The sequence below is a fragment of the Gymnogyps californianus genome, chromosome 2 (assembly GCF_018139145.2).
Source record: "Gymnogyps californianus isolate 813 chromosome 2, ASM1813914v2, whole genome shotgun sequence".
Classification (NCBI taxonomy): Eukaryota; Metazoa; Chordata; class Aves; order Accipitriformes; family Cathartidae; genus Gymnogyps; species Gymnogyps californianus.
In genome coordinates, this window is record NC_059472.1 from 147,876,378 (window position 1) to 148,164,735 (window position 288,358).

A 288,358-nucleotide genomic window follows, 5' to 3' on the forward strand; every position below is an offset into this window, starting at 1 on the left:
CTCACCCTTCTTTTGCAATCACCAAATAGCTGAGAAGTTTTCTGGTGAGTTGTGCCTTGTGTTCCCTTCCAGTGCTGGTCCATGCAGATATAACAACCTACTCTTGCTGCCAGTTGCTTTCTTACCTCAAGTGGCAGATGTGTTTGTGGTGGATCTAAGGATATCAGCCCCAGTGGTGAGCCCTGTGGTTCAGCATCAGTCCATGTGATACAGTTTCTGGGTTTTTTTGGGTTTGCCTTCAGTAAAATTTCTTCATTTGTCATAGAGGTGGTATAACCATTGTTTAATGATTAAGGCAGCCGAATGATATTGTGGAGAACTGGAGCCTATCCTTGCCATTGCTACAGGGCTCTACGTTTTCCTGGTCAGATTATTTAAGCCAAATCTTCTATAGGCAATCACTGTTTTCATGTTTGTGAAATAAGACCTGTGGGAATGCTAGACACTCAAAGGTGGAGTTGACATGATGAGAGCTGTGCTTTGCATCTATGAAGTCCTATATAATGCTCAGTGCTTTGAAAAAGCAGGCTCCTGGCATCTCAAATTACTATTTATTTTTTCCCCTAATCTGTCTCTAGTTCAGTTCATGGTCTGTAAAATGGGAGTGATAATGGTGTCTCCCATCTAACCTAGGAGGAAAATAATAAAAAATTCGTGAAGCATTTTGATAGAGCGATGAATGTCCATAAGGAAATGAGTAATTCCATTTGGATAGTAGAGTTTAAATAGCATGTAAAAATGAAGTCTTGGATTATACCTTGAATAACAGGAAGAAAACAAAATGCTGGGCTTCTGTTTGTTAAATTAATGGTGTCTTCTCTGCTTTGAATAACATAGAGATGTTGCGGCAGAACAGTGTACAATCATGTAATCAGAGATCATATGTTAAAATCTGATAAACAGGTATGCATCTGGAGGCAAATCAAAGTTGCACAGATCTTTAGTTCTATTCTTTTCCCAAACCCAGTGTCAGTAATTCACTAATGTGTTAAATATTTTATTTCAAGAAACTACCTGAAAGATTATTTATCAGAAAAACAATATAAAGAACATCATGAGCTGTTTTGTATGTCCGTCTCCCCATACTCCCCTCCCTGCCTGTTGCCATATACATGTCGTAAATCCTCTACATTGTTGCTCTCTAAGGAACTGTGCAACTGGTTCATTGTTCGTATGTCAGTTTGCATATGCAAATGGCACGACACCATACATTTCAGCAGCAGAAAAAGCTGTTTCTATAATCAGGAAAACTAGCAATTAATGAGGTGGGAGTAGGAGCAGATATTGCTATAGGCAGGAACAGCAGGCTTTTGTGCCGTTTCTCCGTGACTTTTTGTGTCTCCGCTTGGGTTTTAAAATTGTTACGTAGCTGAGATGGCCCCTGGTTGTTGTCTTTCTGGTTGATTCTGCCTTCTAAGGGCTCAGCACTATGTAAACATGAAATTGAAAATTCACTGACTCTGAAAATGAATTTAAAGGAGAGGAGACTTGATTTGAAAAAACCTATGTAACTGAATAGCAAGCTTTTAGAAATCTCGTTTCCTCAGCAGATGTGTTGCTCTCCAGGCTGCCTTACAGCTGAAGGTGGGAAAATAGGAAACAGCAACAACCGAGGCAAACTTTCACCAGAGGCGAGCATGTGTAGGAGCTGGGAGATGCTGCCGGGAGGGACCACGAAGAGGAGATGCTGCCTTCTGGACATTTGCTCTGCCATACTTTCTGTCTATACTTACACATAACCCCTGTATTTATCTACTAGCACTCTACCCTGGTATAAACTAACGTGTTTTACAAATGCTTTTGGATCGTAGCATGGTATTTAAAAGGAAACACAGATGTTAGAGAGCAATTCAGAGAGGAAATGAAAAGAGGAAGAGCATCTGGAGACTTGAGTCTGGGCTGGAGCTCTGGTTGTTGGTTGATTTAGTACTCCTGGGTCTTTGCAATCAGATCTGGCCTTTCTGCTTTTGAGTAGGTGCCCCGAAGTATTCCCCAGCATACCTGACTTTGCTCTGGGCGTGGGACTATGCACCGTGCGAGTTCGAGGCTCTGGAGGAAGGACAGACAGCTGAATTGCTTTGACGCCAACTCCAATTGCAACATTCACAGCCACAAGTTTTAGATCCCTTTCAGTTCTTATCAACCTTCTGGTAATGTTGGTGTCCAGAAACAGTTGTCTGTGTTAAGAAAAGTTTGGCAAAGGACAATCACCCAAAGAGAAGGGAGTCTGGGGACTCTACCTAAGGGTTTTGTATTTCAGTCACTGCTCAGAGTTCAGGTAAAGCTGGTAAACCTGCTCCTTTTGTAGATTTAATAGGCAGGCTTGTGAGCATCTGCACAACAAACTGTTACACCACCTGTGGCGATGATAAATATTTTATACTCTGCAGAATTTGCGTCTTAACAAAACTCTTGGTTACAGTTACCTGCATGTTTCTGTTGTGCTTGTGTCTGTTTGCAAAGTTCGTGCAGACTGTATCTGTACATCTGAACAGGCTTGACAGAAAATTCTTGCGTTATTCAGCTTCTCTCAGGCTGAGGAATACAGAACTCAGGAGCAGTTTTATGTTGGAAATGAAGTAGTGCAAAGTTATCGTAATTCCCTGGTATTTGTTGGGAGGGGTGTTTCCTTAACATCCCCACAGCCCTGTACTTGCTCTCCCTCAACCTCTCTTTGTCCTCCGTGAAACGTGAGATTTAATGAATGCTAAGGCTTACATACATAGTCAGTTTCTCTTCTGAGATATATTTTATTATTTAAATAAACATTTTTATATTTTGCACCCTTCCGTTGGCTTTGTCAATGCATAGTCCTGGAAATACTGAGTTATCTTTTACTGTCAGGGATGTAGTTTATATCGCCCAATAAGTAATATAGGTGTTATCTGTGTTTAATGTAGAAATTTCTTCCTTTCCTTGAGCTTTGATGCTGTATATTATACGCTGTCTAGATCTAGTCAAACTTAAAAGCAACACAGAAGACATTTGCTGGAGATCAGCCTTAAGGTCAGTTCTTTGTTGTCTTTGGAGTTTGGCGCGAATAGTTTGAAGGAAAGGGTAGAATCAGTGAGATGGGAAGGAGCAGGGATTTTTTTTCCAGACTTTTTCCAATTTATATTTAAAGTGATCAAAAGCCTTATTAATGTAAATCGTAAAGACAGAAATTCTTTTTTTTTTTTTTTTTGGGGGGGGGGGTAGTGGTTTCTTCTGTTTTTTTTTTCTGTTAGAGGGACATTTTATTCTGCTCTGGGGTGTTGACCATTTTAATCCTCCAAACACACTATTCAAACCTCCCAGAGGTTTCTGCCCATACAGCTAATACAGGCTCCTAGGACTGCAGCAAGAGAAAAGTATGAGAATACATGCAACACTTGTGGAGGCCAAAGGTATTAAAGGGTTCAGGGAGGGGTAGGTCCGCTGAGGGCTATTAAACGTAATGGTCCAGATGCAACTGTGGTGTTAGTGGAGATGTGAACTCTAAATGCAAACTGTTTGGTTAGATCAGGAGATTTTGAAGTTTTATATATGTGGGTTTGGAGATGTTTTTATTTAGTATGTGGCTGTTTTCTAGATAACAAAATCATGTATGAGTGTTGCAAATGTATCTGGTTTTTTATTTCTCAAAGATAGAAAAGAAAATGTACCCTTTATGAAGCTTCCTTTGAAGAATATAACATGTAGGAGAGTATAATAGTTTCAGGTTTAGGCAAGCTAGACAATGCTCATTTTTGAGTGACTTGTTCTGTTCTTTTTGGAAATCCAGTAGTTTTACCAACATGAATAGGATTGAGCCTTAAATGCTTAAAAATTAGCAATGCTAAATACATGCAATTTAGATAGCCACAAATTACGTACAGTAACAAAAGTGAACTGAGTATCACTAGCAGAACACGTAAAGGAGTGTACATATGGGTTACGGTGAGCTTCAGCATTTAGAGGAAAAATGATGAAAAGAAAGAAGAAAAGCAAGCTGCTTATGGAAATAATTTTCCAGCTATCCTGGGTCATAAATAATTTGTGCCAAAACACAAAGCACTAAAATATTTCTTCAATGCAGGTTTGTCTGTTCTAGTATTGGACCAAGCAGCTAAGTTTGAACAACTGCTGTGTGCACAGGTTGCATAATTTTTTAAAAAATGTTATCCCTTCAGGTATAATGGAATATCTATCAGCTAGGACACAGAGACAAGTTTCCAGCCTTTAACATTTTACAGAAGAAAAAAGAAACTGCACGCATACAAAAAAAAAAAAAATCTTAATTTCTTTATAAAACCAAATGACACTGTTGTTGACTCCATGTGAACAATAACATGGGGTTTTTTTACCCCGCATTCATTGTCTTTTAAAGATAATGCAAGTTTTGATGGTGCCTTTACGTGCCATCATTCTCTTCATAATGTGAAAAATGCTTTCATGTTTCTGATAGGGAAATGATAATTTGCAATCTTGAAGAGATTGTCACATAAAGGAGATTGCGTGTACTGAACTGCATATGCTGCACAGATGAGGTAATGTCTGTGGCGCACACTTGAGATTAACCTGGTTGAAGCACAGAATACCATTTTAATGATGAATTAAAAAACAAAGAGGGGTGTGTGTGTGAACATATTACTTTGGGCAAAAAGGTGAAATCCTTCTTTAAGAAGGTTAAATGTGAGAGAAAAACGCTATGCTGCAGAAATGAGCTGGAGAACTAATGCATTGTCAGAGGGAGTTTGGAGAAAAAGTATCTTCCCATGTTGACATATGACTTAATGAGGGGCTGAAGAAATGTAGTGGAGGTGTAGAGGGGAAATAGATAAAAATAATTCCAGTTTCCTCTTACCATCAGACTTCCAGGTGTTACGTGTTTTCTTTGCCTCTTGAGTCTAATAAAAGTCTTGTGGGAGTCAATGAAAATATTTTTGTCTCTGTATTCTCTTTTCCCGCAATAATAGAAATTTTGAGAAAAAAATGAAACACCATGGTAGTCCAAAAGGCATTTCTTTAGATCATGTAGATTGCAAATTATTTCCTTACAGGACAAGCAGTATAATCCTAGATCATAGTTCAGCTTTTAAACCAGTTTTGATCTATTTTCACAAAACTAAGGCTTTAAGAAATGTAATTGCTAGATGGTTTCAAAATCTACTTACGATTGCACGTGATAAGCTATGTTGAAACATACCCTTTCGAAAATAATTTCGATATGATCAGTGCATATACTACCTGAAATAAACTGCTTTACATACAAAGTAGGGGAAGAGCATGTTTCATAGATTACTGCACTGAAGCTTTAGAAACGTGGGACAGTATTGAATATCTGTATAATTGTTAGCAATTGCTGAGACTTTGTAGCTTAATGATTGGGAGTTTTTACATTTTCCAGATGTTAGGAATTTCAGTCTCTGTTGTGCAAAGAAACTTTTTGCTTTAATTATATATATTTCTTTTAAACTGAAATCATAAGCTGCTTCACTAACATGCTCCATTTATCATGACAGTCTTAAGAGTGCACCTTCAAAAATAGATTTTGTGTAACTGCAGAAGTGGAAAGGAAAGCTGAGAGGTAGTTTTATTAATTGAAGAAGGTTAATCTTGTATGGTGAACTTCTTGTGCGGATAATCACAAATCTGAGCAAAACCTCAATTGTCTGCTGATGTGCCATTCCCACTTGTTACAATGAAATACATTATATGAACAGGATGAAGGATTATATTAATATAGGAGTCCTTAGATAAATGTTTATAATGGTAGAATATAATTCTTGATAAGCAAGTGGAAGAAACAGCTATAATAAAACAACTGTATATAATGTCAATAGTTTTATGCCAGCCAGTGAGGATCCTTTTCCCTAGGAAGGCAGCTAGAAATACTGACAGAGGCATGATTCAGGTCGGTGGACTCTAACTCAAGGATTGCTGCTTGAAGTCAAGCTGCAATGCCAGTGAAAAGTGATTTCAGTTAATGCACCTTCCTGCACAGCACCTAGAGAAGTAAGTGGAGGGAGGTATTATTCCTGCGTTTGCTTTATATTACATTTCAGAATATGGATTAGTCTCCTTGTGTCTCCCAGGCCCAACGCCATCAGCAACGCAGCTGCCATGACGTGTTTCATTTTAGCCGCCGAGTGAAGCCACACCATTTGTTGTGTGCAGGGGATTTCCCAGTCAGAAATCGCTACGCTTTTACTCTGCATAGCATGTGCAATGAGCCTGAGGCTTCTGGGAAGTGTTGGATTTATTGTAAATGTGCAATAAATTTGGCACTCGGGGAGTGTTTTGGGCTTACTGTGAATGTGTGAATCAGCCATGCAGTCTATTAATGGCAAATCTGAAGCTTCCAGGCAGTGTCTGACTTACGGTGTGTGAATGTACAGTTAGAATCACAGGTTAGTTTGGGTTGGAAGGGACCTTTGAAGGCCATCTAGTCCAACCCCTTCCCTGCCATGGGCAGGGACATCTTTCACTAGATCAAGTTGGTCAAAGCCCCGTCCAACCTGACCTTGAACACTTCCAATGATGGGGCTTCCACAGCTTCTCTGGGCAACCTGTTCCGGTGCCTCACCTCCCTCACAGTGAAGAATTTCTTCCTTATATCTAATCGAAATCTATGCTCTTTCGGTTTAAAGCCATTATCCCTTGTCCTATCACAGTTGATCTGGACAAGAACTTCAGAAACGCATTGCATTTCCAAATGACAAGTAGCTGGAAAAGGGGACATGTTTGGGGAGACCTGGGCTAGGGCAGCTCAGTGCAGATTGTTGCAGAGCAGGTCAGGCTCTGTCTTAGATTTGTTGTTCCTTAAAGTGCAAATTGCAGGGTACTAAACTCCTGTAGAGAGATTAGAGGGCTGTATAAGCTCCGAAAAAAAATAGGTGGGTTTTTTCACTATGGCTTTGCATTATCTTCCCATAAGCTGTGTATGAGACAGTGATGGAGTGGAGAACGTGGAGCTCCCGGAGAGGCAGTGTTTGGGGGGAACAGCTATGGGCGTGAATCCAGACTGGTTCTCCTCATGAAAGCAAAGCGTGCTGCCGTCTCACTGTACATGTGCTTTGCCTGTTTTAATAAATCAGCTGGAGAAAGGATTTTTTTTCTTTTTTATCTCATTGGGAATCATTTTGCTGCATGGTCTTGAACCTGGAGGCTATTTTTAATTTTAAGAGGATTTCTCTCTTGATGAGGTGATAACCTAAAATGGCACAGGAGGATCTACGCAGTGTGTTTTCATTCAGGGGCTCTGTTTTACAGTCAAACCTAGTGATAGAAAAAGGAAGCTTGAAAAGAAATTGTTAACATCTAAAGATGTTCACTTTTCTGCACATGTGTATTTATGGTTTGGAACATTATGCTACAACTTATAAGCCAAAGAAATACTTGGATCCCATGCAGTTCTCCAATGGGTTATACATTTCCAGAATCTTATTGTACATGTAGAAATACACATATTGCATAAAGAGCATCTCAGAGAAGAAGCTAGGGAAAGCTGCCTGGCAGAGGACAGGAGGGGACTTGAGGATGGACTCCTAACAGAACACTGAAGAAGACTGGCACTACTTACAAGGTTAAAGCCCAAACAAAAGGAAGAGCGCAGAAGGAATGTCACCATGTTAGGAAATACGCACTGACAGCTAATACTGTTGCTGTGGATGGACGTTTCGAGCACAATAGTTGGTAGCTGTCCCAGGACCAGCACAACTGGTGCTTCTGCCCTACAAACAGTTGGTTGTGGGTGGTGAAATTGTTTCCTTAAAATCAAGTCAGGCTGCTACCATCCTTTTTCTTTTCCCTTATTGCTTCTCTCTAGAATGACTGTGACTTCCAGGGGCATCTTTAATGTTTCCTTGGCATGTGCACCAAAGGTATCTCTAATTTTTTCACTTTGTTTCCAGAACAGCTGCCTATTTCTTTCTGTTTGCAGCCCCTACCGTCGCCTTGAGGACATGATAGCAGGCTGTGAGCTTCTGGAGTCAAGAATCAGTCCCTTAACTTCCATAAAAAGTAAAAAAAAATCAATCTCAGTGAACTTTGGCATATTTTTCTAATTGATGTGAATGAGATGAAAGGGATAGCTGACTTCTGTGACCTCTGCAGGATAATTGCGTATCATGTGTTGCGTGAATAAAGGGATGTGCCGTAGCTGCAAAAATGGGAACTGACACCATTCTGCTCTTTAACAACATCCATTGGTGTGTGTCGTCCAAGTACCTTAACAGCTGTCACCCTTCATTTTTCTTCTGCTCACCTCCCACATACTTCGTTCATTTGCCTGATGCAACTTGGTGAGATAAAAAGTTTGATGCTTAGAATTGTTGAGACTCTTGTTCCAAGTTATTTTCATAAGTGCAAGTGTAATTATTAGTCTGCTGATACTCTTTCCATCTTTACCAGAGCAAGACAGCAGAACAGAGTCAGCAGAACACCTGGGCAGGTTCTTCCATATGTTGCTGTATTGGAACCTGTAGGAGGAGCGCATTGACATAGGTCTACATTACAGATAAAATAAGTATCAAAGGAACAGGTTCTTCAGTGGTGCAAACTGCCATGTACATTGTTAGGACTGAGGTCTGCTCTCCAATGGTTTTTTCAATAAAATTCTTTTGAGTTGATTTTGTGGTATTTCTTTCTCAATCAAAAATGAGTAGTATTGAAAAGGCTTTGAGCAAAATTGGTTTTATATTATACATTTGTGAAAGAAGTATTATTCCCATGTTTTCATTTCATTAAAGCTTTTGTGTCTGGCTGTAAACCAAGCTTCTGCTGTATCTTACTCCTCGTGGAAGGTTTCAAAGCAATCCAGGCTGAAGTGCATCGTCTTACTACATCGCTTCAGTCAATTCAAAGTTGAAATGTTCATGCTTGTGTTTTAAATTACATATTTAAGCCTCTTTCTTCTGGAGTTGAGAAGAAGGTCTAACGCAGACAGTGTGAGCTTCCTTTCCCTTCCCTTGGTTAGGATAGAGAGTTATCCTGTTGCGTAAAGAAGCTGTATGGTACTAATTACGCTGTAGGAAAGCTAGCACATACTGTGTGTGTGTGCTCGAGCTCGATTTGTTCTGCTCTCATCTGGTCTGTGGGAATTTATTTGACAGTTGAAGGGATGTTTGAGCTGGCTGTTAAGTACTATGGGAGCATGTCCTGGTTTCGCCTAGGATAGACAAATGGGACTGAAGGCACTGTTCAGAAGGTCTGTCCAAACATCTGTCTTGCTAACTAATTATACTTAATATAGTTATACTCAGTAAATCTTTTGGTGAGAGGTTTGACTCTCCTTTTACAGCTGCAGTTATGCTGTAAAGCTTTTAGTACAGGTACAGTCATACTTCTTATGCTGGTACAAAGCAGAATGTATTTCAATAAGCATCCTAAATAAATATTGGAATATGGGCTAACAATGATAGTACTTTTACTATGATATATCCAGATCCATGGTAAGAAAGACAGGAAATACGAGTTTATGCTGGCACTGTTAAAACAGCAACACCTTTTGGTTTCACAGGGACTAATTTGTGAGTCACTGATGATGAAAAGGTTATGCTTGAAGAACCTGGTTCAATAACTATTGTATTTAGATGTGGCCTTTTCTGGGCTTTGGATCAAATTTTAATTTCTAACTTAAGGTATTTGTAAGTTAGAAGATATTTTAAATGCCTCTGGATTTCTTTTGATGTGTTGAATGTGTTCCAAGTGAATAATGTGCTTGACAGAGTGGACTTTAGAAATAGTACAACTTTCTACCACTGTAAATCTTTGCTATAGGAAAGTCATAGTTAAAGCCAAACCTGATTGTGACTGTAGGGAGGGCAATGCAAGGGAAGTAGGTGAGAACATTTTCTACCACAGTGATTAAAAAACAGAGCAGTGCACTCTGGGCTGTGAATTAGTTTGGAAAGGTAACATTCCAAGTTGCGGAATAAGCAAGAAGGGGCTAAAGCACTTATTGTGAGCAGCTTGCTTAAACACAACGTTAAGCTACATGGGAGGTCTGTTTAAAATCACTTTGTTTAGCAAAAAAGCAACAATTAGGATTAGAAACAGTTTGCCTGTTAACATCGAAAACTAATTTCCTGGCTGTGACTTCATGGCAATATCTGTATCATATGAAAGACCTAAACCCAAACATCGGTCAAACAATCTAGAAAATATCCACAAGTATGTTTGTATGTGATCCCTGGCTGGTTTCTTTGAACTATCTGAACTTTTCCACTTTTCATTTTCAGGATAAGCTGTGAAATGTAGCCCTCTGGTTATGCCTGGCTGTGAAATTACGTTTCCTAGGAGCAAGTCCTGTAACTGTGCAGACTCTCTTCTTTAGTTGCCCCGTGTAATGAGAGAACGTATGTTTGAAAAAATCATAACAGGTTAAGTACATTGGTTTTCCTTCCGACCACTCCTTCCTCCCAGATGTCTCAGATGCTGCTTGTAGGGTTTTGCTCTAGAGCACAGCCCCTGTCTTTATTTGGGCTGTGGCTGCCTTGCAAGAGCTATGCCTGCCCTGGTGCTCACGAGGCTCAGCAAGTGCGATTCTCTCTGAGCAGGGTTTCTGTTTTGCTCACAGCTTGTGCAGACTGCAGCAACTAATTTACTCCTTGATTTGAGTTACCATGATCCTATTATGTCCCAGCTGCATTCTTTACATTGGCCGCCTATAAAGCATGGATTAATTTAAACTGGTAGTTTTGATTTTTAAAGCACTTAATAGCATAAAGCTTGGCTATGTTTGAAGATCATCTTCAGTCTTCGCCTTCTGGGCATCTGTGGTTGGCCATGGTTCACTGTGTAATGTTTCCCACCCTCTTGCTCTAAATTGGCATGTATACTCACTCATCTTTACTAGGGTGCAACCTGCTTTGTTTCTCACCTTTTTGAAAAAGCTTCTTTTTATTTTTAGTGTATAATGGAATTTGATTACTAAAAACAGCTCTGCACCTTCTTTCCCTCCTTCTTTGAAGCCGTGTTTGACAAGAATCCAACAAATGCTGTCTTAGTAATCTTGCTAATAAATGTACAGTTGCTCAGTGGTAATGCAGGGCACTGTGCCTTTGGCGAGGGTCTGGATAATGAGCCCTGCTCACCAGCACAGGAATGTACAGGATAGCAGCTCTTCTCTGGAGGTTCCTAAGTATGGAAACCCATTTTGGGAGAGCATTTTGTGTTTAAAACATTTGTATTCTAATCTTCCAGAATAGCCACACGTTCAAAGCATGAGCCTGCAACTTGCAATATATACATGTCTGACTGGGTGACTTCTAGGACATCAGCTGTGGTCTGCTCTTTCACTGCAGCAGTGGTTGCATCTAATGGACTGGTGAGACAGCTGATGCACCTTCCCCAAGAAGGCCAGTTAGAGCTCTGTTTAGTAACCTAAAGGCTGGACTGAGGGTCCTAACCTAACCCCCAGTGCTTGAGAAGGAAGAGGGTGCTTCATAGTGGACCTTAAGAGAATGACAGTCTTCTCACATCCATCTTCTCATCTGAAAAGCTTGTTTCTTTATGGATTAGCCCTCCCTCCCCCTTGCCCAAATGTACCTGTGAAAATAATTCCCTGTTTTAGGCCAGACAACTTAGTACTCTGAATGAAGGCAAAAGGTGGGTTTGTGGGGAGGGTGTCTGATGAAGAGACTGGGTTAAGGTGGGAGATCAGCAGGCTACATAATGCATGAGGAAATGTTTCTGGGTCTGTCAGAAGAAAACCCCGACCAGATAAAGTGTTTCCACAGACTGGTTTGGGTCACAGAAACAGCTTATTTTGATGATGAAAATGTTCCACGTGGCCATCCTCCTACTCAGAGTCTTTTCTGTATTAACATCCTAGCTGTATTGGGTTTGCATGGCAAGGTTTTGGTAGCAGGGGGGCTACAGGGGTGGCTTCTGTGAGGAGCTGCTAGAAGCTTCCCCTATGTCCAATAGAGCCAATGCCAGCCGGCTCCAAGACGGACCCGCCGCTGGCCAAGGCTGAGCGAGTCAGCGATGGTGGTAGCACCTCTGGGATAACATATTTAAGAAAGGGAAAAAGTTACTGCGCAGCAGCAATTGCAGCCGGAGAGAGGAGTGAGAAGATGTGAGAGGAACAACTCTGCAGACACCAAGGTCAGTGAAGAAGGAGGGGGAGGAGGTGCTCCAGGCGCCAGAGCAGAGATTCCCCTGCAGCCCATGGGGAAGACCATGGTGAGGCAGGCTGTCCCCCTGCAGCCCATGGAGGTTAAAGGTGGAGCAGCTATCCACCTGCAGCCCGTGGAGGACCCCATGCCAGAGCAGGGGGATGCCCGAAGGACGCTGTGACCCCATGGGAAGCCTGTGCTGGAGCAGGCTCCTGGCAGGACCTGTGGACCCATGGACAGAGGAGCCCATGCTGGAGCAGGTTTGCTGGCAGGACTTGTGACCCTGTGGGGGACCCATGCTGGAGCAGTTCATGAAGAACTGTAGCCTGTGGGAAGGACTCACGTTGGAGAAGTTTGTGGAGGACTGTCTCCCGTGGGAGGGACCCCATGCTGGAGCAGGGGAAGAGTGTGAGGAGTCCTCCCCCTGAGGAGGAAGGAGCAGCAGAGACAACGTGTGATGAACTGACCCAAACCCCCATTCCTTGTCCCCCTGCGCTGCTGTGGGGGGTGGAGGTAGAGAAATCAGGAGTAAAGTTAAGCCCGGGAAGAAGGGAGGGGTGGGGGGAAGGTGTTTTTAAGATTTGGTTTTATTTCTCATTACCCTACTCTGATTTGACTGGTAATAAATTATTTTTTTCCCCACATCAAGTCTGTTTTGCCCATGACAGTAATTGGTGAGTGATCTCCCTGTCCTTATCTTGACCCACGAGCCTTTCGTTATATTTTCTCTCCCCTGTCCAGCTGAGGAGGGGAGTGATAGAGCGGCTTTGGTGGGCACCTGGCATCCAGCCAGGGTCAGCCCACCACACTACCATATGACGTGAGCCCAGAAGTTTAATTATGTTTTGCATGGATATCTCCTTGAAGCTTTTATTCCATTGCTTTTAAAGATGTGGGTTTTTTTTATGGGGTGCTATCATTCTGCTCTCCAGACTGATCAGTTCTCTCTGCTTTGCTCTACTTCTAATCTTACACCATAGCACCTTTCACATTATTTCAGGTGAGAAGGTGACTATTATAAAATGCTTTTACGGTGTTGTCAACATAATATTTTATGCCTTTCCTTCTGCATCATAATCTTTATGGTCTGAGATTTTTCTCTGCTCCTTAAGAGAAATCCATATGGGACTGTCCTCCCTGACCCTAGAGCAGCTGCAGCTAATGCCAAACCCAGGAATATGCAGCAGACACCTCTTGCTCAGGGATCTGGTAGAGTATGTTCTCAGTAGCTTCCCTGTATTTTGTTTCTCATTTTTAGCTTTATTCCTGTACTGGCCTCAGTACTGTCTCTTCCTTGCTGATTCAGAAAAGGTTAAGTTTTTTGGTTTATGCCTTACCCTAAACCCTTGTTACTGCAATCTGTTTCTTTTTCTCCCTAGAAGTAAATGAATCACTTCTCTTATCGGGTTAGTCCTGCTTGATTAAGTCCTCTATCAAGGAAGCTAGGTGCTTGACATTGATCCTCCTGGGAAGGTAAGAACTTGGAGCACAGTGGTGGGACACTGCTCAGTGGCTTATTACATGTCTGTCCGATGCCATCGTTTGTGGAGGGCTTGTGCAGGCAGGCAGTCGTGTAACAGTGCTGGAGCAGTCTTCTGCCTGCCCTGCATTTGTCCCTAGCTACCAAGTTTTGGGTGGAGCAGGCAGTGTCCGTGTGTCAGTCCCCACTCAATCTTCCCTTGTGCCTTTTTTTTTCCTTCTCCTTTATAAATTGGGTCATCGGAGGACTAAACTGGGTGGCTTTATCCACTTTGTCCTGCAATTTGGTGGCAAACAAGACAGTTACATGTCTACTTGTAAATGAAGGGGCCAGGAACAGAGGGATACAAGCGCAGACAATAAGCCAAATGCGCATTTTCCTAAAGCGTGGCTGTGGGGAGCGTGCCTGATGAGGAGACTGGTGTGGGAGATCAGCAGGCTACATAATGCATGAGAAAATGTTTAGAAAACATTTAAATAACAGGGGGAGACCATCTATTTTCTTCCACTTACGAATGCTCTGGGAGCTGCACTTGCCAGCAGCCCCAGGAGCCTTCTCAGCCCCGTAACGCACTTCGGTTGCCTCAGAGCAAAACAGTCAGAGGGTAGCAGGGAGCTGCATTTCAGTTTTGTCAGGCTAGTGGCTGACAGGGGAAGTGCCATGACGAGCAATACAGGATTTTTCAAGGACATTACTTAAATCCAGGATGCAATTTCAAACACCACAATTCCTCAAGTAACACTAGGTTGTAGAAGAAAGCACATTTTTCTCCCTCCAGACTGGGGCCTCCAAAAGCACCATTGTACAGATGGGTCCAGTTTCAAGGCTACAAATGTATACTCAGTTTTTCCCCTTCCAGCATATCCAGTGCCATCCCACTCTCTTGCACCCTGGGGCGAAAGAGCAGCCCAGCGCAGAGATGCTGCAGCTTGCTTGCGGCATGTGAAACACAACTTGGAAACTTCTGCTCTGGAGCACTTTACAATGTAATCAGATCAAACACTATCATTTTTCCTTCCACACAAGAGCTTTGCTGTGACTGAAGCAGCAGAGCAGTATTAACTGCTAGCATGCTCATCATCATGCTTAACTAAAAGCAGATTCTTTCCGTTGTACCCTATAAAGAGATGATCATAATTGCACAGTACAATTTGATATTTTAACAGCCTCCCACCCCAAATACAAAGTCTTTGGTGCAGCTGATGCACAAATAAACTTCTAAGACTGACTACTGAACTAAGTGGAAATACTTAAGAGTAAAGCCCTTCAAGGCAGAAAATATTTTGGTTTTGTTATGCAATTACACAGTGCGAAGGAAGATAGGGCCCTGACCCAGAGTGTAAAGTTCAATTTAGCATTACGCGCCCAGTTCAAGTAGGCACTAATTAATCAGACCTACTTGGGTGGAAAGGATTCTTATGCATCACTTGAATCCAAGCTGCTGGGATAAGCAGGCACATCTCGGGAACATGGGACTTTCTCTTAACCAGAATCAAATACGACCCTGTTATCCTCAGGTGGTGGAAGGCAAACTAGAATTGTTGTCAGCCCAGTAACTGCAGCTAGCCCTTGTATCTGCCTTGGTATGCCAAATACGCTGTAGACATTAGAGTGACTGAGATATTCTTGTAACAAAATATTTTTACACATCCACTTAAAAATACATAAAATGGAAAAGAAAGTAGAGTGCTCTGGCCTTGGGCTTCCTACACAGAGGCAAGGTGAAATAGCAGAAATGGAGAAACGTAATGAGCTAAATCACCTTCCAGGCTTGTATGCAAGTGCCAAACCTCTTCAAAACACAAGGTTCTCACGAACGCCATTTATTCCAATAGGATACACATTGCTAAATAAAATGAGTCACTATGAATGAATCAGATTGAGTGGGAACAAAGTAGGAGCTCTTTATAAACTCAAAGCATATTGGGCAATAACTAAAACGCCTGCAAATATTCAGAGCACTAGGTAAGAATGAATTTATGCCAGCTCGCAAAGAAGTTTGTATCTTAGCACTTAGGACCAAATAATTATTTTATGTCATATCACTGATGGAGATGAGACTAGAAGCTGTGAAAAGGGAATATCATTAGGAAGCTAAGATCATGATATTGTTTACTTTGGGAAAAGAGAAAAGCAGTTAGTATTTTATTGCAGTTATAGCAACAACTACAGCTAAGCAGTAGCTGCGTACTCATTTTGAAATTGCATTCTGTTCAAACAGCAATTATTACTTTTTTTTTATTAGATGGTAAATGGATGGCTAGGAAATTCTCAAAATAGAAATCTGTAAATCCATTTATAAAATGTGACTGACAATCAAGAAGCACCACTTTAACAGATGATTTTTTTAAAAATTAGGCATTACAAAAAATGGAATAGGTCATTCTGTCTGGCTTAAACCATTTTGATTATTTTGTTAAGTAAGGAAAGGGAATATTCAGTTTAATATGTGCAAAAGCTAGTATTTACATTGTGTAGTACATAGAGGCAGGATCACATTAAGAGAAACTGAAAGAGGAAGAGAATAAACTGTTCTCAGGGTCCACTGTAGATAGAACAAATATTAATGGGCTTAAATTGTAGTCATGTAGAGTCAGGTAAGATAGCAGAAAAAATCTTTCTAATGATATAGCTAGCAAGGCATGGGAAGGGATATCACAGGGAAGTCATGGAACTACCCTTCCTGGAAAAGATTAACCCAATTTTCACCAATGTTTATCTACAGTTGAACTGCTCTGGGACAGACTATAACTCTCTCTTCAAGTCCTTTTCAGCCCTGTTTTCTAACAGTTTTAATAAGGCTATTGTTAGTGATTTTAATCTCACACAAACTGTCTTTGCCGCTTGAAGACGCTGCTCTCAAGCTCCTCCTCAATCACTTGTTCATGCACATTCCCTTGTTGTAGCATGAAAGTAGATCTCTGGTCAGTCTCATGCAGGAGTAAACCAGCATCGCTGTCCAGATTAGATTAAAGACAGCACACTGCTCTGCCTATGCAGCCTCTGCTCTTTGCTGCCACATTGCATTGTAAAAGACACGCTGGTTTCCAGAAACAATACCTGCCATAGAGAAATCAGGACAGAAAGGAAGAGATGAAACAGATTTCTCCTTTAAGTTAACTGCTCTGTTTTTATTTTTTTCCCCCATTAAATATATGACAGTTTGAAAGAAACCAAGTGGACAGCACATACAGAGCAGACACTGGATAAAGGTGGGGTATGAGACCATCAGAATGTAATGATCCCACTTGATGCAGGGACTTGCTAACTAGTATTACATTGGAAAAGAAGAAATAAGCATAAAGGAGGGAGCTGGAAATTCAGATTATACATTTAGGTTATGTAGTTGACATAGAAAAATATTGTTTCCAGGAATTTTTAATTTAAACGTTTCTTTTGCCGCAGTCCTTGCATTAACAAGCCAGTTGGATCTCCTACCTTGAATATCATCACTGCCTTCAGGTTTTCTTCAGTTGAGAGGGAGAGAAAACATTTTATCAGAAAAGATATTATTTTCTTATGCATTGTCATATACACATTTCTACTAAAGACAAAGTCCTTCGGCTTGGTCCTGCTGCTGAAGTCAGCAATCCCTGTCAAACACAGCGTGCTCTGTAGCAAACTCCACAAGGAGAAATGGCAACCATCCTTATCGATGCAGAAGAGGCAGGAGGGAAACATCACCAGCTAGATGGCTTGGGGATGCCCCTGCGTTGAGAGACTGGGATGAGCAGGATGTCCACAGGTAGCAGCAGGGCCTTGTAAATCTTAGCTATGTAGCTGCATGAAGACGACTCAGAGTGTCAGCTAGAGAATAGTGCTGTAGCAGACTGCAGGAATAATTCCACTAAACCACCGCTTCAACAGACAGGGCTGGCTTAAAACTTAAATGTAGTATACTTACTGGAAAGTTAAATCTGAGCATGTCCAGAAGCCTTAGGAAAAAAGAGAGGAAAGCTTAACTAAGTAACACTTCAGCTGTTGAATAACTTGTTGGAGCCAGAGAACTGGAGCAGGTTTTTTGATCTGGCACATTGTGCTGGTTTTGCCTATTGGAAGCTTTCATTTTATGTTGTGAGGGAGGTGGCACTGAGAAATCACCTACCAACAACCCATGTGCATCTGTATTATAAAAGCGGCGCAAGAGTTTGGTAGCCTGTTCAGAGGGCATGGTAAATGGTTCGAGTGGCATGCACAGAGAACCAGCCAGTGAGCTTGCTGTCCACCGTGGCTAACGTGTCCACGTAACTTGAGCAGCATTCCTCGAGCACCACGTTCATACTAAACGCTAAGCAGCTGGAGCAGCTGTGTGAAGTGCAGGCTTAGATTACTACTAGAGACATCATTAAGTGAGTAATTAAGAAGCTGAATCTCTCCCTTCCATATCACTTCACCTACTTCTAATAGAATAGCTCCTCAACCGTCTTCCCTGTGAGGAATGTCTACTTTATCATTAATTCTGTCATGTGTATCTTACAGGTAAAAATATTGCTGAAAATATTGTCTTGCTACATCTGTGCAATAAACTGCAAGGAACTGAAAAGTGACAAATGTATTAAGAGAATTAAAAGTTAGTCAGAATAAAGACAAAAAGACACTTTTCTGCCATTTGCCCACGATATGCGGCACAGGCTGTATCATGCGCTGAAAGCCCTGACAATCAAAGCCTTGAAATTCTAGAACAGAAAGCCCTCCCTCCTCCCCATGATTTATTTGGGCTTATTCCCAAGTACTTTTTAAATAACTGGTTTAGCGTAAGATCTTACACACATTAGCAAAGTTCTGCCAATCCTTCTATCAATTAACTATTGTGGGCGATCTTCCTGTTTTTGTAGTAATATTAGGATTTAGTCCATAGAATCAATTACAAACCTCAGTATTTGCTCTCAGAGCACAGCCTAAGCCCAAAACCCCAAAGGCTAAATGTTTCAAGCCACTTAAAGTAAGCATGGAAGAAGCAGGTTAAAATCTAATGAAAAAGTTTTAAGTTTCTTCTTATTTTTTCCTTTGTGATATAGGCTACACGTTCATTTTAACATCCAAAATTCATCTGTAAGCGATCAAAACCATAGTGGAAACACAAGAACAAAGGATTTACCTAGTGAGTCATCGAAGTGCTTTATTTTATAAAGCCTTGCTCATGTTTGGAGTGTAATCTAAGCACTAACATATACAATAATGAGTCTTCCTTGCCCTGTCCAAATAAACAGTTTATCAACAAGAATGAGTGACAAAACTGCTACACAGACAAAAAGAATGCTTTGCTGTAAATGTCTAAAATTGTCTAAAGATGTACACTCATTGGCTGCAATTAAATATGTACTCCAAGTACGTGTACCTCCTTTTTACTTCAGGGTCTCCCTGTGGCCTCACACTTTAAGAAGCCACAGCATGCTTCAGAAAAAGAAACTTGGGTGAGAATGTAGACAACTGGGGTATATAGGGAGAGGATAAAAAAAATATCAAGCCACAGTACCAATTTACTTAAATACATACAATACAAAAGTATACACATACATTACAGTGCTGCGGACATCACTAAGTCAAACATAACAAAAAATCCGGTAGGAAAGGTCGGGGAAAGGAGAAAAAAATTAGTACACAGCAACAGGGATAGTATTGCCTTTGGCCGTGAAAGAGAATGTAATGGGTTGCTATTGTATAGGCTCCTCTGAAGTAAACCACTACATATGTTACGCACAGTTGCAGGCTTAACAGCACTGACATTAGTTATGGAGAAGGCATGCTGGCACTCCTGATTTGAGTTATAAACGATGACGGGGAGGGTTTGACTTCTCTTATGTTGCCTACAAAATCTAACAATTTCAATAAAGAAATTTTAAAGGCACAGCTTTAGCACAGTGTATAAGTAGATAAACTTTTAAGCATACGTAAATTTGTCTCTTTCAAGCATGGAGTCTTTCAGGGAAAAATACAAGAAGAGAAGAAATACAATGTTGTTGTTTAAAAATTTTAAACAAGTTAAACATGATCAGCACAGTTTTAGGCAATGTATGATACAATCAAACTTGAGTAAATGGTAGGACAGGTCACTTTGATGCTAAAAGACGACCTTGGGAAAAATCCCTCTGAAATATCCTTTCTCATTTTATTGTAAAAGAGTCTATCACGGAGGTGAGCGAGACATTCACTTTAGTACACTACTGCACATTACACCTTGGAAGATGACAAACGTTACTTCATTTGTACTGCAAAATACCTTTACATGTAAACTCAAAAGTCATATATTGTACACGGCTCTGAAATCCAGAAATATCCCTGCTTTCCTAATAATGTAAACAGTAAAATTCAGGGTTCATTTTTCGAGGGATAATCTATAATAAAATACCGCTGTTTCAACAGTACAACATAAGCATTTAAACTTCAAATTCCCAGTAAATTACAAGGGAATAGAATTTCTATCAGTGTGCACATCTTTCACGATGAGTGAAAGATGGAGCTACTATTGCCCAAAACTATGCGCTTCTTCAGATAAGCTTTTTTTCCACTTGTAACATTATTAGTTCCTATATTGCAAGAATATAAAACAAATGAAAACTTCAGGTAACAAAGTGAAATAAGCAAAATTTTCCCTTAACATAAGTTTACTGTAGCAAAAATGTACACATAGCATGAATTACGTTAGCTCTTTGTAAGATAAGAGACGCTGGCTCTCAGACGTCCGAGAGGCTGAACTTCCTGATGCAATGTGCTGAAAAGAAGACTAAAACGGGAGAGGGAGAAAAAAAAAGGAAAAAACCCAACTGCTAGGAACCAAATGGGAAAAGCCTCTGGCACCAAGGGCTGTTGCAGCTGCTTTTTTAAGGAGTGCCAGTGTGCAGGGTGTAAGTGTAACATTTGCAGTAAGGTTTTTATTATTATCGTCATTATCATCATGAAGAATACTGTCACGTATCTTTTTAGTTCAAAAAATAAACTGATCCACAGTTTACAATTTGATATCAATATTGTAGATTTAACATGCATTTACTCTTCCCCACCCCCACCCCACACCTCTTTGCTCATTTATTCCGTTTCAGCTGGTAGCATCAGAGTATTACTGTCACAGTGCACTCTGAGTAAGCTGTTCTATTTATTTAATTTATTTTAATTTTTTTTTTTTTGCACACACAAAAGAGTCAGAAATAGCTAGAACTATGCTGGGAATATCAGGCAGCTGTTAAAGCGAGTACTCCACCCCACTTCAGTCATCTTTGCCAGCAGATGTAAACAAAGGGGTTGCTTTCTGCAAGATGAGCGCTTCTCTGAGTTCCTTTTTTTCCCTACACTTGTAGCCACTGCTGCTGTCCCCAGGTCTCGTGTCTGTCCTATGTAACATGATAGGTTACGTCAAGATGTTGGCAATAAAGTCCAAGAAGCGCTTTGAATACTGTTCAGGATTAACAGTTGAAATTTCTGCACCAGCCTATACAGAGAATGGGGAGGGGAGAAGAAAGAAGGAAGAACCAGTGTTTTATTTGACACTTTGTCACCGAGAGCGTTACTTACTCAATGAATTTCATGTGCAGTCTCAGAACCAGACACTAGAAACACAAACTGTAATGGCCCTCAAGCAGAATCTTACTGATGCCTTTTTAGGCTTCACATGAGTACAGTGATACTCGGTACTCACCACTGTAACTGTAGGACACCCATCTGCCATTTCTGAAACGTATTCTCTTTACTTTCCATACTTCTCTTTACTTTCATTGTACTTCAGTCTCCTATATAATTTCTACTGCATACTTAACCATGCTACCCACTGATTCATCAACAGATTCTAGTCTGTTGAGCAGCAGTGCCTTCATATAGAAAAGATTGAATTATCATACTCAGATGTGGCGTGTCAACACTTGTGTAATGTATATTGCTATCTGAATGCTAAATAACCTGGTTTGAAATAGATGATAACAATTAGTAACATTTTTTCAACATATATGCATTTAAATCTGGACTCACTGAATAAGCTGTACAATCGCTATTTCAACGAAGTCATGATTTCATTCATATTTTTATTCGAGGTTTTCAGAGCCTTAGCCACATTTTTATTTATATTTTTCCTGTTTTACAAAAGGGGAAGATTGCATGCATGCAATTAATGAACAAGCTTCAGTGTCAGGTGGCTCAGAATGGAGACAGTGAAATAAAATGATTGTATGAAAGTAATGTTCTGTAATAAGTTCTAATCACAGTCAGCTTTAATAATCATAGTTGTTATTCACAACATATTTCTATCCCTTATTTACGCCAGAAGTGTGAGTTTTTAAAGTCTGCTATATTCAAAGTTCATTAATAATTGCCAGATATTGGCTGCATATGGTCTGCATCAACTTTCAGCTGCTCTGAGAGCAGAGAGAGTAATGAGAGCATTGTTTTAGAGAGACAAAAAATACCTTCTACAGGCCTGTGCAGGGCTTATTGCTGAGCATTCCACATCACTCTCTACTGTAAACTAAAAAGCCCCGAGCCCTTTGCTTAAAACCCCCCACAATGCCCACAGATACTTAGACAAAGGAGTGATTTCAGCCTCATGAAAGATTATGCTCCTTTTAAAAAGTTTATGAAATTTGAACCTTAAATCACCATAGGAGTGATAATGGTACATATAAATCGTAATTCTGGAAGACTGGGCTGCTTCACCGTGGTTCTTTGGTGTCTGCTGCTAAGCAGCAACTTCAGTCAAAATAAAGAAACTCACGGCAGTCAGACAGAAGCCTTCACTGAATGGTCTCCGAGTATTTAGTATGTACATTTTATGCTTAATTTTGCAAATCTTACTTTTTTTTTTTTTAAGAAGTCTTGTAAAGTGAGCCACATTATATGCTGAAGAACTAAACTTTCAACAGGCTGTACCAAATAATGAAACCATCACTAGGGCCCTGCATCTGAAATAAGAGTCACAACAGCTTTCACAGTGCTGTACACTAATACAAATGTCTGGTGAACCGCTTTGTTTGCAAGAATAAGGTGCATCTCACAAATTTACGACAAAGTCCTAAAAAAGCATCTCACTAGAGTTCTTTATGGGTAAGAAAGCTATGCGTACAGCTGAAAAGGGAGTTCCACTCTCAGTATGTAATGTCTAGCAGTTACTCTGTACTTTTGTATTACATATTAAACTAGAAAAAAATCAAAAAAATTCTGATCTATTTCCCCTTTCCCTAGATTTCCTGAACTGTGCTATATCAGTGCACGAAACAACAAAAATGCAGAAGTATAAATGGAATCAGAGGAAAAAAACAACTCAGATACTTACCCCATGCTTTACTGTTTTTGCAGCATGGGCAGCTTTCTTTTTTGCATCATAATGAGTAAGAATGTCAATAATGGCCATAAAGTATACCTCCTTCCTAGGTGCATCTGCAAATGGCAAACACATCGCAGTAAGAATGACTTTTGAGATATCTTAATCATGAGTCCTCCTTCTAACAAAGGAGACTTTATAAGGCTCAATCAGCAGCTAAGACAGGTTAATGTCAGTCAGAATCAGATCTGTAAAGACCACAGGCTCAAGCTGTCCTTAACTGAGAGTTTAACTGCACTCATATATTTATAATGCAAATAATATGAGTGTAAAATGAATGTAAAATAAAACACCAGCATACAGAAATAGGAATTATGGCTCACTTAAAGTACTGTGGACTTCATCTTCCTTTGTGGAAAAACTATGAAGTTTTATATGAAATGTAATGCTTCTGTGTCAACAAACAAGATCATATTTTCTTTATGAATAAAAACACGTATTTATCCATGTAAATGCTTATGAAAAAAAAAGATAACTTTCCTGTCTTGAACAGCCACAGGTAACTAGTTATACTTAGTTTTACACACTAACATCAAACCCAGTTTCAGGCTTCTTACACACTCCTTATGACAACTTTCTTAGCTGGAACACAGAAATTGGGTATGAGTGCACAAATTTTCAAAAAGCAACCAAAAAAGTGAAATATAACTTGGAATGCTGCTTTTCTCATTCTTTCTAGACTGTTTTTAACAGTGTTATCTTATCTGCCAGGAAAAGAACAATTATAGATATTGTTCTTAGGGTATCTACAGATAATACATTTCCTGAAAGGGACAAAAAACCCCATGAATTAACTGAGAACTGCTGTATCTGAATAGCCAAGCCAGTATACGATTTGATTGCGTAGTAGGTGAATTATTTGACTGCATCCCCACACATCACAACATTTAAGAAATATGTTCATAACAATGCTGACCATTATAGGTGTCTTCTGCTTTCTGCTGCACCAAAGAGCAGCTCATTTCCTCTTCTGCAGAGTGAATTTATATTTTGCAGTTTACCTTTGCCTTTATATGGTTGCAAAGACTTTAGGATTCTGGTGTAAGAATCAAAACATCTTAACACAAAAATATTTATTATTGCTTACTTTCATGGGATTTTATTCCATAAACATCAATAGCTGGATCAAATTCCCCTGGAGCCAAAGGCAGTGAGCTGTTCAGCGTGTTTCCTGGGCTGTCTGGAGGGGTTCCAACGTGGTGGGTCCCATCACTTTCACCTTCCTCTTCTCCATCATTCTCTTCACACTCTACTTCTTCCTGTTCAGCTCTTTCAACATCATGAATTCCAACCAGCAAGCTGTAGTCCATGAGTTTTAACTGAGCAAGGAACTAGAAAGTGATAATAAGCAATCTATCAATATCACTGAAAAATGTAAGCTCCACTTACAAAGATGTCATCAGTTGAGAAAAACAGGCACTTCTAAGAGAGAGCAAAAGGGAGGATTAAGTGATAAATCTAGCAGAGAGATACTTGAATTTATTAAGATGTAGTAACAGCACACAGGTCACTTGCAACTTATATTATAAAAAAGCTGTAGCCCACTCTCCCAAAATCCTCAGGGAAAAATAATTTTTCCCATAGTGAAGACCAGTGCCTGTGTGAGCTGATGACTGTCACTCTTGTCTTGTGTTTCAATTAGGGCTATCCTGTCACTGCTCAACATCGAGACCAGTCTCTGTGCTATCACGCGTACCGCATGCTACGATCTGGTGCTAAATCCGCCCCCCCACTCCCTTTTAAGCCTCATTAAAGAATGGTGAAAAAGTGTTTAAATATTCTTGCAGTGGAAAGTAGTGAAGTTTTACACCATGAAGGCATTAAATGCTGCTATATTCTCTTCACAGTGACAGGCTCACAATTTAAATCACATAAGCAAAACATGAATGTGAATGGAAGGGTGGTTTTGAATAAAGACTGAGGATGGGAGTTTTTAGAAAACTGAAAGATGAATACACTTTATGTATAGACAAAGTGTTATTTTAGTTGAGGGGAACAGGATAAGGCAGAAAGGTGAGAGAGGAGGATGGAAATAACAAACGTATAAAAGCAGGAAGATGGGATAAACAGTTCAAGGGTGTGAGGCGTAGGCAGGGCAGAGCTGTGCTGCAGCCTAAAAGCAATATTGTGATTTTGAACTTGTGGAGCCCTTGCTTACGGTATGCAGAGAAAGAGGCTGAAAATACAAATTGTTTCAGTTTTTAGAAACTCTAAATGGTTATAAAAAGGAAGTTAGAGCAGACCAGAGAAGAAGGGATTTAAGCCAGACTTTGGAATAGTGATAGTGATGAAAGAGATGAGTATAAAATACTAGGAAATGAGAAACTACAGGTTGTCAAAATCCTGATTCTGAGAAGAGAGGAATCAGAGATAACAAAGTGACTAAATTCAAGTGCTAGAAGAAATATTGTGAGATTGAGAAGAGGTTTTAAGAAGAAAGAAGAAATTGGTTTCTAATAATTTCAATATAATAAAGCAAAAGACTCTTCACAAGACTAAAGAGATCTAAGTTTGAAGAGATGATGTACAACGATATACAAGAAGAACAGATAAGACTGGCCAAAGGCAATGGATTGGAAGGACTCCAGGCATATCATTAGGTACTTGATAAATACTGACAGAGACAGGAGAAAAATCTACCAATAATCATACAAAAAAAGCACAAAAGAGAACAGACTCTTGGGAAAAAGAGTGAACTGCAAATTAGAAGAGAACGGCTCTTGGGAAAAAAGCGTGCTGCTGCTGACAGCAAAAAGACTTAGGGAGATCAGCACAAGAAAAAGATCATCTGATTTAAAATGGAAAAAATATCCTTATATGCTTTTTCTCAGGACATTTTCAATGGAATGAGGAGGCAGGAAAACAGACAAGAGGACATCAAAACAGCAGTAATAGATATTTGTCTGTTTCAACACAGGAAGGGGACATAAGACTCGATTACGAAATACAGAAACAAAACTTAATGACAAACAAGAACAGATGTAAAGCCATATAGTTTAGAATACTACTCCATAATATGTTTAACTATAAATACTGTGTGATAAGATAATCATGTGCTAAGTGTTGCACATTTCTCTTCATTGTAGTGAAATGTGAGTGTTTACACATTGGGTACAAAGTGTATGCTATCAGTTAACTAACAAGGGCAGAAGAACCAATAAAAGAAAAACAAGGTTAAAAGAACAGCTTGCCGTTGTTAAAATCAGGTGCCAGATCACTTCACACTAGTGGTTTACATGGATATTTAACAATGCCCTGTATAAATTTCAAAACCATAAAAAATCGCCTCTCAAGACATGATCTGGAATCTGCCATTATATTCACAATCCAGTAAATGATGTAGAAGATCTCACACAATCCACTTTCTGGGGTAATAAAGTATCTTCCACATTCCTTGCACATACTTAAGATATTGTCTGCAACCTCCTGACTGTAAAAGCATTAGTCAGCAACAGCAGTATATGTTAAAAGAGCACAAAATTTAAACGCAAATAAACTTATCTCTAGAGCTGTGACATCGGTAGAGCAGTTTTCCAGCACAATATTTCAAATATAAAATAAAGACACATTGATATTTCACAAAATATTTATGTTTTCATAATTATCATCACCATAAATTTCTCATTGTTACTATGATGGGAAATTAGATTTCCTCAAAAGAAAATTATTGGGTAAATCCTAAAGTTACAGTATTTTGTTTTGTGCAACTAATGAGATATAGATCTGAAGAACTAGACAAGTCAATTCACAGAGCCATTTTGATAGAAATAGCTGAAAGTCTTATTAACTCACAGACACATTTTGCTATCAGGTCTCTTCCAACAAGGAAAACAGATTTTAGGCTTTGAGTACAAGGGCTGCAAAATACCGTGTTTAGTGACAATATTTTCAATTATGGAAACTAAAGTCAAGCTGTGTGAACTAGTTAGCCCAATATTTATTTTCTTTTATTTGCTGAACTAAATCAGTTATAATAAAATATTACATTAAATTCACATATTAACACTTTTCTATTGACTATATTCAGCCAATTACAAATTTATATGAAAGACTACATTAAGATAATGAGTCCAACTGCTGTATACAAATTACTGAAGCACTCTACTGTTGCAATACTAAGGATGATTTAAAACTGGATTACTAATATGAAGCAAATAGAACATGCATGGCTGTAAGTGGGGATGCTACATCCTTTGTTATGAGCTACAGTCCGTGTATGGCCTCAGCTGTGGTGTACCTCCACCTGTGAAATACAACTAACAATACTCACCACTCTCTTGGGGGCATTTGGAAGTACTAGACTGGTAAAGTGCCTAAGTACTAAGTAGTACCATCATTTTAAAATCACATCGTCAAGGCAGGGACAATGTATGGCAACCAGCTATGGCAGCAAGCCATTTATCACATCAGCAAAAGCAGTGATAAATTCCTGAAAGTTTAAATTGTATTTCATTTAAAACAGTCAGTGCTTACAGTCTTATAAACAAGAGTTTTCATTAATGAATTACAGGTACTATTTCCTGGGATATCTGTAATTTGCCACACATTTTAATCACGTATAACTGAACAGGCACATTCTTACCTCAACATCCTTTTTGAGTTTCTCAAGGAACATCTTTTTGTTATTCTCATCAATATGAATCTTTTGGCCATCGTTAATAAAATCATTGTCTTTGAACGTCGGCAGCTCTTTAGCCTAAAATAAACCAAAACTCCTGTAAGAGTGGGATTGCAAAGAGGAGTGCAGTGAAGCTGCTGGCCCGGCGCGGCCCCCCAGCCGGCAGCAGCACCTCCGGAGCTCCCCTGCGCCTGAGAGGGCACCGCCGAGCCGCCTCTCCGGGGGAAGCAGAGGCACCTCCACTGCATGCAGCTCTCCGTAACTGCACCCACGGAGCCGTTTCCTTAGTTTATCCCTCCTGTAAATGGCCTAGAAGGTATATGTTTACTGGGCGTGCAGCAAACGTAGCTACGACAAAATCTCCGACTCAATACTTGATTTGCATTGAACTTTGATTTGCATCGAGCTTCTTCCAAGACGTCGTTTGTCGAAGTGACTGACAATAAGTGAAGTCGAAACACAATATATACCTCATAACAAAGTGCTTGCATCAGATCTTATAGATGAAATCAGATTGGATTGCATTTTACATAGCTACTGTGAATGTTTATAAGTGCCTAATACCAAATAATTATTTGAAAGCATCAAGTGAACATGAATTATGAAATGCTGCTTAGAAGTGGCAAACGCCAGAGAAGACCACTGCCTTTTAAATACGTAATTAAATATTCTTGATGTTGGAGCATTAGTTGATTATCTTAATCTTTAACTCTCCCATGAAGTGATTTGCAACAGCATTAAGGAAAGCCAGATAGAATAACCACTGGATACAGTATTAAGACCCCTCAAATGGGCTCTGGTTTCAAAGGGCTGCGACTGGAAGTTTACTTAAAAAACTCCAGCAAGCCAACAAACAAAAGAGTAGTTCCTTCAGGGTATTTGGTCAAGCAAACTAGAAGTAATAGTAGCTTCTGCAATCAGAGCTTTTAAAAAATTGGCCCATTAAGAGCAATGAACAGCCTTTCTCCCTGCCCCCCACGTTCAATCAGTAGTAGGGAAGAACAGGTTTTCTTTACAAGGAAAATGTTGCAGGACAACCGAGTGCTGCAACCCTCAATGACCATGAACTAATGGGTACTTTGAATAAAATAATTTCCCCTTAATCTGAAAGTCCTTCCGCTAGGAATAAAAGGCAGCTAACATCAGCCTACTGGAATGTCCTCCATAAGTTTAACTAGTCAGACATTGCTTATAACCTTACTGGAGACTGTATTTTTCATAAAGTTTATTTTCTTCCTACGACACAGTAAGGAAAAGAATCTCAGAGGTTCTTTTCTCGGCTCCAAAATGCACATATTGGAAAGCACAGCATTGAAATGTGAGCAGCATAGCAGACCCTGAAATGCCCTTATAGATCTTCACAATGACCAAAAGTTCTTTCTGCTGTTGGGCTGTGCACAGACGTGGTCGAAATACTCAGTTCCCCAGCTAGCCAAATTTATTTTTTGGACCTGGAATTTGTGAATTGCTCAAGATCCCACAATGCTACTTTTGTTTAGAAAAGCGACCCTTCTCTTCCAACAACTGCTCAAAACCACTTAAGCAATTAGTAACATTTTAATAGTTATGAATCCATGTTATATCCATTGCATCCTGACACCTCTGAACTCTGGAAAAAAACAGGGTCCTAGTCTGGCTGCTCTGAATTATTTCTGTGTTGCACCTAGAACATTCTGATATATTAATATACCCTCTAATAGAGACCCTCTATTTAATTTAAAATAAAAGGAAAAAACCCCAAGTAGCTGAGATGGAGCTATAACCATTCATCCATCCCAGACTCCTTTCATGGAGGAGTCATCCTGCAATGCTCTGCTGCTTTACTTAAAGACGACGTTAAGACACTTCTTGAAGCTCACAATGAATTGTTTACTACAATATGACAGCACAGTGTGCATCGATTTTCTTTCTGGCCTACTCAGTAAGTGGTTTAGGATGAAAATGAGTAGGGGAAACATCAGACAAGGACTCCAGACTAACAGTTGTAGAAACCATCATACACAATCGAGCAAACTGTCCCATGGACGAGGGCTAATTCTGCAGAGGCGGGACTGCAGATCCAGGGATGTTGCCAACACCAGAGGATGGAATCCAGTGCGTGGGATGCTTAAGAATGGAGAGGAGATTTGGATTAATTAATTTAAGATGAAACAATAATGAAAAGAATGCAGGAAACCAAGCTCCATTTCTAGCGCAGTCACAAAAAAAAAAAATCCTCAGATTATTTTTCCACCTAGTATATCCAAGTTATTTATTAAACTAGGCAGAGGTTAAGGTGAAACAAACCCATTAACACTGAACCCCCCCCATTAATACTGTTTAAAGCTGGGGGGGGTGAGTAAAGAGGAAGGATATGCTTGTGGTTAAGACACTGAGATGCAGGTTCATCTCTAGGCTCTGCCACAGACTTCCTGCACAGCACGGCATCAGTCAGACCTGGCGGGTGGTGGGAGGGGAAAGCACGCTTCTCCACTGAAGACAGTCCTATCTTCAGTAAAAAGAAACTTAAATTACAAGCAATGTCTTTTTTGGAAGATGCTAGAGCTGGTAAGCCAGTCGTGCAGGTGCCATACTCCACTTTAACCTTGTCTCTAATCTATTTTTAATAAAAGTGAGCTAGCAAAGCTGACACAGCCGCATTTCTTGCCTGCCACCACAAGACCCAAGGGGTACTCCCAAGGACATTCCAGGCAGTGAATCAGCTCTCTCAAAAAGCCAGACTCTTCACTGCCTTGTGTGCAGGCTCCCCCAGTCCTCAATAATCCCTCTGAGGATTTTTATCTGAGGTCATTTTTCTTCACCCAAACGCCCGTAGCTGTGAAGACCTGGCAAGTCAGAACTGCATAAATTAAAAGCCAGTACTGAGGCTTGTGAAGAAAAAGGAAGACGTAAAAGCAGTGGGTCCCATACAGGAAACTGAAGCTAAAAAGCTATGTGCCAGTGGTTGCCCTCACCACATTATTTGTATGATCCTCCCAGCCTATTCTCTTCCCTCTTTCTAGGTGTTATTAGACAAAGCTTTTTTTTGGTGTGCTAGGCAATATCATTCTCCCTATTTATTTAAAGCTGAATAGCCCTAGGATACTGTTGCAGTCCCAAATATTACTAATGACAGCCAGCACTAGTAGTGATTCTAGTAGTACTTTAACTGAAATTCATGTCTTAAAATTGATTCGTGAATTTAGGAATTAAAACCTATGAAATATGTGACTAGGAGGGGCTCTCATAGTTATTTAAAATTAATAATATATGTGTTCATGTTGAAAAATCCTAATATGTACATTTTCTTCTTATGCACTGAAATAAATAAATACAAAGGAAACCACATTATGGCAGTTTAAAACACTATCTGAATGAAAAAGTTGAGACTTTGCTTTAATGAAATAATTGATACAGTTAATTTTTAATGAAGTCTCAAATATTTCCAATGAAGCAAAATCCTTGTTGGAAAAAGATTCTCCTAGAATGTAATTCATTATAATGAACATATTACTATCATTAAAGAACTAAATATTTTAAGAGCTGCACAGGAGATGAACATCTAACTACTTCCACTAAATTAATAATAGATTTTCTTTCTGAACCATCTCCATCATTTTTAATCCCCTACTTAAAGATGCAAGAAAGGCACAACAGATTTTACAAATATGAAGCATTTATTTATTAAAAAAAGCATCTTATTTGCACACTTCAGGTTTGCATTCCAAAGTTTGCCATGGTCACAGAGAATTTTAATGGCAGGAAGATTTCACTGCCTTTGAAAAGGCAGAAAAGCAATAAAGATTTCTTTGACTAAGATGACAGAATGTGTAAAGCCTGATTAAAAAACTAAAATTATGGTGAAACAGCCCACTGACATTGCTTTTTGGGGGGGGGGGAATTCTTCAAAGGTAAGAACCAGGTGAAGCTTTATTTCTGTATGAACATGGGAATAGTTTTTTGCAGATTTCTTAACACATCTCAATTCAGCATCCTATCCTAATGTGTTGAAATGAATATTAGCAATTTTTTTTTCCAAAGGGATTTTTGTGCATCATGACCAAAAATAATGATCATGGCTAACATTAATGCCGACAATTTGTAAGAAGCTTGCTAAAACAGCTGTAGGACAGTTAAGTTTCAGAATAAGTCTTGGACTGAAAAAGGAAGACGACTCATTGTCTTTACAACCTGACAGCAATGTCTCACCTAACAAAGGCAAAGATTAGGTTGTAGGAGAAATGTTGCATAGCAGTCTTATTGTTTGTTTGAAACTAGCCATGAGTCGCGTTATTCACACAGCTAATCATTGCAAAATTGGGCTTACAGTTTATAACTTTTGAAAATGGTATAAAACATCTGCCAAGAGTGAAGTTCCACACCCTGGGCTTCTTTTCACAGCGAATGGCTCACATACACCTTTTTTTTTTTTAAAAATTAAAGAAGTTAGATTAACTTTAGACTGACTGGGCTCACCAGCATATATGGAAGGCAGTATTTTTAAAAAAAGGATATAATGCTAAATATAGTTTGCAATAATTTGGCACAGTTGGTTTTGAACTGAATCAAAAGTCTGGAGTCACCGGATCTACAAGATGGAAGAATAACCAGAGCTTTCTTTGGAAGGCTGAAGATTGCAGCTTCTTCCCTCCAGTAATTATGGGAGCTGGGTCCAAACTGTGTGTACAATTTGCCTTGTCCTAGACAGGGGTTTCTAACCGAACGAGGGTCTGCCGCTCCACTTGGCATCACAGGACTGTAAACGGCAATGGAAATAGAGCTGTAACCCTGAAATGGGGTTTAAGAGGGAACACTGGAATGGTTTTAGCCAGTATAACAGGCATTTTCGTAGGACAAAAAAAATTGTGCAGGACGTTGTAGACGGATTAGGAGTTTGAGCATGTACCAAAATAGTAACTATACAACTTTTCAATGCTCAGGGAAATGCATCCAGAATTATCCCTAGGGTTAATGTCTTCCTGCTGCAAAATGAACATGCAACATATAAAATGCAAGACAAAGTTCCCTTTTTTTTTTTAAATTCTTTTAACATATGGAAAACAGACTTTAAAAAAAAAAATCCCCAAACAAAGGCAAACTAGTGATTTGTTTTGAAAAACAATAATGGGGTTGGTGTCATGAGAAGGCTAAATGCTGAAATAGGAATCTGAACTCTGAATGTCTATTCCTATCTTTGTGATGTATTGCAGTGTGATGTTTTGAAAGTTATAATCTCTGTATATGCAACCTTGAGATTCATTTCACAGAAAAATGTAAGACATGCTTCACATGTCTGTCGTGTGAGATCGGCATATGAAGCAGATTGAAATCACTACAAGAAATAAGCAAAAAACCGCTGTTCTGAAATTAGCAATTTTAAAATAGCCGGAAAAAATAGCTCAGATTTTGGGATGATCTACCTTGAATGAAGTTTTACCTATGGACATCAAAAGAAAAAAAACTAATTCAAGACTGAATAGTCTTGTTGCTATGCTCCCATACTAAAATCCTTCTTCCTTTAGTTATAATTGTCCTCTCAGAAATCAGTTAATTACTATATGTTGTAATATATAATGTAAAAAGTAAAGCTAAGAAGTAATTTGTTACATCTAGCAGCATCTTCCAATCTAATTAGCAGAGCTATGTATTTTGCATACAATTTAATTAAGATGTAACATAGCTGTCGACTATGGCAATTTTTTTCCAAAAAGGAACTTGAATAGAAAATCCTTTGTTCAAAGGTATTTACTGTAGTTTTTCTGCCTTTATGCTTATTTATGAAACAACACATACCACAGAGAGAGCAATGCAAGCAGTTTGAGATTAATTTAAAAATATGTAATAATCTCTGAAATTGCTGAAGCAAGATGAAATATGGTGGGCTTCAGTTCAGTTAGGTTTTATTTTTCTTCTTCAAATTTCCTTCTGAGTTGCTCACTCACAAGCAACATGCTTAAGTTCTTTACAAGTACAAGTAGACTCAGCTGTAACTGCTAATTTGATGTTGTACTGCAAGTATAGCGTAATTGCGAGCAGGCAGACCACCAGGGGAGTTCTGCATTATCCTGGTTTCACTTAAGAGGGCAAAATTGTCCAAGGAATGAATAGAAAATGCCCACTATTAAAATAATAAAAATTAAAAAAAAAAAGAGAACTAAAGCCTAAAAAAAAAATAAAGGAGCAGCTGTCAGAATTTGACAACTGTTGAAACATACTGTTCTTTTAAAATTCAAGACATCTGTAAGTGCATGTTATGATACTTGTTGCCAAGAAAGTGATGCCTTTATTATTAAAAATATCACTTACAATGCAAATGAGAGGAATTGTGTGTTAAGGTGAAATCTAAGGGATGGAGCTTGTCTCCGCACTGATTATCACAAAATATTGAAATGACAGTTTCAGAGCTTCTCATCAATATGTTAGGATATTAAACAGTTGAAGACAGTCAAACAGGAGATAAACTGAAAACAGGACAGGAAAGTAACATTCTCAAAGTCATTCTAGCCAGCTTTTCTTCCTAAAACCTGATTAAAAAAAAGGTTTGAATACTAATACCTATTTTACACTACAAAACTGAAGTAGAAAAATATTTTTTCCTGATTTATTTTATAGTCCATTAAATCTTTCTGCATAATTGCTTCTTCTTTATTAACTGAGTAAATAACAAAAGAGTAGTTTGATAGGAAAAAGATTCAAGAACATCATAATTTTAGCCAAGTTTGCTATTTCAAAGTAATTTATCTAAAATTTGCAGTCTGCATTAGAATGAGACTGAAAGACTTGCTCTTGTGTTTTCTGGCTTCTGCAGCTTTAAAAGAAGCTAACATATTATCCTCGATATTCTGAAAACCATTTGATTACTTGAATGTTGGCATCTGAAATTAAATATGAATTACTTAAAAGCCCATTTAAAAACTACAGCATTGCCAGACATTTTAGTCGTACATTTTAGCACCAAAAGCTTCCTGTCTTTTATTACTTTTCTGTTTGTCAGATGTGAATAGCAGTGGATAATAATAATACTTTATAATAAGTAATTAAATAATGCTGCCATTAATTGAAATTCTATTATTATTAATATCATTTCAGGGCGATATTAATAAATTGATGATTTAACTTGCCTCTGGCTAAAAATTAGCTAATAAATTACTACACTAGCTAAGTATTTGAGATTGTCTGGTTTTGTTTAATCATTCAGAGCAATTTCTTCTAACACAGGAGATGCCAAAATCTCTTCAGAGCATTTGCTAAAAGGCCTTTTTTTTTTTTCCTTTTCAAGCTAAAATTTTCCAGGTGTTTTAACATCTTTAAGATTGGCTTGAGATTCCCATAGAAGACAACAAACAAAAAGTTTGAAATAGTGACATCTACTTAAGAGAAAATGGAAGTGAAAAAACATGCTACAGGGCTCTTACTTGCCAGTTATGAATAATGGCCCATTTACATACTCATGTCAACAGAGTCCTCAAGGTCCTGAAATTAGTGCCAGACATGCAGAGATACATCTCACGACAGCAGGTCTTTACCACTGCTCAGTTTCAAAAACAAACCTTCCTTGTCTATTCGTATAAATACACAACCCCTTTTTTATTTAAGCTTAAAACCCGTGCGTTAGAAACACTTGAGTAGTTTAGATGAGTAAACCACTGCAGTTCTAGTGCCTATTGCACGAGATTCAGATCGTAGTGACGATGAATGTTCTGAACATCTACAATACAGACATGCAGTAGTGTATTCTTCTGACCCTTTCAAATCAAAGAGCAGACTCCAAAACTTAGACAAAAACCATGTAATAAGCAAAATATTATTTTTCCCTTGCTTGAATCCCTAAGAGTCTTTCTTAAAGTGTTTGTAAAATGTTGTTCCCTCTATGAACTTAGAAGTCTACCCAATTAATTCCCTTTCTTAGAAACGTTTGTTCTGAGTGCTAGCTTGTGGCTTCCCTGCTGCACTGCATTGGCATTTGAGGGGAATGATGAGTAACAGAAGGCTGTTCTAACAGCCTCAGACTGTCTGCTTGCAACATCAATAAGCTTAGTGTAGTTCTGTCTCCAAGAAATCAAATTCCTTTGAAAAGAAAATAATGTGTGAGATTTAAAATAGCAGAAGAATTTGGGGGACCAGTGTTTTTTATATTTATTTTGTAGAAGTACTCAAAATACAAGGGGAGGTTCTAGATGTGTTGAAGTTGATAGGAATTTTTGTTATTGGCCTTACTGAAGTTATGATTTCACATTAAATTTAGAGAATTATTGTTGTATACAGTTATACAAAACTACACAACTTTGTTTCAACTTAGCTATAATCAAGTTCAATAGTAATTTTGCCATGAACTTATATGGGAACAAAATTAAGGCACTGTTTCTTTGAGGTTCCCACTCAATGTATTAACTACAGTACGTGTGTACTATTATTAATCTATTTATTATTATGAGACGTATTTCTAAAACTGCTCAAAACCACTGCACTAAATATCTGTATAGTATCAGCTCCTGTATAGCTGAATATATGTAATATTGTTAAATTTTACATTACAATTCCAAGCATTAATGTTGCAACCTGAAGTAGTCCCATCCAAATAATTTGCCCTCCTCATTTCTATCAGATTATTTTAGTACTGCCAGCAGATGTTTTCAATGACACTAGGTATCATTTGTAAGACACTGAAGGGTTAATCCTTCTGCTTTAAAAACCACTAGAGTTGTGCTACTAAACAAGAACAAAAATAGACCACAAGAAAAGAACGGAGACCATTCAAGACATGATCTTGAGGGCCCGGTACAGCAAAAGAGACCTAATGCTGACTATTGTAACTGCAGTTGGCATTTGGGACACGGTAGTTGCCTAATGCTGGAAGAAGAATTTTAAGTGTTTGGTCATACCTTAGGACGAAGTGGAAAAACTTCGCACAGAGTTTTTCATGCAGCGAGAACTGTAGGACTGACAGATACTGCATGTCCCTTACTCCTTAGTGCAGTTGTGTGATCTGTAGAAGACTCAGAGAGGCAGGTATGGTACAACTAACGCTTAGGAGAAAAACAAATGATCTGAATGGAATTTGGGGATAACATAAAATGAAGTCTTTTAAGTGAATTGCTGAATGATCTTATGCTAATTCAGAAGGAATGTGCTTGGAAAAATTAAGAAAACAAGGGTCATGGGTTCCTAGACTTCACCCAAATTTGGAAATCTAAGAATTCTCAGATGATGGAGACTATGTTCCACCTTCAATTAACTGTAGAATCTCTAGACAAACCTCTCTTAAAGTGCCATCAGGCTATTTCACTGAAATCTCAGAGAAACGTTGATTTTGAGAATTTTAAATTTTTCAAATGAACTGAAGTTGGAGATGGAGAAAAATAAAGTGATCCATTTCCTTTTAGAGCAAAGTTTCATCCCAGAATTTGAGGGAGATTGTCTCTCTTTATAGCTATGTGTACATCTAAGTCTGTCAGTTGTTTGCTCATTTGTATGAGCTTTACATACCCAAAGGTTCTCACAATTCAAGGTTTGGTTCATCTTTGCATTCACTTTAGAAGTGGTGCCACGTCACATCATTCCGTTAACTGACATGGAGTATCCACAAATCTCAATATTAAAGAGCAAGAGAAAGAAGATGAAGAAGCAGGAGGGAAGAGAAGAAAGTCTTGATGTTTTCCTACCACAGGGCAGGCCCTGAAGAAACTAAGAAGAGAAGAGAAAAAAGGAAAAGGAGGAGGTAGAGGATTGGCTCACTTACCTCTGAAATCTCAACACCATTGCAAACCAATATTCAAAGGTCTGCAGAAAATAGAGGAAAGATAAAGGAGGGAATAAGGTAGAACTCAAGAGGGGAGAATATGACAGAAAACAAAGAAAAGGGGCAGAACAGCACTGGTTATGTTTGTCCTGAGACTAGCTAGCAGGTTAGATAACTGAAAAAGAAACAGAAATGCACCATACCTTTTCTTTGTCACTGGCTTCTCGAGCCACAGTAGAGCCCTGAAACAGAAAAAATGGATCTAAAAATGTGCATATGTCAGAAACTAATTTGAAAATGTTACGGTAACAGGTCAAAAAGTGGATGAGCTGCATCCTTCTGAACTTGAGAGCTGTTTTAAAGAAAGGTGATACAGTAGGTAGAATGCCCAGGGCCACTGAACTGCTGCAATCACTTGAAGAAGATGTATCATGAGAGAAGAAAGATGGATTAAATCCTCAAATGCTCTACATCTATTGTCCTCCTGACTGCTGGAGCTTCTTCCTCATATCTTATCCTCATTTTGAGACTATCATCCTGGAAATGCAGTTTGCTTGGCAGACTCCTCATCTTTTTGTGCCAATTTAGCTGTATGATTATGGAATAGCCTATTCTATATAACCATTTGGACATATGTAATACACATTTGAAAAGGATGTCACACAATATAAACTCATAAAAATATTTAAAAGATCACAAAGTAAAAACAAGAACAAAGCACCTCACAGCAACATGAAGTCAAAAGAAGAGATGAGACCAACTGTGGATTCACAAGATTTACAGTGCTTGCCGAAGACATTTTGGATATTTAAATTTTTTTTTTTTTAAATTTATTTTTTAGCTTAAAACTAGTAGGCAACATGGTGCTTTCTGAATAAGCTGGAGGTGACAAAAAAATAGCTGTATATATTTCTTTGCAAATTTCTTGGAGCAGGACCACACCTTTAAGTACCCAGCATTTGTTCATCACATAATAGCACTGCAAGAAATAATAACTACAAACATGATAATTGGACATTGAAAGATGGGTAAATTAGCTCTATCATTTGTTGGAAGGTGTGCATTGTGTAAAGAAGTGCTGGAGCGGAGTCATACTAGTTTAAAGAACGTGAGGATTCCCAATCACATTTTTTTATATCGTGTTTCATTCTGTTTGCAGAGAGAAACTTAGAAAACTTAGACAGGATGGAGAGAAAAGATAAATGGGACAGTACGTCTTAGTTATTATGTATGGCCCAGCAAGCAGGGATTTCATTGCATTATATCGTTAACTGATAATAAAGCCTGGTAAAACTCTGACATTTTAGTTTACTGATGATACACCTTTTATGTTGCATTCTGTGCTCCAACAGACTATTGGGCCTGAAAAAAGATCAGCTGAAAACCAAACTGGAGGAAAAAAAGTGGATTTACAATAGTAAAAATTAGGGAGATCGCCAAATTTGACATTGAAGTCATTTTAATAAACTGCCTCAGTGGCCAGGAAAATACCTTTGAAATCTTACGCTGATCTGTGATCTCTTTTTCTTAGTATCTACACAGGTAGAGACTTGTGCTACAAGTGAGCTCTAAGTTGGTGTCAAATATGTTCATGTACAAAAAAGGATTCTGAACTTACAACCGCAGATGCTGTAGCAATGAAAATCAAGAAAAAGTGATTTATAATATATGCAGTGTCACTATAAATCTGCTCAGTGAAGGACTTTGTTTTGAAGAATAATATGATATTGATGTTAAATTTAAATTGCAAGAGAAGTTTATATTTAAAGCAATTCTGTCCAGCTGGACAAACTGAATAGAGTACGGATGCATTCACAGAGGTAAATAATAGCAAGAGCTGTTGACACCAATGCTAAGAACGTACTGTATATCATTTATGTTTCTTTCTGTTGTGCTTTCGTCCCTTTTTTAATACATCTGGACATTATGATGCTCTAAAACACATACGGTTCTCTCAAATTAAAAAAATATCTTTCTCAAGTAAACTCTGCTGCCAGTAATACTAAGTATCAAAAAGTCAGTTGTTGACAATCTGGAAATCAGTTCTTATAAATCATGTTCAGTCAACTATTTAACCAATTGGTAGGTAGATACTCAACAGTAGGAAAGGATGGTGCAGTACATAGCATTACAAATCTCTTAATAAAGAATGCTGAATAAACATCTTAAAACAAGTTTGCAGATGCACTTAGTGGTTCAACACATAGAAATTAAATGTATTAGAAAGAAGTAGGTTTCTAAGGAGAGACTTTATGGAGGAAATTAAAATACAAACCCTTCGGTAGAAAGACTAAGACTATATTTTGGGCATTCGCTGTAAGCAGTGTATATTAACTATTGACAAAATTACAATGAGCATGTAAACCTTCTGAAACAAAACTAAAACACACCTTATGATAAAAGTAACAGAAATTTAATTTTTTAAGAACCTTCTCTTTTTTACTTGAATTATTTTTAAAATATAGAATGAAATACGAAGCTTTTGTAGCAGTGATGCACTTTGTTAGTAGCATTTTATTGGTTTAAATGATGATGATATTTAATTATTTTATAAAAGCCCTCTGCAGAATCAGCTGTGGCTTTCCATTATGTTGATAAAAACCTATAGGAAGCAGAATTATTATTGTACTTGTGTGAAGGGTTTTACCTTTAACCATTAGTTACATTTAACAAACATACGCGGTTAAATTGCTCTGTTTAAAAATGCACAATACAAATAAATTTGTACAATTTCTATAAAACCATCCTTCAGTTTTGCTAAACCTAGATGCAGAAATAAACCAGTTAAAGCTGGCTCTTACATAACACAATTTAAATTAATTAAAATTCTAAGCAATATTCAAGCATCGGTATAATCTAACATTTATAGTAAAGATTTTCAGCTACTTTGTCAGTTATTCCATCAGCAGTTATTTCTCACCTTTAAATCATATTTTCTATAAACAGATAAACGATGGCTGAACACATTTCTTGTAACAATCATATATACTTCAACTCCATCAACAGTAAGCCGGTACATGCCCAAAAACTGGGGAAGAAGTGTATTCCCATGACACTCCACAATAAACTGCAGGAGCAAAAGCAAAAACAGAAATGAGGATGGATACATATTATATAAATATATATTTATACATTTTAAAAGATAAAACACCCAGAAACAACACCTTTATTTGCTGAATATATATTTGTGTGAAGACAAACCTTCAAAAAAAAATCATGCCAAAACAAGCCCCTTCTTTAGGAGGTTATCCTGCTTTTAGGCCAGTGTTTAAAAATTAGAATCTTGATCTGCTTAACTTATAACTCTTGACGTCTATAGACAATCTCACAGAAAGAGCAGACTCTATTTGACAGACCTTTCCACTTTTATGGTCCAAAAAGCACACCTAATGCAGATAACATATTTGGTACTGATGTCAAAACACACAAACATTTTTTCGAACATCACACTGCTGTATTTTGTACTCTGTTGTCCCAGATTATATTTAATTTGCATGTTTCTCTGTTCTCAATATTTGTTTATAATGATGAACATTTATGGTGCTGTCACCAGGAAGGGGTATTATATTATCACCAACTTTCTGCTAGTTCCCACGTGATTGTTGCATTTCAGGGTCAATAGAGTTGAGCAGTGAAGTGCAAGATCCCTGTATTTTTTTATTTACAAATCATTATATCTCCTGAAGGTCACCATATTCCATTACAAATGGGCTATTAACCTTGAAAAGATTTGCCACCTGCACCTGAAACCTGTCTTTTTTTTTTTTTTTTTAATCACTTGCCTTACAACTAATAGTTCGAATTTCTATTGGAAAGAGTACTGGAGGAAGCAGAAAAAGTACAGGCTACGTTGATGATGAGAACTATTGAAGAATGAATATTTATTCCCAGAATAAAAATGCCCATACTGTGTTAATCCTAAACCCACCTCAAACACATCCACTCATATTTTGTGGAACCAAGGAAAAGTTAAGCCACAGTGATGCAAACCAGAAAAGGACTCACCAGCTTTCCTCTTTCTGTTATTACCAAGTCTCAAACAGAGAAACTTGGAGAAAATTTAAAAATTCAAGCCCCATATAGGAAACATGAAAACTAACCAACAGTCAGCTTTTAAAGCAGATCAGCTTTTAAATATTCGTTGAATACTGAAGCTGCTGTTTCTTTTGTACCAGAGCAACCTGGTTATTAGAAACACATTATTCTAAAATATAGGAGATTTTAGAACAAGGTAACTGAATAAGCCATTTGAATTGTTTAACAAAGGTAGTTAGTATTTGGTAACAAACAATATAACAAAGCTCTTGGAACCCTGGAGACTTTGCAATTTTGGGCTCCTCTGCTAATTTTAGGGAATTTCTCTCACTAACTTTATACTAGAATCTGCACATATCACATACAGACTTTCCTTTTTTAAATGGCAAAATAAAAATAGAAATGTTTAAGAGTCCTGAAAACAATCCTGTCCAGCAAGAAACAAAGGGAATGAACAACAAAGATGGAAATTGTTGACTGTGAATTGAACATAATTTTGACAAACAACCCTGACACACGAGCTCTGTTAAATCTTGCTGGCAGAGTTTGGGCTGTAACACTCTGTTCTGTCTGCCCTGTAGCTGTACTGGAGGCTACAAGCCCCGAAGTAGAGAACACATAGTCATGACGCAGTTGTGCCACTTCACAGAAAAGCATTTTTAAGCTCAAACTGCCTATGAATGGGCAAAACATCTTAAGCTGCTGCAGAGGCTCAGTTAATGCAGATTAGACCCTTAGGAAGGAAATATGATTATATGCCCCAAAATACAAAGAATTTTGACAGTAAAAGGCCACAAAAGCAATGTCAGTCCTGAGCAGTGCACAAAGATTGATCAGTTTGCACCTGAGAAGACTTCTATGTTTAACAGATGCAGAAGTTTTAAGTTGCAGTTCTTGAATTGGAGGATTTTCAATCATAGGGCTTTTATCAACCTCACAAAGCAGTTATAACGTGTTACAGGATACATAGCTTCATTTTGACCATTGGTAGTTTCTCTTAAGAGATCCGATCATAAAGTGAAACTAGAACTATTAGTGCTGAGGTTACAGAATACTTGTTTAAAATACTAATCCTTATTAGTCAAACTACATTGATTATTTTCTTATAAACATCAAGTACTTAGCATATATCCTAAAGGTAAATACTTTTCTAATACTTTATAGAAGGTGGGAAGGGTTGTTCTTATAAAAACATTTACTGAGTGACTGCTTCTCTAACATGATTAGGTTCTGCAAGGATGATAAAAACAAATCTAGCTTCCAAGAAGAGTTTAGTGCCACTGAATTTCAGGCCACTCAACTCCTTAATGGATCCAGCCATTCCTAATCTCACGGCTCTTAACTACAGAATTTGAATTAAAATAAATACTGTTATTCCAATTTTCCATATGGGGATCTGAGATGCAGAAACTTTATCTAAAATCATACAGAGTTTGTGCCACGTGAAGGAACGGCAGCTAGGCATCTCGAGTACCAGATTAATAACCCCCTGCCCTTCCTCTCAGCTGCTAGAGTCATAGTCTTGACACTTAAACCATCTCTTCAACCCTAGCTATTGCTGACTCTCCGATTTTAACCCTTCTGGTCCTGAGTGTCCCCATCTGTAAAACAGCAATGTCGTTAACACAGAACATGTGCAACATACCCACTGTAATAACATAAAATAAATCCTTTGGTTAGCACTATACAATCCCCTCCCAAACTGTTCTGTGTTACTTAACAAGGAAAAAAGGCAATTAATAAGAGTCGCTTAAGTCCTATTTGTAAGTTAGGGTTAGCCGTTTGCTAACGCTGCTGTTTCATTTTAATATTTTGCAAACAAGCTCTCTGAAAGGGCAGTGTTACTAGCATGCAACACAGGACATGAAAAGCTCTGCTAGTATCGCTCTTCACTTGATAAAAAGGGACTTGGCCGTGTCCTTGCAGACTTCTAAGAGACCTTCTCAAAGCAGACCATGTACCGCAACAGTTGTTTCCTACTCGCTGCTGACTGTGGACACTCGTGCCATTGCAATTTAAAGAAAAGCCCCTAAAATGATTTCAGTGTTTCCCATGACAGCATTTCTTATCCTGATGGGGACACAAAGGAAAGAGGGAGGAATGCCACTTGCTTTCAGCATCTACAAGGTTGTTCTAGAACTTCCTACCTTTGAAACTATCAATCCCCCATATCTGCATCACAGAGGAGGCAAAACGTGTCATCTGTTTGGGTGGGAGTCCAGCAGGACTTGCACTGGTGACTGTGGTTGGCCGATTTTCAATTTGTCCATCTTGATATAAATGAAGTAGCAATTTAGTCACCTCAAGGTGCTTTTTAGGAATGATTTCCTGAAGTTTCCCACTCACAGCTGGAATAAAAGTGAGCCTAGAAAATAAGCCGGTACATGCTTAACAGGACTGCTAAATTTCAGTGAAAGAAAAGACCTTCACTCCTTTATGTTAACTCTTTCTAAAAAGAACATTAAAACAATTTTATCAAGCAGCCTTACTAAATAAAACTGTAATACTTAGCTAATACATTTACAAGTCCCTATATGCAGTAACAAAATCCATCTTTTTTAAAAAGAGTGTTGTAATAAACACCCCATCATTTTTTGTTACTTCAGACAATTTTCATTTTTCTGCACAGCATGAGGACAATATCACCATTAACAAAATAAAGTATCATCAGCATGTTGACACATTTTATCAGCTGTGCAGCACAGGTTTCAAATACATAATTTTCTGAGCTCTCTTGAACCCCATGCTTAAAGCTGAAAATTAGTAAGAAATTCTTTATGACCCTATATTCTCATTAATTTTTGTATAAATACAGCTTCAAGATTCCTTAATAAGAACAGAACTTTTCCTATCTCATTTTACATGAAAAATAAGATTCTTAGCTTCCTTCTTCCCCATAGTAATGCTAGTAAGCTATCAGGATGACTAAAAGATAACAAAGTGCATATAATTTATTGGCAAAGAAGTTAGGCCATTTTTGGCTCTTTTTGGAAAAACTCGGGCTAAAATTCCTGCTTCTGCTATTTCTCTTCCTCCCCTTGGAGATAATCTGTAGAATGATTTGACATCAGTGAAGACTAAATCCTGAATTATATCTATCTCCGTTCTATGTGAAAACTCAATATTCCTGTTTCTCACAGGTAGCCCTATTTTGCAAACGTTAATTCAGAAATACGTAACATGCTTATTCTCTGTTACCCCTTTATATATTATTTTCATGATTTTCTAAATCATGATTAAGGCAATCATGCTTGAATTATCAAATGCTTATGTGACAAGTTCATACATTCATTAGGATACTTTCATTAAAGAAATTGAATGGCAAGCAATATAATTATTTAAAAATATTTTGGACGTTGTGAAGGACAAGACGTTGATACTCCTTTTTTGGGCTCAACTTTCTCTTTCAAATCCTGTTGCCTGCAATCAGAAATATCCTCCACCAATGTGTTGGGTGCATGTGCGTTGACATGTGGAATCACTCCCCAAAAAGGAGGTTGAGAAGTTGTCCAGAGTTATACCATGTGTCCTGGTTTCGGCTAGGACAGAGTTAATTTTCTTCCTAGTAGCTGATATAGTGCTGTGTTTTGGATTTAGTAGGAAAATAATGTTGATAACACACTGATGGTTTTAGTTGTTGCTAAGTAGTGTTTATACTAAGTCAAGGATTTTTCAGCTTCTCATGCTCAGCCAGCAAGAACGGGCTGGAGGGGGCACAAGAAGCTGGGAGGGGACACAGCCAGGACAGCTGACCCAAACTGGCCAAAGAGCTATTCCATACCGTATGACATCATGCCCAGTATATAAACTGGGGGAGTTGGCTGGGAGGGATCGCGGCTCGGGAACTAACTGGACATCAGTCGGCAAGTGGTTAGCAATTGCATTGTGCATCACTTGCTTTACATAGTCTAATTCTTTTAGTATTACTATTGTCATATTATTATTATCATTATTTTTCATTCCTTTCTGTCCTATTAAACTGTCTTTATCTCAGCCCACGAGGTTCTTTTTTTTCTGATTCTCTCCCCCATCCCAGGGGTGGGGGAGCAGTGAGCAAGCGGCTGCGTGGTGCTTAGTTGCCAGCTGGGGTTAAACCACTACACCGTGTTTTAGAATATTGCGATTATTGCCATTTTCTTGAACCCTAATAATTTCACAGAAAATTATCCATTGGGCACTTAGGTGACACACCAAAAGGGTTAATTAGCTGAACTACAGCACACAACAGAAAGTTACAGATTTTCAAGGCTTTCTTCTAGTAAGTCACATAAGAAAATGATTTCATTTAAAGAAGCGTTCAATAAACATACAGGTGTTCAGATATAAGCCCTGTGATTCACAGCCTTACATTTCATGTTGTTTCAGACTTGGGCCAGTGTTAAATTTACTTCAAAGTGCAACGTAATCTAAATGTTATCACCATGTGTGATTATCTAGGCTGCAGATCTGCTACCAGGAACATTATACTTGGTACTGCTACAATCAAATGAGTCACTGGGCGTGCTGATTTCTTCTGAAAGTGCTGTGCACAGCATCAATAGCTTATATATATAAAATACAATAAATATATAGAAAATATCTGCTAGTGAAACCTAGGCCTCAACAGAGCCAGTGCAGCCAAGTCCACTCTGCCATTTTGTGTAGTTAGATATTATATTGGGTTTGCGTGGCAAGGTTTTGGTACTGGGGGACTACAGGGGTGGCTTCTGTGAGAAGCTGCTAGAAGCTTCCCCTATGTCCGATAAAGTTAATGCCAGCTGGCTCCAAGACGGACCTGCCGCTGGCCAAGGCTGAGCCCATCAACGATGGTGGTAGCACCTCTGGGATAACGTATTTAAGAAGGGGAAAAGAAGTTACAGGGGAGTTGCAGTTGCAGCCAGAGAGAGGAGTGAGAAGATGTGAGAGGAACAACTCCACAGACACCAAGGTCAGTGAAGAAGGAGGGGGAGGAGGTGCTCCAGGCGCCAGAGCAGAGATTCCCCTGCAGCCCATGGGGAAGACCATGGTGAGGCAGGCTGTCCCCCTGCAGCCCATGGAGGTCCACAGTGGAGCAGCTATCCACCTGCAGCCTGTGGAGGACCCCATGCTGGAGCAGGGGCATGCCTGAAGGAGGCTGTGACCCTGTGGGACCCACGCTGGAGCAGTCTGTTCTTGAAGGACTGTACCCTGTGTAAAGGACCCATGCTGGAGCAGTTTGTGAAGAACTGCAGCCCGTGGGAAGGACTCACGTTGGAGAAGTTCATGGAGGACTGTCTCCCATGGGAGGGACCCCACGCTGGAGCAGGGAAAGAGCGTGAGGAGTCCTCCCCCGGAGGAGGAAGGAGCGGCAGAGACAACGTGTGATGAACTGACCGCAACCCCCATTCCTTGTCCCCCTGCGGCGCTGTGGGGGGTGGAGGTAGAGAAATCAGGAGTAAAGTTAAGCCCAGGAAGAAGGGAGGGGTGGGGGGAAGGTGTTTTTAAGATTTGGTTTTATTTCTCATTACCCTACTCTGATTTGACTGGTAATAAATTAAATTATTTTTTTTCCCCAAGTCGAGTCTGTTTTGCCCATGACAGTAATTGCTGAGTGATCTCCCTGTCTTTATCTCGACCCACGAGCCTTTCATTTTATTTTCTCTCCCCTGTCCAGCTGAGGAGGGGAGCGATAGAGCGGCTTTGGTGGGCACCTGGTGTCCAGCCAGGGTCAACCCACCACAGTTCTTTTTGGCATCTGAACAGCAACATGAGGAATTCAAGATAAGACTAGTAATTGGGAAAACATGGACTGAACAATGTTAGAGAGCGGCATGATTGTGGGGAATTTCAGTAGTTGTAATTGTGGTGAAGGGACAAGGGGTAGATTGTGTGTAAATTGTCCACTTTCGGTTGGTGTTGTGATGATGTTATTTTGATTTTGGTGTGGGGAATTCTTTTTTGTTGATGTGAGTGAAGTTTGTGAAGAATGTGTGATGAGTGTGGATTTTAATGATAATTCTTAAATATATGATTCACAGAGGCAAGGGGTGGAATGTATTTGGTTTGCGTGGCAAGGTTTTGGTAGTGGGGGGGCTACAGGGGTTGCTTCTGTGAGAAGCTGCTAGAAGCTTCCCCTATGTCCGACAGAGCCAATGCCAGTCGGCTCAACCCACCACAGATATATACCTATGAAATTGCACATCTTTCAGTGAAGATTTTCGATGTGTTTTTCGGTAACAGTTCCAGCCTGTGGTTGTATGGCCCTTTTGCATATTGCCCTTTTGCAACTCCATCTAACGCCCATGCTAATGAGTTTTCCGTTCTCAGAGTCACCTCTCCTATAGGAAACAGTGGGCCCATGGATGCAGGTGAAATGCAGACTGTTTGGATGAGAACACATATATTCTCATCTCTACTTTTTCTGCTTCTCCTGTTTTTTTCATATCAAAGCTGCTTTATAGGTCGGTTATCTTAGCACAGGGCAGAGGCCACATTCTGTGCAGCCTCTTGATTCACACAAGGAACTGGCTGAAGGGCTTTTCTCAACTGTATTTCTTCGCAAGCCTCCCATAAGTCTTCACCTCTTACTACATTAGGACATACAGAGAGTCAGGGTCACCGTTACATGGTATGCATCCTTCTTCATGCACATTTGTGTTTAAATAATAGTACATGATACTGCCTTGCTTTCCTTTTTACCTACCCTTTCCCTTCGTTTTGTGATACATACAGATGCAAGTCATGAAGAAATAGCAGGGAGCTGGGAGGAAGCAAGCCATTGATAACCTGTGCAAGTAATGACATGGAGGGAGGATGACACAAACTTAAATGTAGCTCTGCTTTAGCAACCTACTGGTTTGATGTCAGCCCATCTCAGTGCAAACTCCTAGACACATAGTCCCCACTTTCTTTTCTGGGGTATTCTCCAGCCTATGTTGTCACCAAATCTGTGACAAAATTGCTTTTAGCCTACAGCAATGTTTTTCTATCTATTTATGATTTTAATGTTTTCTCCTACCTTCCACTCAATAACCTTGTGCTATTCCTTGATTCCTGCACAGCCCTGAACCCCGCTCTTGGTGCAATTTCCCCTTTTTTCACCTTATTGGCTACATTTTTTTCCCCTTTCATTTGCCTTCCTGTTTCTTTCATATTTTTTTCCTCTCCAGAAGCTACGGTCATATTTTTTTTTTCTGCTTTTTTCTCCTTTATGCTGTTGTCTCCCCGTTTTAGCTCATTCTATTCTCTCCTTTCTTCCCATTCACTTCCCCATCACTCTACTGTTTGCTGCCTCCAGTAAATGGGCAGTCCCTCTCCTTTACCACTATTCACTATTTCTGCTGGTTGCCAGGGAGACAAACAGGCAGTGCAATAGGTGTCAGTTCTGCATACAATTACCTGTGTAGGGAAGAGAACGTGCAGTCAACAGGGATAGCCACCTATAGAAAACCTAAAGGGTACCTGCACTCATGAGTAGTTTTATACTGGAAGGCTTGTACGCTAACGATTCCCTCTTGTTCACCTGCTTTGAGATGGCTTCTCAATTTCTTTTCTTTACTGAAGTCACCTGGGTGTCAGCACTGAGGAATAATAAATCCCTTTTGAAGTCTATTTTAATGAAAAAGTAATAAAAGGTGTTCAAAAGGTGTTGGTTTTTCTGAGACACTCAAGTTGCTTTCATTTATTTTTAAAAATTTCTATACTGCCTATCATCTATTCTCAAAGAGCACAGGACTCCACTTTTACACCAACTTACACCAAGTTAAGATTTAAAGCAAGTTTATCTCACTGGGAAGGGCAGGGTATCTTGATTCAGACATTTCAGAAACTAGAACATCTGCCTACAGAATTTTACTCAACTGTCACCGATTTCTGCCCTTGAAAATCGTATTTGTAGTTTAGAAAATATCTACATATATACTAATATTGACAACAGTATATTCTGTATTTTATGTAAATTAATAAACTTTTTGCACAGGACAATACATCTAAAAGAAATATATAAATATAGCTTGAATATATACTGAAATGAAAAGTTTTCCTTTAGGAGGAAGCAGGGTACTACCTGTTCCTTAAACACAGGGTGAAATCCTGGCAACGCAATTATCACAGATGACTTTGCTGAGCTCTCCTTTAACAATGCCAAAGGGAGCAGTAGGTTTAACTCCATTTTTCTGGTCCATGCTTTTGGGGTCAGGAGCATAGGTTTAAAACAAAACTGCACTAGATTTGGAGGTATTTCAAATGAATATTTGATTTTGTTCTCAAATACTATTTAAGTATTTAACATGAACATGCTTGATTAACTTACACCATTTTAAATGGTCAAATTACATCTGTGAGCTCATACAGTACCAGCTTTTCTAATATTTGAAAGTCTGAGCCATTTGAGCATAACAATGGTTCTAGTGCATTTGATAAGTAAATGATGTTCAGCTGAAGTAACACCTGAAGAGCAGTGAGAAGAGTTCTACTAATAACTGATAGTATACCAATAATACAAGCAGCCCAAACCAATTGCAAATTATCATTAAAATGTGACTAAAAGCAGTATTTCACACTATGTATCAGAAAATATTACAGTAGTTAGAAACTGGCTAGCATGGAAATTCACAGCGTAAGAACCTAAGATGTCATATATATTTGTATTTACCATAACACTTAGAAACCTAGCGGGTTCACACTCTAGGCCATTTTGTCTTTAAATGTAGATAGAACGCTGGTCCATGCATGATGGACTTTATAGTCTAGTCATAAATAAGAAGATGCTTTGCAACTTTAAGCATGGAGAAAGACATTATTCCCTATTTGCTTAGAAGTAGTAGGCTTAGTGTTTTGTTGGCTTTTTTTTTTAACTTTGCAAGAGAAAATAATCATTCTAGTGTTCCTACTCAGTACTAAAAGCGTCAGACTCATCTGATGAGTTGACAGAAAGCGTCAGTGTTTAGACTGAAGTGTTCACCATCTGTCTGAGGTTGTGGGGCTGACTGCCACTGAAAACAAAAAAAGGCATCACATCAGACAGGGTAAATGAATGAATGCAACTCATAATTTTGGATAGCAACTATAATTTACAATTGTCAGGACTATTATTTACAATTCAGCAGTTTTAATTTGGAATTGCTATATATACTTATATGCTGTTTCTATAGTAATTTCTCCTGACACTCCTTCAAGCCTGGTTCACTTTTAGTTATTTACACATTTCTAGTATGTAGCCTTAGGTTTGGAATTTGATCTTTTTGGTTTTACTCTTGATAATTTTTATTTTAAATAGTGGTAATGATACTGTAAATTGTGATGCACCTAACTTGGTTACTTTTGCAAAATGCCATGCAATATTGCAATAGAACTCTACTCAGAAAGAAGAAAACTAATAACTCAGCCAAACGAACTTATTTTATTTTCACTCCTAACAAGTTACTAGCCATTCTGTTTCCTGAAAATAACCTGATTTCTCTAAGGTGTACAGTCATGTCCATTATAACTTTGGTTAATTAAAAACCAGGCAATCTAGACTTGGTATTTGTAGACTTACAAGTGTTTACAGGCTATGCACAATTCCTGCTCCTTTTGTAAATACCTAAGTATACAGACTGTGTAACTATAACCTCAGTTCCTCACAGCTCCAAAGAACAGACGGCTATTGCACCTTCAGACAGATGGAGAGAGGAAGGACGGAAAGAATTGAATGGGTTTGTGGACTATACATCTCCATGATCTCCAGTTACTGATAAAATAACCTTTATTTCTACTTTCCAGTGGCAGTCTACATGACTCTTTCTAACCTTTTGGTGAATTCACAAAAAATCATCGGTACTTGGAGTTAGATTTTGGATGTGTTCATGGGAAAACTGCCCTACTACATTTCTCTGCTGACCACACTAACTCCCAGATGCCTCATCAGTAGCTTTGTAGTTCAAAAAGGTGCAAGGAGAATGACAGCTATTTTGCAAGTGACATTTTGGCGAATGAAGAACATGTCCAGTCTCTCACACTTCTGACTTGACCTGGTCCCCTCACCAGTACTCTTTGTTTAAAGATAGCTGTCCTCTTGTATTTATTGTTAAGCAGTTCAAGCAGTCTTGGAAAATGTTTGATAAGGCTTGTTTGGTCCCTAAGCAAGGACAGAGGTACTTCCAAGGTCTAGAGTGATTCTATCAGCGTGGAGCTGTTAGCCTTAATAAGGAAACAGGTAAGTAAATATTATTGTTTAAATGAAACTCATTCAACCTGGGGAAGAAACCTGGAATGAATTGGGGGGGGGGGGGGGGGGAGCCTAAGAAAGAGAGAGGAAAGAGATGATCTGTCATAAAGGGCATGAATTTCACTCATAATCATGTCAGAAGTAACTGGAAGATAATTACTGCCTTCTTGGGCAGGTGAAAGAGGGTGCAAGATACCGAGGGTTTGCAAGTTACTGTTTATAATGGATAGACAATCTAACTTCAGGTTCTTTGGGGGTACTTGATCTCTAACAAGGGAGAAACAGTCTTCTAAAATTTAAATGCGTCACCTCCCTAGTCTTCATGCACATGAGAAAGGTTATTCCTCCCAGGATGATCCCTGCACTACATAACTGGGTCTGAACATGTCTGCATGCTCCCTTCCTTAGAAGGCTGAACCTTTCAAATACAGCTCTGCTCTAAGAGCAGTTTGGCACAGGGTATGATGTAAGGGCATGCCACTAGAAGTCCCAAACTAGTCCCAAACACCATCACACCTGGGCTGTGAAGCACACTTAGCTGGGCCAGCAATTTTCACATGTGGTGAGTGCTGCTGGCGATCAGCGAACTGAAACTGGAGAAAAGCTAACAAACAGACTTTTCCCTAAAAATCCCACATTTGGTACTTCTGCGTGTAATTACAACTAGCTTCATTAACTGTAGCAACAATGACAATTAAGGAAGATACTGGGCAGTAAGGTAAGTATGTAAATCAGTACAGGGAACTTGAGATTTCCTCTATTGGCAGAAGAGAGTATGCCAAAATAGAACTGAACTCAAGAGAACTTGTTTTATTGACAAAGATTTCCACAGGAGTACCAGTGCAGTATCTGAAAAGTCTTGTACCACTGCAACTATGCCATTTGACAGAACCATAAAGTTACATCCATACCAGTGAATTAGATCGGTCTTGGACTGTCCTCTGGCATCAGTTGTAGTTGGAATGGAATAACACACATCCAAATTATTAAGTTCTCCTCTAAAACAGGATGCTTATATTCAAACTCCTAAGTAGGAATAGTAACTGGCCTGAGTTAATACCTTGAACCTTGCCCAGAATTATTTGGGAGACAGCTAGCTGGCCCAAAGTGAAACCACAGTAGGGACCATTAATGAGCTCAGGTGCCAGTGGATGTTATCTGGCATTGCACTGTTTGCCAGTAGAAAGGTAGTCTAAGGCCAATCTGTGTGGGATGACTTGGTCAAGGGAATTATCAAAACCTTTCCCCCAGGACAATGGGTTCTCTAGACTTTGTCAAGCAGGCTAAGACTTAGCTTAGACACTTGTCTTCCCTTGTCTGAAAAACATCTAGAGAAATGAGAGGACAAGCTGCTGTACCTAATGATTCCAAGCATTCAACTTCCAGCAGCAACACACAGGACATGGTATCAGCCATCACGAGAGTTAGCAGGATTTAATTTAGGTTTTCTTTAATTAATTCAAACAATTTTGTTCAGTACATTGCTGAAGATACTGAATTTAATTTATTTCATTAAAAAGTCCAATTATTAAACTGTCTCTGTAGTTAAGTTCCTCTGCATTTACAATGCTTTGTAAAGTGCTCTCAAGTTCTGAGACAAAAAGAAATACAAGTTGTATCTTTACGAATCTTTTGGAGGCACCAATGAGAGCTTTCTTACATAGATGTTTTTCCAGTATAAAGTGAAATTAGATGCCTGGTACAGATAACTTTAAGATCATTATTCCTTGTAACCTAGCCTATTATGAACCCTGATGTTTGAAAGCATTAATGAAAAAAGATTCCAAATTATTAAGTTCATTCATGTTAGCATCGTCTTCATTGACACTCTTGAAAGGAGATGACTGTTCTGAAAAGCAATATGACTTTTCAGCTGGATTAAGTCTCAAAATCTGGATCATTAATACTAGCTTCTAATGCCAAATACGGAACGGACTAAAACTTTAATTCTGCAGCACTGCTTCACAGAGCAAACCCTTTCAGATCACAGCTAAAATTGTAAGCTTGAAAACTCTAATAAAAAACAACCCCCAAATTACGATTAGATAATAGTTCAAAATTTCTCTTTGGTAAAATTGTAATTAAAAGATGATCTTATAAACATTTCTAATAGTGACGATATTTATCTATGTTAAAACAAACACATGGTGGTCCTACATGTTATTTAAACAGAAGAACAGCATGCAGAGAGAGAAAAGAGTTCATATCTAACTCACTGAAGGCTTCCCAAGCTACTCTGGACTTGGAGAGCATTCAGAGATCTCCCTTCAACACAGGAAGAGCAGAGAGGGAGACAGCAAAGCAGCACCACAAAGATGGCTGGCAATACCTTCAATCCCAAGCATCCCGAAAGCATGCTTTTGCCTCCCTTCCACCTCAAAAGATGGCTTTAAAACTGGTTTTACAAAAGTAACAGTATTAAAAGAAACCAACAAACAAAAACATTGCAAGACAAAAAATAAGCCACGTAAAACAACAACAAAAAAGCCCCAACCCCAAATGTCCTAAAGTCTTTACCTGAAATCCCAACCCACAGAAGTGAGCAGGAAGATGTAAAGAAAGCTAAAAAACCCCTCCTATTGGGTACCATATTTTAGATGATTTTTAGAGGCTTTTCTGATTTCTGCAGCTTTAGAGCTTATTTAAACAGATCTGGAGCTAAGAAAATTAGCACTGATTTTATTACGGCTTCTCATATTTCCCAAGTTCTGCTCCCCCCCGTGCCATCCACGCAAATTATACACTGGCACAGTATGACAGCTATCAAGACTGATTTGAGGGATCTCCACTGTTCGCTTTTGACTTTACTGTTGTTTATGGAAATTCACATTTGCAAAACCTGGTTTTTTATTAGCAGGAATTTGACCTTAATTATATCCAATTTTTCATTTCTCATACAATACAACTTTAATTGTTTGAAATCTGTTGATAGTGAAACACAGAACATTCAGTGATCAGACCAGGAAGAAAGAGGTCACCTGCACCATTCATATACATGTACACAGACATCTCCAAGCTAGCCTAGAATAAAGTAGCTTCAAGCCTGGGAGTCCACTAGCTGAAAGAAAGAGCATCTTCCTAGTAAGGCGAAGGAGCTTATGGCCTCCAAGTTAGTATCTCTGTATCATGTAGACATATCATTTTACTTAAAGCTAGCTTAGATATTTAGAAAAGTGCAGCCTTGTGAATTGCAGACATACAATAAATTGCTCATGCAAAAGGGAAAAAGTCTGAAGTGACTCTTTTCCCATAATTATTCATTTAAAACTTTTAACACTCTAAAAAAGATTGCATTATAATATTTAAGAGGAGATCCCACACCCTGATAATAATTAGTATATTACCTGATGGTATTTCTTCAGTATGTTGTGCATTTCTGCTACATCTTCACTTGTTATAGTTTTGATGATATATCTTTTGTCGTAAGATGTATGAAAGCGGGCACCACTGCGTGCTTGAGAATCATTGGCAAGGGGTGCGCTTCTTGTCAATGAATTCTGTCAATTGATTTAAAACAAAAAAAGCATCAAGTCAGACAAAAATATGCAACTTTTAATTAGAACAAATATAAATCATTTACATTTATTTTTTTAATCTTTTTCAATACATCTGCACCGAGCTGAATTCTGCAAAGCATGTAATCATAGACTGCATTATCTTGACAAATCACTTCAAAAATATTCTGAGAACAAACGAATGTTTGGGGGAAGGTATTGCCCATCAGTGGTTCAAAAGCCATTCTCAACGCTGAATGAGAATTTATTGTACTTTGTTACGTATACATTACCAGCTTTTGGGAAGAAAACATACCATAACTAAAAATCCAAAAGGAACACTGTATTACACCACAATAACTATAAATAGAGGATTCATCCATAGTAACACTATCACTTTAAAACTGAGCAGGATTTGCTCTTGAGCCAGTGTGATCCAGTACATAAACAAGATCACAGCTAGATTTCTGAGTTCTAGTACCAAAGCTATTACAATGGTTTCATATCTAGTGTTAAGCAAGTAGTATTATTGCACAGTACCTCCTTTTGTAAAATAGACCTACCTTCCTACAGACTCAAGAGGGGAAGATCAGTTAATGACTGTATAGTAGTTAGAAGAAAAACTGCTAGAGATTAGTGACCAGTTTTAGACTGAAGCTTGAGACTACTTGTGCTTCAACAGTAGCAAAAGAAGCCTTCTGCTTTTTTCAGAAAATAAGAAGTATTCAGATTAAATTTCTTTATATTTAAAACAGTAAAAATAAATTAGACAAAGTATAACAACTTGCTTTTGGCTGGAAACATCTTTCCTTACCACTAAGAGAGTTTATGCCAATTGTTACATACCTGAATTACATCATTATTTTTTTAAAAAAATAAGTAGTAACAGCAGCAGCACAGCCATGAGAAAACACAACAATGTTCTTACACCCCATGTGTACTTCCATAAAAACGGACCATACTCTGAAAAGGTTAAACAAGTTAATTATAGACTGCTGGAACACTTCTATGTTTGTGAAATAAACTTGCAGTACCCATTAGATATATCCCTACTGGCAGCAGGACACACCAGCTCCTGCTATCGTTCCTCATTGTACCATACTGCACAAACAGCTGTTGCTAAATTGAAATATACTTCCCTGCCTTCCACACTCACATAGCACAACGTTCTCCCTGCTCCTTTGACACCATTTCCCACAGCATTCTCCTGGAGAAACTGGCTGCTCATGGCTTGGATGTGTGTACTCTTTGCTGGGTAAAAAACTGGCTGGATGGCCGGGCCCAAAGTGTTGTGGTGAATGGAGTTAAATCCAGTTGGCGGCCGGTCACAAGTGGTGTTCCCCAGGGCTCAGTATTGGGGCCAGTTCTGTTTAATATCTTTATCAATGACCTGGATGAGGGGATCGAGTGCACCCTCAGTAAGTTTGCAGATGACACCAAGTTGGGCGGGAGTGTTGATCTGCTTGAGGGTAGGAAGGTTCTACAGAGGGATCTGGACAGGCTGGATCGATGGGCCGAGGCCAGCTGTATGAGGTTCAACAAGGCTAAGTGCCAGGTCCTGCACTTGGGTCACAACAACCCCATGCAACGCTACAGGCTTGGGGAAGAGTGGCTGGAAAGCTGCCTGGGGGAAAAGGGCCTGGGGGTGTTGGTTGGCAGCTGGCTGAATATGAGCCAGCAGTGTGCCCAGCTGGCCAAGAAGGCCAATAGCATCCTGGCTTGTGTCAGAAATAGTGTGGCCAGCAGGCCTAGGGAAGTGATCGTTCCTTTGTACTCGGCACTGGTGAGGCCGCACCTCAAATACTGTGTTCAGTTTTGGGCCCCTCACTACAAGACAGACATTGAGGTGCTGGAGTGTGTCCAAAGAAGGGCAACGAAGCTGGTGGAAGGGTCTAGAGCACAAGTCTTATGAGGAGCGGCTGAGGGAACTGGGCTTGTTTAGCCTGGGGAAAAGGAGGCTCAGGGGAGACCTTATCTCTCTCTACAATCACCTGAAAGGAGGTTGTAGCGAGGTGAGTGTCAGTCTCTTCTCCTAAGTAACAAGTGACAGGACAAGAGGAAACGGCCTCAAGTTGCACTGGAGGAGGTTTAGATTGGATATTAGGAAAAATTTCTTCACGGAAAGGGTTGTCAAGCCTTGGAACAGGCTGCCCAGGGAAGTGGTTGTGTCACCACCCCTGGAGGTATTTAAAAGATGTGTAGACGTGGTGCTTAGGGACATGGTTTAGTGGTGGACTTGGCAGTGTTAGGTTAACGGTTGGACTCGATGATCTTAAAGGTCCTTTCCAACTTAATGATTCTATGATACTTGATGCATTTAAAAATACAGACAGCATATTTTTGGATATGGATATAATATGGAAGCAATAAGAAATTCTGACTTAAAAAGAAGTAACAGCTGTTACACTAAGAGAATGAATCAACTAGTACTCCTTTTATGATGCTTCTTTCATTACAATTCAGGCTAGACAAAAAATATAGAAACTAGTCAGATTCAAATAGAAATTAATAAATTTAGTCATATTTTAAATCAACTGGAGGAAACTTTGTAAAGTCACTGACTTTTTACTGATTCTTGTTTTTTGCAGCAATAGCTTTTTTCTAATGGAAATGAATTCTGCCCGATTGCTAACTATAATGACAAGTTAATTTGCAAATACAATTATCATACTGAAAATGTTGCTAACAAGAGAATATAGTACACCTGTAGGTAATCATTTAGCACACTTTACTGTTTCTTAAGGCTTTAATGGGTTAGAAATGGTGATGCATTTATATTTTAGTAGATGGCTATTTTATTATTAGTTATCTATATCAAGCTTAATTAAGAATGCATACAGCTATCATTTTACCACATGCATATTAATTTGTTAGACTAACCAACTTTATGCTAAGCAGCACCTTTCCATACATGCACAGGTAACCCAAATGCCCTCTCTACAATACTCTGACTCTAGTAATAAATTAGAGTTTAAGATCAGATGTTTAATATAAAAACAACCTCTAATTAAACAAACTCCTTGACACTTTATTTTTACTAACTCTCAACTCCTGTGATAACTCTGTCAATATAACGGTCTCTTCAGATACAGAATGTAGTTCCTTTGAACTCTGAAAGAAGGTGGAACATAGAGGACATTGTTAATATTACTATTTACTGTGTTTTCTTTTGATACTTGCATAAGTTTATTAAATAAGTATGGTTTAAAAAGCTGAAAAAATAAATCTAATTACATCATATTGTGCTGATTACTAGTAATTGCATTACCACTTTCTTGTGCTGATAAACACATGGCTGAGTTTTGTCTGTGGACAGTTTATTTGTAATGGTTAACTCTCACTTCTGTGAACAGAGAAAAGTTCAAATTCCTTCTAAAGTAAAGCTTCCAGGTACCATGCAAAATACCTTACCTCTCAACTATACTATATTTGTTTATAGTTAGAAATCAGCCTTCAATAAAATGCATATACTGTTGCCTGACCATGACAACAATGAATCTTTAAGTAAAGAGATGACAAGAATTCGCCTGCACTGGTAAGTCATCATTAGCAAGTAAGATCAAGGAACAGCTTCACTGAAAGGATCAAACTAGAAGACTTTAGGGGCTTCAAAGAGGAAACAATATGGCTATTTAAAACCACTAAGATCCTTCCCTTTTTATGTAGGTGAAGCTAACTTACCTGTTTGACCCAGACTGTCAAGTAGAAATCAAAGCATTTTGTGCCCCATTCAGCCCTGCCAAATACTAACAAATTAATAGTACATATATTAGAATTGAAGAGATTCTTTGTTGGAAAATGTTTCTCTTGTAAGTTAAGACACAAAATGGCCAAGATGGTCCTGCACTTAAGCCACTTTGAAGCACAGCCACTAGTAAACCTATAACTGGTAAGAAATCTCAGACAAAAATATCAGTAACACCACATGTGATGTCCAATATGGACTTTACACCACAAAGACTGTGGAAAGTTTGTGGGGTTTTCTCTTTTAAAATTAGACTTTAGACATATCTAGATAAGTAAAAAAGTTTAACTTATTCTGGGGTTATCTAACCTAACTTTTTAAGTCAATCAACTTTATCTTAATGCAGACAATAATAAGAAAGTTATGTAGTAGTGCTCATCAGACAGACTGAAAATATGCATTTATTTGAATTGTACTGCTCTGTAGTTCAGACTGCTATCGGACTCGCTGTATAGACTTGTCTCCTACTGTCAAGTGCAGTTTTGTGAGACAGTACATGGTAAAACACTCCTGTGATCCAGATGACTTTTGCCAGAACACACAGATAAATTTCAGTGATGATTTGTACAAAAAGTGAGTAAAATAAGTTGTACTATAGACATCTGTGCACAAATGCCTTGGAAGAAAAGCTGATTGAACCTGTCTAAAGAGAGCAGCGTAGGGCTTTTCCTCTGCTTCCTTGTTCAGTACTAAACTCAGCTAAGGGAGACCCATCACCATCCCCAGCAACAATCATCTTAGGTGTGGCGTCTGTAGTGGACTGGGAAGGAAATAAAGAATGAAACTCAAGCATCTCCCCTTTTCCGAAAGGAAAATATAAGCGGGGTTGAGGGAGGGGGAGAGGAGAGACAGAGAGAGATAGATGATGGCAAATACCAGATTGAATTCCCTCTGGCTCTGCTTCTTAATTAGAGGAAGACTAAGTGGAATACGAACAGATGGGAAACAAGCCACTCCTCACTTAGCACAGATCTATGAGCCACAAAGCCAGAAGAGGGAGGATGTCCTTCAGATACAGACAAAAAAATGCCCGACTTACCCTCCAAAAGATACAGGTTTGATGATCTAACAACCCTTTTACCATCACTTACTGCTACTACACAGCACTTCCATATTGTGTCAGGAAGCATTGGAGCACATATCTAGCCATACAACAGTGGAGCATTAGTCGTAATAATTTAATAAAAATCACCTGCTTATACTATAGCATTAGTGAGCATGAAACTCATAGAAAAAGAGGGTCACACTGCCCTGTCCCCTTCAGATTTTCCCACCCTTCTCCAGCTCTGCCACAGTGTGCCTCGGTCCTCTGGCACAATTAAAACATCTGTCAGCCACACATACCCTGTTCCACTTAACAGCTTCACTTAGCAACTCACTGCAAGTCTCCTGCTCCAAGTGTGCATGTTCTGCCAATTCCCCATTCACTTCTCATTTGTGAAGTTTTAATCTTGTGCCTGCTGGTTTTTTGGTCTCAGGAGAAAGAAAAGGTTTTGTACTTTTAAAGTGTGAATACTTTTATGAGGTCATTTAAAGACTATGCTAAATTACTTGTGTAATTACTTATACAACTGAAGACACATTTAACGTGCCAAGCTCAGAGATACCTCTACTAGATAAATTTCTCTTTCACAGAGAAATTTCGACCTCCCCCTCTCTCCCAAATAGTTTTCCTCTGAGAAATCACTGGCTGGAAGTCTCACTGCCGTTGCATAAATCAATATAAAAAAAAAAAAAGTCACCTATATTGCACTGAGTAGCAAGCAACCAGAAACACTTATCTGGTCTTCAGTGCTGAGAGGCTACAAATCACAAAGAATTTGTTCCATACCACAGAATTAATTTCTGATAAAATAATAAAAATACAGCTTTAAATATAAATGGGTAAAAGCTACACTATATACTAGTATTTCATTTCCCAAAGAGGTCTTGATACCAAAAGTTAATCAGTACACCTAAATTATGTCATCATTTCACCCAAGAACAGCATATTCTCTAGCAAATTAACTGAAAGGTTATTTAGTTTTACTATAGACCCACTCTCTTCCCTCAGCATCTCTTTCCTAAACTCTCAGCAATCTGCACAGAGTTTTATTTCCTACAGTAAATATATATTAGGTAAGGAAAAAGGTTTTTTCCACAGGTATTCTTAGGACCTGATCCACAACTCTTTGAAGTTCACAGGAGCTTTTCTGGAGCCTTCAACAGAATTTCATAAACTAGAATCCAACACAACCGCTACCCATCAGAAGCCATTTTATTTCACACAGCCATTCCTAAACTGAACTCCAATCTCTGCTTTTGGTCAAGGTACAACTTCCAGAAAGGCAGTCTTGATTTTTCCAACTTCAAAAGACCAAGATTTGCCACTGTTGTTTTTCTAGTATTTAATCATTTGTGTTGCTGAAAAGGTGAGTCTAGTTTTGAATTTGAATTATTTCCTTTTCTGGTCATTCCTATTTATTCTTTCCTAAAGTATCTAGTATTGTTTTTCTGCAAGAATACTCACATACTACTTACTTCTCAATTCTAATTTTTGCAAGTGCAGCAGGTCAAAGTCTGTCACTCCCACCACAAGGCATTCTCTATGTCCTTAAATTCCTTTGATGCCATTTTTCTATATCCAAATTTTCAACATCCTTTTTTTAAGATGACTAGCACCAAAACTATATATAGTATTAGCTTCAGGTATAAAATAAACAGATGTTAAAAAAAGTTAGAGCTCTTTCTGGTCTTATTTTATACCTTGCAATTTATCCACACAAGAGTGCAGTTACTCCTTCTAGTCAGGCGCTCACACTAGTGCTAAATTCTTGTCCTCTTTGACCTCTTGTTCCTTCTCAGAGCTGCTACCTCCCTGAACGCAGCCTTCACCTCCGTAGTTCCACACTCCTTTTTATCCATATAACTATTCATCTGACTGTATTAAAAGGCTTCTCATTTGGACAGGCTCAGAATGCCAGGCGATCAAAATAGTTTTTGTACAAAATCCTCGTCTTTATCCCACTTTGCCATTTGGACGGATTTTGCATCCTCTGCAAGTTTTCACTACATGAAATGTCAATTGCTCACTGACAACTAAATTTTCATTGTTGTCATTTAATCATCGATTATTTACAGAATTTTTATTTTTTATTACAAAGGCCCACAATAATTGCCATTTTAGAAATCAAAGTCACAAAATATCAAGCCAAATACTTTGTAAGAGGCATCCTCAAGTGTCCTTAGAAGCCATCTAAAACATCACCTAATGCTTTACCCTTTGGAAGTCTATTTTTACCTTGCACATTGGTCAATAAAAATAGCAGCCTATTGTAATTAAGTAACAGTAATGATATTACTGATAATGCTAGTTATACCAACACCAGATATAAAAAAAAGTAAACTGATTTCCAGAGAGACTTTGGTTGTTTCTAAGAGCAACAAGTTAAGCTGTTTGGAGCTATTTTTTCCAACTGAAACCATTTTTGTGAGGAAAACACACGGAGCAGAGCCACTGAAGTACAGGAAAAGCTTGTCCCCCTGCTCCCTCCATAATTGCAAGCTACATTTATAACTGGCAAAGTATTGCCCTCCTCTTCAAAGACGAACTGCTGGTGAGGCTCTTCCTCCTCTGCCCACTTTGCTTAAAATGTTCACAGCACGGATATTTATCTCCACAGTGGGAGGCCAAGGATTAGCCACAGCCTCCAAGAGGGTGGAGAGATTTAAAGGTCAATTTAATTAGCTCATTCTAATCTCTTACACGTCTAATGTAAATGTCATTGTTTTCTAACTGCTACTTTACCAGACAGGATTATATTTTAGAAACTTTGAACACGTGAACTATGTGTTGGATATAATACAAATACTTCATGTAACTAATCTAAAAAGGGAGCCTAACAAAAATTGTCATTGAGTCAGAGCTTTTCCTAAAAAAGAGAAAAAGGGCAATAGGAAAATTCTGGTGATAAAGCACGGAAAGCTTTAGAAGAACAGTAATCTTTCAAACTGACTGGCTTAACAGCTTCTCATTGATTTAAATCTTTCCCATTTCACGATGTCTGGACAAAGGCAAACAACAGTTTCTGGTACTGTGATCTCATCTGAAAGTTGTGGAACGCTAAAACGAGCTTCCCAAGCCACACGTACCCTAAAGACAAATCAGATCACATCCCAGGCTATTTAAGAGTGCCTCTGGGTAAGCTTTGCATGAACGAACAGGCAAAAACAAGTGCACAGATGATGCTCTGTGATGACTGAAATCATAGGTCAGTGGAAAAGCCTGGCAGTGTTTCATCGCTGTTAGAGAATTATGTACACACAGTCTGGCTGTTCTTCTGTGACAGCAGTTACAGTGGTGCTGCCTGGCCCATGCACAGCTTCTCATGAAGACAAGCTTGCAGCTCCCCCCAACCTTTTTTTCTTTTTACAAGACCTCAGGCATCATGGATATGGATGAATTAGACCTGGATTACTGATTAAGAAGCATATCAGAGACACACAGTGTCATACAACTGGACATAGATGCTCCAAGTTTTTTTGCTGTAATTTGAAACAAGCAGCCCACTTCTGGGATGGTGTTCAGGACAGTGTTTTGCCAGTGATTTCTAAAGAGAAGAAAGGCAAAGCAGTAGGGTTTTAATATAACAACAGAAGCACAAAACCTAGATATGTCTGGTTTTGTCATACGGGGACGGGTAGGGAAGACTTTTGAGTTTACTTTGTACACTGGCACCGTGCACTCTACCATTGCCATTGAGCAGGTTCACGTCTGGAAACACTGATGCGGAAACATGATCAGGAAACACTGACCTCTGACACTGACACATGTTTAAGAAGTCTGGCATGTAGCAAAGCATACCTGACCAGAAACATACACTACAAGCACATTCAGTGGTATGACCTCCCCTTGCCTTTGGCAGCTGTATGGACAATACTGCACAATGATTTCTTGTCAGCTCAAAAGCAGGGCTTCTCAAAGGACCTATGGTGAATGTCATGGGGCCTCCAAAAGACGAAAACAGGATACCACTGGTCCTGTGGTGCACCCGTCAGAAATATCGAGTCCCTTCTATGATTTTGTTAAGATGTGGATGTACACACTCTGAACACCTAGGAACATTTATAAGCAAACTGTATTCAGGGAGTGATTACTATGGTGAAAGACATGAAAAACCTTGATAGAGAAAGGCAAAATACCAACTTTTTCTCTTTTGCACTGAGCTATCCTTCCAGGAGAAAGCTTATGGGTTCCTTGACTTGGTCGAATGAGAGTTTAATGAATAAAACATGTGATTCTTTCCTAAATCAAGTTATCATATTGAGACTGTAGGTCTGGATTTGGAACTGTCAGCTTAAGGCATGCACTTGCTTCGGAAAGAGTTAGGGCTCTTCTTCTGGGAGCCTCTCCTCTTCAGCCGTGCAAAGCTTGGCTTGATGCCTCACTTTCAACGGCTATCTCCATAAGAGCTCAGGGAGCACCTATCAGCTCATTGCTTTGATGTTGCCAGCACACGCCAAATTGCTTTTTTCTAGTTTCAATACCCAGTTGTGAATGATACTTAGTTTAGGCAAGGAACTGCTGAAAGCAAGGCACATTAAATGTTTTCCCTAGTGAAAACTAAGAGAAAAGACAGGTTAAAATTTCTGTTGCTATACATACTAAGGTTAAATCCCGTAGTCACTAAATTCTTACTCGGGCTCATACTTAAGCCACCAAATCTTAGAACATAATATTCAGATTGCAAACTTCATTTTTTACATGCTGGAAAGACAACAAATGCCACAGTTCTTGTTAGTACAGCTGGCTCAACACCTTACTACCACTACTGCCTATATGCCCATGTCAAACAAGACGTCAGCAGTTCTGAACATCTTGGTGCCAATGTCCATTTGGGATCCACAAACTGTATACTCTGCTAGAGGAACCTCACCTGACAGACAAGCTCAAGAACTTTTCATGCACTGACAGACTTACCATGCTAAAATGACCAGCACAGGAATTTTCTTTTCAAGACAGTTCTTTCTTCCAGGATTTTTTATGCATTTTATTAAACATTCAATGAAAAGATCGTGTCTTAGAACGAAGATCCAACTCCTAACATAGTTGTTGCTGACATATTTATTGCTGACCTTGTTGTCCATAGTTTGATGCTAGAGGTGGCTCATTCCTTCCCAAACCAAGGGCCAACAAATGGAGGCATGAATTTCAGTGCAGAAGCACCAGCAGAGAGCTCTGATTAATATTTGTTTGCCTGAAGAAACATATGATCTTAGATTGTAAAATAGTTTTTAAGCTCTTAATATGATGTCTTAGGATTGGATAAGTCACACAAAATGAGCAAACATGTTCATAGGTTGACAAGAATTTTGGTGATCTGAAGATTAGATACTTAAAAAGAAAATGCTATTAAAGGCTGACTTCTGAAAAATGAACCTAGAATTTGCATTATTTTCCTGATGCCATATTAGAGTCTGGACTATAAATCCTTCTGCATAGAAAGCTGCGAGAGATATCGAAACATAAGGAGACACCCATATCCAAAGTGAAAGATACTGAGTTTACATAGTTTGTTATTAGGGGAAATTGCTTAAAAGCAGGAATTCCCAATTTTCAGTTTAGATTTCAATCTTTTGTATGGAAAAATGCACATAGAGAAATAATAAGCATCTCTAAATTAAAAAGAACTTATAGACCACCTGCTACAAGTTCTTTATGAATTCTTTGTCCTGTACAGAGAACCTCTTCAAACTGCTCCTGCAGACAGGCAAAGTCAGATCTGAGCATGTCTCCTACTACACCAAGTACTAAAACTTTAAGGGAAATCAGTTGTGCTCTCCGCCGTCCTCAGTAGAAGGCTCATGAGGTACACTGGGACATTGGTGCCCTCTAGTATGAGCCACTGTATTTTATTGGGCAAGAACCCAGTCTCCCTCTTTTGCCTAGCAGAATCCAGATGTAGGATTCAGCAATAACTTTAAGCAAGAACAGATGTGTTGGAGCACAGTAAAGTAAGTTTCCCTTTCCAGAGCAACAGCAGCAAAAGCATTTGTAACAGTAGTAGATCCTATTTTTCTAGAGTTTGTTGGGGGGCATTAAGCTAGCTGCTTGCCTGTTAATCTGACAATTTTGCAGTTTACAGAAGCTAGTCCTATAATTCTTCTGACAGAACTGTACTCCTGGATTTTGTAAGATAAGAAATTATGTCAACCGAGTTGAAAAGAAACTCCAAAGTTACAACAGCTACCCCATATATTTTGGGAAAAAAGAGGTCTTTCTGTAGAATAACCTTTGCAAAACCAATGTCTAAAGCTGAGGGGGAACGCAGAAATTAAAAATTAATTTAGGACTGTAGTGAGGGATTTACTTTATGACATCTGTTTTCTAATCCATTTTTTTTCTTTTCTGCTAGGAACAGTTAATGCTCTTAAGTATTTTCCTGTCAATGTTAGGAAGATCTGAGGAGTTAAGGATTCTTTTTCAACGAAATAAGAAGACATTAACAAAAATAGAAGATCAAGTTAATTTACCCTATCAAGGCAAAATCTATCATTATTTAATGCTCTGGTTTGTGGAATTACTTTGACAAAAATTATCTTCAATCTGAGATTCATATGTACTTACTTGTAACATCCAACAGCACAAAGCAAAACAATAATCTCTTTCCCTTTGATAATATATGGTCTATGTCAGTGGTTAAAATGGTTTTAAAGTTTTTCCATTATTCAAATGCAATTTTGATTCATACTGACTAATCATCACTTGTGTTCCACTTTCTAAGAAAAAACAGCCAGACCATTTTTTATTTTGATGCAATAAGTATCTTTAGTAATATGTGATCACCAAGAAGGAAGATTGGGGTCTAATCAAAGATTTTTTTGACAGAAGAACAAAGTTCTTAACCTAGATTGAAGACTTAATTTGTCATAACAAGTTTCTATAGGCAAGCTTTGAATAAAACTCAAGGTTTAACTAACTTCATACTGTACTTTCCACATTGCTGTCCATAATAAAGAATGAATAACAAAAAACCCCCACTCAGTATTAGCAACCACACATGTATCTTCATGAAACTTTAATCCTAGTTCAGTACTAATCAAAACGTCTCTCGGAGATGCCTAACTAGCTATGAAAGACAGATAGATGTAGGACAGATTACCAAAGATGCCTCAAAAAAAGGAGTTGGTTTTCATCATGTGAAGGGAGTCCATTGTAGGAATTGTAATTGCCATTACTAGAATGGCTTCCTGTGAGGCATGAGCCATATACAATTTAAGAAATTCCCTTGACTCTAAAGTCAGACTACTTGTAGGAAAAAAACTGTATGAGATTTAAATCTCTATTCAGGGATAAGAGATCTCTAGAAGAGAAGATCCCTATATTAACCATTCCATATGTGAACTAAGACTGTGTATTAAGCAGTCCACAAAATTACTATACAAAGTGAATAACACAATGTCAAGAACTAAAATGAATATAGCCCAATAATTAGAGCGTACACTGCCAAATTCTTTTCATGAGGTAGGGTTTTTTTTAGTCTTTCCTTATGAGTAAGCACTATCTGCCCTCTGGAACAACTCATCAAGGATATCTGCAGAACATTCTGAAAACAAAAACATTTAAAATGAATGTTCTTCCTGATTTAAACTGATGTGTCTGACTAATGAACAAGGTAACTGGGTTTATTTATCTAAACCAATCCTATCTCGCTCAATAACCGGAATGACATTGTTCACAATTGATTAGGACTCCCTTCCTGAAAATCATTATATAAGAAAAACTATGCAGATAAAGTTATTTGCTAACTCTTCCATAAGTTTTCCCTCAGTTCTATACTGCGCAGGCTTTTTCCAATTCATGTTTGGCTCTGAGTATAAGACAATCATTTTAACCAATATTCATTGGAATAACTTCCTTGAAGACAAAGATTATCTGAAAAAAAAAGTATATACAGTGAGTCTCCCTTTGTCAAATTAGATTCCCTTTTTACATCACAGAGAATGTAACATTAAAATGAAAGCAACTTCTACTTTTAATAGGGATAATCCCTATCTTACACATGGGGTGACTTGAATTTTTGTTTATGTGTATTTCTGTAAAAAAATTTAATTTCGAAAGTGTGTTCAAAATACATTACTACTTTGAGCATTTTTAAAAAAAAAATTTATCAGAACAGTCCAGTAGAATAAGAATTCAGAGTAATAAATTGCTTGGGTTGAAGAAAAAAAGAATAGCGAATGCAGATGTTGCCTTCCCTTGGGTCAAAATTAATATTAACTATCTTCTGGTTTTCGCTAAATACACTTGAAATACTAAATAGCATTGAAGACTTTTTCTAACTAATACATAGTTTTGTTGAATCAAAAACCAGGATACGGTTACATTTTCTTCTTTTGGATTATTGTTTGGTTATATTGGCAAAAAACCCAAACCACATAGCTACAAACAAGTATTTTTGTTTTTAATCTGAAAATACGGACATTTTATTTAGTGTCAGTCCTTTAACATTGTTTTATCATTGTTAGCATCAATAAATCCAAACAGCAGTATACCATCAGGAATTTCTCTTGTACAACAGCAGTGCAGATGGAAACATTTCACAGCGCTGTGCAATGCAGGATTTTTGATTATGCTAAGTTTGCCAGTTTTAACTAACGACAGTCTTCTAATATATATTTACTGAAATATAACTTTGATTGCCTAGTAATGTCATCACTCCATCTTCTAGAAGACAGCAAGCGTGAGCTGACGCTATAGTTTTAAGTTCAGGAGCAATCACACGTCCTTCCTCTTTGACACACCGATCCTTTTCCTTTGTCAAGAAAAAGGAAATCTTCATATAAAGGGATCAAATAACTTCCCAAACAATAGGATCCTCTTCGGTCCATCAGGAAAATTGAACCAGGAATGCAATTCAATATAACTGTTTTAATTGTTGGCTTGAGTCTTGGTGTATTTCCTCTTTAACAGTTCTTCAGTAAACAGGATAATGAAAAATCATGTGATAGGATCACGACAGCTCTACCAAAAGAAACCAACCCAACCCAGTCCTCTTCTCCACCTACTGGCAAAATGTCTTAGCAAAGTTACAGTGGCCATATACCGAGATCCATAACCTAATCTCCATCTACACTCCTGCAAGCACGTTTTAACCCATCTATGCATTCTAACACATTGCTTGATATTGAAAAGGGGAAAATTGGTGAAGAGGATAGTTCAAGGACTTAGATGTAGATTTCAGCTGCAGTATTCAGTCTGCTCTATGTAGCAAGAATGGGAGTGTTATTGTACAAGTGCATTTTGTACAATTTGTTTAGCTACTTGAAATCATTTATTAAATATCTTCTCTTAATATATCTTAGTCACAGGCTACAAACACAATTGCAGCCCACATCAAAATAGTTTAAAAGAGCAAAAGAGCATGACAGGAAGCGGCGCTGGGTTACTCAGCAAGTGGTCTTGAGGACAGGACATCTTTCAGTGTGAGTGCAGAAGGAATTATCCCTGTGACTGAAACAGTGTGCATTAGGAACAGTTAATGGAAAAGGGAATTGTCAGTGAGTATTGGCAAATCAGACTGAAGCAGAGTTCAAGAACTTTCTTTTGCAAAGACAGAAAGAAGCTTTGACTGGAAGGAACGCCCCTGCCAAATCTAGAGCAATTTCTTGTTTTGCTGTATCTGCTCTGCAAGCGATTTGTTTCCAGATACTCTTAACAACGGGAAAAGGAGACATGACGAAGCAGTATGAAGTTGGCAGGCCACAGGTCACTCTTTTCTAAACAAAAAGAGCATGAAGGAAAAAAAAAAAGGCTGTGGTTGTTTCAGAAACCACAACTCACAGAGACACACCACTGAAGCAACTAAGTGACCCGGCTGAATACAGCATCTCGTCAGTAGTGTCCAGACATTATTTTTTCTTCCTATTGCAAGGGGAATCACCCTGCAGTTTTAATAACATAGCTTATGACTAGGAGGTACTCTAATGGGAAACACGGAGGACTAAAGATAGCAGAAGGGTAGGAACCAGAAGACAGCTGGGGCAGGCAAAGAGGTAAAACAGAAATGTTCTGCTTGCAGGTGGGGAAAGGCGTAGAAAGAATGTCATCTTTTTCTCTTAGTCTTCCTCCAACTTATTTAAATAAGAACTTTATTTCAGCACATTGGTCTGCTTGTTCACAACTGCAGCATTACTAAGCTTTACAAGCTGTATATATCACCAGTTCAGGCGTTTTGAAAGCAAACTTACCTGAAAGTCTTGATCATCAATTCCAAACCTCTCTCTTAGATTACGGAAAACCATTGGACAATATTCCTTGAATTTGAAATGACTTGGCATGTTTTCTCTGAAAAAATATAAAACCAAATCAACTTCATTCACCTGCATATGTAATAAGTAACTCTAGAGTATTCTATCTCAATTCTCTTCATACAAAGCATAGGATAAGGAGATTTACAATCTCTCTTCTAATGCTTTCTTTATTTCAATGAGATTTGGTCTCACCATGTTCTTTTCTTTTTCTTTACAATGTTTAATAAATTTATACATATTTGTCTCTAACAAGCTACAACATAACTGGATGAAATAAACACAAACTATATTTTGATAACTTTGGAACCTGGACTCAAAAAGCAGAAAAGAATGCTTTCCCATTGCCTTAAGATCACTTCAAAGGTGAAATCTTAGATTGGATTATACAAGAATTACTATACAATCTGTGACACCAGAAAGTACTGACAGTGCCAAATCTTCAAGAAAATTTGACTCATTCAGTACAGGGCTAATTTTAATATCCTAGTGTTAATTTCAGACTTACAGATGAGAAAAGTTATTTTGACCTTTGCCATAGAACAGAAGACCCAAAGTAGCAGAATTCTTCCTTTTTCCCCAATATATTCTTGAATAAAATTCAGGTTATACACAAAACACCACTAATAGTTTTGTATGTCTGTACATACTGTTCATGGAGCATTTTATTTTTAAGAGACATAGCTATTACATGAAATGATCTTAATACTTTTGGAGCTTCTGAATGATTGGTATGATTTTGTATTATGGATTATAAAAAGCTGAACATTATTCAGCTTTGATATATGCTTTAAATTCTCATTCTTGTTCAAATATGTCATTTAATAAAAAGTACATGCACATGAATTTATGTTTTTAAAAATACCCAAATAAATGCTTATATCAGCCATAAATAATCACACCAAGAAAGGATCATCTTCAATATATAAGATACTCATAAGGCAGTAATAAACCATATGGAGGAAAAATACTACCCAGTAGCCCTTGCTGTTGCTTTTCAGAACAGCGCAGATGGTTATGTTTATCATAGGATTAACTTAATCATCAAAACTTCAGTCTCATGAACTGAAAAATAACAGTTCATAAAAATATCACTGTCACTATCCACTTCTACAAAGAATTGTTACTTGTACTTACTTGTTGAAAAGGTGATTGTCCACCTTTATCTTTGAGTACGCTTTGAAATCATCTGGCATCAACATAACAGGGATTTGAACATGGCTCAGTTCATTGATCTAGAGGAAACAAAACATATTTAGTTGCTGATGTCTTTGCAAAGATGTTGCATGTGTCTTACGAAAATGTTATTCAGTCTACTATTTCTTGTGTATATGTCCTCGGAGTCAATGTAAGTAAAAGAAGAATGCAAAAGCAGTTTTATTCTTTCCAGATTAAATGTGATCACAAGATTGATACTTTGGAAAAGAAGAAACAGCATTCTGTATTTATACTAGTTTTAGAAAAAAAAGTGCTTCAAAGCACACCTGGAGTGTACTTTTTATGGAAGGTCAATGAGGATGCCAGCAAAACAGTCTTTAATCCCAAGACATTGTTCTTGTTTCGTCAGTTGAGCTATGCTTTTCAAATTCTATATTTCAAATGACTATTGACCTTTGCAGCTTACAAAGTAGTCTTACATGTCTGTGTCTTGAATTATTTATAGAGAATAAAGTGAAATTTTGCTTACATGTGAATGCACACACTTTGGGCTCAATAAGCAGAGGTTTGTTTCTTACACTAGTGCAGAACTCAGCCGACTTTTTGCAAGTCACAGCATTCAGGCATTTTTTTGATTGTTAAGTCGGACAAACTATTTAAATAGCTAAATTTTTGCTTAGAAATAGATGGAGAAGTAAGTTTTCCTTATTTTGTTATATTTATGGGGACCATCTATTCTTTCTAGCTTTGAAATAAACATTGTCAGTCTTCTCAAGATTAGGATTTTTCATATATATTTGAAATCCACTTCTGACCACACCTTTATGACAAAATGCAGACAACTTCACCGTTACCTAGTTTGTAGGCATGTTTTTATTATTGCATGTATTAATCTACCCTTACTTTAGTAAATTTTAACTAAAATATGATAAACATGAGACAGAGAATTGTTAGCTTGCAATGATGCTTTCAAATCACGAATGAGATGCTCATTACAACAACAGTCACCAAACACGCATGACATGTATTTTACCTATGTTCTTACAGTGCTCTACACCCTGGTCATGCATCTCGATTTACCCGCTCAAATCGTTGTGCTCATGCAGAGCACATTTTGCTTCAGCAGTTTTCTACAGGGTTTGGAAGGAAAACCCCCTCTATATGAATACAGATGCACACTAGGGGTGGCTATAGTAACACAGGGGTGCTCCTCTGCTCTTAGCACCGCTTATCCAACACTGTTTTCCAACTAGGAAGCTGTTAGTTGCCTGTAAATGCTATCCTGCTTAAGAGAGGCTTTTGGAGAAACCTTCACTGAAGCAGCTATAGGTTATAAATATTGGAGGAGAAAAATGCACTCACTCCAAGTATGACCTTTTGCAGAACTGAAGTTAAACAAAATAAGAAAACAGTGAAAAACCTTTTAGCTCTTAAACAGAGGAAAGAAACCAATGCAAGCAGGCAGGTCAGGCAGCCTCATCACTTCTCAGTACTTTCAAGTGCCAGTAATGTTCCCTGCCATGTTCCATTTTTATTATTCAGATCCCTGCAGCCCACATGAAAACTGATAAAATCTGTTGAATTTACTTTACAGAATGCTTCTTCAGAAAGCCCTGAAAAGCTCTAGACAGAGGCATGGCAGTTATATAGCAGAGCGGAGAAGGAAATAGAAAGATGTTTCGGATGGGCTGAACGTGCTCTGCTCCTTGGAGTTGTAGAGAGAATGCTCTTTCCTCCTTCCAAAGGAAGAGAAAGGAGAAACTCCAGTAAATTTTTGAAAACACTGCTGTACAAACCTAATAAATCATGCTGACACTTCATTAAATATGACATAAAATAACAAAACATTGATCGAAAATCACTACATCTAACATACGTGCTCTTTACTACAGTTGATATTGCCGTACATCAATCTCACCCTGAAACCACAGGGCAGGATCACGAGTCTGCAGAACTAGTCTAGCTGTTGTACAAATAAAACTAGGGACAAGTAGACATATTACGCAGAGGTATGAAACTTTAGATTTGCTCATACAGAATTACCTACTCTTTTAGATTGCCAGATCGTACAACAAATTCCACACTTGAAAGAGGGATAACAGACACGCATGTACATTCTAGCCAAAAGTGATCCCAAGAACATCTTCCATTGAATACTGTCAATAATGCTGAATTCACACATCTTCAATCATCTACAGTAACAGCAAGTTCGCTTGCAAATTTGGATTTTAGATTATCAAAATTGCATTGATCAGATTTTCACATGCATTTGCTTTCTTAATTTGCTGATGTAAAGTTTCTCTGGATACATCTATAGATTTGCTTTCATGCTGCGAATGTTTAAATTTGTGCTATAATGATACAGTTTTAATTGTACCTCTAGGCCTTACAAATGTCATCTACACAGTGGAATAACATAGCCAAAAGTGCTCGTATTTGCATACTTTAGAGATTCTTTTATTCTAAGCAAAAATTCCAAAATACTTCTAGGAAGTTCCCTACAAGATGTGAATATACACTCCCCCACCCCCCAAATCAAGCAAGAAAAATGAAGACTAACAGAAGGTTTGGGTTTTTTTGGTTTGGTTTGGGGTTTTTTTTGAGGGGTGTTGGTTTCTGGTGTTTGGGTTTTTTGTTGGGTTTTTTTTTTGGGGTTTTTTTTGAGATTCATCCAACTCCGAGGTATGTAGAAGTAATTTCTCTAACATTTTAGGGAATTCCTCTCTAGCAGAAGTGGAAAATAAAAAAGCAGGTGACAAGCACACAGTAGAAATTACCTTTGTTATAGCACACCAGCTGAGTAATAGCATGTCCCACCGGCACAGGCCACTAATTAATTTAAACCTTTTAAGTATAAGGTCTGGTTCTTTATGCAACAGTACATTTTTCAGATAGATTTGATGAGGCCAGATTGGAAACTGCACACAAGACAGAAAGGAATACCCGTGTCATTAGATCTTGGTGGAAACTGGAACCACATTGGGGGGGGGGGGAGGGACAAGAAACAATATCCAAAACTCCTCCACAAACAGCTCTTGAAAAGCTAAAAGAAAAGGGAAAGGTCAGAGGGATCAATTCTCCACTTTGCCATCACCGTGTAAGGAAACGGTCACATCTGAAAGACACTAAATGTGAAACACAAAGACGACATTTTGAGCCTTCCAACTCATCTCAGATGAAAATTTTGCTTCTTTTTCTCTGTGTCTGAAAGTCAAGCATGACAGAAAATTTTAAGTATGATGCATGTGATACCTTTGCCAAGTATTATTTGCGTCTCTTCCCGTTACCCATTAAATACAGCTAGCTCCCTTAGCAATAGCAAATGAAATGTGACTGTGAGGACAGAAGTTCAGTATTCCCAATTACAACAGAAACTGTGTTACAATAGCTGTAATAATTATCTAAGAAATAAGAAATAGCCATTTTCCTCTAAGGAGTGCTTCTGAATGTAACAAAACCATAAGCAAGAAATAATTTCCCACAAGAGATAATCACGACGCATAAATGAAGCAGAGAGAGCTCACTGGACAGAGGACTGACTTGTTGCTGAGGGCTCAGGAACAAACATTCATTTAATTACAATTACTTCTAAGACAACCCACATTTATAGCATCTCTACAATAAATGCATGAACATCATACTGAGAAAGAAAGTTCTTTTAGTCCTGCAACCTACATCCTTTAACTGCCCTGATTTGTTGTTGCCAATGCAAAAATTTTGCTGCAGTTTGTCTTGTTATTTGAAACGGACAATGCTTACTATATATCTTTGAGGTATTTAAATCCCATATAATAGCCTTGGAGAATGGATTATTTTAAATATGAATGACTAAGATTTTAGTTGCACGGTAACCATGCATATTATGCATAAATGCCTCATGTCTATTAATGACATTTGTAAACTCATGCACACAAGATATTCATAAGTGACCCAGAAACCTCCTTTTAAGTAATTTATTCAAATATCTTCTGTGATATTGGTATAAAACCAGGTAGTTATGTGAGACTGAGACATCCCCCACAACTTACGAGCTTTAAGGAAGAACAATTTTAAAAGCTTTAGACTTGCATCGCCCCTTTAAACACATGGTACAAAAAATTGTGGCTGTAGGGATCTGCTCAGAGCTGTGGCTCGGTCATAGCAGGTGGGAGGGGGCCGAAGCGAAAGGAGGCTTTCAGGCAAAAACCGACTGATTGCAACTCATTTTGCTCCTGCAGGTTTAGGATTGAATTCACACTGTCAGGAAAACAGAGGTTGTAATTAAACTGCAAATAAGGGAATAATAAAAGCCTACTGGACATTGAATAAATAGTAAGACTCAGCTGGTAATGATTCTGAAATTAGCACACAGAGAGGTGTTCCCACAAAGCCATCTTATATTGGTGACATTTCAAATAAGCTTCTCTAATTTATATGATTTGAAATCAAGCAATGAATATATCATAAATTGTTAGGCATTATTAATGGCCCTTATTTAATTCAGATACATTCACCCTAAACACCACATTACTAGGGCAATGCATAATTAAACATTAGTTTTCATTCTGTCAGAACATAAGCAGCAATAAATTGCTTGTATGCAAAGCAGACAATGAGATATTTAAGCAGCATATAATAAAGGCAATTTACAGCATATATTGCATATTTAGCTAGAGGAGCCAGAACAATGATCCTGTTCTCCAGCAGATACAAGCTGATGCCTATCACTACAATGCTGCAGCAAGAAACCTGTGTAACACATTACGGTTGGTATTATTAAAAAAAAAAAAAAAAAACAAAAAACCAACAAAAACCTCGGACAAAATCAAAGCAGCCATGTACATCAATGTCCAAGATTTCATCCCAAGCACATCACAAGTCACATGCAGACGACTTAACAATGCCTAGTGGTTCCTTTTGAAACTCTCTTCGTATTTAAAGCCTTCATTCTGTACGTGGTTTCTTGTATTTAATACCTCAGCTTTAATATGCAGCATAGATACCGTTTCCTATTAATTTAACATATCAGCCAGCCAGACTCGCTGGCTGAACCTATGGAGGGATGGGGTGTTTCCACACTGAATAGCTTGATAAAACATCTCAATCGCAGTTACGGCTCTTGGCAATTTCACACACAGGAAAATCCCTGCTCCTCCGGATGCTGGATGTGGCTGAAGTTGTGGAAGTGCTACTTTCTTTTCAGCTCTGTTTATCTCCCAACTCTCTTTCTGAACTGAAAGCCAATTCACAGCAGTGTGATCTGCTGAGACAAACAAGCTTCAACTGGTTTGTTACTTTGAGAGAAAGTCAAGTGCATTTTTCACAGATTTGTGTATTTTTAAACAGATTTTGGAAGAAGTGGGAGTGGAAGAGACTTTGAAAGAAAGAAATTATTGAGGTCTAAAAATAGAATTGAACTTTTAACACCACCAGCAGTTCTGAAATTTTTATGTTCATGGTTTACTTTCTGCATCTCAGTTTCTTCTTTGGCAAGGAAACTTGCACAGAGCTCTGAAGAGAAAAAAATATCAGACAGTACTTTTCGTTCAGACACGGAGTCACCATTTTGACAGGGCCACAGACTTCTTCAAAGGCGCAGTTAATTCATTTACTGGTAGGTTAATGCTTACAAAAGCAAGCCTATTGGCTTCTAATGGATTGCTCTTACAAAACAAGGCTGCAGAACAAGAATGCAACAGAGGAAAACTGTTTGGGGTACAAAATTTCACATTTAGGAGACGACTTACCCTTCATTCTTCCAGCACCTTCTTGATAACTGAACGCCCTGCAGGTCTTACCAAACAGAGCATTTTCCTGACTACTAAAGCACAATCATCTAGAAGATAAAGTTTCTTAATCTTATTCATTCTACTATCCTGTAAAAAGCCATTCCAAAGCTGTTCCTATTTCGCAAGGAGTAGGGGTTTATGTTAAAGCACAACAGGCCGAGTGGTGACAGGCAGAGCTACAGGCAGGCATTTACATCCTCTCCTCCCCAGATGTGGAACACGCCACAGTATCACTACCAGGACAGTAAACGCCTTGTGTTGAAGTATAAACTGAAAGCAAAGTGATTATTTTACAACTCTTTGAAATCTACCTTGAAGGGTCTGAAAAGGGTGGATGAGGTCAGCAGCTAATCAATTTAGTGGAAGACATTTGCCTGTTACAGGGCAAAACCATCATTTGATAAATGTCATTTGACAGTTTAAATTACACTCAAAGCCATTCTTGCACAAGAAACAAAAGGTTAAGCTAAGTTCTGCTGTAGAGAAATAAATCAGTTCAGCAAAATACTCCTTAATTTGTTTTAAATGAGGTTTTCATCATTTCAATCACACAAAAATTCATCTCTTTTTTTCCCTAAAAGCACAAGGTAAAAAATATCTACCCAGACCTTTTTTTTTTATTAACTACACAATGTGCTAAGAGTTTAAATGGCATAGGAGACTTCTCCTATATAAGTAATTTCTGGTTACCTATTCAGAAACAAGTCCTGAAATTAAAGCAATTATATGACTAAGAAAAACCACAGAGTGAAGTATTTAATTTTCTCTGAGTCTTTAGGATCATTTTAATTTAAGGTATATGGAGAGGGAAAAAAACCCAAACCAACATAAAAGCCCACCTAGCTGCCAGAGTAATAGGTGTTGAAGTTTTACATGTCTCAAAACATCTACCAGTAATTACTAGAGCACCTTCATGTTTTTACAGTTCAGGTGATACCTGTCATTAGATTGTTGGCTTTCAATGAAATTCAATAATCTAATGCCAGAAAAGTAGGCCCAATTGAACCAAATGTTTTTCAAATTGCCTTAATGCAGAAAGACATGCTTTTCCCAAAGTACTAAACACAGAATATCTGAAATACTTTGCAAAAATATTAAATATGCTTTATGGATTTAGAAATTCTGAGAAATGAACACATCAATTACAGCTTATTTACTTTTTATCAAAAAAGTAGCAAGACTTTTTTGAAGTCTCATGGTCTGCCTTTGAATTAAAAAAACCAAAACAAAAAATTTCACAGCAAACCCCAGATGTTTTCATGAGACTTTTTAGTTGCTGTTTTCAACAGTACAAGGATATCTTTGGAGAGGGAAGGTCTGTAGTACATGCATCCACGTGGAAAACAGGATATTGTGACATACCCGAGAAAGCTCTGAACAGGATATTGTGACATACCAAATACAGTCCCAAAACAGAGGAAAAAAAATGGTTTTGAAGAGCATTCATTTCTTGGTGTTTATCTTTACATTTGGAATATCAGGGCCCAAAATACAAATGAAGGATTTTATAGCTTGGTTATCACTCCTGTTCAGAGAGTTTCGAGTGACAGTGTTTAAAGAAACTACAACAAAAGCACCAAAATCACATTCCTTTTACAAATGTTTTGATGCAAGTTAAGTCTTTTAAGTCTCCTGGACATTTGCAGTGTCTAGAAAATCCAGAACATCTGCTGCATACTGTCAGACAAACGTAAAGCCACATTTCTACAGATTTGGTTAAACTTCCTGTGAATCTGCTTACACCTTTTAGTGAGTGCAAAAATTAACACTTCATAATGTGCCAAATAATCAAAGACAAAATATAAATTAAGCAGCTCAGATATAATGCCTGTCATGATAATCCCCCACTAGGACAAATGCAATACTATGTACAAAGATATTAGTGCACGTTAATGAAATGGAAAATAGAGTAATAGAAATGTGACTTATTTGTAGTGGAGATTTTTGACATGAAAAACAGTTTGAGTAGCAAATGGCATACAAAAATAAAGTGCAGTCTCAGTCCAAAAGGAAACTGTAAAGCCATGAAAGTCTTTTAGATTTGGATGAGTTGTGATGCACACAATACAGATGAGCTCATCCTTGTTTGCTAATGTAATGGTTAAGAAGAAAACAAGACAAGGCATACAGCTCAGACAACTTAACAATTTGCAAGCTATTAGCTAGTGGGCCTGCCACAAAATTGATAAAATAACATTTTATTTTTTGAGCAGAAGTACCTCAAGTCATCTTTTTTAAACTTCAATTTGTGTGCTGGGAAGTTGATGCACTTTAATACAAACTTTCATAGCAATAGGTACCTTCAGTTATTTTTTGAAATACTGATTTAAAATACACATACTTATCACAAGGTCTGATAGCAATCTGGTCTATATTTTTCTAATTAAAGAACAAAACGCTTATCTGGCAACAGATAAAGTTTAAGTTCACTTGGCTTTGTCCTGAAAGCTTCACAAGAGAATACCTAAATAGAGGAGGATGCTAGGAGGCACCAAGTATTTATTTATGACGCAGGGAAAGGTTTAACGAAAATAAGTTCAATTCTATATACAAAGTAATTCACAACTCACAGATAAACGTTCTGCTGATTTTCTAAATGATCTGTTGTGGATTCTGGAAGAAGAGTTCAACAAGCGGGAACAAAGTGAAATAAAATTACACTTATATTCCATGAATCATGTTACTCAGATTTGGAAAACAACCAAACCGACCAACCAACCAAACAGAAAACAGACTTAAAGGAGTCTATTACATAATGCTCATCTCTCATAACAGCTTTTAAGATCATATTTTTCAAGTATAACTTTTCTGAACAGGAAAAATGAGTCCATGCAGTTAAACATAAAACTCCAGTAAGCAGCTGAACAAATACGGAGATGCTGTAGCCTTACCTGAATGCTACACCTGCAAAATGAAATTCAATAGAAAAAAATTCTCTTCAACAAAGAAAGGCAAAGTATAATGGGAAAAGAAACCTAAGGAACCATTTCACATAACACGTGCAACTCAGCTGCTTAATAAAGAGGAAGGCTTTAAAAGCATCCTGCCTAAGAATGACAAACTGGGATGGCTGCAGAATAAATGCCATAAAGCAACAAGTGAAGGCATCAGATGGGCTTCATTATTGTTTAGAAGCAATAACAAATGTCGAAAAGCCAAATGTTTTGGTTATTTTTATACTGGCATAATGAAGGTAAAGTATTTCACGTTATTATTATTATATTATTATTATGTATTAAGGAGAAGGAAGACCAGCTTGTAAATAGGCTTTTTGGTAACACACTTTAATGTGCTGTCATACATTCCAACCTCACAAATATGTTATTATTTAGGAAATTGTTGACTTGTGAAAACACGACATTAAAACATGATTCCTTCTGGCCATTTCTGACTATGGATTAAGTGAAGGCTGAAGCCGTGAGGCAAATTTTCTGAAAACAGAAGCAATACCATTTGCATTATATAAATCTAATTTATGAAGTTAATTAACCGAACACAAGTGACACCAGAAGCAAGTACACGAAGGTCATACTACAAGTATTTAACTGTTCTGTAAAGCAGCACAGCAGTTATTCTTGGTAACATGGACCTTACAGAGTAATCGGAAAGCAGAACTTGCTCTGCCAGCACATGTTAGCCTTCAGCTAAAACAACATTTTTTTTTTAGCTCTCAACCTATATCCTCCAGGAGAAGTAATAATTTTTTGTGCAGCACCATGCAAAATATTGTACTAGAAGTCCAAATGGGTAAGTATTGCATTTCTTCGGTTTAGGGAAATCCCTTCATTTATCTCCCTGATGCATCGTGGTTGCACTGTATTCCTCTTGCATTTACCATGTAATTTTTTACTTCAAAGTAGTGTAATGCCTAAGGTCAGGCTGATAGGTCCGTAGTCACCTGGGAGGGTTACCAGTCTTCCAGATTTTATCAGGATGCCATCCAGACATTTTTTGCTGCATGAAACCACTGTATGGGCTCTGTTTATGAAAATGCTGTCAGAGCAAAACCAAAAGTTGTTGCTAGTCAGGACAGTGTGACAGGTCCTGGGAGGAGATATGAAAGGCCTTAACTTCCAAGGAAACCAAAAAGAGCCCGAGCTGGGTAGCAACCTCAGAACAGACATTTGGGATTTTAAGTGTTGTTTTAGCACTTTCCTGCCACCTCTTCTGTGGTCATTGAGGCAGGAATCCTTACTTGTTCTCCCATATATAGTTTCTAAACATGCATTACTTTCCCCTTCTCACAGACATTAAAATACACGTTCATTCATATACATACTCTGCAGCTTCTGGCTACTGAAGCAATGAGTTTATGTGCCAGCTGTTCAGTGTTTGGGAAAGAACAATATCGTGGTGTGTTTACAATGAGCTGAGTTTCGCTTCTGCTCTGGATATCCTTTTTCCATACAGAATCCCAATTTATTTTGGCAGTAATGCTATACACAAAATTTCATAGATTTATTATCATTACTTATTGGATATTAACTGCCGAGATATAACAACTGCAATGTTCATTTTGCTGCAGGCCGAGTATTTAAATTACTGCCTGGTATTTCATAACCCCAGAAAGCCTTCCTGGCCTTGCAGAAGAGGAAGGGTGCGAGGGGAGGGTGCAGCGGAGCCGCTGGGGGCTTATTGACTCTCAGGTCCCATCACCCTCCTAGTCTGATTAAGTTGGGAGTTGAAATGATTATACAACTCAAGGTAAACATCTTTTTTATCGCTTGACGCGAAATAAAATATAATTTGTTAAAAGCAACATAATATAATAGCATGACCTTTTTCTTCAGTTTACAGGTCAGACTTTTGTTACTGAAGGATTTCACGAGCTTAGGGGGACAATAGGACACGTTCAATAGGCAAGAGAACATAAATCTGCTTTCTATTTATATTTGTCATAGCCCATAAATAAAAAGCAGCTCTGGTGGTTTCAGTGCCGTTAATCTGAACATGCACCGGTGTCACGGTGCCTCTGAAGGGAGATCAAACAGCAATTACCAAACTTTGTCATTCAGTAAGCACGGCGACAACAAAACACCACTTTTACTGCAAAGATAAAGACAAAAACAAACTGTAAAGATAACAAATTTTCTGTAGTGGTTTCTACTACACTGTCCATGGCAACATTGTTCCGAATCCAGTCAAAAAGCATTTCCCATGATTAGGTGGTTGATGCCAGTATTTGATCAGCTGCCACTCATTTCCTCTCCTGGACTCCAGAATCACATTTCTAAGACTCAGAGAGCAGAACCAGCCCACAGAAACTCTCTCTCATCCCTGACGTTTGACTTAGGTTATGTATTGCTGATGAACAGTATGAGAAAGAAAATCTAGCTTTTTGATTATTTCCATACTTGAAAATCCAAATTAAAAACATTTAACAGATTTAATTTATCCCTTAAGCAAGAATTTCATATACATATATACATATTTTACACACACATATAAATAAATTAATAAAAAAAGCCCTGAGCTACCAACACACATTTTCAACCATTAATGCTAATCTTAATATAGGAAATTCTCCAATGCAAATTAAAAAAAAAATAATTATGAGTTCTGAAAAATGCACCCACAGTGAGCACAACATTGCATTTTTGCAGAGTTGAAGCCACGTAGTATCAAACCAAGCAATATTTTTGGGACCAGAGGCATGAGCAGACTGCCTGCGCAGTACAACGGCCAGTAAACTCGGCTCACAGCTGCTTTGCATCACCGCACCAGCACAGGCGATCTGGAATGTGCACCCTTATGCCCTCCACATTCCTCTGCGCACACATACTCATTTTTCCATTTTCAGTCTTACTAAGAAATATTTTTTGAAAAACAATGTTAAAAAGGAAACACAGCCCTTAGTTTTAATTTTAATTTAAACCTAAAGAACTGATAAAGATTTTTTTTGTTTGGTTGGTTTTTTTGAAAGAGAAACTCACAGTAAAAGCTATTGCCATTTTTCTCAAGGAGACTGAGACCAAAAGCTGCCATACCTTGTAAAATGCATCATAAAATGAGAAATAACAGTAACTGCACTAATGACTGGACTTCCCGCACACAAGACAGCCATTGATTTCTACTGTTAATTAACTTCTACAGTGGCAGAAAGGTGGAGTGGCTGAAGGGTAAGGTGGTGGCCCTCCAAGCCACAAGGAGTCAGAGGGAAGTGCACATGCAGCAAGCTAAGGAACATGCTTGTCGTTTTTCCACCATCAGGAAGGATATGAAAACTAGGATGGATTAAAAGTATCTACTTCAAGCTTGTAAGCTCAGGCTTTTTTTCTTGCATTTGATTTCCCCCCCCAGTTATTTATGGAAGCATTTATGATTTTATACAACTTTTGACTGAAAAATGCACAGTTAATACTGGGGTATTTTTCAGGAAATCTAGAAGAGACACCTCTGCCTAGTTACAAGAAAAGACTCGACGAAAATAGGTTCAGTGAGCCGCAGGTGTTTTCAGAAAAACATATAAAGGCCCATGCTTCAAACAAGTCAGCATTGCCAACATCACCCCCAGAACCAGCACTTCTGGTCTTCGCCATTTTTCCCTGCTTTTGCACCATCGTTTTTCCTCTTCTGACCTACGTACGTGTGTGGTCGGTCGTGTGATGAACCAAAGCTAAAACCCAAACCAAGCCTACCGAAAAGGATTTTTGCTCATTTGGATCATTTGCCAATCCTGCTCACTGTGAGGCTGCAGGAGAGCGGAGGCAGCAGAGAAATGCTTCCTTCTGCAATTCCTTAGCTGAAAAGGTTTGGACTATGAGCTAAAACCCCTCAAGCTGGAAGCATTGGCCTGCAGTCTTAGACGTGATTATTACAAGGTGAATAAAGATCCATCAAAAAAAGTATTTTTGAAATTTAAATGAAGTTTTAACTTCAATACCTTGCAAAATGTATCATAAAATGAGAAATAACAGTAACCTGCACTAATGACTGAACTTCCTGCACACAAAACAATTTTGACATTTATTTTTGCCGCCAACATTTAAGAACTTAAAAAAAAAAAAATCAGTGTTTGCTGAACTGCAAAACCAGCTTCGGGTAACTAACTTGTTTTTCAGGTGCAGGCAGAATATTTTCTTCGTTTCTGCTAACAGAGTTGAACAGATAGGTCATTCAAAGTTGAGAAACAAACTGGGAGTCAAAAAAGCAAAAAGACTTGTTTTCCTTTTCTGGTTCCCTAATTAAAAAATGTTATGGAAGATGAGCTCTAGTTTTGAAATTTTAAGGCGTGTTTGTGAGTTGAACTGATTATAGTCTTCAGATAATACTTCCTTTGTTTAAAAAAAAAATTATGATGTCAAGTATAAAACTTGGTTTGATTAACTTATTTTCCACTCTGTGTCCAGGATATTTAAGGTTGTTTTATTTAACTTAGAAAAAAGAATGCCTGTTTAGCACGTTGCTTCGCAATTTCTCAGATGGAGCTTGACAAAGGGGCTTTAAAAAAGGATCTCTCTGTTAAAAAACAAACTCTTGCCTGCCAGCCCACTGTCAAGAATCTTCAGAGGAGATGGGCATACAGTAGACCTTCCTACTTAGACAGACAGTACTCACTTCATTAAATACAAATGCAAAACAGAATTCAAATCAGTTATATATTAACAAAAATCAGCTGCTTATCAATTTAAGCTTCATTTAAATTTAAACTTCTGCTTTAAAATTCACTATAGTCTTCTGCCTCAGCTCTACAGATTCACTTAAGGAGAGCCTTGTTTGACATGTTTTTGTCTCATGCTACCTTTTGGATTCTCAATTGATGAGATTTCTCTAATTCCCAAGTAAACAGAATTTTATCTATTCACAGCAAGAATATGTACAACTGCTAAGAAGTGGTGAAGAAAACTAAATAATCCTGAATGCTTGGCTAAGAACTGCCATGCCTAAGCCTCAACAAGACTGAAAAAGTATACATCCTTGAAAAGAAAAGCAATTAGATTTCTTTAAGTCTTAAAATATTGTCATTCTCTAATTCAAGTCTGTATGACAAGTTTTCAATATTTACACATTTCTCCCAGGTAGATTTACTGTCCCAATATAAAAGAAAACCCTTACCAAGTTTTGCATTATTTATCAAATGCAAAACACAGGTATCCTATCTTGGACACCCAGATATAAGGAAAAAAACCCAAACATTTACTCCAGTGACGCTAAGTATAAAAAGAAAAACTTAAGACTAGGTTTGTAGAACTTCAAAGTTTGAAGCAATTAATAAATTCTGAAGTGTACTCTACCTCTGCCTAGGCTTACAGTTGTGGTTATGTATGACCTTCAGATCATCAATAAGCTCTTTATCAGCCAGTAAACTTTATATCACAAACTCCAAAATGTGAATTCAAACGGCAGTGAAACTAAAAGCTCTGCTGAACTTTTGGTTAGGAAGATTATCTTTCCAATGCTCATCTCTGTTTTTCTTCCTTGGACTGAAGACTTCTTTGCAGGCCTCAAACACAGGAAGGCTGCCAGCAGTGTAATAACATCTTTTTGTCTTCAGGCTTTCTGTATTGTTGCCCTCCCACTTCTACTGTGTAGTAGTAGATAAGCCCAGAAGGCAAGACAGATCAACTAAAGCCAATTTTCAGGAGAGCTGCACTTGGCACAACATGAGGAATACGTTGTTTTTCTAGGGTCATACTCGGGGGGGGGGGGGGGGAAGAGGTAAAAAGAAATGTTTTAGACCACAATGTGTAAACTCAATGGGATAAAGATGACTCGTATGGCCCTGGCTGGTTCAAGTGACCTCAAATACTAACACAGATACCATCATAGAAAACACTAAATAAATACACGCTCTAAAATACATACTATCTATGTGCCAGTGCTAAAAATAGCCTCGTATTAATCTCTGCTAAAATACTGAATGATGGATAAACAGATGCTGTTGTACTGTGATCACTCTAACCGTAGCAGTGAATGTGCTTACCAGACCCAGGACTGAAAGACTTAGAAGCAAGAACTAGTATTTTGTTCCATGTTTGTACACTGCCTAAGAGGAAAGGTCCTCCATTTCCTCCAACACAAGGGCCCCTGAGCATCAACTGCAGTGCAAATAGACTGTCACATGGCACGAGCTCTAGAGGGACCAATGTATACGTATTCACAAAGAATTGAGATAACTTACCCCTCTCTGTAGGAGCAGAGGTTTTGTTTCTCAGTGACTCATTAATGAAATAAAACATGTCAAGGAGAAATGAATATGACTAGCTCAGATGAATCCCACAAGGAAAGCAGCCAAGTTTCCTCAACAGTAAGGTGGAATTAAGGACTAGTACCACCCAGAAAGACATTTGAGTTACTTCTTTTGAGGTTTTAGTACACATGAAAATTATATATACAGAATGCTGTATTCTCATATTATTTCACTTTGGTTTACCATCTGGAAATTATTAGTTTTATCCAGATCATAATGAAGTTAGAGCTAGCTCTGCACTTGAAAAGTGTCACCAGTAAATCACAATGTAGGTCTAATTTATGCCAGCAAAAAACTGCACTTTGCCATTGTAGCTTACTTTATCTCTCATAAGCTGGAGATATTTGGTACAAGCTGTTTTGGAAGGAGTATGGTTTCACAAGCAAATTGAAAACACATAGCGGCTCCTGTCTATCGGCTATGCTTGTCAGAAACCAGTTCCCATTAGAAGCATGGCTGGTGCACCTGTGTCTTCAGCACCCAACCTTCCATGGATTTTTGGGTGCCCACTTTAGAGCACTTCTGGTCTGGTTTTCAGGAGTGCCCAACAGAAACAGCTCCCACTGACTTTTGTTCAATTTGGGTAAGTCTATACTTCCAAGAACTAGCTAGACAATGTTTCTGATTGAGGTTTGGCCATGAAGGCAAACCTTACTAGTGGAGATTTATTTCGGTCAAAGTTTTCAAACTGAAGTAGCATTAATTGCTGTTGAGATCTCTTTCCTATGAAAACTCTGTCAGTTACAGTCAAAATAAAAATCCACAATAGATATTAGGCAAATACTTGTGTAAGTTAGCATTAAGTGATTAATTTACTGTTGACTAGTGGTACTGTGCAAGCCATGGTTTTCCTATAAACTATACAGGTCTTACAGCCTAAGGAAAGCATTAAAAAGCCAGTGACATAAAACAGGAACAACTTTAACTTTAGAAAGTATGAATTTTGATATTTAAAGAATCTCCTGACAGAGCAAATGCTGCAAAGAATGTTATAAGTATATAAAATCCACTGTTGTCCAATTTCCCTTTTAGAACCTCAAACCCACAAACTGTCACCAGGTGTAATGGGGTTTTTTTGTTGTTTTTGAAAAAAGGAACAATTTGCTAAAACTAACATCACTGCAATAATCTCTCTTTCAGCTCCTGAGACCATCTCAGCACACCAGACATTTGAACTCCAGTTTAACAAGTGCTCTGGAGGAAGTTAAAAGTCCAGACCATGAGAAGGACTTAATGCTCCACAGAGAGAGAGATGAAATGCATTTGCAGTAAAATTATTAAAATGCTTATGTGGCTCTTTAACAGCATCTATTCCGTCTTTATACAATTGGTCATTTTAATATTTTTGGTAGTAGATTCTTTGAAAGGAGAGTGCTTAAAGGAAAAATGTTTGAGTTCACAAATTACTGTATTTATTGTTTTATAGAATCTAGGGAAAATTACAAGTGTAATTTATCCTTAAAACATCCACTTCATTGTTAACACTTACAAAGTATATTGAAAGCACTTGGTGCAATAAAGAGGAAAATAATATCCAAAACATTAAGTAAATGGTTTCAACAAAGAAATTTATGTAACTTGCTTTTTACCTTACTAGGAGTTACAGATTGCCTTCTTTCCTTATGCTACGAATGTATCTGAATAGCAGGCTGAATTTGGCAACAAAGTGATTTTTAACAGTACACTTAAGTACATTAATGTCTCCTGGCAAGCAGTAAAATCAAAAGCAAATCTGGCATTCACTAGCTGAGGTGGGGGCACTTCCAAAGCAGTTTACTTGTGTGTTTTTACTAAAAAAGAAACACTCCACCCCCAAAACAACCAGGAGACACTTCACTAGCATCTGCTTACCTTTCAGACTGGTTGCTGTTGCAGTTACTATCAAACAGTTCCCATTCACAAGCGTAAATAAAATCCAAGATCCAACCTGCTGGAGGCTCTTACCAGCTCACAGTTATACCTTGACCAAGAAGCACCTGAAGTGTTCGTACCGAGTTGTCACTAGCCTCTTCACCTCCTCTCTTCTTAGTCCACTCTAACCAAAATCAGCCTTTAGTAACTCCCGATTTACAGGAAATACAGCAGACACCTAAGTAATTTCTCACTCCCTTCACTTTCCTTCCTCCACCCTCCTTCAGCAAACTTTGGTCTTCCCCAGACAGAAATTACATTGATTGAAGGATTTAACTGTAGGCTGCCTTAAGATTCAATGCAATCATTAAAGTTGTAAGTAGTTTTTGCAACTATTAATAAAGCATCAGAGCAGCAACACTCACACACGGCAGAATTCAACTGACTATGGAAGTATCATGAGCACAAGGCTCAGTTGTACTTATCGTGATGGAGATCTAATCAACAACAAACTGAGTCCAGACTGATTTTGTCATGGTCAAGTGTTTAAAACAGGCCATAAGATAATGCCCTTAAAGCACCTCTTTCTCTGTGCTAATTCCAAGCGGAGCTGAGGGTGACTAGTTCGGCTCTAGACATCTGCTACTGTAGAGGCAGGGCAGATTTCACTTATCATTCCTTCGCTACTTCGCTAATCAAATATTTGCAAAGCACCTACTTACTGGGGACTATTATGTAGTATGAACAATTTTTGGAGACCGGGGATAAAGACTGTTGACTCTTATGCAAAATACATTCTACCTCACAGAGGATATAAATACAGATAGTCACACCAGCAAATAGCAAAGAGAACACGCAAAGGTGCTAGGAGAAAAAACTCAAACCATCAATGCTGGAAAGACACACAACAAGCAGAAGGCCTGTGAGCAGCTGCTCTTTTTGTGAGAACTAAACCTGTGCAAGCGCTTTGAACTAGTAGTAATGCTCACTGCAGGCTAAGGAGGTGGAAGAGAAGGAAGGAAGAAGAGAAAAAATACAAAGCCTCAGTTTTGGTTTCTTAAACTTAATTTGATGCAACTTTTATACATAAGCACGTGTCTTGTCAACACACTTCAACATGAAATATGCAGTGTTATTGGCAGAAGATATTTTCCTGGCCCTAAGTCTACATCTGAATTATCAGTCATTTACACTGTAACTAGCTTGAGATTTGTTCTCTTTTTAAATCAGTGTATTATGTTTCCTGAACATTTTTCTGATGTTTTAAAATTGTATTTTATAACCAGCCACAGATTGTTATCCAGTTTTTAATAAAAGGACAGGTAGGGAAAACAAAAAAAAAGTCATTAGCCAAAATAATCCTAGACTGGAAAGAGCAACTAGCAAACACATTTATACCACCAAAAAGTATTTATTCATTTTTGAAGTCTTAACCACTCCAGAAGACTTTCCACCTCATGTGGAGTGAGTCTAATTGTTTGATTAGTATATAATTATCACCATACACCATTTCCATGTGAAATCTTTTATATATCATGCACTAATTCACCCCCTACTTTCACTGTAATTTTAGAAAGACTCCCAAGTATTTTAAATATAAAATCCTGGGTGCACTATTTAACCTATAACACATCAACTTCAATTTAGTGAGACTTTTATGTTCATTAGTTAGGAAACCTGAGTTACAAAAAATGAAGAGTGCTGCCATTCAAGGAGAAGCCATGCTTTTCTTATCTGTCACTGCCTGAATGAAAATATTTATTTGTAGCAGGGGTGTTACCCATAAGAAATGGTTAATGAACTGAAGGAGCTTAACCATACCTTTAGGAAGGATTAGAGAGGACTTCGATCAACTCTTACAAAAAGCAACACACATACATCCTAAGAGCACAGAGGCAAAAACCTCCTGCCACATTTCTGAGGAGCCATTTAGCAACATGGTGATGAACAGCAACCTGGAAAGCAGGCTTGTGCTAAAAATAACCACTGTTTTCTTTTTCTGGAAAAATCAAAACACGCTCAGCCTCCAGAAGCAGAGATCTATATTAACAGAAAAGGAAGTATGCAACAATGATAAAGTCCTAAAGATAGTTTCTATCTGCAATGTAAATAATTAACTGAGTACAGGCTGGATTTGCTCTTTGAGAAGACCAGAGCAATCCCAGGAGGAAGTTCTGTTCACAACACATGGTCACTCACCTCCCAGTGTTACAGCTCCAGTAACAGCTCCTGCCTTTGGGCAAAGCAGGATTTAAGTCCAAACACCTTTATTTCCTTCTCCCCCTCCCTCCCAAACTGTACTCTGCAGGAAGCCTTGGACTGGGTGTGACATATAAATACATGGTTGTGGACATAATCAAGACAAACGAGCAATTATTATGAAAAGTGTGCAAAAGTTTACAGTCAGAAGAAAGATTCCTCGCAAACACTTTTCGGCATTCAAGAATGGAGGCTCATCTCGATGGTGTCTTTTTAAAATGCATGTCAGGGTCTATTCCAAAATAATCTCTTGGTTTTCTGCTGAACCACCAGTAACCAAGGAAAGCAGAACAGATTAAACTAGTGTCACAGCAGTTTTTCTGTGGGTAGCCTTCCCCTCTCTCTGAAATGCCACACCAAGACATTGGATTCAAGATAAAACAAGCCAGAGCCTTTAAAACAGAAAGAAAAGAACAAAACAATGGTTTTATCTAGTAGGGAAAAAAAGTTGCTGTTTTTTGCACAACAGAATTAATGCCGATGTCAATATTCAGTTTCAAGACAAACGAATACTGTATGAAACGTACAATGTAGGACAGATATTTTAAAGACAAGACGTTCGAAGTAAAGGTGTCTTTGACTGGAGTCTGAAGTTCGGTGCTCGGGAATGTAGCAGTGCTGAAGACACCCTTAGTGTTTCTGTGTTTGATGTAACTATACCCATGAGTGTCTCAATCAAAATGTAGCAGACTCCGGTGTCTCCTGATACCAGACAGGATGCACAGTCATCATGTTATAAGCTCCTGCTGAGGTTCACAGGCTTGACACTCCTTTCATCCCAAAGGCTGTGGATCAAAAATATCTGCAGTGATGTCTATGGAGTTGCCTCATAAACCCACTGAAATAAAATGGTGACTCAGACTCTCAGTGTTTGTCTTCCCTATAACCAAGGGAATAAGGCCTAGGCCGCAGTATTTGAACTACAGTAACTTAATGGAAATTCCCACTGACATTGACAGGTTAACAGGAAGAAAAGCTAAGAACTGTAGAAAGAAACTAAATGAAGGAGAGAGAAACTCAGTGGTAGGAAGAAAGCAAAAAAAATCCAGGCAAAATCCAAGGTATCAGCATGATGCTCAACCTAAAACATCTATTTTTGGAGTTACAAGTTGTTCTGGGCACATCATCTGCCCAACTATCTTTGTAGTTGTGCGTGTTTCTAAAAAAATAAACCAACAGAAGAAGGTTACCTGGCCTTTCATACACAGTGATTTGGAAAGGAAACAAAAGGAGACTGGCCAATAACACAAGTAAAATGGCAATTCTGCATTGTAAGTAAAACACTGCAAATTCAACAGAAAAGAGCGTTATTCTTGTTCCAATCTTTTCTGCCCAAATCTTGTTATTGCAAGGAAGAGCTAAGTCAGCTACTTTCTGAATTGAATTTAACTACTTTTCTATAAGCTGAACAACAAAAATCGTAAAGCCTCAGTAAAGAAGAAATAGCAAAGGGCCCTCAAAATGGCCTTTCATTTTTTCCTGAAAACCACTTTCCATACAAGTCGTTTGTTGTACGTAATATCAAGGCAATTTTTTGGTCCTATGTTGACTAAGGTGGGGAGCTGCAAACAGCCCAAGCCGATCTGGTGCATCCCTCCTCTGTGCCTCTCCCCTTCCTCCCCTCCTCGCCCCCAGCCAGTCCCCAGCAGGCGCTTTGCTCTTGCTGAGCCACAGGAACAACTACTGTGGTTTTTCCTTCTCCTTTCAGTGAGTTAACAGGCTGAAATGGCTCACCACTGTGTCACCGTCAGCGCCAAAGCCAGCACAAGAGCGCGGGACGGGGTGATGCACGGCACGACGGCAAGCAGACCATTAAGCAGAGTATTATACTGTTGTACAGTATTTCATCCTGAGCAGTCCATAGCATACCCCTGTGGTAATCCTTCTGTCCATATCAAGGCTTTTCATTGATTTATTTCTGCTGCCAAGTCATCAACTGGATCTAAACAACTAGTGTGTTGCCTCAAATTGAAGGGGACTTTCTCAGGAGACCGATGGGACACGACTGTGACAGTCTAATTTGTTGGACCACAGTTATAAATAAGCAAACAACATAGCGCACACCACAATTTTCTGAAGCTCCAGAAGCTTGCTGAGATCTACTTACAGGTTTCAAACACTGAATTCATAAAACTAATTCTTCTCATACTATCCTGACAATTTTAGTCAGAACAGAATGCTAGCAATAGCTTCTAGTATCTGATTATTCTGGGATATCTCTGGTTAACCAGGAAACGCAGGGATGCTTTTCCTCTACCTTTAAAAAAACCCAACCCCAAACAAAAAATAAATGTTCGCACCAATTCACTCTATAACCTGCTTAAACAGGGGTATTTAGTGCTCTACAAGGGGTATATTCAATTTTTTGCTTTACTTCTTTAGATAAGTTATGTTTATTTGAAAAGACATAAAATAAAAATCTTCATGAACCACCACACTTACTGATTGGTACTAACTCATGTAGTAACTCCCATTATGCTACCGGGAGTATAACCATAATGCATGATTAGTACTAGGAAAATCGCATTTTGTAAAACAGTTATGTCTCAATGCCTGATAGGGAATTTGGTGTTTTAAGACAGTGTAACACCAAACAGTATGGAACTGCAGACTCTTGAGTAGAAAGCTACCCCTATTTCCCTGAAAAATAGAATGAAATCAGGGAGTCTCATGAAAAATCCTATATTTAATTATAGCACTAATCTTTCCGAAAGTTTAAAAATGTGTTTAAAAGTACCCCTCCCAACTTGAAAATATAAAATGCATTAAAAAAGCCCCCCAGCTGGCTCAGATCCTATAAATTAATCCAAAGCAGGTCTTCAACAAGATACGGAAACACAAGGCAAGTTTTTCAGGTTTACTCCAGCAGCACTTGGGAAGCAAGTCGCAAAGCTGAGAACATACACTCAAGTAATTTTGACCTTATCAGACCTGAAATTTTACTTAGGTCTAGACAGATCCAATAGGAGCTCACACAGGCACATATTTAATTAGCCCACGCATGCGCAGCAGTGAAACTCTGCCCACTTAGAGCCCCACCCAGGCTACAAAACCCACCCCAGGAGCTATAAAGCTTGCACTTCTACTAAGCACAGAAGTACGTGTTGCTTATGCAGTTACACTACTAGCAGTAGCAACAGAGCAGTCCAAGTTACTAACACACTGTCAACCAGAATGCAGACGCACCAGTGTCCTTAACTGTATTAGAAATCCCTAACCAAGCAAGGAGAAGTCTTTGGGCTGGATGCTATCTTCCACTGATAGGGTAATCTCAAAACAAAAATAATTAGGACAAAAATAGAACAGTAGAGTCTGCCTTCAACTATTGACGTTTCATTATTTTAGAACTTTAAAAAACCCCCACAACTCAAGAACTTGAAACTACACAACAGTTTTGTTCCCACAATAAATATTTATCACTGCAAACAGATATAAGAAACTTACAGTGGACTTTTCTAACAAGTCATTTTATTCTGACTTAATTCAGTCTTGTTTTGTCTTTTTCAATAGAAGTTTCTCTTGTATACAAATGGTATTAAGTTTTTTTGAGATCAGTGAAAAAACTAGCATGAATTCAATACCAACATTTTTTTCAGAACTGCTAGATGATAACAAGCTCATTTATGCAAGCCTACCGGAGCATACTGGCACACACTCTGCCAACTCCTGACTTTTACGCATCCCTGCTGTGGGTTTTGAGAACTATAGAGTGCTGCAGCAAAACATCTGCAATGATTGAATTAAAGGTTTAAAGACTTTTTCCTAAAAAGGAACAAATACCAAGCTTTACTAATTATCCCAAAGATTTCAAAGTAACAAAGATACACCTAAAAATAGGAATAGTAAAATCACACCAGAAAATACTCTTTCTGCATCCTTGCCTGCAGATAGAGACTAGAGTAGCTGTAGTGCAGGACTGTAGAGGTTTGACTATATTTCACTCAATGTATTTTTTCAAACCAGTGCCTGATAAACAGTAAACAGAAGATCCAGAAAACCTGTATTTTCCAGCTTTTAACACATTCATATTGAAGTGCAGTTTATGAAATTAAAAAATATTGCAGACCTGGTTTTTGTCCTGTCTTACCAAGTACCTGTTAAATAAAACTAATATAGCTTCTGAAACTCCTTCACACAATTTCTGTTTGATAAGGAAAACTAGGCACATCAAATGTAAGAGGCTGACTGTTCATTACACGAATCATTTCTTCCACATAGAGGAAATTCCTTTATTCCTTCCTGAAGCCCTGTCACCACTGTGGTTGGGTATCCCAGGCTTTTCACAGCTCACCCCAGTCCCACCACCCTTTGAGTGAGTTACCAGCGAGCACAATACAACACGGCAGCAGGTAGCCACCGGTCTCACTGTCAGAGGAAGTTACGGGCTATTTAGAGCTTGATCCATCTTTTTCTCTTTCAGGGGAGAAAGCACCATTTTCCAAACCTCTAAGATTACTACAGATGAGATTGCTATTCCTCCTACAGTATTGAGGACAAGGAAAATGCAGCAGCTTGTGCAGCTCATGTGAGGCTGCTGGATGAGGGCAGTTTCAGGAGATCAACTCCCACGCCATGAGCACTTCAAGCTGCCGGAATTTTTTTGGAACAGCCAGGACCACTGCCACTTGCCTTTCCACTCTCTTGCAGCTAGTCCTGGTGCAGCAAGAAAGTAAACCATGACAAGGACAATGACAATATTCAGAAATTACCTTAGAAAGATGCAGTGCCTTTTTTTTTTTTTTTTTAAAGCATCAGAGATGAGCATAGGCTAACAGAAGCAGACTATGCTGCTCTGGTCAGCTACTCCACGATGACAGAATGATAAGAAGCATTTTTCTTCCCCTCTGCATGATCCTGAGCTGTAGAGATTCCACAACACCACAAGAATCCCTGTTCTGTTTCACACCAACTATCATCAGCTGACAGCACCGTAGAAATCAAAGGATCCATTTAATTGCTAACCACTTGTTGTCTGATCAGCTGTAGATGCTTCTCTGACAAGGATACACATAATTTAAATGAGAAAGATACCGCAACAGGAATTACTTGATATTTCTTAGGAAGATGACTGTGCTTGTACAGGATTTTTTCACTGACACTACTGAATTTGCTATTTTTGTTACATACTTCAACCCACAAACACAGAGGTGCATTTTGTATGCTCTGGTGCTTGATCAAACCATGATATTTTCCAAATACTTCTGCAGAAAAGAGGCAGAACATTATCATTTTAAGGAGCCTTGCCTGTTCTTTAAAACTTTACAGCTCACTAGCAGCTAACAGCAGTATTCACATGTTCCAGCATTCCACCTTCTGTCCCTGGAGGCTCCCCTGATGCTCTGCAACCAGACGACTAAAGAAATCTCTTTACCGGTTATTTGTATCATATAAAGAAACCAACTTTTACAGACTGTGATACAAATGTATGGAAGAGTGGCGATAGGTGACAAGAAACCAAGAGGCTTGAAACTCCTGAGGTCTACCTGCAGGGAATTGTAACTCCACGCTATCTCAAATGTTTCACAGAATATAAAGAAGGGAAACCCTTATGGAGGACTAATTAAGTGAAGGCACAAAGATTCAACTCTCAAGCAATGGAACACCACCTGCTACAACGCAAACTACCACTACTGAGCCAGGCCCTTCTCAGGAAAGCAAATTTACTCCTAAAACATCTACTGCTGGTAATGGGAACAATATCCTTTTTTATTTGCATCCTCTTTCTCAACACGCATTATTTTCTGGCAGAATATGGACTAAATGGATCTTTGGGAGGCAACAGTTTTCATGTTGAAGCGCTGAACCGCCTTTACTCCTTCAACACAGTTGGTGCATTGCTGATAAAATACAACTTATTTGGGCTCACAGAACTCTAAGGTTAATAAGTACCTTTTCAATGTTTAAAGACAATATAAAATAACATCTATTATATAGATATGGAAGAAAAACAACCAAAAAGCCCATTGTGTTAAGAAAATGAAGGGGGGGCTGAGGCCACATAAGTGTATAAATAATGCAGGGAAGGAGAAAAAAGAGGGGAAGCATGGTCAACAAACTTCTCTCTCCCTCACTGCATCCCATATTTTATTATCTAGCAGGAGACATATGGTGAGTAAGGAGGAAAAGGAAGAAAGGAAAGGTATTTACAGAAAGAACAAGACCCATCAGTTACGCTTTTTCTGATACAAACTATTATATTAATATAGCAGCAAACTTCAGGCAAACAGACTAACAGACTGATTTTTTTTTTCCTCTGACTTCACACAAAAAGAAAAACTTTTAAACCCTTCACTGATAAAGCTTCATACGGAAGGAAAAAGCAGCACAGATAACATCATTACTGTGATATACCATTTGGTTAATTAGCATTTTTAACCCCTAAGGAAACAGTAAAAATGGGAATTGCATGCTGTTACAACCACAAAGAGAGCACTATGCAGTAAGTTTTTCTCAGGTGTTTGTTGCTAAGCAATCTCTACCTCTGAGATGCTTAAAAAAGGATGAGAAAACCTCATCATACATGTAATTCAGAAGTAGCCACAACCAAGTATCGGAACAATTATTAACATCCTTTTTCAATTATAACAGATATTTAGGATAGAGAGCATAAATTCAACCCACTACCAGGATTGCAAACTGACCTACTCGCTGGGGTATGTCACATGAGCAAAGACTATTTGATTAAGGAAAGTCTGGGCAGCAAGTTTCTCATCTGGCAACAGCTCGTTCTTTTCTTTCTGGAGGTGTTTGAAGGGGCAGGGGGGGTGGGGGGGGTGGGTAGTGATGTGATCATCTGTTGCACAAATCTGAAATCTTCGACTGCATTCCCATGCATGCTGTCATAGCAGCATCAATTCTTGCTGCAGGAACCCGTGCTATTTACTACAGAAACAGATTCTCTTGAAGGACAGCATCCATTCTCTGAGCAAGCAGTAACTGATGTTCCAATTCCACTTCCATTAGACTTCAAGTCTCTACAAGCTATTTAACTCTGAATTTCGTATTCCCTGTGTTTTTAAGTTTCCACAGAAACTTGTGAGCAAATCACCATATTCTAAAAAACAATTAACTTATTGAGTAAAGGTTATGCTACCGCTGGCTCACTATTGTTTCCGCTGTGGCCTCAATATTTAGGGTTTAAAATGAGATTTCAATGGAAGTTATTGTCAGTTTGAATTCTTTCATGAAATCTTCAATTGCCTCCTTACACAAGGATGTTTTTTCATTGTAGCTGGATCTGTACTAGCCATTCCCATCTCGGGAGGAACATGGTGTCATTAACTGTCACACACAGCACTCTGAGGCTACATAAACACAGTCAGGCTTGTCCAGTTTCTGCTCTTTTTCCATCACTATAGAAGCAACTGTAGGATCTAGACTAATTTATGTGTTAAAATATTTAAGTGCTGTTCTGTAAGCTAGTTTTCTTCCAATTCTCCTGTCACAGAAGGATGTTTTTCTGAACATTCATCCCTTCCAAAAAGCATTTTAAAAAGGAGGCACGATAAAGTTGTTACAGCTGTTATTTATGATCTGTTTAAAACTCCTGCAATATTATTTTAATCCAAATTGTCCACTGTAAGAAAAATGTGAAGATCAACTTCCTTTTAATGGCTCAAAAACATGCATTATGAGCAGTCAGTAACAAAATTAGATTAAAATGCTTTAAGGGCAACCATACAGAACTGTAATCCTCCAGTCCAAGATGGCAAATTCCAGTGTAAAGTGATTATAATCCTAAATAGAAGCACGGTACAGTCTGACCCTTTTCTACTTACAGGAAAAAAAACCCCACAATCCAAACTTTGAGTCAGATGCTGTCATAAGAACTACCCTGCATGGAAAAGAATTCTGCAGTAAAACTCAGCTGAGAAAATAAAATAGAACATGATGCTGGCATTACAATGTAAAATTTCTATTCAGAAATACCTGGTCAATAAGCACTGCCAAAACGACTTAAACCTTCTGCTTTTTAGGTTCTAATGCATGTGGATTAAAATGTACAGCTTATGAGAATTTAAGATATTAAACCCCCCCCGCCACTAACCAGTCTGCACCAGTTACTTCCCTCTAAAGTGGCTAAACTTGGGCTTGCGCAGCAGCACACTGACCTGACCTGAACCGCAGTGGTTAGCAGAAGTCCAGCTTCACCTGTAGACCAAACATCTGTACTGAATGACCACTGCATGAGCATGAATTCTCTGTCAACAGGGGGAGCAAGTCTTCAGCCCGTTGCACGTAGTTTGATAAACCAGCTCTGCGGTCTTTCAGATTTTTTAATAAAAATGCTTTATTAATATGAGGAAATGGAAAGTAAAACTTTTCTAATCAACTTCCCCAGGGTTGTACAGAACAATGTTCAATGGTTTTGTTAGAGAACTTTGGATTATTTTTTTTCCTTCTCCTTTCTCAGTCATGATGACAACAAATAAATAAGAATTAGCTAGTTCATCAATATTTTTGAGTAACTGCAAAAGCATAACACTTGGAGAAAATGCAAGAGCCCTCAACCGCTTTGCTGCAAATAGTTCTTAGAGTTCATAAACCACCTTTACATACTTAAAATCCTGCTATAGTAATATAAGCATTTTTACTTCTACAGAAGTATTAAATACTGTTCAGTGCTTTAGCAGATATGACTTAAGTCTTTGTTTTTACCAAGAAAAAAAAGGTTATTTTCTAGAAAGAGATACAGCTTTCCTTTCTCCCTGTCCTTATACTCGGCCATATAGTATCTTGGAAACGCAGGTCCACAGTTAGTGTTTGCTCACTGGTCCATCAAGAACCACTCCTCCTCTTCTCCCCAGCAAATTAGAGCTTTTTTTTTTTTGGAGGTTGAAGGTTTTGGAAGTTCCTGTACCCACTTTAATTATTTTACAGTTTAATGTGGCAGCTTCACACGCCAATACATCTGGCATGTCTTTATTATGCCACTTAGTGTTCATCACTGTTTTTAGTAGGCTCGTGTAATGCTGCAACCACAAGGGCAGCAGTATACCACTTAGAGAAGACAGATGCAAAAGCCCTCAAATGCTTTACTGCAAATTGTTCTCCAGAGATCTTTCAGAACTAACATACTCAGACAACAACTTAGATGCTCTTAACCTCAGTCTTATCCTCAGCTCATGATTGTAAGTGCTGCTAAGACAAATTTTGAAAGTTCAACAAGATTCACCAGGAGCATTAGAACAGCCCATCCCTAGATGAGGATGGCAGAGAAGATGCAACATGAAGGATGAGGGTCATGAATACTTACAATGTGTTATCAGTAGGAGTATCTTAACAAGCCCCAGAGGAAATCTTACCCTCTCCCACAGGACACATACTTCCCTGCAGTAAGTACTATCAGCATGACAAAGAACCCACAATGTAAGATAATTTCCTTTTTTGTGTAATAAAGCCCACAGAGTTCTTAGATATCCTCCTTTGTACCTACCTCCCTGCTTGCAGAAAGTTGGATTTCATAAGTAAAGACACTTGATACTATTTTTCCCTTCACAAGGGTGGGGGTCTCTTAACCCGTTTTTAACAAACTTAAATTTCCCTGACAACTTCAGCTGTCAACAATAACAAAATAGAAACAAGTTATATAATCAACATCTTCCAGAAAGTTTCTGTAGGGAAATTAGCACCATACAGCTCAGTACAAGATTTTACAGGAAGAATAAGATTAAAAGGAAAAAAAAAAAAGAAAAGGCAAGTTGATTTTACACCTTCCCACTCTCAGATTTCACTCGCTCACTCCCACATAATCCTAAGTACCAAGACGTTGTGTCCACCACATGGCTTTGCCACAGAGGAAAACCAACTTGTCTTGTCCTCCTGAAATTTTTGGGGTCCCTGACTGGTGATAAAAACTGAATTTTAGGCTGATTATTTTATATCCTTTAGGAGTCATTGATTGATACTGGGTGGTCCTTTGTCTCAAAATCACTTTAACTTCAGTTTCCACAAGCATTAGGTCAGGCTGCATGCCCATTATCTGGTTTTCCTCCCCAGCTAAGAGGAACAGGGAGAGCACACGGGGTGTGCTGCAGCTTCATTACCGTTCTCCTGGTGCTAGGATGCAGTGTCTTCAGGCAGCCAGTCATCAGGGCCTTCATTTTAGCCTTTTGGTCTTGACTTAAACAACACATTCCTCACATTTTACAGCTAGGAATGGTGTCCTTGGTTATCAACACATGCCATTTTTTTTAACCCTTTATTCTGCAGTTTTCTATGATCCTTACCACGCATATTTCTATTCATACTGCATTTGTATTGATCTTAATGTTTCTGTTACAAAACTCTACAATTCCACAGCTTTTTCAAATGACTACAGAGTTCATGCCCAGATGAGCTTAAAGGATTAAGTCTCTAAGACATCTTCAAGCTTTTCTGTGGTCTAGTTTTGCTACAGGAAGGAGACAGAAAACACAACACACCTTGTTTTTTCTCCTTTTGCCTCTGCATCTAAATCCCCCGATAGTATATATACACTATTTCAATCTGAAAACCATATTTGGGATGTCAACTAACCATCTGAAGTTTTGAAGCTTGTTATTCAGTAATGAAACACTAACAGATCAGAGGAAGAGCCTGTTTCAGAACAGAAGACTTCTGTTGGGTAAAACAAAACTAAAAAAAAAAAGACCACAGGTATAACATGAAGGGATACATCACCTACGTCAAAAATCCCTTGATTTATATAATACATATGAATTTTAATGCTTGAGCTTTAACTATTATTTTCATTTACCAGTGACTAAATATACTCTCCACTAAACTAAATCATTTTATTTTTTATTTTTTGCTGTGTAATAGGGTGCATGCAGGCACACACATAAACCTGTGGAGCACAGAGAAATTAAAGACTTCCTTGGCTTTTTAGAATATTAGAAAATAATGGCTGACAATTATTTACAAAAAAGCAGCTTTTTAATTCAGAATTTGTGTAACATACTGAAAAAGAAAATAGTTTAAAAATGGATACCAGCCAAAGATAACTGCTTAAACAGTCTTGACTATACTTTATATGACTTTAGCAAAGCTGCTCTTTTTAAGTTATCTGTGCCTTGCTATCTAACCTGATTACTTTTAATCACCATCTTTCAAGATTTTTGAGGTAGCATATTTCACTCTCTCATACCTCAGTTTTACTCACGTGTGGAGCGAGCAAGAAAGAAAAACTCTCGCAATTTTAAATTACCTAGCTAAATAAGCCTAAATTTAAAAAAAAAGTCATCCTCAACACCAACAACATAGGCCTCTGCCAGACAAAGCTAATTTTAACAGTCTGAAGTTTGGATCAAGGTACTTACTGTAAATGAGCTCTTATTCCAGTTTAGTACTCTGATCTTTAAAATCTGAAGAAGTAAGCATACAATACTTTCAAATTTCAACTGCTGTAGCTACTGGCACTAACACTTTCAACTTTATAAAAAGACTCTGCCTGTATTGCCTATTAAGACAATTAATCACCAAAAAAACCCCATTTTAAAATGGTTTTTTAACCATATTGTATAACAGAGAACTGCTTGCTTGACAACTGATTGGGGTGAAAGCATTAGGTGATGTCTTCATTGGCACCTCCTTCTAAAGAGGCATCTGTCTTCTCCAAAAATTATTATTTTTAAAACTCCAGGCAAAATCTGTTCTTTTTTTTATTCTTCAATGATACACTTTACCTCCTGAAGTACTAGGAGAAATCCTCATGCCTAGGTGGGGAGATCTGGTGAGCACTATGTCTAAAGAGGCTGGAGTAGAGAGCCTACCTTCCCAAGGCAGGTGGCAGCCAAGGGGGACGTGCAGCAGGGACGTACCTTTACATCTCTGCTTTAAATAAAGCAAACGCACATCCAAGCCATACTTCACTTTTGCAGTCCAAACTGGGTCCAGACAAAGCTGCTAATTGTCTGTTTGGCAGCAGAGTCAGATCTGGGACAAGAAGGTAGTGCCGGAAACCATTTTTACATTGAGATAGGAGGAAAATCAAGTCCCTTACATTCCCAAACCCATCAGCAAATGGGCAGAGTGAGAATCACAACTCCATTAGCATCAGTCTTATTGATTTAACTAGAAACTAGATAAAGCCTTAGATATCTGATTCTATAACAATGCTTTCTACCATGCTTCAATCAAACCATGGTTTGTTCTATATGGAAGCCATGGTACACCTTCTCATAGGAATCACCTTTGCTGTCATTTCAGTTCACAATATATTTATATTCAATAATGGTGAACACATGTCAAATGGGACTATAAATTTATTAGAGAAAATAAGCCATATTTATGCTTTTACCATGCTCTTCATTCTCCTACTCCAAAATGAAGTTACGTGACCATTTACGTGTTCAATAATGTTTCTTTAATATTAAAAGCTCGGACTCTACTGCTACGCTTTTAAGCTGATAGTGACTGTTGCTAGAAAGACACAGACAGTACTGGCAATCAGGCGAACATGCATCTGCCAAAACAAATCCTAGGCAAATCCATGACAAACTGACAAGCATTGCTTGCTGCATTTTATTTCCCTGTTGTTTTACCATGAGCACTTACCCCCACCATCTGTTTTGTGCAATCATCTCTTGATAGGTATCTAAAATGGTATAGTTGCAAGAGGTTAAAAGAGTTATTATCCTCAAAAAGTAAGAGTATGTCTTTTTTTTTCCAAGACAACAAAATTGTTTCCACTATTACAAAGATCTAAAGAAAGAACCCACAATAGGTATATGTACTACATAAAATCCTTACTTGCTCCAACAACGTAAGAAAATCCATTACTATTGAATTCTAAAGTGCAGCAACATTGGTTTGAAGTTACTAACTCCTGCTAATTTATAAAAAGTCTTATCTTATAGGAAGGTTCCAGTTTCTAGGATCACCATTGGCATCTTTTTATAGAAGAGCAAAGTTAAAATGTCTAGCCCACACGCTTGCAGAAAGAAGGCCAAGTATACAACCCATAGAGGTCTGAAGCTAAAAACCACCTTTGAATGAGTTTTAATTTTTTCCCCAGGTCTTATTTTCATGTACCTGGGAACTGACAGTATTGCTCTTATTGATGTTTAGTCTTCAAATTTTCCAGATAGAACTAGCCAGTTGGTGCTGCTTTATAGGTAGTAGGAATCTGAAGTGAATTTAAACAGGATGATGATTTTCTTCCAGGTTTTAAAGAAGCACTTATTTAAAAACTGCTCTGTTTTATTTTTCAAATGGTCTCTCTCATCTTTAGCAACCCAGTCTCTCCACTAGGAAAAGGCCTGAGCTTCCGGCTACGTTCGCCTTGTGCATTCAATAATTAGCTGGATACAGCAGGACTAATTCAGATTCTCAAAACAACACAAGTAGGTACTAGTGCTTACTATTTTTCAGTTTTAGAGAAAAGGATGTGTGGAAGAGGAAAAATGTCACATCCTGTCCCCCACAAGCTTCATGTGAAATCACTCAGATTTCTTCAAAGGAGAAAGAAGGCAGTGGATGATTTGCTGCTTGTCTGTTTTTAAATCAACAGCCAAACAGTTCTGCTGGGTAGCTGCTAGTGCAGCCACAAGTCAGATGAAATAGGCGAGACCTTTTAATGTATTTTCTCATTGTATATGTTTAAAGCCCCTATGCTATGAACAGCACTGTTACCTAGATGTTTCGTAAATATATTTCATACAATCTCCAAAAACTGAAAGAAACCATCTGTATGCTTCATCCATCTGGAAAACTGGATAGGCAAGTTCTGTTGAGGTAGGAGGCATGGAGGGCAGAGCCTGCTCTCTGAGAGGAGAGGCTCACCTTTACATCAGCTCCTCAGGGAACGAATGCTCACCTGGTTCTTACATCTGCTTCTCAGCTGCAGAAGTAGCATTTTAAGAATTAAAGTTCCAACACATTACAAAGCTCTTAAATTTTCTTTTATTTTTGTAAGTTTTGTTGTTTTTTTTTCTCTCTAAACAAAGCAGAGGTATTTTTCATTTTGGGGGGCACTTACAGCTGTTACTGCTGTATTTGCCCTGCAAAACATTAAGGGGAAAATTCCTAACTCAACAAAATCTCAAAGTGAAAATATTAGTAGGCATAACATCAGACTTAAACCTTATAATTGCATATGTGTTTGTAGATGTGTCAAGGGGGGAACAGAAGACAGTACCTTAACTTGCTTTATTATCAGGAAATTAATTTTTAAGTTTTTTCTAAAGATTTGTTGATACCATTAAAGTTAGGACTAACTTTACCTCTCTCATTCACTTCAACAGATGTTTTCAACACACAACATTTTGAAACTGAGGCATATTTCTCCACATCCCCTCCTGCCCCAGCACATAGTAATCAATAACTAATATGTGACGACATACTCCGATTAATTTTGCACAGGAAGTCTTGAAAAATGCAAGAACAGGTTTATCTTTCCTTACACTCAAACACATTTATATTTCTTTTAAGCTTCTCAATGTTTCCGAGATCCAAAAAATACTTGCTCCTTATTGAGGTCAGTTCTGCTGGGGAATCAGTCTTGTAATATCTCCTACATTGCCCTTTAGCCACCACCCAGTGAGTGTATTCTACCCAATCCAGTACTGTTAAATGAAATTAAGCTTGTGTTCCTTCTAGAGAAGCCATCAGATAAGACTGTACATAAATGTTATTTCCTTTCACCTTTTCTTGATTATGATAAATAAATCTGCACTAGAACGTTTTGCCTTCAAATTATCAGAATTAAGTCGAACACAGGAGTTCAATGGAGAGTTTTCAGGGCTGACAGTTACTGAATGACTGGATCAACTTTGCCCTGATAGGATTCTCTAACCAGAGAAACAGAGCTAGTATTCCTTCTACCACACCATGTCACAACAAGGCTTTATTTTACTCTCCATTTGCCTCTTCCAATCTCTTGCATTTATGAATGGAAAAAGAACAAGAAAGTAGAGACTTCTTTAAAGATAGGTGTCTGGTTTCAAATTTTAGCAACAGCTTAAGTTCAGACTTCAGAAGGTGCTAAATTCTTGAAAATCCATAAGGATTTTAAGAGTACGGCTCATTGCATTTTATGGAGCCTATATAACAGCTCAAGCAGTGCCAAAAAGGGAAGTTCCTGCTGCCTCCTCCTACCTGCTTCCAGCCACACACTCCTGCACCCCTGCCTTCTGCCTGCTCCTCACGAGCTGCTTAAACTTGCAAATGGGGAGGAGGAAGAGGATACTTTTCTGCTATTCTAAGGAGTTAAAACAGCTTATAGAAGCCTCTCTCTTTTTAAGCACGATCGGGTTGGTTAGCAATGCAGCTTGATGTCACTCGTACGCTCTCATGCAGCAAACAGTATAGATGTATTCTGCCCACCTAGTTTGCAGATTACTTCCATGACACATACATCAAATTTGAAATAAAAAACATACATGTCTATCTGGAAAGTCCCAACAGATTCCTCTCAGCTCCATGAAAGATGGATCTTAACAGAAGCCTAAGAAAAACCCTAAGACATTTTATTAAAATCCCCTTATTTCTGAGGTATTTTACATTTTGTTAAATTTTAAGTATTACAAAATAATTTTGAGTACAAAATTCAGGACAAAACCAAAGCTATATGCATTCACATTTATTGAGATCACTAGAGGAACGGACAAGGAATGACACAAACGGTTAAAGCAAAGAAAAGGGTAAGAAGTAGTGCACACGAGACTAAAAAGACTTATAAATATGGGTAGGAGGGAAGGTCGAGGTATTAGGGCTTAGCAGTTTCAGTCTCCCCTCCCACATACGCTGGTACTTAGGGGTGAAGAAAATCTAGCTTCCTTTCCTGCTGCTACTGTACAGCCACCTCAAGACAGCCATTTGTTTCACAGTGCACACTTCAAAGACGACAAGATTAACTATCCCATCTCCTGGGAAAGATTTTCCTCCTACAGACTTAGTGATATATGGATATCAATCATTTTTTTGAAACTGACACAGTTAATTCAGGAATAACTGAATTAATTTGTGCAACAAAAGCTATCAAAGGGTCTCTTAAAAAATGTTACAGATCTCTAACAATATCTTAAAATGGAACAAGGTCACTTCGAATTCATTTCCCCCATTGCAAGTCAATACAGCTGTCTTCTGACCTTCTTCCAATGACCCTGGTCAACAAATATTGCTCTTATTGATCTCCCTAAAACTTTTTTTTTTTTAAACTTAGTGTGGAAACCTATACTTCAATGATTATAAACAATGTTACTGGACCTAACAAGATAACGTCCGCATATGAGTAAACTACAGGTGTTAGAAGTGTAGCCCATGTTCTCTTATATACTTTGAAGCCTTAAAGCAATTTACAACAAAACAGCAGAAACATGTTCAGCTATCTAACAACATAACATAGCAGCCCTCTGTCAGGCAAAGGTGTTGTACAACCATAAATTAACTGCTTTAGAATAGGAAGTATGCATCAAGGGGCAAGAGAAAGGGATAAGCCTCTTATGACCCTAAAACACACCTTAAATATCCTCAAATAAAACTACAGATTAAAAGTCTGCTGATGCAGACAGTATTTTTTTCAGGACCACTAAATGGAAGTGTTTTTCACATTTCAATAATATGCTGTGACTCTACCTCGTCAAGGAACAGAACCAATGATGTCCACATCGGTGAAGCCTGATGCTGATGAGCTCACAGAAGCAACTGATGCCTTTGATTGCCCTGATGTGCCAGGAACAACTCCCCTCACTTACAGGTAGTCAAGGAAGATATAACGTCAAATTTTCCTTTTGTACGTTTAGATAATTCAAGTTGACTACAGAGAAGTAAAAGCACTATGTCTGAATTTCGTTTTGTAGACCCATCAGTACAACTTTTGACACAGAATGCTTGCTCACAGGAACAGACCCTAAAAAGCAAAATTACAGGGTAAACCAAAGATGACAGAATATGATAGGATTATAGTGCCTCAGTGTGTAGGCAACATGTTTAAATTTCAAATAAAATAATAACTAAGAAACACAGAAAAAGGGAGAAGTTACCACACAAAGGAAAATGAAGTACATTTTCATCCTCTCTCAGGCATAGCAACTAGAGTGACAGACTGCAGAGAATACATAGAAGTTTATTTATAACTGAGACTGCATATGGTAATATCAGTGAGGTTTAAGAGGCTTTATATTGAAAAGTATGTCTTTAAACGTCCAGCAATATCAATTACTAGTTTTTCAAGTCATCTTTTCCTCAAAGCTCAATCTAACTGAGCAACTTTAATGATAGTCTTACAGAGCACAGATGTGCTTTTATGATAAGAGGGCAACAGAATCTGATCACAAACTGTCCAGAAACTTCAAGTCTACCATGAACATAATGAATGCAAGGCATGTAAACTTCATGCTGTCATATGAAAACCTCTTTTATTAAAATATTTGTATAAATAATAAAAACCCCTTTCACATAAATAACAAGACTACACTGAACAGAAAGCCTTTAACTACACATCACACATTATAGAGAAGTAGATAAGTAATCATTAATTACTTTAATACTTTGATGTTTTATGTCATAAGTCAGGTTAGTAACTCTGCTCAGATCCTGTTAAAGCCTAAGTAAAAGTATCAAAGCAGTTTTACTGTTTTTGTTAGATACTGTAAAGAGATTACAATAGTGTCCACCTCTGACCACTCATTGCAATATCCTTATTTCACTTCAGTCTTACATTTTTTCATTAAGACTCAAACGGAACAAGTGGCAGCTTTGGACTTTGATAAAAGGTCACTTCTCATAATTTTGTACTTTATTCATCTCCTCAGCTAAAAGCTGCAGGAAAAAATTAAAATTGCAACTCATTCTTACACATCTCAACACACAAGGTAAATGATGATGCTATCACTCCATGCAAGACCAGATTTAGGTCCATTTTCAAAAAGGAGAATGAGATGAAGCTAACACAGCAGCAGAAATATATACATATGCCGAAGGAAGCCAGTGGTCCATGTAAGCAAGCACCGCCACTGCTGGATGATGCAGCACTTGAGGTAAAGGTTTGAAACTCATCAACTGTAAAAATCCTGTATTTGAAAAAAGCTATTAACCTAGCTGCTGATTACATTACTTGAATCAAGGAAACAATCTTTAATTTTAACTGAGGTGGTGTGTCGAGGACAAGGGCAAGATTTACTTCTTACAATAAACTGTTCAGCAGAGCTTTCCCTCCATCTGTCCTTTTACAAAGGAAAGTAAGGTTCATCATTTTGATTATCCAGGTGGACAACTGAAAGCACCAAGATTAGATGGTAAAGCAATGACTAAACACAGGTCTTGATTATCAGTTGCCTCCCTCACAGTGATGAACCTTTTGGACAGTGTCTAACAAAATTGATCAAAGTTTCACAGGTTAAACTGACGAAGGGAACATTAAGCTCTATCAGAGTAGCATCCTCTGTGTGAACTCCTATGAGTAACTACATATTGCAACATTTCTCGATCAGTAGCATTTTTGTTCAGACTATTTTAATAACAAATATACATAACCAAACTGCAAAGAATTAGCTAGGAAAGCCTTTAAGGCAAGCAAAAGAAAAACATTAAAAACAAAGGCAGCACTATATTTGGATTGGTTTCAAATTCACTACAGCAAGATCATTAGAATTCAATTAAGTTTCTACTGTGCTGCAAGATGTTTAAGAAATAATACAGAAAATATACATTAATTTTGAACTGGAGTAGCAATAACTTGTCATTGAAGAAGATGTCTATCACCTTGATAGTTTAAAATTCAGTGCTGCTCTTGCAATGTAGACAGCAAGTCTATAGTATGTCACAATGATTTGTGATCGAAGATTAAAGATGGTTAGCTTATATCCTCTAGAGACTCAAATTAGCTCCATGAAGAACCACTTGGTTGTTTTGAACCTGGTTCCTATGTCTTTCATGGAAAAAGGCAAAAATCACTTCCCACCCAGTCCTTAGTTTTACTCATGACTTTTGAGACTTCACATCTCCTTCAGTCATCTTTTTTCCAGCCTGAGAAGTCTTGACTTAGTCAAGTCTTTACATCAAAGCTGTTCTGTATCTTTGATCATCCTTGTTACCCTCAACTGAGCTTTAAGCTCTTCTATACCTCTTAGCAGGAGGAAGGGACCACACATAGCATTCAAAATGTGGATGCAAGCTGGATTTACACAGCAGCACAGCAACCTTTTCTGGTTTACTCTTTATTCCTCTTCTAGTAACTCACAATTGCTTGTTTGACTCCTATTTGTCCTGGTTTTGGCTGGGACAGAGTTAACTCTCTTCTTAGTAGCTGGTACAGTGCTGTGTTTTGGATTTAGTGTGAGAATAATGTTGATAACACACTGATGTTTTAGTTGTTGCCAAGTAGTGCTTATCCTAAGTTAAGGATTTTTCAGTTTCCCATGCTCTGCCAGCAAGCAGGTGTGCAAGCAGCTGGGAAGGAGCATAGCCAGGGCAGCTGACCCAAACTAGCCAAAGGGGTATTCCATACCATGGAACATCATGCCCAGTATATAAACAGGGGGGAGCTGACTGGGAGGCACAGATCACAGCTCAGGCGTCAGTCAGCAGGTGGTGAGCAATTGCATTGTGCATCACTTGTCTTTTCTTGGGGTTTTTTGGGGTGTTTTTTTTGAGATAAGAACAGTTTAATAACTAAAGTAAAATAAAATGCACTAACTAAGAATAATACAATAATAATAATTGTAATGAAAAAGAATACAACAAAAGAAGAAATAAGAAAAGAATAGCAATTCTGCTATTTCATCTTTGAGTTTTTAGAACCTGAGTGAATACCACCCTGTCCTGGTACTTCGCTGCTGACCACACTGTCAGCTACTTCCACAAACTCTTCTCCTGTCTCTACTGTGTTAGACCCACCAGTTGGAGTCCCTTGCAAAGAAGAGTTCAGAAACTGGAACACCCCCAGTTTCCTTCCCACTGAACAAAGACACAATTTCATTTTCTCTGCAAAGGCTGTTTCTACTACATGTGCTCTGTTTACATCCTGATCATCAGCAATTCCTACAGGCAGTCTGGAAACCTCCTGATCTGTAGGAAGAAAGCATTATTATCAGTTTTGACGCCTTTTGTTAACCCCAAATTTTCAGTGTGTTTCTACATTTAGACTACTAGACTCAGGATTTTTACTTAACTCTTTTCAACATTCCTTCTGCTCTTTTTTTGTTTTGAAGGCAGTTGTCTTGCTTCCAGTTGTCTCCTTCATAGTACCCAGCTTTCTTCTGCCTTTTTGTAATTCTCTTGCTAGATGGCACACACAGGCACTCTGCTTCAGATACGATCTCCATGTCTTATATCTCCATCTCCTTCACTAGACTCCATGTCACCTTGAGAGATTTAGGTCTTAAGAGCTGTCTGGTTACTTTCTTTAAGAAGCTTTTTTTTTTCTCCTGTCTTTTTTATAGCATCTCTGAATGAGATAGACTTTGATACATGTATTTGATGATGTACAAAAGATCAGAAAGGCTTAAATGTTTGTTTAAAGAATACAAACTAGTCTACTCTCACCTACCATTTCTTTGAGCCATGCTGTGTGATGAGAAGTGTGTAATAAGCACAGCTGGTCCACACCACAGTATTCGTGTTACAGAAGCAGACACTTCCATTGACTCTTAAATTAGGTCTCAATCTCCTAAAAAAAAAAAAAGCAGGGGGACAAAAAAATCCAAAGACACAGAAGCATGGATTTGATAATTTGATAGATTTACACCTCCCCTAAATCTCTGCCAGAGTGGTTTATTTGGTTCGGGGTTTTTTTTAATATATAAAGTGGTAGCTGAACTTTATTTATTCATCAACTCCTTCTCTCACTGCAAGATATCAGCACTGGAATAAATCCAGTTTCCACATAAGTAATTTAAGTGTGAATTTAAAAAACCACCCAGATCAAAACCCCCCAAAGCCCCACAACGTTATCATCCAGACTGTGGAGTAGTTCAATGAAAGTCAATAAATTCAAACCACTTGACATACCCTTGTGGACAGGGTCCATGTAGATTACTGACAAACTACACAAAATCATTCACAAACAAGAACGCTTCATTTTGTTCACAAACCCTGACTATTACAGGAAGTAAGTGCATGGCAGTAGTTTGTTACTTGTGAACCACTGAACAGAGAGACAGTGCCCTTACATCGATCATACAAGGCAAACATGCTAAATCAAGGTTGGGTTTAAAAGGCTTCAAAAGGGTTTATACAGAAACAAGATTGATCTGGGAAACACATGTTTTCAAAGAAGAGATGACAGGACAAAACAGTGCATTTGTGCTCAAAGATATGATTAGTTACATGCATTAGCGTTATCTCAATGCTATCACATTTATTTTAAAAAGTTTTTGCAGATAGGCTAAATACATGTCTGCTTTCAAGTACTGATGAGTTTATAGTTGTGGGATAAGATACAGGAGCACTAGCATGGATTTTCATTTCAAGTATGCAATGGCTCCAAAATCTGGAGCGTACAGGAGTTTAGGGAGGAGGGGAAGATGAAATCCCTTTGTAGGGGAATGGAAAGGATTCCTCTGGAAGAGAATATAGCTAAGTCAGCAGTTCATAAACACACATGGTGCTGCACTAACCGAAAATCTGACCTGCTCCTCTAATGACATAGGTTACTCCCTAGGCAAGTGATCAAGCTACCTATTTTCCTCTCTGTTAAAGACGAGCTTTGGAGGAAGCCAAAGTCAGGCTCCCCAGTAGAAGCAGAGCAAGAGCAGAGCCTAAAGAGGGACAAATGTATTGAGGAACTATCCTTGTGTACAAAGTTTCATGTATGAAAAGTGTGTAGGAGGGGTGGGGGGCAGCCAAGCTCTTGCTTTCTGCCTTTTGGAGAAGTTCCTTCATAATCAGGAAAACTTTAAAACAGAGTTAAAGATTTCTGAGTATACCAGTCAAAAGCAGATAAACAGAACCATTCTTTTCAACCTTCTGAAATGAAGGCATGAAAAATACCTCCATCATCCTTTTTGGTAACTGGTATGTCTGAGCACTAATGTAAAAAACCAAAAACAAACCCCCACACCACAGAAAACAAACAGAAAAGCCCCAGAGGCTGCAACAAAGCAGGAAGATACCAGAGCTCGTGCTAAACTAATAGCTTGCACTAGAAGCAGTCAGCATACAACAACTCAAGCTAGGTGAACAGCTTACATTACTGGCTGATAATCAAGTATGCTGTCAAACCACTTGTGCCCCAAACTCTGCAGCTCCTGAGCCCCAGATCATCACTCTGACAGTGAGAGAATCTCATTTTCTTTCCAACATAAGTCTACCTTCTAATGGCATTCCTACTATTGACCAGGGTGCCACAGACCCTATAAGGGCAGCACTGCTCCTCATTTTACAGCCATACATTCATCAGTCAAGTCTGAAGCACAGAAGACTTAGTCTCAGCACTGTACAACAGCAAACACTGGTCTAATAAAGAAAAGAAAAAGTAAATCAAGTGAGTCAGGGTCTTGGTTTAAATAGATGAGAAGTCCAGGAGGGAGCAGACTTAAGACCACTTTCAGGAGACAGTTGCCATATTTAAGTCTGCAGATCACATTTATATAGATTGTGAGCTGAAGCATTTCCTAAAGGAATTAGTAACTGCTTATCTTTAACCCGATGCTTTCAAATGTATTGTCTCTGTAGTGGGCTGACCCTGGCTGGATGCCAGGTGCCCACCAAAGCTGCTCTATCGCTCCCCTCCTCAGCTGGACAGGGGAGGGAAAATATAATGAAAGGCTCATGGGTCAAGATAAAGACAGGGAGATCACTCAGCAATTACTGTCATGGGCAAAACAGACTCGACTTGGGAGAAAAAAAAATTAATTTATTACCAGTCAAATCAGAGTAGGGTAATGAGAAATAAAACCAAATCTTAAAAACACCTTCCCCCCACCCCTCCCTTCTTCCTGGGCTTAACTTTACTCCTGATTTCTCTACCTCCACCCCCCACAGCAGCGCAGGGGGACAAGGAATGGGGGTTACAGTCAGTTCATCACACGTTGTCTCTGCGCTCCTTCCTCCTCCGGGGGAGGACTCCTCACACTCTTCCCCTGCTCCAGTGTGGGGTCCCTCCCATGGGAGACAGTCCTCCATGAATTTCTCCAACGTGAGTCCTTCCCACAGGCTGCAGTTCTTCACAAACTGCTCCAGCATGGGTCCCATCCACGGGGTGCAGTCCTTCAGGAACAGACTGCTCCAGCGTGGGTCCCCCACAGGGTCACAAGCCCTGCCAGCAAACCTGCTCCAGCGTGGGCTCCTCTCTCTCCACAGGTCCTGCCAGGAGCCTGCTCCAGCACAGGCTGCCCACAGCGTCACAGCCTCTTTCAGGCATCCCCCTGCTCCAGGCATTGGGTCCTCCACGGGCTGCAGGTGGATAGCTGCTCCACCATGGACCTCCATGGGCTGCAGGGGGACAGCCTGCCTCACCATGGTCTTCCCCACGGGCTGCAGGGGAATCTCTGCTCTGGCGCCTGGAGCACCTCCTCCCCCTCCTTCTTCACTGACCTTGGTGTCTGCAGAGTTGTTCCTCTCACATATTCTCACTCCTCTCTCCAGCTGGAATGGCTGCTGCACAGCAACTTTTCCCCCTTCTTAAATACGCTATCCCAGAGGCGCTGCCACCACTGCTGATGGGCTTGGCCTCGGCCAGCGGCAGGTCCGTCTTGGAGCCGGCTGGCATGGGCTCTATCGGACATAGGGGAAGCTTCTAGCAGCTTCTCACAGAAGCCCCTGTAGCCCCCCCCCCCCGCTACCAAAACCTTGCCACACAAACCCAATACAGTCCCATATACACAATTTTGCAACTGAAGCCCCCATGCACCTCAGGAATTTTTGCTAACGTCACTTAAAACTGATTACTCTAACTGCTTTGAATTTATCTGTGGATATATTGCATAAATCAGTAATCTAGGTAAACAATATGAAGCTGTGTTATGACTAAAACTGATGATATGCAAGTTACTCAATGTTTTTGTTTTGGTCAGATACATGCACTGAGTAACTGGACAGGAGCAACAGGCAGTAAATGTCATGCATATAGGTCCTGCTATATACTAGCTGGGACAATTCATACAATGCAAAAAGCTTCACAGCTACACTGGGGAGAAGAATATAGCTCAATATTTCACTTTCCAGTGTAGTCCTTGTAAAAAGTTCTTTATTTATAAGAAGTCTTATTTAAGATGCCTTATAAAGCAAATAGTACTTTTGACTGCATGTTCCCCACACATCACAGCAAGGAGAAACGTATTTTCAGTAAGTCTTTTGGGGTCATAGTACCTATTTCAACTCATTAAGCAGAAGCCTGGCAGGCATAATAGTGTGTTTATTTCAATGCAACTATATATGCTGGCATTCTCACAAGTCAAATGACTGCAAAGACCTACAGATCTCAGCACAGAGGAAGAACTCCAACCCTTATGGAACATTCATAAGGCCAAGAATAGTTAGTGCATGAGGAAACCCACTGCAACAGCTAAGAGAAAGTTGCAGTTTATGGCTAAAGGGGTTTTTTGCTCGCTTTTTAAATGGTCCCTTCCTATCTTCCCTCCCCCCCAAACAGGAGGAAGCCACACAGCCCAAACTTATTTTTTAACTAGAGTATTTTTGATAAAACATGTCTTTTCCAATAGTTGCTAAAAGGTGGGATGGGGGAAGAGAATGGATTTTCTGAATTACTAAAAAAGTCTTAAGAACTCAATTCTGTAAGTATAGGAAAACATACTTATACTTCTTGATTATTTACAGACACTTATTTGTTGCATTTATGCTTAAATTGATACAATTTGGAGTAGGAGTAGCCAAATCCACACTACAGACATTAAGCCACTTGCTGCAGAGTATCATCTTCCTTTCATGTATTTTCTGTGCTCAACCTCACCTTGCTTTCATTTTGCATCAGTAGGGAAATAGTTGCAGTAAGTGTCCTTTAAAACATGAATGCTCTGATCAGACAAAAGACAACTTAAGCCTTTTGAAATTATAAAGCATACTATATAGAGAAAACTGAAAATACCCACTCATTAGACATATTTTTCTATCAAGCTTGCTTCCTCCAAGTACTGCTGTAAATAAGTTGGTATTCCCCCCCCCGCCACCAGTGATTTATATAGTAAGGAAAAGTAGAAGCCAGACGGAGCTGGGCGTGATGCTGCTGTTCTTGGTGCGTTTTGAGAGAGGAAGGAGTGGAACCAGCCAAATGACCTGCTTCATGCAAGCCAATGGTTTTCCAAAAGGTACTGGACTATACAAGTGTTGGAGAATATCCCATCACAAGTATTCTGAAGGCAGAACACGTAGGAAGAGAAGATGCTCCACAAGCTGAAGTGATTGCTGCCTCAGAGAAACATCAAACTATTTTTTAGGTTAGTGCTCTGAGGGGATGGGGGAAGACTCCCCAAGGTATGTTTGCAAAACAGGAGTTAAATCCAGGACTTAAAAACAAAGAAGAAAAAACAGTCTTAAACAATTATCAGATTCACATTAAGAAACTGTACTTAGTTAAGAAGCACTAAGTGATCTTAAATACACACTTGCTGCTCCTTCACAACGCTAGCTCGAAAGAGGAGTGCTTTGTGTATCTACTCAGGGACCTGTTAGATTTACCTGACACATCATGACAGCTTTAAAAGGGTCAGTTCTGATTTGACAGGTAGGTGAAGCTCTCTTCGAAAAAATTAATACAGCAACTACATACAAGAACAACTGTTCTTTCACCCTGTTTCAGGTATTAGTTCATGTGTGTCATGCACACACATTGTAGTGACAAGTAACTACCATCTTTTGTATAGAAGGCCTTTACATAAAAAACCCTATAAAGTTACATTCAAATTATAAAACAAAACTTGTGCTGAACAACAGCTAAAGTCTACAAGAACTAGAAAGACCTGAACAGTGTCATGCAGTCTTAATTTTGTTCATTTTCCTACCCACAGGCTGCAGACTGTGCATCACTTATACAAAAGAGATATGAATATCTAAACTTATGCCACAACTTTAAATTTGCATTCGCTATGGAATTCATTTTCTCATCAGTTTCTAGAATAATGGTGCTTAGAATGAGGCTAATGCATTTCAAAACAGTTTACCTTGTAGTTCCAGAGTGTGAAGGCAGGACCTTGATTTACCCATAAGGCACAATGGAGGTTCAGAAATACGAAAAATAAATTTGATTTTTATTTCTTTAGTCTCTCCCCAAAACCTCAGTGTTTAAAATAAGATTTTAGTACTTGGCATATTTAACATCCAACTGACATTCACACTTGACTTCCAAGTATTCAATATTTCTTCAGACTAGAAGTAGAACATTGGCTTTAAAACACACTGAAGTAAATGTATCTGTAATGCTCACCACATCATGATAACTAACAAGTCAGTTAACCTTATGTTTTTTCAGTGAGGGGTAGAACATAGCTCCCTAGTTTTACCTCCCTTAGGTTTAGCTTTAGTTTTAATTGCCTTAGTCTCAAGATGATTTAATTTTTCTAGCTCCTCTGCACAATACACATTCCCATTTCTGTAAGAGTCAAGGTACTACTCTGCACACAATAGCCTCCCCTCACTATACAGTCTTGGTTCATCTCTTCAGCATAAAAACATGCACAGCAAAGACACAGGAGTGTCTTTGGACAGTTGGAATTGTTCACTTCAACAATTTGCAAGCTAACTGGAAACCACTGCAAGGACCAAAAGTAAGACTGGAGAGAGAAGTGCAGCAATGAATCAGACCCATCATTCTTTCATAAATAAAACGTCATTATTTAAAATTCGCAGACCTCTATAACAACATGGCATATGTAATAGTGCACTAAAACATTGCAAGTTTTATTGCAGAATTTAACAGTACTAAAGGAATTACAAGAGCAGTTTCAAAGACACTAAAACCTATGACATCACTGCAGTTGCATCACTGTATTGTAAAATGATATATTAATAATTGGGAACAACACACCTAAGCAAGAACCAAGAACCTAAAGAGTTTCTCAAATCATTCGGATGGGTGACTTCTATTTCTCTTACAGATACAGTCTTACTTGAAGGCTTCTCATCAACAATTCTTTACAAGAAGTTTACTGAGGCACAGCCAGTCATTTTTGCAGACTCTTAATCAGTTATGTTTTTGCATCAATTGTCTAAGATGTTTTCCAGAGAAAGTATTACCTCACCTTTTATTGCTCCTGAATTCAATTAGATTGACTCCTTGACCTGACAAACCCATAATGCAAAAAAAATTCTAATGTCCTTCTACATAGAGAGCTGAACTAATCCAATATATAGCCACCTTCTCTGTATGATCATACCAGCACTCATACAAATGCTACAGTAATCTGCTTTCCCCTTCTCCCAAACTAGTTGCGGTATCAAAGTAAAAAGCATTTAAGTATTTTAACAGGAATGCACTTGCAGAACTAGACTTGTCTTTGACAATAGCCTAGCAATTCTTATGTATTTATTCTTTGGGGTCTGAAGTTTGAGAAATTCCCCATTTCTTCCAAGTTAAATTAAAAGAATAAACTCATCCTACCACCTTGCTTTAATATGTTCTTCCCTACACCGACATATCTTGAAGTATGAGAAATCGCCCTATCATTCAATTTCTTTGCAACCATTTCAGCTGTAGTAAAATGGATGAGCAGGCAACTGATGCAGCAGGCTTGCGTCCAGACTACAAGTCTGAAGTCTTGTCAAAGGCCCAATCCACCACACCACAATTCTGCTATATTAGATTTTATTTTTTTTAACCAGTTAATTATGTCAAGAATAGAACATACTTTATAGAACTAACACAACAGTGTTTCTTGGGAGGATTTGAGGCTGCCAACACAAAAATATTTTAAAGCTTTTAGAACAGCTAGTTTTTATAGTAGAGCACTAGAAAATGTGATGTAGTGGACTGCATCCTCTCACATAATGCTAGTGTTTCAAATCTTTACTGTGCTTAACATATAGGACAGATCCATGTCATGCGGATATGGTACAGCTGCCTTTAAGTATTAAAATAGATTTTTAAATGAAATCTTGATAGTTAGAAAAACATACATTTTAACACATACAGAAACATGCAGACCAAGACTCAGTGGCCACAGTTAAATTTAATCAGAACCCACATTCCATTAGCAGCTGGAAGAGTTCCAGAAGCCGCCTGTGCCCTTGGCCATCTGCCAGGACCACTGATTGTGTTTTAAGTCCCCTGAAATTACAAGGATGTATTCAAATATGCCATTCTCCACTTTTGCTACAGTATTTACAATTTTCTTTTGTTGCACATATAAAAAGTAGCTGCCTAGCTCACCACAATACATACACATTTTACAGACATACACAGTCAGACGTACTTAATGTCACCTAAATTTCAAATATGTTTGGTATTTTGCAAAGATGCTACCAACCCTTACATTTCTAGGCTTCTTGAACCATAGGAAAGTAAGGCACTAGCGACACCTAACACGAACAAACTATAGCTAGCATCCAAGATTTGAATTCAAGTATGAAATTTAATCTATGGAGATAAAATGAAAGTTCTCAAGCATTTACCAGTGCTATCTACAAGTATGTTAGAGCCAAGCATCAAAATTCTTGTCCAAAAACCTCATTCAAGTCTACTGCTCATTGGAGTCATGACATGCGCTAATACATAGCTCTTACAATAGCATTGTGCAAAAAATGGTGAAAGGAGGAGGAAGTGTTAAAACCAATCACAATAACTAAAAGTCTTTATGACACAACATCAAAATGAGATAAGCTACTTCAGCCACATACCAAGAAAGCTGGGGAGTGTAACATCTCCCAGGAACATCTGCACATGCATGCAGTCACAATTCTCTGAAGACCTTCACATGATAGTATTTTATTGATCTAAGGTATCAGAGAACAACCAGGTTATGGAAAAAAAATAGAGGTAGATAGCCGTGACTGAAACAACTCTTGCAGAAACAATGGTAGAAAGGGAAGCAGAAAAAACAAACCAAAACACAACACTCTGGTTCAGTAGCAGGTCCAGAATACTCTGGAAGTATTTGATGCACATGTCCTATGTGGAGTCAGCTCAACTCTGAAGACTCCTCCAGCCCACACTGAGACCTGCCATCATTAAAGAAAAGGAAGAGCTAGAATATTTGCACAAAGCAGATGCATGGTAACTCACACATAGCCTAGAATCTGGTCTTGAAAGCACATTAGTACTGCCAGGTATCAGGTTTGACGTATGGAAGCCTAACAACATAAGAAAGTGAAAATACTCATTGTCAGAATAACTGCTTCAAACTCAAAAGACTACGGTACAACATAATGCAGCACTACTGTGTTAATTCTGCTCATCATCTTCTCTGACTGTAGCTCCTTGGCCATCTAAGCCAGCTTGTGAGCCAGATCCAGCCTCCTACCCCTCTGGCATTTGATAGGCCTTTTGTTGAGCTCAGCTGGTGGAGACCAACCTAACCAGTAGCCAGCAGTTAGATCAGCTCAGGCTGCGGGTTTCCAGCCTTTTGCTTCACAGCTGAGCTGAATTACATGGTTTGCCACTTGGCAAGTGGGAACAGTCTCGCCTCCTCTTCCCTTCTCTACCAACCCCTTCAATCAGAAAGCACATCGATTCAGCCTATGAACCCAGCAAAAATGAGAACAAAACAAAAGCCCAAAACACAGACTTTTTGCCAGATTAGTCTCTGGTCTTTTAGCAAGCTGAATTCATTTACTGGATGATCAGACAAATACCAGAGCCAGCATAAACTAAGCAGTAGGAACTCTGCCTCCTTTTATTAAAGCCACAGACACAGTTGAGAAGGGCTTGATCAGAGTTATTTATCCCTTTACCTTATGCCACAGGTAGTGCTGCTGATCTGCTGCAATTTGTACTGATGGGACACAGTCTAGCAGAAAGACCGCATAAGAAAAGACTAGCTACAAATAGGTCACTCGGGAGAAACCACTTGAATTTGAAGCATGTCATTTAATGGAGTGGCAGAGAGAAGAGACTTATGTCAGTCTCTGAACAAAGACACAAATTAAAACAGTGTGTTGGACAGCAGTAGATGCAGAAGAGAAGGTTTTTTTAGTAAGCCAGTTAACTACTAGATGTACCATATGAAACACACAGCAGTGGCTGCACAGAAAAATGTATGTCATTTCAAGTAGAGTCCTCTTACATTTTTTGCCGATGTAAACATCATACCTGCTTGCTCAAGACAGCTATAGAGCAGTACTGCTGTGGGAGTTTGCAGGTGTACCCAATATGAGTGAAGTTAAAACTGAAAAGAATGAGGCTGAAGGGATGCAAGACACTAAACCCAACAGCTTGCTCCCATCACAAGGGGGACAGACTCATTGCCCAGCTACTCCCTGCACCCTGCCAGGCAGTTCTGCCTATCCCTTTCGCATTGGCTCTAGTACTTGTCAGATCCCACCAGAAACTAATTACTTAATTTCCTAAAAATATCTCCTCCTCCCTAAAAAGATATTTTTCCTACTGAATTGGTAAGTTTAACAGCTTGGCCAAGGGTACAATACTGAGGACAGTGAAAAAAGGAGGGAAAGAATAGGACCAAGACCAACAACTCCTGCTGCTGAAAGGAGGTAAAAGTGAAGTAATATTAAAACTGAACCACAAGCTAAAGTTATCCCTTCCAAGACTCCTACTGGGAGCATATAGTCAGACTCCCTGAAGACATGTACATGCAAACAAGCTAATATAGCATTACCTATCTGGCAAATTGTTATTCAGAGTAAGCATAAATTGTCCCTCAGGGGAAAGATTTACTAAGACACAACCCTAGACTGGAAAGTGACACAGCCACAGAAGTGTAAGTGATGTACATTCAAAAATAGAAGAGAAGAGACTCTAAGCATGGGAAAAAAGGACACAATTTCTCTTCTGTAAGACTACCTTCTATAGCCTTACATAATGCCAGGAAGGAGTCTCATCAGAGGACTAACTGAAAAGAGTAGAATAATTTTCCGATTTCTTGACAAAGATGCAGGAGAACAGTTTGCTGAGGTTTCTTTACCACTTACTGCAAAAACCACACCATTAAAGACAGAATACTAAGATGGATTAAGTCCAATGCATTCATTTTTAGGTTCAGCAATAGACTTAGACTTGGTGTCAGTGCCTCCCATTGGGACAAACAGAAGCATTTCAAAGATCCCCAAAAGTTACCATGGATATGGACTATCTGTATTCCAAAATGTTTTTTACAAAATCCCATACAGAGACTACACCTTCATTTCCTTTACACTTTAGCTGGCTAGCATCCGCTGCAACAAAGTCTAAAAAACATTTCCACTAAAAGACTGGTATTTAAACTGGCAATATCAGTAATTCAATTTTACTGCTTCTTTTCATGACATAGAAAGTGCAATATTGATTAAGTGTTAAGAAGGGTGAAGCTAATTAGAAGACACCTGATCAGACAGAATTTGGTTTCCTAGCTGAAACCAGGACATGTTGCTAGAGGACAAGCAGCTCAAGAATAAACCAACTTATTAGGATAAGTCTGTTGGTAAAGCCTATACCAGCAGCAGACTTCAAAAGATTTCACTACTACTTCTATTGCTCCTCCCCTCGATCATCACCAGAATTAACATTGTCCAAGTTTTGAAGTCAGTAGCCTCTGTGCAGGGAGAGAAACCACTACAGCCCAGAAGATCTGGTTCACAGCTGGCTTAGACCGAGACTTAGCCTTTCCTCTGCAGCAAGGAATCACACAGCCTAACTCCCAACATGCTCTCTTGCCCACTAACTGCTCCCACCAGTGCTTAAAAAGGCCATGAAGAGAACCAAGTCCTTTTGCTCATTATGTCGAACAAAAGCAACTCACATCCCATCCCTGTCCCCTCTCTGCTCTTCCCTCCCTGCCTCCAGACAGGATTAGTTTTTGGCAGGACACGCAGCTGACCTGGCTGACCACGCAGCCACACTTGTGCTGCTGGCAGAGGGGCTCTCCCGCGCCCACAGGAAGGCAAGGTTTTAGGCAGGACCACCCCTTTGCACTCCTGTTCCATCACATTTGCTCACTCTGACAATGAAGCCATGCCTTTACTTAAATCAGCCAGAGATCAGAGAACCATGGCTCTGTCCCAAAACCATGTAAACCCTCAAACAAAATTCCCCTCTGTCCTAGGATACACCCTCTTCCCCTTCCAGATGGAGAGAGGGAAGGCGCTTTAGATCTCTGGAAATCTTTAGGAGCAAAGTCATTACACTGCAGCTTTACTGGCTTTAGGTTAGTTATTTCATGCTTCCTGACCTTAAGTACCCCTTGGAGGGGAAAAAAAGAAAAAAGAGCTAATAAATAATTGAAATAGTTCATTAGTAAATCACCATGGAAAGTTAACAAGATTAATTAAATGCCTTCAGTTTCATAGTGTTGAAGCTAAGTGACAAGGAAAATGTCACTTATGTAGAAAATGTTTATCTTCATACAGGAAATATTTTATATATCCAATAGAGCAATACAACTATTCTGCAGTCATAGCCTGGATAGTTAAAAGATGATTAACTATGTTGTGGAGAGTTTCCATTGGTTGTTAGCTTAACTCAGCTTTGAAGCAATCTTGCACTATTTTTTGTTTCATTCAAATTTTTGGAGGCAATTATCTTTCCAAAACTTCAGAGAGCCACACGATAAGCACCTCTATCTGATCAGTCACCTTGTACACTTTTAAGAGCAGATTTCACTGCCCATAACCTGGGCCAGCATGACTAGCCTGGATTTCTTTGACTGCATTTCTATCACTGTTTCATTTAATACGCCTTTTCAAGGTAGCTGCAAAGCTGTCTGCTCAAAGGGAGCTGTGAAACAGGTAGCTAGTGCAACAGCAAATCCTGCCAACTCCACCAGAAGCCCCAGTCAGATTCTCCAGAGCACTTTCCTCCTTGCATTACTTATGCAAATATATGTAAATGCACAGGATCTCAAGGCTTTGGAAAACACTTCACAAAGCAATAGGTTAATTAGGCAGGAAATCAGCTGTTCTGTCCTGGAAGATACAGTAAAATTCAACAATACCAATCTTCTGACTAGTCTATTTCTAAAAAAAGTTAAAATATTAAAAATTGCAAGATCCCTCAGTTATGCAGTGATAGTCCTGTGACTCACTGCACACTGTTTATTTTATGTTCAAGGAGTCTAAAAGCCGAGCATTTTCATTCCTGGTTTGTCAGGCTTGTTGAAAAATGGTCTCTGAAGCCTCAGTTTGGAAGAGCTGTTATGGCAAAACAATCCCAAACAACATCAAATGCAGAAGGTGGGACTGGACCTTTTGTCCATCCTACCTCAAGCTCTAAGCCATTAGATATATCTGAAAACTTGGCTAAAACTAACTGGAAGTTAGTTTTGTCAGACACATGCATGTTTTTCAAAGAGTGGTTGAGAAGTTTGGCACAAACTGTAGAGAGATTACCCTATGGCACAACTGCATCAATGTTAGAACAAGGTTTAGCATTCCTGGACTAAATACATTTCAACAACCAAGAGATCATTTTCATAAACTAAGTACCCTACATGGTTACAACCCACAGAATTATATTTAAAATATTTGGCACATCAAGCACATGAGGAGAGGGAAAAACATCGCTACCCAGACAACTACTATTAGCCCATATTGAAATCTGGTATGGAAAAAATGGGATGCATCGGAATCAGAGAGCAAAGCTTCAGATATACTCCATAGTATCTGGAAAGCTGAGTATTTGCATCCCACAGTGGAGCTGCATGGCAGGGGAGGTGACACACAACAACAACTTCTGTTAAAAACTTATTATAGGGTTCAATTCCTTAGTCTATCAAATAAGGGGAAAATGGCACAAAATATAGCTAGCATGAATCTGACAAACCAACTCTGAGGTCAAACTTGTCAGCTAGGAAAGCAATGGTAAGTCGTAGAGAATATGTAGCTCAAGGATCATGCTTTACTATCTCAGCCCTCTGTTGCTTCTTTCACCTACTTGAAGGCATAGTATTACATTTCATCATCCAAGTGATCCATACCAGCTTGCACCACTATTTGAGTCAGTTTTCAGTAGCAGGTGAAGAAAAGCAGGGAAGCCTTTGCAGTAAAAATACTTGTCTTGATGAGTAGCTATACAAACTCCATCTTGAGAACTCCACACAACCATATCTATGTTCTTCCTTTAACGAAGGGCCTAGGTTTTTTATTTTTTACATATAAACAGTGCTTGCCATGTCAGAAATGAGTTAGTCTCCCAAGTTAACTCTTTTCAAAGCCTTTGACCAGTAAGTCCAATGTTCACAGAACATTTCAAACACCCCCCCCTTTTTTTTCTTTTTTTTTTGAGGAATAGGCTATATGTATTTGTCAAGAGTCTATCAGCAAGACACAGATGATCCAGATTCCTTTCATTTTTGCTTATCAAGAGGCTAATATTGGTCCAAATACGAGTTTGACTGAAGAACAAGCAACCCTGAAATATTAGTTATGTGTTTGTAAGTGACACAAATCTCCTGGATAATGTCTTCAGTTCAGAAAGGGGTCCCATGGCACCACAAATAAAAGCAAGCAGGTTACTTCAGCTTCAGGTGTTACTTCCCACCAGCCAAGTACAAGGATGTCTATGCCCTTGGCCAACTCAATTACAGAAAAGTAACATACATTGATTTAAAGCATCACAGTTTAGTTTCACTTCGTAAACAAAGTAACACAGGCTCCCTTAAACTAGGAATGCAGTTTAAAAATTACTTTTAGCACTGCTATTGAGGTAAACATATACACATAGCAACAGCTACTTAAGTGACTGAATTACTGTCTGCCAGCTAGCCATACTTCTATACCCCTCAACTCCCTCTGTTCTTAATTATACTTATTTTCTGTACTTTTGCTCAGCATTGTGCTGCCACAAGAGTAGTATGGTATCCTGTGACAAAGCCAAACAAGAAGAATGTTTTCCTGCCCCTAATAACTCCTAAGACATGTAGATAAACAAGCATTTTTACATGCCAAGTAACATAAGGATGGCTTAGCCACTTCAGCAACACAAAGACACCCTCCAAACTACCTGTTGTTACATACATTTTACTGTAAAATTGTTAGAAACATGGCTTTTCAGGAAAGAAGAGTCTCTGCATTTTGAAGGGCATTTATAATGGTGTGAACAAGACCTCAGGCACATCACTCCAGATTAGTTAGCAAGAACAAGCCCATTGTAAAAGAGTCACCACCGTTCACATCCCAATGGACCTTCATCTTTCAGGTGATCAACACATCGTGCAGGAGGAACCACTACTTTTAGGCTCTTCCAGTAAATTCTTAGGTGCTCAGCCTTTAATTGTGAAGCAAGTCATGTTCAACCAGAAAACCTTAGGAAGTCATCCACAGGAAAATGAAAAAGTTCATGACTTAAATATGAAAGCCTGGAAAATTTCCTCAACAAGATAAGAATATTAAAAAATATCCTACCAAATGACACCTTCCAAGGAGAAACTTGCAATATACCTTCACTGAAAGACTCAGCAAGTACAAAAATAATGTCTGAAGAGTAATTAGCTTGACAAGTGAACTAAAACCACTACTACCAGCCACAGATAATTGCTGTACGTGGGGAAAAAAAAACCCTGACAAGTGGTACAGGGAGATGTGGTGGAAAAGGAAAAAATCCACCCCACTCCCACCAAGAAAAAGGCATAGCACACTAGCAAGATTCAAGATGCTTAAGATTTCAATACTGTTTTGCTTTGATGTACTGCAACAGAACAAGCCGAGGAGGAACACGGAGTGCAGGATTCTGTGAGCCCAGAGACATCTGAACCCTATTAACATCCCTGAGCCAACATAGCCTGAAGGACACTGCTCACTCAAATGAAATAACCAGCTACAACTGCCTGCAGCTGTAGGTAGGAAAGAGAAAGCAGCATTGTTGAATCAGCTGAAGCCCAAAATAAGAGCTGGAGAAACTGCCGTATCAGGAACTCCTTGCATCCATAGAAATGGGCAAGAGATTCCGAAAACAGCAGTTGCAGTGCTTTTTGCAGGCAAGCAGGTACATGTGTTTGTTAACAAGCACCAAGATTTTGTTTCTGTAAATTAGTTTTACCAACTGTTTTCTGTGGGTCTGGGGAATATCCAGAAAGCTTTTGTTTGTTTGGTCCTGTCCACTGTGCAAGCACAGGAGAAGGCTGGTTTACATATCACAGATTGCAAGTAAATCATGAGTCAGACTGAAAACTCACTAATCTGACAATTCTGCTTAAGACCTAAAAGAATAATTATACCAGAAGATTTCTTTTCAATCTTCCTCTGCTAACCTTATTATCACCAGAGGGGGGGGAAAAAACGTCAAGAGCAGCAGGGAAACCCCAGTTTGCATCAACCCCAAGCTGCTGCACAAGAGGGTGGTGCTGAGCTGCAGCACCTCACCGAGCATCTGACACTGCATTTCGGTTCGAGTGAGTCATTTCTGAGTTCTCCAACTGCAAGTCTGTGGTGACTGAGAAGGAGGAGGAGGTTGGGTATGGGCTTTCCAGTGAAGTCAGCTTGTTTGAGACTGCTATCTTTCCCAGAAAGACAACCAGCTCTTTTGAATAGCCAACTGAGACAGAATGTGTTGATAAGTACTTCCTCTTCAAGGACTTACTTGAAATAAAATTATTTTTACAGTATAAGCCTTTAAATATCATCACTACTTGGACCAAGCAGTCTCAGATATGTACTTTATGAATCAAGAACTGATTTGCATACCATCTTTAAAACTGGAGTGGTATATCTTTATATAGGCTAAGTAAGTCTGGAAGAGATCACATTATTTTTCTTTCAGGATCAGAAAAGGCACAGAAAACCCCTAGAAACAGAATAGTACATACATACAAACTCCAGAGAAGAGAGATCTACCCAAACAGCACCGTAGTGATTGTTTTCATTATTTGCAAAAGAAAAACATACAATATTGCATGAAAAAGGGATACTCAATTAAAGAGGCCCAAATTTTGGAACCACTACCCTGAATGCAAGTGTTTGTGCCACTGTTCTCAGAATTACATAGAAGCCACAAGTAACCTTGTCTACCATTAGGCCTTTATTAAAAAAGAAAAAAGCGAAAAGCAGTGTTAGGATCATAACTTCAAAATCTAAAATAAAAATAGATATCCCATTCCTCACTCAGGAAAAAATAAAAGATAAAGCAGATCAATTTTTGGTTTTTGCAATTTGGTCTCCCAAAACTAGCTCTAGATTCAGATCAAAATACAAAAAGTCAGAAAGACTAAAGCAGGAAGCTCAGAGATTAGCAACCTTGCTTCTGTTATGTCAATCTTCTGATTTTTGCTCAGTTCCAGGCAACCATAATACATCAGGTTTGCACACTGTAAAGGCCCTGACAATCGCATACTTAAAGAGTATTTCTCCAAGCTCCTCTAGACAGTTTGCTGTTATGATCATCCAGAACCCAACCCACGATGAGGGCCACACCAATAAATACTCCCTAACTACAGACAACTTACATGGCTGAGAGAGAAAACAAATACACTGAACAAATAGAAACACAACCAGCAACACCGTGACATCAGAACCTGCTGTACCAAAAAAGTTTTTGGTACCTAAATGATCTAGCAAGGGTCTAAAAAACACTGGGCAACACGATCAAAGCAGAACTAAACTCTGGAAAACAGCTTTCAGTCTACTTTGCAACAGGACGTGCCACAGATGAAGGGCATTATATCAGAACTATTAGTTCAGTAACAGAATTATTGAGGCTTGACACCACAAGGTAATCAGATATTGCTCAGTTTCAGTTCAGTATAATAAAATTGTTACTAAGGTGCTTTCTTTTGACTAGTCTTAGGCTAACCAAGTTGGGTATTTTCCTCTCTCCCTCCTCCAAAAAAGCCAGTGACTGCTACAGCCACGTGCTTGAGACGCATGCAAGAGAACATTTAAGGTAGGATTCTCAAGAATTACTATTGTTTAGAAGGTGTTCCAAATGTTGGCATTTACCTCTGTTGTAGTTTAACCCCAGCCAGCAACTGAACACCACACAGCCACCCACTCACTCCTCCCCACCCCGGTGGAATGGGGAAGAGAATTGAAAGCAAGTAAAACGTGGGTTTGAGATAAGAATAATTTAATAATTGGAATATAACAATAAAATATAATAACAATAAAATATAATAATAATAGTGATAGTAATAAAAGGAAGATAACAAAAAGAGAGTGAAATATAACCCAAGAAAGACAAGTGATGCACAATGCAATTTCTCACCACTCACTGACCGATGCTCAGCCAATCCCCAAGCAGTGGTCCACCCCTCCCGGCCAACACCCTCCAGTTTATATACTGGGCATGACATTGTGTGGTATGGAATATTCCTTTGGCCAGTTTGCGTCAGCTGTCCTGGCTGTGTCCCCTCTCAGCTTCTTGTGCCCCTCCAGCCTTCTTGCTGGCTGGGCATGAAAAGCTGAAAATTCCTTGACTTATTATAAACACTACTTAGCAACAACTAAAACCATCAGTGTGTTATCAACATTATTTTCCTACTAAATCCAAAACACTGCACTATACCAGCTACTAGGAAGAAAATTAACTCTATTCCAGCCAAACCCAGGACAACCTCTAAAAGCAACTTCAAAAATTTCAGCCCTTAGGAAGCCATTACAACTTTTCTGAAGACATTTACTCTCTACCTGGACAGGCAGATTATGAGGTTAGATGGTTCAGCATGTTCCAAAGACCGAGACTGAAGAGATGATCAGAAACCAACAGGTACAATATAGATAGTTCTGTCTCTTACAAAATACATGACTATTTCAAAAGGTTAAAATAGTTGAGAAAGGTCTCCATGTTGAAAGTGCAGAATCCACAGTGAGAGTTCTCTACTCTCATAGTTTTTTGCTATGGGCAACAGTATAACTCCAGGCTACCAAATATGAAATTGAGCTGTAGATAGGAGATCACTAGTCAGTCAAAGGGTACACGCCACAGCTACCAGAGTCCCTCCAACTGTCCTAAGCAACTATAAAAACTCATCTTAAACTACACATACATCAGTCTCTTCCCTCCACATTCCCTGCAGTGTGTTTGCAGCTCCTCTTTTAAGCTGGGACTGACACTTATGGATATGGCCTGTTGTGGTATAAAACCCTACCCTATTCACTCTTCTGCATTAGTTTTTCCTCTAGCACATCTCCCCAAATGAACTTACCACAGGATCAGATCAGTGCCAGAGAGTGAGTGGAAACAAGTCCAGCAGCCCCAGCTTTAGCTGGCTTCAGTATTCTGGAAGCTGTGGTTTGACTAACCTTATGCTAGCTTAAACTGGCACTTCCTTATAAAGAAGCTATTTTGCCCCATCTTTTCTGCTTTGCACACACTCCACATTCTTTGTGCTGGCACAGCCGTTTGCATGGCTGGACAATGAACTTCAGTGAACTATGGTCCATCTAAAAACTCCTCAAAATGTATTATTTTTGCTGGATTATTACTTTGGAGCTGGGTAATTACTGATACAGAAAACATATGGCTGAACTTGTTAACCAGGAAGACTAGAATGGCAGATACTTGATTGATAAAACACAAACACAGGAATAACAGAGTTGTGAGAGATGAGACAGCATATGACTGAGGTACCAGGAAGGAGACTAGGAAAAGTGAAAGATTAAACCAGTTAGCTCAAGCAGCTGCAAGGTGGTTCTGTAAGTCTCAGCCTCACCAAGGAGCTCCACAGGCTTTCTGATAATGTCACATAAGGGAATGTGATTTTTTTCAGTTTTGTCTTATAATCTAAAAGGATCATGCATATACTCACAGCTGCGTTAATATTAAGGTTGCCTTGAGAACTTACAATGCACACAAAAGAGCTGGATTAGACTAATTACCTTGCCTCAGTACACAAGGTAGCTGTTCCCCAAGTCTGATGAAAAATAAGTACTCTAGAAGGTGTATGGCCATTAAGTATTTCTACTGCAAACTATTCAACCCCGCTCTTTGAAGATAAAACTAATGTTTTCTCTTCAGTTTGTGACATCCATCACTACAGCATTCAGCTACTTCAAACAATTTTCACAATACCCTTATTAAGCAATCTCTCAATACAAAACTAATTAACTTATTATAGAACAGCCCAGGCTCTATAGGAAGATCATAAGACAGATGTTCACATAGCAAACCACATGCAAGAAGTTACCATCTCAACAATTCAAAGCTAACCCATTTCACCATGTACTGGGATGCAGACCATGAAAACTAACAAGGTTTGTCATTACCGTCCCATAGCCGAGGCAGCAATTTCTTAGACTGCTTCAGCTATTTTGCTAAGTGCAAACATGTGCTTTACCAACAGTGAAAATGAGGAAGAGAAATCAGAACTTTTGTTAAGACATCTAAATAGTAAGCATTAAGTATAAAAAGTGGAAAAACATGGAAATAGGCCTTGGGAGTAAACATAAAATAATGAATTCATACTGGAGTCCATTACCCACAACAGCAGTCATAATCACTTAAAAGTCAGGAGAAAGTGAAGATGAACATGTACTTCTTTCAAGCCTTTAAAACTCCATAGTTCAACAACAAAGATGACTAACCTTTCAACAAGTCAAGATACCTGTAAGCCAACATGACTACAACTCTAACTGAGCGCTTAGCTCTTGCAAGATTACACTGAAGATCTACAAGGAATAGCTAGTTTCACCTTACTCCAAAGTTGTCATGAAGTTGCATAATGTACAGCTAGCCTATGGAACCCTACAGCACAAGATGTTTTCAAGGAAGAGCAGAAAACAGGACTGTACAGCAGGAACTGCATAATGGGGTGAGTCAGTTATATCAAACAAAGTTTGTCACCCTGAAACTGCAGGAGGAAAATAAACATCTACCAGGCTCTGGCTAATGGGCATAATGCAAGTGTCTGCTTTAACGAGCAAGGAATTTGAAAATAATCCCCTAGAGACTCCTTCTTAAGGCATCTGGTGCAGGATACTCAAATAAGATGACAAAGTTGAGTCAGTAAAACAAATTTGTGCCGCCTGTTTGCTTCGCTGAATGTTGTCCAGCCCTCCCCGCTGTGGTTAACGAAATTCAGTTTCAAAAACCTATAGGCAAAAAAACCCCTAGCCTTTGTAGCACCTTATCTTGTAGAGCAGAAGAAACTACAGAAAGTAGCTTTGAAACTGCTGTCAGAGCTCTTTTCATAGCTCTTCCCGTCTCATCCCTAATAGAAGCTATTGTACATGTCCCTTTCAATAGTTCAGAGAAGGACATGAAATATCACTCCCATTTGTATTTCATACAGGAACGTTTACTACCTTTAACCTAATCATAATAAATATTTACAATTTGTATTTTTACTAGTCCATCCACTCAGTTGCAAAAGCAGTATCAAATTAATTTCTGCAGTACACAGAGCTTGACACCCAGAAAAGAACCAAGTTTTCAATAAATAGCTCTTCCTGTTCTACTTCCTTCTATATACAAACATCTGGGCTGAGTGCCCGGCTGACTTTATTTCAACATAGTTTTAATTGCTTTATTATCTGCTCTGCTGTAATCAATGCTTTTTAATACATTGTTTCTTCCTGCTTCTTAGAAAGAGCCTTCTCCCATGTAGTCTACCACCACCTCCATTAAACAATTAATAAGGTTTGTTGTTTTTTTTCCAAGCTCACTGTTACGAATCTTGAGTTAACTCTAAGATCAGTAACTTTAGTTTTACTTTGTCTCAGTCATTTTGAAAAGCCACTTAGAGCACAACTGCAGTAGTGATGTTCTGCATTAAACACAAATACTAGCAACACAGTTGACAACACAACTGATGAGTAGCCCTCCTCATCTCAAGGCAGTTCCCAACCGACCCGTTGTGCTGACAGCCGATGCCATGAGTCAACATTATAGTTCCATATCCTCAGGGTGTCACTAGTCTCATCATCATTTAAGAGTATATTAAAAATATGGACCCAGAAGTTATCAACTCCCATAACTTACGAAGATATATTGCTAGTAGTAAGTGCTGTGGGTTTATTTTTGTGGATTTTCCCTCCCTCTTTAAAGGGAGCTGATCTTAAACATAAGTCAGTAGTTTTTATTCCAGAGGGCATAACCTAGCTTTTAATTATCTTAGGCTTCATCTTTCTAATGAGCTACTCAATAAGCTCTTTTCAGTGTCATTTTCCTAAATGTACAATGTTTCAGGATAGGAGGTTCTCAGGAGAGAGGCTAAGTCAGTACTAAGAAACTTGATTTATGCCACAAACTGAGAGGGTACACATTTACCTAACAAGCTCTCCAGTGCCATGTTAAAACATAAGGACAGGCATGAATAAGTGAGCTATTTGTGTATTTGTCTGGATAAAAGTTTGTAACAGGAAAGACAAGTATGCTAAGAAAAAAATCCCAAACTGAAAACTGACAAGAACACAGACATTTTATAGCTTTCTGTAGAGATACAGAAGCTTTCCTAATGTGATCAAATATATTCCAATATGTATGAGGGGGAAAGATACATTTACTTGTCACACTTTTTTTCCTCCCCACTTCTAACTGTAACAGTGAATGAATCCAGGAGTTACGCTGGCAGATAGAGGAGTCCCACAGCTCTCACTCCTTTTATCATTCTGTCCTGGTGTTGTTCTACTTTTGTTAAAAAGGTCAAGCCAGATTACAGCCCAGAGTGCAACAGCAGCATCAGGCTCACAGTGGCTCGTGAGCAGTTGAAGGAGGTTGTGGAGTTTATTATCTGTTGAATTTTTCACCCATGGAAAGTACACTCTTTCTGATGTACTCTGCAATACGGAGTGGGGGGGAAGTAATTTGATCCATGTATTCTTATTGTTCCACTTGCTTATTGGGCAGCAAGTGCCATTGAGAAGTCAGGCGCTGTTAAATTTTTAGATCAGCTTGTAATCATCCAAGAAACAGATGGCGATTACAGATTCCAGGGGCTGGGGGGTGCGTGCGTGTTTGGTTTTGGTTGTGTTGTTTGGGTTTTTTTTAAACTTGTACGGTATGCTCAATAGCTTCATTAGGCATTCATTCTCTTCTCCTAAATGTATTTAATGGTTCATACAGTAGGTGAGGTCTCCAGCAGTCCCTTCTTTACCTCAAAATTAGTTACAAAAAAACCCCACTTCTATTAATTTTCTTCCATCTTTGGGGGTGATATGTTTTGAAGGACCTAAGCCTAGCTCCCCTACAAATTCCCAGCTTTCCTAACAAGCTTCTAACAGAAGTAGGCAACCAACATGAGCGAGAACAGACTCACCATCATTGTGCCTGGGACAATCATCACAAGCTGCAGAAAACACAGAATCCCTGGCTTTCATTTTTGGCACAGAAAACAAGGAGGGAAGAACTACTTCCAAAAGCATTAGGCAAAAAGTTACATGCCACCTTCCTTCCCTCTCCTCCTTTCCACAGTTATTGGGAATCCAGCAGCAGTGACAATATAGAGGTAAGAATAAGGATGTTATTTACCACATCAGTTGCAAATGAAACATTATTACAATTATGTTAACTAGCTAAAAATATAGCTTTAAGTCATACTAACCGCTGAGTTTAAGTATTTGTTTCAGTAGCACAGCCAGATTATCTTTGACATAGGGTAAAAGACCGAGATAAGATCAACTCTTAATGATGCAGATGCCTGCAAGCTCCAAGTGCACCGACAATTCGTCTTTGCTGCTACAAGTCATCAGTATTATAATCTCATCTACAAAATGGGACACAGCTGCTTTCCCTTTCACTTAGCAGAAAGTTTCATTCAACAGCATATTTCAGCATACCAAGAAGTGAATTTACAGCTCTGAATGTGACCACGTATTTTCTTGCTTAAGATATTTGGGTAATGTTTACATGTTTTCCCCTCACTTGCCCTTCTAAGTTATTACTGAATTTGACTGCATTACCAAGCAGGATTTTGCATTAAATATCTCTCTACTTCTGCCTAAACAACAACCGAGACCACCAAAGCAATTTGCTTACAGTTTCTTGGATGGGGGGGTAATTTATAAGAACCTTGGGTAACAGACACCTCCCTGCAGATTTTTTTCCCCATTAAGAACTCACACATTTGCTGTAAGCCCTCTGCTTTGTGACACCAATGCTCAACATCTTCCTTTATAGTCACATTTCCTCCTAGGACAGGAGAGTTAAGAGAACAGTTCTTGTAACTTTTTCCTTAGATGGAGCACATTCAATTTAAAAATCTGAAAATCCTCCAAAACTCAGCTATCAAGTACAGCAGTATTTTGGCCCCAAGATCAAAAAGTTTAAAAGCCTGCAGAAAAATCTGCTTTTCCCTTTTTATCTTCACCAAGTGCTTCCTTCCAATATATGCCGCATCCTGTCAGAAATGTGGGAACTGCATCTTACCTTCACTGTTTCAATACATACTCCCCAAGACAGTTAGTAAGATTCAGAGACTGCTATTGTCTCGTTAATCGATACGCACCGCACTGGAAACAGTCATAAATATGATTTTTCAGATGACTACTATGTTCTAAGTTTATTTAATTACTATCATCATGAACTATGATCCATGCTCATTTCCTAGTCTAACTTTTGCTTATGAAATTCTGTTTATTCTGCTAAGAAACCTAGGGATCCTTAATTCCTGTTCTTAATGAATCAATGCACGTAATTTGTATTTCTCCCACGAGAAATTCTTACTTGTGATAACAAGAGTCCAACCACACTGAACACTTACTTTCATTTGCTGGACAGTGCCACATGAAGCATTACAAACTGACAGGGTACGTATCTAACAGAGGAGCCTGCAACACTTCAATGCTCTCTTCTTGGCTAAGAAGAGACGTTTAGATTTGGACACATCAAATTAACTTTTTTTTTTTCCATGCTCTCTCATTCAGAGGGATTTTGCTTCCACGGTACCCAAAGCATTATTCATGATTACACATTGCAGCAGGGTAAAGAAATGGAATAATATCTGCAGAACACACAGTGGATACTCACACCTACAACCATCATCTTCACATGAAGATGAAGCTGCATTTCTCTGAGTGTACTGTATTGCTGAGCTTGCTCTTTGAGGCCCCCCCAATGAAAGCATTTTAGTTTACAATTTTTAAGTTTATGTGCATGAACCAGTATACCTCTTTATTACATTTTCTAAGGGGAACAGCTACCTATGCCACAGTACATGATCGTAGGAGTCATGTACGGTGTTGTGTTTGTCACTATTTACTTTGTTATTGTTCGTACTGGAGAGGTCTTTCCTCTGAAAGTAGTGGTATTTCCAGTATGAACACACGCAGCATCAAGCTGTTGCAACAGGAAGATCTCTGTTCTTCTCAGAGATCTTATCCCTCTCTCTCCCCAGGGAGACCGCCAATAGCTAGCACACTGCCATTCAGTAGAAGTCTCTCACCCCGTAATTATCAGCTTGCTTTCTTTCATTAAAGAGGCCTGTTTGGGAATTTTTCTATGAATAATGCTAGCCACTAAAGGAGCAAAAGAAACTCATGTATTTAATTCCAGTTCTGGCAAACAGCATATCGTGCACTTCCACAATTAGAGATTTTTGCCTTGTAGACAAATACCTAGTTTCTTATCAGTCCATGACATAGGATGTCACTGCTTACAACTGACCTACAGAAAACTTGAAATCCTTTGTCAACATTTCCTACCGACTCACAGGGCTATCTTAAGCAGACTATTTAACCTCACTAGAGCTTCTCCTCTGTCATCCATACCATATTGGTACGTACAGTTAAAGCATTTCCCCTAGATCATCACTTCAGGCACTGTGCTGTTTAACACAGATCTAACAGTGCTTAGCCTTGATGCTCAGCCTCCAGGCTTTGGGCAAAAACTACCAAAATGTACACAAAGGAAAAAAAACCTCACAGGATTTGGATGTGTCGGAAACAAAAGGAATACCGAGTTAACACTACAGACTGCTTTGCCTTTTTCATGAAGCCATTACAAAATTTGTAGCCTAATCTCAAATTGCACATTGACAGTTATTCTTACAAGCTCTTATGCAGCAACAAGAAGTAACCCATATAAATCCAACATTTGGATATACAGACTTTGCACCACCAAGAGAAGAGAAGAAGTTTTTGGCTTAACTGCCCCGATACCTGATTTTTGGTGATCTTTGGGCTCTACGCTTTTAACCTGCCATGGCAGCTATTTAAAGATGTAAAGCTGCGACTTGAGCTTCATAATGCCCAAACCATGTGACATCTTTACCAGGCTCCTAATTTTAACGCTTAACAGCAGCAGTTCAACGTTACTGCACCCGGTACAGGGACTCTTTTGAAGACAGAGCAGCCCATCATCCGCAGGGTGATATAGCACTCCGCAAATGTTGCAATTCTGCTGCTTTACCACATCAAAACCCGGCCCTCCTCCCCTCCCCCAAGCGCACAAAACCGTCAAGAGACACTTGCTTAAGCAAACTGTACAGAAGACGGTAAAAACTTCGCCAGTGAAACGCTAATAACTGGTTTTTTGGTGGTTTTTTTTTTTTTTTTAACCGCAGTACATTTATGCAACGCCCGCTCGCGGGTGGCGGCAGGAGCGGAGCGGCTCAGGCTCCGCTCGCAGCACCGTCCCCTCACGGGCACCACCCGTACGCTGTTTAACGAGCGGAACCGCGGATCGATAGGACACGGGCTACCGCAGCCACCCCGGCACGCCGCGGCCGGCGGCAGCTCCGCGCCTCCCGGGCAGCCGGGCGCGCATCGCCCCCGCCCCGGCAGGACACCGCAGCCTCCCCCGGCGCCCCCCGCCCGCACTTACCGCGCTCGGTAACGCGCTCCCAGCCCCCCCGCCGGGGCGGAGGGCGACAATCGGCGGGCGGCTCCCGGCGGCACGTGCCTCCCCGGTCCCGCCTGCGTCCCCCGCAGCCGCCCCGCATCCCCCCCCCCCCCCGCCCTCCCCACAGCCCCCGGGGGGCGATGCCCCGGTGGTGCGGTCGGTCGGTCGGCGGGTTGAGCCGCGGCGCTTACCGAGTGGTTGACCCCCCACATGAGGACGCTGAGCAGCGGGTCGCTAGCCCGGAACAACTTCACTTTTTGCGCCACGAAGTGCTTTTTCTTGGTCTTGGTTTTACTCGCCATGACGGGCACGATGCTGCTGGTGGCCGCCATGGCGCTGCCGGCGGCGGAGGCGCGGGGAGCGGCGGGAGGGAGGGCGAGCAGGAGAGAAAGGAAGGGGCGAGTCAGCGCCCCAGCCCCGCGGGCAGGCGAGGGGGCAGGCGGCCGGCGGCGGGCTGGCAGCCGCGGGATGCCGCGCGCATCCCGGCCTGGCCGCCGGTGCCGCGCGCTGAAATGGCCCCGCTTCGCGCGCCGCGGCCCCGCCCCCGCCCACCCCTCCCCGCGGGGGAGCCGCCGCCCGCCACGCACCGCGCCGCCGCGCCCCGCCCCCGCAGCCGGCGCGGGAACGCCGGCGGAGTTTCGGTTCCTGCCGCCCCACTGCGCATGCGCTCCGCCGGGCTCGCGCCTGCGCGGCCGCTGCGGCGAAGCCGGCGCCCTCACGGCGGCCCTCGAGGGGCGGCGGGGAAGGGAGAAAGGGGAGAAAGGGGACTAAGGGGAGAAAGGGGACTAAGGGGAGAAAGGGGACTAAGGGGAGAAAGGGGACTAAGGGAGAAAGGGACTAAGGGGAGAAAGGGGACTAAGGGGAGAAAGGGGACTAAGGGGAGAAAGGGGACTAAGGGGAGAAAGGGGACTAAGGGGAGAAAGGGGACTAAGGGGAGAAAGGGGACTAAGGGGAGAAAGGGGACTAAGGGGAGAAAGGGGACTAAGGGGAGAAAGGGGACTAAGGGGAGAAGGGGCTAAGGGGAGAAAGGGGACTAAGGGGGGGGAGGGGAGAAAGGGGACTAAGGGGAGAAAGGGGACTAAGGGGAGAAAGGGGACTAAGGGGAGAAAGGGGACTAAGGGGAGAAAGGGGACTAAGGGGAGAAAGGGGACTAAGGGGAGAAAGGGGACTAAGGGAGAAAAGGGGACTAAGGGGAGAAAGGGGACTAAGGGGAGAAAGGGGACTAAGGGGAGAAAGGGGACTAAGGGGAGAAAGGGGACTAAGGGGAGAAAGGGGACTAAGGGAGAGGGGACTAAGGGGAAAGGGGACTAAGGGGAGAAAGGGGACTAAGGGGAGAAAGGGGACTAAGGGGAGAAAGGGACTAAGGGGAGAAAGGGGACTAAGGGGAGAAAGGGGACTAAGGGGAGAAAGGGGACTAAGGGGAGAAAGGGGACTAAGGGAGAAAGGGGACTAAGGGGAGAAAGGGACTAAGGGAGAAGGGGACTAAGGGGAGAAAGGGGACTAAGGGGAGAAAGGGGACTAAGGGGAGAAAGGGGACTAAGGGGAGAAAGGGACTAAGGGGAGAAAGGGGACTAAGGGAGAAGGGGACTAAGGGGAGAAAGGGGACTAAGGGGAGAAAGGGGACTAAGGGGAGAAAGGGGACTAAGGGAGAAAGGGGACTAAGGGGAGAAAGGGGACTAAGGGGAGAAAGGGGACTAAGGGGAGAAAGGGGACTAAGGGGAGAAAGGGGACTAAGGGGAGAAAGGGGACTAAGGGGAGAAAGGGGACTAAGGGGAGAAAGGGGACTAAGGGGAGAAAGGGGACTAAGGGGAGAAAGGGGACTAAGGGGAGAAAGGGGACTAAGGGGAGAAAGGGGACTAAGGGGAGAAAGGGGACTAAGGGGAGAAAGGGGACTAAGGGGAGAAAGGGGACTAAGGGGAGAAAGGGGACTAAGGGGAGAAAGGGGACTAAGGGGAGAAAGGGGACTAAGGGGAGAAAGGGGACTAAGGGGAGAAGGGGACTAAGGGGAGAAAGGGGACTAAGGGGAGAAAGGGGACTAAGGGGAGAAAGGGGACTAAGGGGAGAAAGGGACTAAGGGGAGAAAGGGGACTAAGGGGAGAAAGGGACTAAGGGGAGAAAGGGACTAAGGGGAGAAGGGGACTAAGGGAGAAAGGGGACTAAGGGAGAAAGGGACTAAGGGGAGAAAGGGGACTAAGGGGAGAAAGGGGACTAAGGGGAGAAAGGGGACTAAGGGGAGAAAGGGGACTAAGGGGAGAAAGGGGACTAAGGGAGATAAGGGGAGAAAGGGGACTAAGGGGAGAAAGGGGACTAAGGGGAGAAAGGGGACTAAGGGGAGAAAGGGGACTAAGGGAGAAAGGGGACTAAGGGGAGAAAGGGGACTAAGGGAGAAAGGGGACTAAGGGGAGAAAGGGGACTAAGGGGAGAGAAAGGGGACTAAGGGGAGAAAGGGGACTAAGGGGAGAAAGGGGACTAAGGGGAGAAAGGGGACTAAGGGGAGAAAGGGGACTAAGGGGAGAAAGGGGACTAAGGGGAGAAAGGGACTAAGGGGAGAAAGGGGACTAAGGGGAGAAAGGGGACTAAGGGGAGAAAGGGGACTAAGGGGAGAAAGGGGACTAAGGGGAGAAAGGGGACTAAGGGGAGAAAGGGGACTAAGGGGAGAAAGGGGACTAAGGGGAGAAAGGGGAACTAAGGGGAGAAAGGGGACTAAGGGGAGAAAGGGGACTAAGGGGAGAAAGGGGACTAAGGGGAGAAAGGGGACTAAGGGGAGAAAGGGGACTAAGGGGGAGAAAGGGGACTAAGGGGAGAAAGGGGACTAAGGGAGAAAGGGGACTAAGGGGAGAAGGGGGACTAAGGGGAGAAAGGGGACTAAGGGGAGAAAGGGGACTAAGGGGAGAAAGGGGGACTAAGGGGAGAAAGGGGACTAAGGGGAGAAAGGGGACTAAGGGGAGAAAGGGGACTAAGGGGAGAAAGGGGACTAAGGGGAGAAAGGGGACTAAGGGGAGAAAGGGGACTAAGGGGAGAAAGGGGACTAAGGGGAGAAAGGGGACTAAGGGGAGAAAGGGGACTAAGGGGAGAAAGGGGACTAAGGGGAGAAAGGGGACTAAGGGGAGAAAGGGGACTAAGGGGAGAAAGGGGACTAAGGGGAGAAAAGGGGACTAAGGGGAGAAAGGGGACTAAGGGGAGAAAGGGGACTAAGGGGAGAAAGGGGACTAAGGGAGAAAGGGGACTAAGGGGAGAAAGGGGACTAAGGGGAGAAAGGGGACTAAGGGGAGAAAGGGGACTAAGGGGAGAAAGGGGACTAAGGGGAGGAGAAAGGGGACTAAGGGGAGAAAGGGGACTAAGGGGAGAAAGGGGACTAAGGGGAGGGGAAGGGAGAAGGGGACTAAGGGGAGAAAGGGGACTAAGGGGAGAAAGGGGACTAAGGGGAGAAAGGGGACTAAGGGGAGAAAGGGGGGGGGGACTAAGGGGAGAAAGGGGACTAAGGGGAGAAAGGGGACTAAGGGGAGAAAGGGGGACTAAGGGGAGAAAGGGGACTAAGGGGAGAAAGGGACTAAGGGGGGAGGGGACTAAGGGGAGAAAGGGGACTAAGGGGAGAAAGGGGACTAAGGGGAGAAAGGGGACTAAGGGGAGAAAGGGACTAGGGGAGAAAGGGGACTAAGGGGAGAAAGGGGACTAAGGGGAGAAAGGGGACTAAGGGGCGGGCGGGCGGCAGGGCGTGGGGTGAGGCCGGAGAGGAGCCTGCGAGGGAGGGCTGGGAAGAGGGGGGGTCGCCCTCGCTCCCCTGACTGAGGGGAGAGGGTCCTTTGGAGACGGAAGGCAGCTCGGCGCCCGCCCAGGGAAGAAGGTGGTTCTCGTCCCCTGCCCACCGCCCCACTTCCCACCCATCTCCAGGTCCTCTGGGAGACAAAACCTACCACCGCCCTAATCTTTATCTAACTAATCATACATCGCGTTACTTTGTGCAGCTTTTGTAATATTTACTCAAGTTTCCAGTTGCCCTCCCCGTGAAGAGACCTCTAGGAGTGAGAAGGACTCTGTGAGGTAGGACTTTGCCAACCGCTCCTGACCTAGCTCCAATCTGTGAGCAGAGCAATTTGTTTCAGCCAGCATGCAGCTAATACTGAAAACTCAGTCTCCCGCAGAAGTACTGCACCCCTATAAACTACACTCCTCTATTCATATGCGCAGCAAGAAAATGTAAAGTGTTTCTTAACTGCCTCTGTGGCCACAGAGGATGTGGGCAGCAATAGACGACATCCTGCAAAGGCACATCTGCCCAACTCAGAAACGTTGTACGCAACATATGCTTTCCTTCACTGTATAATGACGAACCTTAATAACAACTGCAGTCACTGTTAGGGTCAACACATACAGATAATGCAGAGCATACATCTCTGTGCATTTACAGTAAGTCATCCATCAACTTCTGAATCATACAAACTGACCTGCCTGCTGTAGATCTTGCTTTGTTCATCGGTTGATCATTCAGTAAGGTGAAGAGATCCTGAGGGAGAAGCAAGACCAGGGCTGCTCCATGAGGGTGGACAAACCAGCAGCTGAGGGTCATCCCAGTCCAAGCAGCGCCCTCAGCGACAGGGCCCAGTCCCACAGGGTCCACGCACAGTGGGCAGGGCCAGGTGCTGGCAACAGCGCACATCGGCAGTCCCAGAGAAGCTGAGGTGATGAACCAGGTCCATCCAGGAAGGCACAACGTAGGCACAGGGTCCACCCAGGAGACAGGGCCAGAAACAGGACTGCAGGCTAGCCAGAATACAGTGCTGGAGACAGGTATACCTACAACATAGCTCAGGCAAAGACCTAACCTGAGCCCTCCCTGAGCTTAAATGGAGGTCCTGGGCAGAGGGTGCTCCCAGGTGAGGCTGTTCAGGGCAACTAAGGTCAATAGGTGAGCTCAGGGCCCTGACACAGACTTACACAGCTGCTCATAAATTTAAAAACTTGTTGCACCAAACACAGTTCAGGTGTCTCATCCTCTCCATTTCTCTTTTGCCTTTGTGATCTCAATAGCAAAGTTATCTATCGTGCTGGAATCCAAACCAGTAGTGTTTAGTCTCGCTCCTGCATAGAAGCAGTTACTGGGATTTATTATATGGTCCATTTTCTGCATCTTATGGAGAGTAGGAGAGAACAGAGATGCTATATTTCATTTTTGTCATTTTTTTTTTTTTAGAGCAAGGAGTTACTTAGAAGTTACGGAGAGACTAAACTGTAATTTTTGTTCTTGAAAATAGATTCAACAACAAAAAAAATCCCGTATATTTCTACTGCAGTCAATGGAAGCAGCTGAACAGTCAGCACCTTTGTGTAAAAGCAGGTCACTTAGATGCCTAAATATAGATTTGAAGTCAGACTTTCAGAAGAGTTCAGTATCCTTTTTATTCCTTACATTATGCTTAGAACATGACATCTGCGCATTATACAATGCTGCACACATCAACGTGACTAACATCTGTCACATACGTGTCTTTCATCTTCTTTCCACAGTAAATCCATATAGTGAAGCGTTTTGGTTTATAAATGTGTAATAAACAACAAACATTTTGGTAGGTTTGTTATAGGGAAGGCAAGGCTGAGGAAGGAAGTTGCTCTCTTTTTCCAGGAGACTTTCTTGTCATCTTGGCCTAGATTCCAAAGAGCTCTTCCCTGCAAATATGAAAACTTACCAAGGAAGGTTGTTTTATCAGAGGAACAAGAGATGTTGACCATAACCTTTACAGCAGAATTAAAATAAATCAAGGGCCTTGGCTATCGTCATGACAAGGTTTGGGGCAAAGATTTGTCCTGTCCAATTTTAAGCACAAAGAACAAGGTGGTTGCCTGTACCTGTCTATCCTGTAGAGACCACTGTGGGCACAGGTTTTCCACTGAATCCATGCTATACATGCAGCTGGACACAGGGGTCGCTTGAAGAGGCAAAACTTGATTACAGTTGCAGCCTACGGTCCTCTTAGGAAGCCTCTTTCTGGCTGTGCTTTAACTGGAGCTCCAGGCTCTTTCTTTCCCTCTACTGTAACCCTGCCCCTTAAAATAAAACTAACCAGAGGCTGAGTCTGGAACCAGGCCCCCCAGCCAGTGCCCACAACAAAAATTTCCCCAGCCAAGTTCTTGCAGCCTAGACTTCCCTTTTAAACCCCTTTCTAGCTCCCCTCCAGCTGGAGCTCTAGGCCTCTCTCCCCCAGTTCTAACACTAACCCTGAGAGCAAACCTAATCTTATGCTAAGCCACAGCCCAGGGTCCCCAGCCAGTGCCCACACCAAAACATTCTCATGGCCACATTCTCTTCACAGTCCACCTTTTCCTTTAGCACGTTCTGTTTTAAACTCCCCTCCAGCTGCAGCTCTAGGCTGTCTCTGTCTGAATGCCCACCTTAACACTAACACAGACCCTTAGACCAGGTCCCCAGCCAGTGCCCTCAATAAAATGTTCTCTCTGCCACGTTTTCTCTGCCCCATGCCCTTTTGTTTCAAAGCTCCTTTCTAGCTCCACTCCAGCTGCAGCTCCAGACCCTCACTTTCTCTCGACCCTAACCTTAACCGTCACACAAACCATAGGCTGGGCTTTGGACATGGCCTCCAGCCAGTGCCCACACCAGGAAGTTCTTGCAGCCAAGTTCTCCCTGCAGCTTACACTTGTCTGGGACACTTACTTTCTAGCCCCAAGCCAGCTGCAGCTCTTCTCTCTTTCTTTCTGTCAACCATAACCTCAAACCTCACCCTAAACCTGACAGTTATGTTGAGCCTTAGACCAGGCCCCTCAGCCAGTGCCTCCACCTAAAAGTTTTTGCAGCCAAGTTATCTCTGTGGCCCAGCCTTTTCACCAGCAGCTGCTTTCAAGCCTCCCTCCAACTGGAGCTCTAGGCTCTCTTTTTCTCCCAACGCTAACCCTAACCCTCACACTAGCTGTACGCTCAGCCTCAGACCAGGACTGCCAAGCAGCATCCACAACAAAAAGTTCTTGCAACCAAGTTCTTCCTGTACCCCGTGCTTTCTAGGCCCATTCTAATTGCAGCACTAGGCTCTCTCTTATGTTGTCAAATTTAACCCCAGCTGTAACTCCAACCATAGTGGTAGGCTGAGCCTCAGACCAGGCAGCCCTGCCAAGTTCCCCCTGAGCTTAGACTTCCCCTTCAAAGGCCCTTTCTAACTCCCCTCCAGCTGGAATGCTAGGCTCTTTCTTTCTCCGAGCCCTAACTCTAACCCTGATGTAAACCTAACCATACACTGTGGCCCTCCTTTTAATGCCCACACCAAAACATTCTCCCAGCCAAGTTCTCCTTGCAGCCCACCTCCTTTCTAACTCCACTCTCACTGCAGCTCTAGGCTCTCTCTTTCTCTCAACCCTAATCCTAACCCTAGCCTGTATTGGGTTTGCATGGCAAGGTTTTGGTAGTGGGGGGGCTACAAGGGTGGCTTCTGTGAGAAGCTGCTGGAAGCTTCCCCTATGTCCGACAGAGCCAATGCCAGCCGGCTCCAAGACGGACCTGCTGCTGGCCAAGGCCGAGCCCATCAGGAACGATGGTAGCACCTCTGGGATAACGTATTTAAGAAGGGGGAAAAGTTGCTGTGCAATGGCAACTTCAGCAGGGGAGAGGAGTGAGAATATGTGAGAGGAACAACTCTGCAGACACCAAGGTCAGTGAAGAAGGAGGGGGAGGAGGTGCTCCAGGCGCCAGAGCAGAGATGCCCCTGCAGCCCGTGGGGAAGACCATGGTGAGGCAGGCTGTCCCCCTGCAGCCCATGGAGGTTAAAGGTGGAGCAGATATCCACCTGCAGCCCGTGGAGGACCCCACGCCAGAGCAGGTGGATGCCCGAAGGAGGCTGTGACCCCGTGGGAAGCCCGTGCTGGAGCAGGCTCCTGGCAGGACCTGTGGCCCCATGGAGAGAGAGGAGCCCACGCTGGAGCAGGTTTGCTGGCAGGGCTTGTGACCCTGTGGGGGACCCACGCTGGAGCAGTCTGTTCCTGAAGGACTGCACCCCGTGGAAGGGACCCATGCTGGAGCAGTTTGTGAAGAACTGCAGCCCGTGGGAAGGACTCACGTTGGAGAAATTCATGGAGGACTGTCTCCCATGGGAGGGACCCCACGCTGGAGCTGGGGAAGAGTGTGAGGAGGAAGGAGTGGCAGAGAAAATGCATAATGAACTGACCGCAACCCCCATTCCTTGTCCCCCTGTGCCACTCGGGGAGAGGCGATAAAGAAGCCAGGAGTGAAGCTGAGCCTGGGAAGAAGGGAGGGGTGGGGAGAAGGTGTTTTTAGATTTTTTCTTATTTCTCATTATCCTGCTCTGATTTGATTGGCAATAAATTAAATTCATTTCCCCGAGTTGAGTCTGTTTTGCCCGTGACAGTAACTGTTGAGTGATCTCCCTGTCCTTATCTTGGCCCATGAGCTTTTTGTCATATTTTTCTCCCCCTGTCCAGTTGAGGAGGGGGAGTGATAGTGTGACTTGATGGGCACTTGGTGGCCAGCCAAGGTCAACCCACCACACAGCCATATCAATAAACCCAACCAAAGGTCTAGCCTTGGACTAGAACTCACCAGGCCAAACCAAAAACTTCTGGCAACCAAATTCTCCGTGCAGCTTGCACTTCCAGTTATCCATTCCTTCCCAGTCCCACTGCAGCTGAAGCTCCTGGCTCGCTCTCTCAAGCCTAAACCTGACTTTAAGGCCAGCCAGAGACTGAGCCTCAGACACGGCCCTCAGCCAGTGCCCACAGCAAAAACTTCTTGAAGCCAGTTTCTCTTTGCAGCCCACCCTTCACTTTGATGGTCCTCTTCTAGCCCCCTCCAACTGCAGCTCTAGCCCTTCTCTTAGCTTGCTCTTTTTCTCAGCCCTAACCATGACCATAGGGTGAGACTTAGACACCCCACCAGTGCCCACACTAAAACATTTCCCTTTCCCCTTCCAAGTTCTCTCGACACGCCACTATTTTTCTCTGAAGCTCCTTTGTAACCCCATGCCAGCGGCAGCAGCACGCTGTCCTTCCCTCAACCCTAATCCTAACTGGAGGCTGAGCCTTGGACACAGGCTCTCTTCAGAGAGCGAGCTCACAGCCCAGGTCTTCTCTTTGTTCCTTTACACCTTATGGACATTTTTGTGCATGTGTGAGGGAGGGTTTTTTTTCATACAGCCTGGCATAACATGAAAGTTGTATTTCAGTCCATTAACAGTTTTTTATAGCATGACACTGAGTATATGTTGCATTCAGCATTTATGGTGCATATACAGTATTGGGAGATGAAAGTCCTTCTGGGACAGTATTAAAAACCTTCAGAGCTAAGACCAAGCCTGGCATAGTGTTGCCTGTAACGCCTATGGAGAGACATCTCTTGGGCAATGTTATCTCCACAACTGCATTCATGCTGCATTGCAGGCAAAACTGTGTGTTTCACTTCACAGATAACCTGTGAGCAAACCAACTTAGACGCTGTGATGATGGTCCAGGTACTGACAGGAGACTGAAGCACCAAATTATGACAGTACAACCTCTTCTGAGGTTGCAGTGAGTCCTTAGCTGGCTCTTGGAAGTCTACTCAGGATCTGTAGGTTCCAGTGTTGGTAAGAACACTTATGAAAATAGAAGAGGAGATTAATTCTCCGAGTTACTGTGCATTTCAAATCCTGACTGGCACTTCCTACTCAACTTTAAAGAAATCCACCCCCCACAGATATACAAGTGTTTGAGACTCCTTCAGTGTGTCCAGAGTTTTTTGATAACTGAGTGTGAAGCTTTTGCACTCGACAAAGACTGAATAGGGGAGCACAGTCAGGGTCAATTCACAGTGCTTGGAAACTTTATTAAATAGGTGTGATATCACCAGTGGACTAAGCTAATCTTTTTGCAAGCACAGAACATGCTCTGCCTCTGATGAAGTAGTTTACTGTTCTTAATAGAACAGAGTGTATTTGGAAGCTTCAGTGGAAACCAAAAGGAAGATCCTCTGGGCTTGTAACAAGTTGCAAGATAGGCTTGGGGAAAACTATTTTGTTTTGTCCTGTCTGCTTCAGTTTTTTTCTGCCATTGGTACTAAAATTTCTGCTTCGTCCCACTTCTGGTGCAAGACACTCTCAGTTGGAAGCTGGTGGACAGGGGAGAGAGAAGAAGAGAGAATGATCTAGCAAGACTGTGCTAATGAATGGCTGTCCTTGAATGACTTCATCAATAGTTAGAATAAATTGAAACAAGGGTGTGAGCTCTCACCTTGAATTTTAAGAAAAGCCTGGGATTAACCGTGACTGGCAAGCTCACTTCTAAAATCTGGTATTTCTTTTTGATGCTTGCTGCAAAGTTCTGTTTAGCATTATTGTTTAAAAGTAACACTTTCTAATTTGTTACTTTATTCCAGTATGAAAAAAGTAGATGAATCACTTGCTTTTTATTTCACTGGTCATCAAGATCAATTCTACTGGTGAGTTAGGGTCTCTAATTTTAAGGAAAGGGATATCACATAGTTTGTAAGTGAGGCTTTGGCTAGCTACTGGAAGGTAATATTTCCCTTCACAATTATTTTCTGCAGCTGCGAAGAACAGAAGGCCCACAGAGTTTCCCTGGGCCAACTGCCATAGAAACTAATTTCAGCTAAGGCAGACTCATAAATTGTTCCATTACTCTATAAATTGGTCTGGGCACATGTCACTTCAAGCCAAGCTGGGTTACTTTAAATCTAGCCTGTAGTTCTAAAATACTGCCACTTTTTTAAAGAACACGTCTTAAGGACATGATGAAAATAAATAATATCTGAAGTGACTTAATCTTCTACAAGAGCATGAAACCTACAAGGATGTCAAATTATTAACCATTTTATTGGAAGTACATAAAGACCAGACCAAGTATTTTGAAGACAAAGCCTTTCCTTCATTCGTAAAACAGAAAACGAGAAATAGAAAGCCAGTATCTATAAACTATTTAAAATGCAGACTCCTTAATTGCTCTGTATTCAGAAGGACAAATACAATCTGTATGTGGGAATGATTACTGGCTACATATGTTTACAGGCAGAAAGCATCGCCTGCCAGTTTTCAGATGCGCCATCAAGAGCTACAGGATTCACAGAATTTCACATTATTACACAAGATTCCAAAGAGTCTATGGAACAAAATTTAAAATACAAAATCAAAATTATTAAAATTAATTTACAAAGATCAATGTAATAATTTCTTAAGGAGAAAGGATTCTGACATTTCATTTTAAGCACTACCAATTTCCTTTTGTTCCTCAACAGGAAGCACAGTACGTAACCAAAGGCCTGCAAAGAGACTATCAGCCCCAATTAGAGATCAGCGATGCTTTCTTTTTTTGTTTGGTTGGTTTTTTAAAAGGTGAAAAAATAGACAGCCCACTCCAGTCCAGGCTTGGGAAATTAGTACAGCCAGGCGTAGCTCCTTTAGTCACAATCCTAAAAGCAGCGGAAGCCGGGACAGCTCCTTTTCACCTTGTTCAACTCCCCATAAACAAGCCATCTAAAAGTCTCCCTGCGATCAGCACCCAGCAGTAGCAGTGTCCATTTTAGCTCAAACGAAGTCAGCTCTCCCTAGGCAGAGCAACGCTAAAGCCCAGCTATCCCACTCCCTCTGGGGCCCTCTGCTTCCCTTTTATGACTTCCCCCACTTAGGCAGCACAGCTGTCAGTTCCACCTCCCAGCAGTTTAACAAGCCACAACTGCCAGTTTTTGCAGCTTATATAGTCTTTAAGGGCTAACCTCTTCCTTTTTCTTTAGTGAAGACTTTTAACCCTTTCTAGGTTCATAGCGACTACAGCTCAAACTGCTGAGTTGTTTGTGTGCAGCTTTCTAGAGTAACTGGGATTTTCTAGTGTCTCTCCATTGATCCAAACTCCTGTTTTATCAGGTGTAGTCAGCTAGGAAATTGCAGAACTGTTCCTGTACACTGTTGCTCCAGCTGGGGGGTTAGAAGGCAGTATATTAAACAATATATAAACCTTCTTATTTTCCAGCAAATAGATCAAAATTAATAGATTTCACTATTAAAATTGTGATATTTTATGAATGGTATCAAATACATGTAAGCTTAATAAGGACGTTCTGTAGCTACATCTTCTTGTTTATTCTTCAACTTGAAAGGTATTTTACTCAACATCAGGTAATAAATGTCACTTTGAATAATCTATTAATTGCACTTGTGCCTCTCTAAAAGCTGATCTTTTTTCAAAATATGCTCTTTTTCTTATTGAAAAGATTTTAAGCTTCCTGTATCTGGTTTTAATAACCTTTAAAACATAAAAGGACACACATTTTAATAATAGATTAAGAAATAAAATGTAGTATTTAATTTCTTTAATTGCACATCCTTTAATAAAAAATGCTTTGTGCAGAGCTTATCTTATTTGGTAAAAAACACTGTAAGTTCTGTTTTCCTCTAGCTGTTATTTTTATTATTTGTAGAATTTCAGAAGAATTTTACTTCCTGCTACAGCAGTTCAGCAGCCTTTTCAATTTGTAGCCCAGAAATAGAGCTTCCTCGGTGTATGCCATTTTAGCATTTCTTGCTTACTGTGGTTAATCACAGGAACTACAATAGCTGAAGACCTGTTAGAAAGCTACAGTCGTTCCCACATGTTCTAATTTAGACAGTTGCCACTGTTACTGAGGCTTTTGTTTTAAGAGGAGGTTATGTTTGTGCACTCCTTCAGTGTTGCTATGGGACTTTCTAGCATTTTTCTTCTGGAGACATTGAAAAGCTACACTAATGCCAATTAGGTTAGCTCTGGAAAAGTCTTGTGAAAGTCATGGAAAAGTAAGATACAGAGTTTTCAAAGCTCAGTTTACAAAAACATCCTTTTATTTTGGATGCCTCTGTTTTAGACAGAAAACATCAGATACCAAGACCCTGAGCACTGACAACAATAACTGAATCTTGAAGTTCTAGCGGCACAGTCCTTGTGAAAACCAGGTCTCACATGTATCCATATGGTATCTAAATGAAGTAACATTTAAAACATCTGGCCCTACGTACATTTAAAGAACTCACATGGTCAGCGTTTCACCACACATCAGTTTGCTCTGGACTTCATCCTTTCCAGTTCTGAAATCTCCAAAGAAGGAAATCCTGCAACCTTCCCCTTTCTGGGGTTGTTCAGCCTGGAGAAGAGAATGCTCCAGGGATATCTTATTGCGGCCTTCTGATACTTAAAGGGGGCTTATAAAAAAGATGGGGACAGACTTTTTAGCAGGGCCTGTTGTGAAAGGACAAGAGGTAACAGTTTTAAAATAAAAGAGGGTAGATTCAGACTAGATATAAGGAAGAAATTTTTTACAATGAGGGTGGTGAAACACTGGAACAGGTTGCCCAAAGAGGTGGTAGATGCCCCATCCCTGGAAACATTCAAGGTCAGGTTGCATGGGGCTCTGAGCAACCTGATCTGGTTGAAGATGTCCCTGCTCATTGCAGGGGGGTTGGACTAGATGACCTTAAATGGTCCCTTCCAACTCAAACTATTCTATGATTCTACGATTCCAGTATTTGGCCACCTGCACAGGGGAAACATTTTTCCACGTATCTAATAAGAATTCCCCATGCTCTGACTTGTGTCTGTTGCTGCTTGTCCTGTCACTGGGCACCTCTGAGAAGAGCCTGGTTCTGTCTTCTCTGTGCTCCTCTCCCATTAGGTATTTGGAGGCAGCAATAAGACCTTCCCTTTGCCTTCATTTCTCACCGCTGAACAAACCCAGATCTCTCAGCCTGTTCTCACATAGCATGTCATGCAGCCCCGTAACCATCCTGGTGGCCCTCCACTGGTCTCGCTCCAGTATGTCAATGCCTTTCTTGTCCCAGGTACCCCCAAACTGGACACAGCACTCCCGATACAGCCTCACAAGTGCTGAATAGAGGGGAATAAACACTTTCCCCAAACAGGTGGCTACACTTTTGCTAATAAACCCATTTATTCTGTCCCAGATGCAAGATCCCAGATCCCATTTGCCCTTGATGAACTTCATGAGTTTCTTCTGTCAGATCATTCTCCAGTCTATCCAGATCCCTCTGAACAGCAGCCCTGTCCTCCCAGCATAATAGCTGCTCCCTCCAATGTCATATTGCCTACAAACTTGCTGAGAGTGCACTCCATCCCACCACCCAGGTCATGAATAAAGATATTAAACAGTATTATCCCCACTATGAATCCTTGAGGGATGCCACTTGTACAACCAGTCACCAGTTCTGCTTCATGTTGTTGATTACAACTGTTCGAGCACAGTGGTCCAGCTGATTTTCTACCCATGTTATCACCCACTTACGGAGTCCATGCCTCACTAATTTGGCTGTAAGGAGATAATGGGAAACCGTATCAAAGGCCTTGCTAGAATCAAAGTAAACAACATTCAGTGCCCCTCCCTTCACCCCAGAGCAAGTCATCTCATCACAGAAGGCAATCAGGTTGTTCAGGCATAATTTGCCCTTGATAATCCTGTGCTGGCTGTTCCCAATCACCTTCTTATCTTTCCTGCACTTAGAAACAGCTTGTAGGAGAATTCAGTCCGTAACATTCCCAGGGAGTACAGCCCAGCTGAGTGACCAGTACTTCCTCAAATTCTTCTTCTCGTCCTTCTCCAAGATGGATGTGAGTTTGCATTCTTTCTTCTTTATGACTTGTTTGTAATATATTATTATTTCAATCAATAAAAAAATGATAATGGGACCCTAATATGCTATTAGAGGGTTAGAATCTATCAGGTCTCTCCTTTTAAGGAAATTTTATATTCTAATGTAAAAAACTTTAGGGTTTTTAGGTTACAATATGTAGGTTTCAGTAAATTGTGATACGGTTCTGCTAGAGAAATTTTTACCCTAAGTAACAATCTTGTCTCAAATTCTTTTGATTTGCATAACAAATACATGTTTTCCAAGAAATTATCTGTAAGAAAAGGGAAATTAGACAAAATAACTTCCTTAAATCTATTTTAATTACTAAAAAACTTTCCGGATGCCAATAGACATTTAAAATATTATTTTATATAAAATAAATGCGAATAATCAGCTTGATAAACACCAGAATAAGAAAGGAGAAAGAACAAATGATATGAAGAAAAACTTGTCCATCTTAACTACTTTGTAATTACTACGTAAAACTCAAAGGATTTCAGAAAAAATGAAACTCTTTTCTCATGAGAGCAGAAGGAAGAATGGTGTAAAAGCTGCTTAGGCACAAGACCAAAAGAGATTCTAGTGACATCTCCAAGAAACTGCATTAAAATGCTGTAGACCTGAATAAACAGAGAGGTTTTTGAGTGTATGGTAATGTGTTGCAAACCTGTGATTGGACTCATCTTTGATATGATTAAGCAGCTGTAAGCCACAAGACCACCACTGTTTTATGTGAGGCAGTGGTAATGGTTGAGTTCGGTTTACTAAAACTCTTCCGTCTTGTACATGTTTGAAAATACATGTGTACGAGGCCTGATGTACACATTTCTTTTTTGTTAATGTTTTGTAATTAATTGAGCAGTGTAACTTTTAATGTAAATAGTTATATAAGTGCAGAGGTGACTGCAGCTGCTTATACTAAACAATTTTACTAGCAAAGGTAGGTTATTTCCTGTTCTTAGGAGAAGCTGCTACACCATAAGAGCACCTTTTTACATGTATGACATCCTCTACCCTAAGACATTGTAGTGCTTTGCCTATTCTGGTTTTAAAAAGTAGGTTAAACAAAATGATTGCAGCTATTCTAGAGCTGAGGAGGTGCCTCTTTGCCCAAGGTTTCTTCCTTGGTAAGCTTTAGCAGTGGAGGTGGCACTTCCTGGCGATCGTGGGGATGATAAGATACAGCTCAGTCTGCACATGTGGCTTGGTGTCAGTAACAAGAGTCCTGATATGAGATTAATTAGTAGTGATTATTAGTGTTGTTCAAACAATGTGACCTGTGTGCATCACAAAGCTTTGATCATTACGCAATGTCATAGAAAACGTCATAGCAGTCTTCAGCAGCACGTCTCCCAGGTTTGTTATTAGAGCTAACAGGCTTTAGGTTCTCTCAGTTTCACTAGGGAAGCATGATAATTTCTAGAAATTCATCTTTGGAGAAAGCCAGTGGCCCCATAGTGGGAAAAAAGAGCCATTCTAAGCAGCAGCCTGATCAGTTTGCTCCAAATTGATCGTGTTACATCACTACCAAAAATTATTCAATATGTAGTGGAGGACTTGGGAAGGCAGATACAGCCAGGGCTAGGGCCAGCACCATTTACATTGCAGATATTGTTTTGACAAGTAAATGAAGGTAGACTTCCCCCATTTTTTGTTGGTGGTAAAAATATGGGCAAATAATATGAGCCATGCTTTATTTTAAACTTAAAGTGGCACAATATAGATATGTGATTTATAATAGTTCATAATTGGTTATTAGTGTATTCTACATTATTTTTAAAGTACTTCTCTTACCTATTTTCTTTTTTTTTCCAAATGTTCAAGAATCCAGTTTGTATTTATTTTGCACAAGAGCAAAATCCAGCAGAGAGTGGATGTACAATTGACATAACATGGATGAATGCAGGGTATAGAATTATCCATGTGAGTTACTGTAGGCAAAAAGGAATGCCTTTTCTAAGCACAGAACACATCTCAACCCCAGCTAGTTCCTTCTCTCACATAAAAAGGCATAGTTCTTTTAAAATCAAAGAAGTTACAATGATTAATACAAGGAGGGCATCTTGTCTGTGATTACATATAAAGTAGGCTTGGTGATTAATTCATTAGTGGGGGAAAAAGGAATGAAATCACAGTCGTCACAGATATCACAACTGATATACACCCAAAGCTCTGTCTAAAGTATACGGTTTGTATTGGGTTTGCGTGGCAAGGTTTTGGTAGTGGGTGGCTTCTGTGAGAAGCTGCTAGAAGCTTCCCCTGTGTCCGATAGAGCCATGCCAGCCGGCTGCAAGACGGACCTGCCGCTGGCCAAGGCCGAGCCCATCAGCAATGGTGGTAGCACCTGTGGGATAACACATATAAGAAGGGGCGGGGGGGGGAAATGCGCACCTGCAGCCAGGAGAGAGAAGTGAGAAGATGTGAGAGGAACAACTCTGCAGACACCAAGGTCAGTGAAGAAGGAGGGGGAGGAGGTGCTCCAGGCGCCAGAGCAGAGATTCCCCTGCAGCCCATGGGAAGACCATGGTGAGGCAGGCTGTCCCCCTGCAGCCCATGGAGGTCACGGTGGAGCAGCTATCACCTGCAGCCCGTGGAGGACCCCATGCCAGAGCAGGGGGATGCCCGAAGGACGCTGTGACCCCGTGGGAAGCCCGTGCTGGAGCAGGCTCCTGGCAGGACCTGTGGACCTGTGGAGAGAGAGGAGCCCAGGCTGGAGCAGGTTTGCTGGCAGGACTTGTGACCTCGTGGGGGACCCACGCTGGAGCAGTCTGTTCCTGAAGGACTGCACCCTGTGGAAGGGACCCATGCCGGAGCAGTTTGTGAAGAACTGCAGCCTGTGGGAAGGACTCAGGTTGGAGAAGTTCATGGAGGACTGTCTCCCATGGGAGGGACCCCACGCTGGAGCAGGGGAGGAGCGTGAGGAGTCCTCCCCCTGCGGAGGAAGGAGCAGCAGAGACAACGTGTGATGAACTGACCCTAACCCCCATTCCTTGTCCCCCTGCGCTGCTGTGGGGGGTGGAGGTAGAGAAATCAGGAGTAAAGTTAAGCCTAGGAAGAAGGGAGGGGTGGGGGGAAGGTGTTTTTAAGATTTTTTCTTATTTCTCATTACCCTACTCTGATTTGACTGGTAATAAATTAAATTATTTTTTTTCCCAAGTCGAGTCTGTTTTGCCCATGACAGTAATTGCTGAGTGATCTCCCTGTCCTTATCTCGACCCATGAGCCTTTTGTTATGTTTTCCCTCCCCTGTCCAGCTGAGGAGGGGAGTGATAAAGCGGCTTTGGTGGGCACCTGGCATCCAGCCAGGGTCAGCCCACCACACAGTTTTACATGTGCGAGGTGGGTAGGATTAGAGTGGCAGAAAATGGAAGCAAAAGAAGACATACCTCAAACCACAGCTAATTTGTCCCTCAACTTTCTTATGCTGTCACTGTTTCTACAGTTGCAGATGAAGTTGCAGCCACATTTCCTCTGCAAGGCAGGCAGAAAGGGCATCTGAGAAGCTTGCAAACTGCAGAGTAAGTGTAGTGCTGCAGGAGTTTTCATATTGATATAAAAGGCAGCTCTGATGTTAGGTACTGCACAGTCCTGCAGAAAGTAAGGCAGAGTTCCCGTCCTATGTTGAAGAACACAACGAGGAAGCCAAGAGGCTTTGTTTTGCTTTGAAGCAAGGATGACTAAAGACTGTCTATGAATGAAATATTCATGCGTTCCAGTGTGTTTTTTCAGTTCCTTGAACAACTATATTTTGATTTGAGGTCAAACTGAAGAAATGTCTTAAACTACTGCCCCATGGTAGGGAAGGGCTCCAAGGCCTAAAGGCTGTGCTGGATACAAGAAAGCAGAGTATTGGTGACACTGGACCAACACCACACTTACTGTTGCAGACACTACTTTTCAGTTTAAAACCAATATTTACTGACAGAAAATTGTCAAAACAAAAATAAAAGTCAAACATGCTGAAATATTTGTGATGGGGAAGGAAACCATTTCCTGCTGCTCACAGTTTGCAAACCACATGGTTTCTGTTCAGGTTCCTGTGGGGAAAGCAGGGGAGGAAAGAAAACCTGTGGCAGATTGTGGGGTCTCTTCTTTTTCCAGAGCAGAGAAAAATCCAGTAAACACAGCCACGTAACCTGATATTTGCGTGTCCTTTTCCCTATTATTTTGGCTGCTGAATATTGCAAAGGAGAGGCTTTAGCCATTCTTACACATAGGAAACAAGTCAGCTCTTTTCACTAATCGGCAGGCAGAATCTGTTTTTCAGGATCGTTATAGAATCATAGAATGCTTTGGGTTGGAAGGGACCTTAAAGATCATCTAGTTCCAACCCCCCTGCCATGGGCAGGGACATCTCCCACTAGACCAGGTTGCTCAAAGCCCCATCCAACCTGGCCTTGAACACTTCCAGGGAGGGGGCATCCACAACTGCTCTGGGCAACCTGTTCCAGTGTCTCACCTCCCTCACAGTGAAGAACTTCTTCCTTACATCTAATCTAAATCTACCCTCCTTCAGTTTAAAGCCATTATCCCTTGTCCTATCACTACATGACCCTGTAAAAAGTCCCTCTCTGGTTTTCTTGTAGGCCCCCTTTAGGTACTGGAAGGCTGCTATAAGGTCTCCCTGGAGCCTTCTCTTCTCCAGGCTGAACAACCCCAACTCTCTCAGCCTGTCTTCATAGGGGAGGTGCTCCAGCCCTCTGATCATCTTTGTGGCCCTCCTCTGGACTCGCTCCAACAGGTCCATGTCCTTCTTATGTTGGGGCCCCAGAGCTGAACACAGGACTCCAGGTGGGGTCTCACAAGAGCACAGTAGAGAGGCAGAATCACCTCCCTCGACCTGCTGGCCACACTTCTTTTGATGCAGCCCAGGCTACGATTGGCTTTCTGGGCTGCGAGCACACATTGCTGGCTCATATTCAGTTTTTCATCCACTAATACCCCCAAGTCCTTCTCTGCAGGGCTGCTTGCAATCGACTCATTGCCCAGCCTGTATTTGTGCTTGGGATTGCCCCGACCCATGTGCAGGACCTTGCACTTGGCCTTGTTGAACTTCATGAGGTTCGCACGGGCCCACCTCTCAAGCCTGTCAGGGTCCCTCTGGATGGCATCCCTTCCCTCCAGCATGTCAACTGCACCACACAGCTTGGTGTCGTCAGCAAACTTGCTGAGAGTGCACTCAATCCCACTGTCCATGTCACTGACAAAGATGTTAAACAGCGCCGGTCCCAGTACCGACCCCTGAGGAATGCCACTCATCACTGGTCTCCACTTGGACATCGAGCCATTTACTGCAACTCTTTTAGTGCAACCATCCAGCCAATTCCTCATCCACCGAGTGGTCCATCCATCAAATCCATATCTCTCCAATATATAGACAAGGATGCCATGCGGGACAGTGTCAAATGCTTTGCACAAGTCCAGGTAGATGATGTCAGTTGCTCCTCCCTTATCCACCAACGCTGTAACCCTGTTGTAGAAGGCCACCAAATTTGTCAGGCACCATTTGCCCTTAGTGAAGCCATGTTGGCTGTCACCAATCACCTCCTTATTTTCCATGTGCCTTAGCATAGTTTCCGGGAGGATCTGCTCCATGATCTTGCCAGGCACAGAGGTGGGACTGACTGACCTGTAGTTCCCCAGGTCTTCCTTTTTTCCCTTTTTAGAAATGGGGGTTGTTTCCCCTTTTTCAGTCACTGGGAACTTTCCTGGACTGCCACGACTTCTCAAATATGATGGATAGTGGCTTAGCCACTTCATCTTCCAGTTCCTTCAGGACCCGCGGATGCATCTCATCAGGTCCCGTGGACTTGTGCACCTTCAGGTTCCTTAGATGGTCTCGAATCTGATCTTCTCCTACAGTGCGTGGTTCTTCATTCTCCCAGTCCCTGCCTTTGCCTTCTGCAACTTGGATGGTGTGGCTGGAGCACTTGCCAATGAAGACTGAGGCAAAAAAGTCATTGAGTACCTCAGCCTTCTCCATATCCTGGGTAACCAGGTCTCCCGTTTCCTTCCGGAGAGGGCCCACGTTTTCCCTAGTCTTCCTTTTATCACCGACGTACCTATAGAAGCCTTTCTTGTTGCCCTTGACGTCCCTGGCCAGATTTAATTCTCTCGGGGCTTTAGCTTTCCTAACCTGATCCCTGGCTGCTCAGACAATTTCTCTGTATTCCTCCCAGGCTACCTGTCCTTGCTTCCACCCTCTGTAGGCTTCCTTTTTGTGTTTGAGTTTGTCCAGGAGCTCCTTGTTCATCCATGCAGGCCTCCTGGCGTTTTTGCTGACTTCCTCTTTGCTGGGATGCATCGCTCCCGAGCTTGGAGGAGGTGATCCTTGAATATTAACCAGCTTTCTTGGGCCCCTCTTCCCTCCAGGGCTTTATCCCATGGTACTCTACCAAGCAGATCCCTGAAGAAGCCGAAGTCTGCTCTCCTGAAGTCCAGGGTAGCGAGCTTGCTGTGCGCCCTCCTCCCTGCCCTAAGGATCGTGAACTCCACCGTTTCATGGTCACTGCAGCCAAGGCTGCCCTTGAGTTTCACATTCCCCACCGGCCCCTCCTTGTTGGTGAGAACAAGGTCCAGCATAGCACCTCTCCTCATTGGCTCCTCTAGCATTTGGAGAAGGAAGTTATCATCAACACATCCCAGGAACCTCCTGGATTGCTTATGCCCTGCTGTGTTTTCCCTCCGACAGATATCAGGGTGGTTGAAGTCCCCCATGAGGACCAGGGCTTGTAGTTATCTGATTACCAAAGAATAGTGTGAAGACACCATTAAAAAAAATTACAAGAAAATACTATTCCTTGTCATTTATTGCTTGCACAACTATGCAGACACACATACAGAAATACACCCAGAAAGAAGGACTGTTGCAGGAAAGAGCTGACAAAAAGAGGAATGAAGGAGAGACAAGTAAATAATACAATGAAAAGGGAGGGAGGGAGGAAGCAGCGGGTGTTTTCTTTCCTCTTCTGCACGCTCTTTGTGACAAGAAAATTACTCTGGAGGTTTAGGCATTAGATTAGATATTTAAAAAGGAATAGCAGAGAAAGCATGAATGAGACCGATCTTTTGAAACAAGCATTACCTTATAAATGAAATCAAATAGCTTCTGCTGGGACAGCAGGTCTCATGAAGTATGCCATCAAAGTGACCTACTCTGTCAGATAGCAAGTCATGTTTCCACTTTTGCTCAGAGCAAAGAAACAATTTGTATGACTTATCACGTCAGTATTTTATTAATTTGCTTTCTCATCCATTACTGGGATATTTTCTGTCAGTTACCAGGTTCCTCCTGGCCCTGTCCTTCGTCATGTTCACTGGCATAAAGTAGTATTAGCTTGAAACAAATCTCTCAAGGAGAAAGATGTATTTCTCTAGGCATTTCAATAAGTCTGAAATATTGTTGCTTCTAACAGTCTCTAAGGAAAAGCAGGAAAAAAGCCAAGTATGAATATCTTTTGCATGAGGAACTATTTAAAAATACATGTAATCTTTTGTCTATTAATTTGGTTTCTATGAAGAAAATAGTATTTGCACGTCAGAGAGCATAGGGTATGGTAAAGGAATGGTCTGTGCTGTGGTTAGCCCGAACAAGCTGGAGAGGGAAATGCAATCCCCTCTCCTCCATACAGAGAGAGCTACACTGGTCAGCTCTTCATTACATTTTAGGGCTATCGCAGACTCCCCAAGGCACTGCTCCCTGACAGTACCTGCTGTCTAGCTTTAGAGCATCCCAGCTGGTACACAAGGAAATTATATACTAAATTCCTAATGTTCTTCCAGCTACCACACCACTTGTTACTTAATAATAGTAGTAATACTTAAATAGTAATTACTAATATAGTAATATTAAAAATTGAAAAGGTAAAAAAATAATTACAAAAGCAGTTAGCAATTTATAGGAGAAAGTAAGTAATTTCTCTGTACTGCAGCTCTGAGATTATTCCCACATTTAAGTGTTTTAAGAACTATGCTTTAACAATTTTAGGCAACAGTCTAACAAAGTGGATTGATACATTAAAGATATAAGATGAATATAGGATATAGGTGAAAACTTACAGCCATGTAAATAACATGAACATAAGGGGATTAAGTCTAATGGCTGAACCAGTTAAAACTCCAGTTTCTAAAAGCTCCACCGCTGTCCTGGAGAGTTTCATAAGTGATTTCCACAGGAGTGGAAAATTTTGATTTTTAAAATCTCACCCTGAAAATTGTCCATAAATATGCAGACATATTTTCCATGATTTCCAGGTGAAATTTTTCAAGTTTACAAGTAATGATCAATCTCAGAACTCAGCCTCCAGTTTGAGGATTTTTTTTTTTTTAAGTTGTCATCTCTGGTACTAAAAGTTCAGCAGCATAAATGGTACCCTCATTGACTTCACCTGGTCAACTGACTGGGTTGGACCTCAGTAAAGAGTTCTGGTCACACACAGAGTCCTTTCAGAAAGATTAGCACTGCGCTGCAAGTGGTAGTGAAGCGCTGTAACAATATTTTAACCACTTCAGTAAAGAGTCATCGCGCCAAATGTACACAAAGGAGGGAACTGAGGAGAAGGAAAGTGTCATTGATGATATATTTATCACCAGAGTAGAAGTGCACTTGAAAAATATTCAGATAAAAAGAACTACCTGAAAAATAGCTATTCGATGGTAAAACTACTTCAAGCTGGTACCTAGAGAGAAGAAGATGTGAATCATGAGACCTGAGGACTGGTTCTTTTGATTGTCGCTCAGGAGAACAACTCTAATTGAGGAGAATTTTGCCCAAAGAAGCGTGAGACTGCTTGGGTGACTTGGGATCTACTTACACTGGCCTTGATAAAAACATATCTGCCTTGGAAATGAAAATGAATGGTTTAAAGGAAAGGCCATAGCCCAAAAGGAAGGGAGCACTGGAACCAGTATGGAGTCAGGTACAGCCGGACCTCAGTGCACAGCAGGCCACCACACCATGGGAAACTGCTGCAATGGGAAGAGGGAAAAGAGGGAGCAAGCTGCAGGCAGCCTTAATGTCTGAAATGAAATGAAACCATGCACCTCCCACCTCTAAGGCTAGAGATGACTGGTTTGGGCATTCTTAGCTTCCTGATAGGGAGAAATTTCCAATATTTTGGCCCTTTCCAAAATGGACATTTTGCCTCCTGGGCCTTGTTCTGCTGAGAGAAACCTGAAGTTTTAGCTGACAGGACACATTTGTCCTTTGCTAGGCAGAACCTGTTGTTATTTTAGGAAAAGTTTTATAAAGTATCCCACAGAAAGTTACTAGTATTATTTGACATTTATATATCATATTAGCTTTTTAAAGCACGGAACAAATTATAGTTGACTTGTTAATTAACTGATTTTCAGCAGATGGGGAAAACAGACATTGAGAGGTTAGAATAAATTGGCCGTACAAGTTAATGGCAGTCAGGAACACGAATCAGTATCTTCTGGCAAACAGGGCACAAGTCTTTGCCAACTGTGCCACTGTGACAATATGGACTTATCTGGTATCATGCGCTTGCTCTCTCCACGTTTGCCTCCTGCCAAGAGGCGCTGCATTATGCCTGCCAGGAGGGCCCTCATCCTGGCACGTGGTATGGTCTGGCCATGGTCACTGCCCTACCCTGGCCCTCTTTACTCAGTAAAGGACTCTATCTTTCACATACAAAAAAGCCTTAACTGTTGACTTTTCAAGGCTTAAGTTCAAGCTTCTTTCTTCACATCATTGTCAAACGCCTTGCAGACCTGATCCACAGCAATTAGGTTTACTAATGCATTTTAATCCTCAACCCTTTTAGTCACTTTTTAAAAAGCCATCTAGTTTATGAGATGATTTACATGAGTCAAATTATTAATTTTTTGAGATCTCTGAATTTCATCCAAGGCATTACAGGTATGATGGACGACTGTTCAATACAACCATCTTAAACGGTTTGTAATCTATGACTTGGTCTGCCATCACTTTGTTAAAAACTGTCAACTCTTCCCCTTTCAGGCTGGAATCAGACAATCCATTTTGCATGTCTCTCTGGATGACACACAACCTTTAAAGACAGTTTAAAAAAACCCTCTCTGATGCACTCCCCTTCTCTGCAGAGGAGGCTCGCTTCATCGACATCGGTGGATGCCAACACCAACACTTACCCTACCTACTAGGAGGGATGTCGTTTTGCAAGGTCAGCCCCTTGGGCTTGATTTCTGCTCAACCAGCAGCAGGGCTAATTGCACCTACAGGGACAATTGGTGGTTTAGGGTTCCTGAGCATCCATGTCTGGATTAAAATCTAGATCCTTGGAAACAGTTTTCCTGAGCTGAAATTGGAGTACTCAGTTGTCAGTACTTTTCCATGTGAGGGGAAACCCAACTTCTGCGAGTCCCAAATCTGCACTGTTTTTGCAGGCATTCAAAGTGTTTCTCTTAAGACCACTTGGCCATACTTATTCCTTTCAGGGAAGCAACATACCATCTATCTGTCAGCTTCACATGAGTTCACTTTACCCCTAGACAGCTTAATATGAAAATAACAATTTTATTCTTGACATAATTACAGAAGAAAAGCCTCCTTGGAAATATTCAGAAGCCTTCTGGACATGTTCCTGCGCAACTGGTTCTAGGTGGCCCTGCTTGAGCAGAGGGGTTGGACCAAATGACCTCCAGAGGTCCCTTCCAACCTCAACCATTCTGTGATTTTGTAATTGCAGGTATAAAATATATCACTACCAATCTTTTGTCTTAACTTTCACTTATGCTGCAGTTTCATCACAATTTAGCAACTCTTCACCCTTCACCCCTACCTGCCTGTTCCCCTTTCCCTCCCTTGTGCTACCACTGGTGCGTGTCTCAACCTGGGGTGATCCAGTTCAAGAAAACAACATTTTTTCTGCTTGTTTCAGTCCATGAACTGGTATGCTGTGGATCAGATGAGCACGAACACCAGCATGAGAGAGAGGAGAAGAGGCGGGCAGGGTTAATTTATCTGGGAATCACAGCCTTAGGCATGCTCTGAAGTATATTTTGACCACAGTAGCCAGGAGCCAACTCGTCAGCACTATGCCTCTAAAATGCAGTCTTTAGGAGTAGGTTCCCTTTCAGAAAACCTATATTCAACTTGGAGGTTTTCCTGTTGCCACTGGATATACAGAGAGCATCAACAAATGTTTTAAGAACCCTCTGTTTCTCTAGAAACACTGTATTTCTCTATCTCCTGATCTCTCTCATTATACTATGATTAAAGGTATGGATTAATTGCTCAGCACCTGTGAGAATGAAATGGAATAACCTGAAATTTGCTTGAGACTGCCCCTCCTGTAAAGTGCAGAGTTGTATTTCTTCCCCTCTTTTGTCTTAGGAATTGAAATTTAGACATATTTCACTGTAGTTTCACTGATTTTGAGAATCACATATCATAAAAACGTTTTTACTCTGGGGAATTTCAGCTGCCTTTTGGGATTACTGGCCTCTTACATATATCACGCATGCCATGATAATACCGCAGTTTTAGTTTCAGAGGCCAGTGTGTCACGCTGCCTCCATGTCCCATTTGTACTCTTTGAAACATTGCTGCTTTTTTGCACTTTCAGAGGCTTGAATGCATCCCTCCCTTGCAAAGGGCCAAACTGGGACACCTCATTCTCCAAATATTGCTATTAAATTCAAAAAGTGCTAATGGCTAAATAAGGTACAACTCAGTATTACTAAATGAATGAGAATATATCCTCCACCTCTTACAATATAGGAACCTGCTACAGTGCTGGCTACAAAGATGTCAAAAGAAAAGATACTCAAAAAAACTGAGAACCATACTGGTACATAACTAATCAGAATTCCCCTTAGCCACAACAAAACAAAGTAGCTTTTTCATGTCTTATTTTAAAGAAATGGTAAAGAGAACCATAAAGACCCCCTCCCCCACCACCCACATAATAATATTATGCTTTACCCTTTCTGAAGGTTTTGCAAAAAAACAGGGAATGATTCAGTATTACCTGCCATACCCGCAATGTATATATTGCTATTGAAATGGCAGCTTATGGAGCAGGTATTCAGACATGCAACGGCACCGAGGAGTTACTCATATGGTAACTGTGTTTTTCACTTCGTATTATCCTGTACGCTGGTCTCTAGCACTTAAATCATACTTCATCCTTTTGCTCTGTTCAAGTCTGACCCCAGTTTTTAAATGGAAAAATATATTGAGTCATAATCATAATGCTCCCTCTGGTTCCATTAGCGTTGGAAGAACTGTGTTTCATACATTATATGTGACCAAATTAAAAGGCCCAAGTTTTTTGTGTGCGATTCCTGGCTTACAGAGGCTGGGTATAATTATTTCTTCCAGGGTATTGCATTATACTATAATTTGCACAATGGTCCAAAAGCCTTCCAATGTGCCAGCAGAATCAAAAACTCCACCACTTTACAGTCAAGTGCGGTGCTGCTGCTCTGCTTGTTTCAGCATGGGTAGACAATTAGGTAATTAGGGTGGAATTAACCCCAAATTAGGGGTTGTACTAGTATATAAAAAGAAACACTGAGTTTGGAACATAAACATATTGATCGCATTTCATCAAAAGTCACAAACATAATATTAAGTTACATATGAAGTAATTATTTTTAAGTGTGCAACTTGAAATGTTGAAGAGGTTCTACATAAGATCTTCATACTGAGATTCATAAAACTGTTTCCTCTGCAGCCTTTGAAAGCAGAAGCCATCCTTCCTGTTCTTCGGTACATGTAAAATTAGGTACCATTGAGTCACAGCCGTCTCAGTGGACAGAAAACATTTTTATTGTGACAAAAAGTACCCTCATATGAAGCATTTTAGTAATGTCACTATTTCAGCTGTCAGCTGACATTCAGCTTGACATTTATAAGGTGACTTCAGTGACATTTCTGTAATTTGACTAACTAATGAACCTGAATAATTGACTGATGGTAGCTGAGATCAAACCCAAACATCTGAAGCACATTAACTTACATTTATGTCACAAATTGCTATGAAAGTTTGATGATTCTAAATAGTTTTATGGTCTGTTTAAATCTTGGCTGGATAATGGATATCACAAAAGCAAAAATTATAAAGGAAAATTCATATCAAATCATGTAGAATTTGTGCACCTGGGCTCACCATTCACTTCTTACAGAACGGGGGTATCTTGTTCTTCACACTACGGGCATTTTTTAATAGCTTATAACAAAGCTCAATAGTTTTTCTGCTCCCAGATTAAACTGTGCTTTCTTGAGATTGGATGAATTCAGTGAATTGCCATTTTCAAGAGATTGCTTGAAATGGAAAAGATAACTATTATGAAATAGTACCAAAGAAAAATACCAAAAAAGAAAGTTTAACTTTTTCCTTTGACTTGTCAAACCAATTACTTAAGCTCTCATTTCAGGAATTTTTGATGCAATTTCAGAGTTTCCCATTATATTCAGAAAATTATGCCAATTATTCTGCATTATTACCTTTTGTTGAATATAGAAAATAAATGCTCAGGGAAGCATATCATACTTCATACTTCATATGCTGAAATATATAATTTCATTGATATTTTCTATTAATGTTCTGAGTTCATATAGTACTTACTCTGCAAGTATCATTTTAAGGATGATCTTAAAAGATCTGCAAAATTAAAACATGACACTGCAATGAGTTGCTGTCACTCATTCTTTCTCTTGTTATAGCATGGCTAACATCAACACTACAAGACATTACATCTATGCTGTTGAATATGTTTATTCAGATATACCTATTTTCTTTTCTCCTTTGGAAGTGTTGGAAGCTAAATATATCACTTACTATTACAATCTTCTAAAGAAATGCAGTTGCTTTTAATAATTCAGAGAAACTTGATATCTCTTCAGCAGTTCCCTCAAGCTCTTTTTCTTTCTTTCTTTCTTTCTTTCTTTCTTTCTTTCTTTCTTTCTTTCTTTCTTTCTTTCTTTCTTTCTTTCTTTTCTTTCTTTCTTTCTTTCTTTCTTTCTTTTCTTTCTTTCTTTTCTTTCTTTCTTTCTTTCTTTCTTTCTTTCCTTTCTTTCTTCCTTTCTTTCTTTCTTTCTTTCTTTCCTTTCTTTCTTCCTTTCTTTCTTCCTTTCTTTCTTTCCTTTCTTTCTTTCCTTTCTTTCTTTCTTTCCTTTCTTTCTTTCTCTTTCTTTCTTTTTCTTTCTTTCTCCTTCCTTTCTTCCTTCCTTCCTTCCAATTTGGGAGATTGTAATTCTCCAAAAGCTTTACTTTTGTGCTCAGAAGCTCATTGATTCTAAAATCTGTAGAATAGCAAAGAACAGGGAGATTTTAATTTCAGAAGCATTTTTTTTCAACTCAGAAGAGTTGTCGTCTTCATCTGAACTAGTCATCTGGACTCCTTTCTAAGCACTGAAGATCCAGTCATCACGTCCTAGAGCAGGACAGGTAGACCATGCCCTGAAAGTGTCTCTTTCCTCTCAGCTGAATATAAAAGGAGGTTAGGATGTCTTGGTCTGACAGAGACCTCTTGCTGTTGCCATTCAAAGTTAGGGGAGATGAAGCCCTCCCAAAGCCCCTATCTGTATATAAGCTATAATAGAGCCACTGGAAACTGTCAGCTCTGGCTATGAAGAAAGATCAGTCTGCTTAAAAAAAACCACATGGGGAAAGATTTGTTTCTGATGAGGCAACCTAGAAAAAGTAATGCTATCAGGCATCTGGCATTTGGTTCCTATTACAGGGAACAATAAGGACAGGTCAATGCTACAACCAAGAGAAATTAATTTCTTTACAGGAAGTGCACTGGCTGTCTTTTTAATTACTTCTGTTTCACATGCTTTCATTTTATGACTTTGAAAATATGCACTTCATTTTTATACTTCAGTGGGTGATCATGCGCCTATCTAGACTTGCAACTAGAGTGTTATATAGAGTGTTTTTTTCAAGGGGGAAAAAAAACCCCAAACCTCACAGTATTTTGGTAAACTTAAAGTTTAGTTGCTATTTTGGTTCATATTATTGTTCTATAGAATAGTCTATATTGGGACAGAATTTTTAGGGGATCACTCCCAACCCAATTTGCATGATTATACTGGAATGCAGCTGCTTTTATGTAACCACCCTCATTCTTCTTGTACCTGAGTTTGTCCCGAAGGTGCAGTAGGTGCCTCAACCAACCAGATATACCCAGAGAGAAAGAAGTCCTTGAGTAAAGAGGAGAGGCTCAGAAGTCCTCATGACTTGGAATGTTATTTATAGGGCTGAGTGGGGATTTTCTGAATATACTGTTTTGCCATGAAATATTTATTAGTCAAAAAAAGGAAAATCGTTTTGCAGGAATATTTGTACCACTTTGGACAAGAATGAAATGTCTGATCAAAACCACCTGGCCTTCTCCCAAGAAGCCAATAGCTTAGTAGTCACAGCTCTCTCATGTGATGTAGGAAACTAAAGTCCAAATCTGCACTCTGCCAACTGCTGACCAACACTTGTGTTGGAGTCACACCTCTCTTGTGATTGCCCCATCATCTGGTCTAATGGCTATTGAGGAAAGTGTCTCTCGTTCTCTCCTGTTGTGGTCATTTAATTTCATATAAATAGTTCATTAGTCATTGAAACAGAGACTTGAGCCTTGACTCCCACATCTCAGATGAACACTGTAGCAATCAGGGTACAGAGCCAGCCTCTGACCCAATGTGTATTTCACTTACACAAGGTGGAACTGCTCCAACAGAAGAAAACAAAAGAACAAGAGAGAGACTGAAAGGCTGTTAATTAGTTGAACACTATCCATCCTGGGACCAGAAAAATTAAGTCTTTTTATGAAAAATATAATATGTAATAATGAAATTAAAGACTGACCACAGAGGAGGAAGAGGGCAGGGTAAATTCAGTTTAATCCTAGCTTTGAAAGGTTGGCAATGTAAATTACAGAGAATTTCAATTGTAAATTTTTAATGACACAAGTTTGGAAAAGTAATCTGAAAAGGCAGAAAACTCATCAGTTTCTTACTGAAACCCACAACAGACCAGTAGAGGGGGACTAAATTTAGATCTACTCCAAAGACACCTGCCATTTAAGTTAGTGGAGTAATTTGCAGTCATATGTTGTTTGTCTCTGCATGGACTGACAGCAGAGTGGAATAGGATGGGACACACATCTTTGTATGGATGTTGTTGATTTTTGTTGGCAGTGACTAAAGAAGACTTAAAAATCTTATATTCTTTTCCAGTCTCTGAAAAGGAAGTGTCATTTAATTGGAACAGCTTCTTCTTCCTATTGCTCCCAGGCCTGAACTCTTTTCTGCTATCCCTTCAGTCTGTTCTTACCCAGTCCTCTTCTCCACTTCTCATTGCCCATCACTGTCTCATACTCCTCTACAAGTCACTGCTCTACAGGCTTCTGAGACTCTTACCCCAGTAAATCCCCATGTCATTGGTTTAGACTGCCAGTCTACCATTTGCCTGTTGGGGTTTTTTGTCCATGCTTTCCTATTCCACTGTGCTTTTCTGGCTCATTATCTTTGTCCACTGATGGGATAGGTGCCTGGGAAACCATATAAGCACAGGGCAAGTTTGCAGTCAACCTACAAGTTTCCCAGTAAAATACTCTCAGCTCTCAGTACTTCTCAGCTGAGAATTTCATGTGTCTTTTTATTTATTGGGTATCAATGGATTTCACATAGAACAGGATCAGCTTTAAGCTCAGCCTCACCTCTTCCAAAGCGTAGGTCATCATAAAGAAAGTTCAGCTTTGTCCCTGTGTCCTCAGGTTGGAAAGAAGATGCGCACTTATTTTGTGGAGGTAGCTCTTGTGAAGTCTTGGCAATCCTGGGAGCTGCCAGACACTTCGCATTTTTTAGTTTCAAAGTACAAATTTCTCTACTGAGCATGAGCAATCTGTGACTTTATAAGAATTTACAAGTCTTACAAGAAGGAAAAAATGACTGGCTGAATCTTTTTTTCTGTGCAAGATGGACAATTTCAGCCCAAATTGCTGGAGATGCGCAAAGCTAGAAGTAACTAGGGAAAAAAAAAATCTATAATGGAAAGTATCAGCTGACCCTGATAACTGTGCTGCTTTCTGCCCTGCCTCACAGTCATCTCCTGACCTATAGGGCACACCACTTGTAGCACAATGAATTAGATATCTCTATGTTCTTATCAAACCAGGTATTTGAAATGTTGTATACCTGTTTGCTATAAACAAAACCAACATTGTACCACCGTACTAGGAATGCAGATTACTTCCTTCTCTTGACACTGTAAGTGTTGGATGTATGCAACAACTTGACTTTTCTCCTGCCACCCCCTGTGATCAATCTTCTTTCTGCTCAAGTTACTCAAAGCTGAGGAATGATGCAAGTCCCTTTCACTGGGGACTTAAGGCTCTTGCACCAAGCCCCATCCATCAGCTTGTGATGTAGGAGGCACACTTGAGTCTTAGATCTGGTCATAGCAGTTTTGCATCCTGGTCACTTCAGTTGATGTTTCATGGATGGGAGGCTACACCTAAGTCTGTGTTCCTACAAAGTGTCTTCTGCTGAGGCTGGGCCTAATATGGAATCAGCCTTGAAACCAAGGAGCTTCAGCAGATCCAGCAATCCTCATCATTTTTACCCCGCTCTGCATCAGGAGACACTTCATGCACGGACAGTCTAGACCATTAGGGCCTTCTAGACCATTCATGAGAAATGTAGACACAGACAGGGTATGCTGGTGTTTATGCTGATGTCATGAAGCAGCATTATATATTCATCCTGAAAAAAAATATCACAGCTAATAACTGATACATTTTCTGGGGGGAAAAAGTTTCAATAATGCTTTTCATCACAAATTTTGCAACTCTGTTCTCCCAGCTTTCTGAAGAGTTTCTTCTAACATGTTTTCATCCCTCACATCCCTGCAATAGCTCAATTAATCTTTTTGTAAAGCCTTATAATTTCAAAAATGTCTGTTTCCACAAGTATACCCCGTATTACTGTTTATTGCAACCTGCATATCAAAGCCATGCAGCTAGCAGAATACGGTACTTGCTTTTAGCCCTCCTCCCATACACACAATTGCATGTGGAGAAGCAGTAATTTAAAGACACAATGGATTTTTGTCTACTTCTACAGAAGCCTGTACAGCTAGCTAGTAAACTGAAAGCTTTAAACTATGTATGACTTGTTTAAATTAATCACTCTGGCAGTCTTTAGGATGTAAGTTTATTGCAATGGAAAATAAAAATATATTAAATTACAACCAGTATGAAACACTGTTTGCAGTCCATGGTCTGATAATATTTTATTTGGTTGAAAAAAATAAATAAAACCATACCAAAGACTAAGCCAAATTCACCCAATAGCTCAGTGGGTCTCAACTTCAGATTTACAATCAGTGGTGTTCTACCAAGGGAGAATAAGGCCCACACCTTTAATTTTGTTTTATATTAGCAGTTAGCTAATATAATATTCCATATGAAAGGATATCGCTTACATAAATACAAATATGTTGGGTAAAAAGAAAGAGAAATGGTGATGCAAGTAAGTTAGCAGAAGTTAGGAAAAATGTGAAGCAGAACATTTGTTCTTCAGATTTGGACAGTGATGGCTTACCACATTTATGAATAATTCCTTACAGTTTTTTATCACTTTCTGTCCCAGAAGCTAAATTAGTTTTACAGCTATTAATTGAATTGTCTAACTTCACTACACACTGGGAGATAGAAAGGATTATTAACTCCACTTTACAGATAAGGAAACAGAGACAGGGAGAGGAAACGATTAGCTGGAGGTCACACGGGGAATCAGACAGATAAATCCCAGATCTCTCCATCCAATGCATTAAGCACTGAACATTGTTCCTTCTCCACACAAACAACCATCCGAAATGAGACACATTTCAAAGAGACACAATTAAAGCAACATTTCATCAAAGATAAAAGCTTCTGAAATTCATCCTATGCTGGTGATCCCAAATGTTGTTCTCTTTTGTCTCTGTCACATTGTTTTAAGTGCAGATTATCCCTCCTTCCTTGCTTCCTGCACCATTAGGCCAGCATGTGCAGCATATGCACTCACATCACTCCCGTAGCCCTCCTGCAAATATCTGCCCTACCTACGTACTGTACACTGCTTTGTATGCACGTAATCACTGTTTCTATTGTAATAAGTACAAAAGCTGATAATTCCTTAGCACTCATGTTACGTGAAGTATATGTCTGCCTCCCCAAAGAGACCAGTCTTTATATTATACAGAGGTAGGATGTTTTTTCTTTTAAGAAGTTAATGGACAAGTTCATAAATAAATTGTGCAAGGTTTAACTCTCTGAGAGGATGGGGGGGTTAACAATAAAGCAAATACCTCATACTTCTGAGATTTGTTTGGCCTGACCTCACTTACGCTCTGGGTGTCTAGGAAAGCTCTAGCATACTCCCCTTGCACAGCACATTTACAATTTCAGCTATCACCACTCTGAATAAGGTATTTGATTAAACTAATTAAAGTGGTGTTTATTAGCTGGGAGCCATTAATAAGTGAGCTGGTTAAACACTTGCCACAGCGTATCAATCAACAGATTAGAATTTTCTTTATTTTACTTTAAGCCTACATGTCTGTTATAATTACCTTAGTATTTAGATCTAATCCTGAATTTCTGTAAATCAACAGACATGTTGCCATTGATTTCCACAGGAAAAACATCAGGATCTCTATGAAAAACATTTTATAAAGCACTGTGTGTGAGCAAATCAGGTCTCTATAAGATTACAGTTTTGAAGCAACTTTAGTTTCTGGCTTTAGCATTTCTCTGCGTACTTTTGTCTCCACTTAATAGTTGTACACGAATTATTTGCTCCATTTCTAACAGTGAATGAGGTCTCATGACTTTAGTTTAATGGGGCAGATCTATACTACTAAAGAAAAAACAGAATTATTACATAGCGAACATTAGGGCAGAAGTGCAGATTCATATAAAACAAAACAAAATGCTTCAAGAGGTAGCATTAACTATTCCAAAAATCTTGTTTGAGCTACAACATTTTCATTGTTAAAAAACTTTCTTAAGTTCTCTTGCACAAGTTTGTAAAATAAAGAGTTTCTAAATAGCGGCATGGATCAAAAATCAATGTATTTTAAAAATAGTTCTTAATGACTGCTAATTCAGTATAGAATTAGCCTTCAGAGTTTTTCAAAGTTAAATAAACAATATGTTTGTCTGGATTAGTTTCAGTGGAATCACTGGGAATACGACCCGAGGAAGGATTTTATTAGCAGTTGAAGTCTAAAGCTTCAAAAACCAATCTGGAATTCAAGAAAATGCAATTAGATAAAATTAAAAAGACTTACTAATCATTACTGACACTACAACGGTTGTCTCTGCCCATTACTTTCTATAATTACACATAGTTTTCTACTGGATGGTCCTGATGTCTCTTACAAGGCCTAGAACATGAATGCATTCCAACTTACCTATACCTTCCTTAGCTAAAAGGTATAATGTGTTAAATTTTAATATTTGGTCTAGATACAGAAAAAGTATTTATTTTGCTTGTGAGGTGAATACTCCTCTTATTTACTTATAATTGTTCTTGGGGACACTTATGTTTTGTTGGAACAAACTATAATGTGTAACGAATGATAGATGAATATTTGAAAAATAGCCAAAGTGAGTTTAGTTTATAATAAGGCTTTTTAAGAGTATCTAAGAAACAGAATTTATAATGAAAGTCTTTTATCTTCTCAAGGACAGCTATAATAGCCTTTCTTAAACTCAAACCCACATGTTTAAACTACAGCTGTAGGCCATTCAACACCTGTGACCTTCTCCCATCAGCTGCTGAAGATCTTTGAAAATGACTCTACTTAATGGCAACTGTGTAGTCAAAAAAAAAACCCAACCCAACCCAAAACAAACAACAACAACAAAACCAACCAACCAACCAAACAAACAAACAAAAAAACCCCCAAACCAATCCGAAAACTCTGGAATGAAGCACTGCCTCCCTTCCAGGGGCCACTGCCCTGATCTTCCAGGCTGGAAGGGGGAACACTGGCTCAGGAGCCCAGGGAAGTTCCTGCACCAGTGTTATTCTACAGAGAGCAAATTTGCTTGGTGTATGATATCATTAAACGCCTAGGGCTGTGTAAGGGTACTGGATTGTCGCATCTGCACACAGATTAATTTTCAAACCCATCTCCAGAAATTGTTCTGATTCTCATCTTCACCACCTGAGTCCCAGCGCAGAGGCTTGGTCTGCTTCAGCTCCATTTTAGATGCCAAGAAGAACTGAATGTTCTGCCACAAAATCAAGGCTACAACTGCATCTATATTAGTGTTGTGTTTCGAGGCAATGCAAATCCCGACAGTCCTCATTTACTGGTGGTAAAAGCAGTCTGCAGAACAGTGTTTATACTAACTGGGTTTCCTTTCAGAGAAATCTAACTTGATGGCTGTGCTCCATATGGCCACCAATTGCACTTCAGTCCCTAATGGGGCTGCATGAGCCTGTAAGAGTGCTTGCTGCTTCAGGGTACATCTACATTACTGCTAGTCAGTTCAGATCACAGAAGTGCATTTGAAACGGATCTCCTGGCTGTCCCACTTACTCTTTGATTCATACTGCAGAGGAGTCTCAGAGAGCCTAAACTGGATTCCTTGTAGGTGAAACTAAACTGGAAAATGTACTCCAAGAGTTTCTCCTCATGCGCTGCAGCTACTAATGGACATTCAATACATAAGACCAGATGAGATCTAATTTGAAGTAAACCCTCTGAAACACATATAATGTGGTCCTCAGCACTAGCTACTTCAGTCTGCAGGCCTGCTTTTCTCGCAGCACACTATTTGCTAACTTAAACACAGCCTCAGATAGCTTCAGACCACATGTGTGATGATGATGATGATTGTGGTGGTTCAGGGGACCAAATTAAAACTGCTCCAGAGTAAAACCCCTGAACTGCACATAATGTAGATGTACAGGCCTCAGTACTGGTTACTTCATTAACTGTTCCTTTTATTGCACCAAATTACTTGCTAATGTGGACATAGCAGAGTGCTCTTTGCCATTAGACAGTGGCCTCTGATATTTAGTCGTGCTAACCAGAGGACAGATATTTTAGCCCTTTTAAAAAATATATGCAGTTTTATCACATTTTTTGCACCTGAACACTTATGTTCATCTCTCTGTTGCTTTACTGTATGGCATTACTGATGGTGAGGCTGCAAGTAGGGAGAGGTGGGAGACGTGCCACCATGGAGACCCTGAAGTGGGCTGAGAAGGGCTGTCAGTTTTCATAGGTCTGCTCGGTTAAGACTTAAATTCCATCATACGGCTTTTACTGATGGTTTATTTAAATCCTGCAAATGCAGTTTTATTTTATTAATGTGCTCTATATCTGATTAAATTTTGTGTATTTTTTTTATCTCTGTATATCACCTAGCATTAAGAGTAGAGTCACTGGAATATAAATAAATCCATAAGTGAACTCAAATCCACCATAATTCTGCTGGTCTGATTCTGATTTTATGCTAGCATTAATCAGAACTAAAACAACTAAAAAAAATTGGAGCCATATACTTCCAGAGTTTGTACTAGTGCATTTGATAGATAGTATCAGAAGGTCATCCTCTAACAGCATAGCAACTTCTGCTGTTGCAGACTGTAAATACTGAAGTAAAGAGGAAATCACGATAGAGCCTAAAATTAATCTGATCCAAAGCCCAAGACATATCCTCCGCGGTCCTTGTCAAAAGGGAACACGAAAGATTTGACCAAGTGTTATTGGTCAGCATTTAAAAAGTGGAAATGAAGGTTTCCACATATCTCTGAATTCTGCCTTGTGATTTCAGTCTGCAATAGAATTACCCTACAAAAGAAAATAAATTGTGGCAGGACTACAGACACAGATCAAGGCTGCTTTAGATTAAGTTCTCTGTATACATCATGGATCTGTACCATCTGTTTTGTATTGAAAAAAATAATATTTTAAGGCATGTTTATTACAATACATTAAGAATCCTAAGAGCTCACATACTCCTTTAAAATGTACATTGAAATTAAAGACAAAGTCCTACAGTGGAAACTGAGGGTCATCAGCATCTTTCAAGAGACGTTCAACAATTTCATGATAGCACTGTAAATGAAAAACAGGCCTAATATACATGATTCTTGCCTGCATCCTGTCAAAATAATCACCATTACTTACACTGGGCTATGCACATATTTTACATGCATATCCTGTAAGTTACAAAGAATAAACTTCAGTCATAATATTCACTGATAAATTTCTGTTATACAACTACATGGAGAACTTTATAAAAACAAAGTATTTGTTTCTTTCTAGTCATGGATGGATCTACTGAATTTTCATATACTAGACTTCAGATAAACTGGATTTAAAATACATACAGCTTTTTATTTATGCACTGTATATGAAATTCATGCACTTTTTTTTGTTGGGGTTGTATAACTTTTCTCTGATTATTCAGATTTCACAACGTCCTTGCATTGTATGCCTCAGTGAATTCATTATTTTTGGGTTTTGTGAGAAAAAAAAAATTGATGAACAACCACATATTATCCTTGAGCACTGCAGTTACAGTTTCCTTTATACAATTTAGGCTACTCACCCATGCTAGGGGAACTCTCAGTTGTCCATTTAAATGAGTTATCCAACATCATGTTAGATATAAAAGGGCCCTAATGGGATCTGGGATTTTTTAATGGTTCTTAGAAACCAGAGTTACAAAGACCACTCCTCTGCAGATTCCCTGTTCTCTGGCTCTGAGTATCAGTGCAGCAGCAATGCTAATGCCACACGAGGCTGCACTAGCAGCAGCATAGCCAGCTGGCTGACAGAAGGGAGTGGTCCCCTCTATTCGACACTCATGTCCGGTTTTGGCAACCCCGGTACAAGAAAGACATGGGCATACTGGACCAAGTCCTGCAGACAGTCACCAGGATGTTTAAGGGACCGGAAACATAACATACAAGGAGAAGCTGAGGTATCTGGGTTTGTTCAGCCTGGAGAAGAGATGGCTAAGTGGGAATCCAGTTGCTGCTTTAAACTGCCTAACTGGGCTTACAAAAAGGATGAAGCCAGACTCTTCTCAGAGCTGCACAGGGAAAGGGCAAGAGACAATAGTCAGGTTGCAACAAAGGAAATTCTGAGTGGACACAGAAAAAAATTCCTCTGTGAGGGTACTTAAGGACAGAAATAGGTTGCCCAGAAAGGGTAGGAATCCATCCTTGAAGATACTCAGAATTCAGCTGGACTGCTCAATGCAACTTGAAAGTTGGTCCTGCTTTGAGCAAGGGGCTGGATTTGATGACCTCCAGAAGTCCCTTCCAACTAAATTCTAAGCCTATGTGCATGGGTTGCTACTCCTACCGCTGTAATACTTCTCATATCTAGCTTTTCTGCATCTATACACTAAATCTGTCATCTAGATCCTCATAATCTTGCATCCTGATTAATTCAAAACTGCTGTTTTCAGGCCATCTGTCATACATATCCCCCCCTCAATTGAGCATATACAAAATACAGTGGCTATGATATTCCCTGACCACGATTCTGAAGTTACTGCCTTTTTGTGTCTCATCACAGCATTGCTTATCTCCCCCCACAGCACAGCGGATTTGCTTGCCCATTTGTCAGATTCTGCCACCGGGATCTGCCTGTGCTGACAGATCTGCATGGCAAACCATACGCCGTGACCAGTCCTTCTGAACTGGTGCATGAATGCCTTCCAGCCTCCCACGTTCTCCCACACAGAGTTCAATTATTGTGATTTTTTGAAGAAGCTGCCAGATGATCCATAACTAGAAGGGTCATGGTGTTTGTCAGTCTTTTTCTTTAAAATTATTATATATTCTACATATTCCCTGATACTTCTAATCTGGTATGTCTTAAATTTCTGAGCAGAGCTCAGAAATTACTTACCTTCAATTAAATAACTACAGCAGTTTTTGAAAGTACATAGGTTCCATAGATACTATGGGACATGCTCTTTTCTAAATGCCTAAAAAGGGTAAATGTCTCATTTCCAGAAATACCAGTGAGAGTTAGGTGTGCCCTCTTGCAGCATATTTATCCTGCCTAGGTGTTTTTCAAAGTCCCACCAGACAGAAATCTACACGTTTAGCTAAGCAAGTCTTGAAAATTTGGTTGTTAACGTAACATGAGAACAATAGCAACAATAAAAATACTTCAGAGGATCATAATTCATCTTTAAGTTGTTTTTCAGTCCAGTATTCTTTAGGGTTTTTGCCGATTGTGTTTTTGGAGAGGACTGTAGGATGTTGTGCTCTACGTAGATACATAAATCTGCAAACTAAAGTCCATCGTGAAGGTTTGATTCACATACTTGTACATAGGCACCTGGTGATGCCATTTGAGATGCCCTAGCTTCCTGCGTAGCCCCCATGGCCTCTAGCTGGGCACTATAAAAAGAGAACCAATCATACAGTGCATTTGGCAGCTACCTGAGGATGTCTGAGATCCTCTAGGATATCTGAAATATATGGAGTACCTTTATGTTCAGGCAACTAAATTGGAGCCCCTAGACCCTAGTTTGTGCATAACTTGTAAAATAATACAATAACAATGGAGCTAATCCTACAAAATACACTGAAATGATTAAAAGAAAATTTTAAGAAATCCAGAGGAACAACAACAACAAAAAACATCATTAGGTATTCCGTTACAAATATTAGGCGAATCAGTACTTGGCTCTCAGTACTTCCACTCCACACCAGAGTGGAAAGGGCTTCCGGTGTTAGTGAGTCCAGTCCCTGCCATCATGGGCACAACAACCTATAATCCTCTCCAAAACTGCAAATTTTGTCCTTGGAGCACATATCACCTACTGCTCTTCCAACTAACAGCCAGGCGTATTAATCAGTTATAACCCATAGATATATGTGATAGACATATGGGGTGTATTTCACTGGAAAGATCTACATTTTGATTGTTTCTCATGCTTTTTGCATTCTTGTGGAGTGTGTTTAGACCATGATTTTAAAGAATTATATCAGTCAAGCTGGATATCAAGCTGCAAGTTATGGGACATTTGTCTTCAACTATTTGTCTACAACTTTGTTACAGAAAGTGGAAGCACTTACTAGACAACAACTCTGTATTTTTCATGTCTTCAGAATAAAAACTCCTTTTGCACTGCCTCTGTCCAATTTGGACTGACAATCAGCTGTCTAAAACCTGGCATTTAGTTTATCTTATCCTAAACAAAAGGAGAAGAAATAAATTCAGGACTGATACATCAACACAGAAAAAAATACCCTCATTTTCAAAGTGGTCTGACAAACAATAGCTCCAGTAAGGGAAGATTAGTAATATAACTAATAAATTAGCTTTGTACTGGACTCTCTGCATAATGAGAAGTTAGAAACGTTTGTGGCTGGACCTCAAACTACACAGTCAACAGAACTCAAACCCACTGACTGGAACTGAGATGTGGATTTGATTCTCATTTCAAAGGAAGTGAACACTGGTCACTTCCTATATCTTTGGTCACTTTTTGCTTGAAACTCTTTACTGGAAAGTTCAAAATGAGGTAGAGGAGGAGGAATATGAATACAAACTCGGCGTTTGGAAAAAATGAATGTAGTGTTCATCAAAATTGTAGAAAACCTTGCCCACCAGAGGACTACAAGGTGCTAGACCATAAATAACTGCATAACTCCGTGTGAATATAACCACTGGCAAAATCTTAAATAATACTGTCTATATCAGTCAAAACATTTGCATACTGAACTCACCAGAATATCCCCAAATGCATACACATAATCATTATTCAGCGCAATGTATTAATTACAGATTGAACTTGACAGCTATGACCAGCTTCATAAAAGCACTCTGACATAAAGTTTAACCTGTGATTGTACTTATAACAAAGGATTCTTTTCTGGGTTTAGATCACTTGTTATAACAGTCTCTGTCTTTTTTTGAATATTATTACTACATTCTCTCCTTCCTTAGTAGAGAATTTGAAAATATCTGATGGTGGTCAACTGGTTTTCTTGCTGTATGTTGCTTCTGGCATAGTAAACACAATGTGGTTATAGCCTTCTATCTTTTTCATCCGAAAGATGTGAGTGATTGTACAAGATGCTAGTCTGTGGCAATCACATCCACTGCATCACTGAATTTAGACTTCAGACCTGCCAAGTATTTCACACTGCTTGCAGGGTTCACACAGTTGGCTCCCGCCTGGCATTCTCTTGCAGCTGGGGATCCAACACACACATTTATTCAGCATTTACACAGATCCTTTGATTTGGTGCATGAGATCACAGAGCAGGAATGAAGCTGTCACAAGTCCACACCATCCTAATGGAGCCTCCCGCTCACAGAGGTCCTGCTAGGGGATACACTCTCTGGATGCAGCCCAGTTCCCCAGCTCCATGTTAGCCCATCACTCAGTGCTCCCTCTGTCCCCTGGCCTAGCACTGCATTCTCACAGGTACTGAAATAAATGGGACCTGAAACCACTGATATCTGATACCATACGATGCACAGAACTTGCAGTTTATTATAAAGCAGACGGTGCAATAAATCCCTCTGTATTATATGTAGTAATGGTATCATTTGTGTCATTCAGAAAAGTGATCTTGATAGTTTTGTAAAACCCCACGGCTTTGAATAAATCACTTCCATAGTGAAGTGTTTGACTGATGAGACACTAACTGTCTTACAGCGAGAAAATGATTCAGGCTGGGAAGATGACAGGTTCAGAGCACGAAAAACAATAAGCCATAGAGAAGCTGGAAAGAACAACATGTACAAAAGACCAAAGGGCAATTGTCACTATCCCTGAGTAATGACCATAACAACAGGTGCTAAAACATACAACACAACTATATAGTACTAGCCAATTTCTAAACTGGCAGAAAGCTCAATAGCCAAGTGAAATCCTTTATAAGCAAGAGAGTCTCATTAGCATAATGAAAGGGACAAATAAAAATGGCTAGGTTTTGTTTGCAATACCCATTACAGTCGCCTGCAATGTGAACGAGCTTCCTGTTTTCTGTTTCCATTTGATCTCCCTATGCTATAGCTAATACAATAGTTGCCAAGTGCAAAAATAAGTAGAATCTTTAGTTAAAATTGTCTATGGCCTTGAAATTGTTATAATTTCTTTCCTTGTCTTTCTTTTCAACAAGATCCCTGTCTTACCAAGTACAATATATAATTATTCCAATTTTTCCTCATGAAGATGTTTATCCTTTCTTATCTAGCCTGCCTGTCATATATTGTTATAATTTACAGAAATCTGAAATACGCTGTTCTGATAAACCTGCCAGAATAGTAACAGAAACACATATAGTTAATCATTGTGATAGGGTTTCCATATTATTCTGAGAAAGATAGAACTGAATATTATGAATAACACTCTAAATGTATTTTATATGAATATATAAATCCTTACCAGTGGTTTCCATTTTCTAATAATCTTGAAACCTTATCAGATATTAATTGCTAATAAGCATGATTCATTATGACTTACTCTGCACAGATTTACTGTTTGTGACAGTGAAGTAAGCAAACAGACATAGGCATGGAGTATTCCTGAAAATGAAAAAAAAAAAGTTTTAGTTATCTACAGGCCTGCCAAATATGAAATAACACTTGTTCTAAAGAATGTCAGTATGTCTGTGTTGGTCTTCAGTGCCTACATTACTCTGAGCCTTTTTTTTAGTGTATATTTACCAACATTTTACAGAAGAAAATAGAGGAACTCTATCGTAACACTATGCAGCGGAGCTGAGCAAGCTAGAGATAAGAAGTGGTATCAACCTGTCATTTGGGGAAATGTTGCATCCAGATTCTTTAGGTCCAGTCAGAGAGACCTGAAGGGAGATTTATCTTCTCTCGTATAATTGCTAATGACTTCAATGTTGAATTCAAGAGTTCTGAGAACAGAAAACATAAACCCCAGAGAATGATTTTTTGTTTGAAAGGCACATTAGCTTTAATCCTAAGCATATGTCCCTGCCTCCTGCACGAATATAGAAAAATCCAACAGAATAAGCAATACCATCCTTTGATTTATTTCTCTGACTGCTCATGCTTCAGCTTTGTCATCAAGCGATCCATTTCAGCCTCCTCTGTGCACTTCACGTCTCTTTTCTTTTTGCTGTTTCTTATTGCAGCTCTTCTTGCTGCTACTGCCTCCTGAGTCACACGCAAAGAGATTTAGGCATGAACATTTAATGGCAAAGGCCTCTGGAAATTATAGAACTAATTTTTTAAAAATTGTTTTTGTCTAGTTGATAGCTTGCAGCACCAAACCAAACAGAATCATTAAATGGTTCAGTGGACTAAGATCAAAGAGAGACACCTGCGAGCAAAATCCTCTGTTATCCTTTCACTGTCAAAAGTAATTGTGGCTAATTGAACAAGTTTGTTTAATTCTAATATAGCTCAAGAGACCATATCCTGAGCTGCTGGAAATAGATCTGGTTCTGCTGAAGTCAGCTCCACTAATCTATAGCAACTGAGGAACTGTCACAAGGAGAGAAACAGTTAACTCATTGCTTAACTGCATGGGCTGCGTGACCAGCTCTTGCAACTAAAATACATGTGTTAAAACTTGGGCTGATCAAGAAAAAAAATGACCACAGTCATCTTTGCCTAATTTTACGTGAGAAACTATTAAATACACACTTTGATACCAGTAGACTAGAAGACGTCCAATAGAATTTGATGAAGGTAAAAATTAAAATATGCTGGAAGTTCTGCAAGCAGACAGCAGCCATCATTTTCTAAATGCTTTTAAAATCCAATTTCCCTTTGCAAGAAAGAAAGCTGCTCTCCTCCCTACTCAAGTTTAACACACAACCACAGTCAACCAGCAAGCAATAAAAAGCAGTGCTAGTGTACGGATTTAAATGTTTAGAAAGTAAATAATCACAAAACGAGCACATCTTCAAATCAGGCATCTCTATAAAAAGAGCTCAGAATAAAGTGTGGGTCTATCTGCCACATCTTAATTCCTGGCACAGTGAACGGAAAAAAAAAAAAACCCAAGCAATCACCAAAATGACTTCCTATAAGGGCAAATCAGATAGGGCTGTAAGATATAGGTCTGTTACACACATCACACCAGCCTGATTATCAACAGTAAAATTATATACAAGCAATGCTTTCTGAGGTAGTAGTGCACATTACAAATGAAAGAATGTAATTTAGGGAGAGATTAAAAATAATTGCAATCATAAATACAAATATTATTTATTTCAGAATCAGTGCTGGCTCCTTCACTCAGCTAAGTTAGGAGAGCCTACAAATAACTCCTGTAAAATCTCAGCTTACCCTATTTCTCTATCTGGTGCTTCATGTGCTCCTGTTTTACTAGGGCTTGCAGCAGTTCACAGCTACAATGGAATGCTAGTGCAACACTGAACTGCCCTGCAGATCGTCAAGTAAATCCCAGCATTTAAAAGACTCCATATTATCAAAGCTGATGCAGATACAGTCTGTAGAGAGATAGATTGGTGCAACTACACAGATGTATCACACACAGAACAGCATGCTGCATCATGGGTTCTAAGGATGGCCAAATTCCACTTAAGTCTCCTTGCTAACTCCAATGCTATTTACTTACAATGCTTATTTTACTATTATTCTTGTTGTTGCTTATCACTTATTTTCTATCCATTTGCTTGAGCTATTCTAAGTCTCCAACCATTACCTTTAGCTCTTATTGTAGTTATTTAGCTCTCTTGCAGTTACACTGTTTAAAAAAAAAAAAAAAATCTATAAACCACTGAAGAAGCTGACACATTATAAAAAGAGCTTGTTAAAACTCACTTGTGCAAGTGCATGGGCATGACAGATGCCATACATTCAGCACACATGTAAGAAGTCACCAAGTCCCTTTTTTTTGGAGCAAGAGACTTTCCAAAACCAAGAAACATTAAGAGCCATTGCCCAAAATATAGCGCACAGCTAGATCCTACCAACGACTGATCTACATGCATACCAGGCACTGGGACCTAGATGTATGTGCCAATAGTAGGGATTATTGAATGGAGAAACGGATTGAGGAGCCAAAGCAGGTACAGAAAGTAGCAGATAAAACAACATGTAGCAAATAGTAATGTAGCCCAGGGATGAACAGTTTTTGGGAGAGGGCTGTCTGGAGAGAGGCTTGGCACTACCAGCAAAGAAACTTCTGCTGTTGTGGAAAGAGGAACTGTCTCGAAACACACAAGATTTTACAAGTGTGTGTCTGTTTTGATTCCAGCATACAGAACCTGAATATTAACCAATTGCACATGTCACAGGAAAGACAATATAGAAAATATACAAACAATATACAAACCAGCAGTATTCAAACACTGGCTAGTAATTCTACATTGGCTGTGACGGCATCTCTTACTTCAGGGTAACCACAATGGAAAAGGAAACAAGACCACCTGGCCTAAAAATAGCTTTTTGGTACAGAATTGTTCATTTGCTGGTGGCTTCCTGGATTGGTTAATGAAGACTTGAGGGGCATACTGTAGAAATATATACGATTTCTGCATTTATCTTTTTAGTTCATCTCAGGTGACTTGCAAAACTTTACAGGTTGAGATGCAATGCCGTGGTATTGTGTTGTGTGCCACAACACATTTTCTGCAAAAGTTCATCTATTAAGAGTACATGTTATGTAAAGAAATCACTTTAAATGATCACCAAAACGCAGAGACATGCAGTTAGAAAGTAACTTTTCAAATCCTCCTCTATGTTACAGTAAAAGAATGCTGCACAACACCAGGCTCCCAAGAAGAAAAGTCCTGGGAATCAATACAGGATCAAACCTCATTAGTTTAAACCAGGGCCCAGGAGTGCTTCTGAGCACCCTGGTTTGAGTGTGCTCAGCTGCATATGTCCCATGGTCAGGGACTAAAACCCATGAACTCTCCAGCTTGCATTCTTCATCTTTTCACCCCTGCTTTTGTTTCTGCAAGATGGTCCCTGAATCCGAACGGTGAAAAGAACAAGATCCTGAGGTACCACAAAGAAAGCCCTCGTTCCATCTAGGTACAGTCATTTGCATGTCTACCTAATTATAAGGAAGGTAACCAAAACACAATTTTATGCTCTAAAAGCCTTTTTCAATACCATTACCCTCTGCATTGGAAACCTCAGGTCACGAACTTTCCAAACTCTTTGGAAAGCTTTTGCTGTGTTCATATCATCTATCAATGAACCACGTAAGGCAACTGAATTCAAATTACTGCTGCTCTGGACAACAGTGGTTTTGCAAAACCACACAGCATTTAGTCCTATTCTGATTTAAGCACAGCAAAAAGTGCATCAGTATGTAGCTATTTAGAAATCAGGACTGGGCAAGTACAAAAAGTATACTTCTTCTAAAGTCAAAGGGAGTGCAAGATCCAACAACCCCTAACTGAACACAGGAAAAGCAGAAGACAAAGGAGGGCCGTGTTGCCAAACATGTTAGGTACCATCTTATTCAGCATCCTAAACTAAACACAGCTCTGAAACAATTCTGTGCAGATGCCCTACCAAAGGCTCCTGAATGCACTCTGCCAAACACCTAAAATGACTGGGCTGATGACCAATTTCTTTATAGGCAGAAATAGGTAACATTTTGGTAGGCTGACAATGTGCCAAGGTAATTTTCAACGCTGTCCTGGTTTTGACTGGGATAGATTTAATTTTCTTCTTAGTAGCTGGTACAGTGCTGTGTTTTGGATCTAGTGTGAGAATACTGTTGATAACACCCTGATGTTTTAGTTGTTGCTGAGCAGCGCTTATCCTAAGTTAAGGATTTTTCAGTTTCCCATGCTCTGCCAGCAAGCAGGTGTGCAAGCAGCTGGGAGGGAGCAGAGCCGGGGCAGCTGACCCAAACTAGCCAAAGGGATATTCCATACCATGGAACGTCACGCCCAGTATATAAACTGGGGGGAGCTGGCCGGGAGGGGCAGATCGCTGCTCGGGCATCGGTCAGCGGGCAGTGAGCAATTGCATTATGCATCACTGTTTTTTTTCTTGGGTGTTATTTCTTTTTTTTGTTATATTCCTTTTCATTACAATTATTATTATAATATTATTATTATTCTTTTTAGTTAGTAGTGTATTTTATTTTACTTTAGTTATTAAACTGTTCTTATCTCAACCCATGAATTTTACTTTTTTTTTCCTCCTCCCCACCCCACTGGGAGGCAGGAGGGGGAAGCGGCTGCGTGGTGCTTAGTTGCTGGCTGGGGTTAAACCACGACAAACACAAACAATGCTAAAACAAGAATTGGATAGTAATCAAGCTAGGAAACATGTGAAATTCAAAATAATTTCGAGTTAAAATAAGGGCCTCATTCATTGTCATGCAGTTTCAAGGTCACTGACCTAAAGCACAGCTTGTCTCGCTTTTTGGGCTCCTCTTCCACTTTGTCTAGCTTTTATAGGAGCAAAAACATAAGAAGAGCTTGGCTGATAGATCTAGAACTATATTTAGATATAATTCAAGCTGTGAATTACACGATTCTAACAATAAGGCCTGGCACCGCAAACAGGCTTCGGAGACAGCAGTGCTGGCATCTTTCAAGTTACCCGTGGGCTCATTAAGTGGTTGGCCAGCAAGATGCTGGATTCTCATATCTGGTCTGAATCTGGCAAAAGCACTCCAAAACAAGTGTTTCCTTAAAAATTAGTAGGGTGTGGGAACAAACAGATGCTCTGATTTTTACAAAAATTCACCTAACTGACTATGAGGGGGAAAGAGAGGAAAACAGTTTGAAGATACTTAGGTATCCCTAAATACATGTATCTGACTTAAAAATATTTCAGTAATAACAGGCTATTTACATACTCTCACAACTTAACATCAGAAAGCACAACAGAGAGAGGTATCCCAGCTAAGGTTAAGGAATATGATAAATAATATTTAAAAGCAATATATAGACTGATAGTTTAAATAACTTTTAAATACAATTTCTTATCTCTGAACCCATTTTCTAGATGTAAAGGGCATTTTCAGTTTAAAAAAAAAAAAAAAATCACAGCAATAAATTGACTTTCAACCAAACTAGTATCTTTCTCAGGAAAAGTTATTTGTATGACTTGTGTGCATAACTTCAAACTTAAAAATGTTTGTTTCTTTTCTGATTTCCAAACTAAAAAAAAAATCCCTACATGGAGGATTTCTTCTCTCTCTCTCAGCTGGAGACCTATTTTGCCTCAACTTTTTAAAAGTTACACAATAAGCAAAAGGAAAATGAAACTGTTATTCAGTACTCTCTACTGTTTTCTCAATTGAGAGAGTTATGTAAATTACAGAGTAGATTAATGAAGAGGAATTGAAGAAAAGTGAAAAAATTGCTCAATTTCCCCTCCATACCAAAAAGAAACATAGGGAGGAAAAGAAAGGGACCGAAACCTCAAATTCTGAGGATTCTAAATCTGTAATTAAAAGAGCAAAGGCTTTGACCAAGAAAAATTTCCATTTTGAATGCTACAGTATTGAAACAACTTAAAGATATTCATTAAACTATCTTCTATATTTTGTGACTCTAGCCTTCAAATCCAAGATAAGAACAGAATTGTCATTCCTTGTTGAAACACAGCCTTTGGCAAGGCTTCAGAGGATCGGTGCTGTTATAAGAACGGAAGCAATACAGCAAAATTTGTCCTGAGGGCACTACAGAGTGTTTCATCTTTGAAGACTGAAGTTGTAAATTGAAATTTGGGCAAGAAAAATCTCAGGTTTTTAAAACACAATCTGTATATTCCTTCATCAGCACAAGAGATTATGGCCTCTGAGAACACCTGATATCAAACTTAGCATGTCTAGGATGACACTTAATAGTATCCCAGAGAATTGATTCAGTGTAGCCTTAAAAAGGATCTATGTCTTGGGAAAACAAGTGATATTTTAAAATACATTTGCTAAGACACTGTGAAAATATTTAGGCAGAATTATCTGATCTGTTAGATGTAGGGTCAGAAAGGTGATTTCTTCAGTTATCCCTTCCTTCAGTCATCCCTTAACATCTCTGATAGCATCTACAGTTTTCAAATACCACTTTAGATAAAAACCACACTTGTGTATGTTCATTTACGTTAGCTGACTGTGGTCACTCCTAACCTACTGATTTTAAAAAACAAAAAATGTGATCATCATGGTGACTTAAAAAACAATCTAATTTTCTTAGGATACATATGCCCCAAGAAACAAGTGTGCCACCTATTGATTTACCAGATACCACTTAAGCATACACTTCCTAATTTTGTAATGCTTGTATGCTCCAGTAACAATATTTGAGGACCTTAATGAACTTCAGCTCAAACACTGTGTATGCTGAGGACTTCAGAAGTGTCCGGTCTCATAAGCAGGAATTCAAGTATAGAAATACTAAGGTATTTGATCATTCCAGTTAAACAACCCAATTGATTTCATTTTATGCAGCTTATTCAGGATCATACAGGAAGTCTATGGTCTCAACTCCCAGCTAAAACTTTCACTGCTGAACCACCTGTCCTCTTCTGAGTGTCTCTGAAGATATTAAGTACATATGCACACATGCACTGATGTTGTATACCACTACCAGCCGTCAGAGATCTAGGCTGTAGATCTAGGTACAAGCTGTGGCTGCAAGTCATCAGTTTCTAAATGATAGTGCTATGCAATTTGCCGTTTACAAACTATGATTAATACATTTGCTAAAAAAAATCATGCATTAATTTAGTTTTAATGTTGTATAGAAGAAAACTGACTAGAGAATACAACTACACTGGGAGGGCATTTTTCAATACTCCCACACCATACGCTTGGTGCAGGCAGGGTGCCTGCGAAAAATGAAGACTTACAAATCTCACTTGCAAGCCAAAAGAATGAAAGGTTTGTTCTTTGTTTTGATTTCCATTTTTTTCCCTAAAGAAAGAGGTCCATTTACATTGATATTGAGTATTTTAATGTGCGAAGTAATACAGCGAACTGAAATGCCAAGATTATATGTTGTAAATTCATCACTCCCTAAGCCAGCTGCTTCTTGTCAGAAAAGGAAAGTTCCTTTTAAGTGTCTTTTGAGACTGATATAAAACAAGTTATATGACAAGACTGTTTGTACTGTATGTCATCAGGTATTTCTTAAAGCATAAATTATGACTGATTTTTTTTTTTAAATGGAAAAAAGAATTATTTCAGACAAGCAATCCAGCAAATAGTAATTCCACTTCTGATGTTTCAGGAAATGAGAAATTACTCCCTCAGTGGTGCTTTCAGTAGCACTAGAAAGATAATTTCAAACACCTCAACATGCAAATTTCCAACACTTAAATTCAACAAATACTTTGATTTAGCAGTAGCTTATGCATTTAAATCCCTTTTGAAATCAAATATTGAAAATGTTGTTCCACAATATTCTTTCAAATATGTTTTTAATCCATACTTAATTTATTTTTGCAGAAGCCTTAATTTAATCAAATTGATAGGATATTTGGCCCTGTTCCTTTGTAGGAAAGCACACAAATTCTATAGTGGCTTTATCAAAAGCTAAGTCATGAAATTTCATTAAAATGTGTAGTTAATAAAGCCCTTATTCACTTAATTAGGTATTCAGTCTCTAGAAAGCTCTTTAATTTCATAATCTCCTATCTTTAATATGATTTGTATTCTTCTGGTTTGTGTATTTTTTAGCATTAGAATAAATTATATTTCTATAAAATTTTTCTGTCACTTGTGACTATTTGTCAGTTTTGTCAGTGAATTCTCATGACATTTTGTAACTGTTCTCATTAGTCCTCTTCCTTTGCTTCCTTATTAGTATTTTGTTACTTAATGACACCCTCAGTATATTTTCACAAAATTAAATTAAAAAATATTTTTCTTGATATATTTGCATGATTTTGCCAAAACATAATAAAAATACTGCAATTATATGGCTGTCACACAGTGCTTGATTGCCTCTACCCATGGCAAACACAGATAAAAATAAAGACAGAAAGGATAATCTCTGCCGAATTCATTTCCACAGAATGATAAGACCACATTTATTTAGACTATGGAGTAGGTAGGTGCCCACAATGTGCTCACAGTCCTTAACTCCCAGGCACACAACTGAATAGAAAATAACACTGGACTAAGGAACACAGAAGGGATGTGCTCAAATCTCACCTGTCATGGAGTCAAAATGCCACAAAAGAACACACTTGGAGGTGCTTCTGGGTCCTGAAGGTTAGACATGTAAACACGGCACGAATAACAGAGCTGGGGAGGGAAGAGCATCCTTATCTTTCTCCTGGTCATATGCTGTTGTCCTTCTGTCTTTCTGTCTGTCTACTTCACAATACAGATGCATACTCTTCACAAAATTTGTGAGAAGGTGCTGGTTACGAGTTTGAGACTACCCACTCATTTCCTATCTGCATGAGACACTTTAGTCTTCAAGGATAGCTGAGCCCATTGTTCCAGGAGTGTATTGAAACACACGGTGATCATGCACTTAATTACCATGTCCCTGTTCTTTCACATGGATTCTGCATCGTCATATGTCTTTTATGTGACCATTCGTATGAAATAAAGAAAAGACCTAACCAACTAAAGTTTGGCCAGAATTATGTTTGGAATAGCCATAAGAACTACCATAACTGAAGACAAGAAAAAGAAAACTTCCCCAGCGACGGAAATCATTGGGTTTGTGGTGAGCAGATCCCAATCAGCAACTAAGCACCCACCAGCTGCTTGCTCACTACCCCCCAGCACCTGCAGCAAGATGGGGGAAAGAATTAGAAAAGCAAAAGTGAGAAAAAACTAGTGGGTCAAGATAAAGACTGCTTCATAAACGAAGGAAGAAAAAGTTTAAAAAAAACCCGAGTGATGCAAAGTCAATCACTCACCACCTCCCACAAGCAGACCAATGCCTAGCCAGTCCCCAAGCAACAGCTACCTTGGAAAGACCACCCCCCAGCTTTACGGCTAAGCCTGATGTTATATGGCGTAAAATAACCCTTTGGTCAGTTGGGGTCAGCTCTCCCAGCTGTGTCCCCTCCCATCCTCTTGCCCACCCCCAGACTACTCGCTGGCGGGGCAGCGTGAGAAACAGGGAAGGCCTTGTCATTGTGCAAACACTGCTTAGCAATAGCTAAAACACTGCTGTGTTATCAACACTGTTTTGGTCACAAATCTACAACAGAGCAACATACAAGCTGCTACAAAGAAAACTAACTCCATCCCAGCCAGACCCAGCACAGAGTTAAAACCAAATCTTTGCCTTCACTATTTACATTTATCTCTTCTTACATTTCTGTCACCTACCCGCCACTGCAGTGCCTGAGTCTGTTTAGAGAAATAAAGATCCACAAAGAAGTTTGCGAAGCAGACGACTTGCCTCTACCAAGCTACCACAAATTTTTTCCCTTTCTTCCCTGCCAGTGTGAGCCTCTACTAACCATTGTAAGCATGGAGTGTCAGTCAGTCAGAAACTGGCCTTAAAAGTTCAGTGTGATTGCTGAGATACCGGTCAGTATAAATGGTTCTTGACTTGTCATCGCAGTTGCTTTCCAGTGAAGGTGATTATAAATCTCTACAAATTTTCTATGGGAGTGGTGATGTTAAAAGTGCAATGAGACACCTTCACACATTGTTTACACCTAAAAATGACCCACAAACTCTTCTCTTATGACCGTAGTCACATAGTATAAACCAACAAGGCCAGGACCTATTTGTGCTATGATCTCAACAGATTGATATGGCTTATAAAAATAGAACTAAATTTATACTTGCAGTACAACATTATAAGAAATCTGTGGAGAAAGCAATGAGATTTGTGATAAAAAGGAATCACAAGAGAGAGTTGATAGCAGCTGTAATTTCTTTACCTGTTATTACCTGACTTTGAGGCCCAAAAATGATTATATTTGCCTGTTTCCTGTTACTTCTGCAGTTACTGATAGCAATTAAGCTGCATTTCAACCTAGAAAATGTTATTTGATTTCAGAATTTGGCTTAGTATTCCTTCCAAAATAGCCCTGGCTGGCAAAAAAGAATACTACAATGAATTATTATTCTGACAATAGCACAATTATCTGTACAGCATGGCTTTCTCCGTCACCAACCCAGAACTGATAATAGAAAGGAGACAACTCTTTTGGCCCTCTGACAAAGCTCTGTGCTGATGTCTTACCAGCGAGGCCACAACAGGTGATGCTCTGACAGAGAGTTGCCTTGCTCTAAGTCGCGTAACTGTTTTATCCATTTATTCCCAAGGACGGATGGCTTTTTCAACTTTTTTTTTCATGAATACACTGAAAATAGATAGTGAGACTGGAACAAGAGAAAAAAAAACACAAAAGGAAGGCGTGAACATGGCAACTTTTAATTTTTAGACAGACTGAACACGTTTATTAATTTTCAGAAATACTCAAGTGTCCTTTGGGTGAGAAAATAGCTTTTTCCTTTAGTTTTGAGAAAGAACTGATTTATTTTTTCATCACTACCCCAGCCCATCAGTATTAATGACTTAATGCTTCCCTCAAAGATGTGTAACCAGCACTTTGGAGTTGGGATAAATTGTGAAGAAATGGATTAATGCATGCGTCATGGTGAAATCACTCCCCAAGGACTCTGGAAATTCATATTAAACGAACACGCTTGAAGCCGCTGCCTAGGGACAATTGGGAAATGGGAGGGAAGGGGTGGGGTGGGGTGGGGTGGCGGCAGCGGCCTCAAGCTCTCCTCAGGCTCCCCTCAGGCGGGCCCTGCGCAGCCCGCCGCCTGCCCCACCTTCCCGCCCGCTCCCCCGCGCGGCGGCCAGCGCATGCGCCGCAGGCGTCTCCTAGCAACTGGCGAAACAACGCCGGGGACCGCTGCTGCGTGATCGCCCCCGGGCGGCGCGTCGTGCCCGGCCGCGGCGGGTGAGTGGGGGCTGCTCCCGGCCCGGCTGTCTCGGGTGGTCGGCGGCAGGCCCGGAGCGGGCGAGGGGAAGGGGGCGGTGGGTCGAGGGGGGGGCTTCCGCGGCGAGCCTGTGGCGGAGAGCAGCGGCGGCGCCTGAGGGGAGGCGGGCGAAGGGGGCAGGTACCGCCAGGGCGGAGGGCTTGGGTGCTGTCAGCTCCAAGTAAGCAGAAATAATCCGGTTTGGGTAGCTGGCGAGGCACCGGTTGGAGTCCTAACGCTACGAACGCGATGGGGCGGTGGCGGTGGCCGTTAGAGTCCGCTGCCTTCGGGTCAGCTGGCCCCGGTTCGTGCCTCGCCTCCTGACGGGCTTGGTTCCTTAGCGCTTTTATCAGTGAACTGAGGTCCACATGTCTGTAGACTTTCAACAGTCATGAGTCAAAGTTAAAAAATAATCTATTATTATTATTATTAACGTTGAAGTTTCCTCCAACCACAAACAAAAATACATAAAAACTTACTGTCTGCTTGATAACGGCATCTACACCTTGAAGAAAAGCAGTGACAATTGCAAGATTTATAATAAAATCATAACATTTAATAACAGCTGAAGTATATCAGAATGAACATAAATAAAATTTAAAACCAGGCAGAGCAAATCCCGCACTTAGGGGTTCATGACACTATTTCCTGCTAGAAACTGGGAGCTTAGGAATTGGTGTCAGCAAAGGTAGGGAAAGAGATGGGTGGACTAGTTCAGCAGAGGATAACTGTGACCAGCGTTTTTAGATGTGAACTGGGAAGCAAGAAACTGCAGTGGACCTGCCCTAAGGAAACTTACATGGTAGAGAAAAAGAATTTTATTTAAAAATTTGGATAGGTAATATGAACAAACAAAGAACAGTGCACTACAGATAAGATATGTAGAATTTATGTGTGGCAGTAACATGAAAGGTATGAGACCTACAATTGTATAGATAACAGATGAGAAGGAAAAAAGAAAAAGAATAAAATTTTAAATACAGAAGTTTCATCCTAAAGAACACTAACAGGTGATTAGGCACTTAGGGAGGAAATCTCACCTCATTTATTGATGTTTCAAAGGTTTTGGGGCATCTGCAGACAGGAATTTCAAAACAAAGTATGGATTTGCTGGGAGAGGAGCATCATCTGTAGAACAGAACTCATACAAGCTTATTGCTAATCTGAAATTATCATCTATATAAGGTAGTCTGATATTGTATTATCTTAACCTATGCAAGATAAACACATCTGCTTTCTGTTCATTGACTGTGTGCAAGCTCATTTTCTCACCTTTGTTGATGGAAGCAACATTGGGTTTTTTTAGTTCCTTTCATTTTTGTGATTTTTATCATGCTGCCATTTTCTGATTATCTAATGTTCTGCTAACATGACGAATGCCAAGATGGGCTTATATGTCCTATTGTTCCTACTTTTGTTTGCAAACCTGCTACCTGTATTTTTGTCCTAAACTGTAACAAATATCTTTTTTTTTTTTTTTTTTTTATCAGTTAACATATTAAAGCCTGGTAAATGAGCAGTTAAAATTAAATGATAGGGCTACACTTGCAGTTTTACATAACCATAAAAGTCATGAATGTGATAGCAACACAGCTGAGGTATTGCCAGTGTCAACAAAGAAGTATTAGAATTTTGTACAAGGCAGGAGAGGCTTCATCTGGGATGCTGTGTTCAGCTGAGGTCATCCATATTTTCAAGAGGTTGACTTAAAAAAGGCTTATGAGGATGATGTGGGGAATGAAGAGCCATTTTTTGGAGGAAATTAGAAAAGTTCTTTAACCTAACAAAATGAAAACTGAGTGGGGATATGTTTGTTATCTTCAAACAGAGGAAGGCCACGAAGATGATCAGAGGGCTGGAGCACCTCCCCTATGAAGAAAGGCTGAGAGAGTTGGGGTTGTTCAGCCTGGAGAAGAGAAGGCTCCAGGGAGACCTTCTAGCAGCCTTCCAGTACCTAAAGGGGGCCTACAAGAAAACCAGAGAGGGACTTTTTACAAGGGCATGTAGTGATAGGACAAGGGGTAATGGCTTTAAACTGAAGGAGGGTAGATTTAGATTAGATGTAAGGAAGAAGTTCTTCACTGTGAGGGAGGTGAGACACTGGAACAGGTTGCCCAGAGCAGTTGTGGATGCCCCCTCCCTGGAAGTGTTCAAGGCCAGGTTGGATGGGGCTTTGAGCAACCTGGTCTAGTGGGAGATGTCCCTGCCCATGGCAGGGGGGTTGGAACTAGATGATCTTTAAGGTCCCTTCCAACCCAAAACATTCTAAGATTCTATGATTCTAAATATATTCTGATCCTATATATGTAAATATATATAGTGTATATATAATATACTATCTAGTATGTATAGAATATAGTAAATATATGTTGTATAGTATAAATTAGTATAAATAATATATTTTGATACATGCCAGCAAAGAAAGTAATTGACAAATGTTCGAACATGACGTGAATACAGTAAACTGGTCATGAATAAATGTAGACTAAAAATTAAAAAAGGTCCCTGGCTGTCTGAGCAATCGGCTTGTGGAACAGCTTTTTAATGAGAGCAGTGGGAACAAAAAACCTAACGGTTTTTAAGATACAGCGTGATAGGTATCTGGTGGGATTAATGTGATGCGGTGGCTGTGACGGGGGAGGGGAAGGGATCTGATCATTCAGAATGTCCCTTTCACCTGATGTCCCTGTGAAACTGGCAGAAGGTGGCGTTCATTTTAAGACATGTAGATTGGCACAGCTGGCTAAAAACTTAAGAGTTTCTTTTATTTTTCACTAGTCTTTAAAATGTCTTTCTTCCTAAGGCAGACCATCTTTGACTTCTGTATGAAAAGTGTCCTGCTATTATTGCTCAGACAGTGGTTGTGTAACTACTCTCATTTGTTTTAGATTAACTCAATTTTTCTTTAGGCTCTTTCTCATGGGATGAGGGATTTCACTATGCGTCTCTAAGACATTTAAAATCACACACATAATTTCTAAAAATCTCCTTCATTCAGGTTGTCACAGCTTGGATTCTCCAAGGATAGATCCTAGGTCTGATGTTATTTAATATGTTCATTATAATTTGGAAATGAGCAATAACATAGAGAAATCTAAATTTTCTGGTGAGATAAAATAATTTATGTTAAGACTAAAGAAGACTGCTAGAAACTTCTGAGAGCTCTTCTGCAGTTAGGTGAACTGGTAACACCATGACATATAAAATTCATTGTTGATGAAAGCAATGTAATTTACACTGTCAGGAATATTTGGAACAATATACTCTTCAGTAGTGAACCTAAATTAATTGTGATCAACTGGGAAAATGACCTGTTTACCATATGTGGATAGCTTAGTGAAAATCTTCACTGAGGAAATTGGGTAAAAATTAATACCCCAAAAGTTATAATGTCACTAGAATAAATCACTAGTGTTCTAGAATTGATTATGGTATTTCAGGTTAGGTTCATCATATCTGAGAAAGATTTAACAGTCACAGAGGGACTCTGAGACAAGAAACATACGTCTGGAAAAGCTATATGGAAAAAATAATTAAGGCAGCTTAGAAAGGTGATAAATCAGAATGTACAGGGAGTTATAAAAGAAAGTAGAAAAGATCAAGACAGGGCATCTTTTAACTAAAGTTGTAATACAAGAACAAGGGGATGTTGTGTTGGATTGAATAACATATTTAAACTGTTTACGTATTTTCTAAATCTAAGGAGTAGTTCCTTATACAGTACACTTGACAATTGGACCCGTGCTGTAGCATGTCAGACTAAGAATGAAGAGTAAAAGGATTAAGCATTTATGTGGACAGTAAAAATAGCTACTATTGTTAGGAAGAACATAAAAACTTCAGGAGATCTAAACCTTCGTACTTTAGGGAAATAAAAAACCTGTAACAGATGGGGGAAATCTGACTTTTGGGATTGGTTTCATGCATTTATCAGAAGCATTTGGCTCTTACCACTCTGGAGGCAGGATACTGATCTGCCGTGGAAGACTGTTCTTATTCACTGAAGGAGGTTTTTTGTGCTGAGGCTTCTTAGTTATTCTGTGATTTAGAAAGAATGCTATCATGTTCTTTACTTCCCGTTACTTCTTTTTATTAACATTCATACATCATCTTTTACACTGTACAAATTGGAAAATACATTCAGCCTCTACAGCTTAGGATCTTAACACGACTGAAACACTCCTGACTTAGTACACCTCTTACTAGGTGTACCAAGCTGTTCAGCTTCAGAAAACAGCATTGTCCTTGGGCAGTATGAAAAAAGGTGCTGCTATCAATCAGAGGCTGTACATGAGTCAAAATTTTATTGCAAATCTTACATATTTTCACAGCATCATGTTGTAAAATCAAATACCTGAGAATCCCGACTTTTGTTAAAAATCTAAGCATCTACCCTTGGGCTTTTAAAAGTAACACTCAGCTGAATGTTAATGTGATATCAGAATACAAATAAAAAGTGTCAATGTATCTTAAAAGTTCTGAGATTTTAAATAAATAATTGTATTGTCTTTTAGCTCACCTAAAATCCCCCCCTTTTCTCTCTCATAGCTATTTCCTCAACCTGGCATCTAACTACAAACTTATTTTGGTTTTAAGGGTTTGTCTGCAGAGTACTGCACTCTGCATCTCTCAGTATTTTTTTTAATGATTCTTTTGTTTTGTGTGTGTATAATTTATAAACGCATAGATTGTTTGAAAAAATGGAATCTTTAAATGAACTCTCAGAATGATCAGAGTATATTTAGTCTTTTTTTTTCCCCTGCAGTGGGATGAACTTTGTCCAGCTGAATCCAAATAGAAAATACTATCTTGTATCTAGGAACAGATTCTAGTTAAGTTTGGTTAGTTAACATCTGTGGCAGAGTAGCTAATTCTTGACTTAATCCTGATCATTTTTTGCCTAATATACATATGAGCATGGATAAAACAGTGGGCAGATTCAAAGGTCTTGACTTAATTGGTCTCTCATATAATGTATTATTTTAATACAGCATATATCTTCAGGAACTGAATATTAAATTGGACCTGGTATCTCTTTTTAACTGTTTTCTTCTATGAAGCCAAGTTTTTTATAATGTATTAATGCTTGCAGTGGCATTACAACACTGGGCAAGGGGAGTCTGTTGATCTGTATTTAAGGAGTAGGACAGAAGAAAGCCGGAAGAAGAATTTGGGAGAAAGAAAGAAAGGAGTTTCAAGATTATTCCACATTGTTCTCTTAATTATGACAAAGCTACCTGAGAATGATGAGGAGGATATTTAAGCTAGGATACAGAGGACATACTAGTTTATGGACTCAAGAAAGAGTGAGATTGTCTGCTAATGCTGTGACTATAATTTTAGTTTCTTCCTTTTGATTGCATTGGAAGGCAGCAGAACTAGAATGTCTATACAGAAATCAATTGAAATAATCAATGAAGATGACCAATTTCTAGGCAATTTTCACTGTTATCACAGAAAAAAAGATTTTAATTTCTGTGAGACAAGAAGAAACAGCAATATTTCACTTAAACTAGCTAGACTACATTGAGATTATGTAATTATCACTTGGAAGGCAAAAAGAATCTCACTTGTGCATCATTTTTGGAAAGAACCTGAAAATCATGGCCAGGTTGTAGCAACACAGCTTCAGACTGTCTTAAAGCATGGGACAGTTAATTCACAAAGTGGATCATGTCATAAATGACTGGTTAGAAGCTATTCTTAAATCCTTCTCTTTGCACTGCTTTTCCGCAGGAGTAATTGCTCTCAGAAGAGACCTTTGATTCCTTGACTAAGAGGTAAGTTCCACAGCTGGCTGTGTCTTTGACTTACTCCTGTTCTTTGTCTCATGTCTCGCTAACATTCAGTATGTGCAGGGTCTTACGTTCTTGTGTCAGTTAAGGTTTTAGAAAACAGAAGATGCAAATGGAACAGGTAATGTTTTCTAAATGCATTGTCCGACTTAAAACCACGAAGTATTATGGTCTTTAAGTGTGTGCAACAGGACTCTGATAATATAGGTATATGCTCCATACTGTAAAGGAAGTGTTTATAAGATTTCAGTATTTTGAACAGAAAAACCACCATAGGACTTTCCTCATATTTCAAAGTATGTTTTATAGACTCTTTTTTTGTTAAAGCTCACTTGCTATCCATCATCTTGTATTTAAAAAAAAAAAAAGAAAAAATATAGTGACTAGAAATAAGTGAATATCTCAGATTTGCAATCTAAAAAACTATTCACACTGAGCAGAGAGATTCTTAGAGCAAGACAATAAAATGAAGTAAGTAGAGGGATCATGGCCGTCATTATCTTACAATCTAGTACTTGGAATCTGCTCCTCTGGGCAGGCATCTGCAACAAATCTTTCAAAAACTAAATAAAATTTCTGTATTTTATTTGACATGGCAGAGGTGCCAGTTCATGATATAATAGCCAAGAGGTTAGAGGTTTCCACTTTTGAACTAAAAAGTCCACATTTGTGACCTTCCTCAAAATCATTTTCCACTTATGGGCAAAATGTTCTGGTCACAGCGATGTTACTGGAGATAGGCCTACTCCTTCAGCCAATTTTAAAAAGACAAGGTGGCTGTGTTTTGTCATGTGCCTAGTTCTGCCAATGTTCAGTCTACTGTGATAGTATGTGCCAGACCTAGCCTGGCATGTGAATTCATGTGGAGAAACAGGGTAATGAGCTTATATCTCACTACCTTTAGATGTCAGTGTAAATGTCAATACATGAGCTAGCAACTCTAGACTCTGGTTTTGGTCCGAGGAAAAAGTAGTTATTTTTAAGGTGCAATTCAATTTTAGATACTTCAGGATGAATTTGCCTTAGACGCTATCGAATATGTTGACTAGATCTCCATTGCTTATCAAGAAGAGTGGCTAACTTAAGTACTGATGCCTAATTTAGTTTAGTGGACACTACTCGTAGTTTCTGGATACTGGTACAACTTAAGATACTCACATGGGGTAGTTCTGGTCCTATGGGAAAGTTGGAGGCCCTAATGAAGTCCAGAGTGAAATAGGGAAGTGCCTGCTGAGCTTAGGCACCAAGAATAGCCAGAGCTGAGGGAGAGTGTTGGGGATTGTAGTTTTGGAATGAGGATTTAGACATAATGATTGTCCTGTTGGCTGAGACACAACACCTAATTAGACCACTGCACTGAAACTGGGTAGGAGCAAAGTAAAGCAGGCTAATTTGTCTACCACTGAAGGCAATAACTTCCAGGTGAAGGATAGGAAGTAGCATAGAATGATAACTTCATAGATTGCTTGACTATGCATTGGCTACATCTGTTATGTCAAATTCCTTTATTACCTCTAGCTCTACATGATTTAAGACAATCAACCCTTTAATCTCAACAAACACATGTGGAAAAAGTATACTCCTATGGTTCTAGAAACCTACAGAACATGAGGTAGAGAATATTACTCAAGTAAGAATATTCTTTATTTTGTCTTTTAAGATTTAGAATCGTAGAATTGTTTAGGTTGGAAAAGGCCTTTAAGATCATCAAGTCCAACTGTTAACCTAACACTGCCAAGTCCACCACTAAACCATGTCCCTAAGTACCACGTCTACACGTCTTTTAAATACTTCCAGGGACGGTGACTCCACCACTTCCCTGGGCAGTCTGTTCCAATGCTTGACAACCCTTTCCGTGAAGAAATTTTTCCTAATATCCAATCTAAACCTCCCCTGGTACAACTTGAGGCCGTTTCCTCTCGTCCTATCGCTTGTTACTTAGGAGAAGAGACCGACACTTCGCTACAACCTCCTTTCAGGTAGTTGTAGAGAGAGATAAGGTCTCCCCTGAGCCTCCTTTTCCCCAGGCTAAACAACCCCAGTTCCCTCAGCCGCTCCTCATACAACTTGTGCTCTAGACCCTTCACCAGCTTCGTTGCCCTTCTTTGGACACACTCCAGCACCTCAATGTCTTTCTTGCAGTGAGGGGCCCAAAACTGAACACAGTATTCGAGGTGCGGCCTCACCAGTGCCAAGTACAAAGGGACGATCACTTCCCTAGTCCTGCTGGCCACACTGTTTCTGACACAAGCCAGGATGCTATTGGCCTTCTTGGCCAGCTGGGCACACTGCTGGCTCATATTCAGCCAGCTGTCAACCAACACCCCCAGGCCCTTTTCCACCAGGCAGCTTTCCAGCCACTCTTCCCCAAGCCTGTAGCGTTGCATGGGGTTGTTGTGACCCAAGTGCAGGACCCGGCACTTAGCCTTGTTGAATCTCATACCATTGGCCTCGGCCCATCGATCCAGCCTGTCCAGATCCCTCTGTAGAGCCTTCCTACCCTCAAGCAGATCAACGCTTCTGCCCAACTTGGTGTTACCTGCAAACTTACTGAGGGTGCACTCGATCCCCTTGTCCAGATCATTGATAAAGATATCAAACGGAACTGGCCCCAATACTGAGCCCTGGGGAACACCACTTGTGACCGGCCGCCAACTGGATTTAACTCCATTCACCACAACACTTTGGGCCCGGCCATCAAGCCAGTTTTTTACCCAGCAAAGAGTACACTCGGCCAAGCCATGAGCAGCTATTTGCTCCAGGAATTAATTAAATTAATTAATTGAATTAATTACACTTAATTACTAGTGAATAGAGTTTTAGTTTTTAAAAGAAGTTTTTCAGGTAACATAGACCCAGCATTTAATCACATTTAAAAATCTAAATCCTGCTACAAATTTTTTCTGAATTCTAAATATTTAGAATAGTAAACTGAGAATCAAAGATATACGTACTGTAAGCCTATTGAGAAAAAGACAACATGCAGTTATCATGGAGAGAAAGGGATTTGAATACGAAGTTCTTTTATGGGTCAGTAGCCTTTCAATACCTGTACACATTGATTGTCTGCAATAATTAAAAGTCAATGCAGAAGACACATTTTTAATTATCGGTAAGCCAAAGAATTCCATGTGCGTCATTGTCTCAAGTCAGAGAATGACCGCTGAATACGGAGAGCTTTATGGGAACAAAGCTAACACCAACATTTGATGGCAGAATGCATTGAAATCCAGAATAGTAACTGCAGCAAAGAAACAGACTGAGGAGCATAATCCACAATAAAGTAATTGTCCTGCTCTCTGTGCTTGTTGCTACAGACCATACTGCTTTTTTAATATTACCAAGGAACCAAATATTTCTGAACATGTAGAAAAATGTATAAATTTCTTGAAAATGTTCTAAGAAGTTGGATGTATTTATACAGCGTGAAGAAATATTTACAATTAAAAGCTTTAGTTATTCACGGTCTTGGAATATGTTTAATTATTTGAATCTGTGAACATTAATTGTACAACATTATAAATACTTTTACATGAATTAACTTTTAAAATTGTTTGGTTTAAGCCTAATTAAACTCATTCAGAATTAAAATTGCTTTTTATGACTTTAGATTAATTTATATCTGAAATGAATTGAGCTGAACTGAATAATTGTAAGTGTCCATATCTCCATATCAGGATTTAACACAGTTTAAATAACCCAGATTTCCTGAATGTCCTTGTAAGTCTGATTCTTGTATGTGTGCATGATGCTTACTTTCTACAGTGACTGCATAAATCAGAAGGTAGTATGTCCATCATTTTTGTTGAATGTACTGTCAGTAATTTGTCCTTATGCTTTCTCTTATATAAGTTAATTTGTCTCTAGCCAAAGCTGCACTTTCTGAAACACTGAATTCTAGTGTGTGTGTATGTGTTCATATATGTACATGTATATATGCGCAAGGGTAAAGCAGGTTGGAGCTGAAGAATCTTTGATTGTATGGGTCTTCCTCTCAAAACTATAATTAGTGACCTGCCTATGAAGTTTTAAATTTCAGATCCATTTTTAGGATGTGCTTGTCAACTGGTTTCACTACTCCTGTGTTACAATTTATTTGAGAAGCCAGTAGAGGAACAGTACGGGAAAAAATTCAGAGGATTCAAGAAGAGCTCCAAATTTTTGTTGAACACAACAAATAATAGCCTTGACTTTTGTAACCAGCCAGACTACAGCTCATATTGCACTAGAAAATAATCTGTTATACCACAGGGAGGCTGTCAGGATAGCCCTGGCTGAGAGTGAATGTGTGGTTTCCCTTTGAGAAGTAACCAAGGAGTTACTAAGGGGTACTAACAGTGCGCATTTCACTTTTACACAGTGTTAAAACAAACCTAAGTTTGGCATAACTTGGGTTATGCTCTATGTGTAGCTAGTGCTAGTGGGTCATGTTGCTCTTTACTTTTGCCTGTAGCTTAACTGGAAGGCTCTGCTGAAGTTTTGCAAGCCACATGAAATTAGGTCCATATGAGGTATTACATTGATATGCTTCAGAAGCTACTATGAGATGCGGCTGAGAAGGTCTTCCTGGTTCACGTGCACATGTGCTAATACAAAAAGAGCAGAAGACAGAATCTGGACTCGGTGTAAATAGATGTAACTTTTTAAAATCAGTGAAATTTGTACTGTGCAGAACTGTTTCTTAATACCTGCAGACCTGATTTTTGTCTTCTGTGAAATATGAACAGAGAATTCGAATTGAATTTGAATGACATTTTCAAGGTAGAACTTATTTGTACATTCTGCAGTTGTATAGAATGTTTGCCAACATAGAATTTATAGACAAACATGTGGAAATACCATAATAGGACCTTCAAGTTCATATATGATTTATAGATGCAGATAAAACTAACTTACAGAAAAGCATGTCCTATGTATTTGTACCACATTACAACTTGAGCCTGTGATGTCTCAGATCTTTCTTTTAGTTATGCATTTTGTTGACAGATGTATTTTACTGAATGTGTTCAAGTGTTAGAAAGTTTGTTTTGTTTAGAAGGGACAACTTTCTGCGTAGAAATTACTATGTCAAAGAAATCTTCAAACTGATTAGGTGGGTCAAATGAATGAGAAAGTCTGTCTTACAGCCTTTCCTAAATCACTGGTAAACTGATTCCTAAAACACAGAAGGGAGTTTGTTTGTCTGCTTTTATTTTTTTTTGTTTGTTTTTAGAATGGGTAAAAAAGTAAAGAAGGAAGTAGAGCCTCCACCCAAGGATGTGGTAAGTTTATAAACTGCTATGTGCTATAAAATAAACATTACACAATTATAGGCCCAGCTCTACCATCCTTACATAGTTCCTTACTCTCCTAGCTTACCCACATTATTCTAAAAATGTCTTTTAAAGATGATTCCGTTTCTGCTTTTCTTGGACAGCATACAAACCAGAGTGACTGGGCATGTGTAGTTCTTTGTGGAGATTGTTGTCTTTGGCAGGCTTTGCAAATAGTAATGTATGAAACAATCCAGGCTTCTTTTTATTTGAAGAACAGTATTAGCTTTCCATTTGTAAAAATCAAAGGAGAAAGGAAAAGTGTAACCTGAAATCTGCCTGTCTTTTCAACTGTGGAGACATTCCCTTTCTTTAAGAATGAAAGAGTTAAGAGCCTAGATGGATCTGCAGAGTTTTTTACTGAATACAAAATTTTGCAGCTATTTTGAATGACGGTACTACATATTCTGGACCTTTTGCAAAGATATACAGTCTTTAGCAGCACTTTAGGTTTTTCTGGTGTCATTGGAAGTGCCACAGTGAGAAGTACAAGAGCTGAAACCAAATATGGAGTAATGGTGGTAATGTGACTTTTTTCCAAAAGGTGGAGACTAAGGGTCTGACACTAGCACACTTTTCAATAAATTCACAAGGTATGAAGAGACCCCCAAAAAGACAGAGGTTCAAAACATAGGTATTTTTCAAGTTTAATTGGTTTATTCAGAAAGAAGTAGAGGAAATAAGACAGAAACATTGAAAAGAGTATAATACAAATTCTGTGCCAGATAATAACTAAGTTAATGAAAATCAGGATCTCAATGAGTCCCACAGAGGAGCATGAAACTAAATGCAAAGTTCAGTACACTGTTTTAAAAAAACAATGGGTTTGTCAGTAAAGAGTGATGGTACTGCAAAAGCTTTTTCAAAGGTCATAGAAAAGTTGATCAGCAAAAACTACGTCACAATTTCAGTATTAAATAAGCATAAATAATTTTGACTAAGACAGTATTATCCAATAGCCATGATGGCACTGAGGCATAGCAATTGATATCAGGTTTTGCCCAACTGTTCTGTGGAAAGATTAATATTACAAATGTAATTCATAAGCTCCAATCAATAATAAATCCTTATGAAAGGAGACTTGACATAAAACTTCAACATGAGAGGATAAACTGATCTAAAACCATTTCTGTATGGAATAACCTAGAAAACCAGGGGGAGACACAAAGAAGGTGTATGTGGATAGGACTAATTAAAACAGGCCTGAAGAATTAAAACTAAGTATCTTTGCAGTCTAAGAAAAAAAAATTGAAAGGCATGATAGTAGATTAAAGGCATACAGATGAGCTAACCCCCTCCAAAGTAATAAAAGTTGACTTTTTCAGTAAATATCTAGAAAGTTAGTAGAAGCAGCACCACGATTTCTAGATCCAAAAGACACCATTAGAGTTTCTGGAGAAAAGTATGGTACAGCCTACTAACTACTACAATAAACTGTGAATAGTGTTAGAAAAGATATTCAACAATTGAGAAAATTAAACTGACAGAAAAGGTCAATAAAACTATTAAAAAGGAAAGAACTGGAAAGAGTGAAGTCCAGATGGCATCTGCAGTTTTTGGCTTAGTTTTTACCCTTATTGTACTTCAGGCTAGCATATCTCTTCCAGCAGTCCTATCAGGAGAAAAAAACCTGAATGTTGCATAGCAAAACAGTATTAAACATGAAAATAGATCATTGATTAGTTGTAACTATCAACCAAGAAAATCTTCTAGCTGTGAGATTATTGTTAATAGTGATCATGTAAAATCGACTCTCAAAACTTTAAATTTCACCTGGGTATTTCAGATGGCAGGAAATGAGATGCAGGCAAAATAAAAGATGTATTAGCTATTATCTTCTGATTGATAATCTGCTTATGAAAATGTCAAGTCCCAGAAAAGAAGCCTTGAGATAATGTGGACAGGCTTATAAAAGAGGGCCTTTGTGCATGTGGAATGCTCTGAGAATATATGGTACTGCAGATGACCACTAATTTTTTATAGATTTCTAGGAACAGGTGGGAAACACATCTCTTAGCCTAGCCACTGCTTATATGTTTCAGAAAGTATTCCTGAGGACTCTGTTTTCCCTGCCTTTCATAATTTGTCTTTTACTATTATCTGTTCTGAGAATTGGACTTCTCCAGGAAAAATATTGCTTTGAGCCTCTATCTCTATATGGATGACCTTAGTAATTCAGACAGATAAAATATGCTAGCTTTGACATAGATTGATAGGAATTTTTCATATGATATCTTCATTAAGTTTGGTCTGACATTATTACTATTTCATCATCAGCTAGGGCACAGACATTAAAAGGGAAGCCTAAGATTACCACTAGAGAAAATACTGAGGCATTATCACTGAAAGAAAGCTATACATACATGAGTATTTTTGAAAATGGCTTCATTCACAACACTGATGTTAAAAAGGTGGAATATATGAAGTGGCACTGTCAACTGCTGAAATTCAGTCTCCACAGAAACACCTTCTTTTGAGCAATTAATGCCTAAATATTAATTTGACTTGACTTTAGTAAGGCTTTCAGCACTGTCTCTCATAGCATCCTCATAGACAAACTGATGAAGTACAGACATGATAAATAGACAGTGTAAATGAATTGAAAACTAGCTGAACTGCCAGACTCAAAAGGTTCTGATGAGCAGCATGAGGTCCAGATGGAGGTCAGGCACTAGTGTTGTGCCCCAGGGGTTGATCCCAGGGCCGGTACTGTTTAGTCTCTTATTAGTGACCTGAATGATGGGACAGAGTGCACCCTCAGCAAGTTTGCAGAAGACACGAAATTGAGAGGAGTGATTGACAGACCAGGTGGTTGTGCAGCCATTCAGAGGGACCTCAACAAACTAGAGAAATGGGAAAATGGGGATTTCATTAAGTTTAATAAAGGAAAATGCCAAATCCTGTACCTAGGGGAGGAATAACTGGTACAGACTGGGTGATGACCAGCTGGAAAGCAGCTTTACAGGAAAGGACCTGGTGATTCTGGTGGATGTGCACCAGCAATGTGCACTTGGGGCAAAGAAAGCTAACAAAATCCTGGGGTGCATTAGGCAGAGTGTTGCCAGCAACTTGGGAGAGGGGACTATTGTCTTCCACTCAACGTTGGTGAGTGAGACCGCACCTGGAGTGCGGTGTCCAGTTCTGGGTTCCCCAGCACAAGAGAGACATGGACTTACTGGAACAAGTCTGCCAAAGGCTTGGAGCATTTGTCATATGAGGAGAGACTGAGAGTTGGGACTGTTCAGTCTTGAGAGAAGACTTGGAGGGGTCTTGTCGATGTGTATAAATACCTGATAGGAAGGAGTAAGGAAGTCAGGCCAGGCTCTTCTCAGTGGTGCCCAGTGACAGGATGAGAGGCAACAGGCACAAACTGAAACCCAGGAGGTTCCATTTAAACATAAGAAAAAAAATCCTCTTTTACAGTAAGAATGATGGAACATGGCACAGGTTGCCCAGAGAGGTTATGGAGTCTCCATCCTTGGAGATGTTCAAAATCAGACTGTGCACCAGCCCTGATCTTTAGCTGACCCTGCTCTCAACAGGGTAGTTGGACCAGATCGTATCCAGAGGTGCCTTCTAACATCAACTGTTTGTGATTCAGTGGAATATCTTGCTTTTATATTTTTAGTATAGGAGATCAGACAATGACAGAACTGAAACAATTAGCATGACCAGGTATATATTAACTCTGTTTTTCTAGGTAAAGGAAAAGAGGTTAAGAATATCAAAGATATCAGTAATGCTTCTAAAGTCTCAAAAGGTGCAAGTAGAAAGCAGACCTGTAGTCAGTTAATTCAAATGTAAAGGGTTTAAAAAAAAAAAAAAGATAGCATGATTAAACAATAGAGTAATAGCAGATAAATACATCCTTCAAAAGGTGGGATTTGCATCTAAATGGGAAAACAAAAAAACCCTTGCACTCACAAATGAGCAGTAAAAGCACAATGTCACAATGCACCAAAATATTTTGGGAGAGAATTAGCAAGGATACAAAAACTAGCAATAAAGCTTTTCCAAGTTGACTAGAAGCAAGGAGCTTCTTAGAGGGACACTATTAGTCATAAAAGAAAAGCAAAATGACTTATTTTTGTGTCAAAAGACAAAGCTATGTAGCAAATCACTAAAACAAATGTGAAGAAATTGCCCAAATATGAATAAATAGTATTTGCCCAAGTCTTGTTCTAACTGAAAAATAACTGAAATCTGACATTGTGGTACTGTTACTCATGGTATTTAATGTGTACCCTAAGTACTAGAGGAATGGAGGGTAGAAAATTTCATTTTCAAAAAGAAATACGTCAATAATTACATAAAGTTTGTCTTCCATGCTGCGTTAATTGGTAGAAATGGTTATGAAACAAAAAAAAGATGCGTGGATAAATATGATAGTAATGGGGGAGAATCTGCTTGTGTAGAGGAAAGTTTGATCTCTGAAATCTGTTTGAATTCTTTAGGAGTCAGTGAGCAAGTGAATAATGGTGATCTGGTTGATACAGTTATTTAGCTTTTTCAAAAGTTTTTGGACCAGGCTCTTCACTCACATTAATACTAACAGGTAAAAAGAAATTCCTCTCCTGGCAGTAATGTCTGGTTATAAAATAGAAAGCAAAGGTGAGAAAACAAATTACTGTTCAGGTTTCATAATGGAGAAAGGTTGCCAGTGGAATGTCATGGGGTTTTATTCTGCAACCTGTGTCATCCAGTCTATCAGAATTAATGTGGATACTTGAATGAAAATGGCAGCCAGTTACTAAGTAGGCAAAAATGAATAAATACAACATTTCAAATTCCAGAAATAAAAGGCAAAACACCATGTCACTAGCAAATGCATTATACATGCACATGTTGAATGCCATTAACAGTTCTGGAGTTTCCATCTCAAAAAAGGTACAGTTGAACTATAGAAAAGTACTAAGAAAGACAACAAGAATAGACAGAGTGGCTTCTGTATTAGGAAAGATCAAAGACAGTAGGTTTCTTCATCCCCAAAAGGAAATGACTGTGAAGAATAATATCATAGAAACTTACAAAACAATGAATATGCACAGAAGGCAAATGGGTGTCATTTATTTCACTGTTTCTTGTGGTGAATGAACTGTGGAGGACAAATGAAATTATCAGGTGGTAGTTTTAAAACAAAGAAAAGGCACAACGATTTATGTGACTGCTAAACTGTGATACTTCTGTCTCAGAATATTAAGGATGGCTGAAATGCAGACGGCTTCAAAAATTATTTACCAAATTAACTAGTGGAAAATTTTTCTTGGACTTTTTGAACACAGAGATAAAATTGCTAGCTCTGCAATTTTAGCAGAACTGCAACCAGTTCTCTAGGTCGCAGAGTGCTGGAGTCTGGGAGGGAATATAAGCAAAGTTTAATAGTCTGCTTGCCCGTACCTGTTACCGGCCTCTGTCAGAGACAGGATGCTGGGCTAGATGGGTCTTTGGTCTGACTGGAAACATATTTTGGTTTACCTTCAATCTCAACTAAGTTAAGTTGATGGAAGCCAAAAAAACCCCCCAATACTCTGCAGTTTCTAATGGCTTTGAAGTAAAATGTACACAAAAATAATGATCAAAGACATATAGAAGTTTTTGAATTATAGCTTTCTTTTTCATTTAACTTGCTTTTTCCTTAATGCAAACTGAATGTTGGAAATGTTGTTACTTATAAACCAGTTAAATTTCTGTGTTTAATTCAAGGTTTTTTGTAACTTCAGGCATATTATTCCAGCACATAATCTGTTCTGTATGTGCCATTAAGGGAAGAGTCTGCAATGATATATGAAGATTTAGGAGTGAGCCTTGATTTAAAAAAAAAGAGGAAGGAACTCTAGCTATGCTGCTGTTATAAGTAAAAGTTGTATCCAGTTCTGTGATAGTTTTGATGAACAATGTTACTTCCCAGCAAATCACGGACCTGCTCAGGCCTCTGACTTCTTAAACATACGTTGATTTCAGAGACTCTTCTTACTGTGTTTTCAGCACAAAACTGCTTTTAATAGGAAATTGCCTATTGAATATTTCAGACAGTAGTAGTGAATCTAATGTCTATACAAATGGGTAGAGATTAGACCAATTTCACTCTGCTTGTGTGTCAACCTGTCATTAAATCCTAGGAATTATCATTGAATTGTAGTTTATACGATTACTTGTGAACATGAGAGGCAATGAAAATGGAGCAACATAATAGCATCTTTGGTATTAGATCAATGTAAATAAATAACAGATGTAAAACTCTTATTTCATATTTCATTTTATATTAAACTTCATCTGAGATCAATCTTGGTGTTTATTTTTCTCTGGAGGACTAACAGCCTTTCCTAAAAATTACAGTTTTATCCCATCACCAAGTATTTGGCCAGACTCAGGAGATAAGTCTGTGCTTGAATCATAGCACTTACCTGGAGGATCACGTTCTGTCCACACAAGGACACAAATGTGCAGAAGTAGAGAAGTATGAAGGTGGCTAAAGGGACTTTCAGTCATCTCTTAATTCTCCTGTATGCCTCTCATATGGGTAGAATGAATGAATGTTGCTGTGATAAGCTGAATTTTTTGCCTCCTTACAATCCAAAAAGAAAATTCCCATAAAGAATTCCATTATTTTAGGCCCATCATTAAGATGTAACTTGGCCCACTGTGCCACTATTTGGTTTAATTCTTGTTGCTGAGTTATTAAGCGAAGTGACTTATGATACAGTAAGCTGATTATATTTTCTTTAAAAAGGAGCTTTGTTCCCTGACTTGTCCCATGCTTCCAGCTTGTCACAGCAAGCATGGACAGTGTCTTCAGGTTTTTCACACCGGCTTGAAGCTAGAGAGACCAGTTAAGCACATTAGCCAGGCAACCTCTTAACTGTTAATGAAACTTGGATCTTGATCTTGCAGACTGTTAAATTGTGTGATATGCCTCATGGAAGGTGATGAAATGATTTAGATTTAAATATCTACCAAAAATATGAATTTAGAAGTCTGGGTACTAGTATCATATTTTGCCTTATTTTTGAACAAGTCAGAGGAGGGAGAAGAAAAAAAGCCTCCTCTTTGTTCATTTTCCTTCTAGCACACTCATAACTTTTTTGAAGATTTGCTCCAAATAATTTTCTTGCTTGACAACTGACTTGTATGTATCTTCATGCCCTTATTGTTCAGCAACATGTGTCTCTGATGTAGCTATTAGAGGGTTTTTAAATGAAGTAAAACAAATAATAGACATTTAAAAATATGTACAGTATAAATATACATTGTAATAATATTTTTAAATAATTTGTATTGCTATCTTAAATGGTTAATCTGCTGTATTTTAAAGATAAATACATTGATATTGAGAGACTGCATGACCCCAGTATCTAGTAGCTTCTGTATGTAACACAGATACTCTATAGGCCTAAAGTGTGAGGACAGAAGAAAGTTTTTCCATATTAAAACATTATTTTAAATCCAAATAAGCTTAAAACTTTTAATGGGTAGAATTTTCAGAAATCCTTGAGTCTTGTTAAAGAACAAAAGGCTTTTTTAGAAGATTCCCTTGCTCAAGTGATGTTAGTCCTAAAGAGTCTATTAAGAGGGTGAAAACTGCCAGATTTGTTGGAAGATTTCCTTCTATATGAGAGAGGTCAGAAATGGAAATGAATACTTTGTATCATTTCTAGCTGGATGAGCAGGGATTATATTATGGAAATACTTCAGCTAGTACAAGATCATGGTGAGCTAGTGAACTGAGTAGACGAAGGCACAGGAAGGGTCCTTTTATTTTTTTTTTAAAGCAACCACGAAGTGTTAACGCCACAGAGTAACCAAATCCTCTTCCTCGTGCAACACCTAAATCCATAGGCTCTGTGCACAGCTGCTCAAAAGAAACAACTTCTCATGTTTGGTTCCGAAGCCACAGGATGCTCTTACAGGTGTAACAGAATTACATAGTTTCTTGCCCTCAAGACTTCCTAGATGTACAGGGAAGTGTCAAGGTTTTCCCAAAATCTTCATATGGGATGAAATCATGATTATATTTGGAAGTCAGTTATTCTTTCTTATTTTTCAACAATGTCTCAAATTGTTATTAAAAAATTTAATTTCTCCAAGTAAATAGCAACTCATGTTAATATTTCTAATTCAATGTAGATCTCAAACTAGGGTTTTTTTTAATGAAATGTGGGAGTCTACTGCAGCACATGGGAAGGCTCAGTATAAATCAAACTGTTCTTTCCTTTTCTTTGTAGTTTGATCCTTTATTGATTGAAAGCAAAACAGCAGCAACGGTTGTGCTAATGCTTAGTTCTCCTGAAGAGGAAGTTTTGGCCAAAGCATGTGATGCTTTATATAAATTTGCATCAAAAGGTTAGTCTTTTTACATTGCTTAGATTTTGATAGTAGTTCACAATTTTTTAGTTTCCTAGCACTAAAACCTTAATGTCATCTCAAAGGTCTCTGTCAAGGTTTTGGGGGTTTTCTGAAATATCTGTCACTGTATTTGCAGCTATAAAGAAGTCCTGTGGTTTGCATGAAGGAAATTTTTATGATTTTGTTGTAGAATTTTATATTCTCTGTTTAAGAGAGCTTGGTTTAAATATAACCAAGATCTGTTTTGTTAAGAGCAACAGACCTGCATCTGGGAAAGAATTGTCTTTTTTATGTTACAGTTTGAAACTTTTGTACCAGTGTAGTTATTTCAAGGTTCAGTTTTCAATGCAAATCATGTTTTAGCCTGTTTCTGTTATTTTTGCATATAGCTCTTGTCAGTACTTCTGTGACAGATGATTTATTGGAGACGGCTCAGCCTCCTTTATCGAGCTTATTTCTGTATGTGTTGGGAATCTAACAAGTCTCCAAGATTCCGAATCTTCCAAAGGTCCCTATATTATCTATAGCTAAGCGTCATGTTCCAGGTACCCGGAAGACAACTGTATAACAAAGGCTCCAAGTTATGCAGCACATAATTTCCTAAGTTGCCTCCTACTCATTCCATGCCAGCCACTCAAATTGGTATACGCTGGTAGCATTTGTGGTATAATTAATCTGTGTTAATATTAATTTCCATTTAATTTATGTTTTCTTAAAAAATTATGGCTTTATATGCTGATTGTTGTACTGATGGCAATTAGCAACACTACTGAAGTTGTGAGAGAAGAGCTGAAGGCTTTGACAGTTGGCTAGGGATCATTGGGTTCTGAAAGATGTTTAGGTTCAGCTTAATATGGCAAGCTTGGCTGAGGGCATGCAACCAAATTTTGAATACGTGAAGAGAGAATTTGGACTGTTGGGAGACATCTATGAACAACACACCATAAACTCTTGTTGGCTCCTTCCCTGCTGTCCACAGTAAAATATGGCACACTGCAAGAGGACAGATATTAAATTTTTGTCTTTCTACTAAATGAATAATCCTTTAAATTGTTAATGTAGATATTCCTGCAATCTTCCAGAAGACTAGACTGTAACTTTGCAGTGTGGCACAAGAGAAGGAGTTGTTTTCACTTTGCAGTTAATTTATTTCTTGAATGTTGCTAGTAAATTAAGTCCCATCCCTCAATAAAAAATAGTTCATGTATTTTAATTGTGTTTTGGCCTGAGAATGAGCATAGTTCTCCAGTTTCTTCTCACATTGCTCACTTGTAGCCAGAAAGGACAGGCACGGTTCATTAGAAAATGAATTATAAAGCTGTTGTGGGAACTGAGAATAGGAGTAGTTTTGGATTTTGTTTCTTGGGTTTGGGGTGTTTTTTGAGTGAGCAGGAACAGAAGGCTGTAATCATACAAAACGTTTCTGTTCTTTGCATGGCCAGAGCCTATTCAGTTACAAAGTGCTCCATTCTCAGGTGGTAGAAATCTCAGGTGGGATTTAATGATCCAAATACTGGTAGTTGCTTCAGTTGAGGGGTAGTGCAGATCCACAGAATTAATTAACTGTTATTTTGAGGAAAATAAAATTGGGAGGCAAGAAAAGAGGAAAATAAAATGAGGTTCTTAATGATATCGTTCACCTGTACTTCGCTAAGTAGAAAGCTGTCCTTTGTACTACCACTGCAGTCTCCAACAAATGGGCTGGGTGTCCAACAGGCAGAAGCATCCTTTGCTTTACAAATGTGAATTAATCCTAGATACTATTAATCCTTGATACTATTTGACCCATGTTTTCTTGGGGTATAGATTAGATGATCTCCCAAGGTCCTGTCCAGGCCGTTGTTCTTTGATTCTACAGTCCAATAAAACATTGGTAGCTGTTTTACTTTGTTACATTAGAACTGTGAGCTTGTTGCATTTTTATAGAACTTTTAACCTAATTACTCTTCAGATGATGAAAACAAAGTGACACTTCTTGGTCTTGGAGCAGTAGAACATCTGTATAAACTCATCTCACATGAAGATCCAATTGTACGCAGAAATGCCATCATGGTATTTGGCATCATGGCTTCTAATTGTAAGAGTCTCCATTTTTTAATATTTTTTCAATGTGTATGAGTGTGGTCATTAAAGCAATAGGTGGCCCGTGTGAAAAAATCCTATATTAACAGCCCAGAATAAAGGAAGAAATTCAGCTAGAGTGAACTCCACTGATTTGGAAAAAAAAAATTACAGAAGAAGTTCATTTTCCTCCAACCCTTATTTTTGTTTTGACGGGGCCAAATTGAAACAGTTTAATACTGGAATTATGTCTATCAGGGAAAGCCTGACTAAATAAGATGCCTGCCAATGTGTACATGACACACTCTTCTCTTTTACAAAAGTTGGAAGAGAAGGATAAAGTAGTATTTATCATCTATAGAAAATGCTATGATTAAATATCAGTTGTTCCTTGAGGCATTAGCATAACTACAGTGATAAGGGAGAAAATGTGTTAAATTTAAAGTAGCTAACTCAAGTATGGATGGCAAAAAAAGCCCTGAACTATCAAGCATGGGCATGCATATTTACCTAGCTTCTTTGGCAGGTCAGTGCTGCTGTAAATGTTTTGTTATCTGTATCTGAGCTAGTGAAATTCGAGTAGTCTTGAATGTCTCTCAGAGACATTGCATTCACAGCAAGGTAGTGTATCTTCTGTAGCCATACCATTATTAAATGATTTAACCACAGTATATGCAGATTTTCTGTACCTTTTTATAAGGTGAGAATGGATGTATTGCATCTGTGCTGGGTGGCTGAGTGCCAAATGATCAAGCTGCAGTGAGTGGTAGGTAGACATACTTGAAGATGAAAGAATAAGTGACGTAAGGTTGAGTTTCAGTGGCTGTTATTTTTACATTGCTTTATAAACCTACATCGCATTAATATAATTAATCAGGTCTTATTTTAGTAGATGTTCTACCCAATTGTCTTCCATGGTGGTATCCTAACCACTATTTAAGTCTTTTCATCAACTGCTACCTGCTTTTCATGTTGCACTGGACCTTATGCTTTTTACCTTACTTGCAACTCAGCACTAGCATATAGTTACTCCCTTCAGACCTTGGCTTCCAAAGCTGCTGCACAAACGGGGATTTGAATGACTGAAGATCTTCCATTTATATTCACATCTTAATTGGTTTTTTTCTTTAAAAGTAAATTCAACTTATACCTTTTTTCTTACATTTCAACACTGGAATGTGTTGATAGCAACAACACAGCCCTGTAAGATGACATGAAGTCTATCCCAAAGAATGTTTTTTGGTTATTCTATCCAGTGGTTGTGGTTTTGCTAGTTTGCCATTGACAACAATAAAAATGCATTCTGAAAGTCTTTACTGTGATTTTAATAAGACCTATATAATTCATGTTTTCGATTTGCAGTGTGGGCTATGTTAGCATAGAACTAAGAAGTGATGGCTTGAAAATTAAAAAATGGAAGGATTGCTTTTAGTTTGATAATTTTAACCACAAATAATTTTAACTATTGGGGTATGACTTCTTTGACAACTAAAACTGTGCAATATTTAATCAGAACCTGCTAGATGCAAGTATTTTGAATAAAGTTTCAATAAAGTATTGAGGAACTTCGTATGTATCAAATGTCAAAGAATGTCATCTGGTACTTGAAAATCTCCTCTATGTTTTCTGAGCCTGTTACGATCTTGGTACAACTTCAGTTGTGTGTCATTCCCAGTCAGATCTTTTTGTCACTCAGGGAGTAACCATAAGTGCATTTCCCTTGGAGCAGAATCTGTTTCTTTACTCAGCCAAGATTGCCAAACGAAAGATTTCATATTTGTATTTATTTCATTGTAGATGATGTCAAGAAGTTACTGAGGGAACTGGATGTCACAAATTCACTTATATCACGGCTGGAGCCAGAAGGTAGCTTGCAGTATTCATTCCTTGTGCAAAAATACACTCAGAAATAATTTATGATTGCCATTTGATTGGACAATTTAATAAAATCTTCCTTGTAACTTATGATTTGTCATACTACATGTTAAATAGGTAATTGCTTTTATAGGAGTAGCTCTGTTACTCACTGAGTAGTGTTTTATGTTGTACAGATGGAGCAACATGTTTATGGAGATGTCAGGTATGATTAACAGCTATTGTTTATTGACTTCAAATAGTATTTTAAACCACTGGATTAGTGAACATATACTGTGCTGAATAAAACTTGATCAAAATATTTTTTTTCCCCATAGAAGATGTAGTTATCCATGAATTTGCTACTCTCTGTCTAGCACATATGGCTGTTGAATATACTACTAAAGTACATATATTTGAGCAAGGTGGATTAGAACCACTTATCAGACTGCTAGGTAGCCCTGATCCTGATGTTAAGAAGAATTCAGTTGAATGTATCTACCTCCTGGTGCAGGTAAAGTTTGTTGTTGTTGTTGTTGTTGTTGTTGTTTTAAATTATAGAGGCAGATAAGCACTCCCCTGCCCTCGCCATCCTCTGTGAGGTTAATAATTTTAAAATATTTGGTTCCTTTACTCCCCAGTGTTCATCAATGCATTTGAAAACATTACACCCAAGTCCCTGATTGTTACATTAGTTATGAATATAGCTGATTTGACTCTCTGTTGAACTTAATGCAATTATCCATGCTGTACAGCAATTTAAGTGAGATCAGAATCAGATTCGGATTTTTTTAATTAAATATGAATTTTTTTTCTTAGTTGGAAAATGTTAATCTCGGTAATGAGAGTTATAACCTGTCTATCCAAAAGGTTGGAAAAATCCTGTAAGTTAAAGAACTAGCAATTTCATTGTGCCTTGGTTTGGCCAGCAAGTCCGTAGTCAAAATTTTGAACATCTTTTTAATGATAGGTGAATGCTGTCAACAGCTACTTTCCATACTGGGAGGAATAGAATTGTTATTGGCTACTTTCACACTCAGCACTAATGTCATCCATATGCTGCTTAGCAAAAGAATGGTGCATTTGTATGGCTGTTCTCTTCCATGGCTTAAGCGAATCAATTCAATAATGAATTCAGTTTATAACTCTATCTCTTTTGGGGCATCAGAGCGTGTCTATTCAGAATCACATTTTACTCTTTCTCCTTTTTCACTATCTCCCTGTCTTTGTTGCAGGGTATATCTGGATAACTGCACCTGGTGCTTGCTTATATTGATAAGGATAATTGCATGCTGCACATGTGCAATAAGCTATTTAAAAGCAAATTGTAATTTATTTATTTATTTTTCTATTTTAATATAATCTACTACTGTCTTTTTATTAAGCTGCATATACACTGTTTAAAGTTGAAATTTTAAATTGTCATTCTATAATTACTAAAACAAAAGAAGATATAACCAGGCAACCACAGTAGAGTGTGAAAACTTTTCCCCCCACTGAGGTAAATAAAAATAATGAAACTAAATTTAAAAAACTTTCTCGAAGAAACATGTATGTTGAGACAAACGTGGCAAAAACAGGAGTAAATAGGCTTCGTTAGGACTAGATTCTGTAGTGTGTACTTCAGTCATGCAAAAAAATTGGAATTTAAGGTTGGTGGGGCTTGATTATATTCAGTTTGATTCTTAGCTGAAAAGAAAGAAATCTTCAGAACTGGAAGTTCTGGAATATTGCCTCATTTTTGTATGTTTGAAATCAGATTTTTGGTGTGCTTTCTGTAAAGTCAGGAATTGATGTACTATTATATTCTCTATCACTAACATTCTTTGTTGAATATTTTACTGCAGGATTTTCAAAGCTGTGCTGCAGTTCGTGCACTGAATGTAATTCCACCCTTGCTGGAACTACTGAAATCTGAATACCCAGTTATTCAGTTGTTAGCCCTTAAAACCTTAGAAGTAATTAGCAAAGACAGAGAAACCAGGATAATACTGGGAGAAAATAAAGGATTAGATTGTCTTCTGAAGATACTGGAAACCAATGTACAGTTCACTTGCCTTAAAAGTTTTTTGTTCTTGCTGCTAATGTTTGTCTGACTAATGAGAAATATTATTCATGTTATGGAAGAGTGATAAAAAAAGAAAGAGCTCCTTACTTGGAGCTAACTATGATAGAAATAGGATAAGCTAGGATACCTAGCTTACTAAGAAAGGGAGCAAAGGGATTCACCAAAATGTTTGTATTTGTTTTATTGCTTTATTGCTATTAGCAATACTGTTTTGCATTACTGTCCATTTCTCAAACTGTTGTAAATATCAGAAAAATTCACCATATATCTTTTTTTACAATGTTTTCTCAAAATTTTTGATTATACGCTGAACTCTGGTGCTGGTTCCTAGTTTGAGCACTGATCTTTTTTTCTGAATTTACTTTGATATCAATGGCCTTAAATATAATTTCCTACCTTGGAAATGTCATTGTTTATGTTATTATGAGACTCATTTTGTGCTTCTGGAGTTCAGATGTCACCATGGGAAATATAATGCATAGAGAAATTTGTGAAGTTTTTGAAATTTTAAGGTGACGGGTCCCTTCGAAATACCTGCCTAACCCACATTGATGTAAATGAGAAACTTTTGGGGTTTTTACTATTTTTGATAAATTGCATCCTAAGGCACATCAAAGAAATTATACAAAAAATACGAGTATGAAAAGATGTACTTTCCAGTATGAATAAACCGTCCAAAAGAAAGTTTTGACAATTATCCTACAAAGTTAAAAGCCAAAGATATTTTAAGCCTGATTTGAAGGTTATTTGTTTGGGGTTTTTTCCTTATTAGGAATTCAGTGATCTACATGTGGAAGCTCTTGCCGTGTTGGGAAATTGTCTGGAAGATGTGCATACTCTACAACTGATTCAGCAGACAGGAGGCCTTAAAAAGCTACTTTCATTTGTAGGAGTCTCTACTGTTCCTGATATTCAGAAGAATGCAGCAAAGGCAATTACCAAAGCAGCTTATGACTGTATGTGACTTTTTAAAAATCCATGGACATGAATTTGTTTACGAAGTAAATTTTCATCCAGAATGAGGCCGTCTTATCTGGTTGAGGGTAGTACTTGTGCTGAGAAAAACACTGGCAAGAATGAATTACAGTGATGAATCTTGCCAATCAGAGCAGCAATTGGATACTAGGCTATATATATATATGAAAATGTTAAGATTTTGCCTCAATTTATTTTAAGTGTAATACATTCTTGCAAAATGCTGTCCTCAAAAAGGAAAATGGAGCTCTGAAAATATGATCTTTATCTTTTGTTTAGTGATGCCAGGTAACTGCCATCTTAAGCCACCTTTGCTGGCTCTATTTCTCATCACTATCAGTTAAGACTTAATTGCAAGCTTGCTTCCTTTTGCCTACAACTGCTCGTCTAAATGTCAGGCAATTTCAAATACAAATTCCTTTAACAGGGATATGAAAAAAAGCCTTTCAAATGGCTTGCAGATTAATATTCCCAGTGGAGTTAAATAGTTTCTTTGTCACCTTTTTATAATTATTCATCCTATAGTTCTTTTTTTATACACTTTTCTTTAATTCACCAAGGAATTCTGAGTTAGGCAGAACATGCTCATCATTTTTGCCCACAAGGATGCTCTTTAAATAAATCTACATTTGAAATTCCTTCCATACATTGGCTTCTGAGTTGCAACATATGCCTAGTAGTGCTATGTAACAAAATGCAATGTAAGAAATAACATATTTCTGTCTATAGAAGATTTTAATTCTGTCAAGGGATTTTGATGACAGTAACTATGACAGTAGAGCTTAAATATTTCATTCATATTTCTATCATCTTGTGGTTGAATCATGGCTTTAATTTATGTGTATTTTACAAATATGATATCTAATTTAATACATGGCTAAAATAATCTCTGCTTTCTATAGTATTTCAGACCTCCTTTCTTCTCTCCCCATCCTATCTTTCCAATTCTTTTCTCACCTTCCTCAGTTTGACGTCCTGAATATTTGTAATTATTTGGATTGCAAATGATACATGAAAAGAGTGGAATCTACCTTTCCTAGTATTCTGTGGGTTTCTGTATGCTTTTATCATTATCTATCGGAAGCTTTGCAAGTCACTGAAAATTATTTTCATTAATGTTTAGGTATCAAAGATAGGAGGGGACCTTCTTATGCCAGTATTTCTTTGTGTATTTTCCTGAATTGTCATTTTATTATGCTACTTAGGACTGTCAGTATCATTTTTATAGTCCTGTGACAGGCTTGTAAGTAGTATGCTAAGCAGATTTATATTTGCTCCTACTACTTTCTACTACATCTTACTCCTTTTTCATATTTATTTTCAAATAAGCATAGCCTTCTTTTCCTCTTTCACACCTTTTTCAGTTTTTGTGGCCTAATATTTTAGTAGCTGTTAGTAGAAGCATGTCTGAATATAACATTTTTAAAGCACAGTGGCAAGAACTACACATAATATATTACAGTACTGCCTATGATCTTATATCATGGGATGTTACCGTCAGTGAAGATGCATCTTCTTGTCATACTTCTTTACAAATGGAGTCAATGTGGTTTCGTTATAAAGGTTTGCTCTCTTCTTCAGCCTATGACAGTTAGTATGGATGCAGCAAGCTGGGAAAATAGATCAAAAGAAGATTTAAAATATTTGCTTCCAAGCTGTAGAATTTTGGCGACAACCAGTTAGACAAGGGGCAACATGTTGTACTGGTGCAGTGGAAAACACAGTCCAGTAAACCTGCTGCTCAACATGGCCCCCAGAAGTACTGAATTTATTTCAGATACATAGAGCTACTGGTCTAAAGTCAGCCTTCCAATGGAAAGAAAAGCGGCATTGGGGCCATTATAAGAAAGAGTCCAAGCGCAAAAAGAAAACAGAAATATTTGCAGTTCTTGTTTGTTTGTTTGGATTCTGGTTGTAAATATACTAAACAGCCTATCCAAACTGCAACACTGATGTATACTATACTAATACTTGCCTTGATGTAAATCCAATATAATACAACACAGCTCTAAGTTCTTTTATGACTTTTTCATTAAATTTGCTATAGCCATACGGTAACCCACATTATTCAGGTTTGATAATTGTGATTGTAATTTACCAACATTTCCTGCATACTTGAGAAAAAAAATAGTGCTTTTCATTGAAATGAAAAACTTACTTCTGCTATGATAGAACATGTATCTATCTGGTTTTTTAATCCTGGCAGCTGAGTATATCACAGTGTCTGGTTTTGAAAATATTATTGTTGACAGATGGAATTTAGTTTTGTTATTTTCCTGATAGATGTGATCATAGCAAACAGTTTTGGTTTATGTCCCTTTCAGCCCTTTGGAAAGGGACTCCTGTAACTTTTTGTTGTTGTTGTTATAAGACAGATGTATCCCTTAAGAGCTATTCTCAATATCAGAATAAATTACATGTTACAAACAATATATTCAGTTTTAAATAGCATCTTTAGGATGCTGCTCTGTTTAAGTAAATTAAAATTGATCATATTTCTATACATAATCATTATCCCTTTGCCCCTGAAAATTTGTTTTGTTCTGTAACATACTTTTGAATTTAATATATTAATTTATCAGTGGTTTTATTTTGTATGCTCAGAATTACAGTGGTGAATTTTACTGTGATTCCTTCCCTGCCCAGCAAATAATGCAGTCATTTCAGAATGCAAACTATAATTTAATGCTATAAATTATTGAATATCTGTGAGTGGATTATCTGGACTGTTGATTAAGGAGGGCCTGACTTTCCCCTGACAATGCCAGACACACCAGCAACAACCAAATGCTATGGAGTGTGTATGGAGAAAGTGATGATCATGCTTACTTGAGTTTGGCCTCACCCTGCCAAACTTCTGGTTTGAAGCTCTCCCCGTTCTTTACATATTTCTAAATGCAAATCCTTTCAAAAGGGAGCATACTAAACATGCTCTGTAGCTGAATTAACATATGCTTTTTCATAATACAGGTTTTTATTTATCTGGGTTATCTCCACTCAAGATCAATGAGAGGTCATGATACTATTTAACATCAACTTTTTTTCATTTGAAATTGGTATAAATAATTCCATAAGGTGATGACAGTGAACTGGATAGGTAATCAGTAGAACTCTGATCATGATTTTGGAGTAAGAAGGGGAAATAGGAAAATATATTGAAAAACAAAGGTTGGCTCATGATGGGGTCATTGCACCAAAAACTGGACAGAAGTGTTAGTACTCCAGACTCTTTTAGTTGAGTGTGCCCAAGTATTTTATTTCATGTTAAATCAATGTATTCAAATTACTTAGGGGTCAAGAAATTCATCGCTGTAAATATGGTGTTGGCACTGACATGAGAAGTGCTTAAGTACGAAGGATGCTTTTCAATCGTACACTCTTTCTTTTCTATAGTAAAGGAAACAAAGGAAACAACTCATAACAACAGAGAGAGGATCAGCAGAAAATATTCATCCCTTAAATAGAATTGGCACCTGGATCTTAAAATATTAATAATTTTCATCTGTCTAGCTAGCTAAATATAGGTGCATACTCTTTACCATAAATTCAAATCCAAAATTTGTTTTTCCACATTATTGAAAAATCCTTTATTTTGTTTAAAATATTTTAAATCAGTATTTTCACTCATTAAAATGAATTATTCATATTATTATTTCATATAGGCATAAATTATCTTTAAAACGAAACACCTATCATCATAACTGCCTTTAAAAGCAAGAATAATTTTTAAGAAAATCTGTATAGTAATAAGTAACTTGCTGTACAAGAACCAAATTCCCGAGGCACGAAGAACCTCTAGAGATCATTATTAGGGATTATGGACTACTTTGGCAAGCAACAGGCCAGCGTCACACTTGATACTTGTCGAAACAGTCTGTGATCCCAATTAAGGCCTTCTCTTGAGAGCTGGCTGATATGCATCAAGGTTGTGGCCAAGGTTCTGCTGACACTTAAAATCCTCTCTGTTTTATTTTTTGCATCTTTTGCTTTGTGATTTCAGTTGCGTATCTGTGATGATTCTAAAAATATTTAAAATTGAGCTAGAGAGGAGAAAATGGCTAGCCGTCTCATCTATGTGCATTGAGTCATTTCTGCTGTAACTAGATTTTCAATCAAACTTTCTTTTCATTGGCTTTATGGACTTCTATTTGTTTACTTTTATTCACTACCAATTCAGTTTTATTTAAAAGAAGACTTACAATATTTTTCTTTCCTTTTTAGACTTTTTATTTGTAAGACAACAGTCCAAATAAGGGAATGATCCCTCAAAGCATTAGTAAGCACTGGTAAAATTTCCAAATGTGTCGAAGTTCTACTGACTTCTCAGTTCCTGAATTTCTTTCATGCATTTGAAAATTTTACTATGTAGATATAACTTCAAGCATGTAATTAATCCTCTTTAAGTTATGCATATGGTTAAATGTTTATTGACCCTCATAACTGTAGAACTTCTATACTGTCCAGCGCCTTTCTGGCTGAGAAAGTTTCACTCAGGGCTCTTTCTAACAAACACCTGCATTTCTGATCTCATCCATTTTGGGACGAGTGAGTTTATTAGTATAATTGTCAGATGTCTGTAGATACTCTGTAGACGCTCTATGTTGTTGCTTGTGTAGAGGAAGGGAACATCTATGTCCTTCCTTAGCTGCTGCTGATCATTGCAGTGTAGGTCAGCAGTGAACCCTGTGTCACCAGGCTAAAATACAAAATTGAAATTCTCTGCACAGTGTGCATTAATGAAGAACTGCAAGCTGTGCAGAATTTAAAATTCAATTTTTAACACTCCTTGCCTTTTTTTGGCTATTGTAGTATGTTAACTGGTACTCCACCAGGTTCAATTGTACATTTACTAGTATGTTCTTCAATTTTATGCATTTGGACTTTGTTACCATAAACCGAAGTTAAGCATGATCCTGAGTAAGTATGATCTGTTGAATTGGAAAAGCTGTTTTCATCAAGCCTGTACGCATTCTGCGGTTTTAAGTCTTATAGAGAACAGACTTTGCATTCTGTTGGGCTATGTATGTTTAAAGCTGTATTCAATAGTCATCTTTTGGGCTTGATTCAGAGTTCACTGAAGTCTAATGGGTTTTGGATCAGGTCCTTTGTGCACATTTCTTCATTGCTGGTGCCTCTGTTACCAAAATATTTCCATTTCCATGGTATCAAAAGCAAGTGTTCTGTTGGAAACAACTATATGAAATCAAATTCATGTCCTTTCACTGATTTGGAAAATGAATGCAGATTAATGCTATTGTTCTTTTTCGTCTACAGCTGAAAATAGAAAAATCTTAAATGAGGAAGAGGTTGAGAAGTGTCTCATAAACCTTTTGGAAATTGATAATGATGGAGTTAAAGTTGCTGCTTCCCAAGCAATTTCTGCCATGTGTGAGAATTTAGCTAGCAAACGTGCATTTGGACTCCAGGGTAAGTAAGGTGGGAAGGGATGAACTCAGAATCTGTGCTTTTCCTTTTATAAGGAGCATATTATAATTTTGCAGACTGCCATGGTTTATTTAAAGGTTGATGTATACAATTATTTCTTTCAAAGGGATTCCCCAGCTAGTACAGTTGCTAAGCAGTGACAATGAAGAGGTAAAAGAAGCTGCAGTGACAGCATTAGCTAATTTGACAGCAGCCAGTCCTAGTAATGCAAGGTGAGTCTGCAATAATTAAGTTATTATTTAAAACACTAATCTGAACACAAGTGATAATATTTTGATTTTTAAAGAATGCCTCATCTTGTCCTTATCCTACAAGGCAGGTCTGTTTGAATTTGACTGTAAGGCACTTTTTGGTGCTTATGAGTCATCTGGAATAGGTTGGTTCTCATCAGTGTTACAAGAGTTACGCTATCTCTACTAACATTTGCTTTATCAAGGAAAGGTATGAAGCAGATGTAATGAAAGCAGAGATATAAATCATGTTTTGAAGAGAACATATGAGGAAAATATGCCTCGTAATCTAAGGCATTCAATGTGGGATATTTTTTGAAAATTCAAAATCAGTAAGGTATCCTTTAAAATTTGACGGTTCATGCAACTTTTTTGACTGATTTAAACCCAGTCTTTGAGGGAGATAGCACTCAGATATTCTGAATATTGGCATTGTCTTTCTTTTTTTATTGTTTTCCAAGTAATAGAGAATGCTCATAGTTCATTCTCTAAAAGAACAGAAGTGTAACTTCAGTATCCACAATAACTAACAAAGGATGGTTAGCTGACTGTAAGTTCCAAAATAATTGTATCAACTAAATTCTACTGTCAGTTGCAGAGTTCTGTTATCCCAACTCTATTAAAAGTTCTGTTCACGGAAAAGAAACAGAGCAGTCTGACGTATATGAGCAATCACATGTAACTAACAAACCATAAAATAAAATTCCTTAAAAGTTTCCTGGAATATACTTAAGGAAGTTGTAATCCATTCACAGGCGTTCTTTGAAGTGAAAAAGTAAAATAACTCACCAAATAAATTATTTGTTTCAATTTATTGATTCAGCTCTAATAGTCACCAGTATTCACTTAATGTTACCAGATGGAGCCATGATTTGACACAAGAGAATAATACTCTGTTCTCAGATTCACATAGTAGATTTTTTGGTCTGATATTCTGCTCTCTTCATGTGCATGACTCTTCAGTTGGTGTCAGTGGGAGTCATACACACATAAAAAGAGCACAGTACTGGAGTCTAGGGGTCAAACTTTCAGCTCTGCTACAGCTGTTTTTCATAGCACAGCCCTTTGAGGTGTCACATTGTGAAAAGGGAATCTCTAGAGAGTTTTGAGTTGGTATAGCAGCTTATGCCAACTCATTCAGTTTCTTTTGCCAAGGAGATAGTCAGGACATTGTTTAGCTCAACTGCTAGAACAATTCTGTGAGACCTCAGGCAGGGAAATAGCTGTCTCTGTTCCTCTGCATTATAATGGAGTCCGTGTTTGTTTCTTGCTGGGCAGAGTCAGGAAATTGTAAAGGTGGCTTACATATACTTCTCTCTCTTTGCAATCCAGCTCCAAGTACAATATGGAAGCACCAGATAATCTAATCACAGGTCTTCTGTGAAAATCAGGAAGCAATAATTTACATTAAATATGTATGTTGGATGAATGCCATGTGACTACATAATTACTTCAAAGCTTCATTTCTAAATCAAAACCATTAATAAGTCATAGAAGGGTCCAAGTGTGACTAGGATCTATAAATGAGTATATAGAGTTGAACCCTCAGCTGATACAAATTGGTATAGTTCCAGCTCACTGACTGAGTATCTGGCCCATATTTATTTTACATTCATATACTAGGGAAAAAAAATAGTTTGGAGAAAATGCATTCCAGATTGAGTTACCATAGTCATATTTCATTCCGGAATATTTTGTGTGTGTGTCTTGTAAACCACTGAAAATAAGTGTGTATATATAAATGAAGATGCTGATACACTTTTATAATAATGTGACTTTGCTGTGTAATTATGTTGATAATATTCTGGTCCCAAATGAGACTAATGAGACTACTGCCCTTTTATTGGTTATATATTAGATTCTTGTTATAAACCCTCCAAGAATATTAAATCATAAAGCTAGTAGTAGCAGGTAGACCTTATGTAGCCAGAACAAAATGGCTACAGTAAAGGGGAAGACTGTTTACTATAATTGTTTTCACTTTTTACTGGCCAGCCAAAAATTCAACCTTGTTGAACTCATATACATGTGTTGTGCCATATTTCATTTCATGAGCATTTTTGCATGTATTATATTGATTGAAGGATGTGTACCTTACCCTTTCATTTTGTACAGTATATGTTACAGAATGTAAACAGAGTACAAGACACTGGTATTTTTGCTGGAGATTTGTTGTTCTTGTTTGTTAGGAATACTTGGTCAAGAAGTGTTGTCTGCTTTTCATATAATATGTAAAAAAAATAGAAGTTAAAACAAATTGTGTAATTAAGGCTCCCACAATAGCTAGCTCATAAGGATAAAGTCTTCCATTGATTAATAACACAAGAACAGCATAGGCAATGGGCAATACTACCCCCCACTAATGTATATTAACCTTGACCTTTAGGTGCTTCCCCACAGCAATGAAAGGCTAGTTCTATACCCCTGCCCAATCAATCCTTTGTTTCTCAACTGAGACAGCTAATAAAGGTGTCAAATATGGTGGAGATTTTGTAATTAGAACACCTGTTCACGATGAACGGGACAGAGACCAGCTTGTCATTTCACACAAGTCCCCAAGCAACCACGGTTTGGCAAAAATAAATAAATTAATGAATGACTCTGGCCCCTGTAGTATTTTAACCACAGCTCTAGAGCAGAAGAGAACACGAGTCCCATACAAACGGTTTGAGTTTTCAGGTTTACTGGAAAACATGGATTTTCAATATGATCTCTACCAGAACACATAAAAATTACTGTAAATAACTTCTAAAATATTTCAGCATTCAAGTTTTTGCTGCAGAGCTGATGTTGTGTCATGCTTCAGTAGCACATAGAAAAAAGTATGGTGGTCAAATGCCTAATTAGTTTACAGATTGACACCTCCAGATCATGCTTTTATCAGAAGTTTATCATAAAGTAATGACAGAAATTTAATGCTGCTGTATATTGATGATACGTTCTTTGTAAACTTGTTAATAATTAGGCTAAATAAAAATAAAATTGCAAAGTATACTGCAGTTTAAAATCCCATGTACTTATTCTAACATATGATAAAGAAATTATTTTTTTATATTACTATGTGTGTAGTTCTGAGGCCATCCTTGATACATGTGTCAGAATTTGTTTCTGTGGTCTGCTTCTGGGAAGAGGAGAATTACGTTCAGCTGGGTATTTGCATCCACTTCACATTTTTTAATCCAGAACACTGCCTTGCTTTATTGAAAACTGTATACAGTTATTTGGACAGCAGAATGCCATTTTAAAGAATCTATGAAATCTGTCTATTTTTGGTGTGTCCAAGCATCGGGAAATGTAGGCGCAGTCACTTCAATAATGTACATTATGCACAAATTGAAAAATTACACACAAACAAAGAAACAGCAGTGCCATCTATTGGACAGAAAAATAAATTATTCTGTGCTATACAACTAACTACAGAACAAACGTTTTACTTCAGCCTATGCCTATTTTTTCCCATTTAAAGTATAATAAATTATTTTCACTTTTCATGTATTTAGGATAAGCTAATTGTGTTAAATATAAATATGATATTAGTTAGAAGTAACACATAGAAATAAGATCTCAAGTGTATCAGTTAGTCAGACATTAATTTGACCAGCTCTTTTCTTCAGTATTGTCATAGCACAAATGCCATTTCTAATAGCTGTGTTCATAAATCTGGCAATGTCTGAATTCTGGGCACCTAATGGAGTTACCACTAAAGAAAAACATATGCTCTGAAATTTAGGGCTTTGTACTGGACATGAAAACTAATTAACAGCCCCAATAATATTTGTCTTAAATTGTTTATTTTAAGTGCAAAATTTATAGCATTCAGTTAGAGTTTGGTCTGGGGGAAGAAGGAGAGGGGTGTTTTTTGTTCAGCAGTACTAAGGGCTGCAGGAAATTGTGGTACATGACAGACTTATGATCTGGCAGAATATTTCTCCTGGGGTTTATAATTAGTGTCATGTTACATATTTCTAAGTATTATATCTGGATTCAAGATAGTAAAGTATCATCCCAAAAATTGCAAAGTCAGCAAGCTTGATGTTATTTAATTTTCTAATTCTTTAATTCTTCATAGGAATCAGTGGACCTATTTACGTTAGCAAAATTATGTCCATATAGGCAGTTACAAGCATTATCACAGCATCTGAATGTATGCTTTCTCAAATGTATCAAGATTTCCAAGATCTGGGAGTAGGTTGGGCATAGGAAGATAGGTTGGGAACTCATTGGCTATGGGGAGTGCCCAGTGAGGAGAAAGTGAGTTGTTCCCTTGACTTCAGTGGGTGTTGCATCTATTCCAAACTGAAATTTATATACTGATCTAATGACCCAAAATACAGACCCTCAGTCTATTCCATATGGATAATGCTCACCTGTAGTGAGAGTCTCTCACCTTCTTAAACGAAGATTTTCAGTATCCACTACAGATTTTTATTGTTTTTAAGACGGGTATGGCTGTCAAGGAATAAATTTAAAGAATATCCAGTTTTCTTACATTTCAAATTTTGTTATTATCACTAGGAAGTAATGATTGTTACCATTAGGTAGTAATATCACTAGGTAGTAATCTTCCCTATTAGAAAATGGGAAACTTAATCACAGCTTTTCTCTTTCAAGACTGTAGATGGAACCTAATTCACATAAATGGATCAATACTGAAGCGTCGGTATTAGCTAAGATGATACATTTGCATGGATATATGTGTTAATTTATGAGAACAGGAACAAAAATTTCTAGTACATGAGAGCTACATTTAAGAACAGAAATAGGTAATAATCCATTGTATAGGTTTTGTCTTTTTTATGGTTTAATAGTTCTTCTTTATAACATAAGTTTGTGTTTCTGAAGGAAGGAAGCAACAATAGAATGTCACTAGCTGTATTGTGTAAAGGTAATATGTTTTAATACTGACCCCTAGTGATAGAATTATATTTTTGAGCTACTGCGCTGCAAGGTAAAGGGATTTTGTTGGGTTTTGTGGTTTGTGTTGTTACTTTATTACATTAGCACCCATTCTGCTGAGCCTTATGCAAATACAAGCAGTTAACTCGTGCCATGAACGGATTCCTGTTTTGACTTTCTCTTACTGTATATCCATAGTGTGATGGGTGCTTTCTAAAGAAAAAAAGACAACATGGTTATCACCCAAAAGCTTACAAGCTTTTCCTTACAAGTTACGTATTGACTTCCATTGAAAACTGCAAAATGTTTTATAGTAAATTTCTCCCTTGGCAGAAAAGCTGAATCGAGGCCTAATGCTGGGATGTCATTCAGAAATGGGTTCCCACTGACTTTAACATCACATCAGATGACCGATACACAACCCATGGACAGTACCCTAAATCATGCCGTGCTGGCAGGTGCAAAATGTTTCACTCAGCCAGCTGTTGGTTTTTTCTCTTAGCTTTGTGGAGGTGTGGCTATATGGAAAAGTCCCTCTATAGACTCAGACACTGTAGGTGCATTTTGTTCCCAGCACAGCTCTTTTTTCACAAAAAAAATTTGCATTTTCCTGTTTGTTTGTTTGTTTGTTTGTAACCTCTGTTGCCTATCAGGGGTTATATTGAAGACAGAGACCAATATAGAGCATTCATCTCTATCTAACACAAATCTCATGTCACAGCATCCTAAAGTGCATGAGAACTTAAGTATATCCAAAATAGTTTGAGACAGAAAACAGAACACTTCTAAATTGGGATAATGGTAACTATATAGAAGTTCTACCCCCTATAGATATAGCAAAATCTTTTGGGCTGTTTGTACTCTCCTACCTTCAAAGCCTTGCAGTATGATCCCTATTTATCTTAGCTGAGGAAGGCTGGAATTTCACTCAGAGCATGTGTGTTGTCACCTGTAACTTCCCATGGTAGATTTCTGTGGGATCAGGTGAAACTTTTTTCTTCCTGGATGGAGACTCCTAAGCCTGGGAGAGAAAACTGTGTTTTATGTAGTGGTAAAAGTACAATGATTTCTCTTGAGTGTGTATCCCTACAATGACATTCAGTGATATGCACTGAGATGAATTATACTTTTTATGAATGAAAACTGGCAAGGGTTATTTTACATTTGAGTAAATTTCAGACAAATGTATTGGTGCTTTTACATGCACATTTTCTTTGTAGCATATTTCTAAATTAAGTGCAAATTATTTAAGTATATGTTTTAACTTACTTTAGTATAGTGTGAAGTTATTTATTTTAAGTGTATATAAGGGCATTGAAGCTTTATGGCTGATCATGCAAACTTAATTCTGTCCTGCTGTAAATTTAACCTGTGTACTGACTGTGGCATGTTGTCTAATTGGACTGTCATACACACAAGGGGGTAAAAATAAGTTTTCACAAGTAACTTTAAACCTTTTGACTTGCAACCCCAGTAATTTTATCTTAACATAGTAGTATATGTGTACTTTCTTAGAGATTTAATTTTAAGAGAGAAAACTACAAGCATAAATTTCTCCATTCTGGATCACCATAAGAGCTTGAGCTTTTAGCAAGGCAAAACAGATTGCTGCCATTTGACATAAGTTCACAGTTGTCCAGAAGAGACCTATCCAGAAGTGAAAGATGGGGTGAAGCTTCATAGTCCAAGTACTATGTGTAGAGAAACTGACTTGGCACAGCTTTTTTGTCCTTCCTCAGTTGGTGCTTCCAAAAATGAAGAAGAGCCACTGTCTCCTCAGTCCCTTTGTTCAGATGAGTTGTTGTGAGGACCCTGCTTTGGCTTTTTCTTTCCTTCCCTTACACCTCTGTGAAGGCTGCTCTGGCAACTCCTGAATGTTCCCTGTTATTTTGCTTTTGTAACAAAGTGGATTCCAGACTCTCGACATTTGTGCTGAGTTACTGATTTTTGCATGCACTACTTCTTGGATCAGAAAAAAGGGAGAAGGGGATAGTGTCTTTTTCATGAGCCTATCCTGGCTGAAGCTGCATAGGATCTTTAAGGGACAAAAAGGGTTTCTATTGCTGAATTTCAAGCCTTTCTCATAATAGTGGAAGTGTCAGAAATTCTTAATAAAGGTTGCAAATAATATTATAATTAAAAGGCTCAGCTATCATGAATAGACAGTTCATTACCAATCCTCTGTAATGTTTTAAATTAGGTATACTACAATTTTAGAACTAAGATCTATGTAACTTTGTCAGATGAGTTCAATGACAGACATTAGAAGATCTCTGTGTATTGCTAAATGACGGTCAGGTATTACAGTCTCTGCTAACCCAGACAGTTTAAGGTTTTATTGCTTCCAGACTGTAAGGTTTATTGAGGTTTGGGTTTGTTGATATTTTACCAAGATACTTGTCATTAAAAAATAGGAACAGAGGGTTCCGTTCCTGAAATGAAAAATTAATATGGTTTGTTGATATCATCAATATTTTTATTGTAGCACAAATGGGCCCCAAATTTTAGATCAGTCTTTTGTGCTAGATTCCCTTACTCAGAATAAACATACTGACATTAATTTCCCTTGTATAGTGAAGAAAACAGAAGTAATATTAGTCTTTAAATAAAATACGAGTGACTATATACAACAGTCAATTGCTTTTGAAAATAATTATATCACAAAGTGAAATTTTTGGTAAATGCAGAAGATATTTATTGGATGTGATTATTCTGATGGCATAACAAGGCAAATGAAGAATACTAATACATTTAAGGGATAAAAAGGAAGATATTTCTTGAGGTTTTTCAAACTTCTGGTTATGATCTTTCTCAGTCAGATTACGTAATAGAGCTGGATCAAAAATGCCTTGTGTGAAAAAGAAGTCATGCAATTTAACACAGAGTTGATTTTAAAAAATGTGTGTGTAATTAGATGCATAATTCTTATGCATAATTTACATGCAATTATGTATGAAAATGAGATATGCACAGGCACAAATGGCTAGCTAAGCACCTCACACACAATCACAGTAATTTTGCACAGAAATTAAACATGCAGTTGCAAATACATTTGGAAAATGAAGTCCATAAGGAGTCCAGTGGCCTTTGTGAGGAGGAAAAATTTGAATTTTTTCTGAGCAGAAATTGTGTTAAATCCTCAGTCAGAAGGGCGGAAGTAAACAGCATAGAAGTGAATAAAAATATAATTTAATATAAACCAGTTTATGTTCAGTTGTGGTAGAAGAAGCAAAACCAAACGTACTTTACCATTTTTATGAAGTGTCCATCTCACTAGTGTAAATTAAGCACAATCCAGAGTAAACAGTGGTGTGAAGCTGCACCACTGCTTTTCCTCTCTATCTCCCCTCCATGGGAGGTTGTTTAGGTTAGGGGTTTGGGGGGCAGTCTCAGTGGTTTCTGTCAGCTCTTTGGACACTGATACTTGCTTTCTGCATTAGGCTAGACCTTCTCTTCAGGAGGAAAAGCTAGCTGGACCATTCCCTATGCACTAAATAAATAATCCGTTATCTTTCTTGCCATGGCTAGGAGGCTTGGTCAGGGACCAGAGCTATTATGCTTGAAGTGATGCCAACAAAGAGGTGGTTCTTGCCCCAGAGAGCTTACAGTCCTAAAAATAAAATTAAAAAACCCACAGAGTTTTGTTCCAATTTTTACTGATGATAGTTTTCACAACACTCTACCAATGTCTGAGGTTTCCTATTGCATCCCAGACAACTAAAGCAACAAAATATTCAGTTCAGTGAAATTCATATGCATCTCCAAAGTAACTGTTTAAAAAAAGTTTGTACTGTGAAACTTTTGGTCATGATTTTGTTGTCAACTTTTAATTTATTTTTGCAGTAAAAACACTAAAGAAAACATTTGTTTTTCTCAAACTCTCAGCATTTATTCTTTGAGTCTTGAGTGATCTTTTAGAGAATTTTCAAGAAAATCTCTTAATAACTTGTTACAATGTATATTTAAAATTAATAATTTAAATTAAATATTTATTATCTGACCTTTTGATGTTTGCCTTTCCAATGACACTTAGGAAAAATATTTTAGCTATTCTTGAATACAGTAATTTGAATTCAATTGTAATCAGAATTTTACTCTTTCACTACAGGGCATGGTTAAGGTCATTAGGGTACCTGAACCGTGTACACCCTGCTTAAGGTAGATGCCTAACCCTGTTAGGTTAGGCACTCTAATGATCATAACCATGTGCTTATAAATCATAACATTTGAATTATTTTAACTTTAATTTGAGCTCTGTAATTTCTACACCTATCTTGTCTGGTTTTTCTTGTTTGTTTGTTTGTAATTCAGATAGTCAGCTTCCACTTTTCAAAAAACCGTGGTGATATTGCAAATGCAACATCCTTCCCCCCCCCCCCCCCCCCCCCCGTTATTATTTTCTTTCCTTTTCCCTAATCTTTTCTCTCCATGATTAGGGAATTTCATGTATTTTGAATCTTTACACAATGTGGAGGAAAAAAGCTGTGGATTTATATAATTTACTTCTTCTCCACGTCAAAAAGTATATACCTTTTTTCAGCTAAACCAAGGCTCTGTTTTTCCTTGAGGATGTAGTCCTGTAGTGGGAGCACTGCTAAAGTGCACCATCTCAGTAGGATGTGTCTGAAGCAGTGTGTGTTCTGGAGGCAGGGAATGAGGCTAGTGCTGATCTACATTAGGCAAAGACAGTGCTGGTAAAAGCTTCTTCCTCTGGCTTTTGTTTCTTTGTAATAAAAAAACTACACAGTGCATATCTCTGCCCAAGATGGAAGGGAACGAGGACCTCCATATTTAGATCTTATGTTGTAGTATTTCAGCACCTTAAAAACTTAAGCATATTCATTCTTTCAGCTCCCTTCTGAGGTCAGGCACTGCTGTCTCTTCAGCAGCTGGGGCTCCATGGCCCAGGGTGACAGCACTATTTCTGTGTTTTCCAGAGAACTATGGGGTAGGAGTGAGTTGAACTATAGGTTCCCCATTCTTCCTTCTTCCCTCATAACCTCTTCGGTACGCATCTCTGTTACCAGGACACAGCGTTGCCCTCAGGTGTTCATGCCCTCTTAAAATCTTATTCTCAAAGGTATTGGTTACCTTCAACTCTCCTTACCTGCTCTTGTCACTTCTAACATGAATTCTTTTTGCCTTGTGATCCATTGTGCTACTTCATTAAACTATACTCATGAAACTGTGATTCAAAATGAATCTGCGCAGAAGTAAAATGCAGGATTGAAATAAATATGTATGATCTTCTAAATCAGTGGTTCTCAACCTTTTTGAAGTTGAGTGGCACTTGAGAAAATTGGCTGTGCTCTGTACCTCGCTGAGGTCAGCTCTGAACACATGAGGAGCTGTCACCTTGCTCTTTTGTTAAGTACTTGTGTACTTGCTGGCTTTATGGAAATTATAGTAAATCTGCTTATAATGTGATTGGCTACATCATTCAGTTCCGTGTGTCATCCTGGAATCAGTCTGTTAGGGACTGTATGTTTATGAGGATTTCCTATGGGAGAATACATGTGTTATTGACGGTAGTATAGGAATAATAAGTCCTATACTTACTGCAGAAGTATTGGATATACTACACCTGTGAGATGCAGTGATGCATTTCGAGAGTAGTGGATCTGTCCCATAAATCCTGGAATTTCTGTGTATCCATTGTACAGGACAACTGTTTGATTTTGGTGGGGTTTTTTTCTTGGACAAGGTATATGTGTATATACTGTGTAATGCTGTAAATCTGATAGCTTATGGACATGCCTTACTGTGCATGGCTGTGTGCATGTATGGTGAGTCTCTCCCACACTTTGCCAGCAGGTACGTCATGTCATCGTTAGACGTGCTATGAATGTGATGTTTTCCAGTAAACCTGTGATACATGTGGTGTATAGCTGATCCTTACATGTGCAATCAACATGTCCAGGATTTCTTCATATACAGCAGCCTGGATAGAGCTACAGCACTCCTAAAGCTGGAAATCTGGATAAAATTTTCATGGGGAAGAGAAGACAATATTAACCAGAGAACCTAGAAATACAGTGGCCTTACCTAAGTAAAACAAAAACCCAAACCAAAACCAAAAACCCAAACAAAACATTTTCAGCTCTTCTTTATCTGGTCAAGGAAGGAAGGGGAGGGAGGACACCCAGATAAGGGGAAATCCAGCTGATTGAAGACAGTCTGAGCCAGTGCAGTGCAGGACATCTGAAAACATGGGATTCACTTCTGAACAGAGACTGAAGTGCTTGCATTAAAGTTACTGGTGCTCCAGCAGGATTAATTAGCCAGCACCAGACTGGCCCTATACCTTTATGCTGCACCCAGGCTAATAACCCTACTCACCTTCAGTCCCTGGGTTGCTGCCTTTTCCCTGGTTTTCCAAACTGGGAACTACGGCCTGCCTGCCAGCCTTCCTTGCACCCATGTTCCAGCACTACCCATGAGCTGCCATCACCTTGTAGCTGAGGCAGAGATCAAACTAACAAACCCTGTTAGCCTCTGCTGATTCATTCTGGGTATGCTCAGGAGTATCTGCATCCCCCTCTCTGAAAATCTGGTTTGGAGATACTTGCACTAAGATGAGTTCACAGTAAGATCTACATCATGTTGCCCATGTAATGGGATTATATGGCACAGGTGGGCATGTATTCTGCTTTCTATCCTGTTTGCATAAGAGCGTGACTATCAGCATTCCTGAAGTTTTTTGTTTTTGTCAATGCCTTGACAGTCTTTGATAGCATAACTGTTTCTTGTATATGTAATACTTCTAAGCTTGTGTTTATTTTGTAACTGTGAAAGTTACCAAAAGGTTAGTTACATTTTGGTAAGATGCTGTTACAGTAAAAGTAAGATTTTCACATCCAGATTTCTCTTATTAATGTGTTGACAGAAATTTAGCAAAACTTATAAAAAATGTACACTCTTCTGTTGTTGAAATGCTTAGATATGCTTATATAGAGGTGGGAGAGTTTGTTATGTTTTTGATATAGACAAAATGTACTAAAAGAGGGTATAAAAAGCAGTTGCAAGGAAAATTCAAATTGCCATCTGCGCATTTCCATTGCTAACAATATTGCCAACTTTTGTTTAACAAACAGATGAGCCCAATGTAAAATTACTAAGAGTAGATAGCAAATTGGACATATGCCTCAAATCATTTGATCAAATTTTATATACAAACTCAGAAGGAAGACAATTCAATTTTTATAGTGTGCTGGTTTATAATGACATTGGAAAAAATACCACTGAAACAAACGTAAGATGATACAGACAAAGAAATAAGTTCCTGTTGTTTAGTAGAAAGCAAAGTTTTGGCAAGAAAGTCAACAAAAATCTCAAGTTATGGAATATCTTACGGCATTTGAAGAATGTAAACTACATTTGTATCAGTAGTCTCTCTTGCCTATGGCAAAGAAACCAAAGAATACATAATGAGGTGGTAACCCAGAAACGTATGCCTTTTCAGATTTGTTAGAGCATGGTAGTTTCCCCTCAGCCAGGCCATGTTCTCTCTTCAGGGTCTGCATCAGTTGTAGTCAAGGGTTTACTATCCTTATAGACCATGTCACCAGGTGCTTTCAAAGGTATTCTTTATCCCAGATATTAAATATGAAGTTGACTTTTTTTCCTTTTAAAAGGCACTATCCTGGTCAGTGCCCGAAGCAGAATAGCAGTGTTAAGATGAAGTGCTTGTAGGCCATTTCCTTCTGCTGTGACTGAGATTTAGGCCCACGTGACTATTAGTTTTGCAGCACATCAGATTTAAGTCATTTGCAAATGTGTCCTCTAATAGTGCAGCTGCCTGCACCTTCTGCTGTCTCCTGCCTGAAGTTGCTATTTCTTTAGTAGTACTTCTTGAACTGTTTTTTTTTCTTGGCTGTTCTCTAACCTAAATCTATTAAATGATCCTTAAAAAAATCCCAACAATGTTCCTCAATTTTATTTGCAAACAGGTTGTTTTGCACATCTAGCTTAGAACTTGGCCACACCAGCGTTTGTCCCAGCACTGCTGAGGGGCACCACCCTTCAGCCATGGCTGCAACATCATCTGGGAACAGAGGGAATATTTAAACTGGATCTGCTGGTAATAGAGTAGTCGATGTGCAACCACAGTCATAGCCAGCCCTGAACTCTGGGCTGATGTGTCTGTTGTACTCCTGCTGTCTAAATCAGCTTGTATAAAGCCAGCTCAATAAGTTCTACATTGCACTGAACTGCATCATGTACACCTACTCTGTAAGAATGGCAGAAACTTGGTGTACTCTGTTTATGCCACCTAGGTTTCGGATCACAGAAATTTATGGAGACAGCACAAAGAACAACAACGTGATATTCCATGCACTATAATCCATATTAGAAGTAGTGCTAGAATGATTACGGGGAGAGGTGATAAGAGTCTGCAGAGGCATTTGCCTGGAACTAAAGATACAGAAATTCTGCATCTTTGAAAAGATGCAAGATTTAATTCACTTGTTCAAAACCTCAGAAAGAATCAATGTCCTAATAAATTAAAGAATCCTGAAGTTTGTGACTTGGTTTGTCTGCTTAGGTTGTGCCTCTTGAACTTCACACCATGACTCGTATATAAATGACATATGTATATGTAAAATCTTGAAATGTAATACTAATTTAGTTGGTAAATACAGCACACTAAGAAGAAAAAATGGTCCTAAAATAACAAAGATTTTTTTTTTCTCCTTCATTTTGCTAGTGCTGTTGCTGAGGCTGAAGGAATTGAGCCATTAGTAAATACCTTGAACTCTCAGAGAGATGGAGCCATTACTAATGCTGCCACAGTGCTAACGAATTTGGCCATGCAAGAGCCATTCCGTGTAAATATCCAGAGCTCTGGTATTATGAATGCACTTGCAGAACCATTGTGCTCGACCAACAGCCAAGTGCAAAGCAAAGCAGCATTCGCTGTGGCTGCATTTGGTTGTGATGCTGATGCAAGAACTGAGGTAAAACTACTCTTCGAGGCTGTGGTTATTTATAACATTTCTAGATCCTGAGGTTGGTGTTATACTTACCTAGAATCTTTGTATTTTGCGTCTGTCCTAAAAGCCCCGAGCTTTCTAGATAGTAACTAATTTTTCACATTCATCATAGGCTTGTTCAGCTGAATTTAGCTCAGTTTGTCATAAGAATTTGGAAAGGGTTTTCTTTAATTTGTATTTTTACTGCTGTATTTACTTGCACCAAATTAATGTTTTACAGCTTTCCAGTAGCTTCAGTGAGCTTTAACCAGGTCTATATCTTAATCGCCATGTTTATGAGCATTAAACATTAAGGTTCCTTTCAGCTGCAACTGTCAGGTGAACTTTGAAGATGAGAAGTTCTGTCCTCTTTACTCTCCCTCAGCATTGTTCTGTTGCCCACTTTCAAGGCCTGAACGGCAATGTCTGGCCTTGGTTAATAAGATACTGGATATGCATGGAGTAAACATAATTCAGACAAAACTCAAAATATAATTAATCCCTTGATCAGTGGCATCTAGCAAGATAAACTTTTTGCTGTTTGTCAATGGTCATACTATTTTCTTTTTATAAATAAGCATGATGCCATGTGCATTCATAGATCATAAGCTGGGGTTTTCTCATGGGTCAAGGCTGTTAATTAGGACATGAATAAGGGGCATAGATAATTAATCTACCTCTTTCAGTGTCCTTAAAATGTCTTTCTCTTCAAAAATCCAAATGAGCAATATTTCCTCCAGCACGTATAGGAAAGATACTGTAGCACACAAGAGAATAGGATGTTAATAAGGTTGTCAAACATACAATACAATACAAATTCAAATATATTGTGATGTAAATTAGTTGCTAGGAGGTAACAGAACACAGAAAAAGCTGCGTAACTCTCCGTGGCAGTCTTGGGTTGCATAGTCTCTTCAGTTTCCACACCGCAGTCTAATAACTGAAAAGCAAGGCAGAGCCAGAAGGAATGTGTGCCTTGTACCACTCTGAAGCTCACTTCAGCTCCAGCCTATGCAGAGTTCACAGAAGCACAGAATCCCCATAAACAGCCGTTCTACCAGCCCAGCATAGCTTGTCTACAAAGCTTGAATGTTTCGGAAGGTGAATTTCACAGGCTGTTCTTGCTGGCGTAGATGAAATATGTGAGTGGCAATGTCTTCATTTTTTTATAGTTAAGAAATGCGGGTGGACTGGGACCACTCGTTGAATTGCTGCATTCTAAGAATGAAGAAGTCAGAAGAAATGCCTGTTGGGCTGTTATGGTCTGTGCAAGTGATGAACTAACTGCTGTTGAACTATGCAGGCTAGGGTGAGTAGAAATAATATCAAGGGGCAGAGGGAAGATTTTGATGCAAGAATTCTCGATCTTTACATATTTATAGCAGAATAACAAAGTTAAGCTATACTTTTTGGTAAGCAGAAACTACTTTTGCACCACAGATGTTACAGATGAAATGGTATTGATTTTAAGTAACAGAAGTCTTAAGAAAAAATGTAAGCCTGAAGAGAGAACTGTCTGGAATTATAAAAACATTTATTGTTTCTGTGACTGAATTAGGCTTTATATTGAAGATGTGCTTATATCAGTTAAAATTAGGGACTACAGTGCCCATATATATGAAACTGAAATCAAGGTTTCAGGCTAAGTTCAATATACAGTAAATTGTACTTATTACACACAGGCTAAATTTGATTTACAAGCTCTGGTTAACTGCAGGTGTGCTGAAGAGTCACGTAAAAGAGACTCTATTTTATTCCTTCTTAGAAAGTCCAAGTTCCACATATTAATATCTGAATTACAAAAGCTGGTTTAGGTTATAAGAAATATGACACAGGGCTCCTTATAGAGGGTGACTCTTTTATTGTTAAATTAAAATATATGTAATTGCCCTGCTCCCCCTGCTGGACACTTCTCTGATTACTGACCTCAAAGGTGATGTTATCCATCTGCCCACTGTAAGACTGAATCAGGTACACTGACATATTTTTGCTTGTTCAGTGTAAATACCAATTCTGAGGGGGTTTCACAACTTTCTGAGGTAACCTGTTCCAGTGCTGGAGTATCCTTACAATTAGAAGAGGTTTCTGAGTTCTAAATATCCCTTACAGCAAATCAGTCCAACTACATGTTGTCCTACTTTCAGTGGGATTGAATAACCACTTTTTTATAGCAATTTGAGTTTAACTTATTGAATTTTCTCATGTTCTGTGTTCCTCTCTCAGTCTCCTTTTCATGACAAAGTAAAAATGTTAAACTTCTTTTTGTTTTGAAATCTTGTATCATTTTGTCACACATCTCTAAATTTCTCTCATTTATTTATGCCATTTTGAAGTGCCATCTCCCAGCCTGGATGAGGTACTTCAGCTGAGATCATACCACCATCAAATAAAGCTCAGTAATTATTTTCTATACTTTGAATATAGCACTGTTCTTATTTAATCCTTTCTTTGTGACAGTATCGGAGTAGGACTCTAATTTATGGGTCCTTCCAGTTTGACAGCATATTATTGATAATAATACATTAAGCATAGTTTTTCAACCAGTCAGGCACTACTTCATGTTATTTTCATGTAGATCATATTTCCCTGACTTGCTCATGAGTATTCAAGTAGGAATATGTGAAAAGACTTATTAAAGTCAAAACATATCTCAAAGTCAACTCATATCTCACATCTACTTCTTCTGCCTATACATTAAGTCAGTTAGTTAGTTACCCTATCACAGAAAGGATTAGATTGGCTTTAGATGATTTATTCTTGACAAATACATAATGGCTATTTCTTATCTCTTGTTGCTTGCAAACTGATTGTTTAATAAGTTGATATGGTGTTCTTTGGACACTGAAATTTGGCTGAATGATCTCTATTATAATTTCCTTGTTCTTTGTTTTTCAAATCTAGATACTATCTTTGCCCTTCTCCACTCTCCTGACACCTAGCCTGTCCTCCCTGAATTTTCAAATACAATTATAAATAGTTCAGAGGTTGCTTTTGCCAATTCATAGAGTAGTATGAGGTAGGTGCCCTCAGGGACTGCTAACTTTGTCTCCTCTAACTTATTCTAGACATGTTAAGCCTACTGTTTCTACCTCCTTGTTAATATTACTGCCAGGCATCTGCTTGCAACCTTTTTATGAAAACTGAAGCAAAAAAGGCATCAGACACTTCAGTCTTTTCTGTGCCATCTGTTATGAGTTTTCTTCCCACATTGAGTAATAGGCCTACGTTTTCCTCTCTGACTTGTAGCATATGAGACATTTATTTTTGTTTCGGTCCCTGAATAGTTGTGTCTCACTTTGCCTGTGGGTCTTTTGGGTTTGTCCCTTACTTTTTCTCTTCTGTTGGAAGTGTTAGTGTTTCCATTTCTGTGTGAGTCCTTTTTTTGGTTTTTAGGTCTTCACAGAATTTTTGGTGCAGCCGTATTTGTCCATTTTTGGCTTGTCTTTCCTCCGTATGAGGGTAATGTGCCATTGTGCCTGTAATGTCATCTGTTTTAGACACTGCTGTACACATTAGCCTTTCCTTATTCATTTTCCCCTTTAAAATTCTTCCCTGCATTACTTGCTGGTTACCTGACTTTGCTGCAGTATGCTGTGTGACAAATAGCCTGTAAAGCTCTTCCACTATTTTCTCCCATTGCTCTCTTCTAAAAGAGAAGGTTGTCATTTGCCTTGCTTGACAAACTTCTTTTCTGGAATTCATCTGACATATCTTTAGAAGTCTACATTGTAAATGTCCACAGCTGAGGCTCCCTGCGTAGTTCACAGAGAGAAATGGGCAGTCTAAACGTGGAGTTCATTTTATATATATATATATAAAAAATTTATTCCTTAGGATGCGAAGAATGTCTGCATGTGTGTATAGACACACACAGATATAAATTTGAATATGTACACACACCCACATATGAATGTATCGCCCTCTTTTTTCCTGTTTTTTTCATTCCTAAACAGTTCCAAAACTGCAGTACGCTATGTTCTCCTGATTCAGCTTCCTTTATCTTCTTAGTGAGCTTTTCCTAAGTTTTTCAGGTCAGAAGTTATCAGTATGTGGGTTTCAGCACCAGAAACAGCTTAAGAAATGAATTCCTGTCCTCCCGTGTCCCCACATGACTACTTGTTTCTACCTCCATGCTGCAAAAATCCTGCCATCCTGGTGGGACTGACACAACTGCTTGTGTTTCCGTGCTCATCCATGTTTAGCAAATCTCTGCCAACTGTGCCTCCCCTAAACACAGTAATAGTCCTAAACCAGAAGGATTCACACATTGCATAATGCACAACTGGAATCTGCAAATTGCATTGCACGTTGGAGAGAGAGAGAGAGAGAGAGAAAGGTTCCTTGAACTGTATCATATGGTCAGCTCTGAACATTATTCCTTTTATTCTACTTTTACATCCTTCTTTTTCTCAAGTTCTCTGTGGTGCCTAACATCCTTCTGATAAAAGGTTGTGGCATCCTGTCCGCATTTCTTTATGTAACAGTTTAACTGCCTAAAGGAATTGCTTTTGCTTTTGAGCACTGCAAGGCGTTTTCCTCCCCTAGAGAAAGAATTCTGTGCAGCACAGCCAGCTCCTTGCTGGCCCAGAGGGCACAAGGCTAGCACTTGGAAATGAATCTGTCTTGGCCTTGGTAATGCTGAAAACTAACTCTGAGCTGAATAATAACAATTAATTAGTATTTAATGATGAATTAGGCTTTGTATTTCACTTAACAGTGCTTTAGACATCCTAGAAGAAATTAATCTATCAACAGGGCGCAAAAATAACTTCAGTGAAGCTGCTCTGGAAAAGCTACTTGATAACAATCTTTCCCAAAAGTACAGCCAGATGGGATATTTATCATCAAGTAATATCATTGCTGATGGATTCTATGATTGTGGTCAGGTAAGCTACTTTAAATAAATTACTCTCCTTCAAAAGAGTAAAATCTTCTTCATTTAGAAAAACTAAGAGTACTATAGCAAAAGCCAGAATCTGGCTATGTAAAATACTTTGTTTTCTTGTCCTGAAGTTTTCTAGCTTTCATACTAATTTCTTTTTGTATTGGGTTTGCGTGGCAAGGTTTTGGTAGCAGGGGGGCTACAGGGGTGGCTTCTGTGAGAAGCTGCTAGAAGCTTCCCCTATGTCCGATAGAGCCCATGCCAGCCGGCTGCAAGATGGACCTGCCGCTGGCCAAGGCCGAGCCCGTCAGCGATGGTGGTAGCACCTCTGGGATAACATATTTAAGAAGGGGGAAAAAACCTGCGCAACAAACTGCAGCAGGAGCGAGGAGTGAGAAGATGTGAGAGGAACAACTCTGCAGACACCAAGGTCAGTGGAGAAGGAGGGGGAGGAGGTGCTCCAGGCGCCGGAGCAGAGATGCCCCTGCAGCCCGTGGGGAAGACCATGGTGAGGCAGGCTGTCCCCCTGCAGCCCATGGAGGTCCACGGTGGAGCAGATATCCACCTGCAGCCCGTGGAGGACCCCATGCCAGAGCAGGGGGATGCCCGAAGGAGGCTGTGACCCTGTGGGAAGCCCGTGCTGGAGCAGGCTCCTGGCAGGACCTGTGGACCCATGGAGAGAGACGAGCCCACGCTGGAGCAGGTTTGCTGGCAGGGCTTGTGACCCTGCAGGGGACCCACGCTGGAGCAGTCTGTTTCTGAAGGACTGCACCCTGTGGAAGGGACCCATGCTGGAGCAGTTTGTGAAGAACTGCAGCCCGTGGGAAGGACTCACATTGGAGAAGTTTGTGGAGGACTGTCTCCCGTGGGAGGGACCCCATGCTGGAGCAGGGGAAGAGCGTGAGGAGTCCTCCCCCGGAGGAGGAAGCAGCAGCAGAGACAATGTGTGATGAACTGACTGCAAACCCCACTCCCCGTCCCCATGTGCTGCTGGAGGGGGGAGGATGTAGAGAAAATCGGGAGTAAAGTTAAGCCTGGGAAGAAGGGAGGGGTGGGGGGAAGGTGTTTTTAAGATTTGATTTTATTTCTCATTATCCTACTCTGATGGTAATAAATTAAATTAATTTTCCCCAAGTCGAGTCTGTTTTGCCCATGACAGTAATTGGTGAATGATCTCCCTGTCCTTATCTCGACCTACAAACCTTTCATTATATTTTCTCTCCCCTGTCCAGCTGAGGAGGGGAGTGATAGAGCAGCTTTGGTGGGCACCTGGCGTCCAGCCAGGGTCAACCCACCACACTTTTGATTATCTTTCTTCATGGATGAAACCTCATCATCTTCATGCTATCCCCCAGTTGTGATCTTCTTCCCAATCCTATGTAAGCTGCGCAGACCTAGTTCCTTTCCAGATCCTTTCTCAGACCTTAGTTCTTCTGGTCTCTTTTCCTGCAGTATACTTAATACTAACCTGACACTGCATGACCTATGGACTTTTTGTTTGTTTATTTTTACATAAAGAAGTAAAGAGTTCATATTTTCACCTTGGTCATGACCTTTTCTCTCATAAAGCAGTGTTTATATATAAAGACTGACTCCAGTATCACTTGTAAGTGCTCAGTTTAAATTCAAGAAGGACTTTTCAAAATGTCCAAATGAATTAGAAATACCAGTCTTACTGAAAATCAGTGAAATACCTGCTCCTAAAGCACTTGGTTGCTTTTGAAAATTCCATCCTATATTGTAAAGCCTTCAGAGGCAGGAACATTTCCTCATTCTAGAACTGTTTGGAATGATATAATAACAATAACTACAAGTTACATTATTTATAAACAATCTTTTCTAAGAAAAATTATGAAGAAAATGCAAATGAAGAAGAAAAAAATTTCAAATATTTTGAATGGCTTTATAAAGTCTTGTAAGTCTTCTGTTAAAGATTAGGAATTTTAAATTACTCTTTAGATATCTTTTTTCTCTTCATCTTTAACTGAACAGAACACCTTATCTTTTATGCTAATTTTCTTGTAGATACAACCTGGAGTGAAATTTTTATCTTTGGAGGAACTGAGTATGCAAGAGCTTACTGACCGTCGGGCCATAATCTTCATTAATGCTAAACCACAAGAAGAGTGAGTCATGTTTGATCTACTAGCATTTATTGCAATAGCTAATCTTTTCCATTGTTTCCACTGTTTCCAGTACAAGCTACATAGTATAGATATATATACACATATATAAAATAGGGAGATCTATTTTAATCCCCACACAGTGCTTCATGTCTTAGAAGGCAAGAGATTTGTATTTTATAAAATAAGAATTTTGAAAATAACTTTTTTCCCCTCTAGACAGAAAAGATTTATTCAGTTGAGTTGCTTTTTTTAACTTAGGCATTAAGACTTATTCATTTAACCTTTTGATTCCTGATGGTGGGACACCCAATGTTTCATTAGTTATAACAAATCTTGTCATCTGCCATAATAATTATGTCATCTAAGCTGAATGTCAACACGTGACAATGAAACCTATGATTTGATCATCTTCTTGTACAGACAAATGCATGGAATTTTAAGCACAACGTCCCAAGAGGCAGGACAAAGCCAAGCATCAAGCTTTCAGGCTTGATAAAGAACCTGTGTCCATTTCTTCTCTGTTTAAGTTGAAGCTGGCCTAGCAAATCTTGTTAGATTTGAACGCAGGAAGTTGGTATTGGGCTTGTTTAACTGGGAGTCATTTCCTGTAAACAGTCTCACAGATCAAAGAATGCTCTACCAATATTTTGCAAGTCCAAAGCCGCCTTCTCTATCAACACATCACATATTTGGTTTACAGTATCATTAGCTTCCCTTTTAAGCTTGTATATGACACCATAAAGATGTCTGAAAAAATCTATGACAAATTAAACTTCCATGCTCTTTGTTGATCCCTAGACTTGTCTTTAACTATCAAGTTTTCTTTCTTTGATTTTGATACAGCTTCTTGCCTTTGCACCTTGGCAGCAGTCTGGGGAGTAACTCCCCAGTTACTTTTGTGTCCATCATTTGGTATTCCATACTTCATTTTTGATCCCTGTATCAATATCCAGTTTATTAGCGGTTATGTTATTTCTTCCACTTATATATTTCCTATGAATATATTTACTGTCCTTTAAAATCAGAACTCCATTTTCATAGCTTAACATGCAAATACTAATTCTGCAAATAACGTGCAAAAATATCTTGTTCCGTTCCAGTCTTGCAATAGAGGAGAAGGCACAAGATTCATCTTATGAACAGACTATCTTGTCACCTTCTATTTCAAGAAAAAGCAGTAGAGAAAAAGCAAGGTATGGTTTTAAGATTTACTAATTGTCAATGTCCTGTTATTGTTCTAACATTAGAAATAGAATTCTGATTGAAAATAGTGATAGACAGTTTCGTAACAGAGTACAAATGCCCAAATACAATGTTAAATATGTTTTCGGAGTCTTTCTTTCACCTCCTAATTGCAGTAATCTTCCTTTGTCTATCTTAGTAATTGTTCGTCCTTCCTCCCCATGCTGTATTTGAACATCTCCTGTTTATTTGGCTGTTTTTCCTTTCAATATCCCTTGGAGGCAGTGAAATGCTGTTATTTTACAGCTTGACAACCAAGACACAGGGAAATTAGGGTAGAAGTTCTTTCTCAGTTTAGAACCTAGACCCATGAAAAGTTCCTACACTGTCTACATGCATCCTTATTTCTAGATTAAATTTCTTCCAGTGAAATTCCATAGATGACTAAAAGCTGAGAAGGGTTTGCTCAGAACTGTCCCAGTTTTGACAGCAACACACCTAAAAATGCCTCGCTCTTGCAGGGCTCCCTGTGATCCATACAATACACTAGGTACAGTCCTCCAGTCCTTTCTGTGGAACTGATCTGGTAGGCATGTCTGCTCATTCCAAATAGGTCAGAACCTCTAACCTTGTAGTGGGCAATTAATTTCCTTCTTTTACAGAGAGAGGATTGAGCCTGTCCCTCCCACCTGCAGATAGCTGATCACAAGATATTTGGGGTTTAGCAGTCTCTTTCTGGTTTGTTGTAGCTGTTCACTAATGATGAGGCGTAATGAACACAGCTTTCTACTTCAGCTGTTAGGGCACTTATCTGAGAGAGTAGAGACCAAAGTTCTAGTCCTTGTCTTGATGACTTTTAATATAAAATACTTAACCCTTAGTTTGTTCCTGTGGAAGAAAACTGAACCGTGGTGTCCTGGTTTCGGCTGGGACAGAGTTAACTCTCTTCTTAGTAGCTGGTACAGTGCTGTGTTTTGGATTTAGTGTGAGAATGATGTTGATAACACGCTGATGTTTTAGTTGTTGCTAAGTAGCGCTTATCTTAAGCCAAGGACTTTTCAGTTTCCCGTGCTCTGCCAGCAAGCAGGTGTGCAAGAAGCTGGGAGGGAGCACAGCCGGGGCAGCTGACCTGAACTAGCCAAAGGGGTATTCCATACCATGGAACGTCATGCCCAGTATATAAACAGGGGGGAGTTGGCCGGGAGGGGCGGATCACGGCTCTGGCATCAGTCAGCGGGTGGTGAGCAATTGCATTGTGCATCACTGGGGTTTCCCCCCTCCCCCTCCCCCCTTCCTTTTTTTGTTATATTCCTTTTCATTACTATTATTATTATATTTCATTATTACTATTGTTAGTATTATATTTTACTTTAGTTATTAAACTGTTCTTATCTTAACCCACGAGTTTTACATTTTTCCTTTCCTCCTCCTCACCCCACTGGGAGAGGGGAGGGGGAAGCGGCTGCGTGGTGCTTAGTTGCTGGCTGGGGTTAAACCACGACACATGGTCTCCCAACTGTGCTTCATGTAAAGCAGCACAATCCTGACCACAACAGTGCCTTTCAGAGAAGGCAGGTGTACATGCCTAATTCCAGGGGAATGTTCAGGGTTCCAAAACCGGTCCAAATAGAGCCTCCTTGCCATCAATAGAATGATATCTAGTCCTTGATAGGAACCTTGATGTAACCTACAACTCTCCTTGGCTTTTCTGTTAGCTAACTTAGTAAGCTGACCATTTATCATGCTGGTTTCCGTGGGTCCCAGTCCTGACTTCCCAGTTTTCCTTGGTTTATGGTATAGGGAGCCTTGGCCATGCCTCAGGGCTGTGAATTCTAGTCAGTGGTGGGCATTACAAAATGCTAAGTGCTGCAGGGTTGGAAAAAAAAGGAGAGATGGCGTGTCTGTTGTAGGAACTGAAGTACTATGTTTGCAATTTTTAGCTTGGAGCTCATCCATGAACTGTGATATGCTACTGTCTGTACAGGCATTTTATTGATAGAGATAATGGTTGACTTCTTAGACTGCTTATATATTTCTGTGTATGTATGTATCTGTGCTTGAGGGATGAAATCTGCAGTAAGAAAGTCAAGAGAAAATTGGAACCTGCTTTGTGATCTCAATAATTCAATGGTATCTCCAATGGAGGAAAAGCAGGAGTTATATGGACAATGGTGTTCACTCAGCAAAAGCAGCACTAGAGAAAAAGGCTTACGGTGTTACACTTTGAATTACATATGTATCAGTTTGTTTAGAACTGACATGCAAATTGTTGACAGATAATAGCTACTGACTGTGAAGGGTTGAGGTCCTAACTTAAATCAGGACCAGAATTGTGAGATTAGTCTATCCAAAAGTTAGTGACTTACAAGGCAGACATTTACATTTGACTAGTTATTTGGACTGCAAGCACTTCTGGAATTCAGTTTAAATCATTTCATAGTAGATGCCTGAAATGGATCATATGAATTGCATTGTGGAAGGTTCCTGTTTCAGGATGCAAAAGAGTCGATGCTGCATCTTGAGTGTCTTACCAGGCCTGTTCTAGCTTCTGCTCATTTAGCAGGTCCTCCTGATGCCCAGCATGCTCTGGTCATGACCCACCATGCATATGCCAGTTTACTCAAAGGGAGCAGGAGGCAAGGGGAGATACTGAGCCCCAGTTATGTTTGGTCTGCACCAGTGGGGAATTCCTTCATCTCAGAAGATGCTCTAGGGTCATAGACCATTTTGTATAGTCTCAAGCAGCTGTGCAGAGCTTAGAGACCTGTTCTGACATGATAATATGTTTGTTTATTACAGTGTGAGATGAGGATACCCTGGGATAGTTGCTTTTTAATGTAATTTTTGTCAATTACACAGTAAATGACTGCTCTGTTAGCAACCATAACTCTTTTGGAAAGCAAAAAATTTTCTTTAGGAAAAAACAAATACCTGGCTTAATTTCCCACAGTAAACTTGCAGGGATACAAAGACTTCTTTCTTCAAGTATGAAATAATTGCTTTTGAATGTCATGATCAAGTTGTATGATTTATAACCCCATTGTCATTCATTTTGAATCCATAATTCATACGTCATTATTATTATTAATTTGTGAGATATATGGGAGTTACTTGAAGGTCAGTAGCTGACTCCAAGTCTCAAACATGCTAAGACTTTTTCCTACATAGTTTTTTCCTTTGATCATATGTTTCTCTTCATCATTATTTTGCAAAGTACTACCAAACACAGTTTAAAGCCATTGTTTTGAAAAAGTGATACTACTTTATATAAACAATAGTTGAAAGCTAAGAGAAAGGGCAGTTGTAATTGTCTGCTGGAATTGTTTGACTTAGATGTAGAGGAAGTGCCTAGTTGATAGTTTGACATATATTTGCATAGACAGATAGCAACATTTTTGATCAAACAGTTGCATATCTGATTTACACATTGACTGGGCTAAAAGATGATATTTAATGTACACTGATAAATGTGCATTTATTCCATGCTATGTTCCAGTACAGCATTTAAGGAAATACTTCCCAAAGCTCATTTACTCCTTTTCTAAACACAGCCAAGGCATTAAGCTATGCAAAAACAGGAAAGAAAATAGGTGTCATGGCTGTCTTTTGGTGGTAGGCTGTTGTATTGGCTGCCTTCTTCCTCACACTGACTCTCTGGTGACCCATTGGACTTTTGTACTGAAGTTGCAACAGGAATCAGAAACAGCTTGGAGACTATTAACTGCCACGAGTTCTCCTTTGCAATATTCCTCTGCATTTGCAGCAAGTATGTCTCACGAGTAGTAAGACAGCTTTGGGAAAGGGGAGTGATTTTTTTCTGATGTCGTAATTCCCACTGGTAAATAAACTGGGGATAAAAAAAGAGGACAGGAAAAAGATAGTAGAAGTCTACTGTAATGGTTACTGGTTATTTTATAGCACAGAGCTGTAAGACAGCACCGCCACAGTTCCTTGTGAGATAAGTATTAGACAGACATGATGAACTGAAGAGTTGAGGAGTAAGGTAGAGACAGGTGTGGAAGACAACCTTAAAGCAGCCATTCCACCAAGGAACAAAGTCATACCTGAGAGAAATAAGCAGCAGCAAAAAAACCAAACAAATCACTGTTCAAACCCATCCCTCACAAGTGTTTTCTTCCTGAAACCTGGAAAGAAGGAGAATAAGAGTGATTTCAAGAGTCATTTGAGTAGATAGGAATAGGGAACAAATTCTCCTGCTATAGCGCCGTAATTTAGCAGTGCACTTTTCATAGGGGAAAGAAAGTACTGGGAGGATAGAAGGGAAGAGCAGGGGACAAAGAGAGAAAATGGTCAAGGAACAAGAATTATACCATTTGTAGAAATTGTTTTGAAAACCTGCTAAGTCAGACACCAGAGAGGTGGGAATAATTAATTTTTTTTTAAACAGAGTATTCTTAACCATAATGTCTAAGTGTATAAATCGAGAAGTAGGTAGCTGTTTAATCTGGCATTATAAGGTTCCCTGGCTATACTTAGATAAAGTCAAATTAGATAAAGAAAACTGTTTGTCTGCTTTTTTCAAGTATAAGTGTAATTAATAACCAGAACGGTTTATTTAAGAGGGTGGTGAATTTTCTATAATTTTAAGATTAAATCTTAATTGGTTATCCTTCTAAAATAATGGGCTTTATGAAACCTATGAAAAGGGCTTTTTGTGAATATAGTACATCTCAATAGGTAAAGGAAAAGTTTGCCAAGTATTCTGAAGACAAATTGCTTGAATTAGACTACTGATAATGGTATATGCCTTTCTGCTTTGTCCAATGCCTTCTGTCTTAAGAGTGCTGTTCATTGTAAAAATTTTAAGAGTAATTTGAAGAGCATACAATAATGATAGTGTACCCTGGAGCCATGTACTCTAGTGGTCCTTTATTTCTTTTCGTTTTCCTTCCAAGAATGCCAGCAGTATTATGGATTTTAAAAAATAAGCCAGAATTGTTAAACAAAGGAAAGAAATTTTGTCATATTTCATAGTAGAATTATTCAGGACCTATGCTGAAAAAAGATATAATGCTTACAAAACACAATGTGTTCCCACAAATGAAGAATCCTAAACTGTCTGATTGTATGATGTTATACTTAATGATACCTCTGGTAAGATACTGATTTTATAGTTGCTACATAACTTGTGAAATGCACAGTATTCAATCTAAGCAGAACGAGCATTTCATCTATACTTCTGCTAGGTGCTTATGATGGCTGTTCAGGATCACAGTCATCTTTCAGATCCTGAGCATTACTGAAATATGTAGCATATACAATGAAAAAAAGTCAGCAAAACCACAGACTTCTTATAAAATCTTGATCTGACAAGCCATGTTGTAGTTTGCATAATGCTTGAAGTACATGGACTTGCAACTACAGAGACTACTGCTTGGCACATCCTGTCAAGATTTCAGCCATGCTCTTGATACCATTTGTTCCTTTATTTGAAGTCCAGATTTCTATCAATCAAGTAAAAACTCATTGGAGTTCATGATTTTTAGTTCATATCCATATGGAACCAAACTGTAACTGTCTAAAAATGTTTCCTATATGTACGTAGGTAAGTGTCTTCTCCCCTAGGTAACCCATATATGGGAAAGGCATATCAGAGTCATAGATAAAAATAAAATGAGAATTTACAGCAATATTAATATGGAGCTAGTGACACTTGGTTCCTGTCTATCTCCTGAGGGCATGTTCCACAAGTGTTCTCTACAGCTTTGTAGATTTTGGAGTATTCATCATCAAGAGAAAAGATTTGTCCTACCTCCCCCCCCACACCCCCACAATCAATTTGTCTAAAATGTCCTGTTGGAGAACTACTGTATTCGAATTTGGACTTTAGAGATTACAGTATTCTAAATAAGTGTATATTGTTTTCTATGTAAGAAAAGGAAAGGGGAAAAAAGAAGAGGAAAAATCAAAAGAAGTTATTCAGATTACATCTAAAGTCCAGGATGAAATAAATCTGGAAAGTCCACATTGGCTACCACCACCTGACTCCATCTTACTGGGTTACATTAATGATGCTTCCAAAACAATTCTACCACTAACTACTACCCGGGAACAGGTTGTGGCTCTTGCACAGTGAGTACTAAATTACATTTCCATGAATAATGCAAATAAGTTGAATTGGTAAAATAACCGTTTCCTCATCCAAGGACAACTTTTCCAAATTGGTTATTTTTCCCATCCTTAATTGGAATCCAAATAAGCTTTGGTCCAGGATTTTGACAAAATTTTAGATTTTAAGCTTCTTGTTTCTAATTTCATTGTAATTAGTTTTGGTTGGGTTTTTAAAAATAAAATATCACTTGCAACAAAAGGGTATAAATTTCTCATTTTAAAAATATTCATATGGACAATTTCAGTTTTTTTCACATTTATGTATCTGTACTGATCCTTTCCAATGAACACATCAGCTGCATATGGCATCTATATCATCAAGGAGCAGGGGAGACCCAGGTGCTGCAGAGCCTAAATGCACAAGCTAAAACCCTAACCTAATAGTCGAGACTGTTGCAACTTAGATGTATCATGTCTGTTCTTTCTGATCTCTTATGATCTTTCTTGCCTAGTTGGTTTGAAAACCCCTCAGGACAGGAACTCTGTTGTATTTTGTTTTCCTATAGAGCCAAAAGCGTGAGACATTTTTCTAATGTAATTTTTAGGTGCTACTGTAATTAATATCCTGATGATTTAATAGTGCCAGAATATTGCAATGGTGCGTGTACAGACTGTTGTTATCAACGTGTGATTCATTAGTGACACTGATTACTCAGCCTGGGCACCAATCACTGTCATCTCCAAGCAGTGTGTCTGCTTTCATCATCTCCTTAGTTTAACCTTTACTATCTTAGCAGTTTCCTGGCTACCTCCTGAATCTGAAGAGTTTGGCATCAGATCCCACTGAGTCTCACGAAATTTGTTTCTTCTACTAACTCTCATTTTTAATGAAGTGGTCTAATCTGATATGAGGAATGACTTTTCTGTTGATTGCAAAATTTGACAGGACAGATATTCATCCTTAACTATCCAGCTCTTTATAAATCATGCTGCCTTCCTCAAGGTGGAATCCATAAAATGCTCTTTCAAATCCGCTCTTCAAACACACCAATGAAATACTTGCAGACAGACAACCCAGTGAAACAATCATGGGAAATTTAAGTAGAATGTTTTCTGTGGGGATTTTTATGTGTATGTTCCATTTTAAGCAGCTGCCTGAATAGCGTGTGTTGAATAGGAAGGGGAGGAGGAGGCAGCTGCAGCAGCCTTCGGCAGCCTGGCAGCTTGAGCAGAGTTCCTGCTGTGCTCACCAGGGAGGGAACCGGGGTAGATGAGGGAGCACGCAATAGCGCTGGCTGTCTCCTGTTAAACAAACGCAGCACATCTTTGTGCACATGCGGGAGTGGTGTGCATGTAGGCTCAAGAAGCTTTACTCTCTTTGAGGGCTGGCTGTAGGCGCAAGCAGCACAAGTGACTGCCTGGAGCCCCCCACTTCTTCAGGTTCACCTAGTAATTCCCAACTTCAAGATACCATGTCTAGCCTGCTTGGTGATAATTCGCTGTGCTCATGCTGTTGCAACCAGTACCTCCTCAGGACCTCGGTTTTGAGAAATAAGGCCTCTGAGGTTGCCTTGCATGTACTGTGCAGACAGAACCTGTTCACAGTTACTGCGGAGGAGCTGATGCAGATTTTAGCTCCCTGTCTGAAGCAGTGGCTTGTGATTCCCATGTCAGCTCTGCAACACCTTGTCCAGAGTGAGAGCCCTCAATAACACTTGTGCCTGTGGCCAAAGACACTGTGAAGAACAAAGGTCTTTACATACAGGGGCCCGGCATAGGGGAGGTGAAGGTGTGTGTATGAGGAGGTAGGGACTTACAAATCAGGGCTTGATCCTGTGTGTGCACAGTCACCCAAAAGACATGCTTTTGGCAGTGTTTGCACAGATTGTGACTTCTGATCTTCTGTTTCGATGATTGAGCCATTCTTTTTAATGGATAAATACACACCTCTCACCCCCCAAATACTGGCTTCAATGTAAGAAAGCACATGTAGAAGTTGAAGTACCCTTTATGGATATAGTTGCTTTCCTATGTTGGGATCATTACCTATAGCTTTATTTTTGTCGTATATATTCTCATGCCTTTATTACTATTATTTCAAACAAATGGTAGGGCTGGGGATTGTAATACGTAGCTCATGTAATCTGTTAGCTGTAAAGATGAACAGTAGCTTCTGAACTACTTCCTCAGTAATTACACTGTTATTGATGATTTTCTCTGAGGACTTTGTGCCTATACTAGACCTCTCCAGAATCTCTGCTGACAGCTGTTGCACCTTGGTTTAGGTCTGTGACAAACGTGAATGACCTGAGTTATGGTTATCTGTATTTAAAATACCAGTTGCTGAATAAAAAAAAATAAAGCAAACATAGCAAAAGTATTAAAGTCTTATATGTCATTCACTTATTGCTTGTATACATTTCATTTTGCTACACTTTTGTGATAAATACAAGAGGAATTATAGATGTAATTGATCCCGGTATACATTGGAACAGGTTTGTTGCAGACAAGATGGGTGGCCCGATTGAAAGAGACAAACTACATGACTTCAGCTGGGAACTTCACATAAGTGAAATAGAATTTGAACTGAAATGCAATGTTGTGCCTATCGGGAAAGTCAAAAAAGGGACGTTTTACCACAGGGCTTTACTTTTCAAGGTACATTAACATTTATTTTACAACATAACATATTGATGTTAAATGGATATTATAAACTAAAGTATACTTGCATCAGTATATAATATTTATATTCATGTAAAATTTTTTGTATACACTTAAGTCAGTTTTCACTGGCAAAGTTGATTTCCCAGTGAATGAAAGCCAGCATCGCTTCTTTCTGTAAACATTCTTGTTGTCATTAAATTGTCTTAAGTGATATCAGCAGAATACTTGATAAATGGCACAAAGCCAAAATATTTGATTGGGAGTCAAAACATTTTACATTTTCTGTAAACTGTAAAATATTGAATTATGCAGCTTCCTTTTTTTCCATGCTGCAAATGTAAACTTGTTGGGACAATTTTTATTTGGTATCTATCCAGTATTCTATGATAGTATAGAACAGCTTTTATGTTCTAGTTTCTTAGACTGGGAAGATTCATTTCTTCTGTCTTCATGTGAAGAGGTACTGGTGCAGCCTGCTTATCTGTCTCACCCTTTTTCCTTGGCTGTTGGGTAGCTGGACTTTTCTCCTTCTTGGATGGAAAGGAAAAGAGAAGCAAGGGCCTAGCACATTAAGTGGGAAGGGCCTAGGAAACAGTACACAGGAGAAAGAGCACAATCCTAAATTTATGGTATCCATGGGGAGAGAAAGTTCCTGACATATTTTATGGAGGTCTGAGGGCATGAATTAATTGTGCTGAAGCAGCACTGATGTTAGCTTATCCTCCACTGTCCTAAGAAACCTTTGTAGGGACAGGTCATCTCTCTTAAAGCCACAGCAGTCTAAGCAATGGATATTCTTGTCCATTTGTAACAAGTTAAAAATCTTTCAGGATTTCATTCCTTCACAGCAGATGCATTCTGAGAAAGCAGTTTTGTAGCCGGAAACCATTATATGTCTGTCAGTGATAGCATAGCACAGAGGAAAGGCAGATGTTTCATCTAGCAGACGCTTGCCTTGCATTTCATTGCTTCCCACATTCTCAGGGCTGAAAAGCAAGGAGTGTGCTTTGGAGTGAAGCAGCAGTCCTAAACTTACACTGATAAAAATGTTACATTTTTACACTTAATATTTCATACTAGCTATATGTGTGCAATGTACCTATACCTCATTGCTCGAATAGACAGTTCTTCAAAACGTTATTCAGAAATAAGTCTAACTAGAAAAAAACTTTGCTGGGTATGTCCTGGTTTCGGTTGGGATAGAGTTAGTTTTCTTCTTAGTAGCTGGTACAGTGCTGTGTTTTGGATCTAGTGTGAGAATAATGTTGATAACACGCTGATGTTTTAGTTGTTGCTAAGTAGCGCTTATCTTAAGCCAAGGACTTTTCAGTTTCCCGTGCTCTGCCAGCAAGCAGGTGTGCAAGAAGCTGGGAGGGAGCACAGCCGGGGCAGCTGACCTGAACTAGCCAAAGGGGTATTCCATACCATGGAACGTCATGCCCAGTATATAAACAGGGGGGAGTTGGCCAGGAGGGGCGGATCGCAGCTCTGGCATCCGTCAGCGGGTGGTGAGCAATTGCATTGTGCATCACTGGATTTTTTGGTTTTTTGGGGTTCTTTTCCTCCTCTTTTTTTGTTATATTCCTTTTCATTACAATTATTATTATTATTACTATTATTATTATTATATTTCATTATTATTGTTGTTAGTATTATAAAAAGACCAGTGCCTGGAGCGGAGTGGGACACAGCGATGCGGTGGGTGCCGCAGCAGCGGGGCTGGAATTACTGCAGCTGCTGGCACCAGACTTGCCCTCCGCATCCCAGCCAAAACCAGGACAGGGTACTGTGGGTGTTACACTTCATTTGAGATCTCAAGGAGTGGCTGATAAAGAAATGTAACAGTGTCTGAAAAGAGTTAAAATGAATATTTTTCATTTTGTGCATAGAATATGGTAGAAATAACATTTAAAAGCCTACACTTTCTAAGCAGAACCAACAATAAAGATTTGCAGTTTGGAACATTTTAGAGATTTACAAAGTCTGTTTCAAGAAAGCTCTTGGCCTTTCAGGTATTTGTTTTCTTTTTAAGCATGTCTTGGCCTTGCTGTATATCACAGAAGCTACATGTATTAACTGTGATTAACTCCTTTTTCTTTCCTTTTTAGGTGATAGCAGACAGAATTGGCATTGGCTGTAGTTTAGTTCGTGGCAAGTACAACAGAGCTTGGAATGAAGTTAAATTGGTTGATGACTCTCCTCAAGGAATAGCTGGGCTTCTGCTTCCTCCTCAAGAGTATATTGTAGATCTAATGTTTGAGCCAGGCTTTTTGATAAAACAGGGAAGTGCAGAGGCAGATCAGTACAAACGTATTTAATCATCTTGACAAATTTCGCCAAAATAACTATTTTAAAGATGTTTGCAGTGCTAATATTTATGAAACATAAGGGGTTTCAGGTCCAGCTATCAAAAAGAAACATATCTGGTATGTTGTCCTAAATGTTTAATGAAACATATTTTAGGTATCCAACTTCAATGCTTAGAAATTTTGTTAATTTTTTGGTACTATTTTAAGACTAAACTGTAAAACTACAGATGATTAAAATTTGGTAGATCAAGACTATTTGGTATGTGTTAACATTATAATGCTTATTAAATAGGTTTAAACTATTTCCAAAATACAGTATATTCTTTTTTTCTTATGTTTCTTCAACTTCCGTGCACATTTATAGGAATTATATGTCCATGAAGCAAGAAAAATGTGACATTTGGTGAAATAACGTCACCCAAAAACAACTGGACAATTTTTTGTGTGAAATAACCCAAGAACTGAGAATTAGAAGAACTGAGATAACAGTTTACTTTCAGCCTCTGTAGAAAACATTCCATTTATATTTCATGGAACGTGGCAGATTTAATAATTACAGATAATAACATACTCTGGATGAAAGTAAATGCTGTTTTTCCTGGCCCAGGGAAGACAGATGATTGATAAGTTATTGCTTGCAATCTCCCTTTAAATTCTTTATTTTTCACTTGAAGATAACATGGACTCTGAGAAGGCAGCAGTTTTAAACAGGGAATTTGTATTTCTTGCAGCCTTGGGTAACGTGGTGTTGCTGAAGTGTGGTGGTGCATCTAAGAGAGGTAGAACACTGGCTAGAAGACTCTAGTAAACGCTTTCTGGTGAAGCTGTCAGGAATGTACTGGAGTATTTCAGGGAGCACCACTATCAAGTGAGTTTACTGTGGAAAAGTGAGAAAAAGTCCTGTACAGAAGTTAGGCCAATGCAGACAACATTGTGCAAAACTGAATTTCAGAAGACCAGAATGCCAATAACAAGGAATTTACTTCCTGCCCACCAAAAATGTGATAAAAAAATTTGAGGTCTGTGTTCTTTTAGTTTTTTAATGTTTGTATAAGCACAGTCACTTGTATAGTCCGCTTTGGTTTGAGGAGGTTTGTATCTGTTGTATTCATTAGTGCTTATGAGCATGATCCCACCACTCCCCCTCCTTCCTCCTCTGACACGCAGCATGATTTTCTGGTAGCCCTTTGGGGAACATTTTGTCTTTCTGTTGTAAATTCACTTATATGGCCTCATGTTAATTTTTTTACCTTATGTTCAGCAGTACTCTAGACATCAGAATGAAAAAGAACTCTGGAAACAAAATACATGGTATGTCAGCAGAACTGAGTGGAAGGTGAGGATGTGTTTCTTATCATTGCTATGTAGCAGGTAGGGGACTGATGAAAACTGATATGCTCTCACTGACAGGCATGATTGGGTACAGAAACCTGCAACTTTGAAAGTGCAGTAAATGGAAGTAAAATAAGAATTAATTTCCTACTAGCTATCATTTTGTATAGTTTTCCTACATTGGAATTTCATTATTTTGTATTGGAACCATAGTGTTAAAGTGTGACTTATTCTGTTTGAGGAGCTCTTGAAAAACAAAGCAATTTCTGTTGTTTCTAATAAAAGTAAATACAAAAAAAGACAAAATGTAAGTTTTTCAAAATAAAAATTGGAAAACTTCTATTCTAGACATACAAGCTTGCTTTACATAAAACGATTAGCTAAACAAATAAAAAAAAAAACTACACAACCTTGTATAATGCAGAATTTGATGATCCAAAAATGTTGGATGAGGGTTGTTTTATGTCTTTCACAATGTTTAGCTTTTTTAGCTGAGTTCTGTCACTTCAAAATTGTAATGCACTTGGGTGTCAGAAATAAGATCTAGGTAGAATATAAACACTTAAATCCCAAATTATTACTTTGAAAACTGCAGTTTAGTTGTCGACTAAGTCAAGAGATGCCACACTTTTTTATTTGATGCTTGCCAGGGACCTGTAGCTGTGCCCATGCCCTAGTGAAGAATTCTCCCAGCCTTGACAAGAGCAGCCCAGCTCACACTCACTCCAGATCTGAATCAGAAAACAAAATATTCAGAAGTTTCTGCAGGGCTCAGCTGGGTGAATATTCCCAGACATGCCCAGCATACACCATTTGGCTTGGGCCATGCCTGAGTGACGTGATCACCTACCTTCTTTTAAGGAGCAGATGGGGAAGGGCCTCATATTTCCTTTTACATAATAGTTCAGTGGGCAGATCAGTCACTCGGGACATAGAAGGAGTCAGGCCTGATGCCTTCCTAAGCATGAACAAAACAGTCTGCAGCTACCTAATTGCCAGGATATATTCTAGCCACTAAGCACTCTTCATCCCTCTTTTTGAAGCTCTGCTATCATGTAGAAAAGAATGCAAGATTAATAGACTATAGAAACAGAAAAGTTGAGCAACCTCCTCAGCCTAATATTAGGGGTAACAATTAGGTTTTTCCTTTGGGAAAAGAGAGTCTGGGTCTCCAGTGCACACTGCCAGAAATGTTCTTCTGTAAAATGTAGAAACTCTACCCTACCTAGAACAACACCCTCCTAGTTAGGTGCTCTCCTGCAAGGTGAAAAGCTGTCTTAAGCAAAGATAGGAACTGAAACGAGGTTCATTCCTCCATAGCTGTAACCACTGGGCAATTACACAAACGTAGGCATCACGGCCAGCAGCTGTGCAGAATGAAAACCAAATGAGATGTGCTCAGCTTCTTGAAAGAGAGCATGTAGATGATTATCCCAGGACAGTGATGCGGACTGTAGATCCTGATTTGAAAGAGGCACCTCTAAGTCATCCTTACTGTGATGTCTGTGCTTCTGAGAGAAGCTAGCATGAAGACACCGTTCCTCCTGTTCACTGGAACTACCCAACTTCATACTGACTGTGCTGATCTTAGGTAGCGCCTTGCTCAGCTTGCTGCTTACTGCAGGGTCTGTTCCAAGGCATCTGGAACTGACACAGCGCACATGCACACATGCACACACACACACCCCCCGCCGTTCATTTTCATTAAAAAGAATTTTGGTTTTGATTTGGCATTGAAAAACACAATGCTTAATATATAGCACATCTGCATATCAAGAAATACAAAACCGGACTGTGTTGATAAAAGGTCAGGCATGATTTCTACCTTTCTAGTGAATGTGAACCAGCAAAGCAGCAGACCAAAATTGCTGGTGGTGTCAGTGTGATTTCAACTTGCAATAGAGGTTTTGGTATGAGAGAGTCTAATGCTTCGATCCTGCACACTTCTCTGCCTGTGCTTGTTCTGTGTGTGCTGGGACCATTGTGGCTAAGGGGATTCTAAGTGGATAATTCCCAGCTCTTCAGACCACTTTTTGGCTGAGACCTGTTTCTGAGGGGTGCTTCTGGTAAACACCTTGCTGCAGACGTGGAGTCTTCTGTTTTTCCCCAAGCAGATGCAGACGCAGTACAGACTGCTGGCAGCAGCAGTACCAGTGCTTCCATGCTTCCCTTCTGTTGCCCTTGATCCCTGAGCAGCAGGAGCACTGAGGTTAACTTACACTTGTTTTATCTTTATGCTAGCAGGGAACAACTGCTGTGTAATTTATAGAATTAACACATTTCAAATAGTTTCTGATTACCCACTGCTAAACTACAGCAATGGCAGAACATCACTCCCCCAAACTGTGTACTCCCTTGCATAGTAGAAATTGAAATGAACTCTTCCTCCAGTAAATCTCTGTTGCTGATTAACTCTGGATCCTGAGAAGAGTCCGAGACTCTTAGAGCAAAACAGGTGTTTCTTTTCAGATCCAAGAGGAACTTTTATTCTGTTATTTTTGACATCAAACTTGGCTTCAGGGAAAAACAAAAAAGTCTTTTATTATTAAATACAGGTTTTGAATGGTGACATATTATTACATCCATGGGTCCTTTGCATGAATCTGCACCTCTTCTACTACATGATTTATTTCTCCATAAATCCAGCTCATTATCAACGCAGAGTGTCAAAATGGAGACTGTGCAGAGGCAGTAGACATTTACTGGCTAGCCTGTCAACTCAGCTAAGATAGAAAAGTGCACTAATACATTTATTATATTCATAGCTCTCTTGCTGGTTTATACAAGAGTCTTCTCCCCAACAACTCATTGGCAGTACCTATTTTCCTTCAGAAGACTGAAAATAAGCAAAAAAATCCCCATATAATTCAAAGCCCAAAGACAGCATATGCCATTGCAGCAAAGTAGAAGAAGAAAGTATAAGAATGGACATACAGGCTCAAGCCAAGAGTCTATCCAACCAAGTAACCCATCTCCAGCAATGGTCAGTATAGAAAAGGTTAAGAACATGGTACAAATAAATTTATACATTTCCAGAGTACTGTGATAGGTTCAGCAGTTTGCAGTTCAGGGACTCTCTATGTGTCTAGGTATTTAACAGCTCTTAAAGTTTTCTCCTTCACTACAGTTGTGCAAAGAAACATCTCATTTTATTTATTCTGAATTTGTCATCTGCTTTCATTTAATATCTCTTCATTTTTGTAGTAGAAGAGACAGTGGACATCCATTTCCTACTTAGCTTCACCATAAGGCTTGTTTTCTTATGGGTCTCTGTCCTACCTTCCCTCAGTATACTCTTCCCTAAGTATACTTATAAGCAAGGTATATTTAATCACTTCTGTGTGGACTCCCACCCATATCTTTGGTCATTGTGCTGTTCCTTACTTGTATCTCTCTTAGTTACACTATATTTTTAGAAACGAGACTAGACCTGCATACAATATTGAAGAGTTTGTCTTTTTTTTTTTTTCCCTAATAGCTCCTAATAATCCATGTACAATTGACAATTACTGAGCATTTAGCTACATGATTTCCTAGAATGAAGAGATATGGAGGAGCAGGTACAGGTCATTTCAAGAATCTTAGTATGGTCTAATAAGTTCTCCGGATCAGCTGCAAAGTCAGTGGTTACAGTGGGAAGCTTAACCTGTATCAGTATCATAGATCTCAGGATGCTCTGTATAGCTCCATGGTCTTCCTGAACACTAACGTGAGTCAAGGTTTCCTTATGATTCCATGACAGATAACTCCATTGCCATGCGATAGCTGAACAAGCAAGAAGCACCAAATTGACTCATCATCATGGAAAAAAAAAAGGTTGTCTCTGGAAATCATATGCTCAACATGGCATTGCGGTTCACTCTCCAGGCCTTCACACAATTTCCTTGTGCAGTAAAGGATTTGGCTATTATGCCTTTGTGACATCCTGAGCTGCTAAACGCAACAGTAAATGACAGCTCTTATGCTCCACTAGGTGGAAGGTCCAAATTTCCAGGAGATGCTTTTTTGACTTCATGGACTTAACCCATTTCATGTATACACTCTTCTAGTTCTGATCCTAAAGGAAGGTAAGACACACCACAGAAAGAGTCTGAGGAACAGGACGTATCCAATAAAGACAAGCCCAAAGTTCAAGACTTAGGAAAGAATAATAAATACACAGCTCTTATACCTCTTGTATCTTCCTGTATTAACTAGAAGAATACATCTGCCAAGCTTCATTCCTTCATTCCCATGTCTTCACTCCCATGGTGTAAGGACTAGCTAGCTAGCCAAAATGGGAAAAAAGAGTCTTTCACAGTACTCTTGAATATTTTGGTTTATAGAGTCCCACAAGCTCCCGAAGGTGTTCTCCAGTTACTATTCCTTCTCTGTCCTCAGAGACTGGTTGTGAAAATGGGGTTTCTAATCCTGTGCCAGAGTTCTTGGTGCTACAGAGCTTCGAGCGCCAGAACGGAGGTTCAGTGGCAGCTCCGTTTAAAAACCTCGAGGATTTCACTGATATATGAAAATGAGCAGTCAGCAGAGTCACGTTTATTGATTTAGTCACTCAGATCAATTGATTTTATACTACAAAGGTTTTCATTCTTCATAAGCCATTTTTTTTCCCATAACAAGGTACCGCCACGCAACAGCTACTGCCAGCAGGGAGGTGATGGTTCAGGCAGCAATAGCAGGTTTGGGCCTACAGCACGAGATATTGGCTAAAAGTTCCTGCGATAAAGATCAATTGTCAGGGCCCGGCGTGAAGCAACAGGCCTTCATGGCCCTGACACGTCTTGCCTGGGACCACCACCCCCACCCCTGCCCGAGGCCCAGGACCCCATTTCAGCCCAGCCCCGGCACCACCAGCCCCTGCCCCAGTGATGGGAGTTACAAACAAGTAACCAGCACGGCCTGTTCGGTGACAGCTATCACAGAGGAGCAAGGCACAAACCAAAATGGCAGCCTCTGCGGACGGTGAAACATTACTTGTGTCAAGCCACAGGTAATGGGAAGAAGCATTCTCACATCCAGTCTGTGCGCCCATTAGTATTTATCCTCATCATCTTAATAATGACCCCTCATGTCATGGGGTGGTTTTTTTGACAATTGAGTTGAACTAGTAAAAAGATTTGGTATCCTTCTTTATTCTTAAAAAAAAACCAACCCAAAACATTGCTCAGTAGTAAGAGCTGGGGTGTCCCGTCCCAAAACACTGGGCAGTGCAGCCCCTCCACACACGGTGCCCGTGCAGCGCAACACGCGCGTGCCTGCTGCAGCACGGCCCAGCCACAACAACCAGACCATCAGGGAACCAGGAAAGCACAATGCTTGCTGAAAACCATAGCTCTGAGACAACCAAGACGTGTTCAAAAAGTTATTATTTATGGAATAAAAGCGACATCGAAGATGACCAGTAAGTTATTCGTGACACTGGCCTGTGTAACAGCATCATCTGTTAACCAGCTCTGTCCTTTCTTTCCTTCACCTTCCCTCCTTTTTGTTTTTACTCTCTTTTTGCATCTTCTCTCGAGGACTTTTCCATACGCAGAACCACAAGTATAGCAGCACACATCAGCGCATGTGAGCTGCAAGACCTGTGTTGGCCGTGCATGTGTTCACCCCGTGTTGCTGCAGGTTTGTATTCTACATGTTAAGGCATGTCTATCCAACAAGCCATACTGGGGGGGGTGTCTGGGGATGCTGAGAGCCGCTTTGGGGTCATAACATTGAGCAGAGTATCCACAGCCAGTGGTGGGATCCCAGGGAGCTGGAGAGTGCCTGGGAAGGCAGGATTCAAGCTCCCAAGGTCCTTCCTCCAAGACCCCTGAACTCACTTGCATGACGCTTTGCCGACTCGCTGTTGAAACAACCCCAGGCCAGCACCAGTGCCCTGGAGGGGCTGCTTCTGCCTAATGGCGGGATCAGCTAGGTGATCCACTGCCGGCGCTGGGATAGTGTGTGGGGCACGCGGGCGCTGCTCAGGGTAGCGAGGCTGAGTCCAGACCCACCTCCCGCTGCACAGGCCCGCTGCCGTGCGGGCAGGCAAGGGCGGGTGCTCGGGCTCCGGGCTGCTGGACAGGGAAAGCATCCACACCGCCACTGCTGGGATAGGGCTGTGCTGGAGCGCAACCAAGTCAGTCGCAAAGTGGTTTCATCTTTTTGCCACAGGGAAGAAAACACACTGATAAACATCAGTTTGGTTGTGGGCTAGGGTGGTTATGAACCACAAACATTGCTCTGCAGGAAAAAAATCCCCAAATCTATGGCCAGTCTCTCCTCAACAAACTTTGCTGATAGTGCAGCAATGGCAAAACCCTTACCACACCTTGACAAAAGACCTCTTTTTCGCCTGTGTAAACTATTTCCCTGAACTACAGAAGCTAAAAAAGAGCTCTTTCAATGCCATACATTGGCTCTATGTGAGGCACTGGACATTTGCAGCCCTACAGGCCAGAGGGATGCCACCCAAACGCTGAGAAGTGGGGCTGGCCATGCAGTGAGCTCTGGGAGGCAGGACTGTGCCTGCAGATGGCAGGGGTGGGAATCAGTGGTCAGCTAAAACATGTTAACTGCTGAGTGCCAGTCATCACATCCAAAACACCAGGAGGCACTACACAGAGATGAAAACATGTCATACAGCACAGGTACACATGTACAACCACCTCCTGGCACATCCAGAAAGCAAACCCTCTACCACTACCGCTGTGCCAAGGTGTCTCCTCTCCTCCCAGGCAGCTGCACCTCTCCCCAAACGGCACAGAGGGAAACGACCAAAGGGCTCTGCTCCAGCATTTTGCCACGGGCTTTGCGATACAGCTATGTGGACTAGGGGCACGATTTTTTCACACTCTTTACCAGTACAGCTATTACAGCAGAACTTTGCAGATAAATTAACAGCTCTTTAGCCCTCTTAATGAGCTAATTATTTTTCTATTATACAAACACTGGCTCTGACACTGAAAGATATCAGAAATATTGGAATAACTTTATCTGGCCTTCCTTGTCCACTGTCACCCAGGCAGAATTGAGAGTTCAGGTACAGGTAGAGTACATGCAGAAATGACAGAAACACAGAGGGAGAGATATACACACATACGTGTCTTTGACCTATAAAAATGTTACTTGTAGGGCATGGAAGAAATTAGTGTATTGGAGACACAATGAGCTAGTAAAAGCTTTTCTGTCATTAAGGAGTGAGCTTATTTGCATGCTAATGAACCAGCCAGTTCTTCCAGCTCATTGATGTTTCACTGACATGCTGAGATGCCATCTATGGAAACCATGTGTGAAGCATAATTGAAGCCAGTTCTTGCTTGAAGTTGGATAAATGTTGGGGGAAATATAGCAAGATGAGAAAAGCAATCATATCAAAGCAGGCAGCAGATCCTGTCCCTCATGCAGCCCTTTGCCCAGGCTATACCCACCTACTCAAACACTGTTTACAACCAGCTCTCCTCGTTCTCTAGTCCTACCTTGCAAGTGAGCACAGCAGAGGGTTCCTTTGACCCTGTTTTCCAGCAGACCTAATGCTTGGTCTATGCAAGATCACCTTGCCTATTTTAGAATAAGAGACAAAAAAGGCTCTTCAGCCAAAGACTCTTCTAGAAAAGTGCAGTGCCATTAGGTTTTGCGTGGAGGTCTATCTGTGAGCAAACCTTTTCCAGCCTACAAAAAGCTTTAGAGCTGTCCACTGCTGTTTCTTACTCCCTCATCCATGCTGCATAAAACTCCAAAAGTAACAAACTCCTCCATGGACTCCATAGCGTATAACATCCTTCCCTTTTGTGGTGCCAGCATTGCGCAAGTTTGCTTTAAAACATGGTGCTAAGTTCTTGTGGAACAGAAACTGCTCCAAAACCAGTTCACCCTTCTGTTGCAAGAAAGGTTGAGCTAACTAGCCAGCCAGACACCTCAGCGCACGCTGGTCCCACATCTAAATTACAGCTCGTGGACTCAGTGTTCCCTGTTTCTTTGTTATTGCTCTCTCTTGCTGTTTCCAGGAGATGCCCCTAGATTGTCTTACTGTTTCTGATATTCATCTCTTGTGTTTTCTAGCCTACATCCTTCTACAGATCAGCAGTGCTTCCTAGCTATAAGAAGGATTTGAAAAAAAACATGCCATAGCATGGTTTTAATTCCTTTTTAATATGAACTTCTCTAAACAAGATGCTTTTAGTGACAGAGTTTGAAAGAAGATTCCTTAAAGGCCAGGTGTCAAAAAGATATTCAAGAGTCAAAAGGCTTTTCAAAATGTCAATTTTAATTGGCATTAGGGAACAAATTGTGAAAGGGTGGAGGTCTGCTCAGTGCCCCAAGATGTAAGAGATTTTGGTAATGATATCTAATTTCCAAAGTTGGAAAATTGAAGTATTCTCTGACAAATGGGCGCTCTTTAGACACAGTTATCTATGGTAGATCATACAGAAGAATCACGTGCTGTGAGTGCCAATTTCTTTTCATTACACTACTTTTGCTGTAGACTTCTAATGTGAGTTTAATCCTAGATCCACCTGCTATTAACAGGAGCTGCAGTACCAAAAAGAGAGCTAGATGACTAAAGGCTGGCCCTTAGGTATAAATACATGAAAAAAAAGTCAGGGGCCATAAAACCAAACATTGGATGAGCTTAGAGCTATTCAGATATTAAATTTCTTCGGGAATTCCCAATGACAAGACAGCTAAGTATCAGGAATTAACAGGGACTGGCGCTTTGCAGCACTGGGCCAGATGTTGTGTTAGGTGTAAGTATCTCATGGCAGTTTCCGCAAGCCAAGCGCTGTGTAGCATGCGGTATGCTTCTAAAATACAAATAACATGAAACGCAGGGTGAGTTCAGGATGCAGTGTTACATGTGCCAAGGAGCATGCGCCTCCGTTGGTCAGGGTGCCTTCTTCAGAGCAAAACCTCTGGTCAGAAATCTGCAGTTATTTACACAGGGATTAGTCTGTAGCTTTTGTTACCATGGGATAGAGGAGGGATAAGAAAGGGGCCATCACCAATTCAGTGTGTTGTTGCCACTTGCCGTGTATTTGCTGACCACAGAAATACAGCAGTAAACAGGAGCGCAGATTTCAGTCAGGTCTGTTCAGGTCATTTCAGTTTTGGTACTGAAATGCCACTGAATGTTAGGTATGCTGGGAAGGTGTCTTTGCTTGCCACTCAAAAACTAAAGCAATGCATGCTAACGAACATGCTAGCAATACCCAATCTACCAGTATTTTTCCCTGCTAGATGAGTAGCGGTATGGTGTGGAAAAAAGAGGTCTGTGTAAAACCTAGAGCCGGCTCTGATCCTTTCTACCCTTTTCCTACATAGCAAGTATGGACCAAAACATTTACAGCAGCAGCATCGACTCAGTACACACTGTCTTTTAAAAGGCTCCTAACCTAAAGTTCCCATAGAGGTAGTTGTCCCTGCAGATCTGGGCAGTCCTTATATCACATGAAGCTGGAGTAGAAGGTTTTGCTCAGCCCAGAGTTGCTCAGATGGGCCCTGGAAAGGAAAGCCCAACTCCCATTCCTGTGGGAGCAGGGAGTGCTGGGCCAGACTGCCACCGAGCACTCCATTTTCATGAAATGGAAAACCAGCTCATGCCTTGAGAACAGAATGCTAGTTTTTCCAGCAGATAACTGGTGAGCATGCTGGAGACCAAGAATTGGAACCAAATCTTGAAGTACTGCTAAAAGAATGAGTTTAAGGCAGGCAAATCACACTAGGCAAAGCAGAATGGCACACTGTACACCTGCAAATCCCTCAGGTAATTTTTTGAATTAGAGTGGTCTCTTGCACTGCTTCCACCTTACTACATGCTGCTTATTTTTCAAATAACACATGCTTTTGAGAAAATCACAATCTGGTTTTAGATAACTGGGGGGGGGGGGGGGGGGGGGGGGGGGGGGGGGGGGGGGGGAGACGGACACGACACACGGGACTAAAAAGCCTCCAAAAGCCCAGATGCTAAATTCATTTTGAGATACTTCACCCCCTCCACTATCCATCTACTTTACCAACAGTCCTGTTCATTACTCCGTAATTCTTACCGGCGTGAAATCAAGAGAGCGAGTCCAGCCTCCCTGTCTGGCCACAAGGCAGGTATCTCTTGCAGGGAGCCGGCAGTGTGTTCGAGTGCCCCATCAAACTCCCCTGCACGCCAGGTCACAGCCTTTAGGGCTGCTGAAAGCTCTGCCGAAGCTGCTGCAGACCCACAGCACAACGCTTCACACTGGGAAAAGGTCCTGATGGCAGGAGGATGTACCCCATAAAACATACAGAGGACCAAGATATTACTTCTTGACCCCTTAACTTAACTTGTTCAATTGCATCCATTTTTTAGTGTAAGATTTCCAGAGGACAGAGGACAGACACTGTCAGGAGTCCTTACCCACACAACGCAAGTGAATCAGAACTTGAACTCCCAGCTAAACCATTACCGCCGCTGGTGGCTTGGGCAGTGGCAGTACAAAAGAACTTAAGGTCATTCATAAGAAGCAAGGCATGCACATTCAGCCCCTCGCTTTCTGCCTACCTTCTAAACCAAGAGCATTGCAGTGAAGATGAGTTACCAGCACAAAACCAGTGGGCAACTCTACCAGACATGCCTGCATCACAGCAAAAGTGAGATGGAGGAAACGCAGAGTTTGGGGGGGATTTTTAAGGAGCATGATTTTGTGCTTTCCCTGATTAGAAAATACATTAAAAATAAATCTTTTGGGGCTCATCTAAGAGAGAAGGAAAGAAGGTTCATAACTGCAGTTATGTGAATCCCAAATTTAAAAATATCTCTAAGATGAATGAGCGGGAATAAAACCTGTTCTGGTGAGCCCTACTCCTCAGGAATTCCTGCTTGCTGGGAAAGAGGCAAACTCTGTTACCAGGGAAGTCAGCCTATTGAAGGGAGAGCAATTTCCCCCAATCAGAGTGTGAAGCATGACATACCCTACTCTTAAATCATTTATATTTTACTTTTTTATGATGCAATCGTGAATTAGCTTTTTCTGCATTTGTAATTAGAGGATAGAACAGATGGTCAGGGCTTAGTTCAGGGTGATAAATCCATTAAGATAACCTACAAAAAGCTGCTGCTATGGCGGTTGCTGCCAAATAACTGTTCATTCAATGCTTTGTTCAAGCTTTGGGTGCTGTCTGGAAGAAGAACCATCCCAGTTCTTCACTACCTTGAGGTACAAGGGATAAGAAATCACACACAAGTTTGGGGAATGTATTATTACTGTCTATGTGGCTCAAGAAATTTGGATGGTATGATATATGGGATGCATGGGGCAATCCAGAGAAATAGCCTGGAGTTGTTGCTTCCTGATAGCTGCCCCTGCAGATACACTCACTCCATCCCAAAGTGCGTGTCTACTTTTCAAAGCAGATGAAATTTAGCTGAACAGGTGGCCCGATTGCAAGGTAGAGTTTTCTATCAAGGAGTGATTGCAAAAGATCCATTTCACTTTGAATTCATGTCTTCACTCATTTTGCCAGAAATTTCTCAAAGCATTTAGAATCCTAGAATAATTTATGCTGGACAGGACCTATGGAGGGCATTTGGTCTAATCCAACTCAAAGCATTTGTCACAGTGGACCAAACCTGTAGGTCCCTTCCAACTGGAACTATTCTATTCTATTCTATTCTATTCAAATTCCATCCTTAGACTCCAGCAGAAGGCTCCTGCTTAAGCTAGTCCACAAATATGACCTATTTTTTTCTAAAAACAGCTATCCTATAGCTTATGATTAGCAAAAAGAGATAGTAAACCATAAAGCAAACAAGGCAAGAAGTTGTGTGTTCATTATTTCTGATGATGTCTTTGACCTGAGTACCACAATTGAATCTCAGCAGAATCCGTGGGTCAGCTTCAGGGAGGTTCAGATCTGCGTTCAGTCTCTCTGTGGCTCTGGAAACCAGCAGTGCCCTTCTCCAAGATGCTCTGGCACTTCTGCTACTAATAATTTTTGCTGAAATCCCTTTCCATCATAGGAATTCAGCACCAGAGAATTACCGCATGTCTTTGGATAGCATTTCCATGTGGAAACAGTATCTCCATATACCAGGAGCTCAGAGTTTCATCACATCTGAGCGGCTAGAAACTAGCTGTGGAGTTGTACCAAGTCTCTTAGAGGAGAGGGAAGACTCTGCTCAGGAAGGATGTGGAGTTCCTGCGATCATCTCCTACAAAAGCAGTGAGGATGTGTGTGGGGAAAATTGAGCCTGCCACAGATACAACCTACCCACCGAAGTGCTCATGCTGGTCCCCTTTTCTTCTTTCTCCGGGGACCTGGGCACACAGTACCACTACATATGACAGGTCCAAGCCAAATCCTTGTATGCCGAGATCCCATATGTTTCAACGGGAACATCCCATAGGAGGGGACATGCATTAGGTATGACAAAATGAGCAGAGGAAAATTGATTGCATGCAAATGCACATAAAATAAAAATACCACTATTTCAGTGTTTTCTTCCATATGTAGTAATGTCGAGGGGGTTTATGAACAAAAGTTGCTTAAGCAGAGCTTTGAATTTGAACAGGGTTCATTTGATTTCTGCACCTCACCGCTTCCTGGCTGACTGCTCAGTATCTGCCAGCGTAGGCATTATGTGATGCTCTGCTTGTCCCCAAAGCTGTCAGTCAAGACACAGCCTGGACTGGGAAATGGTTAGAGCCCAAATAAATATTAGCAGGATAGTCTGGACCGTGACCGCTTCCCTCCTACTCTCGCCTTCACCCACCTGCACACATGCTGCTGCTGCTACCTCGGCGCAAAGTAACGCTACGGGAGGAGCTGAGGAGCTTCTCCCCCATCTATACACATCTAACAAGACATTGTGCTTTTGATGAGTGACCCTTCTCCGGATGCATCTTGTGTATGTGCTGGAGTCAGGCAACATTTTTAACAATAAACCCGCTGAATTACAATTCAGGGAGAATTTACTTGAAAATTTACATAATGTAGCTAGGGGAGACTTTTAACTACTTCCCCTTGCGCATAAGGGAGAAAAAAAGGAGGAAAATTACGTAACAGCCTAATTGGCTTTTATAACAGTCTATGGGGAGAAATGCAGGCTGGTTTTCTGCTTAGCTACGAAGCTTGGTATGTGCTGTAACCATGGGAGGCAATATTACAGGCATGACAGGACAACGATTTGGTTTTTCAGCACTGAAGATCTGAAAAATGAAATACCTCCAGCTGGGGGGGGTGTTTTCCGCTTGAGGAAGACCTGTCATGCCGGTTCAGAGGACTGCAGGTCAGGCTTCTGTTGGAGGGAAAAATGGAGGATCTGATCTGCCGGTGCACCACCTCAAATGTGGATCATGGCCATTGGGATGAACAGGATCTGCCTCTTCCACCACCGCGCTCATTTTAATCAAGGAGCAGCTTGCAATAAACTGGATAACAGAGACGATGACAAGGCTAGGGCTGGCGAGCCTCACGCCTTCTGCGCCTTCTGCTCCTACTGCTCCTACTGCTCCTGCTGCTCCCCTGGGTGCATGGCCCAGGCGCCCGCTCCCCTCCTCCAGAGCCCGAGGAAGGTGGCACAGCAACGGACCTGTGTTGGTTCAGTTCCCACTGCCTCGAAACTGCTGCACTTTGGGATAGTACCAGTAACAGAGAGCCGCAAGGAAGATATTGACAGTTCATTTTTTATTGAATTTTGTCTTTAAAAAAGCACCAGTTAAATCAATGTCAATTACATTAAAACATGCAAGTTTCAAGACTAATCACTTTCTCTCACCCTCCTTCATTTCCCAGAGACTTCAGGGAGAACTCCATTGATTACCTGTCCTCCTCAGCAGCAAACACTGCCTGAGACCAAGGCCAGGAACGGGAGGGAAATGCCTCTCTTCCACGGTTGAGCCAGAGACAGCAGCAGTGAGTCCCGGGAGCGACACCATTGCCTGCCACCACTTTCCAGCCCTAAGCCATTTGCCAGAACTGAGGGAGTGTCAAATTGGGTCTCTCCTCTCCAAAGGCTCCCTAACATGTTCCAATTCCCTCCTACACTGTGCCTAAATGACTGATATAAGATGCCATAGGGGTAAGCTACAAGGGGTTTGGAAAGATCTTTCTCTGATCTTGACTTCCCAAAATGGCTGAATGTGGAAAAACATTGTCCTTCTGCCTACAGCATAGATGCTGCCCTCTGCCAGCACCGAGCGCCCCGGCGAAGCCCTCTCCTCCCTGCCCAGCAGCGCTGCTCTCCTACCATCCTGAACCATGGTCCTGAGGACTCACAGGCATCACATCTCCAGGATTTTTATTGAGGTACTCTGGCTTCACTCCACCGTGTCTTATTATATAGGACAAAGCCATTAATCAGCTGTGTGCCCCCCTCTCCCCTGCTGCCGCAGACAGCGATTGCGATCATCTATGAGCCTTGCTGCTATCTGTCTTTCAGTGCACGGCTTCGTGGATCCGAGCAGAGGCGTTGATTACAGCCGTGGTACCGATCATACGCTGCGTTGGATGTCCTCGGCTGCCATTGAACTCACTGTTTTAGACATGAGGATGGTTCAAAAAGGGTGTGTATACACAGGACTGATCACACAACACTATTTTTTAGCTTTGATTTTAAAATTAGGCTAGAAGAATTAGAGTAAAATGAAAGGAATTTTGTATTAAACACCATTATTAGCTTTGTTATCCGATGCAATCAAAACAGTTCCTTCCACATCATTCAGTGATGATGAACTAATTCCAAATCAGAAATGGAGCTATTGGAAAAAAAGCAGACAACAGCATCAAGGCTCAACCTGGCAACCTGCCTTGTGTTGAGGGCTACCTTTTAAGGACAGGAGGCCAAACTAAAATACGTGTCCTGTTACAGGTATATTAATAGGCCAAGTCAAAGCAGCTGTGACTGCAAATCACACCGCATGAACAAGTAGCCACTTAGATAGCACATTGCCTTTGCAATTACTCGATCAATACAACTAAGAGCAATGCCTATAACATGCCTTTAGGAGAGCAAGAGCACTTTTGCATGCAAATACCGGACTTGTTCTCCTTAAAAACAACACGTAACGGCTGCAAGCAAATGCCTCCACCGGATTTCGTCGTATTTATAGCTGCAGCGGTCATTCAATTTTTAAGCCAATCTCTTTGCCTCTCGCTCAGAAGCGATTGAAACCTTTACCTGCAAATGCTGCATCGGTATTTAAGTGGGTACTTTACTCATTGCTTTTATAAGGTGCAATACGTGCAACCCGGTGGGGCGGGACCGGGAGAGACGCCGGCCGCGGCCACTCGGCCGCGGCCGGCGTCTCTCCCGGTCCCGCCCCACCGATATGGCGGCTCGTCTGCTCCGGAGGATGCTCGGGAGCCGCTTCCTCTTCCTCCGCTCCCCGCTGCGGAGCTCCGGCAGCGTTTGGGCCCGCGCTGCCCGCGGTGGCACAGGTACCCTCCGCCCGGAGCATGGGGAGGGGGTGGAAAGGGCAGGAGCCGCCCTGCAAGGGGAGGGCATCCCCGTCCCCGGTGTCCTCTAGCCGGTTGGAAAGGGTGAAGTCAGCCTGCTGTAGGTATTTCTCTTGAACTGGCAGGCTAAACTATAGTTTTCATAGTTAAACTGTAATTTTCAAATTCCTTTTTGTTCCCCCAATATCACCTCTGTATTGCAAAAGATGAGTCCAGGCAAGCATTCATCCTCAGGAGCTGATTTTTTTCAAGGATTCTATGCTGATGGGAGATAAGGGTGGCAGTAGTTTCCCACCTCAGACTTTTTGGTTAGGAAAGAATTAAACTATTTTACTCATTGTTTTTCAGCCAATCTATTAATTCTTTGCCAATCCCATACCACCATAAATGTTCTGCATGGTGTGTACAGACTCACAGGAGGCGTTGCTAGAGGTTTGCACCATGATGGGTGACTTCGGCTCTTCTATTGTGTGTCCCTCACTTAACTATGGCCCTGTTTCTCTTGGGCTGTAGCTGTTGCTTTCTTCTTGTGCTCCTTAGCACCGCTTGTCACTGAGGCCTGTGGAAGTTGCTAGTCTTTAATAGCCTATAAACAAGCATTAGTTCTGGCTTCTGAGGGTTTCCAAGAGGCAAACTGCCAAACCTTTCAGTGATACCCAGGGATGAGGAAGGAACACCAACAGACCAGCAGTTATCCCAAGCCAGAACAGAGGGCTGTGCTGGGAGAGTGCATGGTACCCTGGGTCATAGGTGCCCGTTTCCATTCAGACCCTTCCCAAGTGCTGTGCTGGAGCTGCTCTCCGTATGTAGCACACGGCATGGAAAGCAGATGCAAAGTCCTGCACTTGCCCCTGCTCTTATGTCTCTGAACTGCCCTCCTGTGCTCGCTCTGTATCCATAGAAACTTTGAGAGAATTGAGGTAATGATGGAAAGCATCAACAGAGTCTAAGTTAAAATGGTGTTAAAAATAATACAAATTATCTTTCTATATCTAATTGAAGACACGGGCTCTCTGACTAAACAAGCTGAAGCAACTGTTGCTACAGACTGGAAAAAAAAATTGACTCCAGAGCAATTCTATGTTACAAGAGAAAAAGGAACTGAACCGGTAAGCAAAAGCACTAATGCTGTCCAAGGTTAAGCCACCTCCTCTGGCTGCTGGGCAGAAAAAACCTGCTTTGGGGAGCTGTCACCACTCAGTTGCTTCGCAGGTTTTCTCCTGCCTTCCTGTGGATGAAAGTTAGACTCAATATACTGAACCGGGTGGATTTTGTTCTGACCCAGACTGGTTTGCAGATGAAAAAACATTCTGCATTCTTTTCATATTTTGTTTTTTCTCCGGATACTTTACTGCCAGCTCAGCTGTCTGTGTGGCAGTAGTGGAGGCCTCTCCAGAGGGGAGGGAGAAGATCATATTTTTGTCCTGTAGTCTCCTTTTTTTTGACCATATGTAGATTAGCCATGGGAAATCTTATACATAGCACTCCATTCAGGAGCTGGGTTATCCCTCGTGTGCCAGATCACCCACCCACCTTGTCCCCGCGCTTTGCTTCCTTCTGTGATGGAGGCCACGCAGCGTTGTGGGTGGAGCGCCAGCATCCCTAGCCCAGAGCGAGGGCTTCTGCGTGCACGGAGCACGTACCGTGGGATTAAATCATGTGAACTGTGCCCAAATCCTTATCTGTAAAATAAGGATCCCAATTCCAGACCATGCAGGGAGGAGGAAAGTCCCTTTGTAGAGCCACTTTGAAGTTGTGGCACTCCATAGCAGAGCCCTGGTCTTTGGGATCCTGCACATTTCACAAGTTCCTCGGAGGTCACGACTCTGGCCCTGGTACCTGGATGATTTATGCATCTGACTAGTCTCGAAGTTTCTGGGGGCAGGGGGTAGTCTTCACTATTAATCCAAAGGCATCCTCTCCTTCATTTCTTTAGGCTGCTAAAGTTTGTTCTTCAAAGCCCCCCTGTGAAGACTTCTTTTTATGGTTTTTCTCCTGTTTTGAATCTGATTCCTACATGCTTGTTCCAGATGGTGAGCTTTTAAAGACCTGCATTATTAACTTCTCTTTTTTTCTTCCTTTTTAAAAAGCCATTTAGTGGGATCTATCTGAATAACACAGAATCAGGAATATACTACTGCGTGTGCTGCAATGCCCCACTGTTCAGGTAACATCCTTTAGATTTCACAGCATCCTTAAAATGTCCTCACTGTGGCAGGAGGGGCAGTGTCTTTTCATGAGAGGAACGGAAAGTGTAGGTCAGAAGAACAATCCTTTGGTGCCAAAGTGCTATGTATAAGATTTCCAGGATACCTGTGGTGATACAGGTATATGGTATGCCCTTTTCTTGAGCATATGAGGGTCTCCAGTGGCCAGCAGACAGTAGTTGCTACATAAGGGTCTGCCTTTTTCTCCTGCCACACACACCTGTCTTTTTGGTTGATAGTCATTCTCTGTTTAAGAGGTCCCTAAGCCACAAGCTGCCAAAAAATAGGTGTATTTATGCGTGAGTATAGCTGTATGTTTGGTCTGTTCTTGTGCTCTTCCATAGTCATCTCCTGCCACTCATGCTACTGGGCTAGAGAGACCTTTAGTCTGCCCTTAGTCTAGCTGTTGTTATGTTCTTACTGATGGGTCCCTCGTACTGGAGCTGAGACCTCCTATTCACCCCCACCCCCTTCTTGTTCCCTAAATTAAATTCCACTATTTTTGCCTTTTTGGTTACGTCTACTTTTTAAACCCCGACTGCGAATGACTGCGTTATTAACCTCTCTGCTCTTTACAATACTATATATTTTGCTACTTCATTAAAGTCTAAGTAAAAGGAAATAGAGTGCCTCAGAGTAGGATGTGCAGAGGGTGTTCTGTTCTCTGTAACTGAACCAGAAAAGACAGTTCCTCATATTTTTCATCTAGAAAATAGCCTTTATTTATTCCCAACTGAGAGTTCAATGGAATATGGTTGATATGCCCATTTTTATGAAGACTTTAAAGAATGCATCACAGATCAGAACTTCAAATGGGAAGCTGAGGAACAAGAGATCTGGATAGTAAGAAAGGGGGGGAAATGTAATGGCTGTATTAAAAGAAACCTAATCTAAGCAATTAAATGGTAAAATTGGAGGCTGATAATTGTGAACAGTTAGTTTTCCTTTGGCCAAGTACAGAAAACTATTGTTATGCAAATGAACATTTGCTTAAATGTATCTTTTTCTGTAGAGGTTTGCTAATAAACACTTTTAAATAAGTTTATTTCAGAAGCCAGTGCAGCATTGCAGAATATTCTGAAGACAAATACAAAACCTAAAAATACCTCTGGAAAATTCAGATAAATCAGAGAAATTTTAAATTACTAAGCTGTGGAAGAGTTCCTTCAGTTCCTTCAAATGTTCCCTCAATTTAGGCATCCTTTATATTAGACAATAGATAGTGAAACGCCACCATGAAGAGAGATGAGCACTGGAGGGAATTGCTTCTGCTGCTAAACTAATAACAAAACAACAATATAACCAAACAGTCATGCTGCTTTTTGCAGTGTCCACCTCTCAGAGAATATAGGTGCTTTTGTTTAAAGCATAAAATAATGCTGAGCCTTACAAACTGATACAGGGATATAAAAAAAACCCCAAACTTACAGAAAAAAACGTTTTAAGAAAATTGAAAACTATTAAATGTGCAAAATGATCTGAAAATATATTTTCCATGAACGCATTATGTTGTGGAGGACACTAACAGTGAGGAAAAAAATTGGTATTTGATAAGAGATTCATTCATCATGTTTATTTCCTAGTGCATAAAAAATGTCCTTTCTTTTTCAAATGCATTAGATCATTAGCTACAGGTAAACACGAAGCATTTCCTCCTTTCTTTCAAAGTATATGTGTGTGTATACATTTATACCAGAACTTATTACCTTCTGCTACCAAATATTCATTTGAAAGAGTTGGAAATACATGGAACAAACCCCTAACCTTTATTGATAGCAAATTGTGGTGCTTTAATGAAATCTCAAACCTTCAGCGAACCATAAACCTACAGCTGAGATTCATACAGCAAAAAGCACTTTTTAGAATTATCTGGATTCCATCCAGGACGACTGAAATAGGGATCAAAGTAAATGACATGTGCTGGAGGAATGGTGTGTCGAAGGCTAATCTAATGCATATGTTTAGGGAAAGTCCATTTATCCATAAATTAAGTGGTGAAATACTTCAAAGGACAAATATGATCTTGAACAGCAATATTTTTGGGTACTAAAATGTTTCTATTAGGGAACCTAAGTGATATTACTGTTAGTAAAACCACACAGAGACCGTTTCTGTTGAGAGCTAGTTTAACAGCTCAAAAGATTGATCCTTTAGCAGTGGAAAACATCTACAATAAACTTAAGTATTATGAGCGGCATGTAAGGGACGGAGTCAGTCAGGGTCAGATGCAAAACCCACATAGCATTAAAGACCTTCCTTGACTCTACAGGGTTTCAGAGAGGATCCTCGTATCTCTGTATGAATAGGCAGAAGGATCCTTGTGTCAAAAAATGAAGAGTTCTGATTGAAATCTTTTGAAAATAAAAGAGAAACAGCACAGGTATACGTCAGGGAAACTCAGAAGTCCTGTACAGACGTTTGTGCTCCCCCAGGTCATTCTTTGGGTCTCTGTGGCTGGTAGGCACAGTGTTCATGTCGTTTTGTAGCAGGGAAGGCAGGGAGCCCTCTTTGGCTGGAAAGAAATAGGCCTGGAGCCCTAAATACCTTCTCATACAAACGCAGAGTCTGCAAACTGCATTTGCTTCGCTGCAGCGTGCTTCTGTGCTGTGTCCTATTTCTCCCCCATTTTACGGAGGGGAGGAGGTAGGAGAGTATTTCTCATGGACCTTTGTGGATTGATGTAAAGGACTGAGCAACAGCCCGCACAAAAACTAGCCTTTGGTCATTCTGTGTTTGCAAATCCTCTTTTATTTCCACAGTTGCATTGCTCAAAGACAGCCCTGTACAGTTAATTATAAAACCATGCTGAAGCACGCACTGTTCTTTGGGTTGGATTTTTTAAGCTTTTTGCCCAGCTTGTTTGTCTTTGTCTTTCTAAAAGGCACTGCAAGTAAGATTTTCAGGTTTTTCTTCACTGTATTAATATCCCACCAAAATATACATGATATATACTAGATATTTTGCTTTAAATTCTGTGTTGACTAATGGACGAATCCCTTTGATCACAGAAAAGCTGCTGCTGGTGTTGGTGTCTCCATCCACCACTAGATGCCAGTAAGAGCATTGGGTTTGTGAAACCGGGATCAAACATGGGAAAGCGGGAGGAAACGGTTGTGGTGGGCCTCCAGACCACTTATCCTAGTAATATGTGAGTCTGTCTTCATTTCTTGCTCTGACTCACACTAGGTCACTCTTCGCTAGGAGAAAATACTTATTGCTATCAAAGCTTGCACAACTTTAAATAGGAGGGATTATCTCATTTCTGCATGCTAAATCCCAAAAATATTTTCTGATCATATTTTCCAATATGCTCTAGGTTTTAACATGCAACTAAACAGGGTTGATAATCCTGGATGTTAACAGGAGGCACCCACAAGTTGACAGTCTGTAGTACTGTTTCTGATGGCTGCGATTATCTCTTGGGAAAGGTAGATCTTTGTGCTGTGAGGATTTGTCATTGGTTGATCGATGGTTTCAGCAAGGCTCTGTTTGATTTTCCAAACCAGTTTCACGGCTGACTGCAAGCCGAAGCCATCATCGGACGTGAGCCTGGTCCGGTGGGCCAACCCAGCCATTTTCCATACTTCGTTTCTTCTTGTAAACTCTCTTCTCTGAGGTTGTGCTGTATTGGGTCAGGCTTCGAACTGCAACTTTGCAGTTGTAATTCAGCTAAACAATGTGCTCAGTTGTTGGAAAAACCTTTTTTCAAGCTTTATAAAATGCCAGCCTGTCAGTGAAATAGAAACGGTGAGGCAAAAGCTCCTGTTGTGGGCTGATGGAGAATTCCCTTTGGAAAAGAGATTCCAGCACAGTTTGATGCCAGTGAGCAAACTTCTACTGTGCCAAATGTTATTAATAGTAGTACAAGACAGGGATGAGGAAAAAAGCCAATGTTCTTATTAAAACCAGACTTTTTTGTAACATCTCTGTTATTGATTAACAAGAAGATCTGGTTTCCACTATAGCTCAGAAAAGAAGTACAATTCTGGGACTGGATGGCCATCGTTTTCTGAGGCTTATGGTACTTGTGGCAGAGATGAAAGTAATACCAATATCACGAGACGACCAGATAACTCATTGGGATCAATTAGAACTGAAGTCGTCTGCAAACAGGTATGGTTTTTTTGGAGGTGATACCCAAAGACCCAAATCTTAACAAATAAGTTTTCTTTGTGCCCATGAATGAATCTACCTAAATACAGCAGTGAGAATTATGGTATCCCTGGAACCATTCTGTCTCACTTCTTGGTATGAAACACGAGTAAAGTTCGAAGTATCAAATATAGGCAGTCGGTTTAGGGTGAAGAAAATTATGTGACTGGGGAGAGTAGTTGTGTAAGTATAGCCAAGGGCTGGAGTTTAGGCATAAAATTTATTCAGAGGACCTCAGGTGAACTGCAGGATGTGACAACAGACAGTAGAAGGGACTCTGATATTTAGTCCATGCATTTGCCCCATCACAGGGGCAGTTCTTCCTAATTCAGTCCTGTTTTTCCTACTGAAGCTGTTCTTAAAATACGCAGTGATGGAGACTCCACAGCCTTACCAGGTAATGAGTTGTAACCTTCATGTCTTCCTACTGTTGGTTAGACACTGGGGAAAACACTAAGTTTGCTTTGCAGCAGTTGAAGCTTATTACTATTTGCCCTGCACGGCAGTGGTGGTGCCCCATATCTTCACAGCTATCTTCTGTGGGTTCTCTTATTTCACAGAAGCCACCCTTCTATTTTGGGTAGCTATTCTGACTCCCTCAGTCATCTCTTTTCTAGACTAGAAAGGGCCAGTTCCTTCAACCGTTCCTTTTTATGCGGTGTTTTTTAGAGCGCTGATCGCCTTGTTGCTCTATTTTGCACTCCTTCCAATTGATCCTTTTCCTTCTTGAAGTACAGTGCAAAGCTAGACATAGGGCTGCAGCCGGGCCTAGCCTGCATCAGAGACCAGAGGCTGTTTAGGTGCGTTATACATAGTGTTCCTGTCCTTACACCTTTACCCTTCCACAGCCCATGACCCATACTTGTTTTGGGACCTGCTGTAATACCCAGGTCCTTTTCCAAAGAGCTGCCACCCCTAACCATTTCTTCCCCACCCTAAGTCTGTGCTGTTTATTACTTTTGTTAAGGTACAAAAGTATGCAATTGAGCTTAATGAATTGCATCTTGGGCTTTTTTTTTTTTTTTTTGGTGTCTGTTTTTCCAAACTCTTAAGATTGCTAATACTGTCCCCCAGGATGCTTACAGCCCTTTCTAGCAGGATTAGGTGTTATCTGCTGTCGTGGTTTAACCCCAGCCAGCAGCTAAGCACCACGCAGCCGCTCGCTCACTGCCCCCCCACCCCTGGGATGGGGGAGAGAATCAGGAAAAAAAAAACTCGTGAGTTGAGATAAAGACAGTTTAATAGGACAGAAAGGAACGAAAAACAATGATAATGATAATAATAATAATATGACAATAGCAATACTAAAAGAATTAAACTATACAAAGCAAGTGGTGCACAATGCAATTGCTCACCACTCGTTGACCGATGCCCAGTTAGTTCCCGAGCCGCGATCCGCGCCGCTCGGCCAACTCCCCCGTGTTTATATACTGGGCATGACGTTCCATGGTATGGAATACCCCTTTGGCTAGTTCAAGTCAGCTGCCCCAGCTATGCCCCCTCCCAGCTTCTTGCACACCTGCTTACTGGCAGAGCACAGGAAACTGGAAAGTCCTTGGCTGAAGATAAGTGCTACTTAGCAACAACTAAAACATCGGAGTGTTATCAACATCATTCTCACACTAAATCCAAAACACAGCACTGTAGCAGCTACTAAGAAGAAAATTAACTCTGTCCCAGCCAAAACCAGGACATCTGCAAATGTAACAAGCATTTGCTGCAGTCTGTTATCATGGTAGAGTTCATGTTTGTTGTAATATCCAGCAATCACCTTTCAAGAACCGCAGCTGAAGACAACCTTCCAATTTTATAATGAGACACTGATAGCTATTCTGAGTCTAATTTTTTCCTGTCAGTAATTTTGGGGGCAAAATCCTCAGTTGACCTGTGAGAAGGACCTACAATGACTGTCTCAACTTGAAATTTTCATTATATATTGAGATGCCTAGATCCCATTTATTTCGTATACTTTCTGGCATTAGTACCTTTTGACTTCCTCTTCTGGGATCTGCTTGTTTGGGGGCAGATATTTGCCCACTGGCCAGAAGTGATTACTCCAGGATGTATTTCTAAGTCTCTCCCCAAGGCTCCCCGACCCACAGAACTCAACAGTGAAATTCATCATACAAGTTTCTTAATTCAGGATAGCACAGTAGGTACCAGCATAATGTTGGTCCATAATTGCAATGGTCATAATGGTACATAATTTCTGTTGCAGTGTGATGCCCATCTAGGCCATGTGTTTGATGATGGTCCCACACCTTCGGGGCAGAGGTTCTGTATCAACAGTGTTTCACTAAACTTCAAACCAGGCTCTGGTCAGTGAGAAGTGGATCCCTCTGGCTTACAGAACATCCTTTCACTGCTCGTACAACAGGCTTGTGAAAAACACTTTTAATATACAACTCAAATTTTAGTACTTACGCCATTGCAGCTTTGCTTTCCAGCTATTATCAGTGTTGATAAAATACATATTTTTGTGATAACTCTTTGGCAGTCTGCCTTTCCATGGTTAGTGTGATGTAAGTGTTGATCTGTTTATTGTATTTTTTTAATTTAAAAAAAATTATGCAATAGTTCACATTCATAACTATCATCATTAACTGTATTGAGGCTGCTGAAATGAAGTGCTCTCCTGAACCGGACTTTGCCTATGCTGAACAGTAGTTGTGGCACCCAGGAATACAGATGTACATGGCTGATCATGCCAGAGCTTTCACTTGTGTAAAATCATTATATCCTTCTAAAGGGAAGCAAAAATAACATGAATCTCCAAATAAGGCTTGAGGGAGTGTTTTTTCCCCTGATGTGAGAGACCTTTAGCCAAGCCAAGCGACTTTTCCATGAACCCATAAAAGCAAAGTCCTGAAGGAGGGCCTAATTAAAACTATTCCAGGCGACGGAACCAGTGGAGACATGGAGTCTTTCTTCTTTTAAATCAATGACTTTGATTTTGTGTCCAATAGAAGAGCTGAAGTAGGGTTTGCTCCAGGAACTTCCTCTTACAGAAATAATATGATAATAATGTAACAATCTGTGTAGTATCTCCAGACTTCTGTTACCACTTGTGTATTTCAGAATCTGAAAATAAAAATGAATGTGAAATTTGCTGTATTTGGGGGGGGAAAAATCAGCATCTAAAAACGTGTTCAGTAAAGTGATGCTTTTGTTGAAAACATGCCTTGTCTGTTCTTCCTTGTACAGGTTTGTAAATACTTCTGTATTCTCCCAAGCATTGTCACCATGGTTTGCTGTAATGGGAAAATAAATCGTATGTTTGTTAAATTGAGCTTTCCTGCTTTCAGATTTTTTTCCAGAGAAAATAATCTCTGAGTCAGAACATCAGCTTCACTAAACTGGCTGGGTTTAAATGCTTCCCTGCTGAGAGTTACTAGGCAACATCTCATTTGGCTTTACCTATAACAGGCTGTTTCCATTCTCCCCACTTTGGTTGCCTCAGTAATAAAAAGGGTGTGTTCATTTACTAGTGTAGTCTTAAAACTGCTTAATGTCTTCAGCAAACAGACCTCTATTGCACTGAATTTACTTTTGCTCCTTCTGTCTTGGAGCTCTGCAGTTTTTCATTCCCCTGTACTTTCTACGGGAGAACTCTACAATTTCATCACTTTTAAAAACATCATGCTAAGACAGTGATCACTACAGCCAACCTAAACCAGAATGGCACAAAAGCCACCAGAGGTGTGAAGCAGCATGAATGAAGCAGACACTTGCTGATACTGGTTTCATGTAGTGTCATAGATGGCGACGGTCACATTGTCATCAGAGGTGTCTGTTAACGGCAACAGTATGCCGCTTGCTGTGTCTGTGCTGCATCATGCTCTGCTGTGCAGAGATGCCCTTGCATCACCTATTGCTATCACCTGCCTGCTCTGACCAGGATGTACATGCCCAGCCTGCTCAGGTCTCTGCTCCCAAGAGTCTTCACAGGTTGTACAGAAATCACCATCCTCGCCATGCTCTGAATTCATGTACCCCCCTATCCTGATATACTTTTATTCACTGGTTGTTTTTTTTTTCTTAAAATCTATTGCACAGCTACTGGAAAGGGAGTTTGGCCCTTACAGGTATTCTTTAGTCAGGCAGCCCTCTCCCCTCTTCTCACCTTTCCCATCAGCAGAGGGTTGTCTCAGAAAGGAGTGTGACTAGAAGGTGTCCCCAGCTGGACTCCTGTGTTCATCCAGGTGCTGATGGAGAAGCTAGCACCTGCCTGAGTACAGTGACTTTTGGCTGAGATACCAAATTGAAATGCTCGTTTCTGCAAATGGCAGAAAGTAGGAAGGGAACTGGCAAAATAACCTGTTTCTTGCCTGTCCCCACAGATACCAGGTCTCACTGACACCTTCTACAGATGAGACTGAATGCCATACAAACAAAATAGACCATGGAGCTGACAAAACACATATCCACACACAGACTTGTGTGCAAACCACACTCAGTTTAGTACCTTGGATGTACATGGTTGGTGGCGACCAACTCCCAGTGAACTGGCAAGTTAGTAACTATTACTGACAGAGGAAGCTTGCCTGAGCAGACAGCGCATTTATTTTACACCTATAAACATCATTGTATGCAACTGCATGTTTGGGCTAAGCAGCAGCTGGTGCATCCTCACTCATGCAGCAGGATGACCTGAGGAAAGAGTCCTGTAAGGCCCCAGTTTAGCTTGTGCAGTGTTAATTACAGACACGTAATCATATGAACAGACCCGTACCTTCAAGGACAGCACCTGACCTACACTATACTGATATGTCACCAAGCAAACAGCATAAAGCACAACTCTACTGCCCCAGAGAAACCAGACACTCAGCTAAGCAACCTTGTTCTGCTTATTCAGATGAAAATGGGGAAAACAGGAAGGTTTGGCTTTCACCACGTGTAAAATCAGATAATGGCACTTCACCTTTCAGTGTGGCCGTGTATCCCGCAGTTTGGAGTAGCTACACTAAGAGGTATTTGAATATCCTGCCCCTTACCCTTCACTGTAAAGCTAAAAGTGTTTAGATATCTGTATGTACCCATGTGTATATATCATTAGGGCAACAGGGGAACTAATTTTGCTTTGCAAGCATGGCCAGTAATCAATTTGGAATAAAACCCAAAATCAACAGAAGCCCTCTTATCACTCCCAGCCCTCCCCATTGTGAGCAGTTTGCACCTCTTCTATTAAAATGCAGCTATACAAATAAATGATGCAGGACTGAGCAGAGGAAAAGGCAGGGGGGTAGGTAAGGGAGGAATGAGTGGAGGAAATGGGTATGAGCTTCTTGAATTAGCTCTTCTGATGGGTTTTTTTTGCAATGTCTCTTACATTCTCTGCTGTATCAGATAGTGGCTGGAACTGGTTGCACAGCAACCTCGAGTAGCATGGTGGGGATAAGGCAGAGGTTTCTTAACTGATCCATCTTTTTATGACATTATCACTTGCGAAAAATGATATGGATCAAATGGGTTACGCCTCAGTAGTCCTTTATAAAATGGCATATTTGACAGCCTTTTTTCCTATTGTTTGTCTTACAGCGCAAGATGGGGCAGAAGGGCCATGTTCATTTGGGTACAAGGTAATTCTCTCTTGAGCTGAGCATTACTTTCTTAGGTTAACAATTTTGAGGGTGTGCCAAGATCTGCATGTATAAAACTGCAAGCTGTCTGTGTCTTTGGTTTTACCATTCCCTCTTGTCCTGGTTTCGGCTGGGATAGAGTTAATTTTCTTCTTAGTAGCTGGTACAGTGCTGTGTTTTGGATTTAGTGTGAGAATGATGCTGATAACACGCTGATGTTTTAGTTGTTGCTAAGTAGTGCTTATCTTAAGTCAAGGATTTTTCAGTCTCCCATGTTCTGCCAGCAAGCAGGTATGCAAGAAGCTGGGAGGAAGCAGAGCCGGGGCAGCCGACCCGAACTAGCCAAAGGGGTATTCCATACCATAGAACGTCATGCCCAGTATATAAACAGGGGGGAGCTGGCCAGGAGGTGCGGATCGCTGCTCGGGCATCGCTCAGTGGGTGGTGAGCAATTGCATTGTGCATCACTTGTCTTTTCTTGGGTGTTATTTTTTTTGTTATATTCCTTTTCATTACTATTATTATTATTATTATTATTATTAGTTATTAGTATATTTTATTTTGCTTTAGTTATTAAACTGTCTTATCTCAACCCATGAGTTTTACTTTTTTTTCCTCCTCCCCAACCCAGTGGGAGGCGGGAGGGAGAAGAGGCTGCGTGGTGCTTAGTTGGTGGCTGGGGTTAAACCACGACACCTCTGCTGGCTTTTTATTCTCTATGTATCAGCTCAAACTTCTGTTTTTCACTTTTAAGATCTATCACAGCTTAGTCCCACCTTGTGTTTTGTCTCAGACATGCTGATGGTACTGGCCTGTGCTCTGCCAGTAATGTCTGCCTTTGTAAATTTAAGGTCAAGTTTTCTTCAAATACGTTTGTGCTTTATCTTGGGCTGCCAAAACCAAAGAGAAGATCCATCTAAGACTCTGCAAGGCCACTTAGTTACCCTGCCTCTTCCTGGCCTCCTCCCTGAAGTTCGCATCTGTCAGTATGCACATAGAGCACATCTAAGCAACTGGCGTACTCTGACATTTACACCAGCCATAATGATGCCACTGTTACCTTGTGCTTCAGGCATCTGCAGGGGGAATCCATGTGACATTTCTCATCATGTATCTGAGCTTATCTCCCATGATAATGCATTTACACAAACCAATTTTATGTCTATAAACAGAGCTGTTGACATTTATGGTCTCATCCCCGTGTGATGTAAACTGCTAGACACTCAGGACCTCTGACCATGAGCTTTTTGGGGCAGGGAACTTCATTATCTTCTGCTTCTGTGGTACCAGCCACACCAGGATTGATCCCAGCTAAAGGCCGAAAGTGTTATAAGATGATGAATAATACAGACCAATAATAATGGAAGACACTATTAAAGAGTATCATAGGCTACAAGAATTTCCTTGTGTATCTGCACTGATTTTGTTCCACCACAGCGAATAAAGAGCAGTTGCTTCTCTGAGCTGAATATACTCTGCCGGGTGACTGCAGATTTATATTCCGTCCTTCACATCTGAGAAGTTTTTCAACATTGTTATTTCATTAATTGGTTTCAATGATGATACTTTTTATCCCATTGTGTTTTTAAATAACCTTTTTATAAATCCTAATTGAGGTTTCTACATAATTCTTAATAGATTTTAACATCTTAAATAAACTATTTAAAGACTTTCTTAGTCTTTGCAGCATCTCTACAAGGCAAGTAATTATTCTCAATTTTACTGAGGGAAGACTTGATGAGAAGAATTTAATTGACTTGCTCAAGACTACAAATTAAATTTGCAGCCAAGCCAGAATTAGACTCTGCATGGCTCCTAACAGCATCCAGTTTTTCAGACCCTGGTTTTTCTAAAACTTGGTTTGGTACTTGATTGATTGGGGGGTGAATTATCGAAAGAGAGGAGGTAAAATTAGCATATGTTTTTCCAGCTATGGTATTAAAACCAAAGCTAAGCCAACTAGGGCAACTTTGACACATAAAGAGCAATACTTGACCTCTTTCTCAGAGCAAAGGTGGTATGGAATTAGGCTGCTGTAATCTCTGGCTGTTCTGCATATTGCCATGCAGTCTAAAATGAACCGATGTTCTTCACGTTCCAAGGCAGCTTTAGGTAGAAATGATGCAAGGCAGCTTGCTAACAGTAACTTCTTTGCTTGGGAGGCAGCATGGCTTTTTTGTGAGCACAGAGAGAAGGAAAGAAGGAGCAGGTTGCTCTTATATTACTAGCAGCTTCATGCTCCTTTCACCAGAAATCGTAATGCCCATTATTTTGGCCATGTATCCACAGAACTGTAGTGATGCTCTTTTCTGTTGCACCATGCTGCAAATCATTTGGATTCTCTTTTAAGCTTGTTGACAACCTAGTCTGATTCTGGTCAGAACAAGAGAAGAAGAGAGACTTTTGTCAGAGCAAAAGTAGGATTTGGCCACCCCAGAACATCTCCAGTATGAGGTAGCTCAGGAGGCAGCCTGCATGAGAAGGAACTGAAAAAGTCTCAGCTTGGGTTTTGCTTTTTTTCTGTTTTCGAACAAGATGGTGAGGACTTCGCTAGTACTCCTAAGCATGTTTGTATTTTCTGGTCTTCAACCTCTGCCCTACTGTGTAGAAGAAATCAGTCCTGTCACCACACAACTGAACTGCCTCCTTTTCCATTCACTTAATGACTTTTTGCACTGGGCAGCGAAGTGTTTTAAACTATATTCCTGTGCCTGTCCCACCTCCTGCTATACCCAAGTGATGAGCTGCGGTAACACTACCCTCACAGCATGTCGTGTAATGCTCAGCACCCCATCAACCTCATGGATTTCACAGCTCTTTACACATAAATGATGCCTAGCCCCAGCCCTTTGAGGTAGTGGTGAGCCACATGTCACAGAATAGGAAGCTGAGGGACAGCTGTGGGAAGTGACTCGCCCACAGTCCCCCGGGGCAGGGCAGGGAAATCTGATTACAGAAAGGGTTCTCAAAAGCTCTCCAAGTGCGAGCTGCTGCCAAAATTCACAAAGGCAAAGTAGTTTAAAAGCAAAGCTCTTTATTGAAGAAGTGCCCAGATTTTTTCAAGACTAAAAGAATTTGTCTCAAGGCAGGTGTGTCCATGGGGACTGGTTTTAGTAGCGCTGAGGAATGTGTGTGGAAGGGATTGGCAGCTTGCCATGGGGCAGAAGAAAGAGAAATTCATGCCCATTATTGTGCTCCCTTTTACTGTCTTCT

At 39.6% G+C, this 288,358-nt stretch overlaps 3 protein-coding genes across 10 annotated transcripts; 2 read left to right on the top strand and 1 right to left on the bottom strand.

Moving 5' to 3' along the window:
- Positions 1–20,575: 20,575 nt before the first annotated feature.
- On the bottom strand, positions 20,576–141,530 carry PIP4K2A (phosphatidylinositol-5-phosphate 4-kinase type 2 alpha). 5 transcript variants are annotated; one of them, XM_050891150.1, is made up of 10 exons: positions 141,272–141,530; positions 71,069–71,166; positions 69,872–69,968; positions 54,748–54,900; positions 40,124–40,270; positions 37,407–37,445; positions 27,450–27,563; positions 23,955–24,198; positions 22,820–22,923; positions 20,576–20,989 (listed from the first exon to the last, which is right to left on the bottom strand). In XM_050891150.1, exons 2-10 carry the CDS (start codon positions 71,131–71,133, stop codon positions 20,909–20,911), a joined length of 1,044 nt encoding a protein of 347 aa, XP_050747107.1. In that variant the 5' UTR covers positions 71,134–71,166; positions 141,272–141,530; the 3' UTR covers positions 20,576–20,908. The 5 variants fall into 5 exon arrangements, with proteins under 5 accessions (XP_050747107.1, XP_050747109.1, XP_050747105.1 ...); XM_050891152.1 differs by lacking the exon at positions 141,272–141,530 and adding an exon at positions 137,018–137,242; XM_050891148.1 differs by lacking the exon at positions 141,272–141,530 and adding an exon at positions 137,018–137,219 and having other exon boundaries at positions 69,872–69,937; positions 71,092–71,166.
- Positions 141,531–202,292: 60,762 nt separating this feature from the next.
- ARMC3 (armadillo repeat containing 3) lies at positions 202,293–257,885 on the top strand. 4 transcript variants are annotated; one of them, XM_050892080.1, is made up of 18 exons: positions 202,293–202,340; positions 210,614–210,731; positions 212,686–212,811; positions 214,593–214,661; positions 214,988–215,163; positions 216,497–216,691; positions 217,490–217,673; positions 222,967–223,119; positions 223,244–223,349; positions 236,971–237,220; positions 238,408–238,544; positions 241,953–242,121; positions 244,143–244,243; positions 245,344–245,436; positions 251,321–251,518; positions 253,993–254,155; positions 256,270–256,404; positions 257,732–257,885. In XM_050892080.1, exons 1-18 carry the CDS (start codon positions 202,293–202,295, stop codon positions 257,843–257,845), a joined length of 2,535 nt encoding a protein of 844 aa, XP_050748037.1. In that variant the 3' UTR covers positions 257,846–257,885. The 4 variants fall into 4 exon arrangements, with proteins under 4 accessions (XP_050748037.1, XP_050748034.1, XP_050748035.1 ...); XM_050892077.1 differs by lacking the exon at positions 257,732–257,885 and adding an exon at positions 247,553–247,638 and having other exon boundaries at positions 245,344–245,455; positions 256,270–256,581; XM_050892078.1 differs by lacking the exon at positions 257,732–257,885 and adding an exon at positions 247,558–247,638 and having other exon boundaries at positions 245,344–245,448; positions 256,270–256,581.
- A 15,195-nt stretch (positions 257,886–273,080) lies between these two features.
- On the top strand, positions 273,081–282,142 carry MSRB2 (methionine sulfoxide reductase B2). Its single transcript, XM_050892510.1, has 5 exons — positions 273,081–273,189; positions 274,210–274,316; positions 275,298–275,374; positions 279,380–279,527; positions 281,785–282,142. The coding sequence occupies exons 1-5, from the start codon at positions 273,081–273,083 to the stop codon at positions 281,890–281,892; spliced, it is 549 nt and encodes a 182-aa protein (XP_050748467.1). The 3' UTR covers positions 281,893–282,142.
- The last annotated feature ends 6,216 nt before the right edge of the window (positions 282,143–288,358 follow it).

Coding starts and splice junctions, on each gene's coding strand:
- PIP4K2A (XM_050891152.1), bottom strand. CDS start 137,158: ATGGCGGCCACCAGCAGCATCGTGCCCGTCATGGCGAGTAAAACCAAG. Junction 27,564..37,406: donor AAGCCAGTGACAAAGAAAAG/GTATGGTGCATT, acceptor GGTTTATTTTAG/GCTAAAGAGCTGCCGACGTT. Junction 24,199..27,449: donor AACTCAAAAAGGATGTTGAG/GTAAGAATGTGC, acceptor ATCACTTTCTAG/TTCCTTGCTCAGTTAAAACT.
- ARMC3 (XM_050892077.1), top strand. CDS start 202,293: ATGGGTAAAAAAGTAAAGAAGGAAGTAGAGCCTCCACCCAAGGATGTG. Junction 242,122..244,142: donor GATTCTATGATTGTGGTCAG/GTAAGCTACTTT, acceptor ATTTTCTTGTAG/ATACAACCTGGAGTGAAATT. Junction 245,456..247,552: donor GGTATGGTTTTAAGATTTAC/TAATTGTCAATG, acceptor CTCAATAATTCA/ATGGTATCTCCAATGGAGGA.
- MSRB2 (XM_050892510.1), top strand. CDS start 273,081: ATGGCGGCTCGTCTGCTCCGGAGGATGCTCGGGAGCCGCTTCCTCTTC. Junction 273,190..274,209: donor CGCTGCCCGCGGTGGCACAG/GTACCCTCCGCC, acceptor ATCTAATTGAAG/ACACGGGCTCTCTGACTAAA. Junction 275,375..279,379: donor TGCAATGCCCCACTGTTCAG/GTAACATCCTTT, acceptor TTTCCACTATAG/CTCAGAAAAGAAGTACAATT.